This window comes from Arvicola amphibius, chromosome 9 (assembly GCF_903992535.2).
Source record: "Arvicola amphibius chromosome 9, mArvAmp1.2, whole genome shotgun sequence".
NCBI lineage: Eukaryota > Metazoa > Chordata > Mammalia > Rodentia > Cricetidae > Arvicola > Arvicola amphibius.
The window spans coordinates 50,331,349-50,577,741 of NC_052055.2; the positions used below are offsets into that span (position 1 = coordinate 50,331,349).

The window sequence follows — 246,393 nt, forward strand, 5'->3', positions numbered from 1 at the left end:
TCCAGGTTCTGGCTATGACAAACAAAGCTGCTAAGAACATAATTGAGCACATGTCCTTGTGGCATGATTGAGCATCCTTTGGATATATACCCAACAGTGTTATTACCGGGTTTTGAGGAAGGTTGTTTCCTAATTTTCTGAGAAATTACCACATTGACATTCAAAGGGGTTGTACCAGCTTGCATTCCCACCAGCAATGCAGAAGTGTTCCCTTATCCCCACAACCTCTCCAGCATGAGTTGTCATCAGTGTTTCTGATCTTGGTCATTCTTACAGGTGTAAGATGGAATCTCAGAGTTGTTTTGATTTTCATTTCTCTGATGACTAATGGATGAAGCTAGAAAGCATTATTTTGAGTGAGGTAACCCAGACACAGAAAGGCAATTATCACATGTACTCATTCATAGGTGGTTTTTAAACTTAAAGCAAAGAAAGCCAGCCTACAAACCACAATCCCAGAGAATTTAGACAACAATGAGGACACTAAGAAAGGTTTACATAGATCTAATCTACATGGGAAGTAGAAAGTAGAAAAAGGCAAGATCTCCTGAGTAAACTGGGAGCCTGGGGACCTTGGGGGAGGATTGAAAGAGGGATGGTAGAGGCAGGGAGGGGAGCAGAGAAAAATGCAGAGCTCAATAAAAATCAATAAAAAGGGGAAAAATAAATCTTTTTTAACGAAAAAAATTTTTAGATACATTGAAGGTAGTAGATATTTTGCTTTTAGAAGTTTTTCATTGGATATGAATAAAAGATATGTAATACTTACATTACTGTTGTGGGATATTACTGTAACTAGGCAAAGATGTGTTACATTTGTTTATGCTGCAGAATATTACTTTATGTGAGGTCTGTTAATTTGTTTCTGCTGCGTTCATTTAACTGTGAAAAGATGTGTTGCTGCTTCATCTTGCCTGCCTAAGGCACCTGATTGGTCTAATAGGAAGCTGAATGACCAATAGTTAGGCAGGAGTTGGATAGGGGGGACTGGTGGGCAGAGAGAATAAGTAGGAAGAGAAGAGGAGAGAACTAGATGAGAAGGATTGGGGAGAGAATGAGAGAGGAAGAGAGTGAGACAGTCAGGGTTAGCCAAAGAGCACCAGGCAGAAGACCCAGAGTAAGATGTACAGAAAGAAAGGTAAAAAGCCCCAAGGCAAAACATCAATAAAGAGAAACTGGTTAAAATAAAAAAAACTAAAATAAGGCTGGGCACTCATAACTATTAAGTCTCTATGTCTTGATTTGGGAGCTGGTTGGTGGCCCAAAAACAAAAAGCCTGTTATGACTGGCTGAATATATAATATAGCACTATTTATTATCACAGCTTACTGAAAAGAATTTAAACGTTTAACTGGAAAAGACAACCCCATAGGAGGAAAACAGTCTCAAGAGGCGACAAAATGAGGTCTTTGAAGCCTTGTCTGATTGCATCTGGTTTTGTCTTGCTCTTTTCTGAAGAGTGGATCTGGGGGAGAGGAGAGGTGATGTGGGAGCTAGGGGGAGTGGAGGTAGGGTAAGCTGTAGTTAAGATGTGTTGTGTGAGAGAAGAATCTGTTTCAGTTAAAAGGAAGTTTAACTGGAGAGGAAGGCACTCCAGTGGGTATATTAATTAGGTTGAGCTGTGTGAACTTACAGATACTGGCTACTTCTAATCAATCTTGAAACAGCCCCTTCATGTGTCTCATCTAATAAACACAAACATTTTCATAGGCTTCAATATTTTAGTGTGACTTTTGATAAGTGATAAAATCATTCTTTAAATTGTCTCATTAAGTTCCAGCACAGGAACAAAATAAATGTATAGCAAATATGCTTTGCCTGCAATCTTTCACTGAGTTCATGACTCTCCGGGGAAAGGGCATTTTGGTTTGTAGAATTGTAATCTTGTTGTAGGAAAAATCTGAACACAACATTGAATTAATGACTGAGAAATATTTATATTATAAAATGGACAATTTACATTAAATGAGGACAGGTAGGAAAAACCAGCATTTAATTTTTTTGCCACATGATGCGGGACGGTTGAAGTAGCTTTAGGCCTGTCTTGCTTAACTGAGGCGATTGTGTTTTTCCTAATGTGTTAGGTATGTGGAGCGGTTGTTGAGGTGTTACGAGATGTTATGTCAACTTCCTGATTATCTTTTCAAAATCCAGTTAAATTTCAGAAGTGTAATTGTGTAAAAAGTGGTGACCACACCAGAGACAGAAGAAGACATCACGTGAGAGAACATGCCTGTCCAGCGTTGGCTATAACACTGCATGAGCATTCACCCCAACACAGTGGGCTGTGACATCATATTGTTGCATTCCAAAAATTCATCATCTAAACTCCACATTTCTAAAAAGGAGTCCGTGACGATCAGGATGGTGGGCTGCCTGGGAGACTGCAGAGAAGCCCTGACTCGAGCTATTTTCTTCTCCACAACAAAGAAGGGTGTAAAAAAAGCACCCACTGAGATGGCTTTAGTGCAAAATAACATTGAAATACACATTTGCTCGGAGATCCTATTAGTGTCTCTGTTGAGGAGCGGCTAGGAGAAGCAGTGAGTTGTCAATAATTTGCCTACAATGGTTTTTGTCCAAATGTTTGGATAAGCTGACAGCCACTAATTCTGGAAAAATCCTCTCGAATGATTTCACTGATGGCAGCCCCTTGATCCAATAGCATTCTTTGGCACTCCTCCTTACTACACAGAAGCTGGTTTGGGCTACATAATAATGAGGAAAATGAACATTTCATGTCTTCTCTGCCCTTGTAAATTGATGGATATTTTTGAAATACAATACGATTTATTTCAAGCCAGTTTTAAGCGATACTCAGTAATGAGTGAACTTATGTACTCTTTGCTCTAGTTCTTTCTAGAGCACTAGTTCATCTAGTATAGACAGATAACTTATCTAGTATAGATAGATGACTTTGGTTAGTTGCCATGTATTGGCTTATGGGTCACACTGGTTTGGGGCATTCTCTCCCTATCTTCCTTTTCTACCTTCAAGGATAGTTAAGGTAGAAGTCTAGATGTAGTGTAGTTTTTTTTAAAAAAAATAGTTCTAATTTTTTGAGAATTTTTGACAGTGTATTTTGAACATATTCACCCCACCCCAGCTTCTTGTCTTATCAATCCTCCCATCCTTTCCCACTCAACTTTGAAATTGCTTTTTTCTTTTTCTTTCTCTTCCTTCCTTCCTTCCTTCCTTCCTTCCTTCCTTCCTTCCTTCCTTCTTTCCTCTCTTTCTTTGCTTCTTCCCATTTCTTTTCCTTCTCCTCCTCTTCCTCCTTGCTTTCTCAATCAAGTGCAGTTTTGGTGCCAAGCTAATCTTGGTATTGAGATCTGCTCTGGTATCTGACTATACTACTAGGGGTCACATAGTTTAAAAACCAAAACAAAACAAAATCTCTTACACTTTTTCTTCCAGCAGTCCTAAATTGCTAAATAGCTCAGATTAAAACGTATAATTGCTTATTCACTTTTGCTAAACACTTCTAGTTGGCTAGTAAGCATAGTTATCCTTAGTGAGATTAGGAGTTGTACATACCTTTAAAGACATAGGTACTGGGTATAAACTTGACCTGTAAATTGAGACAGAGCAGTAGGTTTACAGAATATATTTATGAACACTGAAAGATGTTTTTAACCATAGTATTTTGTTGACTAATATCATACATTATTTGCAAATTTCAAAATATAAAACCCGGTTCCTTGAGTATATTGTTGAATAGTCACACAGCTTACAAGCTCAATAAGACATTGCTTTCTACTTCAGTGTTTATCTTAGTCAGAAACAAGTCACTGAAGAGCAGTGATGAACTAACATGGACTCCTGGTAGGCTGTAAAAATAAAAAAAGAGAAAACGTTCTTAAAAGACTTGGAAACCTCTACAGTGGCAAAATTTGACATAATCCAAAGCTTATCGTTTCCTATGATATGACTGGGTTCAGACATGCTCAACTAAGAAGTTTGTTTTCCTGGGGGAAAAGTTCAAGAGAGTCTCATTGCACGAGACAAAGAAGATAGCAGGCCTCAAGTGCTGTGTGAAGGACTGACAGGAACTGTGGACCCAGTCCACTGGTGTCGATGCACTATTGAACTATGAAGAGGCTGCAGAATATCTCCATCTTGGACAAAAACCCTATGATAACCACTCAATAGTCTATATTTTGATGGGGATTGCATTGAATCTATAGATTGCTTTTGGTAGAATTGCCATTTTTACTATGTTGATCCTCCCAACCCAAGAGCAAGGGAGATCCTTCCATTTCCTGGTATCCTCTACAATTTGTTTAAACTTTCTTTTCACGTTTGTACCTCTTTCCCGGCAGTTCTGTTTACTGCATTTTGGGAACTCTGTACCTGAGAGATAGTAAGGCATCTCAAACATTGGTGGTTGATTTGATCCCATCCCTATAGCTAAAGAAAGGAGTGTTCATTTCATGATCAAGTAGCCTACAAAACAGTTCTTTAAATGAATGCTTCTTTGATGCTTTGTAATTATTTTAGTGCACACCAGGCTCCCTCTTTCCTTGGTTCTCCATGTACCTCTCCTTCTGACATTTCCATTAAAATCTAAAAAAAAAAAAGTGCCGACTGATTAACATGGCTTTTTAAAAAGCCCCACTAAAAGCCATCTTCATGAATCAAAGTCAGCGGGCACCACTGGTAATTAACTTGACACAATTCGCCTCTCCAAGCTAATCATCTTCTGGCTGCTTTGTGTAATTGCTGTCAGTTCAGATACACAAAACAACTGGAGACCACTAAAAAGGAAAGGGGAGTCTAAAGCTAGGGATTAGGCCAACTTCTTCAGCTGAGAGCATATTCTGATTAAGATCCTGGAGGATGCAAAAATAAACATTCAACACATTGATCTTGGAGTCCCACATTGAGTTACACAAAAGCGGTCTAGAAACGGTCACATTGCTGGTAGGGGTTGAATGTGAGCACAATATAATAAATTCACCAGGACTTGCCATGGGAAGAACAGGAGACTGTTTATACTGTAGGACACTGGGGTTAAGGAGTTCAGGCTCCACGTCGAGATCTGCTCCTGTGCCAGGCACTTACTGGGTGTGATTTTAGAGATGCTACTCGGATTCCTTCAGCTCATTTCTCATTAGGAAAAATGGAAGAAATGACCTCATGGAGTGTGTATATTTAAGCGTTAAAGTAAAAATGACTTTGATGCCTGCTTGGAAATTAACAGATTCTAAATAACAATCACATATTATTATAATGTCAGTGTCATTAATATTTATCACTGTCAAGTACAAAAATTAATCTAATGTAGGGGCAATTAGGTCTCTCAGTGGACAAAAGCATTTGCCTCCAGGACTAATATCCTTCCTGAGTTCAAGTTCAATGGCCCAGACTGCTAAGATTGTCCCTAAGATTCCAAAGATTCGCCTCACTAATTTGAAGGAGGAAAAGTTGATTTTTATAGATTATTTTTGCAAAGAACATCTTTTAACAATGCATCAACTAAGTTGAGCCTGTATAATTATTGATTGATTGATTGATTTGGTCTTGGTTTTGTTTTTTTTTAACAATCTTATTTTACATATCAATCCCAGTTTCTCTCCCTCCCCCATCTTCTCCCCACTGCACCCCCATCTATTCCTCAGATACTAGACTCCCATGGGAGTCTGTTATATCACTTGAGACAGGACCAAGGCCCTGCCCCCTGTATCTAGGCTGAGAAAAGTCTTCCTCCATAGGGAATGGGCTCCAAAGAGTCAGTTCATGCACTAGGGATAAATATTGGTTCTACTGTTAGTGGCCCCACAGACTGCCCAAGCCACACAACTGTCACTCACATTCAGAGGGCCTAGTTTGGTTTAATGCTAGTTCCCCAGCTGTCATTCTGGACTCAGTTAGTTCTCACTTGCCTGGGTCAGTTGTTTCTGTGGGTATTCCCATCATTGTCTTGGCCCCTTTGCTCATAATATCACTCTTCCCTCTCTATGACTGGACTCCAAGAGTTGGGCCCAGTGTTTAGTTGTGGATCTCTGCATTTGCATCCATCAGATTCTGGATGATGATTCTGTGATGACAACTAAGATAGTCATCCATCTGATTACAGTGGAAGGGCAGTTAAGGTACCCTTTCCAGTATTGCTTAGGGTCTTAGCTGGGGTCATCCTTGTGGAGATCTGGGAATTTCTCTAGTGCCTGGTTTCTCACTAGCCCCATAATGGCTCCCTCTTTTAAGTTATTTCTTACCTTGTTCTCCCTCTCTGACCTTTGTCAACTCAATCTTCTTGGTCCCTCATGTTCTCCTCCCTACTCCCCTTCTCCCCTCCTCACTCCCCTACCACCCTCCACTCTCCTGCTGTGCAACCTATATACTAGGAAGATCTTGTTTACTTCCCCTTCCCTCGGGTATCCATGTATGTCTCTATTAGCGTTCTCCTTGTTTCCTCTCTTTTCTGGGGCTGTGGACTGTGGGATGTTATCCTTTGTTTTATGTCTAATATCTATTTATGAGTGAGTACATACCATTTGTCTTTCTTTGTCCGGGTTACCTCACTCATGATGGTTTTCTTTACTTCCATCCATTTGCCTGCAAATTTCAAGATGTCATTGTTTTTTTTTTATCACTGAGAAATTCCCCTTTGTAAATATACCACCTTTTCTTTATCAATTCTTTGACTGAGAGGCATCTAGATTGTTTCCAAGTTCTGGCTGTTATGAATAATGCTGCTATGAACATAGTTGAGCAAATGTCCTTATAGTATGAGTCTGTATCCTTTGGGTATATGCCCAAGAGCAATATTGCAGGGTCTTGAGAAGAATGATTACCAATTTTCTGAAAAACTGCCATACTGAAATCCAAAGTGATTGTAGAAGTGTTCTCCTCTCCAGCAGAAGCTTTCATTGGGGTTTTTGATCTAAGCCATTCTGACAGGTATAAGATGTTATCTCAGAGTTGTTTTGATTTGCATTTCCCTGATGGCTAAGGATGTTAAGCAGATCTTTAAGTGTCATTTGGCCATTTGAGATTCCTCTGTTGAAAATTCTCTGTTTAGATCTGTACCCCATTTTTAGTTGGATTATTTTGATATCTAGTTTTTTGGGTTCCTTGTATATTTTGGAGATGTGCCCTCTGTCAGATGTGGGGTTGCTGAATTTTTTTTTGCCATTTTGTAGGTTGCTGTTTTGTCTTGCTGACTGTGTCTTTTGCCTTACAGAAGCTTCTTGATTTCAGGAAGTCCCATTTATTAATTGTTGATCTCAGTGTTTGTGCTACTGGGGTTATATTCAGGAAGTGGTCTCCTGTACCAATGCATTCAAGGCTACTAATCACTTTCTTTTCTATGAGATTCAGTGTGGCTAGATTTATAATGAGGTCTTTGATCCATTTGGACTTGAGTTTTGTGCATGGGGATAGTTATAGATCTCTTTGCATTCTTCTACATGTCAATATCATTTATTCCAGCACCATTTGCTGAAGATGTTTTTTTCCATTGTATAAATTTAGTTTATTTGTCAAAATTAGGTATTCATAGGTGTGTGGATTTATATCAGGGTCTTTGATGCAATTCCATTGGTCCACGTGTCTAATTTTGTGCCAGTATCAAGCTATTTTCATTACTGTAGCTCTAGAGTAGAATTTGAAGTCAGGAATAGTGATGCTTCCAGAAGTTCCTTTATTGTACAGAATTGTTTTGGCTATCATGGGTTTTTGTTGTTGTTGTTGTTGTTGCTGTTTTTGTTGTTGTTTTTCCACATGAAGCTGAGTATTGTTCCTTCAAGGTCTGTGAAGAATTGTTCTAGGACAGCATTGAATCTTTAGCTTGCTTTTGGTAAGATTACCATTTTTACTTTGTTGATCCTATCTCTCCAAGAGCATGGGAGACCTTTCCATTTTCTGATACCTTTTCAATTTCTTTCTTTAAAGACTTAAAGTTCTTGTCATACACTTGCTTTACTTTTAACAATGTATCAACTAAGTTGAGTCTGTATAATTTTATCTATCTATCTATCTATCTATCTATCTATCTATCTATCTATCTATCTATCTATCTATCATCTATCTCTCTCTCTATCTATCTATCTATCTATCTATCTATCTATCTATCTATCTATCATCTATCATCTATCTATTGTTTTGCTCTTGGTTTTAGCTTCTGAGACAGAAATTATGTACTTCAGGTCTCTGGCTCTCTTTCTAAATAGTGGAGGGTTACCTTGAACTTCTGACCCTCCTGCCTCTACCTTCTAACTGCTGTAATCGTTAAGTACACACTTAACTACTGTGGCTGTTAGTGGAGAGTCTATTTTACTTAAAGAATATGAGCACAATTGTCAGGCAACAAGAAAAGCATATTCATTACTAGTAAAGGAAGATTTTCTTAGAAATAAGATTTTGTGAGCAGAGTAAAGGAACATAAACTGTATAGGAAGTTTGGGTAAATATCGTGGATCAACTATATGTAACTCATCGTGACATTGTCAAAAGCATCAAAGGATATTTTGCTTACTTTTTATAGACCCAAATGTCTGAGAGATGGAGCAATTGCTTACTAGTTCAGTAGGAAAGGTACTTGCTGTGCAGTGTGATCCTGAGTTCAGATCTCCAGTGACCATGCTAAAGAACAAGCACAGTAGCGCACGCCCATCATCCCAGTACAGCGGGGTAGAGATAGGAGGATCCCCGAGACTAGGTGGCTGGCCAGTATAGCCAACTTTTGAGTTGTGGGATCAGTGAGAGTCCCTATCTCATGAGGTGAAGAGAGAAAGAGGAAGATAGGTGATATTAACCTCTGGCCTCCACATGTATTTCAATACACAAGTGTGCACACAGATGCATTACACACACACACACACACACACACACACACAGTGTTTTAACAGCACTGGCCCCACAGTGACCCAAATTCCAACATTCAGTATTATTTTTCTCTTAACTACTAATAATCTAACAATATTGTAGCCATTGGTCTCAGAAAAATGGAGGAAGGAAAGCTGGCCTCTTACCTTCCCCACCTTTACGGGAGAAGGACAAAGGAAAGAACAGAATACTGTGAGCCAGGACCAGTCTTCTAAATAGGCCACAACTCTAGGCCCGCACAGACAAACACAATCAGGTTAGAGTACTGGATAATCAATGATGGGGCTTATCTCTGGGGGAAGCTAATCCTCCTTTTCTCAGAAGTCTGTAGTTCTTTGTCTAATGGTGGGGCTAGTGACATTGTCTCCTTCCATGTTAGGATGGTTTTTGCCCGTTTGTTTGTTTTTGTTTTTATTTTTATTTTGCCATGGTTCTCATCTTATTTACATAGCCATTTCTAGAAGAGGTTGCTTCACAGCAGACTTCCTGGTGTTCTGGTCGTTATAGTCTTTCTATGTCCCATTCTGTGATATTCCTGAGCTATTGATGCAGGAGTTGTAATACAGATGTATCCACTGGGGCTTGGCTCCCCATGATCCTTTGAATGATTGCTAGGAGAAGGACAATTAACCTCTCCTAGGTATGGGCCACCTTATTGGTTGTCCAGTACAGAATCATATTCATACAAAATCAGACTCAGCAGGTTGTATTTATATACTTATACATATACATGCATCCATGTGTATATGTGTATTCATGTATGTGTACATGGGTCCACGTGTGTAACAATAATAGCCAGATAAGAAGTACTGCCAATTTGAGAGTAGATAGTCATGAGAAGGGTTGGAGGAGAGACTTCAGAGGGGCTGGATGGAGGCAAGGGAAGGGGGAAGTAATGTAATTGTATTCCAATTCAAAACATTTTAAAAAGAGAACAGAAAAAGAGCTCTTTAACATTGTAAGTGTAATTGTGCTGTCTGGATCTATACATCCAAAGAGACTTAAAGAACAAGAAGAGAAGAGGAGTTTCTGTGCCAGGAACTAGGCAGACCCTGTGTTGACCATAGTTCTGACAGCATCCTGTTCCACAGGGCAGACTGTGCTAATATACAAATGGAACCAGGAGCCTAGAAACTTAAGTTCGCATCCTTATAGTGATAGAACAAAATGAGAGGGAAAAGATGAACTTACTGTTGGCTACATAGTACATGGAAAATTGTTTTTCTAGTATTAGGAGCAGGTAGAAATCATTACAGCCATAAAAGTGGACAAGGAGGATTGGAAATAAGGCAGTGTGGGAAGGAGTAACCTGAAGGAAGAGTGTATGAAAAGGCCATGTGGGAACTACTGTAGGCTATTTAATTATAAATGTAATTGGAGGAACAGGAGAGCACACATGATTTGAAAGGCTGTATGAGAGGCCTAGATAGAGGCTTAAATAGAAATGAAGGCAGGGAACAAGGGAGAGGAGGGAGAAAGAGGGGGTTAACCAAAACTGTGGATTACGAAGCCTCATGGAAACACACTAGCGAAGAAGGTAATGAAAATCTTAAAAAGAAAGGGTAAAAATAATCCACAATTTTGAAAACTAATAAACGGGAACACATTCCTGGCATTTGAGTCAGGAAGCTTTCTTAAGTAATATTCAAAAGGCAGTAATTATGAGGGAGCACTATGAATTTAAAAATTGTCTGACAAAGAAAACCATTAAAGAAAATTTGAAGTCATAGACTGGAAACAGTTATACGCAAAGTCTACGCTAGACAGAACAATAGGAAAGCCATGGAAACTCCGAAAATGCCAAGTGGAAGAAGTCAAGTAGCTGCTTTTCTGGTAGGCTAACTTCCCTGCCTTTCTGCCTGTAGAAAAAAAAAAGTCTAGATTTCTACAGATTTTACAGGTTGACAGCGTCAGATGCTATGCAATTATACTTACGGTGTTATAGAATTTTTTCTTTTTCAAAATTTTTTAATTGAAATAGAATTCCATGATCTCTCAAAGAGTTTTCATAGACTATGGCGAAGCTACACAAAGCCACTTGTTCCTGCAACAGTCAGACAAACTGGCCCAATAATATCACATTACAGTGTGAAGTTGGCCCCAAATCCTTGAAATGAACCGTGTAACCTAGCCACAGCGGAAGGGTGCCAATAATGCCCTCCTGCTATTTAGTGGTAAAAGAGCTTCAGGGAAGCTTCATCCACCCTGCCCTTTCACTGCTCGGTGACTGCCAAGTTAAACTTCACAATGGCTTAGTGGTTAACACTGAAAGCCTTTGGTAGGATGCGATTTCACCATAGGAGCTCCCTTGCAGGACAGCTGAAACAAGGTTTACAAAAAGAACAGGGGGAAAAAAATCCTGTGACTTTTCTACTCTAAAGGACATTATCCAGATCAACATGTATTTGATTACTTAATATTTTAGAAATGGCATGCCTTTCAAGTAGGTAACATTTGCTGCTGATGATTTTTCAAGGTTTTGTCATTTCTACATCTTGGCTTTTCCATGTCCTCTGCTTCCATCCCAAATGGCCTTGTAGGGTGTGCTGTCTTCATATTAGGCTTCCTGACCTTGAGGGCTGGTTGATGAAAGACCTCTGCTTATTTTACTCGTTGACTAATAGAGCATCTCCTAGGCGCCCGGCATTGAGTTAAGCACTGCTGCATAATAGACGCACAGTTTATCTGGGATGAGGAAACCACACAGCGATGGACCAGGTCCAACCCTACACTGGAGGTTTCCATTTGCTAAAATGGATTAGCCAGTAATCAGCCAATAACTTCTTTAAAGAGGGGAATGTCCTGGATGAATATAGACAACAGAAAAAGTTATTCTTCAGGATTGGGAGAGAGGGGGGAAAGTGTGCTTGAAGGATGCCTATCTGAATATAGTTGAAAAAGATTATATGGGGTGGGGGATGAGAATACATGGTTCTCTGAGCTGTCAAGGTATGTACAAACTGAGGAAGCTGAGAAAGAATTGAGTGTATGATATCCTTCTGTTCAGTTCGACAGGAACACAAGGTATGAGATAAGAAGACTAAGTGTAGACAGTGAACTTGTGATAGCTGTGAATTTAAATGCAGTCATGTGGGTGTGGGGTCCAAAGCAATATTTTATACACAGCAACTGTGAATGTGACATAGGCAGAGATGGTTGCAATAAAGGTTATTATTTCTGCCACTTATTAGCTATATTACTAAGTTATTTATTTTAGGGGGTCAGTTTTGTGTATAAAGGGATACTCATATATACAATTAGTTTAAAGATGAAATGATGTAATTGGGCAAGTGTTTAGAATTTGTATTTGCAAAAAGCAAAGCACAAGACCCGAGGAGAGTAAAAGATGAAAAGATCATCTCAGGTACCTCGAGTCCCAGCCATTGCTTATGGTCATTGTGCTTATGAGACTAGTTGGTGTTTGTTTGTTTTGTTGTCGTTTCTTTGATTTTACACCCCTGAGATAAAGCAGAGAAAGGAGTGGAGTCCACAATTATGGTTTCCAGTCTGTGCAAAGGATACAGTGATGTGAAATTTGCAGGAGGCCAGAGGTGATTTTTATATGAAACACTGAACAAAATCTTTTCAGGAAACCTCTCGAATATGTGGTTGAGGGAAGAATATGCAGGACTGACACAGACCAGAAGAGTAGTTGAGAGAGAAAAATTAGGAAATATGGGTTATTAAAGTGAGCTTTCAAATGATCAAGACTGGATGTGTGTAGTAAAAGACAGAAGGGATCCTTGAGTATCTAGTGGACCCTTTCATAACTTGCCCCCTTTAAGCGAGATGGTGGTGGCGCACACCTTTAATCCTAGCACTCAGGACACAGAAGCAGGTAGATCTCTGTGAGTTCCAGTCCAGCCTTATCGATAAGAGCTAGTTCCAAGACAGGCTCCAAACCTACAGAAAAACCCAGTCTCGAAAAACCAAAACCAAACAAACAAAAACAAAAAAACTTCCCCCCTTTTCATATACACATGTCCTTTGACATCTCCCGGTTGGTTATTCAGCCATTTTTGAAGAGACTTGTCTAACAGGAGACATTCTGGTATATCGTCTCTTACATATTAATGCCCATTCTCTATGATGTGCTTTGAGAAACAGGTTCAGGAGCAATAATGTAGATGTATCTATTGAAACTGGCTCCCACAATCCATTGATCTCTTTACAGTTGTGGTTTTCTTTGATAGTCTCATTTGCTGTAAAATGAGACCACTTTGATGATGGGTACTACCTACATTTCTCTGTGGGTATAAGAATAAGGTTTAGAATGTAGTTAAGAAATATGCAGATGTAGCAAAGTTCTAATGCTCATGACCTCACTAGGCCCAAGAAATCAGCTAGGTCTTCAGCAACAAGTTTAATTCCCTATTGTCATGTGGGTCTTTAGTTCAGTTAGACAACTCTTAGTCACCACTGCCATATGAGTGCCATTTGCTGTACCTTCACAGATAATGTTGCCATGCTGGTCATTGTCATGGTCCATAAGTGTCGCGGCTGGCTGGGTAATCGCTTCCTTTCCCTGACAGTTTGCATAATGTTTTGTGATGCCATGGAAGCTAGACTTCCGGAGAGAGAGAGGTTCAGATCCAGGCTCAAATCATCTGAATATTGTGTTCTACATGTGAGGTGTCTTAAGTCATAAAGGCTTGCCCTGAACCCATGAGAATCAGCCAAGGGCCACATCAGTAGTCTATATTGTGCCAGCTGTGGTGCACATTTTTAATCCAAGCACTTGGAAGGCGGTGGCAGACAGAGATCTCTGAGTTCGAGGCCAAGCTGAGCTACAGAGTGAGTCCCAGGACAGCCAGAGCTACATTTAGAGAAACCCTGTCTCAAAAATCAAAATAAATAAATAAATAAAATCAAAAAGTATATATTGTGTTGGGAGTCATTTGAACTATTCTTAGCAACCATTTCTTCGGCCTGGCCCTTGGGATTTGTTAATCTGTGGTTCTTGTGGGGGATGTGTTGTCAACCCAAGTGACATCTCTTTCTTTAATGTATATTATATATACACATGTACATATGTACATGCATGTATATGATAAATATAAAGTAATAATTTTTTGAAACTTCATCAAACAACTTTATTGTGTTTTGACCCTCATCCCTTCTTCTCCATCATATCGAGCTCCCTCTCCCCTCCCCCATGGAGCCCCTTCTCCATATTTTTATTTCTTACATCATTTTGCCTATATTCAGCTATTTCCCTCACAAGTTCTCTACAACTCTCCCCTTTGCTTCCTTCCTTCTTTCCTGGTTTCTGTGGTTACTCCAAGTTTTATACTGTCTACTGAGGATTTAGAAGTAGGAACTATTGATGAGAAACATCATGGGACATTTGTCCCTCTGGGTCTGAGTTACCTTCACTCAGTATGATTTTTTTTAGGTTCATCCATTTAAGGGTAAGTTTCATAATTTTATTTTTCTTCACAGTTGAATAGTATTTCATAGTGTTTATGTATTACATTTGTATTATCTACTTTTCAATTGAAGGCATTTAATTTGTTTCCACTTCCTAGCCGCTGGGAATGGAGAAGATATGAACCCTGCTGAGCAATTATCTGTGGAGTGAATCCTCTGGTCATACATCAAGGAGTATGGGTGATATGGTAGATTTTAGCTTTTTGAGAGTTCTTCACACTGTCTTCCAGAGTGCCTGCACCAGTTTGCAATCTCCCCAGCAAGAATGAGGGCTCCTCTTTCTCCCCAACCTTGCCAACATTTGTCACCAGGTTTTTGTTTGTTTTTCAAAGCCATTCTGATGGACTGGGATGAGATGAATCATAAAAATGGACTTCAAAAATCACCTCAGTATATGCAGAAAAACTTTTGAAAAAATGCAGCCTGCTTTTCATAATAAAAGTCCTAGAGAGAACTGAACTGGAAGGAACATACTTCAACATAGTGAAAACTATATATGACAACTTACAGTCAACATTATCCTGAATGGAGAAAACCTTGAAGCAGTCCCACAAAACTAGGAATTATAGAGGGCAACCCACTATCTCCATTCCTTTTCAATGCAGCGTTGGAAGTACTAGGCAGAGCAATAAGGCAAGAGAAGGAAATTAAAGGGAAACAAAATAGAGAAAGAAGAAATTAAATTATCCATGTTTACAAATGGTGTTGTGCATAAGAGAGCCCTCAAATTCTAACAGAAACTTCTAGAAATGAAACAATTTCAGCAAAGTGACAGGGAGCAAAACAAACTTTAAAAAATCAGTGGCGTTTTTATACACGAAAAACAAACATACTGAGGAAGAGATAATGGGCACTCCCGTTTATAGTAGCATCAAAGACAATGAAATGTCTTGAAATAAACCTAATCAAGGAGGTGAAATACCTCTACAATGAAAACTTCAAATCTCTAAAGAAGTAGATTGAGAGAGAAACTAAGATAGAAAGATACCCATCTATATGAATCAGTAGAATTAATATTGTGATATAAATTCAATATAATTCCAATAAAAATAACCACAGCAGTCTTTCACAAGAAATAAAAAAAGTACTAAACTTCATAAGGTACCATGAAAGATTTCCATTCAGACTGAGATGTTGAAGAGCTATAGTAATAACACATGGTGCTGACTCAAAACAGACATATAGACAAATAGAACCAAATAAGAGATCCATGCATGAACACTTGTAACTACAGCTATCTGATATTTGTAAAGTGGAGGGGGGAACACATATTGGAGAAATGACAGCATCTTCAACAAATGCTGCTGGGATAACTGGATATCCACAGGCAGAAGAGTAAAATTAGGTTTTCTTTTCAATGAAGGAAATACGGCTCTTTTAGAATGAATAGAGGGCAGAATATACACTGAGCATTTTGCTTGATTCTCTGGGGGCTCCTAAGTGAGCCCTGCACCCATGAGGTGAGTGCCTGTAACAGTGAGAGTGGTGGTCACCTGTGTTAGTTCAGTTAATTCAGTAAACCACCTGGCAGTCCAGTCATTGTGATCAAGGTGCCTGCCTAGATAATAAAGATGAGTTCCTGATGGGTTAAATATGACAGCCCAAACTGCATGATGATGGAGTCGCAATTAAAGTCCAGGTATAGATGACTTGAACTACAAAATACTCTTAAGTACTGCAGTATTAAATGGGAACAAAAAGAGTATGAGAAAAATAATGTTAATATTCATTTGGATAGCTTTTCTAAAATTTGATTAAGTTATTCACAATACTGTATTGATAGGTAGGTGGAAGTATCTGTGCCTCCAGCAGGTCCCAAATAAACACACCGAGGCTTATATCAATTGCAAATGCTTGGACAATAACTCAGACTTATTAATAACTACCTCTTACATTTTAAGTTAACCCATATTTCTTATTTACGCTCTGCCACATGGCGGTAACTTTATAGTGTGATAAGTTTATCTCCTGCTCCCTCTGTGTCTGACTGGCAACTCCAGACTCTGCCCTTCTTCCTCCCAGCATTTTCTACTCTGGCCCTCATGCCTAATCTTATTCTGTTCAGCTATTGGCCAGTCAGCTTCTTTACTAAACCAATCATGGTGACACGTATTCACACAGTGTAAAAAAATACTGCATAGCATTTATTTTCTTATTTGTCTTTTAGCTACTTCCTGATTTATTAATACATAATTAAATTAATTATATTAAATGATTACATGGACAATGGATTTATTTAAAGGCAAAATTTGAGATACAAGTATTTGGTTAAGCCACGTTATATTAGAAATATTTGTCACATACTATTGCCCAACATATCAGAGAAAAGAATCAGTGAGGCAGGAGAAGAAGGGGTGAAGTATCAGGACTGTCTTTAAGAATCTACAAAAGTCTGCATCGGTTCAAATATATGTGAGTGTTAGATGAGTAAGGGGTCAGAGATGAGAGAGTCGTTGTCTCAGAGCAACGCAGGACTGATGGATATTCCCCCTGCACCGCTCAAGACCAAACCTGAGCAGTCGTTAAACAGGCAAATTGATTTTCCATCTAGGGCCTTTATATAATCAACAACTGTATTTGGAAACAGTGCCAGGCAATGTGGAGATCAATGCAAGCATCCAAAGACGCTTCTAGGTCCAGCATCACCCGTCATGTGAATAAAGGGCACAACCCTTCAGCTTCTTCTGTAAAGTGGTCAGGGGTCTGGGTGTTCAGTTCAGTGGTTGTTCCATTGCTCTGGTAAGCATCTAGGAGATGGTCACTTGCAGCACTTCTGCAGAACCCTGTGATCTACGTTTCGTGTTCTTAAATATAAATGCGGTTTGAAAGCACTTTTACCTAAATACCATTATGATAAATTTCTTCCTTTTTATTTAATACTTTATTTTAAAGTTTTATTTGTGAAGTACCTGTCTAGCGTCTTGACGGACAATTAAGTAAGATAAATTGAAGCTATAGAGTATATGTAGGCTAATGCAAGAACAAGTCCTTCATTGTGTCAGACGTGGTCCCATGTTTCTGATCGATGAGTCTTAGACGACAGTGCCTGCTTTGTCTGTGTGCAGTAGCCCAGGCTTTGGTGCCATTTCCCTTGTCCTAAATTCACCATCACAGCTACAAGAGTGGCACATTCATTGTCCCCTGAGTGATGTTTGTCTAGAATCTGAGAAGCAACATCCTTAGAACTTTGATGTTTCTTTTATGTTTGTTTTCACAAATTCACTTTTAGACAATTGAACTATATAAAGGCCTTAGAAATGATGTCAACTTTATGTGGTTTTGAAAATTATCTGTGATGTGTGAATGAATCAAAGCTCGTCCCACATTCTCCCCTTGGTAACAGCATTAACAGACATTACACAAATAAGGGTCCCAACCTGTAATTATTATGTTTAAAGTGAAATAAGGCCATTCCGTGATACATGAAGTTGTTTATAATTACGATATCTTTTCCCAAAAACTTCAAATTTATTTTTGGAGGTTGATATTTGGTACATTAAAATGACATAATTATTAATGATAAACTGTTGAGACTTCTTACACACTTTATAAAAGATACCTATTACGTAGCTTGTAAAAGCAGAAGGCTGTTTTTCATTTTAAGTCGTCCTGTAATACTAAGTAAAACAAATGAGGGATGAATGCCCTAACTGTCTCTTTAATCTATTTGTTTTATGATTAAAATTAAGGTTAAGGAATATTCAATGAGCATTTGGGCAACAGGTGTGAGGTGTGAACCCAGTGTCTTCTCATCTTTGCGTTTCTGTGTCATAGTCCCCAGAGATAGGGATCATTAATATTTCCAAGCTCGGCACAGGTTGTGGTGGGGAGGAAATTGGACTTTGATATCCTGGAATAAGTTTTTTGTCCCAAGCTCTTCAAGGATATGAATTCCCCAAGATTCTAGCAGTGGTGCGCAGGTCCTTCTCTGGGGTGGAATGAGGACAACCTCATCCTTCCTCCTCAGATATGGTCATTTGTTGCTGGTTTGATTTGTTGTGATGTTTTTATTTATTTGAACATTTTAATAATAAAGTATATACTAAAAACGATTCTGGACATGGACAAGGTTAAGGAAAATAATAATTCCATATAACTTGGTGACTGAGACGCAGCCACTCGATAATTTGATGACCATCTTAGCATAATCTTTGATATTTATAATAAATATTTTAGAAAATTGAGGTCATGTAATTCACTGTTATCTAAATTGGCTTTGTAATCTGGCTGATGCCCCTGTAGCGATGTCAAAATGCTTCCACGTTCTTTAGAATTAGGAATCTTACTTTCTTTCTGTGTTAATTAGATTTCATCGTGGTGATAAAATGCCCAAATAAAGTAACTTGGGAGGATAAGTACTTATTGTGCGTTCAGTTCATAGCTCTCTGCTCAGTCCTTTCTGGAAATGTCATGGTAACAGGAGTATGTGGCAGAGACTGCTTATCTCTGGGCAGACTGGAAGCAAAGAGAAGCTGGGGATGCATTAGGACCAGATGTCACCTTGCTGGTGTGACCTCTGTGAGCTACCTCCTCCAGCTATGCATCCCCTCTTAAAGATCCCACCACTTTCCATACAGTGCCACCAGGTGAGGACCAACTGGTCAACAGGTGAGTGGACATGAAGCTTTTCACATTCACACCAAAGCAATTGTTCACCTTAGTACGAGGCCACTTTGGGACTTATTGAGTCAGTCTTTTGCTGTTGCAAATTTATGATCTTTCAAATTTTTACTAAAGTGATGTAAAAAAATCATTTGTTCATTGCCAAATCATCGCCACAAAGTTATCGGTTAACATGTAATTAGCATGACCCTTTACCCTTGTATTCCTTGCAACAAAGAGTGTACTGTGTGTAAATACATGAATATGATAAATTATAGTGTTCACACTTATATACATTTAAATGTACTGTGTATTAAAAGAATAATGCTAGCTCACTCCTCTGGTCACTTGATCTTTTTCATTAAAACATCAAATATTTTCTATAAAAAATGTTCTTATGGGTTTGCAATAAGCAAAAGATGAGATAATTGCTTGTTGTGCTCTCTTGTTTGTGCAGAGAAAATTAAAGATCTCATGGTATGTAAATGAGGCCTTGTCATGGCCTGGATTAAGATAACAAATGTCAGTATGCTCCTGTCTTCTCTTCATCTGGCCAGACAGATGCTATTCATCTCCTTATAGTGAATATCTATCTAAATAGACTCCTGAACTTGATGCCCCAGGCGAAGCACATTTTCCACAGTGTATACAAGCGTCGGCTAGCACGTTTCTAATTATTTCTGCCCTATTTTATGAAGTGCCATGTCCTAATCACATCACTGATTCGATGTTTCTAATTGTTTACTCTCTCAGCCTCTAGCATTATGAATATTTTACACAGTAGCTGATTTATATTTATATACTCAGAATATTTTAAGTTCAAATTTATGTTTGTGGGTGCGTGTGTGATCTGAGAATTTTATGGGAGATTAAAATAAGAAACATACTACTTAAAGTTCTATGATCATTTGCTGAACATTTAACTTTCCTGTTTCAACTTAATCCGTTATAGCTTCTTTGTTTAATAATTATGTTCTCAGTGGTGGTGTCCTTATTACAAAATCCCAAGGAGGAAGAAATATTGACATGAGTTCAAGGTCAGTCTGGGTCACATAGTGAGTTCCAGGTCTGCCTGGACTACAAGGTGAGACTTTGCTTTGTAAAACCAAAACGAGGCTGAGGAGGTCCAGTGAGCTAGGTACTTACTGTGTAAGCAAGCTGACCTGAATGTGGGTGCTGAGCACCCACAGAAAAAGCAGCAAAGAAGTCGACACCTCACACCTGTAAACCCAGTGCAGGTACAGCTGAGAACGGAGGGGCCGTGAGGCTCATTGGCAGGTACAGTCATTCAGTAAGCTCTGGTTCAGTAAAGACCCTAGCACAAAAGCAAAGCTGGAGAGAAATTGAGGAAGACACTGACCTTGACTATTGACCTCACTAAGTATGCTCAGGCATGAACAATGTACCTACTGTGATGCCCAGAAGACGAGTCCCCAAGTGTTATGCCCAAATCTGCGAAGTCCCCCAAAAGCCAACAAGGAGACCAAGTCCCATACGTAAAAGCAAAGAGGTTTATTTTATGCCAGTTTGCAAACTTGGTCTCTCCGCATGTCCAACATGGTGAAATAAACAGAGAGACCCTAGTTCAGTTAAAGTTGGGTTTTTATACTAGTAAAGGTGGGGGTTTCTGAGGTTCAAGACCCCTGATTGGCTGACATTTGTCTAGGGGTGTCCTGGTGAGCTGGCAGGTGATCCTATCTACAAGGATGGAACCTTAGGCATTTCCTTTGCATGGTCTGTTCTTGGGTGGTGCTTGGGTAATCTCAGTTTGGGTTCTTCCTGCAGCCAGGTATTGCTTCAAGGTAAACTACTGAGAGTCAGGCCTCCATTAAACTTATGGCTGAGTCATTCTCTGATTGGAAGTAAAGAACTTCCTTTGGGTGGTCTGTTTCTATTTAGCTTATTATAGCTGGCTCCTACACCTACCCCCTACAGATAAATGTGTACCTGAACATGAACATATACACAGACACACATACTCCCTTTCCATGCACCAAAACAATAAAAAATACCAACAGCCATGGTTTTGATAGAATACTGAACACTTTAAGTATTTTTTTTTACATTCCAATTGACTATGAAAATGTTTGGGTGTTATTTTAGTAACATGGTGAAGACAGTAGAGGATATCAAGTCCTTAGGCAACCTATAGCCAGCTTTGACACTTTCCAACTCACGATGAATCTAGATTGAGTTCCACTTATACACTTAAATTCATCATTGAGTTAGAATCATCAGTTTTTAACTTCTATGACTTCTTTTGTAAGACATAATCTAAATTTTCTTTTTTTCCCAGTAACTGTTTTGAGTTGTACTTTTGGCTGTTTGTCTTGAGTTTTTCTTGAGCTTATCAGTATACACTGAGTCTCAGCTCAATAATTTAATTAACAGTTACTAAGTTAACATGTTTAGTCTGTTGGAATTATGCGATGAAAATCCAACTAATCATAATTAAAATGCACATTTCTCATATTTCTGTCACTAACAAAGTACCTAAATAATTAGCGTGTAAAGAGACAGCATTTGTTTGGGTAAAGATTTTAGGGTTTCAGTCTGTAAGTGGGTGGGCTCATCTGGTAGGATACAGGTTAGCAATGACAAGGACAGGGACAGGGAAATCGCTCACTCACTTTGGAGTCCAAAAACTAGAAAGAGACCATCCTGCCTACCATCATCTCTTTGAGTAGGCTCTACCTCTTCTAGAAGTATTAATGGGCGCCTTTGGGAAGCATTCAATATCCCCACAATAGCAAGTTTGTTATATGGTTCTTCTCTGTTATCCTATTTAAAGGATAAGAGTTATATAAGCACTCTTTGTCAACTCGTCCCATTTCTTTCAAATTTTCCCAAATTATGTGCTCCAGAACGCTGAAAAGAAGTACTTTGTATGAAGTATTAAGATGTCATTTGTATAGATACTTTTTAAAAATCTTGTTTTGGTTTGGTTTGCAGTTAATAGTACTATACACAAAGCTACTGACTGGTTTAGTTGTAAAGAAAATAAGTTTATTTTGGCTCATGATTCTGGAAGTGAACATCTTAGAGGCCATATGCGCAGTTGTTTTTACTGGCAGAGTCCTGGGAGGGTAGAGAGCATCCCTTGCGGGAGACAGGGACCATTGTTGTGTGTGCGTGTGTCTTCACACTACCAAACCTCCTCTTAGGAAAGTGCCATTCTTCTGTGGGCTCTTAATCATATCCCAGACTTGCCCCTTTAAACATTAGCAGTCAGAATCCCTGCTTCCAATGGGAGTTAAATGCCAGCAGGAGAACCTTGGAGGACATGCTCAAATGTAAGGCCTGGCACACTATCATCATGGATTCATTGTAAATATGATTAAACATGCAGCATTCACAAATGTGTTTAGCAGAGAATCTTACTTCAATTAAACACATTTACCTCTCAACGTGAAGTAAAGTGGTGATCATGCATTTGCTATTGAATATTCAACAGTGTTGCCTAAGGATTTAAAAATACTGAATGTTCCCCTGTTTTGGGGCATTCCACCCTAGGAAACAGAGCAGAGCTATTCCCTTACTTTCCTTATTGCCTAGCTTAAGTCATCTCACGAAAGAATTCTGCACTCAGAAAATCGTATTTGTTCTTTCCCCAGATTGGGGTTATGCTTTAATGTACAGAGTTGCATTTTCTCTCTTTCTGCAAAGCTAATAAATAATTTTTAAAAACTATATGGTTAATTTTGAGTTGCTAAGTTATTTTCAAGTTGGTTTGAACAGAAGATATCAGAATGAATTTTGAGTTTTATTTCCTGGGTGGATTAGACAGAACATACACTGGAATGTAAACCCTCTCGTGGTTTCTCTGTAGCAGCTACAGGCAAGGGCACTTTTATTTTGTCAATATGACTTTAATTTTACCATTCTTTCCTTGGCTAAATTATTTTTTCCCTGTTTCTTTGGATTTTCAAGGGCTGTTTGTTTTCTTCAATGAATCATCATTAAGGGTTTGAATCACACAGAAATTGGAATGCTGTTTTTGAATAGACTAAATTCCTCAGCCTCATCAAACTTTCAAATTACCATGAGCCTCTAATTGAGGCTGAATGTCAGCTCAGGGTAGCGCTGATTGCACTGTTCCCTTTAGAGCTACTTGTGTGATGCATATTGACTAGGCCAGGACACAACTAGGCTTTCCTAATGGGAGCCAGCCACACAAACAGATAACTGTATCTGTTAATACAGTTAACTGTATTAACTTTCAAATCATTACTTGTATGCTTATAGTTAATTCAAGCGAAATTGTATTTTCTTTGAGGACTACTGAGTCTGTGTGTAATACATTTTACTGTGATAGTAATATAAAATATCTCTTCTAAGATATGTGTTCCACAGTTTCTGAAGACAATAGGAATGGTTTAGATTACCATAATAGTGAACTAGAGAAAACTTTTGACACTTTGTGGAACTCCTTCATCTGTGATGGACTTCTAGTCCTTACCGTTGTGGTTACAAGATGAATGGGCATGGACCATGCAACCTGCAAGTCATCTCCTTAAAGAAGGCTAGAATTCGGAATAATCTTGGGCATTCAGAGACATGGCCAGAGCTTAGTCAAATAGATTTCTATTGCAGAATTACAAGGTGAACCCAATGTGGGGCTTCCGAAGTATGTGATATCTATGACTTACTCTGAAAGGTGCACACTGAATCTCACAGTCTCAGTGCTCCTAGGGGCACTCAGTGTCACATGCCATTTGACGATATTTGTTCTGATGACGTACATAATAAAGGTGTTGTATTATGAAGTAAATAGTATAGAGTGTATTTTCTAAGATATCATAGCCTTCTAGACACTCAGGTCTGTGTGGTATGGCTTGGTACTCCAATGATATAAGCCTGTAGGAAAGTAGGATTCTGAGCACCCTGAAACATGTAAAAGGTACGGAGCATTTGCCATGGAAGCAGCATGCAGGACTGGAAAATGCTGGGTTCAGTCAGTGAATGACGGATCAGAGGGGGCCTATGCTGTTGCTGTTAGCTACTGAAGATGCTACCTACACAGTACACATAGGCTATTTTACTGAACTTACGAGTCCTTTAGGGGTTGCAGAGATGACAAAGCTTTTAATAAAACTCACTGCTCTTGTAGAAAATCATGGTTTGTTTCCTGTAACCTACACAGATGCTCCAACCATCCACACCTTCAGTTTCAGGCGATTTGATGCCCCTTTATGACCTCCAAGTGTACCAGATATGTTCACACTATAATATAAACGTATAGGCCAGACACTCATACACAGAAAATAAAAATAATAAATGCATTTTAATGTTCTTTACAATAGCAAATTAGCCTTTGCTTCCTATGCTTCACTTTATACACTTTTAAAAGAACTTTTATTTCTTTTGTAGTAACAATTAAAGTGTTAATACCCATAAACAAAAACATTGTTATTGCATTAATTATGTATATATTTTCCCAGTGAAAATTAACATTTTTCTTAAAAACTAAGAGAGAAAGATGCTGATTAGCTCAGGTTTACCCAGGTCAGTACTGCTCTCTTTTACTTTCACTAGAAAAATCTTTGGGGTAGTGTGATAGTTTGAATAAAAATGGCCTCCTTAGACCCATAGTCAGTGGTACTATTAGGAGATGTAACCTTGCTGGAGGACTATGTACCTGGGAATGGGCTTTGAGGTTTCAAATGCTCAAGCCAAAACCAGTGTCGTTTACTCTTCCTGCTGCCTGCTGATCCAAATATAGAACTCTCTGCCCCTTCTCGAGCACCAAGTCAGTCTGCATGCCACCATGCTTCCTGCCATGATGACAGTCACTAAACCTCTGGACAGGGAGCCAGCCACAATGAAATGTTTTTCCTTTATAGAGTCCCCATGACCATGGTGTCTCTTCATAGCAATAGAAATCCTAACCAAGACAGGTAATTACATATGCGGAGCTGTCGTCCCCTGAAAAGCCTTCTTCTGGTTCACTTGTAATCAATAGAAAGTGTGTGTTCTAAAACATAATAAGTGTAGTTAGTACAGAGACTAGGAAGGTAGCCATTTATTGCCATTATTATTTGATGTGTTAATAATTGTCTTGCTCCACTTTTTTAAAAGATTTACTTATTTTTATTTTTTTTTTTATTTTTTTTTATTTATTTATTTTTTTTTTTTTTGTTTTTCGAGACAGGGTTTCTCTGTGGCTTTGGAGCCTGTCCTGGAACTAGCTCTTGTAGACCAGGCTGGTCTCGAACTCACAGAGATCCGCCTGCCTCTGCCTCCCGAGTGCTGGGATTAAAGGCGTGCACCACCACCGCCCGGCTACTTATTTTTATTTTATGTTCGTGTGTGTGTGTGTGTGTGTGTGTGTGTGTGTGTGTGTGTGTGCGTGCACGCGCGCTTTATGTGTGGCTGTGTACCATATGTGAGTCTGGTGCACACAGAGGTAGAAGAGGGTATTGGATGCCCTGGAACTGCAGTTGCAGATGCTCATAAGGGGTTGCTGGGAAACAAACACAAGTTCTGTGTAAGAGCCGTCAATGCTGTTAAGCACTGAGCCATCTCTTCAGCTTTGTATTGCTATAGTGTTTATATAGCTGCCAGTACAGCAGGGTTTTTTTCTTTGTTATATAAATGCCCACTGTATTAGTCTCTCTTTTCTTTGCCGTGATCAAATATACAGCAGAAACATCTATAAGGTTTGATTTGAGCCACAGTGTGAATGTGAAAGCTGTGTGATGGTTAGATGCCTACTGGATTTTCAAACAGGTGTCAATTCAGCCAGAGGACAGGGGAGTGGAGAGCTTAATGGGGAGGTAGGACATTATATCTTAGATCTAAGGATTGTATAAATGATACCTAGCATGGTTCTATTATGCTCATCTGAGCAGAGGGTTAGGTTCGGTCCCAAATTATCTCATCCTCAGAAATAGAAGGGAACAGGAAGAGACAGCAAAAAAGAGGCAGTGAGTATTTAGAAAAATGGGAGATTTCCAAGAGTCAAGAAACAAATGTGTGTCAAGATGCAGTTAAGTGGTTAAATGTGATGGAACTTCTAAGTAATTAACACGAGGACAGAAAAGTTTTGATTTTTCTCACTCAAAATCCTTTTTGACCTTGGCAAGAGCAATAAGCAAGCACTCAAAGAACGTTTATTCATATGTTTTGGCAACAGAAAATTTGCAGCATTGTTTAATTATGAAAGACTGAACAAATTTCCATACTTGTCAGTCTCCTACAGTGCTCAGACTGGTTCCCCATCTAATGGTGACAGGCAACATTTTATGCCTTTAATGGAGAAAATGAGACATGCAAACACAAACAGAAAACATTTTCTCAATCCCACGTTAAGTCTATATCCAGTACTCTGGAAGATGATGAGGATCAAAGGCATTTGAGCTTCCAGAGCTTGCAGAGGAGATGTGGTCCTACAAGCTACATCTGGAAGAACATGGGGAAAGTTGTCTAGGCAGATGTTTTAGATGTTTCCAGAGGTAATAAGGAATGGTTTCTAAAGCCTGAGAGGCAGATTGTCAGATCCATTGAACTGCTTCGGGCAACTTGAAGATAATTAGAGACGTATATGTATGGGTATTGGGAAGTAGTTGGTTCTGCAAATGACTGCTTGTGCCTCTGGCCTTTAGCAGGAGAGGGAGGTTAGGAGTGCTCTATGGCCTGTGGGTGGATTCTCCTTCTCATCTGGATGCCTACATTGAGAAGCAAATATACCTTAGAGTGGGGTACACGGGGAAAGGCTCAGAGGAGGCCTGGACAGTAGAAGAACAATCATAGATACAACAGATGCTTGAGAAATAGAGTTCCATTTATTCTCTTGGTCAGTTATGTAGAATGATAACTGTCACCTTTGACATACAAGTGTATGTGGGGGTAGTATGATCTACAGTCAGAGAAGAACATATGAACTAAAAGTGGATTATCACATGGTGAGAGATGTTGGTTCATTCTGGAAACGGTTATGTTTTAGGAACCTGAACTTCAGAAAAGAGATAATAGAAATAGAAATAGATTTAATGACAATGTATTGATTGCAATGAATACCCAGATTGCGGTAATAAGTCTCTGGAGAAATTACACAAAAAATAAAAACTAATCAAGATTAAAAAGTAATTTCAATAGGACTTGAGATTTCCAGCTCACAAATCCCTGTAACTCCAGTGATAATCAGATGACCTTCTATGGTCTCCATAGGCACACACACACACACACACACACACACACACACACACCCTGAGAATAAATTTGAGAACTTTTAATGCTTCATTCAGAATTATTTTGTTGTATAAAACTTACCTGTTATAAAACTTATTGTTTAAAAAAGGCCAATAATGTAAGGAACTATATTTCTTAAATATTATCAATGATTATGCTTAGATTTTTTTCAAAGTATTTTACATAATATCCAGTTGGTCTGGACAAGTCCAAAACTCAATGCTTATTTTTCAACTATTTAGTAATAGAATAGAATTATTTCCTCTGTTTTTGTGAGCTAATTAGAAACATGAGAAGTTATCACACTGAGACCATTTTATTTCCACTATATATTTTTAGAAGTAAAAATAACTTAAAAACATTTTTTAAAAAAAACAATTTGACTTTAATAGTCTAGTAAACTATACATATAGATTGTTTATATGTTTATATATTATATGTTTATCATATGCATTGTTCCTTCAATGCCTGAATTTCTGTTTCTAAGAGTGACTTATTGTAAGAAATTATTTAGATGGACGTATTCAGCTTAGCAACTTATATGTCTTCAGACGTATGAAAATATTTTTAACTAAATTTCTCCAGTACAGTGGAGATCAGCTTCCTGATCTTATTTCTTTTTTTAATATATTTTATTGTTTGTGTGTCTTGACAACATTTACCTAACAGTTCATAATTTACAATTTGAGTAGCTGTGATACTTAATTCTTACTGCAATTCCGTGACATGGGTAATGAAACTGTCACTCATGGCAACAAAGACAGCTCAGAAGACAGGGTCCATATCCTAAAACTGTGAGGATGGCCCCACATCTGCTCCCCTTTTCAGCATATGTGAAGCTCTCCTGCTGCACCGCAGTCATTCCTAAGTGGTCTCTGTGTTCTAGAAAAGTTGCTACCACACTGCTTTAAGCATGTACCGCTTTGAGAATCAAACCTGGCATGTCTGATTATCAGTTCTCTGCCTCCCCTAACTCAAATCCTTCTGTTTTTCAAGCTAGGCACAAGTAAGGGTCTTGTATGAAACCGAAGCATTGCTACTTTTGGTGGAGGGGTACAAGACAAAAGAAGGTTATTTTCATCTCAGTTCCTGGCTGGTCACAGTGTTCCATGCCACAGAAAGCCCTGAATGATTCCTTCCGAGGAGAGACTGAAGCCAAGAATTAGCACTCTTCCTGGCCTGAACTGCAGCTGCAGGCAGGTTGTTCTCCTCTTCGGCCAGGCAGGCAGGCAGGTTTTTATTAGGTCAGCTGCAGGCCTTAGTTGGAATGCAAAATGAGAGTCACAGACAAGAAAGAACAGCAGTGTTTCTGTGCATACTTTATATATAGTTTCAAGTTTTAGGCAATCCGAAGCTTTATGCATGTGTGGGGTAGGGACGGTTTATTTTGTAATATACAGAATATAGTCTGTTAATGCTTCATTAGGCAGTTTCCTTCATTTTATGAACTTGAATGTACTGGAACAAAGCTAAGAGAGCCAATCACGAAAGTTTTGGAGTAATGGTTTTTATATAAATGAAAGCAGTCTCTTATGAGATGATGTCAGAAACTATACCATTGCTGAACATGGTGTTGCATGCCTTTATTCCCAGAATTTAGCAAGCAGAGGCAGGTGGATCTCTGTGAATTCCAAGCCAGCCTGGACGACTTGGTGATTTACAAATCAGCTGGGTTACACAGTGAGAGACCTTGTCTCAAAACAGAGAAGAGACAAACTAGATCACATTCTCTGACTACACATTCTTACATGGATATAAAGTATCAACAGCCGAGCAGTCGCACATCATTGCTGTAATGTACATCACCAAGTTGAGCAAGTAGGTTATGTATAGAGGAGAACCAAATGCTCAGGGGAACCTTACAAGATACATGATAGCTAGATAGCTGGGTGGTGGTGGCACATACCTTTAATTCCAGCACTCAGGAGGCAGAGGCAGGCTGATCTCTGTGAGTTTGAGGCCAGCCTGATCTACAGAGCTAGTTCCAGGACAGGTTCCAAAGCTACACAAAAAAATCCTATCTTGAAAAACAAACAAACAAAAAGATACAAGATAAATTCAAATGAAACAGAGAAAATAACAATAATAATTGAAATGATTTCCTAATGGAAGTAAATTTTCTGGCAGGAACTTACTGGTAGGGGACATAAACTTTCTGTAGAAGTCCATTAGAAATGTATATTGTCCCCAAGACTGAAGTCCCAAGGCGGCTTAAGGCACTATTAACCTTGCGTGCTATGCCATAAAACCCAGAGGCAGTGGGCTGTCTTCTTGTTCTGTGTGTTTGCTCCTTAAGGGGAGAGCATTTTGTGTTCGACTGCATTTGTAGAGGCATAGTTAAGATGCTCTGACCCCAGTGTGCCTACTGTTCTAAAAATTAGCTGAGGGAGTGTACTTCCAGGACAACAGTCCTCTGTGCAGAAAGTACTTGTAGGGACTTAACTTCATCTGACACCCCGGTTTGGTCTGCTTTGTGCTTTCCCATGGTTCCACAGCGTTTCCCAACCCTTGTAATAGAAAGGGTCATTTCATCTGTGGCATTTGATGTCCTGTTTCTTGCGTGAGTTCTAATTGGTCTTAATAATAAAAACTCGGATCCAGATATTGAGGAAAATGCTGAAATATCAGAGAGACAAAGGAGCAAGCCACAGCCAACTTCTACCTTGGTAACTCCTTAGCTGAAAAAGGGCTAAGCTCATGTTACCTCCCACCTATATCCCTCTTTCCTCCCAGCCATATCACTTCCTGTCTGTCTGTACAGACCTCCAGACCTCTATGGTTAACTAGTGGCTAGCTCCACCCTCTGGTCTTCAGGCAAGTTTTATCTGTTAGAGTTTGACCAAGACATCACCACACCTGTTCATTTCAGGGACCTTGCTATTACCAAGTGTTATATTCTGTGTATAGTCTAACTGTTTAACTTTTATTTTTACAGGCTTACATTATGATGGTGGCTATAAAGTTGCTAGTTGATGGAAAATGTTTAGCTGCATTAGAGTCTTGAGAGACCACTGTTATAAAGTTGCTTCCAAAATTGTTGTTAATTATATAACAGAGGACTGTACATGTTTTTGTGGCATTTCAAACACTGATGGTCTTCCTCCAATCAGTATGCTGTGCTGCTCAATGTTAGCCACTAACCACAAAGCAGGATCAATAAAAAATCCCCACCTTGCAATATGTTTTTGTGAGCTAAACAACAATACCCAGTGAATCACAACTTTATAATATGGAAATATGAAGTAAAATTTAAATATGTATAAATAATTATAGAAAGATAATATTTAGAAATTTTAAAAGATACGTTTGAATGAAATAAGTAAGCAAAGAATATTTATTAATATTGGAAGAAGAATGGATTTCTATAACATCTGATCTAAGAAATATAATCTTAATGTTACTAAATATCACAACCAATTGAGCATCCCTTTAGAAATAGGAGTAAAATATAAAGTATTAGCCCATGGCCAACAACAAATGTTCAATATATAAAGGACAGAAAATAATAAAAATTTTGACTTGTTATTATACTAATGTGATCGTAAGGTATGTTAAATTAGATATGACATATAAAGACTTTAACTTAAAATGTTATGTTTTATTCATCATAGATCTTTGCATTCATTTCCATATTTTAGAATGTTGCATTCAGTCCATGTCTTTGTTACTGAATTTGTTGATGTTCTCTTAAATTTGTACCTGATGTATGAATCTTATTGCCTCACTCCTGGTCCTGGCCTAGTACTAAAGAGCTATTTTTTATGGAAATGGAAAAAATGTCATATTCTTAAGAATGCCCCTCAGCAAGTGATTTTTTCCTTAGCCTGCTGGCTCAATTATTTCTATGTACCCACTTAATGCAACATTATTAAGGAAAAGAGAGAATCTTATGTTGATAGGCAAAGACCCAATAACAGAGAATTGTGAGGTAAGTTCTCTTGAATTGCTCCACACTTCATCCAGGACACTTGACAGTAATGAAACTAATATAATAATCCAATCATAACTGGAGTTGCTCTGTATCCTGAACTGTGACCAAGTTTGTATGCTAATGATGGCTACCATATCTACCAGCATCTCCAAGGACACCAAGCTACTTCCTGGAGAGAAGGCCTCTTAAGGAACTCAGTGACGTTCCCCATGCCCAGGTTATTTGAACACTCACCAAGTCAGTCATCTAGAAAAACAAGTCCTCGGGCGCAGTGCTTCACTAGGGATGTTTTCAGAGGGAGTAATTCCAATCCCTCTCAGTCTTTCTGAAAGTCAGTTTGGGCGAGCTATTATCAGTACTGGAAAGAAGAGGCTAGGAAGAGGAACATTGGCAGTAACAATGTACACAAGAATGAATCAGAATTTCAGAGTCCAGGGGCCTCTGTAGGGAGTACAAGAGGCTTAGAAGGTGAATAATTAAGGAAAATATGACCATGATGTTGTCAACTGTGTATAATGAGAGATGGCCATAGATTGTGCAAGAGACTGAGCTGATCTGATGAATACTGTTCTTTCTGCTATTTGAGCCACATTGGAAAATATGAAGCATGAAGTTTTATGTAGAATAAATATGAAATATAAAACTTAGGGATGGGTGCATTAGGAAACTAATAATACAGGCTCTTCTTTATTAAGGCTTCCATTTTAATTATTTGTTTTGAAATACCTGGAGGCAACTCTGGCTTGGCTTACCAATTCAGAAATCTCAGAGTGTTTGTTGGGTGTGTGTTGTATAAGCCAGCTCCAAAGAACCTTAAAAGGAAATCCTGCCAGGTCTCATGAAACATTTTGATACCTGTGCTATTGTAACAGCAGATTGCAATAGAAATAAATCTCAGCATACTGGAACATGGCCACTTGCTGAATGATCAGAACCTCTGTCATAGCATATTGTATGCTGAGGTCAAACAACTCAGCATGGTTCAAAACCAGAACTGTCTTCTTTAAACCATGTCATCACTATTCTGGAATCGACTACTTTCCTCCTCCTCCTCCCCCCCTCCCCCCGCCACATGTATGAGTGTAACTTGTTGAGAACTTATTTTCATCTAGGATTAATAGACAGTGTTATTATTTCTTTAGTATCGTTTCAGATCTTTTGCTAGTTAGAGGAAAATGTGTTGTATTAGTCACGGTTCACTAGAGGGACAGAGCCGTTAGAATAATGTCTATTATGAAATCAACTTTGTTAGTTTGGCTTATGTAAAACAGTCTGGGCAGTCCAACAGTGTCTATCCACACGCTGGAGAGGCCAAGAGCTGGGATGCTTCTCAGTTTAGGAGGCCAGATGGCTCAGCAGCTCAATTTGGCAATGAAGGCCTGGAGAGTCAGTGGGCAGCCCCCAGGGTTCTATCTGATGTTAGTAGAGGATGGCAGCTTCAGAGTCGATGCTCTCGCAAGCAAGGAGTGACGATGGGCATGTAAAAGCCACAATGCTCTCGCCTCAGATAGCTGTCTTTGGCCATCATCAGAAAGTGCTGATTATTATGGGAAGTGCTTTCCACCCTTACTCAACACTTTCCTGGAAATATTCTCAATGGGCATACAAAGTGGCATGCCTCTTAGATGATTCCAGATCTAAAGAAGCTGACAACTAAGATTAACCATTACATATGTAATTAAAGATGAATGCATTCCTCTTTGGACAGCTCAGATAGCTATAGGAGGCCAATACTACTATTTAAACAACTTGTACCAATATAGAACATTCTCAATTCAGAACTATTAAATGATTACATGAAAAAGTGGAAAAGATTTGCACTGCATCTTTTGTGAGCACCTAGGCTGTAGCAATAAAAAGCAGCGTGGGACCCCACAGTCTGATGGTAACACAAGAAGATATACAAAAGAAATAATGTAGATGTTATCTAAAATTGTGAATTGCCCCAGTGATTTCAAATAAGGTCATTTCTACAATACATCCATTTACCTATTGTGATGTCATGTTCAGTTTGTATGTATATGGTATAAGCAAAGTGAATATATATATATATATATATATATATATATATATATATATATATACTCCATTAGGTGTAACCCATTCCTGGAACTATTAACAAGGCCAAGTTCTGAGGCTGGATAGATTATAGGCCTAGAGAGAAAACCAGATATGACTATTCTGATAAATGGACACAGTCTTAAAAATAACTCCTCGTGACTTATCTCTATATTTACAGAATACTGTGTCCTCAATCCTCATTAGAGAAATTTCTTCTGAGAGGTGACAGTAAACACAGAGACCCTCTGCTCATTAACGTGCAGAAAACAAGAGACTGTGTAGTGATTGGACCTCGATGGGATATACGTATCACACCTCTCTCACCAAGCAAGGCTCAGGGAACTTCTCAGAAGAAGAAATGGGAGAGCCAGAGACGGTTGATGAGCTCAAGGAAACAATGCTTCTGAGCACAGTAGGGCAGCTGCCCATGAACTCACAGGGACAGTGATAGCATGAGGAGACTTATACAAGCTCAAGCTAGACAACGTCCCAGCATGGAAGTGGTACAATTTTCTATGTCTAGTTGATGAGCTATTGAAATTCAGTAGCTGCTAGGAGAGAGTGAACTGTGTTTCTTTAATGATGTGATCCCTAGTAGGTTGGCCACCTGTTAGGATAGGCCCCACTTCCAAGAGTAGTTGGGCAAGATAAACTGTTCTCAGTTGAGGGGATAAAAACAGAATGCAAAGCTGGGTAGGGTGAAGGGGTGAGGGACGTGAGAAGTGGGGGAATGACCATGGTCAAAATACGTTGTTTAGACTTCTCAAAAATGTAATAAAATATTAATTAAAAAAGAACAAAACCTTATGTTTTGAAATAAAAATATCGATATTACAAAATACTTCTTTAAATCAGTCAGAAAATGACTGGCATTACATGAGGGTTGTCAGTAATGTCATTTCAAATGGAAGAAATCAGGAGCAACTCTCCAACCCTTAGGAAGAAGGATCTTTCAGAGACCAATCAGGGATCTAGCAGATCTAACCAAATGTGAAAGAGAGAACGTGAAGGTAATCCAGAGGTGCTTCCGGGAGCTCTGGTGCAGATGTGGCTGGTGGAGGCTTTTAGAAGGCTCCAGGAGTAAGGGAAGAAAAGAGAGAGCTGGCAAAGTGTGGGAGGGAGGGAGGCAGGCATTTGGGAGAACCAAAACAGAAGCGGTGTCGGTGTCGTTCACCGAGTCAAATGCTAAGAGTGACGTGAGGTGAACAAACCTCTATGGCCATGAAGATAAGGAGGCTGGGGATCTGAATTCCAGCCTGACGAAAGGAGTAGAGTCTCGTTGCATGAGAATCTGTAGTCACCATGGTATTCACACAGCAAATGGAGATACCAGGAAGCAGAAAAAAATAAAAGAATGAGATGGGGTACCCAGAAATAAGAAAATTAATATGGGGAAGGGATAATAAAATTATAATGAGTTTAACTTCAGCCTCAATAATTATTATTACTAATACTCTATTGCAGTTGGTTTTTCAAACATTTCCTTTGCTATCATATATGGGGTACTTCCAAATAAAATATTATATATAACTTGTTATTGCTCTTATGTTCTGACAATGTGGTAACTGCTTTAAGTACACAGTCTTTACAACTAATACAGACTGTAAATTAACTATAAGGCATTCAAATAAGAACACTACCATAATAAGCCTTACTACTTATTGCTGTAAAACATTTATGCCAAAAGGAAAATGCACATCTATAGTTGCCTTTATCAGCTCGTGCTGCCAGTGAAGGAGTCTACACCATGGGCATCTGTTTGATCTAAAACTTTAAAGGACTGGGTTTATTTAAAATTAGCCACTGTTAAAATGTTGAAATACTATATATTCAATATGATAACTTCTTGGCCCTGCTTCCAAACCAATCCCAGTTTTAAAAATGAGTCTTTTAAACTTTTTTTTGAAAATGTATCAAATAAATAAACTCCATGTACTAAATTCTGTTCTTTGAAAAGTTGATTCCCCAAATCCCGTATCAGGTACCTCACAACCACCTGTGTCCCCAGATCTAGGGCTTCTGATATCCTCTTCTGGCCTCTGCAGGCATCTCTAATAAAATGCATACACTTTCACAGACAGAAACAGACACACAAAAATAAATCTAAAAGAAGAAGTATTGCAGATTTCCCCACCCTGTTTAATTTTATGGGCACAGCTAACATGTTTAACTCTTCAGTGTAATTTAACTGCTATAGAACCTTTGTTCATGATTAGAACACTTAGTATTCTACCTTAGACTATGTTTTTATATTTCCCTCACCATTTTAAAACCTTTTTTTCTAAAAATAATTGAGGTTAGAGCAAACATTTAAATTATTTTTTGATAAATGTTTATTAAGAAAGTAATCCTTTAAAATCTACTATATTGAAGAGCCATGTTTAAAATGTCTTAACTACTCTAAGAAATAAATAACTAACACTTAAGTCAAGAGTCTAAACTCTTTTTAAATTTTTATTGTAATGTATGTTCCTTTCATTACCTTTCTTTCTGTGTATCTTAATTTGGGGAACTTTAACAATATTTAAGTAACTGTTTTAAACCTTAGGAATTTGGATAGTTTAGTTTTGCTAGTGAAATTATTTTCTGTGTCATGGTTTTGGGTGCAAAGTTAATATGCCTCTTTGCTCTGAAGTCTCTCTTACATCTTGATGTGACCTACTGTACAAAGGTGAGTATACCAGGTAGCCCGTGGCTCACTTGGCTTCTATTCTGTTAGAATTTACCACATTCTCCTGATCGATCACAAAGAACACACAACCATGCTAGAAATCAACATGCTGAAGCTGATGTGTGCACCTGTGGAAGCCACACATGAAAACTAATCATAAATGGTTACTTACAGATTTCTATTACAGCTTAAGCAGCTCATTATTCACACAGATGTAAGAGGATTGTTTCTTGAAACACTGGGATTTTCTTATGGCTGTCAATGTGAGGGGAAAACAAGCAAGCATGCAAAAACAAAACTGGAGAGCAATGCTTGGTGAAGAACAAATGCACCACAGTTGTGAGCTGGTTCCTGTGTTAGCTATAAAAACAACAGACTCTTCATATTACAAAAATTATTTTATTCAGCCCACATGGTTCATTATCTATTGCAAATTTCACAAAAGCAACTATTTACAGCATGCTCCGTCCACATGATGTACTGTGTCATATTTTGTAGTGCTCATCCTTGCTATTTCTCCATTATTTCTTTGTTTTGAATATTATTCTCTATTATTAAAGATGTGCCTAGAACATAGTTCCTGCATTCTCCCAATCTATATACATTTGAGACCCAGGATGAGTATAGACTTCCTTGGACCCTCTAAAATAATTAAGACTGAGAATTCATAATGTTATTTCATTTATTGGGCATACATATATGAGTAAGGCCTCAATAACCATGTTAAAACTCATTGGCTTATCCGTCTCTTTATCCCTTAGTTATTCAATGTATATACCTCACTTATGAGCCACTCACGGTTCACTTTGGCTGTCAGATTGACTCTTGTGACATTAAAGAAGTACTGTAGCAAGAGCATTTGTTTTGATTAATAATGAGCCAGAGTATGAAGGGTACAAAGGCCAGCAGTTTAAATATTCTAGACAATGATGACAATATGCTTTTGTTAAGTGAAATCATAGAAGCTCAATGGAGAAAGAAAGAAAAAAATCAATTGTAAAGATTTTGTTAACTAAAATATGTCAGATTTACTTCAAGTATCTTTCAAATTCAACTTCCTTCTTTGTCTCCACTCTACGTCAGTTATGTTTTTTTGTTTGTTTTGTTTTAATGGAGAGGAACATTGCTATTTAACAGTGTCTTCATAGGCACCTTAAATAAGAATTTAACCTTTCGTGGCTTTCATACATCTGGGATTCCACCAAGGAAAGTTACCACTTAGGAGATAGCTATCTGATGCCATTTGGATGGGTAGTTACAAGGAAAGAAACAATTAGTACTGAGAAAGAATATCAACAGCAATCATCAAAAGGCTTGTTTTCTATCGAGTGTTCAAAACTATCAGTAACTAGCATTGGAGCTCTAATTATAAGTTTATTTTCCAAGAAGCTCGCACCACTTAAGACAGTCTCTGACATGTGTTTCTTCAGGGTTGAGTCCCAATGGAAAATTTTCCTGTTGTTGAGAAAAATTAGGCAAGAAAGAAAAATACACAAGGATAAGTAAAAACAAGATAAAATGTGTCCTTCTGAAAGAAGACATTGAATATGCAAGTCACACTTGCACTCTGACTTTGTCTGCACGCCAAGTGCAATGTAATGGATGTTTGAAGCAGGACATATTTGACTCCCGTAGGGGACCTCTTCACAGATGAGCACAGCTGTGTGCTGCCCTGTCCCCGGTTCTGCTCCTGACAGTGCTGTTTGGACTCTTCAGGCTATGACTGTCCCCACAGTTTTAGTCCTGAGGCACAGCACCTTGGAAGTCTTGAGACTGGAATCCAGTCTGTCTTCCTAAGGTATCTAGGCCATTTATCTTTCCCGTGAAAGGGCTTCAAGCCAAAATACAATGTTAATTTTTATTCCATTCAAGACCTTGCCACCTTCCTCCCCAAGTTCACCTGTTTGGGAAGACACAGACAGTCAGTCTAGGAATGCTTTGCTCTGTCGTTAAACCAGGGTGTCCTTTATATTGTCTGTCAGTGGAGCAGACAGAACTTCGAGGGTATGAAGCCACTGTCAAGTATTTATGGACATGGGGTTCAGTAGATAAAAGGTCTTATTTGGGGGAATACTGTAAGAAGTGACCACTGTTGGACAAGATGATCACAATGAACTCTCTGTGTAGGAAGAGAATGCGCAAGGACTGTCACACCTGATGCACACACCTCCCAACTGGGAAAACATGTTCAGTCACATGAATGACTTAGTTTGAGGGTTAGGCCTATTAAGAATTTACACTTAAAAGATCTGCAATATCAGACAATAAATTACTTGTTTCCAGTTTTATGGAATATTAGAATAGTCAACATCTACAATAAAATTGATACGTAATTCACATTTTCAAGGAGAGACTTTTTTCTTTTTTCTATTTAGTGTGTATATGTGTGTTCCCATGTGTGTGCAGCACATTTGGAAGTCATAACTTGATTCTCTCCTATACAATGTATATTCAGAGAATTGAACCCAAGTCATGTGGTTTGATAGCAAGCTCCATTTTCCTGCTGAGATATCTTCCCAGACCCTCATTTTTCCTGTTGAAGAAAAAAAATCAAGACTCATGCAAAACTCCATAAATAATAATGGGGAATTTTCTTGAAAACTTAGGTCTCCATATTTAGTGTATTGGTTTTGGTTAGAAGCCTAAGAACCACTGAGAAGAAGGAGCAATGTGGTTCCCTGAATACAACACTCGAGAGTCTGCTTTCCTTTGAAAGGAAATCTAGGTAAAGATGCTGTAGTCTTCCCTCAGAAAGGAGGATGAGTCATGGATGAATCAGGCTTTGCTTTCCACTAGAAAGCAACCCCACTCTCGCTGGTAAGGTGACCTCTGTGAGAAAGCGCTGACTCACATACAAACAGCCAGGAATGGATCCAAATACATGAAAACACAATGATGTGAAAATATCCATAGCATTTAAAGCTCAAACGAGCAACTAAAAGAACGGTAAATCTCAGGATATAAGCGTGAACTATGGATTAACGGATTGGCTCTTTGGTTAAGGCCACTTACTGTTCTTCCAAAAGACTGGAGTTCGGGTCCCAGCACCCAATTCAGGTCACTAGCAACCATCTGCAACTCCAGTCCGAGGGTATCTGACACCCTCTTCTGACCATTGTAGATAGCTGTGGCATACACTCACAAAGTCATGTACATATAAATAAAAATAAATTAAAAAGAGTAAACTCAGTATGCTTCCAAAGGCATACCTACACTGGTAGGTGAACGTCTATGAAGAAGTATGCCTATGACCATATCTGTGGGATAGGACAGAAAGCCTCCAGAGGAGATAGAGGAACAAGAGGTGACACATTTCCTATAAGCCTCAATAAGACACAGTAATGCTGTTGTTTCATGCTTGGGGCTTTGTCCCTCTGGTCATTTTCCTTGATTGTTAAATAGAAAATCAATCTTTCTTTAGTCTGAGGCATTAAACCTAGTAATAGATACTCATCAGCTATCCTTGATTAACGCTGCTGTTCTCTCTCAATGACTGTGTAAGAAACACTCCCACATACTTATTAAAGATGAACCTAAACATTTCATTCATTCGGTTATTTCATTATCTTGTATGGCTTAAAGGATTGTTAGCTATTTTTGAATCTGTTTCCCACAAAATTTCCCTTTCACCATCTTTCATCCTGACAAGGCTGAAATAAGCCAACAAGATGACATAACAGTATGCGGCGCAGTTGCTGTATCAGTAGGTCAACGTAGTCGCATAAGGACCGACCGACACAATCGTCTTTGTTTACCTTATGGCTCCTATTGTTCTCTGTCATAACCAAAAGTAGGGTCGGCCTATTGATTTCCACAAGGTCTGTTTAGATTCGGGTTTCTGCATCCAGTTTCAGATTTTCTCAAGAGGAAAGATGATTTTCCATTATAATGGCAATGACACAAGCAAAGCAGCCGAATCTTGGGAGTCCAGTCCTCTCTGTTCTCTTACTCGCATTAATTTTTCATTGGTCTTCTTGTAAGACTGAATATCCCGTAAATGTTTACTTGAATTTGATTTTCGACTTGTCATATAGAAACTGTTGGTCCTTAAGTTTGCATGATGCGACATAACAATGTTCCAGCTGATAGATCTCTATCAGTATGCATACTGATGTAAAAGAAGACCCCACCCTTCCAATCTAGTTTCCTCAGTGTTCTCCACTGTGAAATAGGCCATTAAACAGTTTTATTTGAAGCATTAATTTTTAGTAGAAGATAATGCTGAATAAGATGTGGTTTAGATATAAGCAATTAGAATGAAATGCATTTAAAAAAAGGTCAAATGTTCTTAACTTAAAAGTATTCACTGATTTTCTAAATGTGATTTAAAAATATACTGAAATCATATGGCTCTGGCCTAAGCACAGATTAATGGTACTAGGGGATAAAAATGAAGCAGATATTTGCTAGAAAATTTTATAAATGTTACCAGAAGTCAAAGTACTTTAATCCTCAAGTTAACTAACCATGGCATCATAATATTATTATTAATAATTATTAATTTACAGATATACTTCAGACTATTTCTGAAACTGAATTCAGAACCAACCTGAGGTAACCCCTATATGTGATCATGTGTACATGTTCATTCTAAGGAATAGAAGCTTATGGCATCATATGTAATGGGATGTTCTAAGGTCCTGAGGGCTGGCAATATTCTGATTGATGATAAGCATTCAACAAGAGTGCTTGCTTTAAGATGTCTCACATTTAAAAGATAACCCAAATATAGTGGACTGCTTATGTTTTCCCTACAAGGACATATGTAATAAAACTGTATCCCCATACACAAGAGAATCGTAAAAAAAAAAAGTTACATAAACTGTGTAATGATCAAGATGCTGATTGAAGCCAGAATCTAAGGTAGGATGGAATAAGGAGGTCATGAAATCATTAACAACAGCAATAATGTGTTTTACTTGTTACTACAGTTCATGTGTTGAACTATGTACCCCAGACACTTTGTACCATTATTCAGGCTTTCTGCCCTGTGAAGCAAAATCCTTATCAACATCACTGTTAGTCTCATTCTGAAATGAGGAATCTAAGGGTCAGCTTGGTTTATAATAGCTGGCAGTGGTACAGTTCGTTCCTCGCTTAGGTCTGTTGAATATTTCACTTTTGTTTCCTTACGGCTAAGGAATCTACCTGGAAGGGGGAAGAATTAAGAGGCGTTTTGGGAGTCAGAAGAACATTGGGTAGAAGGAAGGAGAAGGGAATTCACTGTGATACGATGACGACTAAAAAAATTCATGAAAGAGGATACAGGTAAATGCTGTGCTAGAGAGAAAGAAGTCTGCTTGGGAAAATGTAGCCGAGATTATGTAACTATAGGGCGGAGCTGTGTGGACTCCCTTTGCTGGTGATTATTCTAGTCTTGTTAGAACGCCACGCACTGCCTTAATTTTGTCTGCCAAAGTTTGGTGAAAGAATCCACAGTCTAACTGGGGTGACCGAGTTTTTAAAAAGTAACAACGAGGCGCCAGAATTGCACTGTCATTTTAAATAACCAGAAACGAATGCCTGATCCTAACAGAAGCAGTGGCAATCGAGAGGAAGGTGCACAGGGTGTGGCAAAAGACATCAGCCAACACAACAGGGCTGCGACAGAGCAGGTGGACACAGTAATAAAGACACCAAGGTTTGTGGCTTGCAGTGCTGGAGTGTTTCAGCAGAGAAGAGGTTGTGCTTGGTTCCCTAACCACTATGGAAGCTTCAGTGGGGAGTCAGATCCATCTATTCTGTTAGACATTGAAGGCTGATTGAAAAAAAAGGTAAAGATATGGTCTTAACTCTGATACATATATATATATATATATATATACATATATATCATATTAGATATATATATATCATATTAGAGTTTGAAATTTCTCTAAAAGAATAAGTATACAATTGTAAATATGTGCTTTGATATTGTAAATATATTTTTCAGGGCAGTATTTGAAATAAAATATAGCTGTACCTAAACTTGGAAAGTACGTGTGAGAAGAAGCAGGCTAGATAAATGTTTTATCTCCTATGCCTCATCTTAAAGTCATAAAGGCTGTGTCGGTTTCATTTATCTCTTTGGCAATAGAATGAGGATTTCTTTTAAAATAAGATAACCTATGATCAGCCAATTCAGACCTCTTAACACAGATTTAGCAGAGCAGAGTTTGGCTAATTCACTTCAGTTTCTTCCACATGGTATTCCAACCTTTAAGGATGGTTCTTTGTCTGTTATTCTGTTAGCAAGGATGCTTCAGGTGTGGAGACTTTAAAACTGTTTGTATCGTGGAATCAAAACTCACCTTATTTCATTGTTCCATGCAAGGTGTGAGTCAGACGGCAGAGAAACATGAAGATAAAGAAGAGTTGGGCTTCGTGGGTTACACTTTCGCCTCCACGACCGTCTCTCATTAGTGCCGGGAATAATAGCAACATTTTACAAATCCTTTTCCCTAACATTATCAAAAGAAACAGAGGCTAGAATTATAAAGTGCAGAGTGGTCAGAATCCTCCTGCCTTGAATTTTATTGAATATTTCCACTCATGAATTACATCTGTCAAAAGGATTTATATAGTACCTATGGTGTGCTAAGTCCCGAAATAGACATGAAGGCACCTATATAGGAGATTTATATTCTCATGGTTCTCACCTGTGTGTGTAGATTAACACCACAGCAATTGATGAACACATGCCAGAGAAGCCAAAAGGCAGCTTACCTTTCCAGGTTGGGTAGATTAATATCTTTAAATACCATCAAGGTATTTAAATACCCTGTTCATCCAAATTTTAAAAAAATCAAAGTGTGAGTTCTAAGTTTTCTCCTGTGTTTGTCAGGAACTCACTCAGTCTTCACAGTGTGTTGTGAACATACTTTCAGAAGGCAGGGGTATTGAGTGTGCACGGCACTAACTGTGGTTTGCTCTTTACTCCTCACAAAGCCCAAACCGTCAGGTATTCATGAAATTCGTTGAGTGAAGGGATGGAGAGGTGGCTTAGGGGATAAAGCCTAGGAGATGATGGTTCAATGGATAAACAGGTGTTGTGAAAGCATGCGGCCTGCGATCCCAGGAACCCATGTAAAGCTGTGTACAGTGCATGTCTGCAATCCCTGGGCACCTGTAGTGAAATGAGATGCAGAAACCAAAGGATCTCTGGAAACTCTCAGGCCACCTCGCCAGGCAGGTGCAGTGCTAAATATCAAGAGAGCCTGCCTCAAATGAGACAGAAGGTGAGGACAGTCCCGAGGTTGTTTTCGAGCCTTCCCGGGCCCACATGGCATGCTCACAAGTGCTCACATTCCTGCAAAGGTGCACCTATGTGAACATGCACAACATACACCCCGAACAACATGGGAGGTGAGGAAAATCCCTAGGTTGGTTTCTAACCTTCCCAGGCACACATGGCATGCTCATAAATGCTCATATTCCTGCAACAGTGCACATACATGAACATGCACACCATACATACAAAGAAGCTGAGTAGAATGACCGCAACTTTCTTGACAGTTTTACTGTATGCTATACATACAGTAAATCAATTCTGTTTTCTTAAGAATAAATTCAAATAGGTCAAGAAATTACAGACGGGTGCCCTTTCTCACAGATGCAAAATGAAAGTCTGAATAAATGTGACTGTGAAAACTTGCTTTTCAAATGCTTTGCTGAGGTGGTGAGGAGAAAAGACAAAAATTCAGAGGGGATAACGTGAGACCAGGAATTGGTGATCATGGTGCTTCCAGAGAGCTGGGAACTGTGCATCAGCTCAGGGTGGTCCCAGCCGAAGTCTAAGAGGAAAGATCTACAGAAAGCCAGGGCAACACTGTGCAGAGAAGGCTTACGAGCAGCAAACTCAGCGGTGAGAATATACATCAAGGAAGTATAATATGCACACCCTGTCACTGGTTGGATTTAGAAGTGTCAGTTTCTGCCTCAGCTTTGATGTCAGAACTCATCAGTGTGGTTTGACAAATGTCATCCAGTTATTCAGACTGTGTCTGGGTTCAGAGTAATTAGGTGAAAAACAATGAAATCCTTTGCAGTTTGAGCCCAAAGTCAGTGTTCCCAGCATAAAGTTCTTTTTTAAAAATGTGCATGTGTGTATGTACAAATGTGTGTCTTTGTTCATGTGTGTTAATGCATGTGTGTTCATAGGAGTACATGTGTGTTCATATGTGTACATGTTATTGTGTGTGTTCATGTGTGTATGTGTGTTTGTGTGTACATGGATGTATATGTTCTTGTGTCTGTATGTGTGTATATGTTCATGTGTGTGGCTGCAAGTAGATGTTACTACTGCTTTTTACCTTTCCTGAGATAGGTTCTCTTTGCTGCTCCCTGTCTCTGGGTGCATGGCTTCAACCCCTAAGTAAGGTTATAAAGAAGTTAGTTAATAGTTAATAATTACAAAATTTAGAATAGCATAAATGAGCAAAACCCAACAAAAGCATGATAGAAGTATAAACTTCATCTATTGGAATAACTAGACAAAGAAAAAAACAAGAAATTTCTATTTCTGTCATAATCAGTTACCCCAAAAGTAGAATTTTAAATAAAAGCTATGTTAATAGTTAAAATAATAGAACATATTTTTATATTATAAATTGTATTATAGGTCTATAGGCCAGAGCCACAGTATGAGCATCACCATTGGCTTCCTGTCAATTCAATTGTTGGCAGAACTGTCTCGTTACTGCATAGATAAAAGGATCCAAGTCTTTTTTTCTAAGAGCTGAAGGTTGCTCTCACTGTGAAGGCACCAATATTTTGCCCTGTGGGGTCATCTACATCCTCAGCCTTTGAGAAGATGGATTGGATTCTTTATGTAGCCTCCCTCTCTTGCCTTTTCATTCCTTGTAGAGTGTTTCTGCTGAATATGAAATGTCCAAACTGTGTGTCTCTCATATTCTATGTCACAAAGATTCTTCTCATTCAATGATAAGGGGTTGCCACAGACATTGCTAAGATTGATGGTCATACTGTTGTATCGCTGCTGAGATTGCTGGAGGAATTTGGGGAATGGGAGTTATTAAAAAGGAGAATGCCTCGAATACTGTTCAAGGAAATGTGGGCATTGGAGATTATCTGATTAACAGAGATCCAGAGTGCAAGAAAAGTGAATTAGGATTAAGACAATAGAAGTTACATCTACACTTGTGAATATTTCACTGATGGAGACCAACTACAAAGAACTGACAGTAGCTAGAGGATCAAGGATGATCCCTGCCAGGGAAATCCAATTAGACTAATAAGAGATAGCTAAGGAAGCAGAGATGACATCTGGGATGGATGGGAATCTACTGTCTAGCTAGAGAATTGTGTCTCTCTGGAAATAGCTCCTATGTCATGCTACTGACTTCCATCTTTTAGTAGATGTTACTCTGAAGGCCTCATAGTTTCCTTTCATGCTTTAGTAAAGTTGACCATGTCTAATATGTAGTGATAGGATGAGCAGGCCTGCTTTTCGTCCAGCCCAGCTCCTGCATGGCTAGCTTTAAACCTGAAATAACAACACACAAATTATATTCTTTTAAACACTGCTTGGCCCATTAGCTCTAGCCTCTTACTGGCTAGCTCTCACATCTTGATTAACCCATATTTAGTAATCTGTAAAGCACCACGAGGTGGTCGCTTACCAGGAGAGATCTTAACCTGCATTCATCTCAGAGAGGAGAGGCATGGCGACTGCTTGAAGTGTCTGCCTCATTTCCCTTCTTTCGCCCACAATTCTTTTCTGTCTACTCCGCCTACCTATGTTCTGACCTATCAGGCCAAGCAGTTTTCTTTATTAATTAACCAATGAAGCAACAGATATACAGATGACCATCCTCCATCACTAATAGCTAATAGGTGTGCTCATGGACAAACCTGTGACATAAGGAATTATGCATTATTGAGTACATATTCATCATCAGTTCATTTTGATACTCGTTATCAATCAGATACCAATGGGACATGTGGCGGTGTATAAAATCTATCCCTCTATTGAGTTTACAATTATATTGCTCATGAATTAGAAGTGTAACAGAGTAATATTTCTTATGTATCAAACAAGTATACATTTGCTTATTACTTAATAACTTTCATTTTATATGACTTAATAACTTTCATTTTATATGACTTTCAACAATTTCACAGGTTTTCCTAAATAATTTATTCAGAACATGGAAACTATTATTAATCAGAGTATTATTTACCATCAGACAGTACTCACTTCTCCTCTTAGCACTTTGGGAAATGCTGTGATAGGATTACAGCTGTCCTCTATCTTCCAAAGCCACTGGGGACTATTCATTACATTATATTATTGCATTTCTATTGCACAATTGAATTAGCTTGGATTTTTAATAACTTGAATTCCTCTTCAACTGGAATAAATTATAGAGTAGATATTAAAAGCCATTATTTTGCTTTTCTAACTATGGCTAATAGAGTAAATCTCATGGCTTTTCATTCATTTCATCAAGACAAAAATTGCTTATTAAATAAAAGGAAATCTGAGCATGCCCAAGCTATTCAGTGCTTAAGATTCCCTGAGGTATAAACCAAAAGACTGAGCCTTTCATAAACAAATACAAGATTTGTTTTCTCAGAAAGTTTCACTATAATGCTCATGTGCAATTTTTTTTAATGAATAGTAGATTACTGAGTTTTTCCTAGATGTACAGTTTTATCTGGAGAACATACTAAGATCTTATGGCATTTTTGATGTAAAGGATTGAAAATGAGTGTGAAACAGAATTGATTTGAACACGGATTTTATAAATTACTAGCCAGGGGGCTTCTTACACCCAGTGTTTCTCTAGACTAAAGTATATCTTTGGTGTCAGGCATGCTGGTATATGCCTTGGTCCAGTACTGGAGCATCTGATGCAGTTGGATCTGTGTGCCTTGGTCTATATCATAAGTTCGAGGTCAGCCAGCAATATATGAGGAGACCCAGTCTGCGAAGGAAGTTATTTGGCTTCGGGAAGTTGAGGGATTCCTTAAAGTCCTCTCTGCAGATCTACTCCCATTTTGCAGTTCCTACAGGGTTACCCCAGCTATTGCAATCTGTTTGTACTCTAATAGCCAACCAGTAAGAAAGTCACAGGATCCCATTTTTCAGCAACTACAAACAAGCTACTATAGCAATGTTAGTTTCCCAGCACATCCCAACTAGTGATTTCCCATTACTCCATGGGTTAAATGGCTGAATATCATCCCTGCACACATTTGAGCTTCATGATCCCATGTGCCATTTAGGATCTGAACAGCCATTGTGCTTATAAGATCCATTGTGGCGCTCCCAGGATTGAGAGACTCCCCTTCTTCAGAACATCTATGATGCCTCTGAACATGAGTCAATGGGAAGTTATGTTTTCCCTCATGGTGACATCTTAAGGCTTCTGCTATCTTTTCCCACCAGTAGCCTCAATCAGGAGCTGAAGTTCATTCAGAAAGATCTTTCTCAAAGTGTAAATATCACCTTGGAAAATCTGTTAGCATCTCTATGACCCACTCCAGTGGAGGTTTGTTAATCCATAATTTAGCAGGTTATAAATGCTTCTGTTATTATCTTCCTAATAAGTGACTAAAAACAACAAATGTCTCTTTGCTAAAACTGAGGTCCTTTCTTGGTATTGTAGAGTTAGGATGAAATTCTGCCTCCAAGAAGTCTGGGCAGCAAGGTTCAGTCAAAGTCCTGGAAAGGTTGTTTCAAAGACTAGCAATGGAAAGGCAAGGGAGAAAGGGCACTTCATTCACTGGGAGATCTTATAGTGCAGACTAAGAAAGAATGATCTAAACATCTATCTGCAGAATGCTTGTTTTATAGCAATCTTCATTTTTTTTAATAAGAAACAGAAGAAAGGACTGGGGGTTTCCAAATCAGTTTCTTCTGGCTGTGGTCTACCTATACCAGGCAGGTATCTCATGGTCTCCATACTGACTTTGTTGGCATCAAGGTCCCTGCTTTTCAGATGTTTGTTTTAACAATTTGTCATAAGACTTCATCTTCTGATTTATTCCTAAAAATCAAAACCTGTAGGGGAGAAAGGAACAGAAATAATGAAAAGAAAAGAGGGAGTAAGAAACAAAATGGATTTAGCTAAATCAGAAATGGGACCTCCTTCAAGGTGATCTTTTAGAGTCCTTAAAATACCTCTTATTCTCCTTTCATCATTTTACTCTGAAGATACTAGAATTATCTTTATAAACATTTGTAAACTTCCTATCACTGTATACTGTATAGCACAGTCTTACTATATATTACTGGATCCCCTAAACTTGTCTTCCATATTTAGTGTTTAGTTAGAACCATATTGCTACTTTTCCACCTTATATCCATATATAATGAGTTATAAAATGTATATCGGAAGAGGGCTGTGTCTCCTACATCTTTGGATTCTTTTCAGACTATTTAGCATAAGATCCTGGCATGAATATTAATTGCTACATGATGATTGCCTCTGTGATGGCTTTAGACTTGATTTTCTCCAGATGGAGATAATCTGTGTTTGAAGCATGACTTTCTGCTCTTGCACTAATGCTATTCTGAGCTGCAACTTGGCATGAGACACAGATGAAACTCTAAGCTACCTATTTGCATTTTGATTACTGAATCACCTATCAGTGGAGAGCACTTGGATTACTGAGAAATTTTCCTGAACTGACAGAATAATTGCTCTCCTCTTTCTCAAAATGGAGGGATAAAGATATATTTGTATGCGACATTGCATCATAGTGAAAAGACTTAATTTTTTAATTCTAAATCTCTACTAATAACTGTGATGGCTCAAGTGAGAATTGTCCATCGTAGGCTCAATTGGTACTGTTTGGGGGAGGTTTAGGAGGTGTGGCCTTTGGAGGAAATATGATGCTGGGGCGAGTTTTGAGAGCTTCTGGACTCATCACACTTTCAGTTCATGCTCCCTGCCTGGTGCTTGTGGTTAGAGATGTGCCCTCTCAGCTTCCTTCTCTGCTGCCGTGCCTCCCCGCCATGATGGACTATTTTCCTTCTGGAACTGAAAGCCCACATAGATGCTTCTAGAAGTCATTTCTGATCATGGTGTGTTCTCATAACAACAGGAAAGTAACCAAAATAGTAGCTCATCTTACATACAAGACTCAGCTAATGTTTTGAAATATTGAGACCGTTCATGCATAAAATTCAATATCTTATTTTCTCTTCATTTTGTATTGAAGTCAATTCTTTTCATGTCAAATTCTTTAAAACATGTTACTTTTAAGCAATTTGGACACTTTCATGGTTATGGTATAGATTGTTTTCCTGCTGCTTAATGTAAAACCTATGTTATTACCTTTGATGCAAAATTTTTCACCTTTATATTTATCCCCCTTCACAATATGCTGTAAATATTTGAAGAATTCTTACATTTTGGGTTGAAATATGATTATTTAATATTCCCTATAACATCAAATCTGGAGATACTTTTGTAGATCTATGACTTAAGTAAATCAAGTCTTGTCAATGGTGACCCCTGAGTGCTGTACAGGATGGTGTTGCTGATGTGATGTTCCCAGTGTACGTCTTGTACTTGGGAAGGCTGACAGGCAGTGCCCTCTATACTCAGCCACTGCTCTTGGTTTAACTGTTCTCTATTCTCATAGGAGAGATAGGAATACTTTTTTACTATATTGCTATAATAATTAATAGATTTTTAATACCAAACTTCCCCTTGATTCAGAACATATTATCTTGACTCATTGTAAGACTTACTTCCTGTGTTCTTTTCATATTATGTCACTAGTGATCCCATCTCTCTATTTTTTTATGTTTGGTCTCAGAGCTGTATATACAGCTCTGTATATATGAAAATGTGACCTAAAGCACATTCTAGAATGACAAAGAGACTTGTGGTTAAATATAATAATGGCTTACCTTATAAAATCCAGCAGCTAAGACTTGAGATTACAGACAATGTGTCAAATTTATTATGCAAGTATAGCATTGAGTTCCGACAAACAGGATAAAGTACAAACTTCATATTTTACCACAGAAAATAAAAGTTCTACAAGTAATGCATTATAAAAATGGGGTATAGACCTAGACTGAGAACTCTCAACAGATGACTCTAAAATGGCTGAAAGACATTTAAGGAAATGTTCAACATCCTTAGCCATCAGAGAAGTGCAAATCAAAACAACTCTGAGATTCCATCTTACACCTGTAAGAATGACCAAGATCAAAAACACTGATGACAACTTACGTTGGAGGGGATGTGGGGTAAAGGGAACACTCCTGCATTGCTGGTGCGAGTGTAAACTGGTACAGCCCATTTGGATATCAGTATGGTATACTGGATATCAGAAAATTAAGAATCAACCTTCCTCAAGTCCAGAAATACCACTTTTGGGTATATATCCAAAGGATGTTCAATCATACCACAAGGACATGTGCTCAACTATGTTTATAGCAGCATTATTTGTCATAGCCAGAACCTGAAAACAACCTAAATGCCCCTCTGTCGAAGAATGGATAAAGAAAATGTGGTACATTTACACAATGGAGAACTACATAGCAGAAAAAAAAATGACATCTTGAGATTTGCAGGCATATGGATGGATCTAGAAAACATCATACTGAGTGAGGTAACCCAGAAACAGAAAGACAAACATCATATCTACTTACTCATAAGTGGTTTTTAGACATAAAGCAAAAAAAAAAAAAAGAAAAACAGCCTACAATTCACAATCCCAGAGAACCTAGACAACAAAGAGTACCCTATAAGAGACATATATGGATCTAGTGTACATGAGAAGTAGAAAAAGACAAGATCTCCTGAGTAAATTGGGAGCATGGGGGCCATGGGAGATGGTGGAAGGGCAGGGAAGAAGAAAAGAGGGGAGTGAAGAAAACTATATAGCTAAATAAAAACAATTTTAAAAATAGTTCTAAAAATGGAGTAGAAGGGATGGCCTTTACATCAATTCCTGGGAAGCAATGGTAGAAACTTGAAGAAGACCAGGTACGGCAACAGAACAGAGAGTGAGTGGTGAGTGGCGAGTTTCTGCTGCTGCTGCTGCTGCACCAGTACCAATCTGCAGAACAAAGCAAGGGCTTCCCTGTTCGCAGCATTCTTTCTTTGAGAACTGGGTAAAGCTCCCTACCACGATACTCCCTCTCTGGGGCTATCTCAGCTACAGGAGACCACAATTCCACTAAACTCAATGAGAATTACCATTTCTAGAATACTGACATTTCATTGTACCTGGAAAGCTCCTGGGAGGCCTGACCTCCAGGTACCAGCTGCCAACATCCCTGGATAACCTACAGGGACAGGAACTAGTGCCCCTCCCTGAGCATAAAAACCAACTCCATAAGAAAGAAGCTGGGTCCTCCCTCATTCACTGTTATCTCCCTGCTGCCCATCGCCAGGGCCTGGCAGCCCTATGCATATCCAGGATTCTGTTACTTGGCCATCTGTAGACAATAAGGGAGTACCAGTGCACTGCAAACCCCAGGGGAAGCCTTCCTTTCCATCCCTTTTGTACGAGCAACCAACAAAGCAAATGGAGCCCTGTAGCTTTCTTATATGTCTCCATAATTGCTCTCCAGTTCAGAAGCCACTCCTAAAATCCCCACAGTGAGGATCCCAGGAGACAAGTTCTGTCTGTGTTTTAGCAGTGGCGCTAACTCACACTTCAGAGCTAACACTGAACAACAACATTGTTACTCCTAGCTGGGGACGTCCCCAGGATGCCTGACTTAGTGTTAGACACAACCTTCAAGAGTGAGACTTTCCCACACCCAGAGCTATAGTAGCAAAGAGCTCTTTTCCTCCATTGATTTATTTTCTGTTGTTAAAACAATTTTGTTTAGCAGAGTTAGAGGTAGTAATTTCATACCCAGTGAAGAACTTTCCGACAAATTTGTTCACATCGACATGGAAAATATGCATTTAGTTGAGCAATTAGTTAATAACATTTGACAACAACAAAGTTTGCTTTTAAGATAGCCACACTGACCTTAGATTTTGCTTCACCTAAGTTTATGAATTATTTTCAGACATTGCTACCTATGTTGATCCCTTTCTATGTGTAGGTAATTACTCACCTCCAATCAGTTTCTAAGTAGCATTTCTGCTCCCATTTATCTTTGAGATAGAAAATTTATGGCTATTTAACAGTAGGAAATTGAAGAATTAAAGAAGACAGCAAAAGAAAAATGTCTCAACATAATGCACAGAAATAATTGGCCCAGACAGGTCGGAGGATAGGTTTATCTGTTGGAGACAGGAAACAGGAGGATTTATTTAATTTCCAAACTCCTTACTGCTGTATGACTTTTTATTCTGATTTAAATAATTTATCTTCTGATTTGTCTTGACTTACAGTTGTTTATTTTGTTACAGACACAGGTATATATTTAGCTACAGTATATTTTTAACCTGCTATAACACTAGGCAAAGTGGTACAACTATTTAGAAAATGTTATCATTTGTGTAGTTAGAAGTAAGTATTTGTTTAGCTCCTATGATGTGGAGACAATCAGACTGTGTGTCATAGATACTGTGGAACCAAGAGATGTGGCACATTATAACTTCAAGTATTAAACTTTGAAATTCATAAGGCAGACGATTTGTCACTAAGTGGAGTACTCATTTTATCATTCCTGTGGATTGGAGGTCCAAGGGTGTCATCCCCTACTGCTTCCCACGTGCGGCTTCTTCTTCCCGAAGGAATTTCTCTTGCTTGCACTGGGAAATCACTCAAACGGATGAAATTGTTCCTCATCTTCTTACTCAGCCGTTCAGGGAGATGACTCTATTATTCCTGCTTCCTCTAAAACTGGTGCTTATTTTTACCATAACACCCATAGACGGCTGTCACTGCTGACATTTGTTCCCAACCCTCCCCCTTTAGGTCAGAAATGGAAATACTCAGTGGGGTGGCAAGAAGTCAGGTGAGGACCTTTAGATCATTTCTCTTGCATCTATTTGATAAACACTTCAGAGTTTAGGGTTTTGTACAGATATGTGAAAAACGAAACCAAACCAAAACAAAACTTCAGGACCTTGACAAGATAAGAAGTGTGGTTTAATACCCCAGCGGTAGCTCAAAGAGACAGTCAGCGCAGGTGACCACGCTCTCCCGGCAGCACTTCGAGTGAATAGCCTTAGTTATGTTGGGAGAGACAGGAACATTATTTCTGAGTTTCTGAAGTGTGTTGAGAGCGACGGTTCAGTTATAGCCTCAACAAAGCACAAAGGGCAGTTTGTGTCCCTGTCTAAATGGGGGATTGTTGGGGAAGAGCTGTGCCAGCCAGTGCGGAGTGGAGAGGATTCTGTTCCTTTCAAGATCCATTGATGCTGACTTGCCTGAGTTCCTGCTGTTTTATAGCCTGTCCCTTGAATCAGAAATTGAATAACTTTCTTTCTTTCTTTCCCCTTGAATTGCTGGTGAGAAAAAAAATCTATAATTTACATGAAACCGAACTACGACTATTGTTATTAAAATTACAGTCCCCCTGGATTTTTACCCAAATAATAATTGCCAAATATCAAGTGTCTTATTTTTTTAAATAGTATCAATATATAGGTGATGTCATGTAGGGGAGAAGTGATTAATAAGTTAAGTCTTGTAAATAATATCATTCAAATAGACAGAATTGAATTTGTACTATTAGGTAAAGCTGTTATTTGAGACCCTTTGCTGAGAGATAGTCTAACAAAACTAGCATGTTTCTGGTTTTAATTTTTATTTATTTTTTGTTTTGTTTAATAAGCATTCCTTGAGTGCTTAAACATTCTTTGAAGACATAAGTATCAAGCAAGCAAAATACCCACAATCAAAGCTCACAGATAAACTTTTGAGATGTACCAAGAGTCGCAGTAAGAGCCAGGGTTGTATAATCCTTTAATGCTAGCACTGGGTAAGCACAGTGGATCTCTGTGAGTTCAAGGCCAGCCTGGGCTCCTCTGAGAATCCAGGAAAGCCAGGACTACACAGATGACACTTTTTCAAAGGGGGGAAAAGAGTCACAGGAAGACACAGGATGGTTGTATGGCCTAAGTACAAAGAATACAGAGCTGTTTCCAATACTTTGTCCTGCATGTGGGTGACTGGACGAGGCCCCAAACCCTGAGGGAAGGAGGGGAATACGGGATTGTGGCTGAGTCATGGAAGCCCTTTGAACCTCTCAGTCAGCTTACTTTAAGAAAAGCACATCTTCAAAATGTCTTCACACCCACACCCACATGAATGTTTGTTGAAGTAACGGGCTACTTAAGAATAGCCAGGTCCGCACACAAAGTTAGTTACTCCTCTCCTGAACAAAACAAATTCAAAGGGCTTTCAGGACTCTAGTGAAAAACAATTACCCTCAACAAATCGCATTGTGTTTTTAAATGCCATAATGGAAAGTATAAGCAGCCGCATTTCCTGCCAGGAAGGGTTTATATGCAGAGAGAGATTGTGTAATGTAATAAGAATATGTGAGTTAAGCAAGAACGGAGACATCACTTGGACCATTTTTATCAGCTATAAGAAGATTCTAAAGCAACCCTGGTATTTATAAAACCACAGCTTTTGACCAGATTTTAACAAAGTTGTCTCAAGCTATGAAAGGAAAATCTTCAAGGCCTCATCAGTGATGACAATTCCTATGGAGCCTGTTAGAAAAGTAAGTTTTAGGGCTGTACCCCAGACTTCCAAATAACATCCCAGGAGGGGTGCCCAGGGATCTGTGCTCCAGGTGGTCTCTGCTCAGGAGTTTAAAAGTCTTGCACTAGAACAATAAAACCTAGCCAAGGAGAGTCACATGGTGAAGTAAGCATCCCCAGAGAAAACAGAATCCATGAGAGAATGAACCAGAATCAATAATGGTTGATGAGTATTCTGTCTTAGGCTGACACTCTTGGTGGGAATCTGACAAACAGTAATGTCAAGAGGGACAGAATTATGTTGGATCACGGAGAAAATAGGCATCTCTCACTTAGGTGAGGATGAAGTGGCATGGAGTTTCAGAACAGCTTACACAGTGCAAGTCAAAGAGTTCAAAGTACTGCGTATGCAGAATCAAAGCAGGATTCAAGATGGAGCAGGAGTGGTGAGCTGAGGAGACAAAATTTGGGGGGTGGAGGAGTAAGGAAATGATTCTGAGCAGAAAATATCATGCAAGAATCCATAGCCAGAGTCTGAAGCTGAAAATGAACATAAATGATTTATTTGGAAAGAGCCCCTACCTTACCTATTCAGTTGCCAATTTCCAATCTTACGGAATCTGATTCTATTAATGAATGGAAGGACTGTACTTTGTCCCATATGAAATCAGAAAAGTGTTTGGTATGTTTTGTGCACCAAATACAAGGATAAGTGGTAGAGATGCTTGGATAAACAAGATCCTGGCATCAGACAAAGGCATTAAATAAGCCCTCAAGCAGTGGTGGCTATGCCTTAATTCCAGCACTCAAGAGGTAGAGGTTGGCATATCTCTGTGAATTCAAGTCCAGCCTGGTCTACAAGAGCTAGTTTCAGGACAGACTCCAAAGCTACCTGTCTTGAAACACCAAAAAACCAAAACCAAAAACAAATAAGCCCTCATGAAAATTTTTGTTTAGTGAAAATGATCCTAATTCCCAGTAGCAAAAGGACAAGTATTAAAAGTGAATGCCAATAGAGGCTGTGTTAAGGTGACCATGAGGTATCTAGAGTTACTGGAAGGGAAAATAGCAAAGGATTGTATAGCGCATAATGATGATACAAGACATACTGCAGTCTGTTGACATATAATAGTGACAGCATTGCATTAAAAATAATTAAAATTTAAGCCAATAAATAATGGCATGGTTACTCTAACAGTGTTCCTCTGGTGGGAGGTGGGAAGGGAGCTCTCAGGAACTTATTCTAATAGTGCAAAGGGGGATGGTAACTTGGATAAGATTAGCAACAGCAGCAAAACAATACAAAATGTATTATTTGCCAAATCTAGAGAATGTTCTAGTGGCCATAGAGCAAGACAAGAATGTAAACCTGTCATCTAGAGAGAAGATAGGTGGAAACTTGTGTCCTTAGAGTAAGGAAGATTGAGAGAAGGTCACATTCTGGAGCAAAAGCAAATTCATGTGTGTGCTGTCTATGTTCCAGACATTGTTGGGGACCAGCCCAGACATAAACCATTGTAATAATGTTGTTGGATCTTTATCCTAACTTTTTTTTATGTCTCAGCATCTAAAGTCCTGTGATTGGAAAACCAAGGGCATAGCTGCTCTATAAATTTTAAAAAAAGTATCTGATGCTGCTGTACTCTTGCTCCCCTTCCTTTAATATATCTCCAATCAACCATATAATCATTTCATTACCTTTTTGACCCATAGCTCTATTTATTATTTACAATTTTTTTGCTCCCAATTTATTTTGCTTCTCTCTCTCTGTCTCTGTCTCTCTTCTCTCTCTCTCTCTCTCTCTCTCTCTCTCTCTCTCTCTCTCTCTCTCTCTCTCTCTCTCTCTCTCTCTCTCTCTTTCTCTCTCTCCTACTACTTATTTCTGAGTGCTCATTACTGTTCAATCCACCTGTGGTGCAATTTTCTCACGGGTTCCTCACGTTCTCCTCCATACTTCTGGTTACTACTTTTGTGTGTTTGGAGGTTCACTGATCATGTTGGGTGTCAATAGGTTGGGGACCAGCCTGGACATAAACCATTTCTCTACCAGAGTGGATGTGTGGAAATAAATGAGGTACAGTTTACATGACAATATCTGGAGGGAGTTTCAAGTTCATTCAAATCCTGACGATCACCCACATTTATTTTCCAAACAGCTTTTATATCAAGACAAAATGAAAGGGGGAGAGGTAACTCAAATTTCCTTAACATTGTTTCCTAGGTAGCAGGAGAATGACTTAGCTCAAGTCTATACCTATGCCTGTTTTGTCACATCTAGGCAGATGCCAATTTTGTCACTTAGACTGAAAAACACCTCTTCCCCAGGCAACCTCCTAAATTACAATAGAAGGAGCAGAACGACATTAGCATATCCTAAGCACTTGTTTAGGATGGTGTCAGGTTGTTTTGACTATCAAAAGACTAGAAGACCACTTCTGGGGTGGCAGGTAAAAACTGCAATTCTCTTGCCATCCGACAATGTAAAAATGGGGGCCTGTATAATTTGTCTTCTAGAAGATATCATTACTTCCTCAAATCCAAATGGAAAACTTGTAAGGGGTTTGACCAGCTGGATATTTAGATTCATTTTACATGAAAATCAAACTATTCAACTGACTAAAAGTTATCCAAACAAAAAAAAAAATAAGAAAAGATTTCTTTGCCTTCAATGCTTATGTGTTTCAATAGAAGAGGTAGAGAGAAAGGGCTGAGAAGCAAGAAGTGGAGGAGGAGGCTTTGTCTCCCAGAAGCCAGGTAAGAAGAGTCCCAGGAAGGCCTTGGTAATGGTTGGATAATTATCAACAGACTAGGCAGAACGAGGAATCAAACTAGATCCTACACTGTCCTTTATTATGGAGCATAAATGATTTTTACCTCACCCACCTAACATTTCCCCACACTAGAAAACCTCGTTTTTATTGATTATTTGTGTGTTTATTTTGAGACAGGGGCTCTCTGCATAGCCTCAGCTGGCCTGTGTAGAAGGAGCAGTGGGCTGCGTTCCCATCAGGCTCCCGCATGCCTGGCTTTACACCCAAAATAACAACACACAGATTGTATTTATTTAAACATTGTCTGGCCCATTAGTTTTAGCCTCTTATTGGCTAACTCTCACATCTTGACTAACCCATATTTAGTAATATGTGTAGCACCACGAGGTGGTGGCTTACCAGGAAGGCTCTTAGCCTGCATCCTTCTCTGGTCGAAGAATGATGGCGAATGACTGAGGCGTCTGCCTCACTGCCTTCTTCTTCCCAGCATTCTGTTCTGTCTACTCCACCTACCCAATTTTCTGTCCTATTAAAGGGGCAAGGCAGTTTCTTTATTAAAAAAGGAAAGTAACACATAGAGAGATGATCCTCCTCCATCAGGCCTGGAACTCACTATGTAGACCAGGCTGGCATCAAACTCACAGAGATATACTTGACTTGGCCCCCTTAGTATTGGCATTAAATGTGTGTGCCTCCATGCCTGGCCTCAGTGCATTCTTAACATACCTTGTCATCCACAGAAAACCTTCTTCAAAGAATTCCTTTCTTTTTTAAAAGTAGAAAAACTGTATGCAATTCCATATCTAGCAAAGGTCTCTCAGAAAGGCAGCCTCACTGAAGACATTTGTCAGGCAAACAAATGTTCTATGCACAGTCACGCTCTGGGTGCAGGTGAAATCAGCAGTTGTGGAGCCCGCCTTCCAGACACATTCCTTTTCCTTTCTGCTCAGAACAGTGTGAGCATTAATACAGGACCCTTTCTGATTTATTTTATAATTGCATAATTTTATAAGTGGCTATCAATCAATTAAATGCATGTGTTGAGGTATTGCTGTAGGTAAACAAGTCATTGGAAACTAACTGTTAGAAACATTAGGTTTAAATAAATCATTTAAAGAGTCTTGAAAAATGCCTGCCACAAATGAACTCCAATATCTATAGCCTATTGGTACTTGATAATCCAGGTAATGAAATCATTTACCTATTGTCAAATTTAGAGTTTGATATTTTGTACATACTTGATGTATATACACATAAAGTCTACCATTGGTATGTGTACTTAATAGCACATATAATAATGTATACATATAGAAACTATGATATTTTTAGAATTTGCATTGATCACCAGGTCTGAGGGTTTTATGAATTCACTACTCTATCAGATGCTTTCTTTATTGTTGTATCCCTGAAAGAGCACTGCAAGGGGAAAGGGTTTATTGGACTTACAGTTTGGGGGAGATACAACACCCATCGTGGAGGGGATGGGATGGTGTCAGGCGAATGCATGTTGGCAGGAGTGTGCAGCTGGGCTAATCACCTTCTCACATCCTGAAAGAGCAGGAAGCAGAGACAGAGGACTGGAAGTGGAGCTGGGATAAAATACCTCAATGGTTACCCACAGTGACCTACTTTCTCCAGTAAGGCTCTGCTCCAAGAGCTTCCACAACATTCCCAATCATCCTTGCTAGCCAAGGAACAGGTGCTCAAACACACAAGCTATTAAAATACAATATGAGCTAAAATTAAATTTTGTTAAACCTCAATGAGGAGGATACTTGGTTGGATGGTTGGTTTTGGATATGTGTGTGTGTGTGTGTGTGTGTGTGTGTGTGTGTGTGTGTACACATATATGTTAATTTTCAATGTTAAAGAGGTAATGAAACTTAGATTTAAAACATCAAGCACTTCTTATTACAATGTGTTAGTTTCTCTTTTACCTTGTTTTATTTTATTTTGTAATATCCCCAAGAAGCCTGCTTTTTTCTTTTTACATTTTTATGATTTATTTAAATTTATTTTCTATGCAATGGTGTGAAGGTTCAGATCACCCAGCAACTGGATTTACAGACACTTATGAGCTGCCATGTGGGTGCTGGGAACTGAACCCAGGTCCTCTAGAAGAGCAGTCAGTGCTCATAACTGGTGAGCCATCTCTCCAGCCTGCCTGTTTGACAGAAGGGGGGGGGGGGGTAGATCCACATGGGAGGGTAAGTGGGGAGGAACTGGGAGGAGTAGAGAGAGGGGATGCATAATCAGAATATACTATGTAAGAAAAAAATATTTTCAAGAAAAGGAAAAAATAAAGCAAATAAATAAAAACATCAAGCACTTTAATGTGTTTGCTCTTTGGGGGAATCAAAAAGTAATCTTGTATTTCTGTGTATGGCCCTGCTAGTGGAATATGTATTTTTGGGGGGTCATTAAAACCTGGAAAACAAGAAAACTCAAGAAATCTGTGAGTTCGCCAACCACTGGACTAATAACCATTGTAAAAATGCCTCCCATGTAGGCACTGGCTTTGGAAGTCCTTGGTGGGACTTTATATGGCTGCAGTGGGTAGCAAGTTAGGGTGCTGATATGGAATAATCCTATAGGCTGTGAAAATGTGTTGCTCTCACTGTTAATAAAAAGCTCATTGGCTGGTAGCTAGGCAGGAAGTGTAGTGGGGAAGGACTGCGAAGAAGGTGGATGGAGTCAGAGGAAATTCCAGCAGACATAAACGAAATAGGACTTGTAGAAATGAGGTAATAAGCCATGAGTTATGTGACAAGAGGATAGATGTGAAGTATGGGTTAATTTAAATGTAAGAGTTAGCTAGTAACAAACCTGAGCTATCGGTCAACCGTTTACAATTAATATTAAATTTCTGAAAGGCTATTTGGGAGCCCTACTGGGACAGGAAAACTCTGCCTACACAGTGCTCTCTATCTAGTATTTTACCATTTAATCAGTCATCATATAGTCCTCTGATGTAGTCATTACTATTATTTATCATTTGGTAGGCACTTTTTTAGCTTGAATTTGAACAGCCTGTAAGTATGTAATGTGGCATTGAGGCTCGGAATGTAAGAAACAGAAATTATTCCTTCCACCATTGCACAATTGCTCTCTGTCTTTATAACCCAACTAGGAAAGGAAGAAGATGCATTTGAAAACAAGGATAAAAATTTCCGCTCAATTTCCACCTAAAAATATCTTTTCTTTTAAAGTATATGTGTGAAATTGCAAAAGTGTTAAAACACTTAACAGGTTTCCTAAACAAGGAGGCTTCCCCAAGGTGTTTGGAAGCAAATGACAGCTCCCCTACCAAGAGTTCAGAAGTAGACAGGTCCTGTGAACTACAGCCAGGGAAGGGAAGCCACAGCAATGGTTCCCTCAAGCTGGCTGTCATCTCCCCACCAGACTCCATACTCCAATATTCACAACCAATGGAGCAGGACCCAGTTCATCAAATTCCCAGAGCTCTCCTGGAGAAAAGGTGGAGGTAACAGCTAGAATGATTACTATTAGCAATACCCAGGCAGGGACTGTGGTAGGATGAGCCTTGGTGGGGATCTGCAACAGAAGAATGTTCAAGGAAGCCAAGGATAGATAAGGATTGTTGACACAGACAAAAGCAAAATCAAACAAATGTGGTCTTTGTTATCCCCACAGTTCGGATCACCAAAATATCACCACAAGACGATATAGGAAGCAAAACCAGTCTTTATTGAGAGTTAACTCAGGTCCCTTTGTCTGTCGGGACAAAGTGGCAGCAGTGATGATGGCAGTGACAAGAACAACACAGGAAAGACCCCAAGTGGTGAAAAGAGGGGGTTTATATGAGGTTTTATGACCTGCTTGGCGAATTTCAAGCCTCTGGGCTTGTGATTGCCTGCCCTTCCCCAATGGGGTGGAAGGAATTCCAGACTTCTAGGATTGGGATTGGCTACTTCATATGATGTAAGTAGATTTCCAGGCCTGAGGGGAATTCCTAACTACCTGCCTGTGGCGAATTCCAAGCCTCTAAGGGCTCAGTGATTGGTCCTTTTTCTCTGCTCAAGGATTGGCTGGCAGAGGTAGCACTGATTCTGGAGTCAAACTGTGTTTCTTTCTTTGGTTCTTTTTACCTTTTTGACTCTAACTTTTGGACCAGGGAAAATATCTTTGGTGTGTTCTGAATCTAGGGCTTTAGTGAGTTCTTTTGGTCCTACTGTCAGGGTCCCAAGACTTTTCTCTGGCTCTAGGTTTGGGGACAAACTGTCTCTTCCCCTGGCTCTGGTCCTAGAGCCAGGCTGCTAGGGCTATGGGCCTGGGCCTCTCAGTCTTCCCGGTAGTAGGAATTGAATTTTAGTGGAACAGCTAGTAAATACCGCAAAATGGCACAAGTGTTTCATTAGCTACAATTTTGACAGAGCAGTAAGATAAAACTGATCTGGAGTGACCAGTAGGAGGTGGTGCTCTTATTTCCAGGGTGAAGACACAGTCTAAAATACAAAGCTGCCTGCCAAGGAGATATTTGATGACCACTTTCCTGGCAAAGGGTACACAAGTTTTAAAACTAGGAGCCTTACCAATGTGGTCAAAATAAAGTATTGTCATTAGAAAAGAGACTAATATGAGGCTGGGGAGTTTTTAGGGGCCAATAGGACATTGTATGTCCTATTGAAGACTTAAAATATTTATTAGAGTGGAAAAACACTGGATACTTTCTATCAGTAAATAAGAAAATAGCATCCACATTTTTAAAAGTTCCTTTCAGTACAGACAGCAGAGTAAATATGGAATCTTCCATTAGTCTACTTTTATGGTCTAAGTAAGAGATAGTGATGGCTTTGGCTCTGTTATTGACAATGAAGATAGAAATCAGGAGATGGATACAGAATGTATTTACAGAATAAAAATGGTAGCCAACACCATAAGATTCACACATCAGAAGAAAAGGTAGAAGGGGTCATTCTTTAAGATGGGAAGAATTAGGGGACAAGCAGGTTTGGGGAATTGAGAGATAGCTTACAATGACAAGCTTATAATGAAGTAATCAGGATAAAATATAAAGCTGATGTGTTTCTAGCGCAGACCAGACTTTCTGGCTAGTAACAGTTTGATCTTATCAGCATATATATGATCTTTTGAGTCTACATAATGGCATCTCAAGTTTTTCGATGAGTAGACAGTACTACCATTTCTTAGAATAAGAATGACAAAAGAAAGTTGAGTCAGAAATTGCCTGCTTTTGCAAAGTTCTTGAGGCACCCAAGCTTAAATGTCAAGAATGTAAGTGTCCCTCTTAGGTCCTTCTTGTTATCTCACTTCTCTAGAGCTGTGAGTTGTGCTCTAGTTATCTTTTGCTTTACATCCAGTATCCCTTTACATACCATGTTTATCCTTCTGGGTCTGGACTACCTCATTCAAGATGATTTTTTTTTTCTAGTTCCATCCATTTGCCTTAAAATTTCATGATACTATTTATTTATTTATTTATTTATTTATTTATTTATTTATTTATACAATCGAGTAATGCTCCATTGTGTAAATGTACCACATTTTCTTTATCCATTCTTCAGTTGAGGAGCATCTATGTTGTGGGGGACAGTTGTGTAACCTGGTCTGTTCATGGGACCCCTAGCATTGGGACCAGGATCTATCTCTAGTACATGAGCTGGCTTTTTGGAATTCATTCCATATGGTGGGATATTTTGCTCAGTCATGATGAAGTGCCTTTGTCCTTCCTCAATTGAATGTGTAAGATTTAGTTGACTCCCCATGGGAAGCCTTATCTTTCTGGGTAAAGAGTGGATGGGGGTGGGTTGGGGGGATGTGGTGAAGAGTAGGAGGAGGGAATGAAGAGGGAACTGAGGTTGGTATGTAAAATGAATAAAAGATTTAAGAAAAGAAGATAAGTGATCTGGTGGGCATGGAGTTCAAAAAGATCATTTGGCTACAGATATATTTGAATGAATTGTACATGATTTTATTGTACTAGAAGGTAGATCCAGGGAGAAAAGACAGACATAAGAATGGAAACAGAGGAAGTAAACAGAGCTAGAAGAATGGTATAGAAGAAAGGAAAGAAAAGGAGAGGAGTGGGTGGAGAGGAGAAGAATGGGGAGAAGTCTTCAGTGTGCAAGGGTTAGAAGAGAATAAAGTAGATAAACAGAAAATTGAAGTGAATGGCCTGAGAAGCAAGACAATAGCCAGGAGTAGGCGGTTAGTTAGTTAGTTAGTTAGTTAGTGATATGTGTGTGTGTATGTTTGTGTGTGTGTGTATGTGTGTGTGTATACATGTATATATATATATATATATATATATATATATATATATATATATATATATATATATAATCACCTTATAGCAATTTCAGTGTCTTGACACTATTATGAAGGAGGAACCATAATGGGTGGTTTAAAGCATATTTCTATGATATGTTTTATGAATTTCATGAAATGTGATCTCAGTGATCAACTACCTTTGATGTTTTCCTAGATAAAATTTGACAATATCCTGATTGTTACCTTGAGCTGACAGCATAGCAAAAGTAGAGCTCTCTTTGGCATAGACATTACCTGATTAGCTCTTGATGTTCAGTAGTTTTTCAGCTTGCCAGAAGAAAGTTTCCAGAACTTACTCTTACCTAGTTACAATTTTAAATAAAAACACTATTATTATGGTATTGTAGTATCTTAGACTTGTTTGTTTTGTTTTTGAGACAGGGTCTCACTGTGTAGTCCTGGCTGGCCTAAAACTTGAAGTATAGGCTAGGCTGACCTTGAACTCAGAGATACATCTGCCTCTGTCTTTGCCTCCATAATGCTGGCTTGATTTATTTTTCTTAAATTTTTTCCACTTAGCTGTGAAATGAGATGTATTGATAAATGTTTAGCAGATGACTGTCTACAGACAAAAAGAAAAACAATGATCTAATTTTGTAGCATTTACTCAGCACCTTAGTACACAATGTTCCACTACATAACAATACAAATGTAAATAATTTATGTAATGTTGATAAAATTATGTTTTACTTGGAAATATGTATTTGGGGTATTTTTCATATTTGAATATGATTTATTTAATCATAAGTTTATATTTTTCATTATTAGTAAGGGCTATATTTAACAACTAGTTTGTGAAATTTCTAAAAGCTAAAATAAGCTTTTGCAAGCTGTTATGGGTTGACTTCAGCAGACTTTCTTCTAATTTTTGAAGTAAGAAGGAAAGACATTACATTCTGACAACAGTCTGGGTTTTCCTTCCTTCCTTCTAACCATGGCACAACTGGTCATTGAACCTAGGCTTCACAATGCAAGGCAAGTGTTCTACCGGCTTGGGTTTTGACCCATAACCCAAATCCACAGCCCACTTGAATTCTCAAGTCCACGCCAGTCATGAGCAGAGAGGAAGCTATTCTTCAAAGTCCCATCATTGGAGTCCAAATTGGTTTTAGTTTGCCTGCAGTCCCTATGTTGGTTTCCTTTCTACCTTTGATTAGATTATTTCTTGAACATTATTTCTTGAACATTATTTCATTAGGCCACTTGATAGGATGAAATAGTAGATTATTGAATCTACTCCGAAAAGGAAAAAAAGGGAGGAAGGATATAGATATGATAAGAAAAAATTAGGTTATTAAGTAGACTTTTAAAAAGCAGCTACTAAGCTGGGTGGTGGTGGTGCACTTGGCATACAGAGGTAGGTGCATCTCTGAGAGTTTGAGGCTCTAGTCTACAGAGAGAGAGTGTCAGCACAGCTAGACTGTTATACAGAGAAACCCTGTCTTGAATGCACCCCAAAGCAGCTACTAGTTTTTAATGTTTTATGTTGGATTGGACTTTTGCATATTGAACACAAATTTTGTATATTGATAAAAATTTGAGATTAATTTGTTAGAACATACTGTACATACATTTTTACTCTTATTCAAGGTGTTGTGCCTATACAACTCATTTAACAATGTAATGTAAATTTCTAGTCCTTGGAAATTACTACAACCTACTGTTTAGGATAATAAGGTATTGCAGCTTATTAGTTAATCACTTATTACAATCAAACTTGTAGTCACATTAGGCATGATTTTAAGGTTAAACAAAAATTCATTTTAGATTGACAGGTCATCTTCTCACACTTCAAAGATTTACAAGATATGGCATTAAAGGTATTTCAATAACATAGGCTTTTTATATGATAACGAGACAAATCTGCTTCTGGTAGTACCAGTCTACTTTAGAGAAGATGGTGGGCATTGAAGAAATGCCACATGGAGTTTATTTTCTTTGTGGCAAATGTAAGCCACTGAACAAGAAAATGCTTTTGCCTTGACTGCTAACAGCATGTGGTCTTAATTGTACAAGGAGGTTACAAAAAAAATGACTGACAAACATTGTCAAGACAAGGAAGGATAGCCCTTTATGATATCCTGCTTCACAAAAAAAGTTTGTCAGATATGGTAGGCCTATAGACTGAAGATGAATGCCTCAACATTGCAGAGGAACTCTGGGTGACTTTCCAGGCAAATGTTTCCATCATCTCTCACATTGTTTGGAAGTGACTTATTTGCACTTCCTGTTTACTCAGTTAATATTATTTCCTTCTTGGGTCTCTGAGGGAGTTGAAGACTAGTTAGTTATAGTTTTCCTTCTTTACCAGATGAAGAAAGCAAGTTATAATAGAAAGTAAATTAGGTTAAAGACTTTCAACTCACCAAGACAGGATAGATATGGAGTATTTTCTCTGAATTTGTCAACTGCAAATGGACTAGACATTGTTGATGTATTTTTTGTCTGTATATATTGTATATAGCTATTGTACTTGTTTATATTTTTCTTTCTTATATTAGTTATAACCTTTTTATTTTAGATGAAAAATGGGAAATATAGTAGTATATTATTTGTGTTTTAATAAACAAATCTTGCCTGAAGATAAGAGTGCAAAGCACACACCTTTAATTCCAGGACTCTGGAAATAGAGGCGGATGGATCTCTGTTAGTCCAAGGCTACCCTGGGATAAAGAAAATCAATCCAGAAACAGATCCAGGTGGTGGTGGCTTACATCTTTAATCCCAGCACTAAGGAGGTAGAGACAGGAGTGGTATGGCTAGGATAAGAAAGAAATATAAAGTAGAAGAGACAGAACTCATTTTAGTGTGGAGTTTGAGGATTTGTGGAGACAGGATCTCTCTTGCCCCTTTGATCTGAACTTTGGTAGAGGTAAAAGGTCTCTCTAGTGATTGGCTGCTTTGTTTCTCTGATCTTCAAGCTGAACACCAATATTTGTCTTTGAGTTTTTATTATTTGTGTTACAGCCACTTAATGGTGACTTTGAGCACCAGTATATCAGAAATCCATCACTTTATTTAAAAGATCCGTGCACCTGCTCTGTAGAATTAATTCATTAGTTTTTTTCAAGATGTTTTTAAGATTGCCTGTTTAATTCTGTGTTGCAAGTACCTATGATAAAAATCTTTCTTTGAGGAAATTACAGTGCCTAGAATTAATATAACTCCCCTTATGAAGAAGCAAAGCTGATTTCCTGTCCAGAAGCTACAAAGATCAAATATTTCTACAAAAAGAATCTCCTGATACATTAATATCCTACCACAGGACTTAGCTTTTTGGCAGACAATAAAATATGCTGTAAAGCATAAGAATCAAGAGCAACTTAAACAAAATTGCCTTACTAAAGAGAAGCTTGCATATTTTTAAGAATAGGAAGTATGTGGAAAAAACTTTTGTCCAAATATAGTTTGACATTGCTCTATTTAGAAGTTTATGGCTTTCTAGATTGATTTTAAATGTTTTTTAGAAATAATACCAGGTAAATATAACTCTTGTTGTTTATGGCCTTGTGACTGCAGAGGAAGGATTCATGTATATACAATGTTCACTGAAATGAGCTAATCAACCCCTAATAAAATCTTCTCAGTATTTGCATACATACGCATATCTACTTATAAGCCTACAGCATACACTTATATGCTAGAATAATAATAAAACCATTTTGAGCAATGTAGCATTATGTGGTTATTCAAATCTTCGGTTCTCTTACTGTTTTTTGTCAAAATTGTCTATTCATTACCAGCATCTAACCAGTAATATAGTAAAGTCTCTGACTTTTACTGTAGTCCCTTTTCCCTTTAATTATATTAATGTATGCTTTTGTAATTAGTTGTTACAATGTTATATATATATATGTATATAATTCACATACACACACATAGTGAAGTGACACTTTTATAGGTTCTTTATAGTTATTCACCCACCCTTTGTCTTTTGATTAGTGATTAATACATCTACATGACTCTACAATGCCTAATGTTGCCAATATGTTCTAATTATTTTATTGATCACTTCTACCTTTCTAGAACTCTTTGTGATTTGAGAGTTTTTCTGAAATGACAAGCTTTTTAGCCACTTTTTCTTTTATTGTTTTTCCAATAATGCTTTGCTTTGTGGTTATATCTTATAATACTCTGTTTTAAGCTAATATTTGCTTAGTTTTGATCATAAACAAAACTTCTTATCCCTCAACATGTATTTTAATGCTTATCTTACAAAATATTTTTTGCACTGAATATTCATCCATGAGGTAGTGCAGCTATTTGTTTTTGGTGGTTTTGCCTTTTAACTTGTTTAACTCACTGTTGTGGCATAGAATGTTCTGGATTTTGTTCCTCATGTGCTCTCATCTGTGAGATTAACCCATTTCATACACTTTTATGTTACTAGATCCTTAAGTTTCAGTACCAGGAACATGCCCCAAAGAGGATGTTTGGTTTTTGTTTGCATGTGGATAACTTTATTTCTTTTACTTTCTTTCAGTCAGTTTGCTACATATGGTGCTCCCAGCTGGACTATTTGGTTTGTCAGTTCTGTGAGAGTAGCTCATTGGCTGTTGGCCTGCAAAGTTTCTTCTGAGAAATCTGTTGATAGTCTTAAAGAGGAATGTGTGAACGAGAAGAAATCTCTTTCTCTTTCTTCATTCAAAATTCTTGTCGTTTAGTCTTGGCATTTCAATTATTCATTATTTTGTAAGGACTTTCTGAGGTTGAACCAGATTGGAGAGTTTTAAACATTGTGTCTTTAGATATTCATGAGTTTCTCCATATTCAGAAATCTTTCAGCCATTGTTTCTTTAACTATTTCTGTGTGGTTTTCCTTCTCTCTCCTGTAACTCCTAAAATGTGACTTGATTATATCATACAAGTCATATATCTTTCTTTTTATTAATTTTAACCTCGTTCTTCTCTGACTGATATTTTCAAATGTCTTGGCTTCAAATTAAAAAAAAATTCTTTCTTCTCCTCAATCATATCTATTTTCATATTTTTATTGCATTTTCAATTCCTCGGTTGTATTCTTCAACTCCATAATTGTTTTCATTAAATTTCTGCCTTTCTGTAGACTTTGAGTTGTTTATGTACTGTTTAAATCTCAATAAATTGAGTTTTCTCAGTGTATGTAATTGTTAAATCTCACTTGTCTGTCTATGCTCCTTCAAACAAACTGGGCCTCACTGAAATAATGATTGCTTTGATGTTATTCTCAGGCAATCTGTAGATTTCTATCTCCTTAGGATTTGTGACCAGACAGTTACTATGATAATTTGGTGTCTTTATACCCTTGGTTTCTCTTCCTTCTCACTGCCTTATATTGAGATCTGCACATTTAATGGAACAGCACATTATTTGTACTACTTTACAAACTAGTTTTGGAAGCCTAGTGTAGATACACGCTTTTAATCCCAGCACTAATGAGGCAAAGGCAGATAGATCTTTATGAGTTCAAGGCTAGCCTGGTCTACAGAGTGAGTTCCAAAGAGTGAGAGCCAAAGCTACTTAGAGAGGCTTTGTCTTGGGAAAAACAAACAAGGAGGGCTGATTTTGGTGGAGAAACACCTTCCCTTGAAGATAAATGTGAGAATGCTCAGCAACTGATGTGCTTCCAGCATAACAGCATGACTCCCTGCAGAGCTTTTGTCTGAGGATCCCAAGGGTCTAGTAACAGTGGCGCCTACTGACAAAGAATGGATGTAGAAGCAGAGCAACGCAGGTGCTTGAGGTCTTTCTGGTCAAGGCTTTGAGGTTCTCTTCATCATTTTTGTCTCCCCGGGAAATTGAAGCTCTAGTGAACATGCCAGTGTACTCATGGTGGCAATATTTATGAAGCAGGCAGAAATACGGTTGCATCCTGGTACGTGTGGGCCACCTTGACACCAGTCCCTCCATCACTGTGTTAGTAACAAAGCGTGAGACACGTATGCTCATAAATTGCAAATGGAGGTGGGATTTTGAATGCAGGAGGATGAACAGCTTCTGATGTATTATCCCTGTGGAGTGTGGATGTACCCACTGCAGAGGTGACTGATGTGCCTGAGAGGTGGTCACAAAGCCACATAGTGTGGGTTCACCTGGTCAACAGTGGCTTTGGATCCTACCATACTGACTTACTGAAGTATTGCTCATTCAATACAGGGAAGCAAAGATCCCAAGGCCAGATGCTAACATAGGCTGCAGAACCGAGGCCTGAGCCACAGTGGCTTAACAGACATAACAGACATGGTTCCATCAGTTTTTTTTTGTTGTTGTTGTTGTTTAAGCATAGGCACACAAATACAACCATAGAGGTGGGTCTGTAGCATGAAGGCTGGGTAAGACCATGACTCCCATGGAGTGATATATGAATGGAGGAATGTAGTAGACAAGAATATCTCCTCCTCCATGAAGAAATTCCAAATTGGCAATGGCTGCTGAGAAGTCTAGCAGCAAAAGGTCATTTTCTGCAAAGAGAAGGCCACTGGGAGCTATGGTAGTGCTCTACGCATTGCTGATAGTGACACGCCAGTTTTATAGGCGTCTCTAGATGTCACAGTTTCGCCATCCACCACCAACTCTTGAGATTGTCTTCTGGTTTTTGCTATACTTCTTGTAGGTTCTTAGTTGGGCCCTTGCCATGACTGTTTCTGAATCTCTCTGCGTTGTCTTGAAATGGAGAGAGAAAGAAGCCTGTTGACTCCTATTCTGACTTCTTACTAATGCTAATTACACACCAGTCATTCTTAAGTTGTTCATGGTTAGGCACACTTTTCAAAAGCACAAAAATTCCTAAAGAAGTTAAGACTACACAGATACTTTCCAAATTTTAGAAATAAAAGACACATAATGAGATGGGTCTGGCATGATGAGGTAGGTCTAATTTTTCTAGAAAAGACATTGACTCAACAATTTTGAAAATGTTTGAATTTGTTCCCTGAGAAGATTCATAGGCTCTAGTTTCCAAGCATTTCCCTGACGTGTCTTTTGAGAGGCAGGCTGCTTTATACCCGAGGCTGTTCAGGCTCTCCAGGGGCAATGCAGGTTCAGACTTCTGCTGACTTGGAGTTACTCATGCATTCACTTAAGAACATTTAGCCTCCTAAAGGGAAAGCTCATTCTTTTAGTACAGTTAGTAAGCATGGTTAAATAGGGATTATATTAATTATCTCCAATATTTTTACAAACTTAAGATACTTTAAATTGTAGTTTTAATTATACTGTTACTACTAGTTGGGTTTGTAGCAACCTGTTTTTACATGGAGATTGAATTATAATTGGTTCATTTTTGTTAAACCGAGAAAATGATTTGAGTACACTGATATCTAAGAGTAAATTAAAATATTAGGGGAAAGCTAATATTAGTAGATTTAGGAATTATTTAGTGTTGTCAGAATAATGTACTAGAGTTTCAATTTTGAGAACCCTATACCTGTCTTTCTTCCTTCATGAATTGAAATACTTTCATTGTTTAAAAGATTTTATTTTATATGGCTTTTCCCTGGGTTCATGTAAGTTCACTTGTGCATGACTATGGAATCCAGAAGGGTATGCTGGCTCCCCAGGAACTAGAGTTATGGACAGGACAGCCTTAAGCCAATATGAGTGCTGGGGACCTAACTCAGGTCCTCTGCAAGAGCAGCAAATGCTCTTAATTGCTGAGCCATCTATATGGGTCAGAACTCCTTCTTGGTGGTTGAAGAGATTGTTTCTGATTCTTTTGCTTGGCTTTGTGCTTTTATAGAACATTTGTGATTTGGAACAGTTTTCTTTGGTTTTTGCTCCCCCTCTGGGTTACCGTCATTGAAAAGGAAGCAAAAACTTAGCAAATGGACTCAAGGTTAAAATCTTGTAGGAATTCCAGCTTTGTTTATCCTCACATTTCAAATGAGGTATCCCTGGAAAATAGCTAGGTTAATGGACTATAGGAAGGTCCTCGGAGTACCGAGTAGGATCTTCCATTCTTCCTTCTTTACCTCCTCAGAAGTAACTATTTCTGGAATTAAGAATGTGCTTATCATTTCTTCTTAATTTCTACTTACATATGTATATCTTTAACAACACACATTATTCATGTGAGTTGATCAGTTTTATGTTTGAACATGACTTTTTATTGAAAATGCAAATGAATACTACTTAACTGGCAAAGACTTTATTTATCACACTCAGAATCAGACTTATTAAGGAGGTATTCCTCCTGATTCAGGTATAATATCTACGCTACATATCAGCTGTGTGTATTCCATCACTTGTCACCCTGTGGGGATGCTGACAGGAGCCCTATGGGTATTGCCTATCTACATCTCAGGGCTTTGTTGTCTTCCTTCTTCTTGTTCATCTTCATCCGTGAACTTTGTCATTGAATTCCACAGGTTGGGTAGTCCTGATTGTCTGCCAACCTACTTAACGAGTTCTCTCTTCACTATCAATTGTCCCACTGGAAATGTTTGTCCAAGTTGTCACCATCTGTTTTGCTTTGTAGTTTGGCCCTTCCTTTGCTATTTCTAACAGTACAGTCTCATTTCACCATAGTACCAATAGATTTCCATTTTACGTCTGTATTTGTTTTGTGAATGGATCAGACAGGGAGACTCAGTTGCCAGGTTACAACCCTAAAACTCACCTATAACTCTTTCCAGTTTATAGCCTGCTCAGAATTATATATTCTGAGGTTTAAGCCCCTCCATGTTTTCCTCTTCATGTCTCCAGATATTCTTCTGGTGGGCTCTAGATTAAAAACGAACTGAACACACACATTACATCTGGTTGCTGTTTCCTGTGTTCTTTCTCTCACAAAAACTATGATGTTGTTCTCTTAAACTTTGAATACCCCGTTTCCTGCACAACATCACTATATATCACCATTTAACTATATGACATATAAATGACCTGGATACCCAGGATTTTAACATACATCTTTTATTTTATTTTATTTTTTTCTCTTTTTTTTATTAAAGATTTCCATCTCCTCCCCTCCTCCTCCCCCTTCCCTCCCCTCCCTTCATCTTTTTAAAAAGAACCTCTTTATAAATCAAGTATTTTATAATTTTGTCTTATCTCAAGTCACAGCCACAGTGTCCCACATTCCCATACTATCAATATGTCCACAATGTCCCACATTCTCATAATGTTTCTATATCCAGTGTCCCACATTCTCATAGTATCATTCTGTTAATGGTGTCTGTCTTGTATTCTCATAGCATTGATATTTTCATGGTGTCCCACATTCTCATATCATTGCTATCCACATGATTTTCCATATTCAATCCATGGCATCAATATGTCCAAGATGTCCCACCATCTCACAGCATCGATATAGTGGTCGTGTCCCAAATTCTGTTACCATCAACATGTTCAGTGTATGCCACATTCTTACACCGTTGTTGCCTGGCTTTCTCATACTTTCTATGATGCCTTGCTTCCCTTCAGGTCTGTGTAATATTCTTCTCCTTTGGAAAAGTCGTTTCCTGCAACCCCCCTCTTATAAAATTGACGTTATCAAAGGCAGCAGCATTTTAAAGTCCTTCCTGTATCAGAAACTGTGACAAGTGGCATAAGGTGGTCACAATATTTAAATTTCCTAGGGACTCTTTGAAGTTAACAAAAACTTAGAAGAAGCAGTAGAGGCAATTTCCAAACTTAATCAGTGTACTCTTAGTGATTGTGCTCTATGTTGTTTATCTAATCCTCACCCAAACCATGATAAACGCGCATCTACATTCATTGTACATAATGAAAATCATGTTCAAAAATTGTGGATGCCTTGTTCAGGGTCATACTATTAACCTGAGAAAGGCCTGATATAAAATCTGTCACTACAATCTGTGTTATTACCATTATGCCAGTTTCTTTAAATATCATTCCTATCAATGAATCATTCCCTAGTGTTTCCATTGATAGGTAGCCATGCTAATATTTCTGCCATTATGCCTGAAAGACAGTTAAGAGGGATTTCTGTGTGACTAGCAGGTACTTAACACACAGGGTCAGTGCCTGTGCTCTAGAAGTTTCCTCAGCTTTTAATCTTGATGTGCATCAGGGCAATTATACTCTCTTGTTTTTTGTGTGTTTGTTTGTTTGTTTTTTGGTCAAGGTATTTGCAGGCTTTCTGAAATAACAAGTAACCTCTGCAACATTGCTATGTGCATGTTTGGTTTTCTGGCATCTAGTACAAACTGTTTTGCCATGTAGAAGTTACACAAATATTTTAAAAAATAATCAGAGGTTGATGACTAAGAATGCTTTTGTAATATTGATAAAACAGAGAATGTCTTCAATTGCAAGCTGCACACAGTCCTTCTGTGCAGTCTTTGTCGCTTAACTTAAAAATACTGAATTCTTCTCCAAAATGTTCATGATATTATTAATTATTTTTATTATTTATGGGATATTGAAAATATTTCGTACATTGTTCAAAATGACACGGGACAAGGAGATTAGTTATACATCTTAACAGATATCACAGATTTGACAATCTAACGTATGTCTTTGTTTTTCCCCAAATTTGGATTTATTTTCCTGTCCATTGCAGTATCCATTATGTATTTTGCAGGCATTATAAGTTCAAAATATTGGAAAGACATTTGATCTGCGAAGAGATCAAATTTATTTGAAATGACCATCTCTGTTTTCCATCCGTCCAAAAAATTGGTTAAGTGTTTGTTTGTTTGTTTGTTTCTTCCCCAGGAATAGTCAGACTTCTGGAAAAAGGACACTGGGTCTTTCTTACAATGTTGGGTCTTGTTTTACCTGGGGGTGCTGTAGTTTGTGTTCTGCAAATACTTTCATTCCGGCTCACGTAAGCCTTATGACTTCCTTGGGATTTTCATTGTTTCGGTCACATTATTCTCTCTTTTTTTTTTTCTGGTTTCTAATTCTGGGCTCATTCTAGTTCAACAGTTTGTCATCCCTCACCCATTTCTCTTTCCATTTTCAGAGAGTTGGAGTACATAATCCACACTCTTCATTTTAGATGTGTGTCATGAATGTTCTTATGGAAAAAGACACGGGTTTTCTTCCCATTCATTGTAGAGAGATGGACCAAACTCATCCTAGCCCCCTGTACATACACTATTGAATCATGTCATTTGTATTTATTGAATATTGTATCAATTACTTACAATCTCTATATGATAGTACTCTAATTCCTCATATTCAGTACTTTCCAAACCTGTCATTTTTTACTTATTTATTTATTTACTTTAAAAATTTAAAAAGTTTATTTTTTTAATCTGGATGGGTGTTTATTATATCTGAATGGGTGTTCTGTGTGCATGTGTGTCTGTTTACTGGTCCATTCAGAGGCCAGAAGAACGTACTGGATCCTCTTTACCTATAGTTACAGATGGTATGAACATCAAGGTATTTTCTAGGAACTGAACCCTAGCTTTCTAGAAGAGGTCAGTGTTCTTAACTGCTGAGCCTTGTCTCTATCCCCAACTTTTGCTATTTTAAACAAAATACTCTTTCATGAGAAATTGTGTCTTTTAGTAAATTGGTATATTAATTTCAAAAATAATCAAGTCCTTTCAATCTTGTATTTGACAGCTAAGATCATCAATCAGAGAAAGAAATAGAATATAAGAAAAGACCCACTGTGTAATTTAGTTAAAATTTGTTAGATTGACAGCAGTATATAAATATAAAAAGTAGGAACTAACCAGGGCAGAAGAAAATATGAATACAGAATTTATTATCCCCCAAGTAATTGGGAGATTAGTTTCCCACACTTCCTGGTAGACTGTTCTAGAATAATGGAGATTTGTCAGGTGCAGATTTTCATGTCATATACACTTAGAAGAAACATGCATTTTCAACTTGTCTATCCACTGCATCTGGTGCCATCGGTACCTCTACTGCCTCCAAATGCTGGTACCTGCTGTTGGTTTATTAACTCAAGACCGACATAGTCATGCCTACTCTAGAAGGTGATTGCTCTGCACAATCTAAAAAGTGGGATGGGAGAACGGTTGGTCCCTCGCAGTGGTTCTTTAGCCCCAAGTCAAGAACGTTTCACTCTGGCCTTATGAGGAACAAAGTACAGTAACATAGAAATATATGTTATGTTTGTGTGCACTCATTAAAATGCATATAAAAAGGCTTTGGGAAGATGTGATTTCAGGCTCTTGGTGACTTCAAGAGCATTATGTTCACTCCTTCTGGGTAGAAAATAAGGCAACTAGCTTTAGTCCAGAGGTCTTTGAGTAGATGTGCACTATTTATAGATACACACATTTTCAGATTCATAGGGACCTCCCACCGTCTTATGTCTGCAAATAGTATGATGGCATTTTAAAGCGCTAGGACCTGTTTTCCTCTTTGATGAGTATGAGCATAATTAAATAAATGTACATTTTGTTGAACAGCTGCTTTCTTTAAGTCAATGTAAACAATGGTGTGTTCTTTGAAGCTTAAATTCTTAGAGAAAGATCTCAGAACCACTGACACACCCAAAATAATAGTAATCATGGTCTAGAATATTTAATATGAATAACCTCATTATCCATTATAATTTTTAATAAAAGAAAGCATTTGTTCATGATTGAAATGGCAAGCTAATCATTTTAGAATAATTTTAAGAACAGTAACTGAATGAAATCAGGTAAAAAGGCTCCTAATTTTTTTGGGCACATGTGACTCTTATATTTATTTTCTAAATTTTCATTTGTCCTTTATTGATGTCTCTGAAATGATGGAGAAGGAAACAGCTCTATAGTGATAATGTGAAATACCCAGCTTAATCCTGCAGTAAGTATGCCTTTTTGAATAAAAGAGAACAGGTTCTGTAGTTTCTGCCCCATGGAACCCAGCTTCGACACTCTGCAGCTTGCAGATGTCATTTCGGCTCTGGGAATGTCTTCTCTGAGAAGCTGCAGCCAGCATGGAGGTTTCAGCCTATGATTTAGGTTGTAATTTTATTTGTGGAAATAAACCAATCAGGGAGCTGCGATTGTCTTAGGGGTGAGGTGATCAATAGCCCATTACTGTGTAGAGCCCAGGCTCCAGGAAGTGCATTGAAGACTCCAATGCATGAATTATGCATGCCCTGCTCATTCTTTAGTCCCCGAGCAGAATGACAGGGTTTGTGAAGTCGCCTCGGAGAGTTTCTTGCATGAACTGACTGCAGCGAAATGCTTAATATTTTCAGGCATAGAAGCAGCATTGGCTCCAGCCAGCCGGGTTCGGGGATGTAAATCCACAGCTCACCGCTGAGAATGCTTTATTTGAAAGTATTGCTATGTAGGGGGCCAGCTTTGCAGTCGTATAACCTGTTCTTCGCAGAAGGTTGGCTGAAGGATGGGAGCGGCTGTGCCTGCCTCTGAGGTCACAGCTTGAGGTCCTTTTAACTTGCCTTCTGCTGCAGAAGAGAGGCAGTGTGTGTCATAACTCTCCCCGAGTCTATTCAAAGGGACAATTTGAAATAGATGTTATACGGAGATCGGCAGATGATTCAACACGTTCGGTGAGTCGAAGATTTTTCTCTAGGTTAGGTAATGTGCTGAGTTGGGATAACGACGATGCGGTACTGGTGAAAGAGATCCCGGTTCAGCCGGCTGGAGTGCCAGGGTTCTCAGTGATTATGTTAACTGGGAGAAGGCATTATTTTACATATGTGACCTTATGGATGTGAAGCTCTACGTATTATACTGATAATGTGAAGTATTTATTTTGCATGCAACGTCTTTTCAAGAATATACAGGAACTTAGATGTGTGTGCCTTTCTTGGATGAAAGCTGGCAGACTTGGGAGGGGCAGCCTTGGAGTGAGCTGCTGTATCAGTAAGTGGAAATTGCCTCCTGCTGGAGAAGTTTTGGCAGGGCTGTGGTGGGGCTTCAGCACAGATTATTACCTTGCTGTCGGCATTTCAAATGGTTCAAAAGGGTGATGGTAACCAAAATACTCCTGGAAGTGAAGGAAACCACAGAAGGACTCAGTTATACTCAAAAACTGCCTTAAATTCTTTTTCCTTTTTCTTTTTTTCTTTTTAATTTAATTTAATTTTTTTTTTAGCAGATTTAGGTAAAGTAATCTATTTGGAATAGCATGTCCTTGAGGGAGGACCTTGTCAGAAACAGGACAGTTTGAATTTTTCCTACATTGCCTTTTCTCCTACTGTCAAGAACACGTTATTCCTAAAGGTCTGGATCAATAGATCACTGTAAAAATTATGTGGAAATTATGTTTTCCCCTAGTGTTCTAAAAATTAAGTTTATGGGAATTGTAGAACTCTCTATATATGAGACTAAGAAAATTTTCAAAAAAAATTCAACAAACTGAACACATAGTACTGTATGACTATATTGGTCAGAGCTATTTGTAAATTAAAGCTGGTTACTAAATACTGCAGTTCAAAAGTACAGATAAACTTTTGGCACGTAAATTCCTAAGCTTGTTTTAAGGTACAAAGGCAACATCAATAAATATTTAGTGAAGGACTCAAACTGTAAAATTTCTTAAGGATACTTTCCCAAGTACATTTACATTTTTAGTAAATATATATGCATATACATATACTATAACTCATGATTTAAAATACATACAATATGTGTGAAGTATATTTGTTGAAACTAAATTTTAATAATACGTTTGTTAAATCATCTTTCTGTAACTAGCAGTAGAAAAGGCCAACTAGATTTTGCTTTAAAAAACAATGGGTATCATTTTCCTGGAAAACAAAGAAATCCCTAACGGTGAGAAGAAGCCAGGAAATCCACTTCCCAAGCATTTCCCAGAGTGCAGAAGTTCTGCCAGCCTCCCTCCATCACCTGGGTCTGTCTGCAGCGTGGTGTGGCACAGGTGCTGTCTGATGGCTTCAGTCTGCTGGGCTAATCTAGTTCAGTTACGGGCGGGCGGAAGCTCACAGGTGGAGTTCTCCCCAAGGGAAGGGAAACAGAGGGAGAGGGAAATACCTGTCCATCGAGGTCTCTTGATGCTGAGTCACAGTGTTCAGTTCTTAAATGCCTTCTGCCTGAATGGCCCTTAAAATTCAAATGAGAAATGAAAAAGGAAGAAGGAGGGGGCAGAAATTTAGTGATGCTATTGCCCAAGTGTATGTAGTAAATTCTGAGTGGTGAGCGCAATGGAAGTACTATGTGCTGCATACGGCTGAAGGGAAATTAAAATAAATACAGTAAAATAAATATGTTGGTGGTCACAGAAAAGGAAGTTTATAGGTCGTGAGAGGGAGATGTGGGGTGATGTGCGTTCAGTGCCCACTTGTAACAACAGTTAAGACTAAATTCTGTGGATGACCACTTGGGAGAAACCAGCAAGTTCATGAGAATTTTTAATCTCAGCCTTAAGATAAATGAATTCAGCTGGTGATTTTAGTGGCAAGGTAATAATCCTAGTAGGTATGCCTGGAAAGGGGAGACCGAAGAACATGATGTAATACAAATGAGGGGAAGAAATGGAGTGAGGAATGGAGTAGCCAATCATAAAATACAAAGTTTGAAAGGAAAATTGGTATAATTAGCATTTCATGTATATCATAATTCTTAAGCATCAGTGTTTCAGAATCCTGAATATGGTTCATTAATGTAAGGCTTGATAGCTCATTTAAAAGTTGTTAGTAATTAAGAGTAAGAAATCAGGTGGCATGAATATCTCAAGGTAATAGATTTGTAAGTTTTCTGATACAGAGTAAGTATGGTATAGGTATGAAATAGATCGTTTGGAATAAGTCTAAGTAGAGGACCGTGTTCTCTCCTCCACCTTCCAACCAGACTCTAAGTGTCCGTAAGTGCTCTTTTCTCACAGTATCTATAGGGATAACAGGTTGGCTTGTCTCCCTCATTTTCCATCTGTTCTTATCAATTAACCATTCTTAGAACAAATGAAAAACATCTTCTTTTCTTTTTTTTTTTTTTTTTTTTTTTTTTTTTTTTTTTTTTTTGGTTTTTCGAGACAGAGTTTCTCTGTGGCTTTGGGGCCTGTCTTGGAACTAGCTCTTGTAGACCAGGCTGGCCTCGAACTCACAGAGATCCGTCTGCCTCTGCCTCCTAAGTGCTGGGATTAAAGGCGTGCGCCACCACCGCCCAGCGAAAAACATCTTCTAAGATGATGCAAAGTTGCACACCTGTATAAGTAATTTGGCTGAGATTCTGGGCAGTGGTGGTGCACGCCTTTAATCCCAACACTCAGGAGAGGCAGGCAGATCAGATCTCTCTTAGTTTGAGGCCAGCCTGATCTACATGAGCTAGTTCCAGGACAGGCTCCTAAGCTACAAAGAACCCTGTCTCAAAAAAACAAAAACATAAACAAAAACAAAAGAATCAGCTAATGTTTTAGGAGGCCACTTTCCCATTCCCACCCAACCAGATTCCCAAAATAATCACTCAGAAACTATATCATTTGCAATACTGATTAGCCAATAGCTTAAGCATATTTCTGGCTAACTCATATCTTATATTAACCCATTGTATTAGTTTATATTTTACCATGAAGCTCATGGCCTACTGGCAAGGTTCTAGGTGGCAGTTCATGTCTCTCCCCTCTGGTGGCTCCATGGCGTCTCTCCGACTCTGCCTTCTCTCTCCCAGCATTCAGTTTAGTTTTCCACACCTACCTCTACTCTACACTATCACAGGCCAAGGCAGATTCTTTATTCATTAACCAATAAAAGCAACACATATACAGAAGGACTTCCCACACCAAGCTAAGATTGTGGGCATTGTATATCACTTGCGAAAGATTATGGGATATAACAATCAATGTAAGAAAATGGATATTGTTCCTATTTTTACAACATTAACACATATACAAATTAATTGTACAATAGCTTAGATTAGCATGGTAAGGAAGCTTCCCATAGGGAATTTTGTGGACTATCCTGTGCTCAATCCTGCTAAAAGCCACAGGTTTTCTATATATGAACTGATAACAAATATTGGAATGGAGAGACTTCATCTCCTTTGCTTTCCCATTGTAAAAATGGTAAAAGTAGCCCCTCCTAAAATTTTTTCCCTCAATACTATATGACATATTATATATATATATATATATATATTCTTTTTTAAGATTTGATTTTTATTATATGTTAGATATGTGTAACTGTGCACGTGTGTGTGCTCCAGGAGACCAGAAATAAGCACTGGCTAACCTGGAGCTGGTGTTAGTTATAGATGATTGTGAACCATCTTGGATGCCAGCAACTAAACTTGCTTCCTAGAGAACAGCACCAAGGGTTCTTAACTGTGAAGTCATCTCTCCAGCCCCCAGAAATGCTCTTTGAGATTGACTGAAGTGTATGGTGACATCTGCCTGAAACTCTCTGAATTTCACACTACATAGACCCAGTCTCCCATAAAAAGATAAACCCTATAAACAAACAAACATACAAGAGCTGACTGAGGTTTATGTCCTTATAAGACCAGCTTGATGCCTATTTTATTAATGGACCCCCCTTCACTTCATTTTTGTAATTTCTTAATACCTTTTCTTTCAACAGGCAACTTAGTGCAATAAGTACTTAATTAGGATTTAATGTGTTTTCTGACTCTGTATATGCAAAAGAAGATGATGGGTTTGAATTTCAATGGAATCCAAAAGAATAAAAACAGAGAGTGAAAGTATGATATTCTATCAATCAAAATATTCAGCAAAAAACATAGAAGAAATGATGACCTGTATTCCCAGTTTAAGAGTGGATTCTGGTAGTAGAATATTCATTAGAAGTATTGTTGAAAAGGTTCACAGTGTCTATTCTGAAGTCAACCCTGAAAGAAAGGGAGGGGATGGTAGACTTGAGAAGAACAATAGGGCCGGTTAGTAAACTTTCCTGCCAGAATAATGTGTAAAACCTTGACTTTTTGTATACTTAGTACTCACGGACATTGATAATCTCACTGAAGACATTTGCAGCCAAAGAATCTTCTGACCCACGCCACACACTCTCGACATTTGTTTTTAATGGTTGTCAGTCATTTGTTCTCTGGGTTCTGATTGTTTTACTCTGCTGACCTGGAAGGGACTGTCCTTAATACAGTGAACAAGTTGCTAGAGTTACTAAACCACTTGAATGCATTTCTCAAGTACTCACCGGCTCTTTATCCTGGCTCGTTCTCTGGGCCAACAATCACTTGCTGCCATTACCAGGGAGAAAAGCAGAAGATAGCTAGTTTCTGTGTTCTTGAGGCCACTGAAATCAAACTAGCTTATCTTAAGTTCTCCCCTTGACCTCTTTCCTTGGAAGCTATGCATCCCCTCACTTGCTCTGCTTTGTGATCAACATCTGTGCATCTGTCTAAATCTTCCTAGTGCCAAGTGCTCTTTTTCTCTTAATTTCTGAGAGGATAACAAGTAGACTTTTCAATGACCAATGAGTGTCATCTCATTTACACAAGTTCTATCATTATCAAACCTAAATAATAAAGCCTATCAAAAGCAAACGTGAAAACATCATCGTAATGTAATACAAATTAGCATAACTAGAGCAGTATACCTCCAGAATGTTAATCTAAGTATTGATCAAAATGTCCTTTAATCAAATTAAAAAATTGTTTTAAATGTAAAGATAAATCTTGTGCCTCCTATAACACAACCTTAAGGAGTCTCAGTGTTGTAGTTGATAGAGGGCAAATAATGTTGAATAGCAAAGTATAGAATTCTTAATGTTTTCCTGACCTTAATTTCTGGTGTATGTTCATCTACCACATAAAAACCAACCTCCACTTGCTAAATAAGATGTCAACACTGAAGGAAGATGTATTCCTTGTGCAATGTAAGTATCAAAATCTTGAAACTACAATTATCATATACTAGCATTGTTTACATAATGTCTTTGATATCTTATAGGCAACTCTAGCACATATGCCAATTCAAACATAATCCTGCAACATCAAACTTAGAGAGTTGAGTTGGGTTAAACTGCTGTGAGGATTCAGTATTCAAGAAAAGTTGCCTCTATTCACGGAATGCAAAATTCTGGACATGAACCGTGTGCAATTAACAGATTGGACCACACAGAAAGTAGGGCTCCAGAGAACACTACCAAAATCATTAGTCCTTATGAAGGACAGTCACTCTATTATTCAGGACATGGTCACCAAGAATATTGGTTATAGCCAATGACTTTAGGATGTAGAAGAAATCAAGCGCTAAGTGTGTGTTTATCTCTAAGAGACGGAGTAGTAAGCTATTATTGTGATAGTACTAGTCCTTTCAGAAAAGAACGTTTGCTGAGTTTTTGTGTAAAACTTGTCGTGGTTTCAGTTCGGAATAGGTTGCAGAGATGTTCCTTGTGCTGGCAGATGGAAGGACAGCAAGGTAGGTGGCTGGGATGGAAGCTGGAGGCGGAGTTGTGCTGGAAAGAACATGGCAATTTCAACAGATGGGGAATGATATATCAGTTGGCAAAAAAAAAGGTGTGGTGGAGAAGAGGAGAAGCTACTGGAGACATGGGTGAGGAGGCAGCAGGAGTGGGCTAGATGGACCATTAAGAAATGCGTCAGTATGAAGGCAGCGAAGTTCCAGAACAAATAGTTAAAAATCAAATACAACCACCCCAAAATTCCCCTCTGCTTGAGCTTGGAAAAAATAATATATTTTTAGAATTATTTTTATTATAATCTTGAAAAATACTTTAAATGAAGAAAGATCTTATAGAGTAGGACTTCTATATGAGTTTTAATGAAAACTTCAGAGATCCTTACCATAGGGAATATTTATTATATAAAATTATCACAAATATAAAATGAATTTCATTCCTTAATTTGGTGTTTTCTGCAGTATGATTTTTGTTGGCCTTTATTATGTAATATAAGGGCCTGATTGGAAAATAATGCTGAAATAACTATCCCCAAGGTTAAGAAGTTTGACTACTTTCAAGAAGAGACCATAAGATAATAGAAGTGTGAGCACAGTATCATCCCTACAAAATCCCGTGCTCTCTCTACTACAAGTGACCATAGCTATGTGTGCACTAACATAAAGAAAGGAAGTATGTTATTTGTTCTGTTTCTGCCTTCAGTCTCACCTCCCCATGTCATCCCCATTATTCTTAGGAAATATTCTTGCTTGCAGTCACCTCGACAGTAAAGTAACATATCCAAGCTTTTTCTATTGACACCTGTCACTAAAGATTAATATAAAAAACCACCTTCAGTAATATTTGTAGAAGAGGCTTGGCTTAACACAGCCATTATAACTGACCTATAAATACTTGCATAGATTCTAAGTAGAAAAGATGTTCCCATTGTCCATATCCATGAACCCAGCATGGACATTCTTTCATATAAAACCTGGAGCAAATGTCTTAAGCTAAGGAACCCTTTATGGAAAACTACACAGGTACCTGGCATTATGACAAACCTTGAGGTAAAATAATGAGCTTAATTAATTAGATGTGTCTGGCCCATTCACATTAATGAGTTATTGATTCTACTAAAATATGTATTACTGTTAAGAATACCTTTTTAAATATCTGTTTTTTTGGAGGCTTTTGGAGACCTCTTTTCAACTTCCTCACACCCAGGTCAAGTGTTGCTAAGCAAGGAAGTCTTGCAACTAGGGAAATCTACTAACAAGGGCAGTCGCCTAACCAGGGAAATCCACCTACAATGGGAAACATGAGTCATCACTTCTGCCTTGTTTGTCATTGAGTGCCCATTGTCTCGTGTAGCACCTATGTGCATGACAGGTGCAAAATAAATACACATGGGACAATAGATCCTATCAACTCTTCCTGTTGCAGTGAATTCTCAGATAATATTTATTTAACTCACACTGCCAATTCACTAGACTTTAAGCGCTCCATGATGTTTTCAAATGTATGATGAATCTTGTAATAGTGGAATCTTTTTCAGTGACAAACATCTCAAATAGCGTCCAAACAATGTCTTGAAAGGATGTAGTGTCACATGGTTGAGAGTTATATATGTGCAGGTGGAGAAACAGCTGGGATACAGCTAGAGTCTACCTGAAAGTGTGACCACACCACTGGTGCCAGTTTCCCTGAGGATGCACTTCAGCCTCTCCGGAGATCAATTTGACAATGCTTCAACATCCTCATACCTTTTCCCACCAATGATTAGTGTTTACAAAGTTATTTTCTAAAGAAAAATTGATTCTGTATATGTCTTAGCTTTGGTCACTAGAATGAATATGGACATTGTTGATATATCAACTTGAAAATTTTATTGTAAAAACGTTGACCTTAAAACCTAAAAAGATATTCTGTTCATCCAGAGTAGTGTAGGTATGTTAAAAGAAAAGTTATTGCTCATGTATGATTTAATGAATGTTAGCGATTGTAGTGGCTAATCTTGGTTATCAACTTGACTACATCTGTAATCAACTAATCTACAATCAGATGAGCATACCTGTGAGGGAGTTTCTTGATTGGATCATTTGAGGTGAGTATACTAGCCCTAAATCTGAGCCTCACATTTTCATGGCAGCCCAAATAAAGGGATATAGAAGAAGGAAGCATTGCTTTTTGCCTTCTTGCTGTCATTTTCAGTGTCAAGCTCACTCATCTACCCAGTTGATGGTACGTTCCTTTTTTGGAATTTGAACACAGATGAAGATAAATTGAGACATCCAGCCTTGCCGACGGAACAGCTACAAGATTCTTAGCCTTTCTTTTGAAAGCCAACCATAGTTGTACTAACAAGACTATAGCCTTATCCTTTGATGTACACACACACACACACACACACATGCACACATACACACATGCACACACACATGTACACACACATGCACACACACCTACACACAAACACACATGCTTGATTTTACTCACACATTTATATATATATATATACACACATATATATATATATGTTTGTTTGTTTATATGTGTGTGTGTGTGTGTGTGTGTGAGTTCTGTTCCTTTAAAGAAGTATGGCTAACACAGGAATAAGAGTGATAATATTATTAGTCACCATGTTTTCAGGTCATATTAGAACAACATCATTCTCCTGCTTTTGGATTTCTTACATTTATGTGTTGCCTGTGTGCTGTCAAATGTTGCTAAATATTTTCTATGATCATGCTGGTCCTAAAGTCTTCTTCCCTCACACAATGGACTAATAATAGTTATACTTAAATAGACAACATTAAAGGGAGTAGAAATAATATTGGTAGCTATGATACTGAATATGATCCTTGTTGTGTCCTCATTCTTAAAGGACAAATTGTAAGATACAAAATGACCACAAGTAAACAGACCACAAGATACACAAAGATTTAAATCAAAACTGGGTCTGACCTGGCCCAGGTTTGAATGGTCTGAGACTGTGTTTTGTGATAAAGTCTGGGATTGGCCTTCAGGAGACCAAAGTAAGAGGACCCTGCATTTGAGAACAATCTGAGTTTCTTAGAAACTTTAGACCTGCCGGGGCCACATAGATAGACTACCAAAAAAGAGTAAAAAGGAAATAGTTTTAACATTTATTGAAAAATTCAATACATGGAGAGTCTCTGAGAAGTGTAGAGCTAAACAGAACTAATAAACATTTTGAGAAAAGTAATTTTTTTCTCTGTGCCAGCATGCTGAAGCTAACAGAAAAAAGCATGGCTCGATATTTGCCTAGATATATTTGGATGAGACCTTTATAGGAGAGCATCAATGCCAAATAGTGTTATTTTTAATTAAGCCATCTTTTAACTATTTTGTTGGGATAAAGTTCTTTGGCATAATAATTGTTTTAAAGTTTTCAAATTAAAGACAGCCTTTCCAATCTTCTGGTTGTAAATTTTTATTACTTCTGCAATGCCTAGCTCTCATATGTAAATAATATAAATATTATTAGAAAAAACCCTCATTTACTTTCAGTTGAATTGAAATGGTTGATTCATGCAATGATGGAAAGCTATTTCTGATTCTTTCAAAGTCAAAGAGCAAAGAATCCACCACTCTAGTCTTCAGTGCAGGTAAAATGATTTGGCATTTCTAATGTATGACCTCCTTGTTTAATGACCAAACATCTAGGCATTTGTACTGAATCAACTAGAAGCATAAGATTATAAATATTTGAAAATACACTAATAAAAATTCCAGGGTGTCATGATGTAGCCTTGCCTAGCCTGGACTCACGACTTAGGCAGGCCGGCCTCAAATTCACAGAGATTCTCCTGCCTCTGCTTCTGATATAGTTGGATTAAAGGCATGTTCCACCATGTACAGTCTTTAATTCAGTTTTGAGGTTCTTCATGTAGTTGTGTTCTTATTTTAAGGGAAACGCTATTAAGTGACTTACCTTTGCTCCTTAAAATTATCTATTTCAAGAAAATCTTAAGAGATGTCAGTGAAGGAAAATCATTCTTCCATGACTGATCCCTGAAGACTGCTTAAATCTCAACCTCAGACAGGTAATATTGGGAGAATCATAGCTGAACATAGACTGGGATGTGGGGGTTGACTGAGATACCTCATTTTGATTATTTTAACTTTGGGGTTCTCAATGCCATGCTTTGGATATGAATACCATTTGGCATTTTGAAGTTTGAAATATTGTTTGTCTAGGATTGAATGAACTCAGTGCTGGCAGCTTTTCCACGTCCCATTGTTTGGAACAGGGACAAAATAACTTTTAGGCTCTAGGTCATGAAATGGGAACATTGCTGCTGGCATTCTGTTGGATCTGTACTTAATAGGCAGTGTTTAGCCTAGATGAGTGAGCCTAATAGTGATGGAAATGGGGATCCACCCATGGACAGGTTGCTCCAATTCTGTCATACACACTTTTGTCTTTCCCTTACTGTTCTTGGGTTGCTCAGCTGCCTGCAATGAAGGACACTTTTCTTACTCTTTGATTCCTGAGGAAAGAGAGTCAGAGAGGTCTATTTCGTAGGTATCAGAAGGTTGGCCCACTGTGCTATTTCTTCTTGGTCTGCTCAACCTGGGACTCTTCACAGTCCACGCTGTGACAGTAACTCCCAAGTCTTCCTTTAAAATCAAAATTCTTGATATTTTTATTATCAAAAGGCATTTATCAGAATATTAAGAACCTCATGTACGTACGGTCTTTCTAGTAGTCTCAACCACAAATGGCACATTTCTCCCATTAAAAATTAATCAAAATATGCCATCATTTTCCACCCCTTCCTCCAGCCCCTCCTATGCCATCCTGAAATTCCCATGACTTCTTTTTCTCTAGTTATCTTTAGTGATATCTGTGTGTTTGAATAAAAGCATAAATACAGCATGCTTAGATGAAGAGCCATTGGAAATGCCTGATGAGAGATAGAAGAATACGATAACTGGTTATCCATTGCCAAGCATCAGTCCGGAACACAAATGTGTATATTTCCCTCATTTTAATAATTTCAATACGAAAACACCTCTAAAATGACCCTCATGTTTTTAACAAGATCAGAAGTTACATTGATAGGATAAAGAGTGTCTCAAAACTGAAGAAACACAAACTTTTTAGAGTCCCTCTTGTTACCCAGGAACTTATTGCATGCTTGAATCCCTTTATCCCTATTTTTCAGGTGAAAAAAAACCCCACTTCTCTGCCTTTGTAGAGAAGCCTTATAAAGAACTCTTTCATTGTTTCTATTTTTACAATTCCCAAAGCGCTAATAATCTTTTATTAATTTTCATACCCTTATAAATCAATTTTTAAGTCACTTGGTTTCCTGCAGGAAGATATTTTTCATTGTAGTTTTCTTTCCAAAAAAAAAAAAAAAAAAAAAAAAAAAAAAAAAACCCACAAGATTAGCCTACTAAATTTTTATTGTCTCACTTTCTACACTGCAATTTTCCACAATGACTTATCCGAGTATGTTTTCTCCACTGTGTTGACATATCACCTGTCTTCAACTTAGTTATATTCTCTAACAACTTACAATTATTACTTTCTATATTGGGTGAGAAACTTATATCGAGTTTTAAAATTTTAAAAATTTCGAATCTAAATTTTCTTCACCTGAACTTAAATATCTTTTGCTTCTTAGACAGTCATGAATTGGCCAATACAATCAAGAGGTAAAGAAATTCAGTTTCAAAAGCAATTGACCCTAGAACTGAGAGGGAAATTAGAAATAGACTTCTGAAGGATTTTGTTCTAAGAATTATGGTAGATGAGGCTTCAGAACTCAAACTTAGGTTTGAAGAATGGTTTTATTTGTGAAACCAGAACGTTGAACAGGAAACTGAAGATAGTTTCTTGCTGAATGGACCTAGCCAAGGTACCAAATGTTCCTTGAAAACTCAGTTAAGAATTCAAGATAAGGTAGAGGTGACCTGTGAGGTGGAAACCAGTTCAACAATGAAACTGGCATCCCATGAGTTCAAAACCTTGCTCTGGTCTCATTTCATTTACTCTACATTTATTTACTGAAAATCCACTAGGTGTGAGACTTTGTGCTGGAGCTAAAGTCTAATAAAATAGCTAAAGGCGAATAAAATAATACAGCCCCCCTCCAGTTTTTTTCAATACAATGAGGGTGTACTTCGAAAGTTAGGCAAGCAGATAGGTAATGACCATAAAGAACTTTTGTTTGGTGACAGCAAGATTCACCACTCCTTTTCAGCTTTCTACACTACCCCTCCAATCTCTTATATGGCAAGAGTATTTCCTAACACCAGCAGTAAGAGCTAGCAGTGGTGTGGACTGGGGACTTACTAGCCTTTCTCCCAATCATCACTACATGACTGTGACAAGTTATGCCACAGCACAACTCCAGAAATTGGTGGGTTTGCCCCGGGTTTCATAAGTTTTAGTACATCTCAGCTGCAAGCCTGTGGCACAGTGTGGTAGGGTTGAGGAACTAGAATCAAGAAGGCTAGGAATCAGAGAGAGTACCTGTACACCAGGCTTTCTCCTTTCCCTCTTTCCTTTCTGTCCCACAATTGACCATGATGGGTGGTTCTTCTGTCCTTCAGCAATCCTCTTAAAGGTGTACCAAGCAGAGGACTTTATTGATTGTGTGCTTCTCAACCTACCCAAGTAGACAGATGAGCCATCAACCTCCATAAAAATTCTAAAATTATACTTCCTCTCACATACTTAAGAACTGACATAAATATTCATCATAGATTTAAAATGGTTGCAAAAAATGTATTTTTCAACATATTGTACATTTTGACATTTTAAAATAAATCTGTTGTCTGACTTAAATATACCAGTTAGAGTATGAGTAATGATCTGATACATCTTTTTAATTCATTTAAAATATTGGAGATCGCTCTTGCAGAACTTCATAAATTCTACAAAATTTTCTTTTTAATTTTCTTTTGTTGTGTGGAACTTTGTACTGTCTCTTTCTTAAAAATTTACTTTATTGTCTCTTTGTGTTCTCTGGTTAACAAATTTTTAGCATTTACAATTTTGATAGTCATACATCTTATGAGATGGTTTTCAAATAAAAATTTTATTAATATACAACTGAGTTAAACTATACGACCTCATTCGGGAAAACGATTAGTGACAAAGGAAGGGTAACTTCATTGCTTGTGTGGTTTTGGGACTTATGAAATTGTAATTAATTCCTCTGTCTTTTAAAGAACCTTAGTCATTGCCAAAGTGAGATATGGTTTGTTGTTTATTCTGTTTTGAGTTTTCATTTTTAGTTTATTAACTAGTTCAGGTGGTAAAGAGTTAAATATAGCATTTCTTTGAACTCCTGAGGATATGGAAAAATCACACTCACCTTGACAACTTTCTAATTGATTAGGTTGAGTGAAAAGAAGTAAAAATAGCCTGCCATACACTAAATAACTTCTTAGATGCTCATTCATTTCTTCAACAGTAGTAGCAACCTTTTCCAACATTGTATCAACTGTCTTTCTGTTTGGTGCCTCTGGAGTTTCCAAGCTCTGTTATTCCTCTGTTGAGAATTCTCTTTTTAGGTCTGTACCCCATTTTTAAAATTGCTTTTTTTGATATTTTGATGTCTAGTTTCTTGAGTTCTTTGTATATTTTGGAAATCAGCCCTCTGTCAGATGTGGGGTTGGTGAAGATGTTTTTCCATTCTGTAGGCTGCTGTTTTGTCTTTTTGACCATGTGCTTTGTCTTACAGAAGCTTCTCAGTTTCAGGAGATCCAATTTATTAATTGTTCCTCAGTGGCTGAGCTACTGGTGTTAACAATAGGAGGTGGTCTCCTGTGCCAATGCTTCAAGGTTACTTCCCTCTTTCTCTTCTATGAGATTCCATGTGGTTGAATTTGTGTCGAGGTCTTTGTTCCATATGGACTTGAGTTTTGTGCATGGGAATCGATATGGATCTATTTGCATTCTTCTACATGTTAACATCCAGTTAATGCCAGCACCATTTTTTGAAGATGCTTTCTTTATTCCATTGTATAATTTTAACTTCTTTGTCAAATTGGGGGAAGGACAGAGAGGGAGACCAAGGCAATAAAGTCTGATAAAAGGTGCCGTTATGGGGTTAGTGAGAAACCTGGCACTAGGGAAATTTCCAGAACTCCACAAGGATGACCCCATTTAAGACCTTAATCAGTAGTGGAGAAGGTGACTAAACTGGCCTTCCCCTGGAATAAGATTGATGACTACCTTAATTGTCATCATAGAACCTTCATCAGTAAATGATGGAAGCAGATGCAGAGATCCACAGCTAAGCACTGGGCTGAGCTCCTAGATTCCAGACGAAGAGAGGGAGGAACAGTAATATGAGCAATGGGGTCAAGACCATGATGGGGAGCCCACAGAGACAGCTGACCCAAGCTAGCGGGAGCTCACTGACTCCGGGCTGACAGCGGGGGAGCCTGCATAAGATCAAACTAGGCCCACTGAATGTGGGTGACAGTTGTGTGGCTTGAGAAGTGGGTTCAGTATTTATCCCTAGTGTATTAACTGGCTTTTTGGAGCCCATTCCCTAAGGAGGGATACCTTGCTCAGCCTAGATACACGGGGAAGGGCCTTGGTCATGCTTATGACGTGACAGACTTTTCTGACTCCCCATGGGAGGCCTTACCCTCTCAGGTTCTGCGAATGGGGGCTGGGGTAGGAGTAAGGTGGGGAGAGTAGGAGAAAGGCAGGGAGGGAGAACTGGGATTGGTATGTAAAATGAAAAATAATATTTAGCAAATAAAAAATTAAAAACTAAAAAAATTAGAGATCATTCATGTTCATGGATCAGGAGGATTGATATTTGTGAAAATGATCGTTGTACTAAAAGCAATCTACAGATTCAATGCAACCCCATCAAAGTTATAACAGTTCTTCACAGAAATTGAAAAAAAAAGTCCTTATGGATACACAAATATTCCAGGATAGCTAAACTAATTCTTACCAATAAAAGAATTGCTTGAGGTAAAACCACCCTGTATTTCAAGCTGTATTACAGATCCTCTTAAGATTTGCTATTCAAATCTCAAGATACTCATAAGACATGGTAGTGTTAGATATTTCATGATTCCAATGAATAACCACAGATCATCTGGCTCCAATAAAATGTATCACATTATGATTCAAAGTGGCTGCATTACAAAAAATATAAAAAAAATTAGCAGCAGAGCATTCTTTGGTTTGTCATATGACAGTGTTTTGGCTATTATTGTTAATATTCTTACAGACTCACAGAACAATTATAGTTTGTCCCTGGCACACCTGTGAGCCATATTCTGCAAGCTGGGTATCACCAGATCTCTGGGAATGACTATGAGAAAAGAAGCACAGGTCTGAGTTTAATGGGCATCCGTATGGCTGAGAGTTAAACTAACAACCTGGAATGTCCATGGAACAGTAACCCCTGTCTCAGCATCTCTCTCTCCCATTCAATTCTGTTAACACATTATCTTACACTATTCTTCAGCCTCCTGGACCCTTTCTTGTTCCTGAGATGCTTTTGGATGCCCCTATCTGTTGCTGGGCTTTGCTTCTTGGATGTTCTTGGTGACTCTGCATGCCATAGAGGGCTGCACTTCTGTTTTCTTTATCCAGATCCATCATCCCTCATTTCTAAATTTTGATCCCTTCATCTTCAGACTGTAAATGCCATATGGTGAGAGGCCAACTACATTTTCTTTTAAAGTAATAACTGGAAGTACCAGATGGTTTAAAAAGTTGTCAAATGAAGAAAATAGCATCCAGTTTAGTTTGTTGTGGAGTTAAAGGTTGCCTACTATTTTAGAGATTTTCATTCTATGCTCCTATTATTAATTCTAGGCTTCTTTAAAAACTGATGAAGCTGAATTCATAGAAATATTTGACAAATAATAATTTATGGTAATTGTGAATAAAGTGCTACAATGATGACTGATTTGGTGTTTAAAAACAAATAATATAATTACTTAAGTGGTTATAAGACCTAAAGGACTTTTGAATATATATTCAATTGTTGGAAAAAATAGTGTGACGGGATACTAAATCCATCGCTGAATTCTCTAGCAAAGCGGTTATTATTAGTTTTGTTCCTCAACAGGAACCAAAGTCTATCTACAGAAATGTAGTGTGTGTGCCTCTCTCTCTCTCTCTCTCTCTCTCTCTCTCTCTCTCTCTGTGTGTGTGTGTGTGTGTGTGTAGACTCTGAGACAGGAAGTGCTATTGTGCTATATTGAAAAATCTGTGATAGTTTTCCCTTTTATGTTGCTGTCATGGTTTACAAACTAAACACAAATTAACGTTAACAACCATCAATTATTATGTCCCTGAGTGAATGTACTGGGGTGGTAATTATTTGGACTTGTGAATGTAAGTAATATACTTTTGAATACAATTATTTTTTTTCAAAAAAATGTACATGTTCTCTGGAATTATTAAAAGAAATATAGCAAAAATAAGAGCATAACATTGGTGAATTGTGGAAAGAAGGAACTATGTAGGGTTGTAACAAAGGTATTTTGCTGTAGGGACAGTGGCATTCATTGGAACTGTGTGTGGTTGTAACAAAGGTATTCTGATATAAGAACAGTGGCATTCATTGGAACCGTGTGTGGTTGTAACAAAGACATTGATGTCGTGCTGTAGGTTCAGTGTATTTCACTGGAGCTACGTGTGGTTGTATTAAAGACATTCTATGGTAGGAACAATGCTGTTTCTTGGAACTGGAGGTGTAACAAAGGCATTGTCCTGCAGGACCAGTGCTGGTCATTGGAGCTCTGTGTGGTTGTAACAAGTCATTTTAATATAGGCTCGGTACTGCTCATTAAAGTATGCATGATTGTAACAAAGGTAAGGTATCACACTATAGGGTCAACATCATTCATTGGAACTGTGCAGGGTTATATCAAAGGCACCCTACTGTAGAGTTAGTACTGTTCGCTGGAACTGTGTGTGGTTGTAATGGTGGCATTGTATTGTCAGAAGAGTGTAATTCATTGGAATTGTATGTGGTTGTAACAACAGACTTGTACTAAAGGGTCAGTGCAGTTCACTGGAACGTGGTTGTACTAAAGGCATTCTACTGTAGGAGCAGTGCCATTCATTTGAACTGTGTGTGGTTGCAGCAAAATATTCTACTGTAAAGACAGAGCCATGTTTTTGTAGTCCACGTGTCTTTTTCAATTCTTACATTAAAACATAAGGTAGTATTTGTAGTAACTCAATTTTCAATCTAAAACCATATAATTCTAAACTAATTTTTTTTCAGTTTATTTTCTTTATGTAGGCTACTATGGGCATGCAATTAAGAATGAGTTTACTGCATGCACTAAGCATTTTATTGGTTTTCTTCCTACCGCCTCTCAGCAGGCAGGCAAGTATGATATTGCTACGATTCTTTCTAACCACTGCCCAGCATAACAAGAATGCATGCATTTCCCTACCCATCTCTGAACTCTAGCTTTGCTGATTATTCTCTTGGCTCTCAGTTAGCTCTAACTCTTATGACTAGCACTGTGATCCTCCGACTATCCAGATCTCTCAAGTTCTGGTAAGGATACAAAATTCTCTTTGTTGTCACAGCTACCAAGAAGTAGTTACAGTTGCTTTCAGTGAACATCTCTATTGGATAATGAGGGGTCTCTTTGCTAAGGTAAATGGAGTCGGAAACCATCCATATTAAAGTGTAATTCATTGTGATTAGCTGCATTAGAAGCAAGAATATGCCAAGAACTAGTATGCAGTCCCCAATGGAAGGCACTAGGCAGCCCACCAGCCCCAGCCTTATGTCTCAGAGTCTCTGTGTCTATCAGGTATGCTTGGCTAACACTCACATCCAGACAGGTATTTTTTTTCGCATCCCTAATGTTCCTTCTAACCCCAGTGTCTTTCTTTCTGCCATAGTCTATCACGACTGCGACATACATGAGCGACTGGCAGTTTTCCCTATGATCCCTCCCCTTACTGGTAGATGTTTTGATTTTTCTGGCTTATTATTCCACACCTTCGCGGTAGTTTTCATATGACAAAATTGAAGTAAGTCATGGTATCTAAGTATTCTTGGTCCGTGTGTTATAAAGCTGAGACAGAAATTGGTGGAATGAGTTGTATTCATTCAAGGCCGGCCTTGAGGAAAATGGAGACTTTTCCTGTCTTAAATCTTCATCATTCAATGAACAGAGAATTGTAAGGTGCCAGGAGATTTTACTAGGATGATGAGTAGAAACTCCTTATGTTTGGTAGGTTCCTTCTCTCAGAGTGCAATTTCCATTTATTTGAAATTCAAAATTAAAATGTGGACTTCCTGGAGATTGATACGTATATTTTGAGACAACAGTACATTTCTTCAAGTCCATACATGGGTGCTTACAGATGCATCTACAATTTGGTATGTTTTTGAAAAAAAAATATATTTTTAATTAAAACAGTAGGACATCGTTTTCTTTCTTTCTCTCCTTCTTCCCCCATAACCCCTTTCAAACCCTTCCATGTTCCTCCCAACTCTCAAATTGATAACTTTTTCGTTGGTCATCAATGCTACCTATATATGTGTGTATGTATGCAAAAATATATAAACACAACCTGCTGTGTCCATTTTTGTTGTGTGTATATGGTTTCACAGCGGCTTCTTCGTTCTGGACAATCATTTAGGGGACTCATCCCTTGGAAAAGATAATTTTCCCTCTCAACAGTTACTTGTTGCCTATAGTTCTTTGCCTAGGGGCAGGACCTGTGGCATTTCCCCTTTCATCTTTACATGGTTTTAAATTTTTTGTGTTGATAACGTCATTGCTGTGGTCTTACTTATGCACCCATTTCCAAGAGAGACTCTTTCGCAGCAGATTTCCTGCTTTCCTTGTTCTCATAGTCTTTCTCTGCCCTCTGCCATGATGCTCTACAGCCATAGGTGTAGGAGCTCTGATTGGGCCTGGCTTCCCCATGATCCACCGATCTCTGCATCATGTCTAGCTCTTTTCTATTATGCTCTACATTAGCTATAAGGGGAGAGGCTTCTTTGAATAGGGATGGTAAGACTTCGAATGCAGAAAGGAATTATGGTTGTCTAACAAAATGACAGTAATAGATTTATTTTTAAGGTTCATGACTTCACTTACTTCAGGGAACCTGATCAAGTTCCTACCAGGTTCGATTTCTCTACTCCTGAGTGGGTATTAAGTCCCATTAGACAACAAAGACCCCTTTGAACCTCTACTGATATCCCATCATGCTTGGCATCACTGTTGTTCCTAGGTGTTGCAACTGGGTATGATTATTGTACTAGCTGGTTTTGTGTCAAATTGACACAAGCTACAGTCATCAGAGAGGAAGGAGCCTTGGCTGAGGAAATGCCTCCATGAGCTTGAGGTGTAAGGCACTTTCTCAATTAGTAATCAATGGGGGCTCAAACTATCATAGGTGGTGCCACCCCTGGGCTGGTAGTCCGAGAGTCTATAAGAAAGAAGGCCAAACAAGCCAGTAAGCTGCACTCCTCCGTGACTTCTGTATCAGCTCTTGCCCCCAGGTTCCAGTCCTGTTTGAGTTCTTGTCCTGACTTCCATTGATGATGAATAGCAATATTGAAGTGTAAACTGAAAAAAAAACCTTTCCTCCCAAACTTACTCTTTGGTTATGGTGTTTGGTGGCAGCAATAGAAATGCTAACAAAGCCGGGCGATGGTGGCACACTCCTTTAATCCCAGCACTCGGGAGGCAGAGGCAGGCGGATCTCTGTGAGTTCGAGACCAGCCTGGTCTACAAGAGCTAGTTCCAGGACAGGCTCCAAAGCCACAGAGAAACCCTGTCTCGAAAAACAAAAAAAAAAAAAAAACAAAAAAAAAAAGAAAGAAATGCTAACAAAGACAGCTATAAATTGCTTCCCTCTCTTGTCAGCTTGTACAGTATCTTCTGCCATCATGGCCACTAGGCAGCAGAAAGGAAGCTTTTGAGTTAGAACTGCCTTCAATCAAGCCCTGTGTCCAAAGCTCATAGTATCTTCAGCAATATGGACTTACCTTCCATCTCTGAGAGGCGACCGAGGCCCGTATCAGTAGTCTGTCTTGCTTTGGATGCGTCTTGGACAACCCTGACCAATCATGTGAAAGGATGTTTCTTATGGCTACTACTGGGACTTTCATTAGTCTGTAATTTTCTGGTGGAGAGTGTTCACAGTCAAAGCAATTCAGCTTCCTTTGTGTGTATGGACTTACACATATTGTATGTAATTTTAGATTAATATAAAATAATATGACTTCTTGAGGCTTTATCAAATCACCATTGTGTTGTTTGGCCCTTTTGTCTGTCCGTCTCTACTGACTTTTCTTTCTCCTCCCCAGCTGAAGCCCTCTTCTTACTCTTCAGTTTTCCGCTTCATATCACCTGTATCTTACTACTCTCCCTCATCCCACCCATGTATGTATCATGTATGTGTGTAAATCTACATATGTATATATGTATGTGCATCCAATTATGACGCTAGCACTGGAGAAATAACTATGGGATGAGTTCAGGGACTAGCAGGGACCACCATAGGTCACACTTTGGTTAAACTCCACTCAGCAACTGACCTCCAGAAAGCCCCTTCCCTAACCGGAAGGCCACATGCTGCTTGGATCTCCAAGATTAGTGTCAGTTCAGAACCAGTGTCCAGTGAATCCTGAAATGTTGACTACTTATTTTTATGTAACTATATAGCAAGTCTTCACATGTTCCGATATTTTTATTTTGAAGGCAAACATGTTACATATCCTGTTCGTCCACTGAGCATTTAGACTTTTAAAGAAGGGCGGCTTTTTACATTGCTCATCAGCTGAAGAGTCACCTTCTCTCCACTTAGGTGGACATCATGCTCGTCACGTGATGGTTTGGGGCAGCTTTGATATCTCCAGGTGTGGGACATTGGGACCTGTGGCAGCAAGCAGATAGCAGCAGCCACAGGAGTACGACGCCCCCCCCCCCCCCAGTCCCTCCAGTCCCTCACGAAGAACTTTCGAGGGATTCTTAAGATTTACACTAGGTTCAGTAATGTGTAGGCCAAGGCACCAGGTTTCTCAAGCCCTTCACAGTGGCATTCTTAGCTCCTGCCATTACTCTCTGAGATCCTCGGTCCTATGTACCTGAATACACTCTGTCGCTCTTTAGTGACACAATACTTTGCTTTCTCTTCTTTGCCTCTTTACGTTCTGCTTCAGTCTCTGCTGTCTGCCCGCTCTTGTTCTTTCTACTTTTTACTGCCTCTTTCTCTGCCCTTTGCTGCTGCTTAATCACTAGCTGCATGGATCTGCCTCCTTTGAAGCTATTAATACAGCTGGCAATTCTGGGTGCTTTGCATCTGGACCTGGGGACCACCCAGCTTCTCCCTTCTTTAGTAGAGAAGAACTCACAGCTTTGTTCCTTCTGGCTCAGTATGGTCGCTACTTCACAGTTCTAGCTGCTTGCTGCCATGCATCTGGTTGCTCTACTCTTTGCTGACTCTCTCTCTCTCTCTCTCTCTCTCTCTCTCTCTCTCTCTGTGTGTGTGTGTGTGTGTCTGTCTCTCTCTCTGTCTCTCTGTCTCTCTCTCTGTGTCTGTGTCTCTCTCTCTGTCTCTCTGTTTCTCTCTCTGTTTCTCTCTCTCTGTTTCTCTCTCTCTGTTTCTCTCTCTCTGTTTCTCTCTCTCTGTTTCTCTCTCTCTGTTTCTCTCTCTCTCTCTCTCTCTCTCTCTCTCTCTCTCTCTCTCTCTCTCATCTGCTCATCCAACACCAAGAGAAGACTTGATGTTACAAAACCACAGAACTCAGACCAGGAGGGTGTCCTCTACCCAGTCCAGAAAGTAGCTTGATTGTATAACCAGAGGAGAATGTTTGTACCAATCACAGAAAGCCTCTCATGTATGTTTCTGTTCACAACCACCATAGTCCTGTCCAGTTGGTACTATTCCTGACAGTCCCATTGTTAGGACCCAAAGGAAGCATTACCCTCTGGCCTCAGTGAAAATAGCTTCAGGGTCATTCACTGTTAGACATGTGGTAGCCAAAGGTCCGGTGCAGTGTTTTAAATAGTCCTGGCTGCTGTGACTGTCACCAAGGAATCTATGGCACCTTCACAATGGCAGGTCCTGGCATAAGGATAGTTCAGCTGATGGCTAGTCTGATGGTATTTCTTTTGTTTATGGCAGACAGCAACAGTGACTCCAACAGCTACTAAGAAGCCAAATTGCCCCATGCCCCAATTTCTTTATTTATTTTCAGGGGAAAAAAAAACATTAAAAAGAATACCTACACCAAGAAAGTAAAGGATTCATAAAGTGTAGTCTTGATTTTTAACAGATCCTAACACTACAAATCTCCTTTTGTCCACCTTCAGGAAATGGAGGGCTCTCCCACTTGTCTGATTTTGAAGGGATAGCTTCTAATGAAGATTGCAGCAATATCTATGGTAATACCCATGTTTGTGGAGTTTGGGGCTGGTTGCTACAAGGCTGTGGCATACGTAGTAAATGACTTAGTATATGACTAATGAGAATACTCCTATGGAGCAGCAAGTACTCACAAATGAACATGCAAGCAAGAATGAGAGCAGATCGAAGACATAGAGAAGGAAACTCTAACTGATGCGTATGTATTCATCTGTGGGGTACTGGAAACCCTAGAACCAAGTATATTATAGAGGCAAAAGATGAAGTCTTTAGGAAGTCTAAGGTGGAGGATTCTCTTTGGGTGAGATTCTTTATTTTGTTTTGCTTTGGTGTTGGTTTATTGCTCTTGTTTGTTTGTTTTGGTGGAGATGACATTAGTCTGTTTAAAGCAGATGTAGCCAGCATTCTTTGTTGAGTAAGTGGGTGTAAATGTATTCACCTTGTAGATGGTATGATAAAAGCAAGATCATCAAATCTGGGAGAGAATAATCGATGCCTTTGGCTAGAATACAAGGCACAAGTAACATAGATCTGATAGATCTGAAAGTGCGGGAATGATAGATGTAATCACTAGCTAGTATATTTGCAATTAGAGCTATGGACAAAAATAATCTACTCATGGGACAATATATAGCAATAAAAATGTGCGTCTTTCATCTTGTGATGTCACAAGCCCTGAGGGAAGCTGACTGAGGAAGGATGTGTGCTGTTATAATATTACTGAAAGTACCAGAACTAACTAGGGCTTTCAGAATGGACTGAGGTATAGATAATATAACAATAATTTCATTTTTATCATTTCAGGATGTTTTTCTTTTCTGGATCCAGGTATAAGTGATTTATAAGAAGGATCTTGCAATACTTTATACTACTGAACAATTTTAATTATTTAGACACTTTGGTAAAATAAACCTTGGCAATAAGGTTGTGTTTTCTCTTTCTTTAATGCAGAGAATGTTCGGCAAGAGGAGAAACCTGTGTCATTATTAACCTAGTACCTGTTCTAAGCTATTCCAGCCTGAAAATAAATACTACCATGAGAGTTGTTAAATCACTCACCCTCCCAGGATTGTCTCTCTTTTGTGCCATCAACAACATTCCTTTCCAAAGAAATAATCTCAGGTGGACTTATTTCAGCTGTTGCCTTCTCTGTAGGGTTCATGTGACAGAACGTAAAGTAAATAGTATTACATCTTTAGTAAGTCTAGGGCTATCTTCGTTCTACGATAAACGAAATCTCACTAAGTTACTGGACGGAATCTTCTAATCACTGCTTTTCTTCTGCAGAGAAAGAATTCATCTAACTGCTCTCGAGCCTGATGTGGGAGGGTGTTTGCTAGGTGTATCCGTTCGACTGCAATCCAGGAGTCTATATTTTGGTTGGTTGGTTGTTTTCTGTGGCGGTGTCCATCTGTTGCAAAGCAAAGCTGCCTGTTGAAGCAAGGCTTTATTAATCCATGCGATAGTGTGCTACAAAGAGCCAACACGATTTTAAGGAGCAGCGAGAGAGCTGTGCTGACTATTTTTATGAGATATAATGAATATTTATGAATTGCTGATGTGTCTATGGAATCAAGGCCCTTTTTATGATCCCAAACCAAGGTAAACTGTATTTCTGTTTTAAGTCTTCTTTCTTTCTTTCTTTCTTTCTTTCTTTCTTTCTTTCTTTCTTTCTTTCTTTTTGTATCTTCATTTTAAAAGTTCTTTATTTTTTAATTTTTTACTTATTTTGATATTTTAACATGACTAAAGGTTTTCTTCCTTCCCTGACCTCTCTTCAAACCCTTCCACATATCCCTCCCCTCGCTCATGCAAATTCATTGCGCTTTTTAAAATTAGTTATTATTGCATGCATACACACATATACTTTTTATTTTATAGATATTATATATAATCATATGTAAATTTTAATGTGTATATTAAATTAGTTATTATATGTTCCTAAAATATATTTATAAATATAATCTCTTGAGTCCAAATAATGTTACTTGTATGTATGTTTTAAGGGCTGAACATTTGACACTAACAACCAATTGGCATGCTCTTCCCTGGAGAAGGCTACCTCTTTTGCTCCCAGCCTTTCTTCGGCTCAGTTAGGCCATATTTTATTCTTTAGTTACCTCATCTCAAATGCACACATTGTTTGTCAGATGCGTTGTTCCTGAGGTACAATGCCTGAAGAAAACAAATTGAAGGGGAAAAGACACACCTTGGCTTATAGTTCCAGCTCATCCTTTTGGGGGGATGTGGTAGATCTAAGTAGTTCACACCCAGTCAAATGAGAAGCACACAGAAGGTTAAATAGTGGTCTTTCTCAGTTACCCCTTTTATTCCACCCTCTATCCCAGTCTGTGGCATGTTCGGGTTGGAGCTTCACCTCTTAGGAGACTTTCTGCAAAAATCACTAAGAGATACCTCCAGAGAAACACTTCACTACTGTAGGCATTCTGAATACAATCAAACTGAAGCTGAGGGGAATCATTGATTAAAACACAAATTTTCTCACTTGTGGTCCACCAGGAGCCTAAGAGCCTAGATAATCAATGACCATAAAAGCCATCCCAGACCAGAAGACTTCTGGGCCTTTGTTTCATGAACTTGAAGAAAGAATTTCACAAACAGTAGAAGGGTAAGTTTCAGAAAGTTTTCTTACAGGAGAGATCTTAAGAGAAAGCAAGCAAGCAACCTGTGTCCAAGAATGGGTTGCTACCAAGGTTCCTTGGCTAGGGTTAATAAGGCTTTACTGGGCTGGGCATGGGTATGTGTGTGATCTGGTCAGTCCAGCTGTCCCATCGTTGAGGTGTATGAGTGCCTATTTTCCTGATATCTGGACTGCAGTATCAAGCACACCCTCCTGGGCCAACGAAGCATCAGCTCACACAGAGCTTCTGGGAAACTGCACCATAAATATTCTTTTCTCCTATGTTAATGGAGAAGAAAGATAACAAGAAGACATAATAGGAACCAGTTCCCATAAAGATTGTTAGCCTCTCTGACCTCTAGCAGGGGCAAGCTGTCAATAGAGCTGAGGACTTTTCTGGCTTCTGGCCAGGAGAGTTTGTAGTCAAGGGCAAGAAAAACAGTGGTTGGCTATCCAGATCTCTGCCTCAATTCCTTGTCCAGTGTCTCCTGTCTCCAGCAACACTGACAATCAGCATTAATCATGCGCACAAAGCCTCCTTTTAACATGTTTTAAATTCAAAATATTACTTTTGGTGTAAGTTTAGAGGAGCAAAGGTTTAATACTATATTTTTCTTGTTTTAAAAACGTGAAGCATTCTTTTCATTTTCTTTATGATTTCAGTGTTTGAAGTCTATATTTGATTTTTTGTGAGTATTTGCATAAGTTGGTATTAAATAGATATAATATTAAATTAAGTATGGTTAAATAGCATCTTATTTTCCATTATTCTTGAAATGCAGCTTATTCCTTGGTATAGGATTGCACAATGTACAGTGATTCTCAGTTGGTTTACATGAACAGTCACCTCGTGAACTGTATATCAAGTCTTAGTCCACAGAGACTTCGGATTTAAAAGATTCCCAGGTGATTTTAATTCACATTCCAGGTTCAGGTAATGAGAAGGAGGCTACTTTTTAAAAATTGAATGAGTTGCTTCGAAGTAAGGTTATTTCATGTCTTTAGAAAATAAAAATGATAAGGTTATCAGTATCAATTGTGCTTTTTAATTGAAGTCCTTTATAATTAAAAGTGTGACTAAAATCATACAGTTCTGATGGAACGCGTAATTGTGTCTCCTCAAACTCAAAAGCATGGGCGCCGTAATATTTCCAAGTGAATAAGCAGATGCTAGTGTCTGTAGAATTGGCATTCCTGTCTTTACACTGCAGCTGCCATATTAAAACTTTCTTCACAGCATGAAAACGATGCTCTTAGGCGTTTTCCCCAGATGTGAGTGATTGATGTGGAGAAAGATACTCTGTCTTCAACCATGTTGCTAGGAAACAGTTTGAAGATTAAATCTCCTAAGGAGAGATCTTCCACTCTGGAGTAAGGAAGGGTGATGGCATGTTCTGACTTTTAAAAAGAGGTTGACTCATTTATTTATCTCTATGTGTATGTATGTGTGCGTCTGTGTGAGAATTGTATGCAACACATCTGTGCAGGGGCCTGCAGAAGCCAGATTGCATCAGATGCCCCTGGTACTTGAATTACAAGTAGTTGTGAGTCATCTGAAGTGGGTGCTGCGAACCACTCTTTGCTGCTGAGTCTTCATTCCATTTGCTGTTTGTCCGAAATTTAAAACTAGAAAAAAAATAATCTATCAATTCTGCACCTATAGGCAATTTATTGTGATTTTCTTTCAGGAGCTTCATTTTGAAGTTTTTTAAAAATTAATTGTATATAACCACAATGATAAACTCATCTTAAATCTTTCCTTAATAATTTTCTTACAAAGGAATTAGTATGTACTTTCAATTAGGAAAATTTGGCTCTATAGAAAATATAACAAATCTACAAAGCTTCTCTGGTGTCACCACTGAGAAATAGCTACATTTTGGTGCTATCCCATCACGATTTAGTAGTTTCAGATAGTATATACTAATTTATGATTTTCAGAATAGACTTTTACTTTAACTATGCCCTAAGAATTCTTGCCTTTTAATGTATACATTAATTCATTTATTGCTGTTTTCATGTACTAAGATATCTATCTATATAAAACTTATTTTATGTTTTGTTGCCCAAAATTTTTCTCTTCTTTTTCTTTTTTCCTTGCCTTATTATTTAGTTTCTTGATTTTTTAAGTCATAATTTTACTATATTTCCATTGCTGACCTCGAAATTCTAATCTTCCTGCCTTAACCCTTTGTGTGCTGGCATTATAGGTGTGCATTACCTCACTTGGTGTTTCAGTCCTCTCTTTTTTTCAATTTTTGTATATTTTGTAATTTTAAGTCAGACAATATTCAGTCTGTTTTTCTAACAAAGAACTACCTAAAATATTTTTATGAAAAACATATTTTATGATTTTAATACAAAGAAATTTATTGTTTTATTATTTCTCTCTATTATAATGTAAATAAATCAAATTAAGTTTAGAATGAGTTTTTGTGGTGAATTACTATATCTCAACTCTCTTAAGTCTTTTGGTGCATAAGTTTTTTTTCTCAGAATGTTGTCTTATTGAATGCTTTTTAGTTGTATAGGAAAATTCAATCATTCTGTCAACTTCAACACTGAGTTTTACTGACTTTGGTTCTATAAAATTATATTCATATGTATAAAATTATATTTATATGTATAAGTATATTTGAGTTTACATTTTGAAGCTGTATATGACACGAGTGTAGTTTCAGTGTAAGTATTATATATGTGTTGTGTGTGTGTGCAAGCAGCTGTGCTATACACAGGTGAACATGTATGTGTGAGACAGAGGTGTATATCAGGAACCTTCTTCAGTTCCTCTCTAGCTTAGTTTTGAGACAGACACTTTCACTGAACCTAGAGCTTACTGATTCAGCTGAACTGTAAAGTTCCAAGGTTGTGCATACTCTGTGTGCTGGGCTTATAAGCATGTCAGTGTTCCAAATATCTAAATAGATGCCAGGAGATGAACCAAGGCTGTCATGTTTGTTCTGCAAGGCACTTTCCCAACTGAGCCATTTCCCAACCTTTGTATTTTTAATATACAGTTCCTTGTACTTATTATTTCATGTAATCTCCAACCATGCCTACCAATTGTGAACCTATGATGATTATACGGTTATTCACATCTATAGCTTTAAATTCTTTAGAACTTTGTCTACAACAAACTTCAGACTTTTACCTAATGTATATTTTGTCTTTAAAATTTGTTTGCAATTTTTATATAAGAGAGAAAAATCCCTGTTTAATTTTTATCTGTTGGGGGCTGTTACATGATTATTTGCTTTAACTACAAGCGTTATTTTAAAGTGGTTTAGTTTTGATATTTGAACAATGAACTCCTCTGGGTTTATATTGACATATGAAGTGAGATTAGAATACATATTTTTCCAGTTAGAAATTTTATTACAATAGTTTTTCCTGTTAAACATTTTATGTCTTTAGTTTATTTCTTTATTGTTGTCTTTGCCCAGTAGTTATTCAGTAGAGAGTTGTTTAGTTTCCATGAGTTTAGAAGCTTCCTACTGTTTCTGTTGTTAAAATCCAGCTTTAATCAGTAGTAGTCTCATAGGATACAGGCACTTGTTTCAATTTTTTTGTTTCTCTTTAGACTTGTTTTGTGACCAAGTACGTGGTCAATTTTATTGAAAGTCCCTGAGGTGCTGAGAAGAAGCTGTTTTCTTTTGTGTTTAGGTGAAATGTTCTGTAGGTATCTGCTAGGTCCATTTGGATTATAATGCCTGTTATCTTCAGTATTTCTCTGTTTAGTTTTTTGCTGGATGACCTGTCCAATGGTGGGAGTGGAATATTGAAGTCTTCCACTATCAGTGTGTGAGGGTTGGTGTGTGATTTAAGCTTCAGTGATGTTTCTTTTTTTTATTTTTTTGTTTTTTTTCAAGACAGGGTTTCTCTGCAGCTTTAGAGCCTGTCCTGGAGCTAGCTCTTGTAGACCAGGCTGGTCTCGAACTCACAGAGATCCGCCTGCCTCTGCCTCCCGAGTGCTGGGATTAAAGGCGTGGGCCACCACCGCCCAGCCAGTGATGTATCTTTTACAAGCATGAGTGCCCTTGTGTTCAGAGCATAGATGTTAAGAATTCAAACAACATCTTGGTGGATTTTTCCATTGATGAAGTGTCCTTGCATTCTCTTTTGATTTTAGGTGGAAGTCTATTTTGTTAGATATTAGGATAGCTAAACTGTCTTGCTTCTTAGGTCCATTTGATAGGAGAATCTTTTTCCAACCCTTTGCTCTGAGGTAATGTCTATCTTTGATGTTGAGGTGTGTTTCTTGCATGCAGTGGAAGGATAGATCCCGGGTCCATTTGCATCCATTCTATCTGTATATTCTCATTTGGGAATTGAGTCTATTATACTTCAACTCTTGTCCTTCCATGACCATGACCTAGGGGAGGAGAGTGCTGCTTCTCTCTATCCTTCTAGTTTCTTTACTTAGATTAACATTAAGACAGATAAGCGGGAGAAAATATAGTCACATATTTTGCATGCATGAGGGCATCATGTGAAAACAAATACCCTAACTTCCTCAAAATGTAGAAAATTATGTCTTCATAGCAGAGAGTAGAAGAAATGTGGATGATTTAAGGAACAACTGATGAGTTTAGAGAAATCTAAATGGATTTTGAAGCAAATAGGTGGGTTTTTTTTTTTTTTTTTTTTTTTTTTTGGAGTATAGTACAGACCTTCAATGTCCTCCTCTGGAATTTGGGTTAATCTTTCCTGCTTAGTAAAATTCCCAATAGCAGATTCACATGACAAATGATCTCCAAGAGAACCCATCTCTAGGCAAATGTGAGGGCCACATTCTTGCCTTGCTTTGCTGTTACCCAAGAGTCCTCAAGTCAACCATGATCAGCTTCCCTAAACTTCCCATTTTGGTTGCATTCCCTGAACTGTGCCAGGGTTATCTCTCTGTCTACTTCGGTATATAGGTTTGTATTATTGGGGAACTATTTTGTTTGTTATATTATCATTAGCCTTTTTGACCATGAATCCTAACTCATGTTGAGAAGTGGTCTTATTTACATTCTGATTACTGTCTTCTTAATATTTGAAATCTTAATCCTCACTTTGTTCATATAATCCCTATTCCCTCTCTTGAACTGAACTCCAGGAGCTAAGCCCAGTGCTTGGTTGTGGGCCATTGCATCTGCTTTTATCAGTTATTGGATGTTGTTTCTATAATGACAATTAAGGTAGTCACTAATCTGATTAAAGGAGAAGGCCCATTCAGATACCCTCTCCACTATTGCTAAGAGTCTTAGCTGGGGTCATCCTGTAGATTCTTGAGCATTTTTCTAGAACCATGTTTCTCCCTAGGCTAGAGAGATAGCTCAGAGGTTAAGAGCACTGCCTGCTCTTCCAAAAGTCCTAAGTTCAATTCCCAACAAAAACATGGTGACTCACAAATCATCTGTAATGAGATCTGGTACCCTCTTGAGGAAGAGATCTGGTCAATCGTCCTCATCAACCTAGACCATGAAACCCAATATGGAATATGGGCAAGTTCAAAAAGAAAAAAAAAACCTCCCGCTATATATGGGCTGCATATGCATGCTTCAGCATTTCCAGGGCACTAAAAAATGTTTCTCCCTAGCCCCATATTGAATCCCTCTATCAAGATACTTCTTTCATTGCTCTCCCACTCCATCCCTTCCCCAACACGGTCTTCTTGATTCCTCATTTTTCCATCTCCCGTCCCCTCTCTTCTACCCCTTCCCAGTTTATGCAGGAGATCTTAACTATTTTTGCTTCCTTGGGCCCTCCATGTGTATCCCTCTTAGGGGCCCCCCTTTTACCTGGGGAAACCACAGAGACAGCTGACCTGAGCTCATGGGAGCTCATGGACTATGGACTGATAGCGAGGAAACCTGCATAAGACTAAACTAGACTCTCTAAATGTGGGTGACAGTTATGTGACTTGATCTGTTGGGGGGCCCCTGGCAGTGGCACCAGGAACTATCCCAGGTGCATGAACTGGCTTTTAGGAGCCCATGCCCTATGGTGGCATGCCTTGCTCAGACTTGATATGATGGGGGAAAGGGGATACTTGATTCTGTCTCAACTTGGTATGTCAGACCTTGTTGACCGTCCAAGGGAGGCCTTACCCCTCTGAGGAGCATATGATGGGTGGGAAAAGGGGAGACATGGGAGGGCAGGAGAAGGGGAAGAAGGGTTGATATGTAAAATGAAAAATACATTTTTTAAATAAAAATATTCACATAGGAAAAATATTTACAATCAACTTAGATGTTGTCAGTTTCCTCATATGTATGGGAGTTTATAGCTCTTCCTGAATTAGATAATTGGTTACAAATTTTCCATTGAAATATGTGAAATAACTTATATGTTTACAAAGAACTCTCTAGATGTATTAATTTAAGCTTCAGAATGTAGTGTTTAAAATTGTATTTAATGTGTGCATGACATATGTTCAGATGTGTTTGTGTGTGTGTGTGTGTGTGCACGTGTGTGATGCCATATGTACATGTGAGTGTGGGTGCACACACACCATGGCACAGCCTGTATGAGGAAGTCAGGGGAAATCCTTACATGTTGGTCCTTGCCTTCTATCTTTTTTGAGATAGAGTCTCTTTTGCTTTTTTCACTGTAACATATAGCAACCTAGTTGGTACAAAAGGCCCCAGGGATTCTCCTGTTTCTACCTTTCTGTTTATGTTTTATTTTGTTTTTTGAGTCAGGGTTTCTTTGTGTAACTGTCATGGCTGTCCTGGAATTAACTCTTGTAGACTAGGCTGGCCTCGAACTCACAGAGATCAGCCTGCCTCTGCCTCCTGAGTGCTGGGATTAAAGGTGTGTGCTACCACTGCCCAGCCTGTTTCTATCTTCTATTTCACCATGAGAGTGCTAGGGTTAACCAGACTTGGGTTTTCATGCTTGCATGATAAACATTTTACCCACTGAGCCATCTCTGCCTGAGAATCATTATTTAATATGTTCAAAGCCAGTAAAAAACACATTTCAAATCTATAATGAAAGATGTTTAAGAGATAGGATTAGGTCCAGGTATAATTTGTAATTTTGCCTTGTCCTTTCTTATTCTATATTAGATTAGTATTGGTAAGAAATGTGGCTAATAAACTAAAGGCAAAGAAATAGATTTGTGTTGGCCACTTTTTGTTAGCTGCTATTATTTTCATATTTTTATTGTTAAACAGTGAAAATGATGGAAAGGATTTTCAATCTTAATTTTTCCAATTTAAAAATATTTTGCATATGGATATTTGCCTGCATGTATGTCTGCTCATCACATACATGTCTGTGGCCCATGGAGGCCAGAAGAGTAAATTGGATCCCCAAGAACTTGAGTAACAGATAATTGTGAGCTGCCATATGGGTGTGAGAAAATGAACCCAAGGCCTCTGGAAGAGCAGCAAGTGGTCTTTAGCACTGAGCCATCTTTCCAGCCTGGATGGAAGGTGCTTATAAAATAACACTGCCTACTTGATCGTGAAGGCAGCAAAGTCGCCGAAGGGCTTTGTAAAAGGATTATGGAAACATCATTTCATTTTAAGAAACAGAACAGTCTCACAAGGTGAGTGCCTTTCTACAAACAAAATAAAGTCAAAAGATTCAAAAGATACATGAAAGAGAACAACATCTAAACATAAAACATTCACTCGGCACTTCTAATGGCCAGACCAAAGCCTTGCTCACGTCTCTGTGTTTACCAGCATCACCTTGCCATGGTGCGCAGGCCTGTAGAAGTAGCTGCTTCGTCTGTGAGGCATGGCCTTAATACATGAAAACAGTTTGACAGTTACTATCTAGGTTAGTATCATTGATTTCAACTCAATGTCAGAAAATTCAGACCCATCAGTCCATTTAATAAATTCATAGAGGAGGAGGAATTGATGAGAAGTACCTAGACCTTTATTTGAGATCACTGTCTCTATCAAGTCTGTTCTAAATCGTGAAATGGAAAGAGCGAGCAAGGGTGGGGTTGTCATGAGTAGTTTAAGAAAAGACACAAGTGAAAGCCATGGAAGCAATTAAATGACTCGTGTGAGGGAGGGGGGCCAAGCAGAGGGCTTCTGTGTCTCCAGACCTTCCTTTCCTCTCTCCCAACCCCCAGATGTCCCACAGAAGCCAAATATTCCTTCACATCACTGCCAGATAGAAACTTGGATGCCTCTGGAGACCAGAGACTTGAAGTGAGATAGAACGCTTAATCGTAAGAAGCATTGCTTACCATGAAGGAATTCCAAGAAATAATGAGCATGCAACAGAGAAACCTCGTTTCTGTTTGGGGTTCTCAGACATCTGGAAGGGAAAGGTACTTGATTTGCAATCCCAAAGTGAATGAGCAGATTACTAAAACGTAGAAGGTAGACACTAGGCCCTTAGTGTTTGAAAACAATGCTGCTCATTTTTATGACTTAGTGCTTAGTCACTGAAGGAGAGAAAACATGATTGTATTTCTAATACCAGCAAGAATGCTACTTTCTGTTTGGGAAGAGAGGAAAACTCTTGTGTATGGTCTTAACAGTATGAGTGTACTTAATGCTACTGACTTGAAGTGGCTCAACAAGTGGGTATTATGTTGTCTGTGCTTCGTCACAATAATGAGGAATTATACTCAATCTTTCTGAATAAATCCCCTCTTATGAGAAGTGGAGATGTCCAGTGTTCGGTCCTCACTGTGTCATTGTAAGTCTTAAAGGAGGTGCTTCACACCAAGAGCAGAGTTTCACTGTCAGCTACGGTCTGGTGGTTAGAAAAATGAAACAGCTAACTACAAAGATGCTGGGGATGAAGATTCCAGGGATGAAGATGCCAGGGATGAAGACACTGGGGATAAAGATGCTGGGATGAAGATGGTGGGGATGAAGATACTGGGGATGAAGATACCAGGATATAGATATTGGAGATGAAGATGCCAGGGTGAAGATGCCAGGGATGAAGATACTGGGGATAAAGATGCTGGGATGAAGATACTGGGGATGAAGATGCGTGGGATGAAGATGCCAGGGATAAAGATGCCAGGATGAAGATGGTGGGGATGAAGATACTGGGGATGGCGATACCAGGATGAAGATATTGGAGATGAAGATGCCGGGGTGAAGCTGCTGGTCATGAAAATACTGAGGATGAAAATGCTGGGGATGTAGATACTGGGGATAAAGATGCCGGGATAAAGATATTGGAGATGAAGATGCCAGGGTGAAGATGCTGGTCATGAAGTTACTGGGGATGAAGATGCTGGTAATGAATATGTCAGGATGAAGATACTGGGGATGAAGATGCTGGGGATGAAGATACTGGGGATGAAGATGCTGGGATGAAGATGCTGGAAATGAAGACACTGGGGATGAAGATGTCTGTGTGTCACAACATGCATGTGGGAATCGGAATAACTGGCAGATGTCAGTTCTTTTGTTTCACCATGGGAGTTTGGGGAATTGAATTCACATCTTTAGGCAAGCACGTTACCTTCTAAGTTATCTCACTTGCTTTCATTAAGTTTTCTCTTTAAAAAAAATCAAGATGAATAAATGAATAGTTAAAACTTTAACTACATTTATGTGATAATTTTCTTATACTATATACCATTTAAGGAAAATGTAAGTCTTGGCACATCATGCACTAAGCACAAATATCTGAATGGTTACTGCACTTATACTTATTGGTATTCTCTTATGTAGTTAGAAAATGAATGTTCAGCAACCATTAGGCCTACTCAGTTGTGACCCACAATAATGCCCTGCATGACACCATAACCTGGAGGGCACAATAGTGGCAAGCACACCTTGACAGAAATCAACAGCTCTCTACTTGGATATAAGACCTGCTCAACAATGTGGAAAGCATGCCTGGTGCTGAAAACCTAGCCAATTTATAGGGATGTGAGAAATCATGGATCCTGGAGGAGAACCTACAACTGACACTGTACTAAACCAGCACCATTCCTAACTACATTCTAAATATTTGTCCCTATACCCACGGATAAATGCAGTTCTTACCCCTCATCAAAGAAAAGTCTCTTCTCAATATACAGAGACCATCACAGAAAACCACAACTGATCAGAATACAGAGAATGAGAGATTGTGGGGTGCCCAGTACCAACCAATACATCTCCAACACTACTCCCATAGCAAAGGCTCGGGTATCATTGTGGGAAAAGGGGGCAGAAAGATTGCAAGAGTCAGAGGAACAGGAAATTTGCTGTCTGACTGTCCGAGAAAAGTCAGAGAGGCTACATTCGTGAAGCCACCTTAACAGGACTGGAGCAGTGTTGACCCCAACGGACATGCTAATCTGGAAGGGGAAAAACACTTGAGCCTCAACACTAGACAATAAACTATGAACAAACTGGAGAAACTGAGGATGAGAGAAGTAACCTTCCCCATGTGGAAGAGTCAACACAAGGTGGTCTGCCCTGAGTTATATCCATACACAGGAAGTATACAGATTCAACAAGTTTTATTTATGTAATTAGGAGAGAGAGAGAGAGAGAGAGAGAGAGAGAGAGAGAGAGAGAGAGAGAGAGAGAGAGGGAGAGAGAGAGAGAGAGAGAGAGAGAGAGGGAGGGGGGGAGGGAGGGAGGGAGGGAGGGGGGGGGAGAGAGAGAGAGAGAGAGAGAGAGAGGACAATTAAAGGAAAATAAACCCTGAATTTGGGAGGTGATGCTTGGGAGGGTTGGAGAGAGCTAAGGGAGATATGGCATAATTATAATTTCAAAACATTATTTTGAAATTTGAAACCCCAAATGCTTTTGAAAAATTTCAAAGTTAACGTTCATTATAGAATAAACTTTTCTTTATGCTGATTTTAGGATTAGATCCTAAAACCCTTACCTGTCACTTCACATATGGCTACAGAAGCCAACATGCTGTCAGTGATTCTTCCCCTTTATTCAACAACTCCACTGGTGTGAACCATACCATGCTCTTAGGAGGAACATGGCTTATGTATGGCAAATCCCATAACCCCAGCAATGACTCCCATGTGTTATATGATCATTAACAACCCTCTCTCCGTGTTGTGAGAGTAAGAAGCGATTAATAATTCGTATGGGTGAAGTATTCAATGACTGTGATGTCACCTGTAGGACTCTGAGACAGGCACGTGGAACAGCCGCTGACATCCAAAGCCTGTGCAGAGATCTGAGAGAGAAAGACTGAGAACGCTGTCTCAGGGGAGGCATGGCAGCAGGAAGCCAAGTCTTTCCTAGACACAGGTGTTTCCACTGAGTACTAAAGCGATATAGAGAGACTAGCGCAGCTCAGGAAGTCATTAGTGCTTGCAGAACAAGCCGAGTGAGCCCTTCCATCTGGCAGCATGGCTTCACAGGCTTTGTCCTTATGTCTGTGTCTGTGGGAGCAAAAGGGAAAGACATTGGATCATTCTGCCTTGCTGGCATGGAGTGTTTCTGCTGTCAAGGCTTATTAAATTCCACTTTGGGTTATTAGATTTGATTCACTGGGCTGGCATATCAGCACAGGGGTCTTTGTAGTCATCCAGCTATGTCAGATAAGTCTGAAGTGTTCCTGGGCAAAAAAAAAAAAAAATTAAAGTTAAAAGCACATTTAGTCAGATCATTATAGTTCATCAAGTGAGTCCCAAATAAAAGAATATTTCAGGCGTTAGTCAAAGTAGCATATCAAAATATGTACATGGAATTTTCCTGTCCTGACAGCTGTTTCCCAAATAACCACTTGGAGTCTTAATATAAATTATAAATACTTGGTCAATAGCTCAGGTTTATTATTAACTAGCTCTTACAACTTAACCATTTTCTATTAATCCATCTGCTGCCCAAGGCATTTGGCTTTTACCTATATTACATTTTGTGTGTTGGACTCATTTTCCCTCTGGCTAGTGACCCTCTGATCTGCCCTTCCTCCTCCCAGCATACCAGCATTCTGTCTGTCTCAAACTGTCTTGCCCAATCTCTTCCTGCCCAGCTATCAGCTAACCAGCTTTTTTTTTTAGAGCAATATGTATTTACAGTGTACAAAAGGATTATTTCATAGCAAGAATGGCAATAATGGCCTTTGCTTCCTTTCTCCCTTCCATCCCTTTATTGCTCCCCCTGTCTCTCTCTCTCTTTCTCTTTGTCTCTATTTTTAGTTAAGGCAGTCTTAACTTTTTTAGTTCTATGCAGTCTTGGCTAACCTAGAACTCGCTCTGTAGATCATAAGTAACCTTGAACCCGAAGAGATCCATCTGTCTCTGACTCTGGAGTGCTAGGATTAAAGGTGTGTGGCATCTTGCTTGGTTCAAGCTACCCCTTTCATTCCAATATGGGAAAGTCAATCAGATGTAGGTATTGGGGATATCCATTTTTCACACAAACTAAAGGACACACAAAGGACAGTGCTGGCAAATTTTAAGAGCTGTGGTATTATATGGTGCATAGGATTTTAGAGTACATTTGCTTAAGGGTTGGCGTCAAAACACATCTACATACAGTGTTCTAGTCGTAGATTTTCTCTGTACTGGAAACTTCAAACCTAACATACTACAGAAATTCTACAACTCTGAGATGCCTAAATATCCCCCTGGACATTTGGTTAAAGTGCAGATACTTTGAGTATTCCCCAGAAATGCTTAATTACTCTTGGGTGTTGCTCAGGGACATGTCTTATTAATAAGCGGGCAGTCTCTACCCTATACTTTAAAAAACACTGATTCTTAATTACCTGAAGTATGTGAATTACTGCTTAATAAATAGCTTCTCTCATGATCTATATCAAACACAGATTGTATTTTCACAGTAACTCTGTGGAATTAGATTCTATCTGCAATATTAGGATTCAAGCTCTTACTCTGTTAGTTTCATTTGTTTGGGGGGCAAGCTACATGACTCTTATGATGCAGGCTATCTCTAAATAACATAGGTAGATTATGCTGGGATCATATGGGATAATAAGTTAATGATTTGGGGCACATGTGTGAATGTGTGTGTGTCCTTTCTCTGACATGTCCCATGTGTATGCATTCCCTCATTGCTTTAGCATCTTTAGCATTCCTATTCATTACCTGGCTCCATGCAGTTGCTTGTACCCTGACGACAGAAGATTTAGCTTTTTTTCCCTTGGATCCCACTGGAACTAAGCTAGCTGTACACTTCATTTAGTATTTGATGTGGGATGTCCTTCTGTATATGTATTGTCTTTTTATTGGTTAATTAATAAAGCTGTTTCATGTAAAAAAGAGACTCTGTGTTCATTCCCTGGATGCTCAGACAGAAATAATCACACAAAACTATACTAATTACAATACTGTTTGGCCAATGCCTCAGGTATATTTCTAGCTAGCTATTACATCTTAAATTAGCCTATTTCTATTAATCTATGTATCGCCATGAGGTTGTGGCCTACCAGTAAGGCTCTGGCATCTTCTCCTTCAACAGCTGCGTAGTGTCTCCCTGCTTTCCTCTTCCATCTCTTTGCCTTCTTTCCTCCTCTATCTCTGCTTGGATTTTCTGCCTTGCTATATTCTGCCCTGCCATAGGCCAAAACAGCTTATTTATTAACCAACGACATTAAAATATATTTATAGCATATAGAGGGGAGACATGCATCATTTCCCCTTTTCTGTCTAAGTAAAAAGGAAGAATTTAGCTTTAACATGGTAGAATTGCATATCTGGTATGAATAAAAACTGGTATTAAGTAAGAATTACACTTACAATATTTAGTCTGTTTGTATCTGGAAAGTTTTATATCTAATTTATCTTTTATCGTAAGTAAGGAAAAATATAACTATCTGTCTTCATCAAAGACTCCATCAAAGACTCCAGAAGGATATAATATTACCTAAGTAAACAGGAAGTGCATTGTACGCAACTTCCAAAACTTTAAAATTGATAGAGACACCTTGCTGCCTGGACCCTAAGTTCTTCTGTCACATTAGGGCATCCATCTTCAGCCAACAGGCCCATAGTATCTGGTAGACTTTTCCATGGAGCAGGAAATTTGAAAGACGGTTTCACCTATATTAACAGTTTGTCAGTCACTTTCTTCTGTGTTCTGCTGAATATATGACAGTTTTTTCTGCGAAGCAGGAACCCTGAAGGCCATCCCATCTTTTGGAAAGTTTAGCAGTCACTTTTCTGTGTGTCCTATATGTACATTTTATATAACATACCATCAAGCAGTCCCGGCAAGAGCAGTTTCTTGTCCAAATGGCTAGCCTTGTCACAGTGAAAGCAAATTCCATAATGAGTTTTTTGGATGCCCATCAACCTCTCTGAAATATTTGGTATTGCCAGAAGACTGTTGAGAAAAGTCTAAGTTGTTGAAATATTTTAAGTGCCATATTCTGTAAGACTTTAAAAGGTTTGAAAAAGAATATCTATCCTTGTGAAATATATCTCTGTACAGCTAGAAAACCTGACTAACATGACTACATTTTGACTATTATAGGTGAATATTATTAATCTGTATTTATTAATTATACATTATATTTTAAGTGAGGTACACAAACACAATATCTTAAACAAGACCAGAAATACATATAAACAGTGTAACAAATTAGCCTTAAATTTGTATCAATAGACCAAGATCCATACCGATGCAAAACATTCATATTTATATCAATCCCCCATTTTTTTTTAGAAAGAGATTGACTGTGACCATTTGACCATTTGTAATCAACTCCCTTTTTTGAAACAGGCATTTATAAACAATCATCTGGGGAATTTGTGCATATTTTTCTCCAAACTGTTTCCTTCTGGTTATTGGGCAAAATATTTTTTAGGGTTCACGGGTCCCTTTTGGCGGATCTTGTTCCATTAAACCACATTAGTTTGTAAGGAATCCACAGGTTTCCATCCTCTGTGGAAACAAAAGCAGAACCTCTTTTCCAAAGTAATATGTCCTAGACTCAAATTTTCAAGTCAGGAAACCTTAAAAATATATATGTTGGTTTAGCTTAGCAGCCCTCAGAACTAAATGTTTCTATGTAGTCAAGAAACCCAGAGGAAACATAATAATATACATAATCCAGACTCTCTGTGTATTTTCCATCTCCCCCCACCCCTAACAATTCTATGCCAAACTTTGCATAAGCTTCTGGTGATTTTAAAGGAAGTGAAGTCTGCATTTTTTGCCTACTAGGAAGAAGAGATCATAAATAATGGACAAAAGTGTTAGGTCCTGCTTGGCTGTTTGTGTCCTTCCTTTAGGTTTTTTTTTTTTTTTTTGAATTGCCAGTAATTAGAAAGTCATGTTGTTTGATATGTTTACTTCCCCCCCCCCTCTGTCTCTGTCTCTCTCTTTTTCTTTAACATCTCAAATTTTTAAAATTTTAGCTAAATAAATGAATGAGTAAGGTGGATACCATATTAGCTCTGGGGGTCGGTGATAGTTTGAGATACGCTATTCTGCATTCTTTTCCACAATGCAGACATTCCTAAAATGCAGGGCAAAAGCAATACTTTGTACTTATGGTAGCACTCAAAGGTTCAGTATTCCTGAACATGCAGTGAGAGAGTGTGAATCTAGCATACCCTTTATTCCACATGGGTTTTACTTTCTTGTGCAGAAAATAATGTCTCTTGTAAAACATTTGGATGCTTGCAGGTTAAATTCTTCTGCATCCATTAAGTGTTTTAAAAGAAATATTAATCACGTATCTAATTACATGAGCCATGAGCCATGACCTATTCTGTAAGGTGCAGAGTTATCAGTTCCCAGTTAACACCCACATCATCAAAAAGCCTGCCGACATTGCCCTCAGTCATCCCGACTTTGTAATTTCACATTCTCTTCCATTTACTGCTGTGTTGGAATATTGTTTCTCTTTCCCCATATGCTTCGTACAGTCTGGTGGCAAGATGTTTTAAAGCTGGGCTCTTACCACTTGAAGACCATTGTGCTCCTAGCTCTGCCGCTAGCTGAGCCACAATAGATCCTATTCTGGCAAACAAACAAAGCAACAACAACAAAAGCAGATGCTACTTACAGTTCCTTTCAGAAAAGAAATGCTTTCCTTGGACGTGTACTGTATTCTTTTCTCGGAGCACTATATTCTGCTAGCATTTTTACTAAATGCATCTGATTATAACAATGAGCTGCTCAAATTCCAGTAACAGTACTGCATTGAAGGTTAAACCAAAGTCATAATCCTTAAAGGTAGTTTAAAGGAGTCACTGGGAAGCTAGAACATTCAGAACACACTGCATTAAAATTTTATTTAATAATTCAGTACTACACTGGAGAAGTATAAGATTTACATGAAACTGACTAACGAGCTTAGCATTTAAATGTATACCACTCTTTCACTAAAGGATTAGAATTTTTTTAAATCCCAAACTAATTTCATTTCCAAAACCTGTCACTCACTTCCTGATTTCAATTTTGCTAATCCTAACAGCGGGTCTCTGAAAATGGATTTCAGACCCTGTTCACAGACTTTGTAGCTGACACTTTGTAAGGATTAAGAGACCTCAGCAACACCAGGAGAGTTTCATATTGATTTCTTGAACAGAAAGAAAAAGCCTTCAGTAGAAGGTAATGGTGTCTCTCACCTAAAATAGCCATTGTTTAATTGTCATAAGACTTCTGTCATCATCTCTTAGAAGTAGCCCATGCAACATTTGTCCCTGAGACCAGAGAAGAGTAACAAGGGTAATACATTTTAGGTTAATTATTCTTTTCTAATAACCTTTCCCTAGCTGTGCTGGAGATAAAGGAGTATGGCCTTCTGTGTGTCAGTATCCCTAAAAATATCCTTTTATTTTTAAAATAGTGACAGAAGAACTTGTTAATAGATCTCTTTCTCCATCAGTGCAAATAAGAATCATGGTCTTGATGGAACAGCCTGTCATGACATGGAAGTTTATGTAACTCCTTTGTAAATGATTGTTAGTCATTAAATACTTACTAATGGTGCGATGGATTGTTTTGATTAATTTATTTGGAAGATGTTAATCCATAACAGATCACAAGAGTCGGATGGCATCATCACAGCACAGAAATGACAATCTAGATATGGACCAGATTTCTCAAATGACAACCTTAGAAGTGATTTCTTCCTCAACATATTTGTTATTAGTTTATAAGAGGCCAGTGATCTTTAGATGCTAGCTTTGTAAGTTGTAACTTAGTGGGACCACATTGATGAAAACCTCTTAGTTGTGCTTAATTCTAAATCTTATATAACAACAATATGGATTGACTTGGCAGGGTTGGAGGTGTTCACTAGACTTCCTTGCTCCTCTTCCCAGTGTGGCCATAATGAATAAACCTCCTTTCTGTTATTTTCACTATGACTTGTCTCTTCAGTTGGCCTACTGAGGATGGGTATGATGTGGGATTTCCCTATGCATGCTGTGAATATGTTTTATTGCCATTGGTTAATAAAGACACTACTTTGGCCTATTACAGGGCAGAATATAGCTAGGCGGGAAAACTAAACTGAATGCAGGGAGAAGGAAGGCAGAGTCAGGCAAATGCCATGTATTTGCCCTAGAAAAAAAGATGTGAGGTAACAAACCACTAGCCTCATGGTAAAATATAAAAGAATAGAAATAGATTAATTTAAGATGTAAGAACTAACTAGGAATATGCCTGAACTGTTGGCCAAACAGTATTATAATTAATATAGTTTTGTGTGATTATTTGGGTCTGGGTGGCTGGGAAACAAAAGATCAATTTCTGATTACATGGGTGTTGTCCAAGCATAGCTTGCTCAGGTTTTTGGAGTCCATTCTGACCATCCTGTTAAAGTTTGACCTTTGTAGAAAGAGGCAGTGTCTTGTGCTTTCTCAGAAAGTTTCCTTCTATACAGAAATCTTTAAGATTTCAGAATCCTTGAAACAAATTCATACAGTTATCCGCTAGAGACTTAATGATGTGGATTCTTTTAGAGTGGTTAGGCTTTTTTCTGCTCCTGGGGTACTTAAACTTGGGAAACTAAGGTGTCAGGTAAACAGCATTCAACAAACACTACCCCATGGGGCCAGTGGCTTTCAAGTTCATTGCTTTTCATCCGGCCCGGATCCCACATGGTTAGCTTTACACCCGAAATAGCAACTCACAAATTGCATTCACTTAAACACTGCCTGGCCCTGTAGCTCTAGCCTCTTACTGGCTCTCACATCTTGCTTAACCTATTTCTAATAATCTGTGTAACACCACAAGGTGTTGGCTTACCGGGAAAGATTCAGCATGTCTGACCTGGTGGCTAGCTTCATGGTGACTGACCAGAGAGGAGAAGCATGATGATTGCCTCACTTCCCTCTTCCTCCCAGCATTCTGTTCTGTCTACTCCACCCACCTAAGGGCTGGCCTATCAAATGGCCAAGGCAGTTTCTTTATTAACCAATGAAATCAACACAAAACAGAAGACCCACCTACATCACAGTCTCACACAATGCTTAGAGTATTTCCTGATCCCGTATTTAATATTTGCAGAAATATAGGCCCAGTGTTGCAAGCTGCCCAGTTGTTGAGCTGAAAAAAAGATAAGACTTGTCTCTCTTCCCTGTTTTACTACATCTTCCTATGTCTTCCCTGATACTTTGATCTCAGAGAAGGAATTGCTAAATAACATTTTAGTCATGGGAATTTTTTTTTTTGTTTTATTTAACTTTCTAGAACACTTGCTCTGTGTGGGCACAGCTAATTCTGTGTTTGCCCCACTTTCCAAGACTACCTGTAAAGTTGATGGGTAAGTGTGACACTCCTTCCTTTCACAGGTCATCAAAGGGAAAGACCTCAAGGCTGAGCTCACAGCAGGCTCTTTGCCTTCTTGGCCTCTGTTTGCCAGTCCTGTCTCATTGGTATGCCCTGCTGCTTTCCCACCAAAGACTGAACTGTAGCAATTTCCCTTGCCCTCTAATCTGAATAACTGAGCCCCATTACCCTTTCACACTGTTGCTAGTGGGCCTCACATGCTGCCTGGTTTGCTTTGCACATGTTTTAGCTAAGTTAACCTTTGAGAATGATCATCTCATACAAGTAACAGCTTTGACATGGTTACCTATTTGCATTTCTGTCTACCTTCCCCTTCACCAGGAAACTCATCCTAAATGTGTACAAAACCTATGGGAGGGTTTAAAGTTAAAACACTCATTTGGTTATATTTACAAACTTTGACCGACATACCAGTTAATATCAGTGTTTTTTATTTATATCTATATTTGATACTATTTTTATCATGCAACACTTAAATAAAACAAATCTGTTAATTTTTTTTCTTCAGGACATTTAACTGATTCTCTTTCCTCCTGAAGAAATATTTTTCATTCTTCATTATTTTTCATATACTGACGTAAAAATATTTTATTACAGCAGCTTTTTTCTTGCCAATCTTGCTTAATGAAAACAAGGATAAGTAAATTAAATATTCTAGATTTAATACAGATCTTCTAGGCATATATTTTTTGCCTTCCCAGAAATCTTTGATAAATTAAGTTTTATAACTGAAAATGAGCTATTCATTTATAATAATTATGTTCTAAGTATTGCCTGCCTATAATGAGTTAGCAGTTTCCCTTTTAGCCCAATAATTCAGTTCACATTCTAAAGTTAGATGATTTATGCATTAGAGTATAATCATATACTAAAAGAAAAATATTTTCTTTTCAAGCAATTAGTATTCTTGAGAATAAAGACAATAAAAATTTTCTCAAAATCCATCCTGATGGAAATAAACCAGATTTTCTATTTTTATTCAAATATTGATTCTGTATTTACTCTTTTGGCTAATATATAATTTTCTGTTGAACACTGAAGCGTCGGTATTTTTCGTTTAAATCTGATTTCTTTATTTTCTATTATTTTAGACTTTATTTTATTTTAAAATATTTTGAAGATTTATTTACTTTTAATTATTGACTTTTTATTTATGTGTATGGGTTGTTTTGCCTGCATATGTGTGTGCACCATGTGTTTGCAGTGGTTACAGAGGCCAGAAGAGGATACTAGATCCTGGGACTGGAGTTACAGGTGGTTGTGAGCTGCAATATAGGCTCTGGGAACAGAACTGGGATCCTCTGGAGGAGAAGCTAGGGCTCTTAACTACTGAGATTCCCAATATGCTTTTGTCATAAGGAATTCCAGGTTCCCTTTGTGGGTTCTTGGTCTTGATAGAGAAGAGGGAAACTTGATTATTTTCTATATGTTATGTGCCTTTATTGGGGGGGAAAGTGCATTTAGTGCATTACAAACTTCAGATTCTTTTCTTTTACTATGTTTCCTGTCCAAGTAAAAGCATGAATTCTAACTCTGTAACTATAACAAGTATATTTTAAGGGAGATTTTATTATTATTTCAAGACTCAGAAGCTTTAAATGAACAGATACATGGTAGTTTGAAATGCAAATTAGGACACAGGTAAAATCTCCATTGGCTCCACTCTTTATTTTGTATTTGCATACCTCGACTCTCTCCCTTGAATGTACTATCATGAAAATCAATAAATAACACTATATTTCTTTTACATATACCTTGGCAATAACTATCACACTGTGTGGTCAGAAAGCCAATAATTTCAAGTTCTGGTGCCTCAAAAGACATATTAGTTTCCTTTCTTTTGCTCTGATAAAATACACATACAAGATACATACACATGTACACACAGAGACAGAAACCTTAGAGGACAAGACATGTATTTTAGCTCATTATAACAGGGAAGTCAAGTCAGCAAGCACTTCCAGTAGTTCTTCATATCGTGTCCCCAATCACGAGCAGAGAGAAACGAATGTGCACTTGCACCTCTTTGCTCATTCTCCTCTCTATATTTAAAGAATACAGGACCTAAACCCAGAGAAGAGAGAGGCACATAGTTAGCAGGTTTTCCCACTTCAATTAATGCAAACAAGACAATCGCCCACAAACATGCCCACAAGCCAACCTGATCTAGACAGCCGCTCACTGAACCTCTTCACAGGCTGTGCTAGACTGTGTGAAACAGACAATTAAAATTTAACATTATACACACATTCAGTAACGGTTTTGGAATTCGAGAAATCAGCAGGACAAGCAATCCAAGAGCCTTGGCAGCTTCCTGGTGGAAGAAGATGGGATGGGGAGGAATAGAAAAGCTATGGCAGAAGGAGATGGGATGGGGAGGAAGAGAAAAGCTAACCTTTCTGAGAAGTCAATAAGTGTCAAGTTCAGTACTGGGTCCATGGCCTATTGCATGATGGGAGACATCACTATGAAAGAGGGAAGGTTAGACTTGCTGAAAGAACCCACAAAACAGGCTTAACAGACTGCTAGCAACCACACACAGGAGGGGACCTGTCTCACTATAGTTATTCCTTCCATTTTCTTTCCATCTTCTTTCTCCCTCCAATTTTTTTTTTATCATGTCTCCATGTACATCATGTGTCTTCTGACTTTAGGCTGCTCTTCTTTATGTAGTAAATGAAAATTGTCTCCTTACTGAAAGCATATTATATACTTGTCTGAATAAAGGAAGTGACTGTGGTCTCCTTCCAAGTGACATTATCAGCCATTAACCAAGACACTTGTCAGGAGTTTACTGGCCATTCACAAGGCAATTTGTGTCAGAAGACATTAACTTGTCAACTTACTGGGATTCCTATGTCTCAAAGGGACTCCCCGACACAAGAGGCATCTATTGCTCCATGAGAATCTTACAAGCCATGGATCAGGATGAGGTCAAGTGTAACAAAGTAGCTGAGAGAACTATGTATGTGTCTCAGATGATTCTTGGAGGTGTTGACTTCAGATGTCGCCTTACTGCCTTTCTTCCTGTCTAACATGTTGTATCACTATTTGTAAATCTTTGAAAACATATTCTCTTAAGTTGAAACTCCTGTTCACTGGGTATCTTTGTAACACTCGTGGATACATTGTTTTTCCAAGAATTCAGTAGAAATGGTTGAATTATAGTTAGCGAGTCTTACAGCTTGGAACACAGTATCTTCACCTTCCCCTTCTGCTTACATTGCCATAGTGCTGTGTTTGCAGTGCTTTTGTTAAGATAACCTTCTTCTCTCAAGTGAATACGGCACAGACCTCAGTATGATTCATTACGCTGACTCATGTGCCTGTCTATTAACCACTGGCCAGCGAGTTTCTTAAGAGCAGACACTTGTACTTTGCTTTTCGTTTTTCATATCTGAGACAATGAAACATTTGTTATGTGCCCACACTACCACAAGGCTATTCCAAAGTGCTGGATGAAATCTAACACGGCAACTATATGGTCACTATTTTTTTTTTTTTTTTTTTTTTTGCAAAACTTACCAAAGCAAGATATTTTACTAGATTGCAGCATAATTTTGTTGCTTCGTTAATGAAACTTGTTCTTGATTTTAAAGCGGGCTCGCAAACTTTTAAAGAGTTGAATACACCAAACCTATCTTGATCTTTGCTGAACGATATGTATAGAGATGTTCTGCAATAAGAAAAAAATGAAACATTGAATGAGTAGCTAAAAGAACAGGAAGGCAAGAGAGTGGTTACATTGAGTCTTGACTGAACTGTGCAGCAAGACCCTGCTTAAATAGACAGACAGACAAGCAAACAAACAGACAAAAGCATAATTGTGGTTTTGTTTGTTTGTTTTTTAACAAAACACTGAAAAGTCATCCTGTTATGCCATCCTCTAAGCTTCTAAAACTTTTACAAAGGTTATCTTTATTATATGATCTTAGGGATGGAACCCAGTGCCTCCAGTAAAAATGTATTAATTAATCTTTCAATCTATGCTACACCTAGATTTAATTCATTAAAATAATCTATTTAAAATGTTGACAATATAGCAGTTTCAGTAGATGACTGGTGTCTTTTGTGTTGATGAAGAAAAGAAACCTGCTTTACCACTACCAGACTGCCCAGTTCTTACTAGCGTGAGCATTCTGGGAGGGAAGGGACCTTGGGAGTTCTCTCATTGCACTAAGAGTATTAAAATCAGAAAATGGAAAAAAAAATCATTGTCCCCAAATGTTGGCGGTTTCCCCTTCTCTCCTGTTTCCCCCTCCTCTATTCCTCCTGATTCCCCCTTTTTTCCTATCTCCCCATTATTCTCCCTTCCATTTCTTGTCTTATCTTTTTTCTTTCTTTTTTTGCTTCTAAGTTATTTTCTTGTCTTTTTCTCGATGCAGGTGTTTCATCGTACTCAACTGCTGTAAAGCTTCTCTTATTTTTGAAGACTGAACCATCTCTTCAACCGAAGATGAAAATGTCATTGCTGATCAGCCATCTCCTGCTCATCTCCATTACATCCTGCCTAGCAGGTAAGAAAAAGCCTTTGTGTATTCTCATAAATTATGTGGATACAATCAATATGTGTCTTACCATGAAATATTTCATGTGATATCAGAACTAATATCTTCTTTTGACATCTGGGTAAGGTTTAATTAGTAAATAAATTTTATATCCTAAGATGGGCTTTGTTTTTATTTTTTTTCAATTAAGATCTTATAAGTTTTTGCCTGCTTTCTTTGATAAAATGCTCATACACCTGTGAACTTTGTATCTCTGAAAAGGAAGCACTTGGTATGTCACAGAGTGGTCAAATTTAACTTACCACAGTTTATGTAGCTTTGGAAGAGACAGGTGTCATTTCTGTCACCTGCCTACACTTGAATGAACTTCGGTACCTTTAGTAATAATAAAATGTAGCAAGAAATTAAAAAATCTTACGTTTTAAATGTCTTCTTTTGTCTTTAATATAACTTATTCACTTGTCAGTTACCATTAAGCTTATGTAGCTGTGTTTAATAACTGATTCACAGATTTCTAATAACTAGTAAGCACATAACTATGATGAGTATCCAGCATAACGCAGAATCTGACAAATCTTTCCCTTATTTATTCAGTTTTAGAAAAATAGTATCCAAATAGTCTATGACACTTATGGGCATAGAAAGAATAGCATAGCTGCTTTGAGCTCTCAGCACAAAGATCGTGTTTCTATCTTTCAGAGGAAATATGAAAATTCAGGAATATTTCCCACAAGCATAGACACTAAGTTTTACTGGCAGTAGTAAGCTTCCTAATAATTATTTTTTTCCCAAACCTCCATCTCAATGTTTTTTTTAAGTGAGTATTTGTGGAGCTGTTATTCATCAGAAGACATACCTATATTTAGTCATCTCATCCACAAATCTGCCAGTCTCTTTAAGGATGTACCCGAAGACTTTTCTATTGCATTGACAATTTACTTAGTTCATTTCTTTGCCTGATACAAGGCCTCTTTGTAGCCCAGGCTGCCCTAAAACTTACTGGGTGGCCAAAGATGACCTTGAACCCCTGATCCGCCTGTATCATCCTTCTGAGTAATGGAATTACAATATGGCCAGCTATTTATTTTTATGAAAATAAAAATAATGTGTTTTTTTTGAGGAAATGGTAGTTTTTATTACACTAATTTCATAATTTGGTGAAAATAATTTCTTTAGTGTCAACAGTGGTAAAGATGGAGCCATGTACCAAGCTTTGACTGCAGCAGCTGGAGCCTTCCCTCAATCTTTAAGACCTAAACTCAAGTAAAAACAAATCTTTGATTTTGAAGCCAAATGGTAATTTCAAAACAAGCCCGTCCAAAGCTTGTGTATTAAGAACATAGGGAAGGGGATTTACAGAAAACGACATAGCATTTGAGCAGCTGTTTAAGCTTCTTACAAAACAATCACAATGGTCTCAGTGGCAAACAAAGGCACCATGTTGGTGACTCTCAAGTTACATCCCAGGGCTATCCTAGAATAACAAAATTTTCCCTTCCTCTCTTGTTGTTAAGTATGAATAAAGGATGGATCCAAAGATGCCTTAGGTCAGATAAGAGCAATCCAGGCACAACTAGTTTAGCACAAAGAGGTGTCCTGCTGATACCCCTAGGTAGCTGGGTTTACAGTTAGAAAGGGCGAAGGCCTTGAGTAAGTGCTCCTGGTGTTGGAATTCTTGACTCTCAGAGACAGAGGTGAAGGGACTTTTCCTTTCCTTTGCCCCCATCCTGTTCCTCCTTTTTCTATCCTGCCTTACTTAATACTTAAGAATTTAATGACCATGGGAAATATACATAGACACAAGAATGATATGCATGCACATATATAATTGCATGTGTGATGTATTTATAATGAATAAAAAGAAATTTTATATAGTGGATTGACATCATATTATAAATGAAATAAAAATTATTTATTATTCTACCAAATTCATACTAATTCTATTGATTGTAAATATTAGTGCTGCTACAATATAATGTAAAAATAGGTAAGTAATATTCACATAGGTGTAAAGATACATCAATCCTAGTGGGGTTGAAAAACACCTCAAAGAATTGCTTTTACTTTGCATAGAAATTTTCTTCTTCTTCTTTCTTCTTCTTCTTCTTCTTTTTTTTTTATTTTTTTAGAGTTCACATGGCACAGAAGATATGGTCATGGAGGTAAGATTTAAATATTTTTTGTAAAATAATTGATTTCTGCTTTGTTATGATAATTCTATACTTGAAGGAGAATGATTATTGTTATGTCTATTAGAAATCCTATAAGGTATTTTTTTCTTAAACAAGTTGTTTGATTGTTGAAAGACATCACACACACAAACAACTTCCCCCCCCCACACACACACACACAAATACTCTCCCCCACACACAAACACACACTAAGGGGTTTGGGCAGGTGAAAACTATTCAGTGTGGTCTCCATTTTATCTTACATGCTTTGGAGCAAAACAGTGCTGTGAAATTTGAACTGATGTTTAAAGATTGCTTAACTTTTTCTGCAAGCCTCTTGTTTGCTTCAAAAAAGAAAACTCAAGTTAGCGCATTTGGAACCTTAAGATTCAGTGCAGTTAGGAGCCGACAGATGTTAGAATCTACTGCTTGAGATGTACCGAATGTAACGACCAAGCCTGCAAGTGCCGAGTCTCCTGTGATTACTGGTTCCGCTGAAGTAGAGGCACTCAAAAGAAGACCAGCTTGGATTTGTTCTCCAGCTGGAACTCACCAGCTAAGCTTGCATTTTTACATAAAATAATCAACTCCTGTGCGCTTCTGTTTTTGAAATGTATAAATCAAGGGTTTCGTATGGCAAGAAGCACACGAAGAACACAGCAAATACAGCTGATGTCATGACTCATAAACTATGTGCTCAGTGGCTGCTAGCTCACTAACACTTGTGACCGGATAGAAAGCCAGGAAGAACTCCAGAGCATCCAGTATCTAGTGTGACAATTTCCATGACAAATCTAAATGACGCCGTTCAGACTGAGAAGGATTTCCACTTGGAGGCTTAAGAAACAGAAGGACAAGAAATGATTCACTCAAATACTATCAGTGCCATTTCTCTTCCCACCTCATGAGCTGGGAACCACTACATGTAGATTTTATAAAGATCACTGGCAGAGCTTTCTAGACTTCACGAACCTTGTCATAAGTAGGAAATATGACAAGGTTAATACTTCTTGAAGTTAATACAATCGAAATATGCTTCTAAGGAATTATTTGATAACTCAAGGAATGCATAATGATGGAAGTTGTTGATAGAAGCCTGGGATATTTTAACATTTAGAAGTGGTATAAATTCTAAATAAACAAGGTAACTTGATAAAAGATTTTTAGCTCCCCATCCCCGAAAAAACCACTTGTAATTTCTATAGAATATTAATAGGAATTTCATTAAAAATACTTTATTTTCAAATAAGTCATTGGAAACCCTTCTGCACAGTAAAGCATAATAGTTTATATTTAATTGTGGTTAGGGTTTATAGTGCTAAAAAAATAAGTGCAGGCATTTCATTGAACTGACACAATAAAATATCTGGAACTCAGTGACAAAAAACATAAATTTATTTTTCACATCTCTCACAAATAGAAGCCAACCTCAAGGTGCTGGAGGGGCTGTGGTCTCTTGGACTATGGTCCCCTCTCAGCTGCCAGTAGCCCCACAAGCTCGTTTGGCTATGAAGGTATAACTTGAGTGTCTATCTCCAGCTGCTCCCATATGCCCCCAAGCTCAGTTAACACTCAGCTGATAATCACTAAGGACTCCCTCATATGTGTTAAATTTGTGACTTTTCACTTAGGGTGGAGTGTTGAGCCTGCCCACCAAAACCTGCACTCCCCTGCACACCCATTTCCCCTCGCCTTAGTCATGTCTCAGGACACCTCACTCCCCAAACCTCTAAAATTCTTGTGCATTCTGACTTTCAGGTGTCAGATTTTATTCCTATTACATGGGGAGATTCTAAATGATGAGGAGACAGTTCCACAGGCTCCTCCTATAGCCCACTCTACTGCTCATGTCTGCACTGCTGTGACCTGCTGACATTTGTAGGATTCCACATACCTGCCCTTCTCTTGTGCAGTAGGGCTGTTTCATCTAGTCCATCTACCTTGTAGCCACAGAAAATGTCCCTCCTTTCTCCATTGTCAATTTCTCCTTCTTTATGGCTATCACTATCGACACACATATATTCCATGTTGTGGGCAAGTTGTAATGACTGCCTTTAACCCTAGCACTTGAAAGGCAGAAGTAAGTGAATCTCTGTGACTTCAAACCCAGCTTGATCTACAAAGAGAGTTCCAAGATACCCATAACTACAGAGAGACGCACTGTCTGAACAAACCATTAATAATAATAATCTCGTCATTTTCAAACTCTGTACTTAATATCACATGTGTTCCCTCTACCTGATAGCAATAAAAGAACAAAAAATGCCTTTGCCTGTGATTGTTCTTTTCAATTCCTTGATCTGTCTTCTCTTTTGAATATAGCAAGCTTTAAGACCAGTAACCAACATTGTATCTATGACACCCACAATGTTCAAGTAGTTAATGCAGTGAGCCACCTTCCAACTTCCCCTGTAGTGCACAGTTGGGCTGTCAATAAAGACAGAACAGGATTCTGAGTGAAGAGGGGCATTTCTTTTTTCTTCTGTCTTTCTCTTTTTAAAACAAGAGAATCTTTACCAGACTCCTCTGAGATACTCTGGGTTCTCTCCAGCCAGAAAGCTATACCTTTCTGGTGCTGAGAATATTCCCAGTAATGCCTGGAAGTTTTGAAATGGCTTGAGGTTCCAAGGAGGCTATAAAGACATGACGGAGGCCAGCAATACTGCTGTTGGCTATATACCCAAAGGATGCTCAATCATAACACAAGGGCATGTGCTCAACTGTGTCTATAGCAGCATTATTTGTAATAGCAAGAACCTGGAAACAACCTAGATGCCCCTCAACCAGATAATGGATAAAGAAATTGTGGTACATTTATACAATGGGGACTACACAGTGGTTAAAAAAATGATGTCTTAAAATTTCTTATGCAAATGGTGGATCTAGAAAAAAACATATTTAGTGAGGTAACCCAGACCCCAAAAGATAGATACAATATGTACTCACTCATAAGTGGCTTCTAGACATTAAAAAAAAAACCAACCTACAGTCCACAACCCCAGAGAACCTAGACAACAAAGAGGACCCTAAGAGATACATACATGCATCTACAGAGGAAGGTGAAAAAGGCAAGATCTCCTGAGTAAATTGGGAGGGTGGGGGTTATGGGAGAGGGTAGAAGAGAGGAGGGGAGGAAGGGATAGGAGTGGAGAAAAATATATAGCTCAATAAAAATAAGAATAAAAAGACATGATAGACTCTCCTTGTGACATAAAGCCAAGCAAAGAATTTAGTCTCTATAACCCAATTTGCTAATCTAATCCTCACCATCCTTTCAAAAATTGGATTTATGCACACCTGTTGAGAAGAACTCTGAGAATTGCATTGTTGGGGTGGTAAATTAGTGCATTGTTACATCTTACCCATTACCCTAAGTGGTAGTAGTACCAGAGCATTTCGAACCAAGGCCTAAATATCTTGATTACCTCAGTGAAGGATGAATACTTTGTAGAAGTTTGTGCTCAGCGAATATAATTTTCACCTCATATAGATAGTTTATTGTAGTACAATGGAGCTTAAATCACTCTTGGCTCCATAGGGAGAGATATTGTAAACATCATAAGAATTCTCATAATAGACTTCGCAAATTTTGATTCCATTGTTTTGTTTCCCAATAGATTTTCTTAGACTCATCTGACAACATACTTATGTAAAATTCGGTTTAATAACAGATTGCGATGACATATTTCAAAGTGAAAAAAAAATGGAATTTGTCTCAAGATAGAAAATTCACTAAAAATAACTCTCAAGCTTAAAATGCAATCTTATTTCAATTTCTAGAAATAAAACCAAATAGCAAGATTACAGAGGACTATCTCCACATGGGAAAAGTACGAGGATACTATTTTAGCTTATGCCGCTGGCTGATTTTTTTAGTCTATGGACATGAAAAACGCCCTGAAAGAGCAACCGTAGCATTTGATTCTTTCATCTGCAGATTTTATTTCAAATATGCATGTGTGATCTTTTTCTTTTTTATCAATGTTTTTAATCAAATTGGATAAAGTAATCGCTTCTAAGGTAGAGAGTTATGATGGCTACTTTAGATATAGGGAAATGAAAGGTTTTTTATAAAAATGAGATTGTATTAAGAAAAACAGATCAAAAGAAAATGTGTTAATTAGGTTTTTGGGTTACCTGAGATGTATTCCCCAACTTTGTGTTCCCTTTCCAATGCATCAAAAAATGTTCCCCAGATCTTCCTTCTAGACCAGCAAGAGACAGAGGCACCCATTTCAGCAGACAGAGTAGAGCTGCCTAAATGGGTCCTGTGCTGAGTCTCATGCTGTGTTATCCCCAAAAGATCTTCCTTCTCTGGGGCTGAGCACTTCTATTGAGTTAGAGGACCGTGGAGTCACCATATAGGGTGATGGGGTTGGATTCCTGCTGAGCACGACAATGGTCCTGACATGCAAAGAATTGCAGCCATAACTGCTGCTCTTAAGGCCAGTTTCAGTTCCCAATTAACATGTACAAAATCAGTGAAAAACTTCACAGGGAATCTAGTTTCTTATCCACGGTAGAAAATTCTAGAAATGTAAGCAACATATATTCATGAAACAGTATAGCCCTATCCTGGAAACAAGAAAATGTAAATATTTTAAATGTGAAATTTTTCCATTTGAAAATTAATCTAGCTTGCTTATTTTACCTCACTAAGGTTTCATATCTGTCTTTAAGAAGTTAAATGCTGATGGAGGGTTGGAACATATACATAAATCATTTGTGCAAAGTATTGCCATTAAGAAGAAAAAAACTTTTTTTCATCTTAACTGATTTGAATTTACATTTAATGGCGATACAAGAACAGTGAACAGTGTGTTGGCCAAGACAACTTAGCACGTGCTTGTAAACCAAGACACTTCCAATCTACTGGGAAATCCCAATTTCTACTGGGAAATCTAAGTCTAAAAACTGGGGAAATCTTGACATATGCCTAGAAAAGTCTGGCCAATGGATAGGAGTTCATGGTTGTTCCCATCTTTCCTCCTAGTCATCATAGTAGTGACCTTCAGAATTACAACCTTCTGCTCACTGAAGGCCTTTCTGGGAAAGGCTATTCTGCCTTTTTTTATTTGCTTTTATTGAGCTATATGTTTTTTCTCCACTCCCCTTCTTTCCTCTCCACTTCCCTTCTACTCTCTTCCATGATCCCCATGCTCCCAATTTACTCGGGTGATCTTGTCTTTTTCTACTTCCCATGTAGATTAGATCCTCACTGCTGTCTAGGTTCTCTGGGATTGTGAATTGTAGGCTGGTTTTTCTTTGCTTTATGTCTAAAAGCCACTTATGTGTAAACACATATTATATTTGTCTTTCTGGGTCTGAGTTGCTTCACTCGATATTGTGTTTTCTAAATCTATCCATTTGCCAACAAATTTCAAGATGTCATTATGATTTTTTCTGCTGTGTAGTACTCCATTTTGTAAATATACCTCATCTTCTTTATCCATTCTTCTGTGGAGGGGCATTTAGGTTGTTTCCAGGCTCTGGCAATGACAAACAATGTTGCTATGAACATAGTTGAGTATATGTCCTTGTAGTATGATTGAGTACCCTTTGGTTATATACCCAAAAGTGTTATTGTTGGATCTTGAGGTAGGTTGTTTCCTAATTTTCTGAGAAATCACCATAGTGTTTTCCAAAGCAGCTGTACCAGTTTGCAGTCCCACCAGCAAAGCAGAAGTTTTCCTTTTCCCCTACAACCTCTCCAGCACAAGTTGTCATCAGTGTTTTTGATCTTGGCCATTCTTATAGGTGTAAGAATATCAGAGTTGTTTTGATTTGCGTAGAACGTGGAGAAATACGGGAGAGTGTTTATCCTGCTATGTTTCTGTTTTTCTTTGGGCCAGTCTTTTCTCTCCTCTGTCTAATTTCTCTCTTTCAGAAGAGAAAATCTTGCTCTCTACTACTATATATTAGATGAGCAAGTTTGTTTATTTTACAGGAGCTCATAGTTAATGATTGCAGATTTTTAAAATCTGGAATTTTGAACATTGTTGACACTGTTGAAATGTTAGGGACTCAGGGAGATACATCAAACATGTTTGTCTTTTGAATTGAATGTGAGAATTTAAGAACCAATAGTGGAATTTTATTGCTTACCGTGATGGTTTTGGATTTCATGTTGCAAGGGGCTAGATTAGTAGTTATTTATCTTACTTGTTGATGTAACCAGATATAAAAACACCTGCAGTAGTGGCTCTCAAGTGTGGGAGTGACACCTTTGGGAGTTGCATAGTGGATATTTGCATTACTATTCATAACAGTAGAAAATGACAGTTATGAAGTAGCAATGATAATTTGATGGTTGGGAGTCACCACAACACGAGGAATTGTATTCAATGGTTGAAATATTAGGAAGAACCATTGACAACTGGATATACCGCTGTGTCTGTGGAGGTGATTCTAAAAAGGGTTAGCTGAGCGTGAAGAACCCACCTTCACTTATGTGAGTGGTGCTACCCTAAAGGCTGGAATACCAGAAATAATAATTATATGGAAAATGAAGACATGATCACTAGCAAAAATAAATAAATAAATAAGTAAATAAATAAATAAATAAAAAATAATTCTGCTATTTCTTAGAATGTCATAGTTTGAACACAATATTGATTTTCAAACTAAAAATGAAGAAAAGCATGTGCAATTAAAACATGGTGTCATATATAGACTATACATTTTTAGTTTATTCTCCCTTGAAATGATTTATTGGTTTATTAGCTAAAATATTTCCTTGGCTTGATCGTTAACTTTAAGTATAAATTTGATACAATACGGAGTTCCCTGACAGGAGAGTGTTTTGTTGTTGTTTTTATTTTGGTTTTTATTTTTGGGAAGATAGTTTTAGTGAGGAATTGTCTAGATCAAGTTGGGCTGTGGACATGTCTGTGGGGGAATGACTTCATTGCTTTACCTGAAGTATGAGAACTGCCTATTGCGAGAAGGACTGTTCCCACAGCTTTATTCCTGGACTGTATATGTGTAGATAAGGGTTGGGGGGAGTAAGCATATATAAACATTTGAGCGTTTATTCCCTCTGTATGTTGACTGTGGTTCTGACTAGTTGCCTTGACTTCCTTGCAATGATGAACTATAATCTAGAATTGTGAACTAAATAAGCTTTTTCTTCTAAGCTGCTTGTTGTCGAGGTATTTTTATAACATCGAGAGAAATGAAGCAGAACTCCTGGGAGCCCAGTTACTGCTGGGTAGACACCACTGACAGAACAATTAGTTCAACAGAAGATGCTCTCTGTGAAACTTTGGAAAGGACACCAAAATGTAAACATGATCTAATTTAGTCTAAGTAGTTATACTCAGGAATGCTTTTTTTATTTTTCAAAATGTAAGCATTTATATAGCCATGATATTTCACTATCAAGTGTATAATGTCTGTGTTTCTTGATCTATTTCCCTTAAATTTATAAAACAATTCATTGGCAAAAAAAAGAAAGAAAGTAAGTAAAAAAACAACAACAAAATTTAGAACCTAACTAATCTTATGTCAGAGAAGTCAAGTCACTTCAGTCTGAGTTATATTCAACCACAATCTAAAATTATTTAATGGAAAATTCAGAAATAAACAGACGAGAAATTTAGAAAAAGAGAAAATTTTCAACAATATTTTTCTTTGACCTATAAAACTTTAACCATAAATTCCTTAATATTTATATAAGCTGCAGAGTTGCCTTCACATTTTATATATAAAATTACTAATATATCACAAAAGGTTAGGGCCTGGCCACTCTTAGGAGATGGCATTTCCTTCAGACAATATCTCAAAGGTCAGTGTTAGAGAAGATGATAGCTACCATACGCTTGAGTTTACCATCTATCAAAAAGCAAGCTCAGAGCCCCACCTGGGCATTTCTCATCAACAAATGAGGCTTCTATTGCTGAAAAGAGGTTTATCCAATCAAGTTGTTGGCCAAAGGGGCAGCATGGGAACCCCCCAAACAACCCAGGCTATTGCCAAGACTATTGATTGTCTGCCACAAACTGACTGAAGACAACATACAGAAGTCATACTGAACATACAGAACCCAAAGCCGTCAAGCTGGTGCCTATATAGTGTCATTACGCCAACAGACTACTATTCATGGGCCTTGAAGGTACTCTTGATGCTACCAAAGAAGAGATGTGAACGCAAATCCAGCTACAAATCCTTTAATTTACAACAATGACCTGCGTGTAAAATACAATGGTGCAAGAGTGGTACAAAGCTTGTGGGAGAAACTAATCAATATCTGATTGGTTTTAAGGCACACTTCATGAAATGGGACCCTTACCAACACCGCTTGGGTGGCCAAGAAAAAAACCTGAGATTAGATCAGCCAGGGATCTGGGGGAAAACTAAACACTTCTGTTCCACTAAAGGAACATAGCTATAAAGCGACCCTCACAACATTCTGCTATACGCATAGCTCAGTACCTTGCTCTGCCATCATAAGAGAAGCCTCCTCCTGCACAAGACAAGAACAAATACAGGGACCCAAATCCAAATAGAGACTTAGGGACCTTAGAATGCATATTCCTAAATGAGATGTCTCCATCAAAATCTCATCATCAGGGCTCAGGGAACTCTGCAGCAAAGGAGGCAGAAGGGATGGAAGACACCAAGTAAACAAGACCTTTCATACATAGCAAGTCCAACAAACATAAGCTCCCAAAGACTGTGGCAGCCGACACAGGACTGACAGAGTTCTGTCAGAGAGGGCCCTAAAACTGAAAGGAATGGACACATGCTCTGATCCCTAACCCAAAATCTATCTACAATTGACAAATACTTGCAAATGAAAAATTAACTTCCTCCCAATGAATCTCACTTAGTAAACAAATTAGTCTTAAAGGTCAGCCCCAAACCCAGCAGTATACGGCCAATACAAAACAAACTCAATGGTATTTTGCAAGTCCTTTGTCTTATAATGTTGAGACAGAACATTCTCTTTTTTTCTTTATTTTTTTATCATTATTATTATTATTATCATTAATTATTTTTACCTGTCGGCTCTTTTGTTTTTATTATAACTGGTTTTGTGTGTTTGAGATTCCTGTTTGTGTGAGTGTGTATGTCTTTGAGTCTACATGTATTTCTTGTGCATTTCCCTTGGCTCTTTCTCTCATTTTTGTTTTTATTTGTCCTACGATGATGTGTTTTTTTTTTGTTTTATTTTATTATGTCTTATTTTATTTACTATTTCTTAGACGCTTGTTTATTTTCTTTGGAGAGGTGGAAAGGGTGTGGATCTGGTTGGAGAAGAACTGGGAAGAGGAGGGGACTGTTCTAATTGGAATATATTGTATAAAAAGCCTATTTCAAATTAAAAAAAGGTGAAAAAGAGTAAGCTGGGGTAGCCTGACATAATGACACTTGTCTGGAGGTAGAGACAGGAAAATCGGGAGTATGAGGTCAGCTTGGCCTACATGAGACTGTCTTAAATAAACAAAAATCAGAAACAAAGACAAAACAGTAACAATAACAACAACACAAGCGGAGGAGTGAACCATGGTTTGCTTCTATTGGAGCGCCCTCAGGGCAGAATTTCCTGCCTTTGGAGGCACATGGCTCACTACTAAGTCCCTCAGAGCCTATGACTCTCCGCTGTTTGTAGATGCTGCTACACTAGCAACACGCCTCTTCAACCTTTCCTGCCATTTCATTTCTTCTTCCTTCCAGAGAGGACTTTGTGGACAAGTGTTTCCCTTGTCCAGGTATTTGACAGGCACTTATGATGGGTTTCAAACCAGTTCATCAACTCCCATACTCATAATGTTTTATATGCGGTCACAAATGACAGATGAGTATGAATCCTGGCCATATGTTTGAGGAGATGAAAATTCAAAGGAGGATGATCTCCGCCAGAGCATTCAGGAATTCCTTTATCACTTCATTCTAATCTTCTAAAATCGTTAAGCACCTCCTTTACATTCTGGACAACCAAACAGCTGGGTAGCAGGGCACAGCGACTAAAGAAGACACCTGTCCCTAAGCACTGTCAGCGTGGGGACAAAGAAGATTGCATCAAAAATCAAAGCAGGCTTGTTAAGTCCTACAGCTTAAGCGGGGAACTATAAGGCCACAAAAGGGAATCATTTAGACCAGGGAGGATGAGAGGCAGCCTTCTGAAGGAATTAACACCAGGCCTACATCCCAAATGTACAAAATTTGATAAGAAAATTAGGATTATGATTTTAGAAAGCTGAAAAGCTCAAAGCTCAGGCAAGAACCTTGAGGCTAAAACGTGTGTGTGTGTGTGTGTGTGTGCGTGCATGCATGCATGTATGCATATGTAAGCGTGTGTGCACATGTGTGAGTGTGTGCATGCACCTCTCTCTCTCTCTCTCTCTCTCTCTCTCTCTCTCTCTCTCTCTCTCTCTCTCTCTGTGTGTGTGTGTGTGTGTGTGTGTGTGTGTAGGGAGACAGAGAGCTGTACAGACATAGCTGGCAAATGGTACATTTAGGGACCCAATGAGAGACAGGTAGAAAAGAAGTGCTTTTGGTGAAACCAAATTCTCTTTGGCTTACAAAGTGGTATGCTATAAAATCATCTTGTTTTTGTTTCAGTTTCTGAAGAGGACAAAGGATTTGGACCCATTTTTGAAGAGCAACCAATCAATACCATTTACCCAGAAGAGTCACTGGAAGGAAAGGTTTCCCTCAACTGCCGGGCACGAGCCAGCCCATTCCCAGTTTACAAGTAATGCACCCCTCTGCTCTTTTCAGATGGAGGGCTAGGGCTTCAGAGAGCAGGAGACACTGTGACCTCAGATCTTTAGGGAAATCTCTATTACATGTCTGTAAGGTCCATCGACTCAAATATGGAATACCCACTACTGAAAACCTTATCTTATATTTATATACATAATAGTTTTCTTAAATGTATGTAAGAATTTATTAATACACAGATTATACAGGTTGGTTTGATATTATCTAATGAGCTGTGCTTCCAAACAAAAAATGTTACATTAAAAACCATATGTGTGCATGTGTGTGTGTGTGTGTGTGTGTGTGTGTGTGAAGATAAATTAATTTTATATACACTGTCCTGGATAATAACAAATCTATTAGTAACTGATAATATTTCTATATTAACTACATTCAAAAGTTTGCACAATTAATTCCAGAAGGTGTTACTCTTTTTAAGTGATCTCCAACCTCTATATATCTCTGAGTGCACAGAAATATGTCATAGCCAGGCAGTGGTAGTACACGCCTTTAATCCCAGCACTCAGGAGGCAGAGACAGTTGGGGGAAGTGTCAGCTCCTTCTACAAAGTGAGTTCCAGAAGAGCCAGGGCTTCACAGTGAAACCCTGTATCAAAACACAAAACATCAAAACAAGAAAATGTGTCTTAAACATTTCTATCTTCGGAAAACTGCATGAGCAACTCTTTCTCTGTTACTGGGTTACTTCTTTGTTGTATCATTAAAAACTTGGTTAGAAGTAAAAAAAATTTTTTTTTTGCTACAGAGAGTTTATAAAACTGGACCAACAATTTAATCTGACTCAAAGACTAAAAGTTGACTAAATACCAGCGAATTTTAATTTTTTGTGAAGTGTTTTTATGGAAGAAAACCAAGTGATGGGGAAATGGGACTGAAGTAAACAGTTGTCACCTGACTTAATTGAAGTATATCAATTAATAACTAAGTGTCTGATAGTAGACATTCTTCCTACTGTAAAATAGCTTTCTATTGTTATAAAAAGTTATTACCAAAGAAAATAGCCTTTTTCCACCACTTAATTATATTTGTGTTCATTTTCTCTTGCCTCTGGCTATAATTACAAAATTACTACTAAGGTAAAATATGAATTTAGATATAAAATCACCATCCTTCTGAAATCATTTTTATTGCTTCAATTTCTTGCATGGGAGCACAATATAAATTATGAATAACACATTTGTTCTAAGAAGCATTTGGTTGCTAGACTTACTGCAGTGGCCTCTTCACGTAGTCCTGGGCATGGACTGGCATTACTGGCAGGTTGTGGAGATTTATCACAGAAAAAAATTACAAGAAAAGATGCTTAATACTACGTTAGAGACATTGGCTTGCCTGTGTAAGTGACGCACAGATGCTGGACCAAAACAAAGGCGTGATGCTCCAGTTAGTGTGAAATCTCAAGCCCATTTCAGGGATACAGATTCCACGATCCTGTCTGCACTAGCAACCTCCAGACTGGCTTGGAGGCCACCAATCAGCAGGAGCTGTGCTCAGTGTTTCTAGGAATACAGTATGAACAGGGCTATTGTCCTTCCCCACACAGAGGCTGTAGGAATGGCAAACATGTAATCTGGCAAACATGTCAGTGACTCCACCCCACAGGTTTTAGCCAAACAAAATGCCCAGCTTGAGCTGGCTTGACTGTCCATTTATTAATATGTCCTCCTTGAAGCAGAGGGAGCCAAGTAGATGCTCAATCCTGATAGAGAGGTGGCTACATCTGACAACAAAAAAAAGGGGAAGAGAAGAGGAGAAGGACTTGTTTGGTGGTAACAAGAAATGCCTGAAGTTTTTCCAGTGCACTAAACTACAGGGCAAACTGCACTGCCTTAGGTAATCATGCAATCTGTCCTTCACATGTAAGTCTTGTATTTGTAGCACGCTCAATCAGTGGTGATTGCTTATGCTGCACGGGGGCACTTTTTTTTTTTTTTTTTTTTGGTTTTTCGAGACAGGGTTTCTCTGCAGCTTTAGAGCCTGTCCTGGAGCTAGCTCTTGTAGACCAGGCTGGTCTCGAACTCACAGAGATCCGCCTGCCTCTGCCTCCCGAGTGCTGGGATTAAAGGCGGGCACCACCACTGCCCGGCTAACACGGGGGCACCTTGTGAGGTAAGATGCATAACAAGTAACTTCACTTGCCACTAACCAGCCTTGTCACACGTTCCCCCATCTCCACTCCCAGGCAGCAAGCACTGCAATATAAATACACATCTAAAGGCATGCCTAGGGATTGCAATACCCATTTCTGAAAGCCAACAATGGACTTACCTAACACAGTGAGGTAGGAAATTATATGATGTCCCAAACAACCATAGACAGAGGAGGTCAAAGCAATAAACATGAGTTTCAGCCAATAACGTGAGGGAAACCCCAACCACTGCACTGCCTGACTGAGAAACACGCATCATGGTCCCTCCACACAGCTTGCTTGGATTCCAGCAGCTCAGTCACACATAGCGCTCCGCGCTTGCTTTAGAAATTAGCTCTGGCAGTAAAGTTATACCTGAGAAATATCATAAACACATCCCGACATCATGCGCTTTCACCATTATCCTTACCTGCATCAGAAATGTATTTGGCACCCCAAAAGCAGCCACAACTGCCCCCTAAACTTCAGGGTAAGGACTCTTGTCTGATGGTTTTTCTGGGACATCGTTTTAAAAGACAGACAATGACACCGCATGGGATGATTGTAAAATGGTTTCTTACTATCATCTTAACTGAAAACTCTCTTCTTTATGCATTCTTCTCAGCAACTCATTCAAAAGACAAGACAAGACAAAACAAAACAAAACAGCAGACTTCCATTTATCCCCTTTAGTGGGTGGTATTCTTAGCCACACTATTTCTCATTGACGCCACTATACATAGGAGTATATGGTGGAGGAAAATGCCTTCCACAAATGTTTCCCCTAAAGAAAATCTGTAAAGCATAAATGAACACTAAATCCAGGCTGAAGAACTTGTGATTTTGCTTAGTTGTAGTTTAGAGTTAAGACTCAACGGAGTAATTTTAAACTGTGGGATCGCCCCCTGGTGGTCAATGTGTGTTAGTTGCTGAGCAACTAACTCCTTTAGTTTTATTGGAAAATCGCTGTTTTTTTTTTTTTAGCCAGATAATGATAACTTATGTTTTAAGTCTTCTACAGATATGTTTTTAATAATTTACACTATATATATACATATATGTATATGAAACCACATATGCAATGAAGTTAGCAATGTATGGCTATCAAATATGCTCATGTCTAAACAATAAGAAATCAATTTCCTGGAATGAATCTCAGGAACACGTTTTTCTTTTAGGATGCCTCATTTAAGATGAGGGGATGTGTCATGAGCCAGCACTTACATTTCAGTACCTTAGCTAAAAGAATTACAGGTTGTTAAGAAATATCAGTGGGTCCTGTATAGCCATCTCACTTCCCATGGAGCTATATGAAAACACTTCAGGCTGAGGTTAGCCCGGCAGAGTTTCCAGGTCTCATGACCTTCACAGTGACATTAATGTCTTTTTCTCAAGATGGAGAATGAATAATGGGGATGTTGACCTGACGAATGACCGATACAGTATGGTAGGCGGAAACCTTGTCATCAACAACCCTGACAAGCAGAAAGACGCTGGGATATACTACTGCTTGGCATCCAATAACTATGGGATGGTCAGAAGCACAGAGGCGACCCTGAGTTTTGGATGTAAGTAATCACCACCTTTTTAAAGAGTGGGTTTATTTGTGTGGAATGAAATCCCAAGTGTTTTGATTATTGATAAAGGTCTATATAAACTGGGGTTTAATTCTGCAATGGTAACTATCTCAGCTTTTTTCTTTCATGAAAAGTACTTCTCCTGGAGAAATGTTTCAGAGGTTAAGTACAGTAACTACTCTTCCGGAAGCACCAAGTTCAGTTCCCAGCACCCCTGTTGAGGGGTTTATAACTGCTTACAACTCCAACTCCTTGGCATTCAATGCCCTCTTCTGGCTTCCATGGGTAGAAAGCAAACACACACACACACACACATACACAGACACACACATGCACACACATACACACCTGTTGAATATCATGTATATTTACACAAACATACACATGAACATACACACATATACGTAAAATTTAAAAAAATCTTGTCCCTATGATTATGAACCCTCCCATCTTATTATTCCAACCACAGTGACAACGTGTGGCTTATAAAGAAGTCACATGACCTGCTCATTTATAGGTGGCAAGTTGCTGTCGGTGAGACAAGTAAAATGCTTGTGAAAATTTCAATTAAGATATGATAATTCTGAATGACTGTCATACTAAGTGTTTAGCATCGAGGGAACAAAAAAGTAGAAAGCAGGCTGCTCGTAAGATTTGCCATAGAAGAAATGCATTGTACAGGGTAGTGTGATTTGCTTGGTAAGTTCAACATAGGCACAGTACTATGAGTGTTATAAAAATGATGGAAAATAAATAAGAATAGATGGTGAAGAATCCTGGACAGTTCTCTGCAATCTAGCATCGATGAAGTGGTGTCAGCATGAAGGTCCCCATGGGATGAAAATTAGCTATTAGGAAAAAAAATCTGAGATATGCAAAGTGCTCTGGGCCTCTCCTACACCCCCCCCCCCCACCCTGAAATTATCTGGCTCTTCAGTATTTAACTTCTGTGGGCTGGGATTAATTCAACTGTGTTCTAGTTAGTTGATTATCTTAAAATTGGATTACGACATTTTCAATGGGGGCCTATAATAGAGAACATTTCAAAAAATACTTGCTAAAATAAAAGTTAGTGATGTAGGAAGTCCTTCTATGTATATGTTGCTTTTATTGGTTAATGAATAAAGAATCTACCTTGGTCTGTGATAGGGCAGAGTAGAGCTAGATGGGGTTGGGGGTGGGAGAACTAAAATGAATGCTGGGAGAAAGAAGGCAGAGTCAGGAGATGCCATGTAGCCCTGCTGGAGACAGACGCTGGGGATGAATCTTTATCTGGTAAGCCACAGCTATGTGACTATACACAGATTAATGGAGATGGGCTAGTTTAAGAGGTAAGAGCTAGCCAATAAGAAGCTAGAACTAGCTGGGCGGTGGTGGCGCACGCCTTTAATCCCAGCACTCAGGAGGCAGAGGCAGGTGGATCTCTGTGAGTTCGAGGCCAGCCTGGTCTACAAGAGCTAGTTCCAGGGCAGGCTCTAAAAAAGCTGCAGAGAAACCCTGTCTCGAAAAAACCAAAAAAAAAAAAAAAAAAAAAAAAAAAAAAAAGACGCTAGAACTAACTAATAAACCAAGCAGTCATTTAATTAATACAGTTTCTGTGTGATTATTTTGGGAATCTGGCTGGCCGGCTGGGAAAAGAACAAGTGTATCCTACTACAAGACAGCGTTACATTAAAAGGGGCGCTGATTACAGTAATACAACTCCAGTTTTGTGATTTTATGTCGTTTTCAATCTCTGCTAAATACATTATAGGGTGGGAGCCATGTTTCAAGAAAGCAGATCCTTCACCAAGAAGAGTGAGACAGGTCAAGGCACAAAAATATTAAAGCAAAGAGCATTGTAGATAAAACACATCAAACTAGAGAAAGAATTCAGTACTCACGCTGCTCTGAAGCTTTTCATTTTTTTTTTTTAATTTTCAAAGAAAGCCAAGTTAAGAGACAGGAACACTCTTCTGTTACTGCAGTAGCATGGGAGCTAGAGAAAACAACTTTAAGATGGGACTGAGCATATGAGTTTCTATTCCACACCAGAGATTAACGCAGCTTTGCCAAGTTGAAATAAATGTCAAATGAGCAGGGGAGGCTGGAAAGGGCACTCAGGTGCCATTAGCACCTCAAGTCCAGAGATGTGGCTTGGAGCTTTCCTCCGGAAAAATATGACAGGAAGAGCACACGGGTTTCCAGACACAGGCAGTGTGTTAAGCAGAGTTAAAAGTAGGTTTTGTGATTTGGGTGTGGATCACAAAAGAGAAAGAGAGGAAACAATGAGAATCATTTTCAGTCAGAGAAAGGAAGAACCTAAGCACTTAAGGATCAAGAAATCAAACAAAATGTGAGTTTTAAAAACATAGAAAAAAGGGATTGGGGGTTGGGGTCTGGGCTGTGTGGATCACTTTTCCGTTGTCCCCTGTGTTCATTCCTCAGCTCCTTTCACTGAATCTCCACGCATTGGCCAGAAGGGATGCACACCTGTCTTTCCTCTCTGGTTTCTGCAGCTCTTTGTCTTTGACCAACCTCACTGTATTTCTCACTGGTCCTCTCTGAGAAACACCCTAACCCCAAAGGAACATTTTTAGGTTAACCAGAAATTTCATGGTTGTCAGAACTGTGCAGGATGCCCTGAGTCCATGACGGAACTGGATGACACGCGCCAATCCCAGCTGTGAAAACAAGATGCTTTGTTCGGGTGTCCAGAGCCAGCTCAGCTCTGCCATATCGTCCATGCAAGTTACAGAAAGATCACACTTAGCAAACATCTCTTTCTCCTTAGCAGAGTGAACATTTTCCTTTTCCCTTTGAAAACTAGATCTCGACCCCTTTCCTCCTGAGGAGCGTCCGGAGGTGAAAGTGAAGGAAGGGAAAGGTATGGTGCTTCTCTGTGACCCTCCGTACCACTTTCCAGGTAAGTGGGGTTTCCCAAACTATAGACACGTTGGGAAGGGAAGGTATGGTGCTTCTCTGCGACCCTCTGTACTGCTTTCCAAGTAAATGGAGTTTCTCGAACTATAGACACCTCGGGAATTAAATGAGGACATCTGAGTGTTCTGGTAATGATAATACGCTAACAATTACTTAATTTATCTAACAATCGTGGCCCATCATTAATTTAATGAGGTTCATTCTTTGCATTTGCGCTGTGAACTTTTCCTGGGGTGGGGGGAAACATCTCACCATGGACAGGACATTCATCTAAGAAAGGATTTCAGCCAAGACTAGCTTGCTGAAGCAGTGAGTTTAACTAGCATCCCTTAGCAGGACACAGGAGAGGTGTCGTTTACAAAAGCATGGACAAGTGAAGAACAGCTACACCACTGAAGAGAACACCTTTCCTCCAGCAGCCACTAACTCCCTATAAGATAATTATATGTTAGGAAGGGATGGAGCTTTGTGAGCCCTTCTCCTAGAAAGTTGAGTCAGCGTCAAGCAGATATCATGCAAGTAAACACATCCACTAAGCGTTCTTTAGAACAATGTCTGTACCATACCCAGAGGACAGCATTCTGCAACGGCATCACTTTATGGTCCTCACTTACAAGCGGTTGTAGATGCTTTTCCATATGGGTTCCTTAGTCACTTGTCCCTATATCTAAGGGTTTCTAGTCATTTTAGTTTATACACAGTAGCTATGTTGGATTATACCTTATTAAAGTTTCTAGCACAAAAGAGAAATTATGGAAGATTTTCCAGAACTTATGTTGAATATTCAGATATAGAACAGCACTGAGGAATGATGTAAGATCAATCAGTTTTTCAACTTCATATCTGCAATACACTGTGATTTATAACTAAGCACTAGAAAAGGATAAAGACATGATAAATTATTAATGTCCTTAAAGTCACTGATCTATGAGAGTAATTATGTACCTCAGAAAGGGAACAAAGTTAAAAATCATCTGTTAAAAATTTAATTTTAAATACATATTTATTTCATTTGATATGGCTAAAAGAATGGCTGTTATAGTATATACTCAGTCTTGTTTTCATTTGTTTCATATATTCCCTGAAAAGAAAATAATATTTTGTGTTTTTTATATTTTAAATGTGACTTAAAACATATCCATAGAAAATGAAACAGAACACTCTGCTATAAGTAATTGTGTATGGAATGCACTGACTTTGTATGTATTCCTAGACATATAGACATCTCTATTTCATACAAAATTATGCACATATATTACATGTAAATTTTCATGTATGTGAAATTTCATTATGCATATATGAAAATTATACATATACATTTTCTCACAAAATACAGGTAATTTTCTCTGGACTACAAGAAAAACAGTTAATTTGCTCACTTAGAAGAGGCCTGTGTACAGTGTTACAGCAGGATTCCATCAGAGAATAGATTTTTGTTGAGGAACTGCCAAAATCATGAGCAAGTCCCTCTCCTCTTCAGAGTATTTCCCACAAACAAGGCAATGGCTGCCCAGTGACTCACTTTGCTTACTCAACAATGGGTGAGCTCCACTGAGTATGAAAAGTCCTGTGAGCACTTCCCCTCAGCTAAACACTGCTCGTTTCAGAAGACACACCAGGGGAACAGAACAATAAAAGCTGCCAGCCCTCAGATACCCTCTGCTGTGACAAAAGTACTTAGGTACAGGATAAAAGAGAGGGAGAAGAAGAGGAAAGGGTAGGGGATAATTTAGATTTTAGCAAGGGCCTTCATAGAAAGGAATTCTTGACTAAAACCACTAAGTAAAGAAGCTAATAGTATAAGCATCGGAGATGACATTCCAGGAGGGCGAGGCAACAAGAGCAAAGGCTGAGATAGGATCCTGGGTGCAATGCAAGGCAGAGTATCTGCAGCAAAGGGGATGATGTAGAAGGCAGTAATACATGCAATGGAGGTTCTGGGAGCTCTGCTGTGGAGGACCTTACCATGCGTGCATAGCAAACATGTGCTTTAACTTTTAGTGAGATTTGCACTCAGAATGTTGAACAGAGGAGCCACATGAAATGAATGGTTACCACTTTAAGGTGGTTAGAGCAGGCTTCTCAAACTGTGGGTTGCACCTTCTCAGGGGTTGTACATCAGATTCATAACAGTAGCAAAATTAGGAGGAAATTTCTTTTTTCCCCTTTGCCTGATGTTTTGTTTTCTAAATTTATTACATACAATATTGTGACGGTTTGAATGTAATTGGCCCCATAAGCTCATAGGGAATGGCACTTTTGGGAGGTGTGACCTTGTTGAAGGAAGTGTGTCACTGTGGGGGCAGTTGAGATCTCTTTTGCTTAAGTGTCATAGTCCACTTCCTGTTGCCTTCTGTTAGAGATGTAGCCAGCACCATGTCGGCCTGTATGCTGCCATGCTCCCTGCCATGATGATAATAATGATAACAGGTAAAGCCTCTGAAATGTAATCCATCACCTCAATTAAACTCTTTATAAGTTTGTAAGAGTTGCTGTGGTCACAGTGTCTCTTCACAGAAACCCTAAGACAAATATATTTTATAATGTTCTTTCCACTTCCCAGATTAGTGCTACTCCAATCCCTTCCACTCCCTACCCACTTAACTTCATATTCTCTCTCCCTTCCTCCCTCACTCCCTTTCTCCCCATCCCTTCCTTTCTCCCTCCCCCTTCCCTCTGTCTGCCTCTCTTCCTGAAAACAAAAGCAACGAAAAGTTAATACACAATAAACCCCCTCCAGAAAAGACAAAAAGTAATCAAACAAAAACATATAGATACACACACACACAAACAAAAAACATAGAATAGATTTTATGTTTGTCAATTACTCCTGAGCATGAAGACTAACCTGGAGTGTGGTTGATGCACCAAGTGACAGTCACAAGCCACTGGAAAAAAACTTATTTTCCCATTACCGTCAGGTATCAATTGTAAATAGCTTCTTTTGGGAGCTGGGACTTGGGCCCACTTCTATTTCTCACTTCTTGGGTTTATTGTTGATTGAACCTATGCAAGTCTTACACATGCCATAACAGTTCCTGTGAGTTTATGTGTGTATCAGTCCCGCTGTGTCTAGAGGATACTGTTTCCTTGGTGACACCTGCCACCTCTGGCTCTTACAATCTTTCTTCCTCCTCTGCCCCGTTGATCCCTGAGTCTTGACAGAAGGCATTTGATTAAGGCTGAGTGCTCCAAAGTCTCTCATCATCTGCACACTGTCTACTTGTGGGACTTGGTGTCAGTTCTATACTGCAAGAAGAAGCTTCTATGATGAGGGATGAATGAGGAACTGATTTAAGTTTATATTAGAATATCATTATGAATAATTTTATTGCTGTGTTCCTTTAGCAGAATATTAGTTATATGTTGTCTTAGGGTTTCTGTTGCTGTAAAGAAACACAATGACCAAAAAGCAATTCTGGGAGGAAAGGGTTTATTCAACTTCCTCTTCCACCTCATTGCTCATGAGCAAAAGAAGACAGGACAGGAACTGTAGAGGCCTTGATGGGGCTGGGATGGCGTGGGCAGGGGGAGTTGCTGCTTACTGGCTTGCTTCCCATGACTTGCTCAATCCACTTTCTTAAAGAACCCAAAACCACTAGCCCTAATAAATGAAAAGAAGAATGTTGAGACTCTCAAAAGTACTAGTACTATAGATGATTGATAGATACAGAAAGACAGATTCAGATGTTCACTATGACAATTATATTCTTGAGAATATTGGTAGTTATGAGAAAATATCTCAACTTCTAATATTCATGGATTTGTAGCCACTGACAGTTGACTTGTAATTAGGAAGCAGAAACTTTATTTTCAGAGAAAAGCTTAATATTTAGTGGGCAATATTTTCTTCTAGATGACCTTAGCTACCGCTGGCTCCTGAATGAATTCCCCGTATTTATCACAATGGACAAGCGGAGGTTTGTGTCTCAGACCAATGGCAATCTCTACATTGCAAATGTTGAGGCTTCTGATAGAGGCAACTACTCCTGCTTTGTGTCCAGCCCTTCTATTACAAAAAGTGTGTTCAGCAAGTTTATACCCCTCATTCCAATACCTGAACGTAAGTATTTTATTTGTTATGCTGTTTTTGCAGTTGTCTGTTTAAAGTGCATTTATAATAATGACTCATTGTCTTCCTGTGGAGGGCAGCATATAGTGTATGCTGGATGGAAGACTTAGTCTTTAGCTTCAGAAGTTCGGTTTTATTTAATAAAGTTTTCCAAAAATGGATGAGTTAAATTACTTTAAAAAAAGTAATTAGATAATTAGAAAAAAATATTTTGGGAACTATTTACATGGTGCAAGTTAAAAGAAACAATTGCTATTTCTGCTTTAAGTAACTAGTATATATTACTGTGGTCTGTGTGCTGGGGTCATTCTCCAACTCCACTTTTAATTTCATTTTTTTCCATTATTTTTTAGCACTCCTTGAGGTGCACTTTATCACGTCATAGCTCGTGTGCTTCTCTCATCCCAGCTTCACCCTAGCTCTTTTGCTACTTTAGGAGGGAAGAGTACCCTCTTCAAAACGGTCCTGTTTGCTTCCTCTCCTTCCGTAGCGTGGGAAGCGCCACGGTGCCACTGGCATTCCCTCTTCACTTCTTGTAAGGAAACAGTCACTTGATATTCAACAAACACTGCTGACGTTCCGGCTGGACAGTCCTGGCCACAAGGCTAAACGAGCTCTCTGGAAAGGGGCCTTGCTCACCTCTCCCACTTGGTTTCACATTTGTGTCTTCCCTCCGTCTTCTCCGCGTTTTCTCACTTCCTGTCTCAGTGGTGCTCCGATGTCACCTTCTACAGCCAACCCCTTCGGTTGCTCTGGCTCACGTCCCACCTGGATCAGGGCGTCAGCCCATTGCTCATTTCTTTTCCTTTACCATCTCAGGACCCTGTCTTCTCTCTCACCGTGTTCTTCCCTAGTCAGTGAAGGCCATTTGGAAAAAGCCTAAGAAACTCACATTCATTCATTCAAAGGACAGTTTTCAGTGCCCATTCTTTTCGGTACTTGATATTTTTTATCTGCCTCTCAGAGAGTTCCTTCTCCTTTCCTCAAGGCTCGCCTCCCCACTCCGGCAAGCATGAATCCCAAGATGTCCCTCTTCCCCATACTCCTCTGCCGTCATTTTTAGATTTTCTCCCTGAATTACACATTTTCAGAGGTGTTCATGTAAATTCACATCTCTAATTTTTTTTCTTGTGTTTAGGCTTTAGTTAAATCTTCATCCTAGACTTGTCCCCCAAAGCTCTCCAGAATGCTGAGTGTTCAGGACATGCTCACTACTGTCCCAGCAAAACCACTTCTTCCTCCTAGCCTTCTTCAGCCTGATTGGCCAGAACTGCTTGTGTTTCCTAACAAGTAACATTTGCATTTATCAATTCTTCCCTTCCTCTGATGCTCAGAACAGCTAACCCTGGGGCTTTTAGTTAAATCAGTATGTAAGCCACTGGGAAGATCTGAGAAAAACATGCGATGCAGATTCTGACTCCAAAAGGCTTAAAACTGGCATCAGTTTGAGCCAAAGGTAAGAACTATACTACTCTTACCAAATCCCACTGCTGTTTACTATTAACAAAACTGATCTCAAAACTTCTAATACCGGGTTTGGGGCCTTCCATGTTACGCATTCAGCTTTTCTTTAGGTCATATATTTTAACGTCCTTTGGCTTCCTCTGTGTTTTCTTTAATTCTGAGCTTTGTAATGAACTGGTTCAATTCAGTTTCTGTTTTTGCTTAGGATTCCCATATCTGCTCTGACTTTCTGAATCCCTTATTTGCTAACCACTCTTTTAGACTAATTATTTGGTTTTGTCTTCTGTATTGCCCTGGTATGTTTATTTGTTTATTTTTATGCAGTATGAAGCACACACTCATGTTTTGGTGGATAATAACATATTAAGCTTTTTGGAGTCTGGTTTGTCAGCACATATTTCCGGGCCTATGATATGGTGCACAATGATGACACACAGTATCTGTAATGTAACCTTACCACTCTAAGAGTAAGAACAGTCGTGTTATGGTCATGGCTTCTCTCTCATTTCTGTTGCTCCATTTCCTCAGTTTCTGAGGATAATTCCTTCTTCCATTTTCTCTTTGCTTAATCCACCTCTTTCTCTCTCTTTCTTCTCTTTCTTCTCTTCCAATTTTCATATTCACATTTCTCTCTCCTTGTTCTACCTTCTCAAGTGCCTTATAGGACTGCTCACAGCGTTTTATATGTATTTGAAGCCCCCTTAATGAGACCTTGAAATTCTGCAGCTGATTTAGTGTAATTAGTTACAGGTGAATGTGTGATGGAATTTACACTTGCACACATTGTGCATAAACAAATCTATATATTGGGACACCAACAATAGCTATATGGAGAAAAACTTTTCGTATTGGTGCAGTTCTAAACTATAAAATTTCATGATGCTAAAAAGGAAAAAAATGCATTGTGAATAATATATTGTGGGTGTCTGTGTTTTCTTTTCTTTTTAATATTAGGAACAACAAAGCCATATCCTGCTGATATTGTAGTGCAGTTTAAGGACATCTATACCATGATGGGCCAAAACGTGACTTTAGAGTGTTTTGCTCTTGGAAAGTAAGTACGCTTGTGTTTTTCATTGACATGCATCAAAACAGAGGTTTTGTGCCACCTCAGAAAATAAATGATGCAAGAGCTGGCTATAAATGCCAGGCAGTCTTCTTTAAGCTCTGCGGATCTGGAGATTTTCTACCTTCTCTTTCTAGCCCTGTTCCTGATATCCGGTGGCGGAAGGTGCTAGAGCCAATGCCTAGCACGGCTGAGATAAGCACCTCGGGGGCTGTTCTCAAGATCTTCAATATCCAGCTAGAAGATGAAGGCATCTATGAATGCGAGGCTGAGAACATTAGAGGAAAGGACAAACACCAGGCAAAAATTTATGTTCACGGTAGGTATTTTAATTTTCTACGGTCACCATCAATGTCTTATTCAAAGACTTTTCCATACTTGAAGAACTATCACAGAATAATTATTTTAAAACATGTGACTTATATCATATTGTTCAGATAAGTTAGATGTTTACTTTATGTCTAATTATATTTACAACTCTGAGTTATAGCCAATATGAATGTATACTTTTGATATCATGATTATAATAATAGACTGATAGTTATTGATGATATTAAATGTTGCTCATTTAATCCTCTATTATTCCCTTTTCATCAGTATCTTTATAGAAGAACCTATGCATTATGGCTTAAAGTTTGAGTCAGTGGTTTGCAAGGTTTAATAGGCCTCAAAATTCCCTGAGGGGCTTGTTAAAGTACTGGCTGTTGGGCCTTCTTTAGAATTTCTGACTAAAAAGGATAGCATGAGCCTCCTATTATGTATTTCTGAAAACTCCCCAGGTGCTCGAGAACCCCTGGTGTAAAGAATCGTCTCTTTCTACTTTAACAAAATCATTTTGGTGCAAGTACTTAATCCTCACCCACCACACTAAGCATATCTGGGAAGACAGATTTCTTTTGGCAACTCTTGAAATTTATTTATTTTTCTTAACTTAAAATTAACTAACTTTTATTTGTGTGTATGGGTGTTTTGCCTGCATGTATTTATGGATAAGATATGTGTGTCTGGTTCCTGCAGAGGCCAGAAGGGGTGTGAGATCCCCTGGAAATACAGTTACTGAGGGTAATTAGTATCATGTGCATACTGAGAATTTGATACAGTCTCCTACACGAGCAACAAGTGCTCTTCATCACCAAGCCACCTCTCCAGGCTCAGAGCGTTAGAACTTCTTGAGGCTGAAGTCATCATTACATCTTTCCATAATATGGAATAAGCAACTAAGTTTCAATAAATTCATTCCGATTTTCTGTTTTTCCTGTGTGATAGACTCTCTTTATATCCCCAGATACTATAACTCCCTACCTAGACCAGACTGAACTCAAACTCACAGCTACCCACTTGTCTCCGCTGCCTCCTGCTGTATTGTTTTCCTCTCTGGTTAATGCTCAGTTTATCTTCTGCTAGTTTCTCTCAAATGCAAATTTTGACAGAGTCATCTGGAAGCTAAAAAGGTTTGCTTCCGTGTCCAGCTGTAGTCTGTCATACCTCACTCCTGTTTGTTTCATGAGGATTTCTCTACTAAAGCCTTTCTTCTATGATCACCCAGAAGCTGATCAGATGTGACAGCATCAGCAGGCACTCTTGATCCACCTCTTCTCTTTCTGTGCCTACTTGTCTGTGCTTGGCACCTGTTTCCTACACTTCATGTACATGTACCACTCCCATTTCCCCTTCAGAGTCCTCCTGTTTATACCACTCCACTAAGCAAGCAAAGTCAGCAACTGATCTCTGTATCCTTCTCTGGTTCCATCCCTGAGCACGGATGGTTCTATAGCTTGGAGATCTAATGTGGATATTTCCCTGAACTACAGACTTGAATACCCAATGCCATTAACACAACACGTCAAGTGTATGTGAAATGGCTTCTAATGGAGGGAAAATAGCTATAGGCTCTCTGAATGTCTTGAATAATAATAGTTTTGTTCTGGGTCTATCAATTATAGATAAGGTTTTTTAATGCTTTTAGAAAACTTCACTCCAGGTTTGCAGCAGAGTAAAATTCTGGACTGTCAAATATCCAAGGCACTGAAAGGATTATTGTGAGAGAACAGGCATTTGAATGAGGTTGTTTACAATAAGTTCATTTATTCTTTACTAGAAAGATATCTTAATTTTTGTCTGTATGTTTGAGCAAACCATCTTTAAAATCTATATAATGAAACCACGTACAAAATTAACTGAGGTGATTCAATTATTTATTCTTATTATTTTATTATGTTTAGTGACATCAATATGTCACCTTGGGAGATCACGTTAGCAAAGATGCCTCTAAAGTATTGAAGAGATTCTACGTAAAATAAAACGTGTACTCAACTAGCAAACTCACTAGCATTCAATCTCTGAAAGTTCTCCCTATATGTTACAAATGGTTAGTGAAAATAAGAAGTTAAATCAGATTGTATACTGCATAGTATGCATAAAGAGACATTTGTTTATGTATTGGTTCAATGCTGATAATCTGGGGAGCTCAGAAAATATTTTCTGATTTCATATACATATATATATATACATAAGTACGTATATGAACATATATATATATAGTAATATGTGATGTGTATGGTACGTTCCACAAAAAATAAATGTAACACAAGGTTTAATTTTTTCAATTAAAAGGAAATGATCCACTCTACTAAGAGTTCTATCTATCTATCTATCTATCTATCTATCTATCTATCTATCTATCTATTTATCTATCTATCTATCTATCTTTCTATCTTTCTATACACACACACACACACACATATAGTTTGTACTATTTATTTACATTTCTTTGGGCTGTTTAGATAATTGAAATGCTTAACAAGAGTGATTTTTCATGTAGAAATATTCTTTTTCCTTTCAGGAAATTTTTAGCATTTTTTTTTATCAGCCAAGTAGATAAAAACTGAGACTGAAGTCCATTTCACTCAAGCAAGTGATATATATCATATATGATATTATCATATATATGATAGCCTTTACATGATAGACTATTGAAACATAGTTTTTCTAAAATCTCAATTGTAATTTTGTTATATCCGAAAGATTCAAGTTAAAAGGGACAAATCAATTAATTTAATATTTATCTTCAATTAACTTTTGAATATGTAAATAATAAAAACAATTAACTGGGCTAGAAAGATGCTCCAGAAGTTAAAAGCACTTCTTTCTCACACACAGGACTGGAATTCAGTTCTCAGCCCCCCATATCATGTGGCTCCAACTGCCTATAGCTTCAGCTCCAGGGCACTCAGTGCCCTCTGGGCTTTGGTAACACCTGCATGCATATGGTGCACATGAAATCATACAGGCACACAATACATATAAATAAAAATAAATAAATCTAGAAGCATAGTTACTAACTAAATGATAGTTATCTTATTCTATGATAATATATGTCATTTTTGTAGAATATAGACCTGTGTAGGCACACATATGATAGCTGGTAAACATGCCAGAATAAAGTGAACAAAATGCAAAACTTAGACCCTTGAGATTGTGATGGGCATGGAGGCACTGATGATGTTCCTCCATTACAGCATTTCCTGAATGGGTAGAGCATATCAACGACACTGAGGTGGACATAGGCAGCGACCTCTACTGGCCTTGCGTGGCCACAGGGAAGCCCATCCCTACCATCAGATGGCTGAAAAACGGATATGCGGTAAGTACGCTGAAGAGCCTTGCTGCTCCTGAATCAGTGTTCAGGTAGCCACACAATGGTCACTATTTCACAGGGTACTTGGGCCCTGAGACAGAAATCTTCCTTGAAAAACAAAAGTATCTTCTTTCAGTTTCAACAGTTTTCTGTAATGGTATCTTTACCTCTCTCTTTTTTCCCCTTATTTTTCCTTTGTTCCACATCCCCCCTTCCTATTGAACCATGTCCACTCATATTGTCCCCTCTTTGCCACTGTTTCCCTGAATCCCACAGAAACAGAGGTAAGAGAGACGTGCTAAGTCCTATCATAGCCTTGGGACAAGTGGCAGCGGTGGGGCCCTTCTCTACCTTCCCACTATAATCTCACAGCTGGTCCAAAGGGGAAAAGGTGGACTCCCAGCTCTGTAAGATGAATAAAACAAGAGCCACTGGGCATGGTAAGTGGGTTGGTCTTCTCCATGCCATAGAAACCCCGTCTGTGCATCTTAGGAGAATATGGGGGTGGATGAGCACAACAAAGGTTAAGTGCTAACCTAAAGCTGAATGGGAGAGTTTACACCCCTGTTCCTCAAAGCCATGTAATTTCTTTTACTCTTCAGTATCACAAAGGGGAACTAAGACTGTATGATGTGACTTTTGACAATGCTGGGATGTACCAGTGCATTGCGGAAAATGCATATGGATCCATCTATGCGAATGCCGAGCTCAAGATCCTGGGTCAGTATCCTTTCCAATCTTTGATAAATGTTTATCAAAGGAACCGCACATAAATTGGTAGAAGGGTATCCATAGCTCACATTCTGCTTCACTTTTCTTTTATTTAGATGCACAGCACAAGTTGGTTACATAGCTATAAATTCCCAGTTATCAAAATTCAGGCTAAAGAAACAATGAAACAGACTAAATATTTGCTGTAAAAAGCAATCTCCCCAGAGCAGCAGCTGCAGTAACAGCTCTCAGAGCTTGTTACGTGTGAATACTCCAGTTCCCACCATCGACCTGCCCAGCAGACATTTTAATTAGATGCTCAGATGACCTTGACAGGCAGTTGACGTTTAAGAATCACTAGACTAAATGATAGGGTCACATACACACCAGCCTGAAAAGTATCCCCAGAGAAGATGGGATGCAGATGACTGGAACTCATTGTGCCTGCTAATAGCGAAAGGGATTGGGCAGTGGAGTAGATGGGGGAGCTTGGAGGGCATAGAGCATAAATCCCTGGGATTATAAGACTCTGGGTCATGACTTCATAATTAGGAGTCTGTGCTGTGCCTTGAAGAAGAACTTCAGCTGTGTCATAGGCTTCTTAACCAGTTATCTGGGCCCACTCTTCTCCTAGCTGTCTGTAGGTAGGTTCTGAAGGCCTGGATTTGCACCTCAAAGAGTGGCGCATTCCATTGGTGCTCAGCGAATGGACAGTTAAATGGGATTCCATTATTTACTGAAAGGAGTTTTCACATTCAAATGCCAACAACCTGTGATAGCCTAAAAAAAAAATTATACCAATGTAATAGACTTCAATTCTCGTGTTAGTCACTTGAGGTATCCTGAGTGGAAAGGCAGTACACATATATGAAAATTTATATTGGTATAACATTTGTAGTATGTGGAGTTTATACCATCTTTTTCCACTAAGCTCCCTTGTAGAATCAAAACAGCAATTGGATTCAAGGTGCCTTTTCGTTCAAGCAGGAATGTAACATATGATTAAAACTAAAATTTGTAGTGGCTGATAAAGCTATCAGCAATTCTCCACTGAGCTGAAGAGATGTTATTAAATTATCAAATAAAAAGTTATGTATGAGATGCCCGTGAACTACAACTAATCATATTTACTTCAGTCCTTCCTATAGATTATTGATCTATAAAAGAAGCTACAGTCCAGAAGCAATATTGGGTTTGATAGCTAAAGGACGATGATAATCCTCTGTTTACCTTGTAGCGTTAGCTCCAACTTTTGAAATGAATCCCATGAAGAAAAAGATCCTGGCTGCTAAAGGGGGAAGAGTTATCATTGAATGCAAGCCCAAGGCTGCGCCGAAACCCAAGTTTTCCTGGAGCAAAGGGACAGAGTGGCTGGTCAACAGCAGCAGGTCAGGTCAGACTGGGGCAGAGCTGACGTTCCCTGGCTCCTCAGATCTCACAACATTACCGTGCTTAGTGTCTTTCAAGTCAGCCGACTGGCTTCCTCATGGAGTCTCCAAGTTTCAGTTTTTCATTACTGCATTAGTTCATTAACAATTCAGTGTCAGCAATCACTTTATAATGGAGGGTTCATGTGCAAGAATTTTTTGAATGTTGAAGATAATATACATAATTAAATGAATTTTAAAAGATAAATACAAATATGAATTGTTTGAAATTAAAGTCTGAACAGTGATGAGTAAGAATAAATATAATATTATTTGGATGAGTATCTCTATAAAAAGTAGTTTAACAAGCCAGTGATTTTTGTGCCTGCAGAGTGCCTGTTCCATTTTCATGCTATACGAAGAAGTATATGAAAGAATAAGTATATCAAGTATGCAAGGCAGAAGCATAGTCATTTGTCATTACTGAGAGGCATGTGGTATCCAACATTTAAAAATGTGTAGACTGGCAGTGTCGGAAGTCTTTAGCTCCAGGATCCATGATGCCTTGCATGTGATACTGTCATGGCTATAGCACCATTAGATGATAGGAACTTTTGGGTTCCATTATAGTCTGATGGTACTTATATGAAATCCTGTCACTGAGAAAAATGCACTGGCTGAAATGTCACGGTGTGATATAGGACACTTTGAACATGATAAAGATCAGATTTAAACATACACACATACATGTCATATATAATATGCAGACTATATATAATGTATTATATAAGTGCCACACATAATATGTATCATATATAGTAATATATACATTATTGTAGTAATATGGCATTAGATGATATAGTAATATATATGACATATGTAAACTAAACTTAGTATGGGTTTGATAGAAAAATTGTTAAGGTTTTTCACTGTTACTTGACTGTAATTTTTATTTCTGTACAAAATACTTAAATGGGGGTGGGTAGAAGTTTGACAAGGGCTTGAAATGAAGGGAAACATTAATAATCGTACTGTGAGATTTAATGGTATATTATTTTTATTTTGATAAATAAATCTTGCCTGAAGACCAGAGGAAAAGCTAAAGTCACTAGAGTTCAGGCAATTGGTGACACATCATTTGGGAGACAGAGACAGTCAGATGAATCTCTGTGAGTTAAGAGCCACCTTGGGCTACGTAAGATCAATGCAGAAATAAATCCAGGTGGTGGTAGACTATACCTTTAACACAGTGTTAGGGAGTCACACCCTTAATCCTAGCACTAGCCTGGGCTCATAGGAACACAAAGAATCTGCCTTAGGACTCTAGCAGTTATCTAGGAAAGTGATGAAACTTAGCTTCCCAGCATTCTGCCAAGGCCAAGAATGAACATTTGAAACAAAGGCTAGACCTTGAAAATGTCTTAAAATATATTAAAAATAAACTGGTATAAATTATAATAATAGCATTTGTAATGTAAGGTACAACAGTAACTTACGTTATTAAACGAGTTTTACGAATTGTGTGTGTTTTTTTTAATTTTATAGAATACTCATATGGGAAGATGGTAGCTTGGAAATCAATAATATTACAAGGAACGATGGAGGAGTCTATACATGCTTTGCAGAAAATAATAGGGGGAAAGCCAATAGCACTGGGACTCTGGTGATCACAAGTAAGAAATCATTTGATATTTGAGTCATGTTTGTTAAATGATGCTTGAGTTTTAAGTCCTGCATATGTGCCATTCAAAACTAAGTTTCTCATACAATCAATGTAGTGATGAGTTTCCATTTCAGAAGCCTGTTGGGTAAGTTCCTTCCTCTGAGGAGTTCTTACTGAAACTAGATGTGAAAACATCCTATTGCTTTGCAGAGTGGATCAGAATATACTGGTTTTTATTCATTTTTAAAACCTTCTATTGAGTTTGTTCTTTTATAATTTCACACAAGTATCATGTGCACTCTGCTTGTGATAACTGCTATCTCAAACACCCTTCCCACCCCTGTGACCCACTTCCTCTCTCAAAGCCCCCTTCTCTAACAGCTTTGTTATTAAGTGTTAGGGCTTGGGTTTGTTACTGTGATAAGACCCACTGAGTTGAACATGTGTCATCTATGCCAATATGGTTTTGGAACTTTACCTGTTGGAACACAGTACGATGTCAATTGGACAATAATGGCCCCTCCTGAATAACCCAATAGTAGTCTATAATTATACAGGGAGAGAGTGAGCTATAGATAGAAGTTTCTGTCTTACCTGGTCCTGTAGTCATTTGACCCCAAAGAAGCACACAGAGGCTTATATTAACTGTAAACTGTTTGGCCTATTAGCTCAGGCTTAATTTTAAGTAGTTCTTACAACTTAAATTAAGCCATAATTATTATCTATGTTTAGCCACCTGGCTTGGTACCTTTTATCAGTGAGGCATTGTCATCTTAATTCCTCTGAGTCTAGCTGGTGACTGAGTCTCTGCCCTTTTTTTCGCAAAATTCTCTTAGTCTGGTTGCCTTTCCTATACTTCCTGCTGGGCTACTGGCCAATCAGTGCTTTATTGAACCAATATAAGTGACAGATCTTTACAGTGTATAAGAGCATTATCCCACCGTAGTGAGCCCCATAAACTTGGGCTTGTGTAGCTTCACTGTAGACCACCACAGCTGCTATGAAGTCATGACAACATTGGCTCTGCCATGCCTAGAAGAAATTTTAGAACTTTTCTGTCTATCATTCAAATCTTCATTCTTTTCATCCTCTTATTCATGGCACTTTCTGAGCGTTATAAAGAGTAGTATAAATATTCTGCTTAGGGCTAAGCATTCAACTGCCACTTATTTTAATCATTTTAAGATGTCATGAGCATCTGTATGCACTGGCATCCATCACAGGGATACCTCTGGTTCAAAGCTGGAAATAGCATTTGCTATCAGTATAAACTTAAAATTGTCGAAGGGAGTTTGGCACCATGACAATTTAAATAAACAATAGTATAAAGTTTGTTCCTAGCATCTAAGATGTCCTCTGCTATGGGATTTTGAATGGCTTTGTAGTAACAAATGGCTTCGTGTGTGGCCATCCTCAAATTCAATCAGAGCGGGTGACAATCATGACATAATTGCATAATGGGCACATCTTCCCTGATATAATAATATTACAGGCCACAGGGTTTATAGCTGGGTAAGAATGTTGTTGCCTTAACCACCCCAAGCACTCTGTATAATATCTTCTAGCAATATGGAAGCAAGGCCGCAGGGGGAAAGCTTCTAGGCTCAGTTCTAGCTTCATTTCTCTATACCTTGTAACCAAAGTATGTATTGTTTTTGTCCGTAGCTTTTGCAAACTACCTATAATGACAAGGGTCCTGTATTATTGGGAATCTCTGGTCCATGCAATAACACATCAAGAGGTATCACTTACTTGCCACCCTTGATTTTCATGAATAATATTATCTAGACCAGAAGGATAGCTCCCTTCAAACTTTCTCTCTCCTAACTCAAAATTTATTTTTTAAGTAGTAAGTTTTGTATGTATTTTTCATAGATCCTTAGTATTGATTAATATTTTGTACATCCCAGTCTGCCCCACTCCTAACACCCTCTCCTGATTAGACTTTCTTCTCCCTAGATTTCTTCTACTTGTTTTTATATCACCAGTGAAATTCTATATATTCTCCCTTAAGGAATTTCCCCATCTCAACAGTCCTTTTCTGGTTCACTTACCTTAACAGATATTCTAGTTTAAACATAAAAACTCTAAATATTTGAAGCTAGGAACCACATATGAGAGAAAATGTATGTTTTTTTTTTTTTTTTTTTTTTTATCTTTTTGAGCCTGGGTTACTTACCTTGCTCATTATTTTTTTTCTAGTCTCATCAATTCACCTGAAAATTTCCCATTTTCATTTTCTCCGTAGCTGAACAAAATTCTATTCTGTGTATATGCTACACATTTATTACTCATTCAGCAGATTGTGGGAAACTAAGCTGATTCCACCTCCTAGCTAGAGAAGCAATAAACAAGGTATAAAGGTATCTCAGGAAAGGAATGTGGAGTGGTTTGGGTATATGCACAGGAGTTGTCTTGTCATCTAAGTTGCTCTCATTGGGGATAATTAATGTGGGTTTAATAATTTTGGAGGAGTTGTGTTGTATTGGATTTTATGTTACTTGGATTTGTGTCTGTGATGTGTCTTGGAAATCTCTAGACTGCTCATTGTATCTTTTAGTATACATATCTGGCCCACTTTCATTGAATGAGCTTTAGGATCCGAAGTTGTTACCACCCTTAAACCGCATTTTAGGATTTTGGAAGAGCTGGGTGGTACTTGAAGTTCAGTTTTAAGGCCACCCAGAGCTTGTTCATGATGGTTAGCAGAGGTTCCCAGATGGCAGGGCTTCTACAATACCAGATAATATGATGCCTCATAATGTTCTTGAATGTGATTTGCTCTTTTTTTTTTTTCAAAACATGCAGATCCCACACGAATCATTTTGGCCCCAATTAATGCTGATATCACTGTTGGAGAAAACGCTACAATGCAGTGTGCTGCGTCCTTCGATCCCTCCCTGGATCTCACATTTGTCTGGTCCTTCAATGGCTACGTGATTGATTTTAACAAAGAAATTACACATATTCATTACCAGAGGAATTATATGGTATGTGTTTTATATTTCATCTTATTAACATTCCAATGATTCTTATGTATCTGCACTAAAACTTCAGTCATGACCCAGAGAAATAGCTTAGCAGATAAGTAGACCACCAGATCTCTGGACCTGAGTTTAATCCTTGGAACTCACGCAGCAGAAGAAGACCACCTCCCAAAAGTAGCTCTCTGGTGAAAATGTGCCATAGCTTACACACACACACACACACACGCACACTTAAAAATTCATAAACATAATACTATTTTATAATATTTTAAATTTTAATGATGTGACATTCATGTGAAAAGCTTCTAAGTTTTCTTAGATTAATCATGGTGCTCTGAAACATTTGTAAAAAACTAGTATTGAAGAGTCTGGGGGTGATCTCCTCAAATATTGATCTTTAGGTTTATTTTCCTATTATATAATTTTTGTATTGGTGTGGGCTTTACTCAATTAAATTTGTACCAGAGAAACCATCAATTTCACTCTAATTCAAATGAAAGAAAACATTGAATTTAGTCCATGTTATATTGATTATTTTAAAGTTATTTATTTCATTCTATGGAGGTGATAAATCAATGAAATGTTTGTGTTTCAAGACTTGAACCAGTCTGTGTGGCTTGAAATAGATGAAGTGGTTAATTTTAAGACTTGGAAACTGTACATTCCACAAACTTTGTCATTTAACACAGCATCTAAAGGACAGAGAGAATGCCAGGAAGCGATGCAGGGGATTGACCTCCATGGGGACATCACTGGGGTTGTGGATACTGCTGAGGCCATCAGGGGACAAACTGGTCCCACTTGGGCTTCCATCTCCTCTCTGAAAAGATTACTCCTTAGGAACGTGTGTATGTGTTTGGCACATGTCCTTAATTAGGAAGATGTGTTGAGAACGGGAATTATGTTTGTAGAAAGGGACCAATAAGAGGGCATAGGACACAGAGAGCAATGAAACTATAGTGAAACTTTTATTTAACATTTAAATTATAGAAACAAAGTCAATTAAAACAAATGAAAATATGCTGATCTGGTAAGTATGCCTTGAACCTCAGCACTCGGGAAGCTAAATCAAGAGAATCTTAGATTCTTAAGGATAGAGGCCAACCTGGACTAGATAGTGAGTCCCTGTCTCAAGAAAAAAAAAAAAAAAACCAGAAGCAAGCATAAAAGAGAAAAATAAAACACTAACTTCAAAACCAGATATTAAATACACACAAGCTTGAACCAACTCAATGGGATATTTCAGAACTTTTACATCCCGTGAAATCTGAATAAATGTTTATAAATTATAATAACAGTATGCTTCAGGTTGACCAGTTGTCTGTACTTCATTTGTTTAGGGCTTCTTCTTCAGGTAGAGTAAGCTGTTATTTAACCAGACAGCGACATTTCTAGATAGTTGCACTGTGTTCAGAACTCTCTCATGTGTATATGATGCCCCTGCATGTTCACTGTAAAGTCCAGTTCTTTACTGGCACTAGTCAAAAAAAAAAAATAAATCACTAGTAAATGTGCAAATTTGGTTTCTGAACCAAAACTACACTTAAAATTAACATAATTGATAGGGAACAACATATGTTATATTTTGATCTTATAAGTGAAACTTTTATGATGCTCTTAATATAACTTGTCGATTATTAGTTAAAGTGGAACTACAATCTTTATCAATTTAATTATTCTTTACATTATTTGGTAGTTTTGGAAAGATAAGTCCTCCCCAGTTTTTAATGATTTTAAGGAAATCAATAAGTCTTAAATAGAGAAATGAAGCTTCCCGTTCACTTATTCAGTTGGTGTACTAAATTGAATAATTTCTGTCATCTGGAGATGACAAGCAGAGCTTGTAATAGCCGTCATAACAGGTAATAGCTGTGGAGCTTACTACCTTCAAGGAAATCTATATAGATTTTGGAGGTATAATTTACCCTAATTATGGTGAAACTTCACATTTACAGCCTAGGTACATTCTTTAAAATAATAGTTACCCCTGGTTATTTGACACTAATACCCACTATAACAAAAATTAGGTGAAAAGGGAAAAATGAGGAAAAGAACTAGAGGAAAGAAATGGTTGTTATGCTAAAGGAAAAAGATGCTAAAGGAAAAAAATGAGAGCACAGATAGACTGTGTCTGCTCTATCTGCAAAGGGCCATCACAGGGGGCAGTAAATAGCTGGACCTAAGCTGGTCTACCGAGTGCTTGCTGGTAGTGAGCCCCAATTGGGATTCTTCTACTCAAGTGGCTACCATCAGCTAACAGATAAGCCCAAACTGTATTTTCTGGGAAAAATATGGGACAAAACTGAATCACATTAGCAAATGTCCATTATTGGCACTTCAAAAAAAAAAAAAAAGACTAAAGAGTTAAATTCATCAAGAATACAGTCTCAGGATACGAGTGGCCATTGTAATTAAATAGATCCACTTGTTTTATGTCCCAACTGTTTTTGTAAAGTAAGTGATCAGAGCAATTCTCTTTGGAACCTCCCAAAGTCCAGCGAAGGCTTCTTAGTGTCTTCCATTCTCAACAGAAAGTCGGTGGCAAGCCTCACTACTGAACGACATTTAAGTGAAAGTGTCAGCAATGTGTCTCCGCTGTCTTTCAGAGAGAGCCCTCATGTCTAGCCCCAGCTTCCGGGTTTGCTGGGAAAACTTCCACCTGAGGCTTAGAGAGTGAAAACACGGTGTGGCCTTGGGGACATCGGTGGGGTGGAAAGGGCACAAATGGCTGTGATTCTCTGTTGCTCAAACTTGCACAGGAAAAAAAAATGTCCCTTTGCCTGACTCTCAAATAACATTTGACATTTTTCTTAATTTGGGGGAAATGTCTGATAGAAGGAAAGAATGGACTGGATTTGACTACGCTAGAGGCTAAGGCAAAAGAAACACTGACAAGAAAAGATGTATGCAAACAAAATTATAATTATATAACTGTACCAAAAAATCAGAGATATGGAGTCAAAAATGCGACAATGGCCATTATCATAATGTTTCAAATAATTACTACTTCCAAAGACTAATAATAGAAGTGGTTATTACTAAAAACAATCTAGATATAAGATTTAATTTTATTACATAAATTTTCATTTCCCATTCATTTTTAAAAATCTTTTAAAAATCAAGCTTGTTTGATTCCAGCTTGCTATTTCCAATTTTGACCACTGAGCGGCAGCCGTGCGTAAGGTTAGGATACACGGCCTGGACTAATTGAAGCACCAACCTTGAAGCGAATGCATCTCATCATATTTCCCAGTACACAGTGAGGTGATACACAACGCTCTGTCTCACTGTCATTCTTCTCTTCGTGGAGTCCCATAAGTACTAGGAGGAAAGTCACAAGGCATTACTGTCTGCTTGTAAGCTTGTAATATTGTTTGATGGCCCAAATACACCAATATAATTAATCCACATTAATTTTGTCTTCAGACACTGGTAGCAGCCTTTGTAGTGTAAGGCAAGGGGAGCCTACACAGTACAGGGTGTAAGTATGAAGTCACCGGTGATCCAAGTCACTGGCTCTAGGCTGTCCAGAGCTATGGAGAAACAGCACAGTCAGTAAAGAGGGTTTGAAAATCATCCTGAGAAAGGTTAGAGTTAAGTTTGAGCAGAGGGAACCAGAGTAGGTCAGTGCAATCCAAAACCAGACTTGGAGATTTGATCCTTTTCCCACCTGGGGTAAGCATGCTGCACCGAATCACCCGAAGGTTGCACTTCACTGGCTGCTGTCTCACATACCTGCTGCTGCTTGCTCTTGGGTTTGTTGTTGTTGTTTTGCAATTTCCTGGCAGCAAACAAGTAGAAAAAATGTGCTTTATAGTTAAGCTAGCTTCTTTCAAAAAACTGAAACCTCAAAGTGGAGAGTGCACAAGCCCAAGTTGATGCTTAACAAGAAAACAACGGTCAGGTCATTAATTTTTGGTTGATGATTGCTTCCCGCAATAAGCCTTTGTGCTTTTATATAGGTTGGAGGAGTATATGTGTGTGGAAGGGGTTGTCTAGGGTATGGCTGCATGTACTCATGTATGTGTATGCATGTGATGTCCAAAGAGCTTTGGGTGTCTTTCCTCAGGCTCCATAAACTTTTTATTTTATTTTCTTGAGACAATGTCTCTCTCTAGCATGGTGCCTGTAGGTGAGGTTAACCGAGCAGAAAGTTCCAGTGCTGGGTTCAGGTATATACCACCATGTTTGCTATGTTTACTTTCTTGGATTTGAGGATTGAACACACACACACAAACACACTAATAAAACTTAGCAGAATTACTTTTCCCAAGAAAATATAATTAAGAACAAAAATATACAATAAATACAATAAAGGTAGAAAAGTTGCTCTTCTGAAAATGGTGTGTTTGTGCATATGCGTGTGTATGTGTGTGGGGGGGTTACTGAATGGCAAAGAGCCCAACCTATGGGGTTTCTCTCATTCCTTCTTTTGGAGATGTTGAGAACTCTGAGGCTAATGGGAACCAATGAAAACCTCATGAATTAGGTCATATCCAAGTTTTCCTTCAACTCTAAAACAAACCCATGGGGTTCAAAGCTTTGGCATATTGCTACTTAATTAAAAAAATGTTGAGCAGGAATCTCAAACAAAATTCTTATTGTGTGTTTTCTTTAAAAATGGGCCAATTGGTCAAAACTGAATTCTCGAGTCATTGGTCCAGTTTCTGTCAGCATTTTCAGGCAACCCCAGAATCCTCTTAGTAATTACAGCTTCCCTTACATATGGGAGTTTTTGAATGTTTGATGGCATACCTTATAGAGTTTTTAATATTCAAAGTTTAGACACGAGTAATTAAAATGATGCACTATTAAACCCAATATTAATTTAGGTATTGAATATGAGAGAATTAGTGTCAATTTTATGTGTGAAAATACGGTTTGTGTTTATTAAAGAGAATGACCTTCATTTGAGATGCAAGGTGCTGTCATAAAACAGTTGCTGCGGCATTAGTAGCACGGACATCATGATGCTGGTATTCTCAGTGTTCAGCAGTAGACAGAGTGAAGCTAGCAGGAAGAAAGACACTAGGCAGTGTGTCAAACCAAACAGTGAGACAAAACAGATACAGAAGGTCCTTGGGTGAGTGAAATCAGTTGCTGTGGGATGTAACTATACTATTTTCCACTCCACATGCTTTAAATTTAAAAAGGAAAGTAAGTTAATCTAACATCTGTGAAGATCAACTTCTACATAGGGAAGAAGGAAGCTAGACCCAGTTATCAGATATGAAAAGATGGGCCTGGGGTTGATTAAAAGTTGTAGCTTTCCCCCCGGGGTTCCAATTCAATTTTGTGTTTGTGCATGTAACACGTTTCAGCAGCTCTAGATGCTCCCACAGGTCCCCACAGCTTCAGAGGCCCCCCACAGCTCAGAGGCCTCCCACAGTCCCAGGGCACCCCAAAGTTCCCCACAGTCTCAGAGGCCCCCCACAGCTGCAGAGGCACCCACAGATCCAGAGATTCCCCATAGCTCCAGAGGCTCTCCACAGCTCCAGAGGCACCCCACAGTTCCGGAGCCCCCTCCCCCAAGCTCAGAGGCCTCCCACAGTCTCAGAATCACCCTACTGCTCCAGAGGTCCCCCACAGCTCCAGAGGCACCCCACAGCTCCAGATGCCTCCCACAGCTCCCCACAGCTCCAGACGTTCCCCACAGCTCCAGTGGCACTCCACAGCACCCCACAGCTCCCACAGTTCCTACTGAACTGCTGCCGCTAGAGGAGCCGTGGAGTACCACTATCACGAAAGGCTGCCTGTGATAGATGTACTTGCTAGAGGAGCCCGTGGATGCTGTTAGCATCTGAGGCTGCCTATGGTGTTTCTGATGTAGCAAGCCAAGAGCAAACAAAAGTCTTGCTTCAAGTATAGCACATTTATTAGACCTATTTAATAATTTCTGTTTGTGTTCACCAAGCGCATGCTTTTAAAAAGCATGCCTTTTGCAGCCTTGCCAATTTCAAAGAAACAAAGCTTGCTTTGTGTTAACCGTGCTGCTTTTCTTGCACGTTCTTTGAGTCGATTTGTTCATAGATATTAGTAATAGTTTAATTTTTATTTATTGCAATAATTAGTTTACAGTCAGTGTATAGTGGAGGAGGAAGCAAGGAATGGGCATTTATATGTTGAAAGTCTTTTGACTTAAACTTGGGAGACTTCTGTGGTCAACCACATATACACGCTGGAATATCCCCCGAACTTTGCTATCACAATTTCCAGGATGTGATTCAACTCTCCTCATCTGAAGAGAAGAAACTGTGATGCAGCCAAGCTGTGGCTTTTAGTGAAAATAAGTGAACATTTGCATCTAATTTGTGGCGAGAATGTGCTGAGACCCGTGGTCTTCACTTGCTTTGTAAGCGTTCTGTCAACCACCGAGAGCCCCGGCCTCTCCTGAGGATGGAAAGTGTTAGCTGCCTGTGTAAAAATGTCAGAACCTATTTCACACACACACGCTGTACTAGAAAGGATATGGAGATTTTCCCTCTGCTTTCCTCCTGTGGGGTTTCAGAAACATGCCTTCACCAGATATAGAGCAAAGAGTGTGTGTGTTGACCTTCTTGCAATTCTTGCATGAGCCTGTCACTGCCTACTCAGGATCGAATATTTAAGACAGAGTTGCTTCTTAATTGGCTTAAATTTACGCTTCTACTAGGCATGGGGGGGGGTTGTGAATGGGATCAAATGGGCCAGAACGTTAGTAGCTTTGATTCTCCACCTCCTCAGCCACGTAAAGGGCACACATCCAAATGTTTGAGGATGTGTACAAAAGAGAGCTCAGCATGCGGTAGAACCTACAGCCAAGCAGAACACATATGTATATTCTTAACACTGGGAAGAGTCTTGAACAAGACCCAAACCCTTGTAGATTATAATTCGATGACAAGGTACATTACAGCAGAATCACTATCCATTTGAATAGTTCTGTAAGATTTTAGCATCTTCGTAAGATGAACTGTGGATCGCCTTGAATTTGGTCAATTTACTCAGCTTTGCAAAACTGAACTGACAGTTCTCAGCCATGAACATTTATTTACCCACACTGATATCACTAAGATTCTTAGAGGCTGATGTTTTTCTTTTAAAGTACCAAGTAGCAATATGAACTGAACAGGTTATATTCGTGTGTGTGTGTGTGTGTGTGTGTGTGTGTGTGTGTGTGTGTGTGTAAATACACATGTGCACACAATAGCAATTAGTGATAAAAAATTTGAAGGAGAATAGGGAGGGGTACATAGGAGGGTTTAGAGGGAGGAAAGGAAGGGGAAATATAATATAATATAATATAATATAATATAATATAATATAATCAAAAATAAAAGATGAAAAGCTACTGATCAACCAAGCCCATTCTTGGCTCCTCTTCAGCGTTGCTAAGTGACAAAATGCCAAAGACACCGGAGTCCAAAAGGCGTGAAGTTCTGTTTCTTTAGTTTCCAATTGGAAAGCTGAGGCTGGAGCAGATGTTGAACAGGGACATGTACGTGTCAGGTCTATCACAGATGCTTCCTCGTAGGAGAAAGCAATATACCTCCATATCCTCCATACCACGTGGTTCATGGAAACGCACTGACTGACCAGTTGCTGGTTTTGCCCATAGCTCGATGCCAACGGGGAGCTGCTCATCCGCAATGCCCAGCTGAAGCATGCCGGGAGGTACACCTGCACGGCACAGACCATCGTGGACAATTCCTCAGCTTCCGCTGACCTTGTTGTGCGAGGTAAGAGTTGCCGGCAATTCAGATGAAAACAAACCCCAAGCTATCTGACGTTCGTAATTTGAAGACTCTCCTGGTCACCCTGGATATCCAGATCCTCATGTGTTTACAGTACGACTCTGTGCTGCAGATCTGTTTCTGGTTTCCTCCCCACAGCTCGGGATGGCTCACACTAGACACGTAGTAAAAGCGCTCATTCTGTGTGTGCCCCTGACCACGTGTCTTCTAGAAAGTTACACACCACAAGCCTCTTACTGACCGTGTTTAAAGCTAAAACACTCACTAAGCCCCGTGTTTCCTTCTAATGCTTTTCAGTGTGTGGTATAATGCAATTAGCTTTTTACTTCAATTGGGGGAAGAAATTGATGGGCATTGCTTACCTTAGCCACAAATGCGATATCCTTGTTATTGTTGTCTTAGAATTAAAATGTGGACTGATGCCTTGCCATGTCGCTGTTTACTGCCTTTGCTGGCATAGGTGACATAACCGAGAATGTGACGGACTAAGTGTCTATGGCAAACGCAATCCCTTTGCCCCTCTGCTGTGGAGGGGAATGATTTGGAAAGAGAGCTAGCTGTGAACTCTTCTCCATTGGTTCTCCGCCTGCACAAAGAAGGCATTCCTCTTAGCTCACGGGGTTGGCTGCAGTCTCTTCACCTTAATGTCTTCTCATTGCTTGTAACCATCTCCAACGACCTAGCAGCTCACAAAGTGCTTTAGTATTTCCACATGTATTCTTTGACCCGGTATCCTTTTACTGTTCTTTCTACATCATTTGTTGCCCAAATTTTACCACCCTTCAAAGCCTGCTCGAGTATTAGTCTAGGATTTCTCTGGTGGCTCACGTATTAGTTCTTCTCTGAACCTTTAGTATTTCTAGCCATTCATATCAACTTGTGTATAAATTATTATTGTCTACTACAAAAATCATGTGCATTTTGACCGATTTTCATAAGTCACATAAGCCTGTGAATATTTTATGACTACCTTTCTCTTACTTTTTAAAAAATTTTTACACTTACTATCTTTTAACATTTGAACATTATTTAAGTGCTTATTTTTATGATGATTTTTGAAAATCAGATAAATACCTAGTAAATAAAATATTTGGGGCTTCGAAAACGGAATTCCCCCGGGCTCATACCCATCTGAATTCCCCTCTAGAACAGAAAAAAACAAGGAGTGAACCCTTGGCCAACAGGAGGCAATGCTGAAAACCCTTCAGTCTCGTGTAGGGGTAGCAAGGACCTGATGGAAATTTCTTTATCCAAATGAGCTCGTTTATCCATTTCGTAGACCATTTGCTACAAATTAATTCAGAAAACCTCATTACACAGTTCCAGGTTAATAGAACTTCTCCTGAGTTCAGCCTCTCCATTCTCAGTAAATTGTTACTTGAGGCTCTGACTACCTTGACAAGTCATCAGAGAAAGAAACAAGTTTCCTTTCTAACCAGACACTAGCTACAAGTCCATTTTTGGCAGGACTCTAAATAAAGATCTTACTAGAATCACTTAACATATTTTAAGAAGAAGAGAGGGTAGAGGCAGGGAGGGGAGCAGAAAAAATGTAGAGCTCAATAAAAGTCAATAAAAAAAATAAAAAAGAACAAGAATCAGCATTACCAGAGGGTTCATGTAGCAATGCATGAACATCCATGTTTTCAGAATCATGATAAGATCATAATGGTGATATTGGCATACATGATAGAAGTCTCAACATTTGGATTAGAGGGTGAAGGGATAAACAATTCTCAATATTGTGTCTGATAAAACAAATAATGTTCTTAGTAACATATCCATCTAATTGTACTTTTGCATCTAGTTCAGAAAGACATAAGCTGTGTTTATTTAGTTCATTGGAAAGAACAAAAAATGAATAAGCTTCATGTAATGAAACCAAAAGCAAGCTTAGAATATAAATTTGAGTCAGGCATGGTGGCACATCCCTTTTGCTCAGCAGAGTGGGGCCAGAGATAGGGATATCTCTGTGAGTTCCAGCTTGGCTTCGTCTACATAGACTGTAAGTTGCAATTGGAACACCTGTGTGTACCCCACACTGCAATAGCAAACACCCATTTCTCAAAACACAATTGGAGTGTATAGCAGCCCACTCTTACCTGAAGTTTTTCTTTCTAGGCTCTCAGCTAGCCAAGGTCAATTACAATCTAAATATATTAAATGAGTAACTTGAGAAACAAGTAATTCCTGGTCTTTAAGTAGTGTACTCTTGTGTGTGGTGTAATGAAACCACATGTATCCCACTCCATCCTGCCTGGAATGTGTGAGTCATTCTCTGATCAGTGTATCATGTTTTATAGCCGCCGTTCTCAGCCTGGAGGTTGCAACCCCTTGGGGCATGGAATGACCCTGTTACAGGGATCATGTAGCACCATCAGAAAACAGATATTTATGTTACAATTCACAATGGTAGCAAAATTAGGGTTATGAAGTGGCAATGAAAATAAATTTACGACTGTGGTTCATCACAACATGAGGAGCTGTATCAAAGGGTCACAGCATTAGGAAGGGTGAGAACTATAGTATAGCCTGCCCACTTGATAGTTGCTAAGTAGCCATTTGTTGTATTCAAATTACCTTTATCCCACTTAATAATGATTCCAAAGCATAGTTTCATTACACGATAGCTTCATAATTTTGCGTTAGTTATTAATCTCTTCATGTATTAGCTTGAAGAAAATGAATGCAGAGAAGAAAATGTCAGTGGCCCACAGCTTGTGTGCATGTATGTGAGTATGTATTTGTGTGCACATGTAACTATAATGAAAGAGTGGGTGCACGCATGAAGCTTCACTAAAGTAGCATGTATCAGAAAATAGAACATGCCTTTTATTATTATTTTAAATTAATTTATGAATGAATACAATTAATTAAATCTAAATACCTTTTTATGGGTCTGTTTTCCAATGCAATAGCACAATACCTGAACTAACATAGTGTATAAAGAAAAAAAAGCTTATACACATCATAGTGGGAAGCCCCATACTGTCACTGGCTCAGCTCTGCTGGGCAGTGAAGAACATATATAACATGAAAAAGCCACAATACATCCCACTCATGTACGTGTGTGACTCATACCATGAGACTGTTGTAACATGAACGGGGGCCTGCTTGTTGGGGATTTCTGTCTCTCCCAGTACCCCACAGCCAGCAAGCTCCAAAGAAAATCACACAGAGATCTATAAGTTATAAAGCTGATTGGCCCATTAGGTCAGGTTTCCTATTAGCTCTTATCACTTATATTAACCCATTATTCTGATCTATGTTAGCCATGTGGCTCAGTACCTATTTCAGTAAGACAGATCACATCCTACTTCCTCGGTGATCTGAGCAGGAATGGGAGGAATCAACTTCCTCCTTCCAAGAATTCTTCTGTTCTCATTGCATCATTTCTACTTCCTGTCTGGTTTTCCCACCTATACTTCCTGCCTGGCCAATCAGTGTTTATTTAAACATGATTGACAAACTACAGATAATTATCCCGCACCAGACCGTTATCAAAACAAACAGAAAGAAGAACCCTCCATCGCCTAATACTTCATGATAGGCCCTATTTTGAAAAGGTTCCACCACTGGGAAACCAGACTTCCCACAGGTGAAGAGCAGGGAACCATACAAACTGTATGCAAACCTTAGCAGCCTCTAAAGAAACAACACAGGTGAATGTAACTGTAGCTATTGCATGGGACATTCTACTTAGAGGAGCTGATCTGCTGCATGTTGGTGAGGTCTAAAGAATAAGGGAAAAGGCAGCATTGTTGGCTGAAAACAACTCATCAAAATGGCACCAGTATTTAGGCAGAAGACATCGTCTGTTAAAAAAAAATAAACTTGAATGTATTTAAGCACGAATTCTGTATAAAGTGACTTAAAGAAGAGAGGAGAAACCGTTGTGCATAATCTGATCCACCAGTTCTACTCAAGCTGGAAACTGGAGCTCACAGAGACCTAGAGCTTTTACTCTCCCCAAGCTGCCTTTTCTATCACTTCTGTCTAACCATGATAGAAATATTCCTGTAATGTTTATGCCTCATAGCAATTATCTCTACAAGAGGCTTTGCACTTCTGGTACTATGCTCCTAGAATTTCAGTACACAAAATACAAGACGTGGATAAAACTCTGGCAAAAAGAAAAGATGATTCTCTCTAACCCAGAGGGTCTTATACTCAGCTCTCTCATATTCCCAACAAATGGATAAATCAAGTATGAAATTATGTAAAGGACACACCAAGTAACCAAGGAAGCATGTGTCAATAAGAGATTCAAGAGGAAGAAATCAAAAAACAAAACTCAAGCCAACATTCAGAGGATAGTTACTAAAGTACAACTTAAAATAATCATGCTGAAATTGGGAAATTATTCAGAGTCAAAATGGTGCTAAACAAGAAAAAAACTATAAAAATTCAGTAGTTGGGAGGGAGAAGAAATGCCTTTAAGCAGTATAGATGCACAGTCGTTGAAAATAGAAATCCTGTGGATAACGCCTCAGTGACAGACGGGACAGATCAGAAAGCTGGAAGTCACACCTGATAAAATAATATTTCATCATAAAGAATAAAAATTAGACATTAAAAAAGATAAAAGCATTGAATATGTAGCTGAGCCTGTGGCATGGACCTCTGGGCTTAACTACTTGGGGATCTGAGGCAGGAGGATGACATTATCTGAGAACCAGCCTTTCAAATATTGCTAGGTCCAATGCAAAAAAATTGGAAAAGACACTGAGGATATAGCAAGAAATTCTTGTTTTCCAATTGAATTATTAAGGAAAAAATAAAAAAGAGGAGAGAAACACATTCCAAGACAGGATGGAGACAAATTTGGGAAGGTCAAGGACAAGCAGGACCCCTCCCCCCCCCCCCCCCCCGCCATTCAGGAATCACAAAAAATAAGTAAAAATAAAACTTCAGAAAACTAAAAGTAAATTCAGTGTTATACAAGCAATCCCAGTGAAAAGGATCTTCTTCACAAAGATGCAGTGGTACATGGACAGTAGGTTATTTGGTAGCAATAGTAACAAGATGACCGGGATGCTGGCCCATGCGATGGCCCCCAATGACTCTTGTTTCTGGCTCAGAAACCTGAATATAACCTCTGTTGGATTGTTTACTCTGTGGGTCAGCAGAAGCGATGCTTCAGGATCAGTGATGAACAATATTGTTCCTGCTCCCCAGCCTGAGGACAAAAGGCTGTCATGTCCGAAGCAGATGTCAGTGGCCCCGTGGAGAAGTCCACAGGAGGAGGGAATGTGCTTCCCCAATGCCCTAAGCTGATTTACCAGTGATTGGAGGGAGATATAGAGGACATGTGACTCTTGCTGGCACCTTGATTGTAGCGTTCAACTACCAAGAGAAACTGACCAGAACCACTCAGCTCAGACATTACAGAATGACTCATCTACCCACTGATACTATGAGAGATAGTAGTGCTTCTCATCTTTAAGCTGCTGGTTTGGGGAATAATTTGTTATACAACAATATAGGGCTAATACAATAGTGGATTATTCCCATTAATGTGCTGAAAGAATAATCATTCTCTACGTACTTGTCTACACAATGAGGAATGAGACTTATCAGGACAATTACAAACAGCTCCTTGTCGTGATACCAAATGACTCAATATGAAACCGGACAAAAGATGTGAACAGACATCTCCCTGATGAGAGAATATAGAAGCTGTAAATAAACACATCAAGTGTCCCACATGATGAGCCATTAGGAAAACACAAATTGGAAATCCAGGGAAATGCACAGCATACTCATTAAAAAGCCTACAATTTAAAAATAATGCAGACTGCCTCGTACACATCTGAGTGGAGTAATTGCTAAGGGAGCAGCCATGTTGAGAATAGTGGCTCCGAGCATGTGGCTGTGCTACCTTAGGATCTGGCCTCTGCACGCGAGATGTCTGTCTCACAGACATAAGAAAGGGATCCAGACTCATCAATTCGCATTTTCAGAGTAAGTACATTCACATTTTCATTGGGCAGGTACCGAGACGAGAGTGAAGAGTGGGCCTGATTTTGTGAAGGCAATAGGTGACCTTATGGGGAAGCTGTTCCATGTATGTCAGCGGGCGCGGTCACACAGACAGGTAGGGGCAAAGCGAACATTGCTTAGGAAGAAACAGGTTACTTAGAGTCCAGGGAAGCACCTGAGAGCAGCCCCTCTGATTGGGGCCCGCCGATCGCATCCGCGTCAGGTTTGAGTTGTGACATTGTTCTTTAGTTTTGCGAACTGTCATCATGGTGGCAAAGTGAGGGGTGTGCAAATTTCTCATTATTTTCCATAGTTGTTTGTGAATCTAAAATTACCTCCTAACAAAAATTTCAAAATCCCTGGACCTAAGATACCAATATCTGTAACAGAGATACATGGAGTGTGGGCTGCAATTCTTGAGGTGACAGCCCCCAAACTGCCTTCTACCAGGGGAGATCCAGTTAACCTTTACCATGGATACTTCAGGGTGGGGCTTGCAGTTTGGGGAGCAGTGTTGATGAGTAACTGAAGTTTCTGTCCCTACCCTGTGGTCCCCTTTTGTCCCCCTCTTTGTACTTCCCAGTAGCTTCTACAGGTAAACAGCAAATGCATGTTTGCGGGTTGCCACTGTGGGATGCATTGGTTTCGCAGCGTTCTGTGGCTATCAGACATTGAAATGGCCTGGTGTGCCGAGTCTATGTATAGAACAGGTCACCAAGACAGCTATGTATTTGGGGCTGTTGTTCCCACAAATCCTTGGCACTGAGTTCATCAGTCATATAACATTGTTCATAATGTGTGCTTTTGGGATAGTTTGAAAAAGATATTATCAGCTTTTCTACTAGTTTGTCAAATGAAACAGATGTAGAACTCACTCTGCGGGCCCTTGAACACTTGCTGGTGATGTTAGAGAGACTCCATGCAGGGTGGGAGCTGTGTGCTTTTCTCTGGAAAGCAGGCTGCAGGGCACCAGGACATAGTCCTCCCGCAGGGGAAAAGGTGTCCTACGATAGGACAATTTTACTTAAACATTGTCACACTAAATACGATAAGATTAGCTTTAAAATCCTGATCACAGAGCCACTCGACCAGTGTCTCAGTGGCAAGGGAAACCATCCATCCATCCATCCATCCATCCATCCATCCATCCTACCAACAAAACAAAACAAAACAAAATTAAGAAAAGAAATGAAGGGGAAAGATAAGCAAATCTCTCAGCAGGAGCACAAATACAAATGTGGAAATGATTCCAGAGAATAATAGCATTTCAGGCTCTATAACGCGGAAATTGTCTTTAGAATATTTCACTGAAAGCTGCCGTTTGTAGGAAGGTATTGATACAAATCAGAAACAATACAGAGTCGGTGAGAGATGCCAGCTGAGAATCAACCTTAAAGCAGAGGTGGGGCTGTATCCTTTTACAGCATGGGTCCCGGCCCCCTGACTAAGGCGCAGGGAGGGAATGAAGAAAAGACAGGCACACACACAGAGAAAGGAACTGGGTCTGGTTGTCTGGGCTCTCACGGAAAAGTTGCAGCACCCTGGAAGCTCAGCGTGTTGATTATATACAGTTGAGCAGGGAGGCAGAGTTATTGCATACAACTGGAGACCAACTTGCCCATCTTGGTAGAGGGAGCCTCCGTACAGGAGCCATTTTGGGGCATTAAACATCTGGGAAGAGAAAGTCACAGTGGATATTGCTGCACACACTGTCCACATTCATAATCGGACCTGAGGAAGGCTTGGCCACTCCTATGGGCTAACATATTCTTCTTTGACGTGACTGTACTGTGTCAACAACGCACATTCACCAAGAACTTCCCTTCCTCTGGGTCACACCCTGCTCCCCACAGAGATGTGTGACATAGTCAAAGTATTAGAAAATGCTTACTATTTAGTTCTTTACTGTGAGAATTGTTTTGTATTAATTCAAAAAACACTACTGCACTTTAGATATTTTATACTTCTCACAAAAACCTACCCTGAGAAGACGGCTAAACATTTGTGTCTTCCTGATACCCGTGAAAAAGAACAAAAGCTTCCGGTCACAGTGACCAATACCAACAGCTTGGAAGCAGAAAATCTATTCTCGTTCTGAATCTCACACATGATCTATGCTCATTTGGGTTCCTTGTCCAACCCAAGGTGGATTATCACCTCAGGGAGCACAGGGGAGGCAACCTGCACCTCTCATGGCAAGTGGGGACATAGAGACGCTGGGCTAAGGCCCCCATACCCCTCAGGGCCTGCCCTTCATAACTAAACTGCCCTCCACTAAGCTCTGCCTCCCCAGCGTTCCCCTCATCACCTCCAAACAGCATCAGAGCTTGGTGACCAAGTCCTGAGAACTCAAGCTACACACCCATGAGCATTTCAGGTTGCTTCACCAAGTGAGAGAGTAAGATTTGCGATCCACCCTTGTGAATCTCTTTAAAGCACTGTGGAGTTAGGAAATCCAACCTTATTCGCCACCAGTTGCTTACTTCTTACAGTTACAGTTTTCCTTACTGCAACAAAACAAAAGCAGCATTGAAAGGGGGTGGGTATTTTGGTTCACAGTTCCAGGGTACAGTCTATCATGGTGGGAAAGTCATTTCACCAAGCATGGATAACATCATGGCAGGAGCAGGAGGTGGCTGGTCAGCATGCATGCACAGCCAGAAAGGAAAGAGAGACTGCTTGCCAGGCAGAATATCACAGGGGAGGCAACCTGCACAACTCATGGCAAGAGAGAACAGAGGAACACTAGCTGAGGCCCCCATACCCCTCAGGGCCTGCATATGCACACACCAGCCTTCCCTGGTTTTCAGCTTATTTTATCCTTTTTATGCAGTTCAGAGCCTCAGCCCACAGAATGATGCAGCATTCAGTTAAGGTGAAACTTCCCACCTCAATGGCCTAATCTAGATAAATCTCCTATCAAGGAAGTCTAGAGGTTCTGTATACAAGGTGATGCTAGGTCTTGCCAACTGCACAGCCAAAATAAACCATTAGATTATTGGTCAATAAAAGGTTAAGTTGCCAACTTCTGAGTTATTTAGGATTCCAAATGGAAAATAAGGGATCTTGTATATCCATGAATGCAGTAGGGCTCAAAAACCTTTTAAATTTTGTAGAATTCTTTGAGGTAGGTCAAAAATTAAATTTTTGTAGTATTTGGCTTAAATATTCAGTTGTCTTATAGAGCCCTTTTATCTGATTTATCATTATTGAATAATCAACTATGAATTTATACAAAAATATTATTAAAGTGAAGCAGGCTGAAATTATTTCAAAGGAACTTCAAGTCAGTTTATTCCTCAGAAAGTTAGGAAGAACAGGCACAAAGGTTTCATGTAACACACATGTCAAATGCGGAGTGCATGTATAAATGCAACTTCAAAAGACACACATACACACACACCACACATACAAATATATAACACACACTACACATACACCATACATGCCACACATACACTGTACATACCACATACATATATAACACACACATTTTTACACACACACCACACATACCACACACACCACAACATACATACCACATATATACTACATATACATCACACTTACCACACATACCACATACGCATGCACACATACACACATGCACACACACCACACATATACACCACACACACACACACATACACACACACACACACACACACACACACACACACCACACAGCACCGACAGAGACCTAGGTATTTTTTTTTTCGAGACAGGGTTTCCCTGTAGTTTCTAGAGTCTGTCCTGGAACTAGCTCTTGTAGACCAGGCTGGCCTTGAACTCAGAGATCCCCCTGCCTCTGCCTCCCGAGTGCTGGGATTAAAGGCCTGCGCCACCACCGCCTGGCTTGACAGAGACCTAGGTAAGAGATAAACATGTAAAGGCAAAAAGATCAGTGTCCAGCTTGAATGAAACTAAAGAGGTAGCTTTTTGCAATATCTGGGCCAGAAAATACACATTCCACCTCAGATCCTTGGATGATAGCATGAGTTTTCCACTTGCTCTGGCCAAGCAAATCTTGCCGCAGAGACAGACTGGAGGTGCTGTCTCATCAGCCTCGCACGACTGAGACAGCGAAATGGCCCTTGCTGCCCACACTGGCTGAAAGAAGGACCAGCGAGGCGCCATTCAGAAGCATTTTGACCCAACTCCACACTAAACCACAGCTACATTGGCTATTAATAGCGAAGCTGGCCCAGAAATGAAGCATTTCCCTTTCTTCTGAGAATCAACTAATTCACGTCAAGAAAATGCTGTGAAGAGCATCTCTCCACAGCGGTTCCTACTAAGGCTGAACGTTGGAAATGAGTACTTACCAGTCTGGTCAGAATAAGCATAGGATGTAGAAAATGGCTGGCTCTTTAAAATTAGAACCTACTGTCCTCTTCAATATTTTCTTAAAAATGCAAGGAAAAACTTTTCCAAGTACTACTGTGATTTAAACTGCATTAGCTGTGAAATTATATTTCTCAGTGTAAGTTGAAGGAAAATGGCTTATTTTCAGTCTCTGTCTTTGAGAAACTGGCCAGATTTTGATGAATGGAATTTCTCACTGATCTGTGTGCACAACTTCCTTTAAAAAAATAATCGAGGCCTAGAAAAATTGAAGCAGTCAAGAACCTCGAGGGCCGGAGACTGTTCAGTGTCCACTGCAGTGCTAAGACACGATTTGCTTCTCTGTGTGTGTCCTCACCAGACAGTAATGCCAAATTAAAGTGAGGATCCTGCAAATTATATCCATTTTAAAGCAGGCACAGATAAAGAATGGCACCTAAAGTCTTGTAGGTAAATAAAGATCAAATGGATCGTCTTTAGAAGGTAATTTGAATTATGCTGAAGAGTCACTGTTTTTGCAACTCAATCTTTATATTATGATAATGATACACACTAGGAATATCAGATAAATACAATATATACATATATATATATATATATATATATATATAAACAATTTAATGTATATGCTTCCATGCTATATTGTGATGGATACATTATGCACTATGTAGCAGATGCTATGACAATGTAGGTACTTAATAGAAGAGCAAGGTTTGAGTGAAGACAAATGCCAACAACAGATTGACTATTGTAACACGAAATAATGGAACACTGATTCCAATACAGTCAGTGAGATACGCAGTCAACATGGAAATTCAAATGAAGGCCCTTTTCTATGTTTTTTAATGTTACTTCTCCAGAAGTAACAAACAGATATGATAGCTACCAAACAGATATGATAGCTCTATTACTGCGCGTAGTGTGTGCATAGTCGGACTAATAACAAAGGGAAATTCTGTTCTGCTAACTTACATTACATTTTCCAGTTATGTGGCTTAACGCAGATATAAATACAATAGCAAAATAGTAAATATACTACGTCAGATGGTGTTACGGCTTCATTTTATAATCTTCTCTTTGGCCCCCAAACACTTAAATTTTGATCTCTGTTTTCCTGTAGCTTTTGTTTTGTGTTGACAACACATGATTCACATAGTTTAAAGTCATGAGGCTGAGAAGGTTGATCTACTGGTGAGAGCACACACTATTCTTATAGAGGACCTGGCTTTGATTCCCAGCATCCATGTTAGATGGCTCTTAACATCTTATTATTCCAATTCTAGGAAATCTGACATCTCTGGTCTCCTTAGGCAGCGTCACTCATGCACATAGTCATGGAATAAAAAAGAATAGTTCTTTAAGCATAAGCATTCACAGTGAGTGAGGGTGATACCTCAGTTGGTAAAGGGCTTAAGAATCTAAGTTCAGTCTCCAAGACATAGATTTAGAAATGCGAGGGTGGTGGATTATATTTGTTATCTCAGTGTCACGGGGTCTCAGAGGTGGGTGCCAGGGGTTCACTGGTAAGCCTGCATGCCCCAGTTTGTCAGTTTGGGGTCAGTGAGAGAACCTGTCTCAGAATAAAATGTCCTCTCCACATGCACACCACACACACACACACACACACACACACACACACACACACACACATATCTTTTCAAATGTCTCAAATTACAAAGTACAACAATTTCCTACACGCTCTTTACAAACTTCCTGTCATGGGTAGCGCTGGCAACTATTGATCTCATTTCAACAAGAGGAATCTTAGAGAACTTTCTCAACTGTCACAGTAGAGCACCACCAGAACCTGTCGGATGCTGATGTTTCAAATTAAAATATTGAATTCACCTTTCTCTCCTCTATATTTAATGAACAAATGAACAAACTAGACAATGGACTTTTGAAATGTTAATCTCTATCAATGTTGGAACACATTCTTCATATATGCTTGATCAAATCATTCTCCCAAGTACCACCAGTTATTAATAATCCCAAGTTAAGATAAATAGTTCAGTATTAGGTTATTTAAAATGATAATTTCATTAACATCATGACTTTTCTATTCATTTTCTTAAACAAAAGAAGACAAAAGAATTAGCTTTACTGTTGAAAATAATCCATGGGAAATATTGCTTATGTAAAATCCCTCTCAAGCAGAACCATTTTCTTTTGTGGCGTCTGCCACATTTAGTTTCGAGAAAGTGCATTTCTGTCCTGGGGATGCCATGGGCATGCTGGCTTCTACCTGCCCCCAGCCACCCTCCCCACACAAACCAGTGTACTGGCCCTGACTCTGGTAAAATAGAGCTCTCCCATTGCTTCCTAGGCGCACAAAGGACAGGGAGGATGCCTGGACAAAGCTATTACCTGCTCACGATGTGTGAAGCTGCAATGGCTAGTTTAACGCTTTGGATCCCCTCACTCTGTTAACTGTCTCTGGGATTAAGTGTATTGTACTGTGAGGAAACGAAGGCGTGTTTAAAGGTTGGAGAAGTGAGTCTAGAATTTTCTCTTGATGTTTACAAAGGCAGCCTTTTCACTTCTGGGGTCCTCCACTTTATCTCAACGTGATTTCTGGATGCCACCAGTGTGAGGTCCAGTTCAGTGTTGTGACTTCTCATTAGCTAAGGACAGGGAGACAGTTCTGACACTTTTCCCTGTCAGAGAGCTTTTCCATTATGAGGATTTAGTGTATTTCATTCTCTCAGGTAATTGCAAAGTCTAACAGAAACCCCAAATTACTCTTTCCCAAGAAATAAACCGCCTCAGTTGCTAATTACCTAGTGCTTTCTGTCAGCAGTAGTCACACTGTGGCTCAGGACAGCCTGAAGACTTAGAGGACATTTGTATACGTTCAGCAGTTCATTCCTGGAGCAGCACCCCAGTGTTCCAAAGGGCATTGGAATTCTCAAGAGAGTAACCATATTGCAGGGAAAACTTGAAATCCATGCAGTTCTTAGGAAATGCACCTAGTTATAAGATGTGTATTATTTTTTTAAAAAAATATATTCCTTATGAAAATGCACCATGCACAAACTTCATGTGGGATGAGTGTAGGATGGGGAGGGGACAGGAGAACAGCAGGTGTTCTGATAAGGTCAGGTAGAGGAATGGTGTTCGGGTCTTCTATTGCAGAAGTACACCTTTGACAGCAAAAATATAGCAGCAAATAATGTGCTCGCCATATTTTTGCTTCTACAAAAGTTTTAAGAAATGTTTCAACTGTTTCCTCCATCAGGAAATGGTAAACATGCACAGTGATACATATACTTACCTTCTTGCAAGCACCATGTAATATATGCACGTGGTGCATGGTAGCCCATAAATACATAGATTTTTACAGATTGGGTATAATAATGGATAAAGTGTGCATATCTTCTGAATTCCCAATACTCAGTAAGAATTTGTTTATGACAAACCAGAAGACAGGAGCCCTCTGTGAATATGGAAGAGTTTGGGTTCCGTGGACCTAAAGAACATGCCTCTAAATAGCAGCTCCCAGCATTCCTAGTGTCTCTCAGGGAGAAATCTTTATCTACATTTCAAGAATTTCTCCAAATTCGAAGATGGTTGAGGATCTACATCATTAGGTTCCTCTGGGGTCTTGGATTTACACAACCTACAAGAACACAAAGGCATCTCAGTGTGGAGGATATGCCCTATGTGACTGGCTTTAGCCCCTCTCTATACACTCCTGACCTCAAATTGCAGAGAAGCAACTCTGTAATAGTACAAACTGCCAAAGCCTTTTTCTAATTATATAGTTTCATTAACACATACATGTTCAGTTGTCTGAAAGCTTGGCATTCAGTGATGGGAAGGCTCTGACCTTCAGCATCAGGCAAATAGGTATTAGTATTCATTGCTTCCACTGAGAACAAGAGGTCTCAGGCTGCCCAGTCAGCAAGCATCCGATGCTAAATTTACCAAAGAGAATACTAGTATACAATTTTATGAATATTTTTCTCTCAGAATTTGAATCTAAAATCTTTCTTTCTTCTTTCTTTTTCTTTTGTAATTACAAGTCTTCTGCACATATCTGTTAGTAAGTAGATCTGAACTGGACAGAATGAAATTTAGAATCCAGAAGTTCCAACTTTCTTTTCTCCTTTTTCTTTCTTTCATTTTTTCATTTCCTTTTGTTATCTTTCTTTGGGCAGGGGGAGTTGCCTGTAAGTTCTGGCTTTTGCCAGTGGGTTCTAGTTACAACTCCTGTGCTTACCAACTTTAGTTAGTGCTGAGGAGGAAAGGAGGGTGCCTGAGCCAATGCCCACGGTGTCAGCTTCTCTCCTTTGGGCAAACATCGTTGGTAGCTAGGTGGCTCTTTATTCATGATTTCCACTGTCAAGGATACATGGCAAGTCCCAAAGCGGGTGACTTCCTGCCCTAATTGGGCATCTGGACATTCCCTTCAGCATTAATCTTTCCTCTTGCAGGTAAAAAGAGAAAAGATGGCGAGAAAAACAAGGTGGACCCCTTTCTCCCCGTCTGTGCCAGCCTGCCTCCAACCTGGTGATCTGGACACTCACCTGTTGTGTGAAAGTCCCCATCCTCCAAACCTAAAAAAAAAAAAAAAAAAAAAAAAAAAAAAAAGTGCCAAACTAGATTTGACTAATAAACCCAACCTTGTAGCTTTTGCCATTCCATTGCCCATCCTAGTCTGTAGAGGATGTCTGAGACTTAACATGCTTTGAAGTGAGATGTTTTAAAATACTGGATTAGCTTCACTAACACCTGAAAACAATGCCTAGCATACTAACCAAAGGCATCATATACTAGCCCAGCAAAAGTCCCATGTTTCCCATCCTGTTTTAATTTGAGATTATCCATCTCTGAAGTTAGCCCATTGCCCCCAAATGTTAAGAAGAACTGATGGCATATAATAAGGGGAGCATTGCTGCTACACGAGCTGTTTGATTTATTACAGCAGGTAATGAAATGTTGCTGGCCAATTCACCAATCGTTTTAATTATAGTGCAAGCTGGGTGGGGCCACACTACTAGTGGCTTTCTTACCTAACGCTGTCTTCCACACTTTGGAGGAACAGTTAGAAAACAGCTATAAGCCAGAGATCTGGGAGCAAAGTCTGTGTTTGGGAAGAGAACTTGGACAGTGTATGGAGTGAGATTCATAGGAAGATGATGACCTCTTCAACAGCATGCTTTTACATTAAACTGTCGTCACTCCTACCACGATCCGTCTCGGCCTTCTCCCTCAGGAGGAAGGTTGGGGTTTGAATGAGGATTGCGCTGAAGTGAAGATTGAAACTGGATGTGCAATTCTTCACAGGATTGCTTGCATTTCTTCTGTTTTCTCTATTTGAGGAGGAACCAAACTTAAAATTCAAATTCTTAATGTTTTTTCAAGAAGTAAATTTGCTCTTCTTAGATAGTTTCATGTCTAGCAATGAGATATTATTTAGTCCTTTCATTTAGTGATTTGTGTCCCCAGCTACTTCATCTGTGGTTGGAAAAGCTCAGGAACCATTTGAGGGATGTGTATATTACTCTTGGGTACCACACGGGTGACTGCACTGCAAACGATTTTCAGAGGCCAAGGATCTCGGGATCTCTTATATGCATCCTTTATAACCTCTAGATGTGCTTAGCATAAAGAACTACCTACAAAAATTTCTTTTTTAGTAAATATTTAAAATTATTTTGAGGGTTCTCTGTGTGTCTATAAACATCACCATGGAAACACATGTGAGTCTCCACTTAGGGCATTTTCTTATGTAGTCTGTATCTGAAATGATACCTCCAAGACCAGACAAGAAAACAAAGACTGAAAATTCAGAAAGAAATCTCATGAAAGGAAAGGGTCTGCTTATGTTTAGACAAGGAAGGTTTCTTAGCTTCATTAACTTCCTCTTGCCTCCATCTTATTTCTAACTGGGGTAGAAGTTCTTTTTTTTTTAAATTAATGTCAAAGGATGTTCAGTATTTATTTCTGTCCCGTTACTGCTAAAACTTGAACAGTTGCATGCCACACTGATTTGATTTTATAGCATTACAAATTGCCATTATCCTCACAAATTTTCTGGTATTAGCAAGCAGTTGTAATGAAGGGTCTTTTATTTGGTAAAGGAGAAGCTTTTGGTCAGCTAACATTTACATATTTTCTTCTCTATTGAATAGTTTTATTTTGAGATTGTTTTAATCAAATAAAGGGTGATGGTTTTGATGATTTTTGCTTTTTCAGCCTCTTCAAACTTTTCATCTGACTGCATCACTTTGGTAAAAATTAACATCGGATACAGAATGTGTTCTGTGATGTGATGTCTTCTTCTGTTGTTGTTGCTTTGTTTTGTTTCGTTTTCTTTGTAATTACAAACTGGCCACTCTTCAGAGGAAAGAGAATGTCCACACTGGAATCATGTTTATTTAAAGAATAGGTGATATAACACAGGCTCTTTGGAAATGTTTAGCGGGCAGCGTTCGGAAGCCCTTCACATTGCCGACACATGATCTGACCTTTCTAATTGACATTCCCCGATTTAGTTACACTCTGCTAGGAAAGTTCCTTTGCTATCATGACTGCATTCTGTCTCTGACTGCTCAAGTGCTTCTGGCAATCGTTTCCAGACTAGAATTCTTTTACAAAATATACTAATACCAGCTGTGAGGAGCACTGAGCACCGGTTCTTTCTTCATCTACCAGTAGTCAATGATTTAGTAACAAAATGGGTAAGGTCCAAAAGTAAATTAGTGAAAGAAACTATGTATGTGACAAATGAGAGTCTCTCTGCCACCTCCTGGATAATGGGCAGTTCTATATTCCTTCACTGGGTAACAGAACTGACACCAGCTTCAGTGGTCATTTGTGGACTCCCCAGTGCCTGTGGGAAAGAGGCTGGTACCTAGCTGTGCTTTATCCTACAAGGAGGAAGGGGGATGGCTCAGAGCATCCTCTGTCAACAATCTCTGAGGACACTAAAGCAGGAGAGAGGGAACGTGTGGATGGCAAACAGAAAGGGTGGACCGGTGGAAAAATAGGAGGAGCAGTATATGTTTATGCCTCTGTCTGAGTAGTGCAGGAAGATACTCCCAGCCAAGCACAAGACTGTCCTGAAACCATCTGGCTGGGTCAGGACAGAGAGATCAGCCTGTCTGTGGAGATGTGATACAAGTTCAGAACTATGCAGAGCAGAAGCTCCGGAGAGGCTGTGAGGCAACTGAAATCGGACAGGGGTGAAAACCAGAAAACTACTTTCACCAACTTTATTCTATTCTCCATCTCTTTCTCACCATTTTCCTTCCTTCCTTCCTTCCTTCCTTCCTTCCTTCCTTCCTTCCTTCCTTCCTCCCTTCACTTCTTTTTCTACTGTTTTTGTCTCCCCAAGTGTTTAATGGTGGTAAGAAAAATTAATAACTTGACTTTGCTAGAGCTAGTCACAAAAATATATCACTTCATCACCTGCTGTAAGTTCTTTTCATCCATATAATATTTTCATTAATGTTTGAGAATGTCACACATGCATACAATGTACTTTGATCATATGTGTCCCCACTCCTCCCTCCAACCCATCACAGACCCCCCAACCTTTTCTCCCAACTTCAGGCCCTCTTTTTAATTTGCGAAGCATATATACTCATGGGTGTCAAACCACCCACTTGAACATGACTGACCTACCAGTTGCTACACCTTTGAAGAAAGCTGACTTTCTCTCACCCCCAGCAACAATTACCTTTCAATGTCGGCTGAGTAAATGGTGGAAACCATGAGCCTCTCCCACCTCAAGGTTGGGATGTACACTGTTTTGATTTTGTTTTACTTTCTGTAAGCAACCAAGGCTGTTGTGAGCTCATGTGTCTATCTTATCCATCTTTGCCCTGGTCTTCTCAGACCTCTGGCTCTTACAATATTACCCCCTCTTCTGGGGTTGCCTATAAGCTTTGGGGAAAGCCACTTCACATCTTTAATAATTAAGAGAAAGAAACGAATCGAAGAATAAAACAATTCAAATTCCAAGGCCCCTTACAGATGATGAATTTTTATATTTCGTGATAATGTAACCTTGAGATGAAAATGTTCTCAAAGAAATTATCTTCTTCTGGAAGAGGATGTCCTAAGAAATGCTGATTATATGGCAAATGCTGAAAAAGTGTGCACTGGCCATTGCTTGTGCAGTTCCTGATGTCAGTTCTTCCCATAAGGATTTATTGAGGGTACACAGTGAGGAAAAGAAAGAAGGAAGGGAAGAAAGGAAGGAAGGAAAGGAACTTAAAGTCACAATTGTGTGCAACCTTCAGGGACCTTAAAGGCACAATTATGTGTAACCCCAGTAGCTCCACATCCCTTTGACAAGAGGCTCAGGAAAGGGCTCTGCTTGTTGGTTGCCTTCTTTTGTTGTAGGTTAAGCAGTTTCTTTGTCTCATTTTCTACCACAGCACTGTCATTCTGGGAAAAAAATAACCAACCAAGTAACATTAACATCCACTGCTTCAAACCCTCCTTTGGGAAGCACAGCAGCCTGGCCTGGGGTCAGCTCAGGCCATCTAGAATTCCATGCTCCACAGTAGCTGTACAGTCTGGATTTTCCCTCTCTTCCATCAAATACCACAGAAAACACGTCATTTTCTGGGGTCCCTGCTGCTTTCCGATGATAAATTAGCAGCTCTTGTTAAGAGTAATCATCGCTTCCCAGAGCCGTAACTCCTAGAAAGCTTGCTGCAATAATGACAGCTGACATGTGCTAAGGGTTCTGAGGGACTAAGCCAGCCTGAAACCAAATTCTTTAAGCTTGTTATTTTAGTCACAAGGACAATCTAGTGATGAACTCACATTACTCGCAATTTACATTTGAGAAAGCAAGAACCCCTGAGCTTAAAAACCCTGACTACATTAAATTAGCATATGCATTTTAAAGGCATGCTTATTTTGAACTGTCAAATTCCAACTTTTTAATATTATGATGTTTTTCCTTCTGAGTGGAATCTTTATCTTGGAGACAAATACAAGAAATAACTAGGTGAGAGCCTAGAGAGATGATATAGCCATTAAAGGCTAAGGCTCAGAATAAGAGGTTATGAAGCAGAAAGTCTATTTTATATTAGATGAAAGATTGCAAAGAATATTTTCACATAAGGGTTTTTGGGGTGCTGGCCACTCCTTTCATGCACTCCCTCAGTTTCACCTCCTGGTAATACAGCCTCTCTCAGTATTGGTGTGTTAATAAAGAGTGTGTTTACTATAAGTACTTCAGCTGTGATCACTTCATCCATATGGTCACCAATGGACACTAACAAGCCAGGCGTGCATTCAAGATCAACATTAAAAAAAAAATCACCATATATTTGCTCGGTAATTGTTTTTCAGACACTAAGCAACTCAACACAAATATGTTGCACACATTGTTCCTAACACATATACTAACATACCCATCATCATCCATTCTCTGTGCGATACTGCTCACCTGAAACTCCAAGAATTTTAGAGAAAAACAGCAGGGAAATAATGTGCACATGAGCAAGTAGACATTAACCTGAGAATTTCTTTAGTTCCTTGTAACATTGCTATACTCTAACGCTCAGCAGAGTTGTGGCGTATCATAAAATCTTATGCTCCTTTAAAAAACGGCTTCTCTCCTCTTTTATCCTTTCTAGTTTAGTTCTCTGAAATGCTATGCTCAGCTCTTGGTTTTCCCGTAAGTCTCATTCACAAGTTGTCTTATGTTTCAGTTTGGTTTTTGTACATAAAAAAATGTGTTGTATTACCTTTGAATAGCAAGTGTGCTTTATATTATGTACATATCTATATTTGTTTAACATTAAATATAAGCACACTCATAGACGATTAATTTTAAAAACTTGTTTACATTTATTGTGTTCATATATACCATTCTAAGGAATAAAAGTTACTGCCAGCAACAGGGTGTGTCTTGTGTTTATTGACACAGAAATATTTTCCTCCTTGAGAATGGCAAAGGTGTGAGACATTGCCCATCCCCCAGAAAAACAAATCACATATACAACGAAAGCCACCGAGGCTGCATACTCCCTTGATAGAACATAAGGGAGGCAATAGCTGCAAGATAAAGACAGACATGCGCTTTATCACAACTCACTATTAAAACAAGTGCAACTTAACAACAGTTGATTGCTGTATTTGGTAGGCACAATTCAGTTATAGACGCCTTTGTGGTACAGAGAGAGTTAAGTGGAGGCATTTACTGAATTTCTGCACTCGATGTCTTTTAACCAAAATGATTTAACAGCACATAATGGCTGTAGTTTATTATTTAAAATACCTTCTCTGGCCCTCAGTTTTAAGGATGGAAAAAAATCAAGACCTGAAATCGAAGAACTTGACCCATTTTCTGGCATTTGCCAACTTAACTCTACTTAGTACTTTGCTGGTCAGCTCAATCTTTTCAAACTAAAGAGCCATGGAAACCCCTAAGATCTATCCATTTCAGCCTGGTGCACTTGGTTTGCAGAATAAATAGGTAGCATATTTTCTACAGAATGATGTACCTATGGAAATCTATCTTAACACTGTTTTATGTTCAACAGCCATGGAGTCTTGTGTTCTAAGACTTGTCAACATCTGATGTGATATTTTCAGAGTAGGGGCCTTTAAGTAGAGAGTTACCTTCAATAATTCATTTAAGTAGAGAAATCTCTCTCAATGTAATTTATCTTTATTGTTTTGACTAATAGGAAATTTAATAGCCAAAACCATATATAAAATGATTCTCAGAAATCCAAGTAAAATAGATTGAATGCATTATCATTATGATTAATGTTATGGCATGTAGGTTGTAGTAAGATATTTAATTTTTTCTTGAGAGAGAGAATGAAACACTGGATCAAATATTCTTATATTTGAATTAAATATGGGATTCATGCATCTAATAGGCATTCATTAAAGCTCAACACACTCTAATTTGGATTGGTTTTGCTGAAGCCAGCTACATTTTCTATATCAAACAATAAACTTGTATCATGAGTAAAGTGCTGATTTTTTTATTTGTATATTTTAAAAGAAATATTTATTCAGGGATACAAACACTCATCTGGAGGTCAAAGGACAACTCCATGTGTCTGGGGGTCAGGGGACAGCTTTTGGGAGTCAGTTCTCTTTTTCCGCCATGTGGATCCTGGAGACTGAACTCAGGTCTTAAGGCTTGGTGACAAATGCCTTTACAGGCTGAGCAAGTGTTGGTCCACTGCTGTTTTAACGGCAACATTTACTGCCTTCCTTACAAAGGGACACGTGGAATCATTGCGTGCCAACACAGAATGTGCTATCACTACTTTCTGTCTGCCTTTGAGGAAGAGCAACAACCAACACAAACTGCACTGATTAGAAGAACTTCAGGGAAGCTTTGGTGTTATCCTCATGTGTGTTTACTTCACTAACTGAGACTCACTGAGTTCTTACCCGCATTTTCATCCCAGGCCCTCCAGGCCCTCCAGGTGGCCTGAGAATAGAAGACATTCGAGCTACCTCTGTGGCACTGACTTGGAGCCGTGGTTCAGACAATCACAGTCCTATCTCTAAATACACCATCCAGACCAAGACTATTCTCTCAGATGATTGGAAAGATGCCAAGACAGGTAAGTTTGTGTGTCTAATTAGTCTGTTCATGTTTTCACCTGAATTTCTGTTGGAGAGGGGTGCTGCTTGTTGCTTCCCAGCCACTTAGCTTCCAAATAATCACACAGAAACTATATTAATTAAACCACTGCTTGGTCCATCAGCTCTACCTTCTTATTGGCTAACTCTTACATATTAAATTAACCCATTTCTATTGACCTATGTATTGCCACATGGCAGTGGCTTACCGGCAAAATTTCAGCATGTCTGACTCTGGTAGCTGCTCCATGATTTCTCTCTGACTCTGTCCTTCTTTCTCCCAACGTAGAGCCTAGCTTTCCCCACCTAGTTCTGTTCCACTATAGCTCTACTATAGGCCCAAAGCAGTTCCTTTATTCATTAACTAACAAAAGCAACACACAGACAGAAGACCCTCACACTTCCTTCTTTGTCCCCTTCTAATTTTAAAATTTCATCCCTCCCAGTCTTCCTAAAGTCCCCTTTCTCCAATCCCAATCCCATGATGCCTTCACTTGCTCAAATTGTTAGTCTTTTTTTCTTTTATTACTGTGGTTACATACACACATATAAATGCATAAATATATAAATACAAGCTGCTAAGTTTGTTTAGTCTTTCCTGTATGTTTACTATTTCATAGCTGAGCATTTGTATTGGATAACCAATAAGGAGGTGCTCCTTGGTTGAAGCTAATTCTACTGCTCTCAGCACTCATTAGTTGCCTGTAGTTCTTTGCCTAGGGTGGAGCCCATGAAAATTCTCTCTTCCATGTCAGCATGTCTGCTAGGACTATCGTTGTTAAGGTCTTGTTTAGGCAGCTGTGTCATTGAGGTAACATGGGTGAAGTTTCCTAGTCATTTCTTGGAGACACAATCTCACATGTAGCAGACTTCCTGGTCCTTTGATTATTACAGTCTCTCTGCACCTTCTTCCTTGATATTCCCTGAACCTTGGGTACAGGAGTTGTGTTGCAGGTATATTCACTGGAGCTAGGCTCTCTGTGATCAATAGTTCTCAGAATTATGACCACTTGTGCTTTTCTGTAGTGGTCTCCATTTGTTGGCAAGAGAAGCTGCTTGGATTCATGGTGAGAGCAAAATTATCTGTAGGTATAAAAGCATAAAGATATGCTTTAGAATATAGTTAGGATTAGTTTATATTTGCCTGCAATATATTCCTTCATCCCTCAAAAGGCAAATTTCACATATTATTCTCTGTGTCTGTATGTGGTATGAGTTAGTGTGTACATAATCATATTTGTGCAGATGCACACATGTGGAGACCAGAGTCATCAATGATGTCATTCCTCAGGAGTGTCCACGTGTTTGTTATGATGGACTCTCACTGGGACCCAAGACTGCTGGTTAGTCTAGGGTGACTGACCATCCAGTTCCATTTATCTGCCTGTCTCCATCTCCCTAGATCTGGGATTCCAAGTGTATGCTCACATGCCTGATTTTGTACGTAGATGTTGGAGAGAAAACTCTGGTCCTCACGTTTAAACGTTAGGCATTTTACCAACTGAACTATCTGCCCATCCTACTGGATGCTATTTTCTTGATATCTGCTCGCTGCTCTCTCCTGGAGAAAGTTATATTCACCTCTGAGCCATGGCCTATTAGAGTCTGCCTTCTCATGATTGATGAAAAGGAGACATAGAAAAGAATAGTACAAGCCAATTGTTCCCCCTTTACTCGATGAAGATCTTGGAATTGTTCCAGACCTTTGCTTGCCCTCTTTCCATTATCTAGAATGAAAGTCCTTCTATATGTGAGCTTTAGCACATATGCTGATTCTATGTGAGAGAAAAACCACATATAATAAAAACAGAGAGAAGAGGAAGCCAAATTTTAAATCAGAAAGTCAAAAACATATGTTCAATCTTTTAAACAAAGTTCTGGCAAGATGATAGGACAATTGACAAAATTGGTATTAAAAAAACATAGGCATGGTAAAAACCTGAACTAGCCTTGGCTATGCATGCTAGTATCAAGGGGAAAACTGGACACTGAGCACCACTTCCTCAAAGGCTGTGTGTATAAAAACATGCATAAACAGATGACAGTTCCCCCCAAATAGCGGCATAATGAGTCCAAGGCAGGCCTAAAGAACAATTATCCAACTAGTATACAGGTGTTTACATGCATTTGTATGTAGGCTAATACTAAAATCATGTAGAAATGTTTAAAACAAGCTTAAAATAAGATATAGACCTGTCTTAGTTATGTATTTTTATCGTATCTCAAATAAACAAGCTAAGGTCATATCTTAATGATGATTTGTAATCTCCCCTGTGTGGCCTGATTGCTGAGAACTTATAGCCATATAAGCTTCGCTCCAGATGGTGTAAGTCTACAAAACCTACAAGCAATATGAGTCACAGTGTCATTTCTAATTTGAGCCGAAAATCATCTGTTGCCTGTGGACCACACTAGTGGAAGTTCACCTAATTTCTGCCTTAGGAAACCACCACCTTTGCTTTTGCTCCAAGGGAATGCCTCTTTTCTACTCAAGACGTAGCCCACGGATTAGCAGCGAGACTGAAACTAGGACCCTGGCAGAGGTTTAGGGTTCCAGCCCCCACCTCAGGGTTTCTAGACAGGTGAATTGCACCAACTTGTGTCTCTTACTCTAGTTGGTAATCAGTCCCCTCTCTCTCACGCTTCTCTAGCTCCCTTCAACTCAGCATTTGCCATTGATAGATGTTTTATGCCAACCCATTGTGTATGTGGCACCTCTAGATACAAAAATAACTTACTCAATTACTAATATCTATTTTATGTTGATTTTATTTAGATCCCCCAATCATCGAAGGAAACATGGAGGCAGCAAAAGCTGTGGATTTGATCCCGTGGATGGAGTATGAATTTCGAGTGGTTGCAACCAATACTTTAGGTACAGGAGAACCCAGCATACCCTCAAATAGGATCAGAACAGATGGCGCTGGTATGTGCAATAACCTTTGCAAATTCCATAGCTTATGATACAATACCCCTTTAATATACTAGAATGTGTTGGTAAATATTTTCCATCATCAGTGGTTCATCTAAAAATGTATGTGTAGCCCCAAACAAAAAAAATAAATACTAAAATATTATTGTAGGAGATACATTAATTATATTAAAAATCTATAAATTTCACATTTCTCACCATATTCCACCACAAACTATTCAAATAAAGTCTCTATGTAGTATATTTAAGTTTTAATGTAAATTGTGAATCTTCACACTGGATTAAACAAGTTCAATATTTGGGAGGTTCACCATATTGGTGTACCACAAAACATTTACAGTTGAATACCCATGTGACTAGCATATATGAGCAGAGGTTAAAGGGCAGGAATGATCTGGAAACAAGGGAGCTGGTAAAGGTTCATGGGGTCATGGCACTGAGGAGTCATGACATAAGACATAGGGTATGTGCTCTGAACTTCAGGCTTCATTCTAACTAGGTTCTCATAGCAGCTAAGCCAATTCTAATTTACATTTTATACTAACTACCCATTCCATTTAAATACCCTTGATTTTTAACAAATACTCCATTCTTTCTTTATCCCATGTTTCTAAGGTAAAATGTTGTTCTGATTCTGACAATATTTCTTCTTTTTATTAATCCCTGTCTATCCAAAAACAATGGGGTGTCTCAGTTCACTTATTTTAACTTTCCTTGACAAAAATCATAGCTTCATTTGAGTTCAAGATTTTAAAAAGATGATTGACTGCCATTAAAATTCTATGGTGGTTCCTTAATATCACTTACCCATATTTTTGGCTGCCCCAGTTCTTGACCTGATTTCCAAATAGAACTATAAGTTTTAATATCATGGGGATGGCCATAATGAATTTCCTTCCACAGTTAGCTTTACCCAGCTGATCAGATGAACATGAGAGTGGCAAAATGAAAATATCATTGAAAGCCATGATTTGTTTGGAAAGTCTACCCCAGTGTTTATTAATGGCTTGGATCCTTTCAGAGAGTTGATTTAAGTCAAGGCTCATGTTTGTAACTTCAAACTTCAAATCCAGGTGTCTCTTCCAAATCACTGAGCTGTGTCTTTAAGACAGCTTTTCAAGCAGAGCTCTGAACACTTATCTACTTTATGAACTTGGATTAAAGTCTTTTACCTGAAGTGTAAAATTAAATGTCACCAGAAGTTTTTGTTTTAGTTTCGTTTCCTACAACATGACCTGGAACATTCCGTTTTCGCTACACCACAGAAGGTTCATTAGGAAGAAGGCGTGATCCAGGTTAAAATGTATGAGACACAGACACCACATAGCCAGGTCTTGGGTTTGCTTTTTTATTGCTGCCTCAGATGCCACCTATGTTGCAATGGTGGCCTATGTATGATGATTTGAAAAACAAAGACAAACAAATGGAGCGTGACGTGACTGGCGGTTTTGACCACAGAATTCCACAGCAAGAAATCAAACTTGATTTGTTTTAACAAGCTTTCATTTCAGAATAAAATTTCAGGAAAATCCCAGTGTTTAAGTTGGGTTAGATAAATATTCCAATTGTAACATCATACCTGTCTCAAGTTTTTAGGCCATTTGTTCTTCATTGAGTTGAATTGATTTTTTATGGTGCAAACAGTATATTTTCTGAGCACCAGTTTTTTTAGAGAATATTGTCCACAGAGTAGAAAACAATCTTTGGCATTGCTCATCGGTAGAACCTCACTTTTTTTCCTTTTCCCTTTTTTTCCTTTTGGTTTTTAAAGACAGGGTTTCTCTGCGTAACTGCCCTGGTTGTCCCTGAACTCGCTCTGTAGACCAGGCTGGCCTTGAACTCACAAAAATCCACCTGCCTCTGCCTCCCAAGTGCTAGGATTAAAGGCATGTGTTATCACTGCTCAGCTAGAGACTCACTACCTGAATAAAAATAGTAGGTGGTCAATCTTAAGTAATTTTTAAATCCCATAGTAGAAGTGATTGTTTTTTAAACCTCAGGAAGGTTAAATTTGATTATCTTATACTGAAATCTAGGAAATAATTTATAACTAATGCCCTTCTAGGAGTCATACATTTATGACTTCAACTGTGCAGAGTTAAGAGTTTTCAGTTAGTGTCCTATCCCTACATTAGTGAAAAAGCTGTTTCAAGAAGACATGAAACCTAAAATCTGTGAGAAGGATGTTATTTCCAACCAGTTTCTTTTTAAAATTTTTTTACTTAGTTATTTTTAATTAAATGGTATTCCTTCTCTGGCATTCTTATGACTTTCTATAAATGCCATCAGAGCTCAACAGAGAACACAGCAATAACATGCTGTCTCCTTCCCAGTCTAAGATCCTGTCCCAGGAACAAAGTTTGCTCTTCTTCACTTAGTTTGTGGGGAAAAAAATCTCAGCAGTCTACAACACGTACTAGTCCACCAGAAGATAATTTTCAGTCTTTCATTGACCAGCTTCAATTGTTGCCATAGTTCCCTATGTGCTGCAAGGAGCCGCTTGTTCGTCCCAGCTGCCCAGAACCAAAATAATCACACAGAAATTGTATTAATTAAAACACTGCTCGGTCCATTAGCTCTAGCTTCTTATTGGCTAATTTTACATCTTAATTTAGCCTATTTCTATTAATCTGTGTATCACCATGTGCCAGTGACTCACCGGTTAAAGTTCCCAGCATCTTTCTCCACTCCATGGCTTCTCTGTGGCTCTGCCTTTCTTCCTCCTAGCATACAGCCTACCTTTCTTCACCCAGTTCTGTTCTTCCCCGCCATAGGCTCAAAGCAGTTGTTTATTCATTAACCAATAAAAGCAACACATAGACAGAAGGACCTCCCACACCACCTATGTGTTCTCTGATAGACTGCACACTCTCTGTTTGTATTGCTTTGCCTAATTCTCACAATAATTTTGCCAGATCAACACTATTACTGTTGATATCCCCTTCAATTAGGTGTTTTATATAATGTAGCATATTCTTCTTCATGAGACCCTCCTGCCTCAGCCACCTGAGCTGTACAGTTATAGGTGTATTTCACCAAGCCTGTGTCATCATTCCAGATTTATAGATGAGTAGGTTAAGCTTGGCCAATGTGATGCAGTGTTTAGATTTAGGTCATTCTTGTCCACTCTAACATAGTGGTAGCTGCTGGCCATTGATCTGTCGAAACCCTGCCTCATCGCTTCAGAGGCCTGTGACTCAGTACACATTTCTCCACAGTTACTTAATATTCAAGGCCTCGGAGAAGGGCGAAGGGCACTCTTTAGGTTCAGCTAAGTATATTGTAAGATGTTTTCATGTGAAGAAATAGAAGACGTTTGTAATTTGAGAAATACAGTTTTGATTTAAAATGTTAGCAAATGCATCCCCTTTGCTATGTATCATCACAGGACTTATACCCACATCAATATCTCTGCAGGTGAAGGCAGATTAGTTTTGATAGCTCTCATATGTATTTGCTAGTTCAAATCACTTTAACGAGGAAATAACATCACAGCCAAGAATGACACGTAAAACATATAGTTTTATACCTAATGAAACGATTCTACTCTTCTATTTTCATTTTCTCTGTTTTATTTTTTTGTTTTCCATCTTTCTTTTTCTTAAATATGTTTAATAGGAGAGGAAACATATTAGTAACAATAATAGTATAAGGAAATTCCTTATCATTGTTGTGTGGAAATAAGTTTAGCAAATGCACTAGAATGATTCTTTTGTTTCTCATAAACAAAAAAGAACACTAGAAATCTTTAATCCTTTCACTTCTTTTAAATAACAAAAAACAAGTGGATTGAGATATTAAGAAAAAAATTTATTGTTTATTATGTTGTCTGCTTACAACCTTTATTTCGGCCAAACTAAATGTCTTCACCTGAGCTGAGTTACTCTTTTATTGTAAGTTCACTGAGGGAGTCACAGAGCTATGTGGCAGCCTCTTTATATTTATAAATATTAGAACATTTGGTCTCGCTGGGTGAGACATCGTGGATTCCAATATGATTGCATCCGCCAATAGGAAACCATCTGTTTAAAATGGGAGCCATGTCAGAAGCCTTAGAAGTGTGCTCTACCACCAGACCAGGGTCTCACAAGTTATAAACACTGTACAGTTCATGTGATTGTACTAGTAGCACTTCATAATTGTATAGTAATGATATAATCATATTGTAATCTGAAAACTAAAAGGAGCTATTAAAAAAGAAAACTCTATATATTGAAAATAGAACACTGAATGTCAATCCCTAGTTTTATAGACTGACTTATGCAATCATATTCAATCTCTTAATTTTTTATCATAATGAAATTTTGTTATAAATTGAAATTTTGATGTTTAGATTTTTGAGTTAGGATGACTATACATGATAAAGCACTAATCAAAAATAACTTGTCAGCTTATTATGTATCAAAAGCCAATCTTTAGAAAATACGATTTTCATATTCAGAATTCTTACATGCCAGCTGTTATATTGCCAAATAAAGTCCAAAGATCTTTTTACTGAAAATTATTTAAAGATTAAAATATAAAGTAAAATTGGAAATATTTTGTTCTTTCATTGGAAAAAATAATTGTGATGTTGACTTCATCTCCAAGTTGTTTTTGGATCTATAAACTGAAACATACAGGCCCTTTTGTAAATAGAAATAAAACACTCTTTATCCAAAATGCTGGCAAAAGGATGATTTAAAACATCTTACTATAAATTATAAGTATTGTTTATTCACTATTAATAATTTATAATTTTTAAATATTAGTTCAAGTCTGTTTTGATAATTTATGTCTTAAAGAACACCAAATTTGTTCTCTGTTAAGTGCCCAGAGCCTGAAATGAAACATGTCTGCTAATTTTTAAAAATTTTTTATTATTAAAAATTTCTGCCTCCTCCCGACCTCCCATTTCCCTTCCCCCAACCCACTTCCCTCCCCATCCCTCTCCAGTCCAAAGAGCAGTCAGGGTTCCCTGCCCTGTGGGAAGTCCAAGGTCCTCCCCCCTCCATCCAGGTCCAGGAAGGTGCACATCTAAACAGACTAGGCTCCCTCAAAGCCAGTACATGCGGTAGGATCAAAACCCAGTGCCATTGTCCTTGGCTTCTCAGTCAGCCCTCATTGTCCGCCATGTTCAGAGAGTCCAGTTTGATCCTATGCTTTTTCAGTCCCAGTAGAGCTGGCCTTGGTGAGCTCCCATTAGATCAGCCCCACCATCTCAGTGGGTGGGCACACCCCTTGCAGTCCTGACTTCCTTGCTCATGTTCTCCCTCCTTCAACTCCTCATTTGGGCCTTGGGAGCTCAGTCCAACGCTCCAATGTGGGTCTCTGTCTCTATCTCCATCTATTGCTAGATGAAGCTTCTGTGGTGATATGCAAGATACTCATCAGTATGGCTATAGTAAAGGGCCACTTCGGGCTCCCTCTCCTCAGCTGCCCAAGGAACTAGCTGGGGACATCTTCATGGATACCTGGGAACCCCTCTAGAGTCAAGTCTCTTGCCAACCCTAAAATGGCTCCCTTAATTAAGATATCTTCTTCCCTGCTCCCCTATCCACCCTTCCTCCATCCCAACCATCCCATTCCTCCAGGGTCTCCCCATCCTCCCCTCCTCACTTTTCTCTCCCCATCTCCCCATCTCCCCATCCTCCTGGATATTGGAAGTAGACTAGATTGCCAGGCAAAAATTGGGATCTTGGGGGTGGGGTTGGGGTAAGGGGAGGTGCCTGATAATTTTTATCAAGATTTACTTCCCTGGGAAATAGCATTCCGTGGGAAGGCTTCCTCCTTGAGCAGGGCTGAGCATAGAGTGCCAGCTGCACTGCTCTCTGAATCAATTTAGACACATTATATGTCAATTCCCTCTGTAGAAAACTGCTTCTACCTTGCTGAAACTAAAAGTAATCAAAAAGTTAACAATCTAGGCAAAATATTTTAGTAAGAGACGCAGTTCTTACCTTTGAGTTTTTCATGTTTTGAGTTTAACAACATGAACAGACTGGATAATCTTTGAAAAGAAAATGAGTCTTAAATTCATCACTTGAAGCATGCTAGAAAGTATTTTATTTATCACAAAATAGAAGACATTTAGTACAATAGAGACATAGACTATTTTTAGCTTTTATAACTTATACGGGTTAAATTTCTTTGTAATGAAAAACATTACAAGGAAATGTCTTGGCAAAAACACTTGTCCTATGAAGAAAAATATTTGATTCCGTGCATTTTTATAACAGTTTATTTAATATTACTTTGAAATTATTTCCCCACAATCACTCTACTTGTATTTAGAGAAAAAAATATTTGATTTATTGATTTTAGAAAAACATGCTCGTTAGGCTTTTCATAGCATACAGAAATCTAAATTTAGAATATTAGTTATGGGGCTAAGAACATTTACAGATTTTAACATCCTAGTCTGCAAAATATATATAGTATATACACACACACACAATATTAACAAGTAAATTACACTTCATCTCTTAGCATCCTTGTGTGCCCAGTTTCACCCTCTAGTACACAGTGGTGACAACTGAATAATAAATTTGTCTCTTGGGCTTCATATTAATCTCTTCATGAGGAAACGAGATTGCATAGCTTGATGGACAGGATCAGCATGCATTTTTGTTTCTACACTGCTGAAGTACGTATTTCATCAAGGAATTTATATAGCTGACATGCACATTTTAAAGATACTTCTTTGAGTCACAGCTCTTAGTTAGGCTGTGATGCCCCCTGAGTGTCACCTTGTTAGGGATGTTTTGAGCTAGGCGTGGCTAGGTCCGATTGTAAAGAAATTTAGTCCTGGAAGTACTAACACTTCATCTCCTTATTTGTGAACAGATTTGGGTGACAGCTCACATGGAGCCAATGCATTTGTGAGGGGAAGTGTATGTTTCTTTAGGAGCATTGAGCTCGACCCACATTGCTGAGAGTGCCGGGACAGGCACGTCTAGTAAGAAGCCAAATCCATGTATTAAACAAAAGGCAGTGCCTACTCTGGAGGGATTCCAAGGAGAGACAACCAAGAGACCACTGAGCTGGGCAGATAAGAGCAATGTGGCTTTTTTTTTTTTTTTGGTTTTTCGAGACAGGGTTTCTCTGTAGCTTTGGAGCCTGTCCTGGAACTAGCTCTTGTAGACCAGGCTGGCCTCGAACTCACAGAGATCCGCCTGCCTCCGCCTCCCGAGTGCTGGGATTAAAGGCGTGCGCCACCGCTGCCCGGCTAGCAATGTGGCTTTTAAAAGAGTAAGAAAGAGTGACATCTGGGGCTGAAGGAGGAAACATCGTGACTGTTAAAAATTGATTATGGGGTCAAGTACAAACCAGCTGTGTGTTAGTTCTTTCTTGAACATTTGTGTCTGAGTTCTTCCATGTACCTCTGTGTGTAAGTTCCTAAATGCACATCTGTGTGTGAGTTCTTCCATGCACCTCTGTGCATGAGTTCTTCCATGCACCTCTGTGTGTGCTCACCATGCACATCTGTCCTCTGTGTGTGAGCTCTTCCATGCACATCTGTTCTCTCTGTGTGAGTTCTTCCATGCACATCTGTCATCTGTGTGTGAGTTCTTCCATGCACATCTGTCCTCTGTGTGTGAACTCTTCCATGCACATCTGTCCTCTCTGTGTGAGTTCTTCCATGCACATCTGTCCTCTGTGTGTGAGCTCTTCCATGCACATCTGTCCTCTGTGTGTGAGTTCTTCCATGCACATCTGCATGTGAGTTCTTCCATGCACATCTATATGTGAGTTCTTTCATGTACATCTGTGTAAGTTCTTCCATGTACATCTGTGTGTGAGTTCTCCCATGCACATCTGTGAGAGTCCTTCCATACACATCTGTATGTGAGTTCGTCCATGTACCTCTGTGTGAGTTCTTCCATGCACATCTGTATGTGAGTTCTTCCATGCACTTCTGTGTGTGAGTTCTTCAATGCACCTCTGTGTGTGAGTTCTTTCGTGCAGAACAGTATGTGAGTTCCTCCGTGTCCATCAGTGACAGGAGAGGTGTGCTAGCCTGGGGTTAAGGAAGGGCACATAAAGAACAGTTCTCTAGTGTAGAAACTACATGATGTAGTCTTCCACAGACACAGAGACCGAAGCAGATGTGAGAGGATGAATGCACACTTCTGCGGCTCCTGCTGCAGCTGACTGTGCTCAGTGGATGAAGAATGCATGGCTTCTGGGTTAAATAAGAACCTCATTCTCGGAAAAGACATCCTTAGCTTCTATTAACTTTTTGCAATTTACTTGTTTCAGCACCAAATGTGGCTCCCTCGGATGTAGGAGGTGGCGGTGGAAGCAACAGAGAGCTGACGATAACATGGGCGGTGAGTACTAACAAGCTGCATGGGAGAGACAATTATCTAGTTTTTAATGCAAACCCTTTTTTATTAGAATAAATCGAAAATAAAAAGAAATAACCCGTTCAAGAGAATACCTACTTTTCCCCCAATAAATGCATATCAGATTTCATATCTTTCTGTGCTTGGGAAGCACTTCCTGTGCCAGACAAGACACTGGCTGCCCAGAGAAGTGTTGCTCTAGAAAACACCCAGCTATTTGATCCCACAGCGATTGTGAGCACACGGCATCTTCTAATCTATTGTAAGTCATGTAACCTTTTGCCTGGGTATTTATACACTAAAGATTCTGTTCACAAATGACATCAAATCCATTTCTAAACAAAACACCGGCTCTGGCTCAAGCCTGACTTCAGCACTGCTACAACCCATCTTAATCTGCTGTAGCAGTCGCCCAAAGGGCCTGACACTAAGAGTCAAGCATTTCGCTCAGTTTTCATGACTCAGAAGAAAACTCTATGTCAGCCTCTGGATTTTCAAAGCAGCAGCTGTGTAGACAGGGAGCAGAATAACAGTCACAGATTGTCTGAGTGAGGCTTCTGGCACCTGCACAGACACATTCTGCGCAAATTCTTAGTATTCAACTGTTGAAGATAATAGTCACAACAAGATGTCAATGATGGTAAGAAAATTACCAGGTTTTATCTTTTATTCCTTTCATGAATTAAACTGATTCATCCAAGAAATGGGTATATAGTGGAAAGTGACTTAACTCTGCTATGTGATCATTTAAATCAGATCTTCAAGTGAGATTTAGGAAAAAAATTTTTGCTAGTTTGAAAGCATGTGTGTGTGCTAGAGCTAATATTATATCCCAGCATTTATAAAAATTGAACCTACAGAAAATGCAAATAGAAGGTATTAGAACAGCCCTCGACACAGTGCTGCCTATACTGTCACAAACTGTGCAAATGACAATTGTCTTCCAGAGAAACCCTGAGTAAGTTCCAGGAAAAGAAGCCCTGCTGCAGTGTTCAGAATGCAGCTGCCCAAAGCCAGCCCCTTACACATGGGAGTGGCTCTGTCCTTCCTCCCAGGCACCCGCTCCTACTCCTCCTAGAAATCACTTCCTGATGCTAACTTCAATGTTCTGGAGTCTGGGTTCCTATAGATTCCTTAGTCATTCATTCTGCATTTTTTTTCATCTGTGCTCTAGTTTCTAAGGATGAAGAGGAAAGGAAATACACGAAACCCCTGTCTTTGTAAAACTTAACTTGTAGGAGTTGAATAGCAGTAGATGAAGAAGCTAAATGTGTGGAGTTGACTGAGACAGTGTGAAGGGGAAGAAAGGAAAGCCAGGAGGTGGCACATAGGGTACTGCAGATTCTTACAGTGGCAGATTCCATGGGCTGAGAAAATACCGAATGGAAGGTGGTACTTCTCCCACAATGAGGGAGGCAAGAACTAATTGGGAGTGGATGTGATTGGGGTTGTGGGCACATAGATGCTTAGGGAGCATCAAGAACAGCACTCCAGGAATGGCATCGTCTCATGGATGCATATACTTGGGGGCTCTGGCATCCTCATAACTATCCCTAATTTATGAAATATTGTTTTACCAAGGGCATTCTTCTCTGTGTGACTGTCTTCTCATACGATTCTTCCTAGTAACTGTATCACAAGCTTATTTGTTATTTGAATTTCTGTTTAGCCTTTGTCAAGAGAATACCATTATGGTAACAATTTCGGCTACATAGTGGCATTTAAGCCATTTGATGGAGAAGAATGGAAGAAAGTGACAGTTACTAACCCAGATACTGGTCGCTACGTCCACAAAGACGAAACCATGACCCCTTCCACTGCGTTCCAAGTAAAAGTGAAGGCGTTCAACAACAAAGGGGATGGGCCCTACAGCCTCATCGCCGTTATCAACTCAGCACAAGATGGTAGGTGAACGAGAGACCTGGCTGGCATCAGGGAGGAGGAAAGCTATGTTGACTACTAGGCTTCTGTTTGTTTTCCTTTAGGCATGGATGGTATGTTAAGCTCTTCCAATATTCCTGTGCATGCAGTAAGCGAGTATTCTCTTAAGCCAATTTTAAATGTCAGCCTTTCCATGTAAATTACAGAAATGCTGCTAAAAATATTTTAAGTCCTTTTCAGTTTTCTGATTCTGTCCTCGTAAATTAGAGCATCACTCTTAAAATAGTCAGCTGATGAAATCCAGTCCCAGTCTCATGATTATAATTTTGAGACCTGAATTCTCCAAGTTTGAATAACTACGTGAACTCAATGTTTTTACGTATGTTTTTGAAAAAATATTTTGTTATTCTGTGTATGTGGTTATTTTGCTTACACATAATGGGCTTCAGATCCCGTGGAAATGTGGTTGCAGATGGTTGTGAGACATCGTGTGGGAGCCAAACCTGGGTTTCTCTGAAAGGCCAGTGAGTGCTTACAATTACTGAGCCATCTCTCCAGTCCATGGGGACCCTTCTGGTGTTCCTCGGGTAACATCTACCTTGATTTTTGTTTTTTGCTTTTTTTTTGTTTTGATTTTTCGAGACAGGGTCTCTCACTTCTCTAAACTGGCTGCATTGTCTGGCCAAGAGTCCCAGGGATCTATCTGCCTCTGCTTCCAGCTGAGGATTCACAGGCATGTACCACAATACCTAGCATTTTCCTTTTCTGCATACAGTCCACAGCTCAAGCTAGGGTTCTTGCAGGGCTAGACAGCTAGCTGAGCTCGTTCTCCAGCCAACTGAAATTTTCTTTAAAGGAGAAAAACTGTGCCTGCTAGGCTTGCTCTTTTCTGAAGAGAAACAGAGGGGAAGTAGATCTGGGGTAGAGGATGTGGGGAGGGACTGGGAGGAAAGGAGAGAGGGAAATGTGATTGAGGTGCAATATATGAGACAAAAAAAAATTAACTAAAAGAAGAGAGAAACGTGCCTTGTAAGCTATTTTAGGAGTGGGCAGCAAGACTATCACGGTTCTTTGTTTTCTGGGATCTTTCTGTAAACTATGCATACTAGTTGAGGACTTTTTATGTAAATGTAAACAGCAAACAGTTTTGGATTAAACACAATTAGGTTGCTTTCTGTGATTCTCCATCCAAACTGTGAAGCTCTTCATTTGCCCATATTTCTACTTAAAAATATGAGGCAGGGCTGGAGAAGGCTCAGGTGGCAAAGTACTTACCTTGCGCACGTGAGGACCTTAGATTGATTCAAACCAAGCACATAGAAAAAGTGAGGAGCCACAGTGTGTCAGTGACCTCAGCACTGGGGAGGTGGAGGCAACAAGAACCATAATGCTCACTGGCCAGCCAGGCTAGCTAAACAAATGGGCTCCAAGTCCACTGGCCCTATCTGAAAAAAGGCAGAGAAGCAGTTGAAGAAGATGTCTGAGGATAATCTTACCTTTACATGCTCATACATACATGTATATATGCACCTGTGCACACAACACAAAAGACATAGTAGGGCCAGGGAGAGGACTCTCCTGGCCAAGTGCTTCCTGGGCGGGAGGACCAGAGTTTAGCTCTCCAACACCCATGTGAGAAAAAAAAATATCTTGGTGACTCCTGTTTATAATTCCTGTGCTAAGACAGAGTTTGATGGCCAGCTACTCTCGTCTAAGCAGGGTACTTCACGCTCAGTGAGAGGGGCTGTCCCAAAAGATAAGGTTAAGAAATGTAGGGGAAGACATCTGGCATTGACCTCTGGCTTAACACACACACACACACACACACACACACACACACACACACACACACACACAGAGAGAGAGAGAGAGAGAGAGAGAGAGAGAGAGAGAGAGAGAGAGAGAGAGAGAGAGCATATGTAAAAGATATGCATCCCTATTATGTTTCCTTATTCATATGTTCTCTGCCAATAATTGATGAATGGAAAAGACACGGAGATTCCATGCATTTTTTGGTGCATGAAGGAATAACACTAAAGAAAGAATTCAAAAACTAAAGTATCGTGTACATTTCGTTTGTCCTTTTAGGAGAAAGAATCCAATATTTTAGGCTGGCTGGTTTACATGGTGTGTTGTTATTTTGAGACAAAATTTCATAGACTGTGCAACCCCGGCTTGCCTTAAGCTCTCGGAAATCCTTCTGCCTCAGCCTTCTATAATTACAACTGTGTGCCACCAGCCTGGTGAATCAATGGGAATCCTCAATATATGTTCCTTATTAGTTTGTTATTTCTAAAAAAGGTAATGCATTTCAAATTATCTTATGCTGTCTTTAAAACAAGCATGGTATTTTACATATAAAATACTACATTACAACACAGATATAAAAGGTCTTCATCTGAGTAATTTGTCTCAACTAGGCAAATCAAATTCCTCCAGATAATAAAGGGTAAAAAAAATAAATTCAAAACCAGATAATAAGCACGCCCGGAGGCATGTTTGATTTCCCGTATGTGTTGTCAGCTTGGGATGAAAATAAGATTTTTATCTCACAGATAAAATACAAGTCAGGGTTATTTCAATTGTCTTTCTGTCCAGTATCTATTTTGTTCTACTGCTTTGTTTTATGTTATGATGCTATGTTCATACTTTTAGTCATGGCTTTTTTATTTAATCATGTTTTTTGAAGAAGATGTCTGAGGATAATCTTACCTTTACATGCTCATACATACATGTCTATATGCACCTGTGCACACAACACAAAAGACATAGTAGGGCCAGGGAGAGGACTCTCCTGGCCAAGTGCTCATGAGTCTCCTAAAACCTGCATTGCTCTAAGTGGTGTAGGTTGTCAGTCTTTCTTGTGCTAAGACATCAGTAATGACACTACTAGTTTACTTTGGCTGGGAGAGTGGCTGCTCACATGCGGGACATGTTTTTACATTAAAGAGGATTATGTCTTTTTAATGAAAGACAATAAACATTGATGGCCCTGTTGCAAGGAGTCTGTGGTTCTTTGTGTAAATTTCACCAGGGATGTAATTTGTTTTTTGAGGGGAAGAGCCTTTGATATATATTTGACGTGATGCCCAACTGAAAGGTTAAACATGGAAAGGCTCTCTAGAGCCCAAGAAACAGGGATGTCACAACTTGTCTCAAGGATCTTGAGCTGTCTGATACTTTTAACTTAAACATGAGAGGGAAATTTTATTAATAGTTCCATGTACTGGTCATTTATATAAATAGCAATAAAACAATTAATTTTCACGAATGCCTTTCTATACTAAATACTAATTTCCCATTTTTGGCAAGTAAAACTGTTGAGCTATGTAATTACATTTAATTTGTATCCAAAGGAACAAACCAGTTGGGAGTGTTTCTAAAAGTACAGTCACTGCTTGTGGACATCCCGAGACCTCTGAAGCTTCCTGTTTTGTCAAAGTGCATGTGTCTGTGTGTGAATGTGTGTGTGTGTGTGTCTGTGTGTGACACAAGTGCACATGTGTTTATGTGTATGTGTGCACATATATCAGCATGCATGCATGTGAATACGGATGTGTACTTATCATCACTGACCACAGTTAAAATACAGATCCCAGAGACAGATACACAGCGAGAGTATTAAAACTTGTCTACAAGATGTTAAGCTGTAGTTCTATTCCATTCCCATACAAAAGGACTTTATTTGAACTTTTAATGTAAACTTCTAGACAGAAAAGTAACATTCTGATCCAATTTTAGCTCCCAGCGAAGCCCCCACAGAAGTAGGGGTGAAAGTGCTGTCATCTTCAGAGATATCTGTTCATTGGAAGCATGTTTTAGAGAAAATCGTGGAAAACTATCAGGTGAGTTAAGTGTGTTTTAATCAAAAACGTGATTTTATTGTTGAATATATGTTTTTATAATATGGTTAGCATTTCAATATCTCGTGTTCCATTGGTGAATTTGGTTTGGAACAACCTGTTCTCTTCTGTTTAGTGGTTTGGGCAATCTGTAAGGAATAAGAGGATTACCTTGATTTGATCATTGTACACCATATTTATGTATTCACTGAGCATCATGGTATAGATGGAAGTTTCTGTCCTGCCTGGTCCTGCAGCCATTCAGTCCCAAAGAAACACACAGAGGCTTAATTAATAATGAACTGTTTGGTCTATTAGTTCAAGCTTAATATTAACTAGCTCTTACAATTAAAATTAACCCATAATTCTTATCTATGATTACCCATGAGGCTTGGTACCTTTTCTTAGTGCAGCATCTTTATCTTTATCTCTGCATCTGTCTGGATGGTGACTGCAGTCTGAGCCTTTTATCTTCCCAGAATTATCTTAGTCTGGTTGCCCCACCTGTACTTCCTGCCTGGCTAATAGCCATTCAGCCTTTTATTAAACCAATACAAGTGACAAATCTTTACAGAGTAAAACAGCATTATCCTATAACACTTCCTCCTCCTTTTTTCAAAACAAGACCCTGAATCTAATCTAATTTGTGTAGCTTTTTTTCCTGATTATTATTCATAACAACTTGTAAACAACACTCTAAAAAATGTAAACATCTATAATTCATTTTTTTGAAAATGTGGATATAATTTTCTAGGCTATTTCCTGTTCATCGAGGGCACTGATAATCTTATGGGGACCCAAATAAAATTTAGGATTATGGTTAAGTCGTGACTGGAGTATGCTGTGAAATTGGATCATCTCAGTCAGAAGTCTTGAAGCTGCTTTAGATGTAGAACTCAGAGAAAACTACAGCAGAGGTGCTCCAAAACACTGGATCATCTGGGATGTCCATTCCTATCAGAGATTTTTCAGGGGGTCTTTCACCATCAAACCTTATTTTTCTTAACCAAGAATGAATACACAGCACCTCATTTCCTGTGAAAATAAAGCAAAACCTCTTCTACAAAGTAACATATCTTTTAACTTAAGTTTTGAAGTCAAGGCATTTTCAAAATATCTAGGTTGGATTAATCCAGCAGCATTTATAATCAAAAATCTTTTAGCAGCTGTTGCTCCTTCCTCAGAAGTCAAGAAATTCAAAGACAAGAGAATAACATACAGTATCCAGTCTCTCTGTGTATTTTCTACCTTTACATGGCTTTTTCTTCTCACTCTATTTCTTTTATTTTTATTTTTTAATTTCTGAGTTTTTGAGACAGCCTTGCACTGTGTCATGGGTCTTTAGAGGTGACTGTGATGATGCTAATAAAGATGTTGCTGGCGAGAAGGGGGATGAGGAACTTGAAGAACAGGAGGAGAATAAGAAAGAGGGGGAGGATGATAGTCATAGATCCAAGGATGAAAACATTTGTTGAGTCTCCATTAAGCACACAATAAAGTTCATTCTATTGAATTTGCACACCAAATGTCTGATTAATAATATCCACAACTAGGTTTCAATCTGGGCCCTTTCTGCCCTGAAAACAAATGATTTACAATGCATGAATTTTAAAGTCACACACACACACATACACACACACACGCACACACACACACACCACACACATACACGATTAATTTTTAGACTCAACTGCCTGCCATGCTTATTTCATATATCAAGAATTTAACCTTGACTTGGGCCTAAGCATGCAAAATGTAGACTTTCCTCACCACTGTATTTTATTTCAAACTTTTAATATGATGCTTTTGTGTTTGTAACTTTAAAACTCAGATCCATCATATATTTTAGGGAGGAAGGGCCTGGTTTTCATGACTATCAATGTTACATTGGCTTCTCCATTTTAAAATCAAAACAGTAATCATATCATTGCCAGTCTACCACACCCCAAATATTCACAGAAATGTTTTCTTATAGGAGGAATAAGTAGCACTTCCTTCTCTCTTTTAAGCTTCTTTGCTTGTCTGTTTGATAGTCAAGGTTCTAAAAGAGAAGTTAAAATTTTTAAGAAAAAACAAATAGATTAATTTAGTGAAAATAAGCCAAATAGGCTATGATTGCAAAACTCTTTTACTGGGTTGTTATGCATACAGTTCTTGTAGGGGCTTTATAATGCAGAGGCCACGGGGGGTTATAGGGGCAACTGTTAGCTGAGCATATACTGATCTTAAGGGAGACCTTGACGGTCTTCCTTTGTAGAAGCCACCTGTCTTAGTCAGAAAAGTCATAGTCATACAAAGGTATGGGGAAAGGTGAATTTTTGTTATATTTTGTTAACTCAGTTTAACATTGCTCTAGGGAATGGTTGGGAAGAACTGTCAAAGTTATTAGATAGAGGCGTGTTCTGCATTAATGGAAAACATGGCAGACAGCCAACAGTCCACCCTAGAGACTTTTAAACTTGCTATCTGTGGCTCAGAATGGCTCTGCTTTGGAGGGAAGACCAGTCTTTCTTCCACTTTCACACTGATTAAAGGCACCCACAGGCACCACCTAAAACACACTACCAGCACCTACTGAGGGAGTTTTACACTGGACAAGCTCAATGCAGATACATTGTAGTTTCCGGGAGCAGAGGACATGCTGTCTTGCATTCACTGGAAGCTGTCTGCAGCCTGCTTGGAGTAGGTTGATGTCTACACCAAAGGCCAATTTGTTTATTTTTATCTTCTGTGTATGAGTGTTTTGCATGCATGTGGGCAGAGCCCACTGAGTCAGAAAGGGATACCATATCACCCTGAAAATGAAGTTACAGACTATTGTAAACCACTATGTGGATGTGGGGAGCTAAACTCAGGTCTTCTGCAAGTGCAGCCAGTGATCTTAATCCCTGGGCCATCTCTCCAGCCCCATGAAAGGGAATTTTAAGGAGCTCCCAATAGGTTTTCAAACACAGATTTTAATGACTGACATTATTAATTGTCATATAATGGTCTAATGTTTGCCTTAGTCTGGTATCTGAATAATTTGCAGTTGTATCTTTTGCTGAGACAGGGATTTTTCTGTGTTAGTCTCTCATGTTTTTATTAAAAGTGCCATACATAATTTTGCCTACAGTATTAAATCTTTATTAGAGGACACATCACTAGAAATAGGGTATGTTTTGCATAAAGCTCCTGATTTAAGAAAAGAATTAATTCAGAAATATGGTATAAAACAAACGGCAAATAGTAAAATAGGCCAATGTTTTAAAAAGGCCTAGAATGCCTAGCACTTTATAACCAAGAGCATCTCTTACCATAGCCTGATGCTCCATGAAAAACTGAGATAAAAGGTCTGTGGAAAGCAACAGGACCAGAACAAAAGAGATAACGTTAGGGGCCATAAACACATGCTAAGTATAATTATTCCTTTGTAAACCTAAGGCTTAGATTTTTCTCTAAGGTTCTCTTAGCTTTCAAATACTTTTAGGAAGAGTACATTTTGAAACCAAATTAAACACTTAAATCTCTATTATATTGATACTTACATATATTAATGTTTTTAATCTTTCTTTTATTTAGCTTTAAGTGAGATTTATAAAGGCCCAGAACACATTTGCTTGGGTCTCCATGATGCCCTTAGCATCTATGACAGTGTTGGAAAGCAGTGGGCATCTAATTAATCTTTGTTCAATGAATGAAAGGGTCTTAGGTTAGCATATACCTGCCCACACAGAGTTGACCTTCTAGCAAGAATGCAGAGCAGACAGTGTGACAATTTCATTATGATTTAATAGTCATTATTATAAGTTAACCGTAGACAAGGGTCCTTTGGATACTTTTAAAAACAGGAAAATATATCAATGCCACAACATTAAAACCAGAGGGAAATAAATGCAGAGTATGTTGCTCTAGCATATACAGGTGCATTTATGGCACCTGGGAGACAGATCAACTAGTGAAGTGTTTGCCACTTAAGCACAAGAGTCTTAGTTTTAGCCACAGAACCAATGCGACAAAAATAGCCAGGTGTAGTGGTTTGTGCTTATTATCCCAGAGCTGCGAAAACAGAGACAGCTCAATCCAGGCTCACTGGCCAGCCCACATAGTCACATAGCCTACTTGGCAGTATATACATACATACATATATGTGTGTATGTGTGTGTGTGTGTGTGTGTATGTGTGTGTATACACATATACATATATATACACAGCCCATGAAGGAAGATATCAAGAGGTTATCCTCACATATCCACACATATCAGCACCTACACTTTCACAAACAAAAATGTGCCTGCATACATATAAACATGCACAAACAAATGTGTTATCTATTAATAAAGCAAGAATCTCTTATTTATTATGTACTTCCCCCACTGCTGGAGATAATTAATTCCTACTCATGCATGCCTCCTCTCCAGTGAACTTCCTGGTAAGGAACCCAAAGTATTACATTTGTTTTGATTGACGCAACAAGTTGTGTCCCTTATAGTGAACAGTTTTCTCATCAATCAGTTTAATGTCTTACACACCTACGCTTGCTCCAAGGATCAAGAAGCCCAAGCCTATCCTCTATTTGGAAATGAATTCTAACTTCATAATTAACGAGTTCAGATGAAAATGGTAATTTCACATTTTTAAAAATGTTTATTATATTCTTTGACAATTTTGAGTTTGGGGCATTATCACCCGGTTACCCTCTCTCATATCTACCCACTTGTACTTTGATATCGCTTTCTTTTTGGCCCACTAAATTTAATGCATGGGCGTGAGTGGTGGTGGGCTGAGTGTTACTAGAACATAAGGACCTTTCAGGTTGCTACACCAACAAGGAAAGTGAGTTTCGTCCTATACCAAATAACTGCCGAGACTGTCAGTGAGCTGTGAGGACTCATGACCCCCTCCTTACATTTTGCATTTGTATAGCTACTTCTACACACTCGAGGACTCATTAAAACACAAGTATTAAGTAAGCATGGATTTAAAGAGAGGCTAACTTTGCAAGGAAGCTATCTGTGTTTATTTGTGAAATGTTAATTTCCATATGATCAAAGTCATACAAGTCACATTTTAAAGCAAAGACACTGGGACTCCTTTAAATGATCTTTTTGATGTCAAGTTACAAAACCATCACTTCTGTTGGTTCTAAGTTTAAATTAAAAGTTACTTCATAGGTCTTTGGAGAGTTGGATAAACAAAAAATCAGGTCTTTTTAGGACATAGTCTCAAAGATTAAATCAAGGAAATGCAGTTATTTCCTTTTGTTTGCCATTACAACTGTCATGTGGTATTTTGAGTAAAAAAATACATGTGATTACTCCACATTTTATCACATGGATTTTACAGAAATGGGAGGAGGTGAAAATTTTTAAGAAAGAAAGAAAGAAAGAAAGAAAGAAAGAAAGAAAGAATTCAAGCCTATTCCTGCTCCTCCAAGGAGATTGACAGGAAGCTCCATGGAGTGGCTGCCTACATGATACTTAGTCTATTCCTTATATCATGTGAATAAAATTTGGTACCCACCCTTTCCCCTTTTAGAGTGAAATATATAAGCATGTGGATAATAAATGCATATGAATTCAGTATTCATTGAATTTCCCTCCTGGTGCTATTCTGTATTCCTGTATTTTATTTCTCTCATATCTCTGATCCTTCTGCTTAATAATTTCAATCCTTACACCCCTACCTCAGAATGTGTGAAACTTGTCAAGGCTGGACCCCATCAGCTGTCATCCAAACCTGTGGCTTCTGACACATACATAATAAATACATATATACACACATGCATACATACATAAATAGAGAAATTAAATATATATAGATAAATGATCACAGATCATAGATAGATACATAATAAAATATTACAGTGGTTAATTCTGTTTAATAAAATTATAACACTTGGTCTTTTTATTTGTTGACTTTTGAGACAAAGTCTAGTTATATACCTCATGCTTTTTTCAAGCACACTATGTAGCTCACACTGCCTTACCAAGCAGATTCAGCTGAGTTGTTATATAATAGTCACGTGTGTACTAACATAAATGAGAAACTTAATATCATAATAGTATCAGGTTATTTTTATCAGGGCATTTTGGCTAGTTGTGAAAATAAAGTCCCATTACTTTAGGCAATGTATCTAAGCATGGAAAATTTGAATATACTTATAAAATTAATTTTCATTCATGTTTTAGATATAATTATGTATTTAATGCTCCCAGTCTTTATTTTAAAAACCTAATTCAAATTTATAATTTGTATTAAGCTTTGAGTCGAGGCTATAGTTAACAAAAGCAATAATTTCTAATAATAACATGGAAATATTTTTAATATCTTAATTGGAAGTAACTTCTATAACTCACCAAATAGGTGATTTCCACCCAGTCTGGTGCTCTGAGTTCAATGGGCCTACAAGATCAAAGGAGAGAGACAACTCCTGCAAGTTGTCCTCAGACTTCTACATGTAGCCTATGGCATATAGTCATATATGTGTGCACACACACACAATAAAATAATTATAAATGACTATTAGGTGGATTTATTTGATGTTTTAAAGGAGTGAATATAAATAGCTAACATACATACATACTTAGGTAAATACATACATACTATTGCATGCATCCTTACATCTGAAAGGATTTTACTAAAAGAAAGCCATTTGCCAGTGCATTGCAGGCCACAAAATGAGATTTTTTTTTTCAAGCAAAGCATATTTCTGCCAAGCTATTGAAAGTTCATCATGAGTTGAAACCCTATAAACAGACATAAAACAATAAATTAAGATTGAAGTTATTGTCACAAGTATTTCCAGAAAGTTCACTTTCATATTTAGAAAGCTAATCTTATCAGCCTCCATGCGCCCTCCGTCTCTCTCATCAACACAAGGCAACTTCGTCAGCAGAGTGTAGTTTTCCTCTAATTGCGCCACTTTTGGTTAGATATCACCATGCAAAAGCCAATAGGAGGAAAAATGTGCCATTATGTGGCATTAAAAATATGGCGGCATCCTACCAGTGAAGCAAAGCCCACAGCAATGAACTTTTCATACCAAGATCTGAATCACAGTGAAGTATCACTCCCCTTGGATATCTGCAGATTCGGTACTGGGCTGCGCACGACAAGGAAGCAGCTGCACACCGAGTTCAAGTCACCAGCCAGGAGTACTCAGCCAGGCTCGAGAACCTGCTGCCTGACACCCAGTACTTCATTGAAGTTGGAGCCTGCAACAGTGCCGGGTGTGGACCTTCAAGTGACGTGATCGAGGCCTTCACCAGAAAAGCCCGTGAGTATCATAACTTGATTCTTAGGCACATCAAAATTTACCAGTTGATTAAAATGAGATTCTGATTGTTGGCACGTATGGAAAGCAGTTCTATCCAACTGCTCATATGCTTTTGATTTTCAATGCCGCATCCTTTATAGAGCCACAGAGCATCTCTCAGCATTCCTAGGTATTGTCAGAAAAGGAGAACTGAGAAGCCTGCTCTTATACACTTTTTATTCTACTTCCCAGTACCTTTAAAAAGACCCTCCTTCAAACTACAGACCATCAGAAACCAGCTAGTCTACTCTCTACTTCTATCGATTTAATTTTTCATACAGATACATTGGTACCATAATAACATCACAGTTGTGTTCATTTTCCTATGCTTTACTCATAGATCATCATTGTATACCATAGACACAAGCAAATTCTCTAGCACTGAGACTGCTCTCTATTCTTTGTGCTCAGATCTGGGCAGTTCTCATCTTTCCAGCTTCACTTTGACATTTTCCTTCTGGAACCCAGTAACGTATGTGTGCAAAAAAAAAAAAAAAAAAAAAAAAAAACTGTATGCAGGACTCTAGAGACCGTCACAAGTATCTCTAAGAATAATTACCATGAGGTTTTGCAATGCTGTGAAAAATCACTAAGGATCATGTCTTCTAGTATAAGACAGAGGTAGATAGTGTCAGACATGGTTTTGAGTTCTACTCTGCATTGCACTAAACCTATGACAGCCAATTAGCTTTCCTCTTTAAATTTTGATTCGTTTCACTTTTCAAATGAAGCATTATTTTTTCTTGTTCATGCTATTCTTTTATCACAAATATGTGTTATGTCCAGAATAATTCTACATAGAAAATTAAAACTCAAGCTAAAACCCTGTTAAGTAAGTGTGTTTATGACCACAGGGCAGTAGGAGAGGTGAACTGATAAAATTGAAAAGGATTTGTGTGGAAGCCAAATCTGCTGGCCTGGCTGGAAGGATTTTGAAATAATACCCTGAAAGCTAGGATGTAAGCGATAAAAAATAAGAAGGAACCATTTGTTGACGAACTGGGAGAAGACTGTTCTGGGTAGAGAAAATAAGTATGCAGAATTTGAAAGACTTAATTTTGGAAACACCAGTAGAACCAAAACCTGGCTCTGCGGTAAAGAAGGGAGAGTGTGTGGAACTTAAAATAAGAAGAGTTTTGTAAGTCATCTTTAAAGGCTGGGTATTTTCTGAGTGTGATAATAGCCTGTTTCTTAAATTCATAAAGATACCTAATTATGCTATTTGAAACCATCATTTTGACTTCCATCCAAACAAAGGACAGTGGCAATTAGAGCAAAAACAGAAGAGCCAGTCCAGAATTGAGAAGAGAGCCATTGGCAGCTAGTATGAAGGGGTAGTATAGAGAGATGTGGAATTTATTCCTCGTGTGGAGTTGTCTGGACATACAGGTAACTTGGGTGTTGGCAATAAATGGAAGAGAAGAACAAATGGCAAATTTTGGCTTGAGAAACTAGAAGCATGCCTGAGCACTTTTCCAAAGATAGGAAATGTTCCTAAGAGGCAGATTTGAGGTTACATGACCAGTGATTCATCCTTTTTACATTACATTTCGACATCAGACATTCAATATAGACAGGAAATTGAACACATGTTCAGAAGAGAACAGACTAGTGCTCTAGACTGACTTGGAGTATTTAAATGCTTAAGAAAGATTCACAGATAAAGCAGAGATGTGTATGCAGAATCAAACCTGCAGCCTTCCAGCACTTGGAAATGGAGTAGAAAGCACAGAATTAGCCCACTGCGAACAACAAAGAAGTACGGGAGTGTCGATAAGAAACCAGGGATTTGAGAAAAGAACAAGAGATCTAGAAAACCTCCAACTCTGAAAAGTCAGGAAAGGTTGTAAGAAATGCCATTAGATTTGGTCAAGATTGGTGACCTTGTCAGCAACAGTCTGAAGAGACCAGAAGAAAAAAAATCTCATGAGAAGAGAATAAAGACAATTTTATTTCTTGACTCACAAACAATTGGGAGAATTAGGTGAACTCTTGAATGCACAGTGCCATGCTGCGCTCAGTGCATGGCATACAAAATAATCCTCAGGTGGGCTGTTGTTACTGAGAGCATCTTCAGTACCACAGACCCTCCAGTGATGGAGTTTGCAAAAGCAAGGTTTGATCCGGTGACCACTCATTACCTGTTTCTTCTTCCCACAGCTCCCAGCCAACCACCAAGGATCATCAGTTCCGTGAGGTCTGGCTCCCGCTATATAATCACGTGGGATCATGTTGTTGCCCTGTCAAATGAATCTACAGTGACGGGATACAAGGTAAATTGAGAAGTGCCTGGCCTATTCTCCACATATGCTTTCTTCCTGCTAACGCTGGTGTATGTGGCTTCAACTTTGGGGAAATCCCTTTGACTTTTTCTTTCTACCCATACAGCACAGTCATGAGACATACAGAGTCTCCTGAAAAATCTTTAGATAAGGAAACATCTTGAGTGGATTTTAGGAAAATTCTATGGCAAGCAGAATACTCCCTTTAAAGAATGGAGCTGTCAGGGTAATCCTTGCTTAGACAGGAGACAGAATGCACTCATTTTTCTTTGTCTGGGGTGCGGATTATAGTGCTGCCTTCCTCCCTCACTGTAAACTAAAAGAACAGGGTTATTCCCATGGATTCTCTATACCATGCTATTGCTTTAGCTATGTAAGCTCTAGGAATATTGTGGAAAAGGCTTAAAACTGAGAAAAGTTTTGTTAAGCAAATTCAAAATATGACACACTTTCATTTTATATTTTCCTGAAAAAAGATACATCTTTTTTTTCGTGGCATATTTCCAGTCATTTCAAAACAAAAGTAAACAAAAGAACAACAGAAAGCATTTGAGGATGTGGCACAAGCTGTTGACTGAGCCCCAGATCAGCAGGCCCCCATTCTCAGGGAATCGCAAGAGTATGAATGTTCCCTCAGAGTTTGAGTGTGCTGACTTTTATCAACCAAAGAGTAAGCATTGTATGCTGACGTTAACTTTAGGCATTGGCTCAGAATTGTGGCTCCATTAACTCTTCGTAATTCGGGACTCTGTAGATACTCTACAGACCTGATGGGCAGCATGACGGCAAGCTGTTCTCAACCCATAAGCACTCCATAGAAGTCCCAATCCCGAGAGACGGAGAGTACGTTGTAGAGGTTCGAGCACACAGTGATGGGGGAGATGGAGTAGTGTCTCAAGTTAAAATTTCAGGTAAGCCATCATCTAAGATCTGTTTCTGTTATGTTACCTGTGAGTTTCTATGCCCTATGCATGGCTTCTCAAGAACAGAGGTAGAACTGACATTCACCACATCAGCATTTTCCTAAGAAATTCAAATATCAAGTGTGCCACAGAATTTGGTGTTTCATTTCTGAGGAATGAGAAAAGCAAATTCACAGCATAGCGCCTCCCTGTTGGTTATGATTTAGATGTCAAAGAACCGCGAAAAATGTATAAGATGACTGTGTCTGAGACGGATGATGCTAGAGGCATTTACTGGCTTGTGGTAATCACTACATTATATAAATATTGTATTTGTAGCTTGAATACATTTTTATTAAATATCTTAAAATGAATAAGACATTCAAAATATAAGGCATTAAAAGCAAAAAGAATACTAGGCAATTATCTAATAATGTTCAAATTTTATTTTATATTTCAAGAAGAAATCTACTGATCCATTTTGTGTTCTGCTGGCTTATCTTTCTCTGTTCCATGTTCATTACTATAGTAATCAGAAAGACATTAGATTATTTCTCCTTTACACTGATCCTTCCTTTGTGATTTAATCTATACAATGCTTTTCTATGAATGCTTGCCATCACAGGCTTGGTTAAACTCTATGTAGTTGAGACAGGGATTCCTTTCCTACATTGTTTTTACAGAATTGTTTGCTTAATTTTTAAGATTTTTCTTATATCCTATTTATCGATTTATCTATTTTTGGTATCTTAAGACAGGGTTTCGCTGTAGCTTTGGAGCCTGTCCTGGAACTCCCTGTGTAGACCAGGCTGATCTCAAACTCACAGAGATCCTCCTGCCTCTGTCTCCCGAGTGCTGGGATTAAAGGCATGTGCCACTACTGCCTGATTTTATATCCTCCTTATTTATGTTTATTACATTGAATTAAGATTTATGTGAACTTAAGTATTTGATTAGAGAATACAAAAATAGAAGATGCTAAATCAATGAAAGCAATGATTGAGAAAACTGATTCATAGCTAAGTAGAATAATGTGTGATTACATATTGAGCAACCAAAGATGGCTTAACACAATAACAGACAATAATTGTTGCTTCTCCCATGAGCCAAGTTCTCCTCAAGACCACCATACCACATATATATTTTCTCAAATAGAAAGTGATGGGATAATACAGTTAATTTTTCATTTTAATTATTGTACCTTTTCAAAAATTTAGAACTCAAGATTCCTAAGAAAGTTAGGGAATATCTAGCTGTGTCTCTGCAGCCTTGGGCAATTATGGTATGATTCACCTGCTCCCAGTCACTCTACAGGGTATGCATGTAATTTTATGTGGTACTTCTGTTGAATAGATCATGCTGCATCCCCTATTTTTCTGTGAATGTCCCTGTATCATTCAAGATTTTAGAAACTTTAGTTAAACATAGGCGTAACAGTCTTTCATATAAGTATATACAATTTATTTACCCCTAACTTTAGTTAAACATAGGCATAACAGTCTTTCATATAAGTATATACAATTTATTTACCCCTTCCATATTTTTCTATTATAGATAATAGCTGTTAGTACATTTTTATAATGATTTTGTTGTACGTCTTTGTGCAGGTAAATTTAAATAATTAATCTGAATTTTGCTTCTCTATTTCCAATCCTCTTTGAATGTACTTATTCCATCCTATGACTATAATGAGACTTTTCCCCAGCATCGGGTCATTCTTGCTCTTTCTTTTTATATATTACTATTACGTAAATGAAGATGATGTCACATTACTTTAAACACATTTTCTAAATTCTGAGCTTTAACAACAAGCAACATTGCATTTTACTTTTATTTGCTCCTCGGGGAAAATAGAACCTGCTGCAAGGTTTCAAACCAGCAGTTTGTGTTTAAAGACACTCAAGCCATGCATGTGACCAAGTGATGGCAGCAGGTGGCATCTAGACAATAAGTGCGCAAATGCTCAACTTCTGACTTTCCAAGGGGAGGAGCCTACTTGGTGACTTGGTAGTGTCAGCTCATCGCTATGACGTAAGTAGCTTTACCTTTAACCTCAGGCTTCAATGTGATTTCAGCAAGTGTTTAACAAAGACTTTACATGGTAGCATAGCATTACAAACTATCAGTATCCTATGACCCAGTGGGTGTGGATGCAACATCAAGACACTGGTAATGTTAAGCTACAGTAAAATAATTAGGCAGAGATATATTTTAGGCATTTGCTACTTTTTCTTTAATCTTTTCAATATAACTAATACCTTTTACGCAATTTCACTTTCATGGTGGTGAATTAAGAATTACTTTTAAATTTGCTAAGGATTGACCAGTTGGCCTTTAGGAGGACGCATTCTCTGCAGTGCCAATTAGACATTCCAGTCCGCAGATGCATCCTTCATTTGTAGAAAACTGCAGACAAGCCTAGAATATTTCCTCTCTTACATTTGTCAACTAAAGAATGGCTTCTCTATTCAGAACTTCAGCGGCTTGTTTCAGTCTAATCACAAGGGTACAAAGACATCGAAGTGGCAGATGTTTGAGAGATCATACCACTTTAGAATTTTCTTGTCAATGTTTATGTATAAGCAAGCTTATAAGTCAACATCATTTGTCATGAGCAGAGTATATCCAAGGTTGTGTTATTTCTAGGCCTCCTTGAAAATTTAAAGAACATTAAAGCTTTCTTCTTTCAGTTTTCTATCTGAAGTCTGTAGGCAGGGATTTAGCACATTTTCTGATAGTAGTGTCCACAAGCATTGTGCTGTGCCTCAATCTGACAAGTGTAAGATGCTGATTGTGAGACAGGCACATGCTACACCACCTGCTAAGGCTTTTATGTCTCCCTCTCTACTGCCACTCTGAGGTTTTCACTTCAACCATTGTGCCTGCTGGCTACTTGGTGTAGTTAGGATTTCTATTGCTGTGATGAAACTTTATAACTAAAGCGAGCTGGGGGTGAAAGGATCTATTGCACATCAGTGCTCATCAACAAAGGAAGCCAGGGTAGGTGCTCAAACAAGGCAGGAACCTTGAGGCGGGTGTTGATGCAGAGGCCATGGGGCAGGGTGGGGAGTGTTGCTTTCTCTCTTGCTCCCCATGGCCCACTCAGCCTGTTTTCTTATACAACCCAGAACAACCAGTCAGGGGGTAATAGAGCCAAAATGGCTGGGTCCTCCCCCAATCAATCATTAAGTAAAAGCCCTACAGCCCAATTATTTGTGGCATTTTCTTAACTGAGACCCCCCCCACCCATCTTAGATGACTCTAACTTGTATCATGTGGACATAAAACTAGTCAACACACCATTTTCTCTGCACCAGCTGAGGGGTCTTCTCAGATACAATCATATCATGTAACTCTGCTCTGAGGTGCCATAGGACGAACATCTAAATATTCACCAAGACCCACAGTGTCCTACACAATCTGTGCTGCCAGTCACTCTTCTCTGTGGATTTCATCATTTGGATCCAGTGATGTCATTTCTACACATTGGGGCATTTGTGCTCCCTGTCTCTGCCTGGAGGTCTTTGGAGCAATCTGGCATGGCAAGTTCATTCCTGTCATTTTTCATGTTTCTGAACCATTTTCTATATTCATTAAATTTATACACCTACCTGTTCATAATAATTCTTCTTCATAAGTTGAAAACATACAGTAATTTCTTCCTAACATTTAGGACAATTTAAAAATTTCCTGTTTATTAATTTATGCATGTATACTAATTTATGCATGTCTCATCCTGTTTAGAAACCAAGTTCCATGAGATTAAGGCTTGTTTGTTTCATTTGCTCACTGGCTGTCTAGCACTCAGAGGACTGTTAGGCATATAATGGATTTTGATAAATACCTGTTTCATTAATTAACGATTTCTACATAGAAAAAAATCTTTGTGCACCCTAAGGCTATCATTTAGTTCTCTGGACATGGATGCATTTCCCTGAAAGACACATACTTTGCATTCTGCAAAGTGTATATCTACAAACTTAATTCATATGAATGTTAAGATTTTATATTAAATTTTTTTCACTAGAAATGAAATACATAATTCTATTTCTCTTCAACCTGAACATCGTCTTCTGCTGTGATGAATTATCCCTTATTAAATGTTTCCAGTACAGCTCAAAGCAAACAAAATACTGCAATGCTTTCATCAAAAGTTTGATACATCTAATAAACTCTACATGTCTTTTTATCTGACACTGCTACACTTCATTATAAATTAAGTTAAAATTATAGGAAGCGACAATGTTATAAATATTAAAGTCAGAAATTTCATGTACATGATATCATATTTGATAATAACATTAAATTGTTGGTTAACAATGATACTCTCTGATCCACAGAGTCATCTATAAAATGAGTTACATGTGAGCTCCATATTTTAAGCCTTGAATTTTATTTTTAGTTTTAAACAGGCCATTCTAGCACAAACAAGTATGTCTTTCAGAAAAATTTTAGTCTGGACTTCTTCCCAAGGGTGAGAAGTAACATTTGAAAGCTTTAAGGTGGGAAAAACATTATAGATAAAATCTTAAAGTTATATATATATATATATATATATATATATGTTTATATATATGTGTGTGTGTTTGTATGTATGTATAATAATTTCTACATAGAAATATGTATGTATGTATATATAATTATATAATTTAAGGAGATGAATTATAAAGTTACAGCCATATAATGATTCAAAGCTGATGTTGCCTGGACCAGAAAGAAGTGTGGTGAAGTCTAACCTTTATTTTTGAAAAAGTGAGGCATTTTTCCTTTTCATTTAAAACTACTGTATATTCATTTTGTTAACTTTATGCCTTTTAATAAATCATACATTTAATTATTGGTAATAAAATTCAATGGTGCTAGAAATGACATAAACATTGAATATATTATGTTGGGTGATTCTAAGCTATTAGGTTCAACTCTATATCCAAAGCCACTGACTTTACACTGAATTGGAAAACACCTTTTGCCTTTTCTCTTTTCTCTCTCCAGTTCAGTAGAAGAGAAAAATATGAGAGTACTGTGCAGGAATGTTGGATGTTTAGCCCCTTCATTCCCATGCTTTCTTTCCCAGTGTCTAAGTAACACAGTATAAACAGAAAAAAGGTCGGTGGAAGGTGGAGATGTGATCCATACATTAAACTTGAAATCCATATTGCTATATTCCCCATTTACTATTGATACAAGTCTTACTGTGTAGCCCTAGTGGACCTAGCACTCACAATGTATAGAAGATTGACCTCAAATTCCCAAAGATCCTCATGCTTCTGCCTCCCAAGAGCTGATATTTAAAAAGGCATGTGCCCCTATGCACTTTGGCAGATATACCTCATATGGACATTTTCAATGTTTTGTTGACTTATTTGTTCTGTATTTTGTTTTTGTTCATTTTTAGGTAGATTATCTTTAACCCAGGCTGTCTTTGCACTTACTATGTAGCTGAGGATGAACTTGAACCCCAACCCTTTTGTTTCCATCTCCCATTGTGTACACCACGATACTCAGCTATGTAAGCATTCTCAAAACACCAAATTCTTCTGAGCTTCTACTTGTGTATGGTGTACTGTGTGTAGAGGGAAAGCTTGTTCTTAATCGACTCTACCTGCTTCTTAACTACAGAATGCTATGTAGTGCAATTGCTATGAAACCTGCAACTTCGTAAATGCCCACTGCTATTAGAATCGTTTGCTATTTGACAATAGCATTATATCCAAATGACTTTCTTGAAAGCCTGTGGACATAGTCTAATATATTTTATTTATAAGTAGGCCAAGTCCAAATGGTTCCGAAAATATATATAATCAATTATTTTGTATCCTTTTATTGTTTTCTTTGTCGGGGAGCTAAATGGAAGTCTGAGAAGATTAATCTAGTTTATATATTTCCTGGTTGAAAACTAGCTTCCATTTAAATTAACTCTGAAATAGAATTCCCTTCATTACCACTAAGTCATCAGTAATATCTCAAAGCCTTTTACTCTTGCACAGCCTTGTACTGAACTCCTGGATATCTGTAATGAACGTAAAAATGGGGGAGAAATGTCTCGAATAAAGCAACTAAATTAGACTTCAGGAGACAATCCACAGCCACACTTGATGGCCAGTTTAACATGACCTTGAGAAGTTCCTCAGCCTCAGGTGCTCCATAATCTAGCTTATTTTTGAGAAGATTTTGGCTAGTTCTCTAGAGCAGCATATCTTATGGTTTCATCGGGCCGTAGACAGGAAGTCTGCCTTAACTAGCCAGAGTCTTCCTGAGTTCCCACTAAGGATTTATCAGTTGCAATGAAGTTCACAGAGTAAGTCTCATTATTTTCTTCGGCATTTTTACTTAACACTTTCGGCAGTACTTGGTTGAAATTTTCCTTAGAGAAATGTAAGAATAGAATGTTAGACTAAAAATAATCTTCCAAGATTTGCTTAGCTAAAAGAGTTTTAGTTTATGAAATACAACCTAAGTCTCTGGAATGATAGTTTAGCATTATAATATGCAAATAGAATATCCCTCGAGAAACTAAAGTCTTCCAGCAGGTTCTTGTACTGCTTTGGTTCTGTGGTGAGATGATTTGTCTACTAGTAAATCAGTTAGTAACTCTGAACAACTGCAACGTGTCAGACACTCTTCCTTTCTGTGAGTTGTCATGTGGCAAGCCTTCCTGAAGCTAAGGAGAAAAATAACAAACTAACCAACAAATTCAATCAAAATTACAGGACAAAACTGGCTGTTGATGTGTAAAACAAGTAAAGCTGACTTTGGAAGGGTGATTAGATCCATATTCCAAGAAGTAGAATTTATCCCGAGATCTGAAGGAAATGAACTCAATAGTGAGAATGGGTGTGCCGGGAGAGGAAAGGGTGGTGAAAGTTCATTAGGAGACTGGCAGAAGAACAGGGACTTCTGTATTGTTTGGTGACAGAGACATGTGGGGTAACAGTGGAGATCCAAGAAGAATAGAATAGCAGGACGAAACAAGAACAGATAGATACAAGAAGAGCAGAATAGCCTGGATTCCATCTCAGTCCCCTGCCATGTTCCTTTCCTTCTAATTCTCCTTAAGGACTTTTATTGGGACTTGCACTTCCAAGGAGGAGACCAGGTTCCAATTCATACAGTTTAAAAACAGCCAGTAGGCATGCCAGTAGCCTACAGAGTACTGTATTCTGATCAGTTTTATAAGGCTACAACTGATATTTAGTCAAGTCAAGGTCCAGATATAAAGCCACTGATTGCTACAAACTTCTTCCATGTGCCTCCTCCATCAGTTAGGTTTCTGTCAGGAAAGACAACAGTTTCTGTCTTCATCAAGCCTTGAGTGACAGTCATACAAAGAAAGTAATTATATGATCATTGTGGCTGTCTGATGGCTTTAAGAAGGTGGGAAATTGTATTTTCAGGGTCTCCAACCTGCTCACCCACCAGCCTTATCACCACAGGCTAGCTTCCTCTCTGGTTCTTACACCTCCTGAGGCCCACAGACCTCTGCCACTGCAGGGCACTACTACTGTTCCTCCTAGTCTCCAATTCTCCACCTAGTAGCATTGTCTAGGGATAAGAATGTTGCATCCTCTCTCACACAAGAGTGGGAGGACAGAACTGAAAGCTGACCCCAAGAAAATGCCACACACCACCTCCAAAAGCAAGTAGGCGTCCCATCTGACGATCAAAACAATCCTGACCTTGGCCAAATGTGGGCTGGATGAAATGAGCATGCAAGGAGTAGTATCTTCTTCATTTCTTCATTTCTTCTTCTTCTTCTTCTTCTTCTTCTTCTTCTTCTTCTTCTTCTTCTTCTTCTTCTTCTTCTTCTTCTTCTTCTTCTTCTTCTTCCCCTTCCCCTTCTCCTTCTCCTTCTTCTCCTTCTCCTTCTCCTTCTCCTCTTTCTTCTTTCCCCCTCTTCCTCTTCCTCCTGCTTAGTTTTTTGAGAATGTCTTATAAATGTGGTGTTTGGGTTATATTCACCCCAATACCCAACTCTTTCCAGATTCATTTATCTCAACTGTACCATTAAAATTATAAAGCTTTCAGGAATTGTCATGGTATGATGATGATGGCCTTTCAAAGGCAGAGCACAGACTTGGGCAATTGACAATTATACAAAAGACAATGATGACGTTTTACCATTAGAGATTTTTTATAACATTATGTCATATTTTTAAATTCATGGCCCGTGAAGCAAACATTAATCCATAATTTTGTTACTACTGTGGTAAATGTTAATGTTCAGTAGCTATTTTGTTCTTTTGGCTGGTTTTGTTTTTGAATCTTGAATGAGAAGATTATTTACTGTGAAGTTAAAACTAATAGTGCTTGGTGCATTACTAGGTAGAGGTCAGGATCACACAATGGATAATTAGTTAAGAGACTATTCATAGGACAACAAAGCAGCAACCAGCAAGCTTACATCTGAGTTGCCTTAAAGACTACCAACTCTAGGAACTTCAGAGTGCACATCAACCCCAAGCAACACATGGTACATCTTTCTTAAAAATGTCCCATCATGCTCTTAGCCCTCAGTTGGATTTTGGGTATCTCAGTCAGATTTAACGTGTCTGTATCCCACACAAATGTCATCATTTAGGGATTTATCTGTGTCATGAAGTTGGAGTTGAATTCCATGGGATCGATGTGAACCTTGGTGGCCTGCAGGTGCAACAAGAAGCAATGTATGCCCATGCCCCATACATGCATGCTCAGGCATTTGTGGGGAAGCAGCTTGTGTTGTCACCCCAGTAGCTATTAATAGTTGCTTCTCTCTGAAGTTCTGTTCATGCTCTTTGCTGTGATGCATATTAATAAATCTTTTTAAAAATGTTATGCTTATTAATGAGTGAAGGTTGTAAAATTTTCACAGAGTATTTATAGCAAAACTTTTAGTCTGTTACTGAAAGCAATTGATGTGGCTTGTCCTATTTCAAGTGAGGACTTTCCCACCAGAATTTTTTAAAATATTAAATGTAGAATGTAAGCAGTAGGCCACGAAAGACTATCTACAAAGTCCATTGATATAAAGTTTAAAAGCAGAGAACAACAAAGCTGTGTTTGGGAAAGGCACATTTTTGGCCTACAGAACTCCCACAGAAGGAATGAATAGTACCACGCTCTGAGCAATGCATCCTTTTTGTGGACCCCGGGGAGCAGTTCAAAGAGATCATTGGTGCTTCCAGTGTTCCCTTTCCTTAGCTGGGGAGTATGTGCGTGTTTTGCTGTCTTTTCTAAGTTGTGTTTTGTGAAATACTGACTTTCTGTATACCAAAGTTGTAATGCATAAGGACCAGAATCTCCTCAGTAAAAATATTTTTGGCCTGGTGGTTTATCAATCTATTAGTTTTCTAGGTCCGCTATAACAAAGTGACACAGATACATGGAAATGATTTGTCCTAGTTCTAATCTAGAGGCTAGAAACCCAAGATGGAGTGGGTCCAGAATGTTTTCTCCAGAGGTCTCTCTAAGGTTGTTTCATCATGCCTGTTCACAAGGTCTGCCCTGCATGTAGATTCACATCTCTTACCTTGACTTCACTTGTATCAGATTAGGATCCATTCTAATGACCTAAATTTCAACTTAAATATGTCTTTTTTTAAATATAAATTTTTTATTACTTTATAAATAATACCAATCAAAATTTCCACTTTCTCCCCTCCTCCCACTTCCATCCTATTCCCCTACTTCCCCTCTCTCTCTTCCCCCTTTGGGAAGTCCAAGGCCCTCTCCCCTCCATCCAGGCTTGGGAAGGTGTGCATCAAAATAGAATAGGATCCCACAAAGCCAGTACACACAGTAGAGACAAATCCCAGTGCCATTATCATTGGCTTCTCAGTCTGCCCCAATTGTCAGCCACATTCAGATGGTCCAGTTTGATCGCATGCTTGTTCAGTCCCAGTCCAGCTGGATTTGGTGAGCTCCTATTAGCTGAGGCACACTGTCTCAGTGGGTGGACCAAAAAACCTGCCATGAATACAGTCACATTCTGAGGTACCAGAGATGAAAACTTTCACAAATGGACTTTAGAGCAACAACACAACACAATGGTCATTTGCAGTTTTAGGAGACCCATTATTTGTAAACAGTGAAGGCAAAGTCTTCTCTAAGCAAATCTGATGAATTTTGTTCCAAAGACCCAAAATAAAGTCTTTAATATCAAATATATGACATAGTGTTAGATGACGAGTGTAGAAGGACAAGGAGGTGGTGACTGTTTTCTGTGAGAGTGGCAGGAGAGGCTGGCTCCAAGATACAGCTGAAAAGGGGATAAAGAGGAGAGGGGGGTCCATCCATTTATGTGACAAAGACAACCACAGAGTCTTGATATGAGAGAAAGCATTGATGTTCAAGGATACCTGTGGCTGCAGACAAGCCATGGGGAAGTCATGAGGAGATCAGCCAAGTTAGGTAAGGGAAGAAGGACTTTACAGGATTTAACTAAGGGCTTTGGGTAGTATTCCAAATATGAAGTGATACCATGAAAACATTCAACAGTGAAAATTTACATGATAAGATTTTTATTTTGCAAAAGAGATTTTCAGCCAGTCTTTGAGCATGACACAGACAAAAATATTTGTGGATCTCTGGAAACAGAAGCCCCATGGTGATGCTCGAAACAAAAATTAAATTCAGTTTTGATGAGTGGGGGAACAGTAGAGATTAGACACCATTATATTTAGGATTTGCTTGGAAGAAGACCCACATGGTATTTTTTGAAGATTTGATGAGAAGTGTGAATTGGAATTTTCTGATTTTGAAGATTTGAATAAACAAGCAGACCCATCTGCTTAACTGACCAGCAGAAAGACATTCTAAGACAAATCTGTCTCCTGAAAATACATGATTGGAGGCAATCAGGAGCCAGTCTAGACACGCTGTGACCAGTGTTCTTGTTACACACCTACACACATCAGTAGAAGTAGATAAAGAAAGAGCTATGGAATAAACTAAGAAACCAAAATTTATCAGAGAACCAACTACATAGTTATATAACTTTATTTTTTTAGTGTATCATGAAATTAAAATACAGAAATCAAGACAGCAGATGTTTGTTAGTGTTGCCCAAAGCTGTCAGATGGTGTTGTTAATATAATAAATGAGGGGAAACACAGACTCATTACTTCTAGCTAAAGAATAATATCTGAGAAGCATCTGTGTCCTGTAGAATACTATCCATGGGTAGAAAAACTCAAAACTGCCTGAAATAGGTGGGCTTTATCCTGATATGGATGGTGCTTCAAAAATATAAAGGAACAAGTTTGCCATCTTTTCTTACTTACAAGGTCTCAGCTCCACTCGCAGATTGCCTTGTCACTGGTTTCCAGAGGCTTTGGCGATTTCAGGAATTACCTTTCCATGTGCATGCTAATAAATGCCCAAGAAAGAAGGCAACATTCTTTCTTAAGTTCCATCTTAAAATGAAGTACATTTTTCAAACGCCTCTCTGAAAACCTCTCCCATGGTATTCAAGACTGAGATAAATCTCTCCCTACACCCATCAAATGACATTTCCATGATTTATCAAAATGACCATGGCTTGCTATTATCTAAAGATGGCAAAAACTGTTTTGACAAGTGAACATTGCAACTGAAAATAAGAAGTGGGCCAGAAAGAAATTGAGGAAAAGATTCTTGATTAATGTTAAAAGTTGAGGAGTGGAAATGGGGTCACGAGCTCCCTAAAGCTGTAGAGGAAAACAATCAGTGACAGAAAGCTGTTGACAGAGGATTTTGTCCCTCCAGGTCCTGCAGCCATTCAGTCCCAAAGAAATACTTGGAGGCCTACATTAGTTATAAACTTGGCCTATTAGCTCAGACTTCCTATTAACTCTTATATCTTACATTAACCCATAATTCTTGTCTGTGTTAGCCACAAGGCTTGGTACCTTTTATCAGTGAGGTATTCTCATCTTGTGTCCTCTGCATGTGGATGACAACTGCAGAGTGAGCCTTTCCTCTTCTAGGACTTTGCCTGTTCTGGTCACCCTGCCTATGCTTCCTGCCTGGCTACTGGCCAATCAGCATTTTATTAAACCAATATGAGTGACAAATCTTTACAGGGTACAAGACCATTGTCTCACATCACAGTGTTCCAGATCCATCTTTCTCACCTAGTTGCAGATCATGTCCTGCCATGATCTCACGCATATGCAGATGTTAAGATCAGCAAAGACTGCTTTTTCAAATTTGTGAAAAAGAAAAATGGGAAATAGTTCAGTGGCTTCATGGAAAGGTAAATCTTTCCCTTTAGTTTGAATTTTCTTGTTTAGATACACTTATAATAAGTGTAAAGACAATTACATGGTGACCAAACAGAATCTGTTTTTCTTTTTCCTCTTTCTCTATTCAGCACACCACATAACCCAACAATAAATAAAGAAACGCAGTAGAACAAATGAGAAGGAAGTACTAGTAGGTATGCTTTGTTGGCCTCTAAAACTAAGTTCTAAGAAAGGGCTAACATCTCGGCAAGTAATCACAACAATTTTAACCTTCTCATTCACTCTACATTTTACCACTGAACCTCAAACCTGATAGCTTCAGAAGCAAAGGTGGAATCAGGGGAAAGATGCTATTTGTTTTATGAGTCTGCCATATGAGAATGGCATCAGAAGCCCCCAGGTTGTCAGGCTTTAACTGAGCTTAAAAACGAATGGCTGTGGTAGCCGTTGGATATTTTCCACAAAGTCTACACAGACTGTGTGCAGAATAATCTAGCAATGAGCAAGTCCCAGAGCCAAGTTCATAGCCTGTGTGACAACATGCTCTGATCTAGGGATGTCAAGCAGAAATCCTGTACCACTGGTGAAGATTTGGCATACGCTATGAATAAGCAAATTCAGGAAGTCCGTTGATAGCATGTTATACATTGGATGACTAGAATCCTGAGCCTTAAACCCGAGGACATTATGTCTTACTCCAGGCTCCATATAGTCTCAGTAAACACTCATAAAACATTTTTTTTTTTTTGGTTTTTTTTCGAGACAGGGTTTCTCTGCAGCTTTTTTAGAGCCTGTCCTGGAGCTAGCTCTTGTACACCAGGCTGGTCTCGAACTCACAGAGATCCGCCTGCCTCTGCCTCCCGAGTGCTGGGATTAAAGGCGTGCGCCACCACCGCCCGGCCATAAAACATTTTTGAATCAACAAATTAAATTCATAATGCTTTTACAGTATATACAAATGTAGTTTTTAAAGATGATTCTCTCACACACCTGGTATATAAGCATTCTACTCTCCATGTTCCAGCTTAAAGAGGATCAGAGCCTTGTGAGAGGCTCCATAGTCAAGTAGGCAGGGCTAGTGTGCAACGGCATCCTCTCTTACCCCAAACTTCACACTCCTGCCAACCTGTCACCTTGCTGTCTTAAGATGTAGTAGGCCAATCCTACAAGTCCTCATAATTATAGTTTTACTTTGCCAAAAATTCCTATCAGAATTGAAGTTTTGAGTGTGGTTACTTTTGTACTTCCCGCTTAATCATGGGTAGTCACTCTGTGGTAACAGCTCAGTTAATTCTGAGAGGAAGTGCAGCCTGGCAGTCTGGCATCTTCTGGTGGGGAAGAACTAAAGTCAACAGCGTAAAGTAAATACCCCTGCAGTGTACACTGCCAGCAAACTGCGCACATCTGCCAACAGTACAAATGGCTATTTTGCTTGGCTTCTAGGGTCCCAATTGCCCAACAAGTAGAAGAGGCAAGACTGTTAGTGGTTTTCACTCTTTTGAAAAAAAACCACCAAAGCCACTAGTGCTTATATGATCAATCTCTGGATGTATACATATAGACTAATACCATGTTTGATTATTATAAATAAGGAGAAACTTAACAAATAAGTTTGACAGTTTTATGGCTCACTGCCTGATATCCTTAACTATTACAGTTATCTTAGAGTCAAAGCTGCATGACCAGGATACTATCCTTCAGACTCCTAAGATGAAAGGCTGTCATTTTGATAATTCCTTGTCCACATCCTGAAGAACTGGAACAGCCAAAGATCACAGTCTTTTGGAACTGTGCTTGTGGTCCATGTTACAAATTAGCTACTGACAGAACAAGGAGTTGGTCTAAAGCTTTTCCTTCCCCATAGAGATTAGTTTTGCTGTCTCAAAGATTCAAAGAGACAAGAAGATAATTAAAATCAAAATATGCAAGTCGTTACATAGATACAAGAATGAACAAAAAAAAAACATATCCTAAGATGAAAAGGGGGAGAATCAAATATAGAACAATCCCACTATACCTAAAACTCAAGTCTGTTTCAATTTCTGATTTTGTATATGTTTACTTCTTGAGAAACTCTAAAATTAGTTAGTGTAGCCAGGAGGTGGTGGCACACGCTTTTAATCTCAGCACCTGGGAGGCAGAGGCAGATAGCTATCTGTGAGTTCAAGAACAGCCTGGTTTACTAAAAAGATAGTTCCTTCCATTGAATTTTGTTTTGTTTTGTTTTACTTTAATTTATATATTTATTTTTAACTGGAAACTAGTATATATAGAGATGATAAATCTATTTCGATCTATAAATACATTGCAAATTCAATGAAACCATGAGCATGCCCATCACCTTATCAAAATTTTTTTTTCGCAATAAGAAAGTTAAAAATCTCTCCTTTTTTCTGGGCTGGTGAGACGTCTAGATAAGAAAAGCCCCTGTCTCCAAGTCTGTGGTCTAAGTTCCACCACCTAAAAGGGGCGTGAGAAATGATGTCAACAAGTTATGCTGTGCTTCTCACACTTGCCCATGGTACATACATGCTACACACACAAGCACAAAGGAATGTGGAAAGAACTAAGGCTATTATTTTAACTGTTTTCAGTAAATATGGTAGACATTGCAAAGATAACAGTTTTGTTATCTGGCCTAATGGAAATTTTAATATCCACCTCACTAATACGAAGTTTTACTCCATACTCCTTGTTGAATTCCAGGCAAGTGAATTTTTTGCTTGGCGGCAGGATTGCAAATCTTAAATGTTCAGCGTTCAGGTGTAGACAAATAAGGAAGAGTATATGAATCCGGAATTGTATTATTATTAGTTTTTAAAGATTTATTTATTTATTATGTATACAACATTCCTTCCATGTATGCTTGCATGCCAGAAGAGGGCACCAGATCTCATTATAGATGGCTGTGAGCCACCATGTGGTTGCTGGGAATTGAACTCAGGACCTCTGGAAGAGCAGTCAGTGCTCTTAACCTCTGAGCCATCTCTCCAGACCCGAACCCGGAATTGTAAACTGTAGCATGGGAAGAACAGAGAAATGACTAAAGAATCTGCTTTAAAAAATTTAAAAAATTTAAAAAATCTGCTGCTGCTGCTTCTCACAAATCAGCTGACGCAGTATGAGACTTCCAGGTATTCTAGTGCTGAAGAGAGCTGGGGCATAAACATTGGTTTTTGCCTCCATAACTCTGTCAAGCACATGCTCAGATCCTCAAGACAACTGAGTTGAATGAATCGAAAAACAAAAAAAAAAAAAAAAAGAAAAAATTATCTATATGAGGAAAATGATCCTAAATAAAAGATTGCTATCTCAAGGTTAGGCACGGCTTTGCCTCCTTTAATAACTAATTTCAACCACAAAATTTAGAGTATTAATTATATAACTGACTTTTTATCTGATTACTCTGAGATCCTGTGGAGAAGCAGATACAGCTCAGTAATTTGTTGAGGCCAGAGGAAGACTCAGAATTCCAACCAGTTGTGCTGAGTCCCTTATATGGCTCGTAAACATCTTCTGTATTATATTTTCAGAGTATCTTTTTATAAACAGTTGAGTCCATCTATGTTGTGGGATATTGGGATTGCACCATTTCACCCTCGAGACTCCAAATAAAGTTTACTTTGAATCAGAGGGCAGAGCTAGTTACTAGCTCACCAAAATTAGCCATAGAGGTTTTGGAGGATCAAGGACATATAGAGAAAAAGGACGTAATAGGGAAGGGTTTAGAAAGATTCTCGGCCCTTTTGGATCAAAGGAGGTCACTAGTCACTTCTCCACTGCTTCTCTGACTAATCAAGTTCTTACCACCATATCTGACTCCCAAGTTTTATTGATAAAGAATAATTAGATATAATTATGATATCATCATTATAATATCATATATAGGACAAACTCACCTGTCCTTCCTTTGGTAGATGAGGTCAGAAATACTGACAGCACTATCAGCTGAGAGATCTACCTGTGGCAATGGCGCTGGTGTTACTCATACTACTTCACTAAGAAATGAAAGTCTTAATTGTTCTTTTTTTTTTTTTTTTTTTACTTTTTGAGACAGGGTTTCTCTGTAGCTTTGGAGCCTGTCCTGGAACTAGCTCTTGTAGACCAGGCTGGTCTCGAACTCACAAAGATCCACCTGCCTCTGCCTCCCGAGTGCTGGGATTAAAGGCGTGCGCCACCACCGCCCGGCTTAATTGTTCTTTTGATTATACATAAACAATTGAAAAACAGCTGAAAGTAAAGAACCAACTAGAGAGAGTCTAAAGAACTTAGGTAAGTGGTTACCACAAACCTATTTTTCCAGTTTCCACAGTCTGACCAGAGCATACACATTTTAATAGTTGTAGACATAACTTTTAAGTGACACTTACAGTCATTGATGAAAGAACTACTGTGGTCTACAAATGTGGAAGAAGCTGTTCCCCCATGCTGCTTTGACAGACTCTGAGTGTTCATTCACCCTCCATTGGAAAAGTGTGCTCCTGCTGACCTAGTCCACAAAGACCTTTCCCTAAGAAATATGTTAGCTCTCCAGTGATGAATCAAGCCCCCAGCGAGGTGTGGGGCTCATCTTCATAATCCTGATACAGGAGGGTTGCTGTGAGTTTTTGCCAGTTTAGACTACAATATAATACCCTTTCTCACACACAAAAAAACAAAAACAAGAAACGTTTTAAAAAGTGGCCATTACTTATAGGCTAGTACTTGAATGAGGGATGGGAAAGCTGTTCTAGGTTTGTTAAACCATAGACGACCATAAACTCAGCCACAGTTGCTAGTCTATGGGAGAGGGCGACCAAACATTTGCATATTAGCTTGTCTTTGAAAGAAGATACTGGATGTTTGCTGTCAAAATAGATGGGTTTGGGAGCTGGGGCTTCAGCTAGGACTTCACATCTACTTGGGACATGTGTTAAATGTGTGTCAAAGATGAGAGGAAACGAGTTAAGGCAGGCCTGAGCATTCAATGTTTTGAGATCTCGTCTCCAGAGCTAGTAGAGTTAGCTTCTTACTTTGGTTAGGTTTCTGTTACTGAATCAAAGATACTTGATTACAGAGAAAGGTTGCACAGGAGCTGGCCTATACCCGAAAGGTTTGGTATGCCAAGCTTATAGTACTATTTTTTTCTATCTATTCTTTGAAAACTGCAGTGTAGGTACAGAGCAAGAATAAAGGTAATCAAATATTATGGGGACCATCCATGGGTAATCTTCAATTAGCCATGCATTTTCTGAAGGACTTTAATGAGACAACTGTTTACCAGTTGCAGTAAGTGGAATTCCATGTATTCCCTGGGGTGACGAGTTGGGATGGGTAGTAACACAGCTGCCAGGATTACCTAGAGAAAGCAAAAGATGGCAATCTGCTGTCTTGAGACCTATCTTTGAATATAGAATTCCCTTTTCCACCCAGTTTAGTAATGAACTTCTACATATTGTGATACCTTATTAAGACAAATTATGCTGTATATGTTCATGTACATACATGTATACATATAAGTATATACGATGTACATGTGTGCATGTATATGCGTATCTTTGATAAATATATTCTCAATTCTCATAATAAATAGATGAGATGAATTTAATTTAACAGTGGAAGGAACTAAGGTATTTAAAAAAATGAAGCAGCCCAAAAAGGCAAAGGCAAGGCTGGTTCTTGTTGCCTGCCTTCCAAACCCCTTACTTTGAGCTACCAGATAATACTTTGTCAAAACACATTTACGGTTCCTAATAAAAGGTAATCATTACCTGCCTAAACTATTCATGGAGAGGGTAGGCTTCTTCCTAGCCACTGTTCTTTAAGGGTTAGGGGGATTATACAATGGAGAGACTTAAGAAAGAGAAATGCCACAGGTTTTACTCAATTTCCATGGGTTTCCTTCAGTAGTCTTCTTCCTTAGGCCAACTCTCCCATACCCCTCCCTCAAGGCTTTCTCTCCCACCTATGCTTTGCAATCAGAAAACAATATGACTTGGACAGCATGGTTCAACTTGAGCATTCTATATAGAAGCTGTCCATTAGGTGCTAACAAATGGACACAAGAAAAGATACCCTAAAAAAGAACTTCTAAGTATGATGGTTTTGTGAAGCATGATTAATAAAAACTCAAAGACTGAAATTGGGGTTCAACCTGAAAATCCGAAAAGCAAAGCAGTCAGCCACTGGCTTTTACCTCAACCTCAGTCCAGGTAATGGTGATCCTGCCTCCAAGAATCTCAGAATGAGACTGTGTCTGAGAGCGGTCTCCTCCCTTCTTATATTCCTTTCTAATTCTGAGATTAAGGGCATGCACCACTACCACCTGGTTTCTATGGCAAGCTAATGTGGCTACCAGGATTAAAGGTGTGTGTTATTGCTGCCTGGTCTGTAAGACTGGCCATTGTGGCTCTTTTACTTTTCTGATCCTCAGACAAATTCTATTTATTAAAATACAAATAAAATGCCACTACAGTTTTGTCAGTCAAATGGACATACTAGCTGCGGTTGGATGTTTGTAATCAACTTAAACATCAGAAAATATATGTATTTATACATATATGTGTAAATACATATAATATTTCTAAGAATTCCAAGTATGAATACAGTATTATTTTTTTTCCTATTCATTGTCCCTACTATTTGTACTGATTTCTCTTGGATCCACCTCCTATCTGACAGCCTGCTTCCAAATTCATGTATTTTATATTTTTAAAGCCCACTGAATCCAATTTGCACTATAAGTATAGGATCATCCACTGGAGCGTGATTGGTCTACTAGAGATAGCACCACTAAATAAAATTGACCCTTCTTGTCTTAGCAACTAGCAGCTGTCATTAGCTCCTCAGCTGGGGGAAGAAGGTCATTGACTTTTCCTTGACCCATGCTGGAATGTTAACTTTCTTGTTCTTGTGTATATCTTAGGCAGGAATCCACAGCTACTATGATTTCATAAGTGTCCTGTTGTGCCCAGAAAACACTGTCTTTATCCCATCCCTCCCATCCTCTGGCTCTTCCAATCTTCCCATGCCCCTCTGTGATGTTTTCTCTACCTTGCAGGGACATGTGTAAGAAGCTGTCCTTCTTACAGCTGGGTACTCCACAGATGTTTACTCTGTACTTTAGTTGTCAAAACTACAGTTTTGGTGTTAATTGCTGTCCACTGCACAAATAAGCTTTCCTAATATGTCAACTCTGTGAGTTTCACTAATCTATTACTATAGGAATGCATATTTAAAGAGCATCTGAATCTACATCCATTTAGCAAAATAGTATTTGTAAGTTCACACATATTGTCTATGAACTTTCTAACCACGGGTTCTTGATCAGATCTACAGTACCAGATCCCTTTTCTACCGACGGACTGGGTCTTAAATTAAATAAGAAAGTTCTTGGTTATCCCATTGCAATTTTGCTACTATTGCATCGATGGAAATATCTTGCCAGGTTGATTATTACTGTATCTCTCTAGGCTCATAACTGGGTCTGACTGCTGATGACTTTTCTCTTCAAATGGGTGTAATAGCACCTTCTAGTACTAGGAAAGCTAAACAGTAGTTGGGAAGCTTCCTCATCAGTAAGAGCTTGATTTCTCCAAATCCTGTGATCCATGTATGTGATATCCTCAGCAATAGATTCTCACCATCAAGTTCTGGGGGGAGGGGCTAATCAAAAGCAATAGCAATAGTCTGTATTGTTTTGTGGGTTTCTAGGACCCCCAAGACCAAAAACAGTTTAAGAAGAGGTAACTTACACCTGGCACTGCCCTTTTTTGTTGTTGTTGTTGGCAATTTATGAATTCTGAGAGGAGCACTATGCCCTGTGTGACATAGTTTTATTTAAACTGGTGTGTGTGTGTGTGTGTGTGTGTGTGTGTGTGTGTGTGTGTGTTTGTGTGTTGTAAGGTTTCCATATGGCTTGCTTAAATACCCTTAGCTATCCCTACTCCTACCTCTCCTCTATCCTTTTCTCCCTACTTAACCCTTCTCTATTATTTCCCTTTGGCCTTTCTGTGGCCTATGTTATACTATGTTCCACCCCTTAAGATCGTCTTCTCTCATCATAAATAGTTCTGAAAATGCTTTTATAAAACACAGAAAATTTCTCTACCTGTATGAAAGACTGCTCTACTTTTAAACAAAGTAACTCAATAGAAACTTCTGCTCCCCGTGTCTGTACATGACTGCTCTCTTTACCCAAGTCCCTCCTTCTTCAGAGTTTATCTTCCTCCTCTGGACTAACTAGAAACCCTCTTTTAACCCCATTTCCCCTATCTGATCACTTTTACCCTGCAAGCCCCCTCTCTATTGCCTCCCTATTCACCCCATCTCTGGAAATGGTCCTGTTTTACTTTGTCACTGCAGTTATTATAAGGTTTGTATTCATATCAGAATCTGAAAGCGAAGAGCCTCAAATGAGAGGTAACACAAACACACTTGCATACATTTGGTTGATCATAATTCTTTTTGAAAAAACTAATATGTCCAAGAGTTCAATTGAAAGAGAGACAAGAAAGTCTAGAATAAACAGGTACTTTAATTTGGTTTTACATTTATTCTGATATGGAAAGATGTTTCACAAGACTGATGATTCCTTCATGTTTAACATTCAGGAGACCGATGAAAAGCAAAGTATATAGTCTGTAAATACAATGTAAGAACTAGAGTCAGGAGAATAGTAATATGATAAATGGTTTGTTGAGTATAAACCCAACATTTACTGAAAACCTTTCAAGAAAATATTTTTATATATCTCACATTTATAGTGACTAAATGGTAATTCAATTAGGTCTTTAATTTCTGTTTGGAATGTTAGGAGAACTGAAGATGCAGACCACAATTACATGAACTTGAGCCATTAGAGGCATTAAATATAACACATAAACACAAAGAGTTTATTTTAAATAAATCAAATGTCCTGAAGTCAAAACCACAAATTATGAAATTGTGTTTGGTTTGCATCCTAACACCGAAACTTCAAAATGGCAACCCTGATTCACTAAACTGCTTTTTGCAGACACAGTTAGGACCGTGCCAAGCCACATATTCAGACAAACATATCAATGCATACCCATTGCTGATGTAATTGTGGTTAGTAGACAGAGAATTGGAGCGACCCCACGGTCACCCTCAGATGGGGCTTCAGAATAGATCATTTAAATTAGGTCAGACATGGAAAACTAAATGTTTTTCTGTTTAATTGAGGTTTGTTATTGGTCATCTTATCAGAATAAAATAACATGTGGGGTATGGCATATTTTTTAAAATATGCAGAAAAACAAAAGATTTAAAAACCATGCAAGATTGCAAAAACCTCTTTCAAATAGCATGGGTAAAAGCTGTATTTCTCCACTTGGCTTTTTCCCCTGTTGTACCCTTGCCTTGACACAGTAAGGGCACTATGCTGTGTCCTCGGGTGGTAAGAGCATGCCTTTAGTGCTGGGCAATAATGAGAGTCCTTCTCTCTTCTGGCCATCTGTTGCTAAGTCATATGCCCTGAATTGGTTTTAAGAAATTTATACTAGTTTGAATGATATTTTTGTTTAATAGATTATCAAGGAAGTAGAATATAAGATTATATTGTCAGTTCCTTTAACTTACTGCTGATGTATGCATTGTATGCTTAGTTCTTCATTTCTTATCCCAAAACCCTGAAATAATGGCTTATCACACACACAAAATACCTACCGCTCTGGACTGTTAGGTTGACATATTATGAGTGTGTGTGTGTGTGTGTGTGTGTGTGCGTGTGTGTGTGTTTGAAAGAGAGAGAGGGGGGGGGAGAAGGAAGAAGGAATATACCTTCTGAGTCCCACTGTGTAAGGACCACCAAAATCTATTCTGTTCTCTAAGACATCATGTCTGAGATCCCCTAGCCATCATCACAATTATCATAGTTATTGACAGCAGCTGTCAACATCTGCATTGTGTATGCTCTTGAGCAGTTGTTAAAAGCCCAGGGGCCTTTGATATTCAGTTGTCAAGTTTTGGCCCTCACTGACTACTTTTTAAAAATTTCCTTTATTTTTGAGATTATAACGTAATTACGTCGTTTTCTACTTTCCTTTTGTCCCTAAATCCTTCTGTATTACCCTCCTTGATCTCTTTCAAATCCATGGTCTCTTTTTTCATTAATTATTGTTTCTTACTTACTTATGTGTGCATGTGTGTGTCTATTTTTGTCTGTCTGTCTGTCTGTATTCCTAAATGCATAACCCTAGCCTGCTCAGTCTGAATAGCACTTCCTGTTTGTATGTTTTCAGGGCTTATCATTAGGTGTTATATAACCCTTTAATATGCTCTACCCTGAGAAAGACTACTTTTTCTTCTCTGAACATTCCTTAGTTGCTTGTTGTTCTTTTGTAGGGCTGAGGGCTAGTAGGCTTGTTGTCCTCATTCTGCTCATGTTTTTTATGTGTCACTTCTGACATTATTAGAAGACACAGTTTCATGGTAAAATCCCTGATCCTCTGGCTCTCGCAGCCTTTCCACTCTGTTTTATACACTGATTCCTAAGCCTTGGGTATAAAAGCTCCATGGTGTACGTATCCATTGGGATTCGGCCCCACAACTTGGACTGGTTGTGGTTTTCTGTATCAGTCTCCATCTGTTCCAAAGAGAAGTTTCCTTAATGAAAGATGAGGGCAGTACTTATCTGCATGTGTGAAAACAAATATTTAGAATGGAGTTATGGATTATGCTGTTTTAATGCAGTGGCAGTTGAAGGTTCTCCTCCAAGATTCATGAATTCACTAGTTCTGGATAGTTAGCTAGGTTTCCAGTACCAGATGTGAGTTACCCCTCATTTCCTCAAGTAGACAACTATTGGTTACTAAAAGTATGTGTGCCACTAATGCATCCATAGGATTATGATTCCATGCTAGTTGGTCATTGATATGGTTCATGAGCATCATAGCTCTGTAGGACTGTTGGTGGCTTCCTTCTTTTAGAATTTTGCATGGTGCCACCTGATACCATGATAGCTAGTCCTCAGGGAGGAGGGATTCAGGTCAGTTCCAGCTCAGGGGCCCCTGGGTCCTATGTTTGAAGTTCATGATGTGTTCAGCAACAGGGACTTGCCTTCCACCTCAAAGGGGAAAGCAAGGGAAATTACTATAGTTGATAATATTTTAGGAGTCTCTTGGATAAACTAGATCAATAAATCAAAAGTCGAATGCTCATGCCTGACGTTGAGGTTTTAGTAAGATGTTCATAGGCTCTTGGAGGAAACATTGTCAGCTCAGATGGGAAAATTTAATTTAAACTATGCGTGTATATTTATATAACAACCTGTGTGTGATATAGATATTTTTAGATAGATGGTTAATAGTATGATTCCTTGTGACTTTTCCAGACATCCTTACCTTTATTTTGTCCATCTCCGTTCTACCCCTCTATCTCCCTCCTCACCAATTAGAGACCCTCATTCTTCCCATCCTCCTCACATCAGATCACTTGTGCCCTGCAATTGCCCTCTCTATTGCTCTCATATCCAACCCTCTCTGGAAATGGTCCTGTTTTATTCTATTGGTGTCTACAATTACTACAGGATACCTACCCACATCTGATCATTGAAATCCAGGAGCCTCAAATGAGAGAATAGAGGAGAGTTTTGGTTTTCTGGTTCTGGGTTACCTCATCAATAAGATCTTTCTTAGTTCTATCAATTTACCTGAAAATTGCACAGTTTCATTTTTTCTTTATAGCTAATTATTATTTCATGGTATGTATATATCACATTTTTTATTATCCATTTGCCAGCTGTAGAACATTTAGCTTGTTTCTACCTCTTAACTGTTGTGAATAGCACAGCAATAAACATGGCTGAACTTGTTCCTATGGAACAGGATGTCAAGTCCCTGGGTGTGTGTTAAGGAGTGGTATAGCTGGGTTATATGGTAGATTAATTTTTAGTTTTCTGAGAATTATCCACACTGATTCCAGAGTGGCTGGACCATCTCCTCCCGTATTTGCTGTTATTGTCTATTGTTCTATTGATCTTTGCCATTCCAGCTGGGACATCCTGAAATCCCAAAGCCTTTTTGATTTGCATTTTTCCTAATTGCTAAGGAATGGTGAACTTATTTTAGATATTTCTTAGGCATTTCCCCCTTCTTTTGAGAACTATCAGTTCAGATCCCAAGTCCAGTTTTTTCTGACTTTGGGTTTTTTTTAGTTTTATATATATATTCTGGTTATTAACCTCTGTCAAATGTATAGCTGGCAAAGATTCCAATTCTGTGGACTTCATATTGGCCCAACTGATTGCTTTGTTAGCTATGCAGAAAGTATTCAGTTTTATAAAGTCAATTATTGACTTTAATGCTTGTCCAACTGCAGTCTTCTTCAGAAAGTTCTACATCTATATCCTATAGGTAGTGCCTATGATTCCTTCCAGAGGGTTCAGTATTTTGGTTTCACATTTAGGTCTTTGATCCACTTAAGTTTGTATTTCTACAAGGTGACATATACAGATCTAATTTCATTTTCTGCAAGTGGACATCCAGTTTTCTCAGACCATTTGTTGAAGATTCCCTCCAATAGAGAGCTGCTCACTAGAATGTGGTTTGACCTTTGTACAAGGCAAATTCGACCCCTCTTCTCCAACAGACATGGTGGCCTTCCATTTTCTTAGCAGGTCCTTTACAATCATGGAGTAGGTTCAATCAGCTCTTAGACAGAGTGAACCACAATACTCTGTTCCAGGTCTACAGTCTGAGATGTCATTCAGGGAAAAGAGGCAGCCTGTGCAGGTGCCCCTTGATCTGCCATCTTCTGGGAGGTGACTGGACCAAGAGACTACATCAGAATAAAGTGGGCTAGTCTTGGGTCTGCTAGGAACTTAATGGATTTGTGCCCTACCTTTGCTGTGACCTTTATCTCCTGCAGGCAAAATACAAAAGAGCCCTGACCCTGTCTTGTCTCCCTCAACTGGAGGACTGAAGGGATTTTCTTCTTTTCCTTCTGGTTTGGGCATTATTCTTCCAATGTGCCCTTTTGCTTATAGCAAGCATATTGATCCTTCTCCTTATCCCCAGGCCTACTTTTCCTTGGTCTCCTTTAGTCTGTTTCTTAAGTGCAGCTACCACCCTTGCTAGTCTCCTTCCCTATTTTTCATCTGCCGAGTTGTGGTTGTTGTAGACAACCTAGCAGTTACCACGACCCTCACAATCTATGGGTTGCACAAAAACTCTCTGGTGTTTCTAGCCCCTCACCGGCAAGGCCACTGGTATTTACAGTAATAGGAATGGACTTTTCCCAAACATTGCTGCTAGAGCAGGTTAATGGTTCAATTGCGAATCTTAGAAAGAATTTAGAGAAGTGGATTGTTAGTAAAGTTAGGATAAAAATGTTTTGGTTAATGGCTTTGATGTAGAAAATTTGAGGAAACGATTTAAGGTTTAGAAAGGCACACTTTTGGTATTTGGGCAAGGTACTTGTGGCGGTCAGGGAAGAATGACAATGGCAGCCTGGCTACTGCTGGCTCATTTACCTTTCTTGCTGAAGATGGGTTGGTGATCAAAGGTGATGATTAATTCCTCGTACCCATTTTGTCCTCAGCTTCCTGTTATAATTTAATAAAACAAACTGTTTATGAATCAGTATGCACCCTGAGCATTTAAAGTAGAAATGAATAAATGTTTTTATATAAAATGCTTAGATTTGTGATTCTTTTAAGATTTTTATAAGATTACCTTTTGAGATAAGTAATAAAATGATTGATTCTTTGTAACTGCAAAATGTAGCCTGCCAACTGGGCAGTGGTGGCGCACACCTTTAATCCCAGCACTTGGGAAGCAGAGGCAGGCTGATCTTTGTGAGTTCAAGGCCAGACTGGTCTTCATGAGCTTGTTCCATGACAGGCTCCAAAGCTACAGAAAACCCTATATCGAAAAAACCAATACTTTGTTAATCTATGAGTTGCGTAGATATAAATTTATGTGGGTCTTTGGAAATATTTTTTTCACATGTAACACATAAAATATTTAACCATGTAAGGGAAATAAGGAACATGCTGGTTTTCACTTGTATTCATTGTAATCATTCACTTGAAAAATAGAATGTAACAACGTTGTAATTTTTATATTGCTTGAAAGATTTTGCTGAGATATATACGCTCTAAGGAAAAAAATAGATATAGAAGGAAACCATCAGGAAAGAGGTAAGAGAGCAAAGGAGAGACCCTGGTATGTTGAAGATTGTGTGTGTGTGTGTGTGTGTGTGTGTGTGTGTCTTTGTGTGTTTCCCTTTTTAGGCCAGCCCCAGAAAAAATAGTTTTGCTCCCTCAGAGAAAAAGTCTGTCATGTGATCAGATTCCAAGCCCCCTTTCCGGTCTCTGATGTGCTGAAAGCTGCCCTTCCTACTGCACCATGTGCTTCCCAGGTTTACTGAAAACCCAGAGGGCAATTTCTCAGGCTCTTGAATGATCTGGCAGATGGGTGAGCTTCCTAGCTGCTGCTGTCAAGTATGCCAATAAGACCCGGTAAAAATTGTTCAAAGCCTCCTTACCTCTGTCGGCGTAGTGTTGGGGTCCTGTATTATTAAGCAGCATATAGGTGTGGCTTAATTTTTAATATGCAGAAAAGTAGAAAATTAAAGCCAGCAAGAATGCAGAAAGTACTTTGAAATGGCATAGATGATATCTGTGCCCTTACATATGGTGTTTGCTTTTCACTTATTTATGGTACTTCTTGATCATTTACCTCCTGGTGGAAGTTTGAGACTTCTGGATCACAGGGACAACATTAGTATTCCAGTGTTATTTATTCTAATGATTTTAATTTAACACAATGTAGAGATCATGCACATAATCTCACACACAAAATCTTTGATAAAATGTTTTTGTTCATCTCATCATTAAGAATAAGAGAAATTTATTTTGCCATAAAGGAACATTTGATTTTCAGGGCAATACAATCCTGCCTTCTCCAAACAGACTGGGTGAGCAGGAGTGAGTGTCACCAATGAAATAACAAGCATGCTTTGGTTTGTTTGCAGGGGTGTCCATGCTGTCTTCAAGTCTCCTCAGCTTGCTACTGCCCTCCCTTGGCTTCCTTGTCTACGTGGAATTCTGAATGTTGTGACATCTGCTGTTCCCAGCCCAGCTCAGAGGATGCCCTTCATCCTGGGATGACTGTAATTCCTTCTAATCCCCGTGGCTCCATCCTAAACCAAATAAATTAGACTCTAACAAGCTATTCAACTGATTTCCAACACATTATGACTGAGGCATTCAGGAACCCTTTCATTCCAAAAGAATAACTTTTCAATGGAAACAAAATGATTTTTAACTCGTTCCAATATGCCTTATAAACCATTTAACCTGATTCTGTGAAAGTTGCATGATTTAATTCAATGGACAAGTTACAGTGTTCAATTCAATACCATAGGCTGTAGAATGAAAGTAAATTCACCATACATGGGTGCTTTACATTTAATGACAAGTTGTGACACTTAATAGAGGTTGAATTGTTGATTATATGTGGTACTTGTAAGAGTAATGCAGTCTCTTATATTAGCCTATCTATTTGGGGTACTGTGTGTTTTTGAAAGACCCCTGCTGTTCATCATATTTTGAGTTTTCCATAAAATTGAAACAAAAATATGACGGAAAGGTTTTGACATAAACACCATGACCAAATCACTTTACTGAATGGGTTGAACATTTTTGACTATGAAAACCAAATTATAGAACTTACTATCAGTATTCTTATTTTTAAAGTAATTTTCTACATATTTGCTTCTCAGAATCTGTAAAGCTCTTCAGTTCATTTTCTAACGCTGTAGTTCACACGCCATGCGAGGGTTTTTTTTTTTTTTTTT

At 38.7% G+C, this 246,393-nt stretch overlaps 1 protein-coding gene across 1 annotated transcript; it reads left to right on the plus strand.

The window, feature by feature from the left end:
* The first annotated feature begins 134,140 nt into the window (after positions 1-134,140).
* Cntn1 (contactin 1) lies at positions 134,141-225,827 on the plus strand. The gene is made up of 22 exons (XM_042055736.1): positions 134,141-134,249; positions 137,533-137,665; positions 141,217-141,389; positions 144,208-144,303; positions 148,177-148,383; positions 150,811-150,910; positions 151,060-151,241; positions 154,441-154,565; positions 155,162-155,279; positions 156,508-156,658; positions 158,183-158,310; positions 161,109-161,290; positions 168,885-169,005; positions 190,749-190,907; positions 193,703-193,852; positions 202,100-202,170; positions 203,855-204,089; positions 207,808-207,911; positions 214,980-215,166; positions 217,366-217,478; positions 218,242-218,398; positions 225,784-225,827. Exons 1-22 carry the CDS (start codon positions 134,141-134,143, stop codon positions 225,825-225,827), a joined length of 3,045 nt encoding a protein of 1,014 aa, XP_041911670.1.
* The last annotated feature ends 20,566 nt before the right edge of the window (positions 225,828-246,393 follow it).

Excerpts from the sequence above, each read along its gene's own strand:
- Cntn1 (XM_042055736.1), top strand. The coding sequence starts at position 134,141 with ATGAAGCAGAACTCCTGGGAGCCCAGTTACTGCTGGGTAGACACCACT. Across the intron at positions 150,911-151,059 it reads GAGTGTTTTGCTCTTGGAAA|CCCTGTTCCTGATATCCGGT; the intron begins GTAAGTACGCTT and ends TTCTCTTTCTAG. Across the intron at positions 193,853-202,099 it reads GATCAGAACAGATGGCGCTG|CACCAAATGTGGCTCCCTCG; the intron begins GTATGTGCAATA and ends TACTTGTTTCAG.